Genomic DNA, 248,214 nt, shown 5'->3' with positions numbered 1-248,214 from the left:
AGGCTGGCAAGAGATTCCCGAGTTTCTTCATCTTTATGTCCAGTTCACATCCGCAGTAATTCCGGTGCCATTTGGTAAGAAGCTATGTTGAATTATACCAGTAATACACCACCATATAGTGACCATGACTTTATTTGCATCATTAATGTTGGGATCAGTTTGTGCGACATTGCTACCGCGACGGAACTAGTGTTCCGTAGTTTTATGTATTTTTAGTCGCGTCCATATTGATTAAAAACATACCAATATAATGAAAGCAATACACTATTAAATAGACAAATGACTGATTTTGAAAATAGACTTCAATATTTTTTTAATTAAATTCATTTGTATTTAAAATTGATTGCCACACAATTGGACAGTGTTCGACAATTCAAATGGGCAGTGTTTGATGATTTAAATGAGCAGTGTTTGCAAAAGATAAGTTATAAGGTAAGGACCTATTAAATTGTAAACGATGTAAGATGACAAAAGCCACGTATTAGTGTACACTCTACGATAGCCACGCCAGTGAAGAACTCCCCCGAGTTAGTATTATTGTTAAAGGTGGAGAGTAGTTAAAGTGGTTTTTTCACTTGTTACCGCAGAGATTAAATTATCTCTGCGATTACAAGTGAAAAAACAAAAAAGTGAATAAAACGACCCCATTATGATTTTTTCAACAGTAAATAATTTACACTATCTACAGTCCGCGCGCGAGCTCCGAGGATTTTTTTTAAAGGAATGTTGACGTAATGAGCTAGTGTTGTAATTAGTCGATATTGCGCTATCGATACTAACACATCTTAAGCCTCCGTGCGAGTGTAAATTATAAAATATGAGGGTATTATGTACTTGAAATAAAAAAAAAACAATTGATCACGTATGAATTTAATTTAATGTACTGATACTTATTGAACAAAATGAACGTGAAATCTTATTAATTACTCTCGCAATCAGATTAATCAGTAGTTGAAGAATTTGATGTACTCTCCTCTTGATGTCACTCTCCTCACGTACTTCAATAATAAATGTTTCGACAACATCCTCCATTAAGCCATCCTTTTGCCAGTAATATTCCTCTAATGCTAAGACATGTTTAATATGCTAGTGCTTGCCATTCCTTTTTCATCAAATGAAATAGCTATTTGTGCAAACAAAAATACTTATAAGTGTAAGACTATTTATATTAGAAATCACACGTAATTAACACTGTTATCGAAAAATTAAAGACGAGTCGATAAGCGTACTCTCACGTTAAGGTCGACACTAGTACTGGGAGAGTGCTGCGTATGAAGCGACGGTCGGGCGCGGTGCACGCCCGCCCGCTTCCTCAGCCCCCGAATCCTCGGAGCTCACGCGCGGACTGTAGGGTGCCTTTAACTAAATATATTGAAAGGACCCATATTGTGAGGCTTGGAAAGTATAATTTGGATTATGTCTATTAGCTCCGGTAACCACTTAACACTAGATGGTCAGTGGGCACATCCAGCGATCTAAGAAATTAATGGAAAAAAGAAGGTCAGGGCTCAAATTACTGAAGTGCCCATTTTTTCATTAGTTATTGCAAATATTATATCATTAGGAATTATTATATTGTAAAAACAAAACATACTAGGCTTTTCAAAATTATAATTTACACTAGCAGACCCGGCAGACTTCGTAGTGCCTCAATCGATAAATAAAAAACTTAAACTTTTGTATAACATAATACTTAAAACAAACAAAAGGAACCCGTCGGGCGGGGGACACATCAAAGGGAAATTATAAGTGTTATTTTTATTTAATTCCGAGCATTTTCATGTATCCTATGTATAATGATATGTATAATCTACCTTTTAAACCTTTTCTGAACTTCCACAAATTCAAGACAAAAATTAACCAAATCAGTCCAGCCGTTCTCGAGTTTTAGCGAGACTAACGAACAACAATTTATTTTCATATATATAAATTACTTTTAGCATTTCTTTGCAAATTCGAATTTCAAAGATTAAGTTTTTCGATTTCTAGACTAAAGAGACTTTATTTTACTCTACACTAACTCGACTTAACTCGACTCGACTCAATCTCCAATGTGCGTTTTGGTATAACTCGTAAAAATAATTTTACGAGTTATACCAAACTCCACTCAAACATGCTTCGAAAATTTTCGTCACCGGAGTGGAGTAAATGAACTGTCAAGTCAACCTTGAACATTCCTCAAGGCTGGTTTTCTTTAAATATCCAAACCTTTTTATCTATACTTTTAATATTATCATTATATAAAAACATATTTTTAATATTATAAAGCTGAAGAGTTTGTTTGTTTGAACGCGCTAATCTCAGGAACTACTGGTCCGATTTGAAAAATTCTTTAAGTGTTAGATAGCCTATTTATCGAGGAAGGTTATATAACATTACGCTAAGACCAATACAAACGGAGCACCAATAAATAATGTTTCAAAATGGGATCTTTTTTTCGTTTTGAGAGCTTCCACTGCGTGCGCTACGGAAACGGTTAAAGTTTTGCTAAAGTATAAGAGAATTGTCCCCTTTAAAAGATCTAAAAAAAAGTCCGCGACAGCATATGTCCATATGTTAAGGATGGCTCACTATAACGTGCTAACCGAATTTGTTCTAAAATAAAGTATTATTTGTGAAGGTGTTTTTATAAAGATGATATTAATCCCTATCCAAATAAATACGTTATTCATTACAACATTGAAACACCCAAATCACTTCAAGATACACTTTGACAATTATAGAGTTTTCTGGATTTCTCCAAGATCCCATCATCAGATATTGATGTAAACAGGCGCATTCGGGAACTCTATCCTTTCGAACAAAAATAAAGAAAAAAGAATTATCAGAGTCGGTTGAAGCATTCTCGAGAAATCGGTGAACATACATAGATAAAAAATTATAGTCGAATCGATAACTTGCTCTTTTGAAGTCTGTTAAAAAGCGTGATTTTGGTACCTTAAATAGCTCTTTAACATTCTATTGTGCAAAAATATTTCTCATTTTCAACGTTAAATGAAGAGGCGGGTAAAATTAAGCGTTATGCCATAGTAACTATTCCGCACTTATGAAGTCGCGGGCAAAAGCTAGTCTCTGATAAAATTTCATAACTGTTTAATATTGTAGATTATATTTACCGGGAAAACATATTATGCATTGTTCAGCTTACACAAAAATCAATGAATCACACAAATGACACAATTAAATGTTAACACAATTAAAAAAGAGAACCAGCATACATTGTGTCATCAATTCGGTTTTTATTGGTTAAAAATGAAATTCTAATGATTTAACACGAATTGAGTCCTGAATAATTCGAATTGAATCCGAAATAGGGAAAAATATATTCAATTTTCGACTGTTTGACATCAATTCTGTGATTTATATATCGATTGACGATCGATTGTACAAAATCGACTCTTAGATTAATAGGACTCATATTGGCGTCTCTAATACTGACTGTTTATTGATCGCTTTGTCCAATGGATAGTGAAGTTAATTCAATGCAGTGCGGTCATTTGTTGCGAGAGTGACGGTAAGATTATGTACTGTGATGTCAAATCAGTCTACTTTTCGTGAATCATTTGTCAAAATTTAGAGCAGTGTTTTTAATCAAAGAAGAAAGTTGCAAAAATGTCTTCAATGGTATGTATGTAGTTAATTTAGAAATAATTATTAATACCATGATACACTCTGTAAGGCCACTGAAAATTCAATTCTAATTCACAGTACAGTCTCTTAAAAATTAGTAGTTTTTATTTTATTTATTTTCTTAACCAATGATATTGGTCCTTTTAATTTTAAAATGAATTTCCTTGAATCCTATCGTATTTAATAAGTCTATGAATAACTAATAAAGGTTAAATTGTTTACAATAAAATCGTAACTTGTAAAAATTGCAAAGTAAAAAAATCTGTTTGTTTTTAGTTGTAGTCGTATAATAAATATTATGTATTATTATTCGGCAATATATTGTGGGAGTTTAAAATAGTATAATTTTGCTGCAGCGAATGAAAGCAGCCAAATGTCCATCTGATGAGCTTGCCATCACCAACTGTGCTCTAATACATCAAGATGACTTTCCAAGTGACATCAAGTTAGTATAATAGAATATAAGTATAGAAAGATACATATGATAAGTAGTTCTTTCTTTAAATGAGGTTTGAATTTTTTTTCGATCATTTGTTATAATTTAGATCTGCCCCCAACAGTGCCAGTGTACATGAGCTACAGAAACCATACAATTTCTGGAGTCTCACATGCTTCTGCTAAAAGTTGTTTTTAAAAATTAATGTAATAAAATTTTCAATAATCAGTCTTATTTATATCTATGACTTACTCCTGAAGACTCCTGAACATAGCCTGAAGGATTGCAAAGTCGATGTGACAGTGGGCAAGGCTATATAACTTGTAGAACATTATTAAATATCTATCATTATTATGTAATTTTAATATGTTTATCAGTATTTATCAGAATCAGTTTTTATGTATAACAGGTAAAAAAGTACATACAGGCATAGTTGAAATGTTTCATTCAGAACAATTACTTCTAGTCTCATATAATACAGTATCGCACAACATGGGACTTTGTAGGAATGTATCTACTGTGTTAAAGGAGGGTCACTTGTATAATTGGATAAACAAATTCTAGAACCATCTGGTGTTTTCTTGTTAGTTTATAAGCTTACACTGTGAATTTTACAATCCCCCATGAGATATGAGGTCAAAATTTTAATTATATTGTGTAACGGCTGTCACTGCCTTCAAACATATTTATGTGACTACATTTTGGCAGAAATGAACTGAAGGGTGGCTGATCCGTCAGTCCTCTTCTGTATCTAATAGGACTTCTTGCAAGGTCAGACCAGTATTTTGTAAAGCACAAGTGTTTGTCCAGGTCTGAAGTACCTCGGTCAGGGCTTTCTATAAATTTAATAGCCATATAGCTTCTCATTTCAAATGACTTCAAAATTAAATATTGTCTCAAGGAAACCCAATAATTTGCCAATTGGAAGTTTGCAGAGAATCTCTTAAGATTTACGACATGCACTAGTTAAGTATTTCATAAGAAAAAATTGTACCAACTAGAGCTTTTTTATTCTGATGGCTACGGAATATCTAAAGTTTCTCTTTCTGTAAAGGATTCTCTTTTTGTAAATAAACATTTTTCATATACAGATAATATTTAGCTTTTTCTTTCATTTACCAGGCATATTGAAGTATCTACAGGACCATCTCAACACTTTGTGTTCAGCATTCGGTTTTACAATGGAGTTGACCGTGGCACGGTTGGATTTTCTGCCCCTCAGCGAAAATGGGCTACCCTCTCTATCGGTCAAGTGAGTTTACATGCACTATCAATACTTTTTTTTAGTACATATTTACTTGTTATTGTAGGTGCATGGTGATCCCATCGGCCATGTGATTGGATGTAGATACTGTTGCTCGTTGACATCAGTAATACGGGGGGCATATTTAAGTAACTGACTACAACAGAAGAAATGCATTAAATCTATCATGAAGAAGGAGATGCTAAAACTTCGGAGAATTACCTTGATGAGGAATTCATTCTAAAGCCCGATAGTCTGGGGGGAAGCGATCTTGGTTAACACACTAGAATTAGATGAATGTAGTGATTACAGATAGTATGGATGAACTATGATATAGTATTTTGGGAAGTGAGTTCTACACCAATTTCCTGAACACTATTGTATGATATAAAATAGTCGATTTATTATTTATAATAAAATATATTTCTTTATACATACATGTCTCTGCTAAGTAGATCACTGCAAAAAATGGTTTGTACTTAACTAACAGCTGGGATATTTTCAACGTGAAGATGAAATCACAAGTCAAATAAAAGCAACATTTATATGTCGACAGGTTGCAATCCGTGATCATGAATGTAAAGCATACACTTCTTAAAATATATAAAACTAGTTTTAAATAATAGTTTTTTTTTCTCACCTATCATAATATAATATTTTTAAAAACAAATCTGATTTTTTCATACAAAACGTTTTAATTAGTCGAAATGTAAATACACGCTAGACTTGTATACGTATAATTAAATAGCGCGATTAGATAATAATATAATGGGGGAGGCATATGTTCAGCAGTGGAAGTCCGTGGCCGAAAATAAAGAAATTTGATAAGAACAAAAAACTATGTATAAACCATGTATATTTTTTTTACTATGCAGACCATTGACGTGAAGCCTTTCAAACCCTCTAGTGCTGAATGCCTTTGCAGCGTAACGTTGGAAGCCGATTTCATGATGAAGAAAACGTATGTGTGAATTCAATCTGATTAGTACTTATTGTTGTTACGTAACTTTTCAGTCATCATTTGAAAATAATTTTTAAAATTTCCTTGTTTTTAATAGATTGGGTGGAGCAATTTATTTTCAACTGTGTGATTAAATGAGCATAGTAATTAATGCTACCCAATATCATTATAATGGCAAATAAAGTATGGAATTGGCATCTTAGAACGAACATACACAACAACAACATCTTGTTAGCAAAGAAAAATGAAATGCTTAGTTTAATAATATCTATAAATCTCTACTGTCTCAATGGAATGTCTTTTGTGCCTTTGAGATAGCACTGACGATCTTGAGATTTGGGGATTCAAAGGAAGGAACAGTGAAATGCATTTAATTCAACTAAAGAATTTTGCCCCTTGCATAAATATTTCATACGTAAAGTTGCCTATAGAAAAAAAACGTTCATTATTTTGGCATAGCTATCCGCGAGTTTTAGACGGGATTAAACACACACAAGATTTAATAAATATACGCATATGATGCAAAACCGCCTTCGAAAATAACTGATCAATAAAAATCTATTGTATTTTTCTAATCTAAAAAGTAATTTTCGTTAACTACTAGGAAAATTTGTTATAAATTATTGTTGGAATGTATTTCCTCTCCCAGAACATCAACGGATCCATATGATTCGGAACAGATGGCCAGAGATTTCCTTATTCAGTTCGCCAATCAAGTTTTTACTGTCGGACAACAGCTGGCTTTCTTGTTCCAAGAGAAGAAAGTCTTGTCGTTGATCGTAAAAAATTTGGAAGGTGAGTTTTTTTATGTTTGTTATTGGAATATAGACGAGCTCACGGCCCGGTAGTAAGTTGTTATCGGGGCGCGTGGACTTCAACAACGTGAATGAAATAACCCACCTTGAGACATGAAGCTCACAGCCTACCTGGTGTTAAGTGGTTACTGGAGCCCATGGACATCTACAACCTAAATGCGCCACCCACCTTGAGATATAAGTTCTAAGATCTCAGTATAGTTACAACGGCTGCCCTACCCTTCAAACCGAAACGCATTACTGCTTCACGGCAGAAATAGGCTAGGCGGTGGTACCTATCCGCGCGGACTTACAAGAGGTCCTACCACCAGTAAAGTACCAGTTTAGTATCTGTGAAAGTACACAAATGTGGAAAAATGAAACAAAGCTGCCGAACGTAACTTTTCGGGATCCTCCAAAAAGTCCACTGAAAAAGTCTCAGTAAATAACCCCACCATTTTACTGAGATTATCTTTCATCCCAAATCATTTCATTTCATGCCCTGTTTCACATTAATCAACTTCATTTCATTTCATAATATAATTTTTAATATAAAAAAAGTTTTCATTAAAATTTAAATAAGACTTGACCTTAAAGGTCTTAGTTACCAGGTCATAAAATGCCTAAAAAACAATTCCCCAAATTGCCAAATTCCCCAATTCTCATTGAATATACGGTTTATAATTGGATGTATGATGTTGTGTGTGCAGCCGTCGACGTGCAAGCTTTAGCGGCCGGAGCCAACGCCGTGCCCCGCCGCGTGCGGATGGGCCGGCTGCTGCCCGACGCCTCGGTGCAGTTCGACAAGGCGGAGAATTCGTCTCTGAACCTAATCGGGAAGGCTAAAGGGTGAGTATGGTATACTGTTACAGTTTAGGGATCATCGGGAATAAGGGACCTTTATAATAATTGTCGCTTTTGATGAAATGGAGACTTAAAACTGTCTCAAGGTGGGTAGCGGAATTAAGTTTGCTGATGTCTACCACACTAGTTGATGCAGTTACCAGTAAGTTCGCCAACATTTAATAGTTAAAATTTTTTTACGCCATATACATGTTTTTGCATCTCGGAACAAAATTACAAAAATTCAAAGAAACAAGTGGATAAAATAACATCATCGAGGTTCGGAACAAGGTTATCCGGTTAGCAATGCCTTTTATTTTGTTGGTGTTTTTTCCCTACTTTTGATACCTCGCTGGCAGCTAAGGGGCCATTCAAGCTTCTTAAGGGTCTATTCGAGTTTCCTAAGGGGCTATACGAATTTCCTAAGGGGCTATTCGAGTTTCCTAAGGGGCTATTCGAGTTTCCTAAGGGGCTATTCCAGTTTCCTAAGGGGCTATTCGAGTTTCCTAAGGGGCTATTCGAGCTTCCTAAGGGGCTATTCGAGTTTCCTAAGGGGCTATACGAATTTCCTAAGGGGCTATTCGAGTTTCCTAAGGGGCTATTCGAGTTTCGTAAGGGGCTATTCCAGTTTCCTAAGGGGCTATTCGAGTTTCCTAAGGGGCTATTCGAGCTTCCTAAGGGGCTATTCGAGCTTCCTAAGGGGCTATTCGAGTTTCGCACGTACCGGAACTATGCAAAACATTAGCGATTCAATCGGTACTGCGGTGCTGATCTTCCGTCGACACCTGCGGCGCGACGTGCACACCTGCGTCAGATCGATCGATCATTCCTACAGTACCTATAACAATAGTTATTTTTAGTAGTTTATATTGCATGTGACTAGGAGATGTATGGAAACGGTAGTGCAAGGTAGAGGGGGAAGAGGTCGACCGAAGAAGACACGGATGGAGTGTGTGAATGACGATATGAGAGAAAGAGGAGTGAGTGTTGAGATGATGGCTGATAGAAGAGAATGGAAGAGAAAAATCAGGTGTGCCGACCCCGCCTAGTGGGATAAAGTGGAAAAAAAAGAAGAAGAAGAATAGTTATTTTTTTCAGACGTATAAAAGTATATGTACATTAAGGAACGAAATAAGTGCCTGACGACTTACTGATTCACCTTCCTTCCACTGCCTCGCGCTCCCTGGGCTCAGCGTCGTTTCCGGAGGTGGGACCGTCTGTCCCTTGACTGGTACATGATGAATATATTGTCGCTGGTTCTATGTTTACGCGTGACTTGCGTTGGATAATTTTTGTTTTTGTTATCAATAATGAATGCCGCGGAACGCGTGTGTTACGTATTCTATGCGACGGCGATCTCTGCCCGTAGGCTTGGAGGGATTGCTTAGCATGCTTCTGGTTGGCTAGTCGGCCGTCTACAAGCGAGATCGAACCTTACTACGCCTAGGTTAAGACTTGTGTTGTCTTGAAGATGTAATATATTCATTACCTAATACTCGATACTAATAAAATATACGAAAAAAGAAAAAATCTGTTTCAGTACGAAACAGTATAGTATAAACGAAAATCGAATACAACAATGATATATTTTTGTGGAACAGAAAGCAACCGCGACAGTCGATCATCAATCCGGACTGGGACTTCGGCAAGATGGGCATCGGCGGTCTCGACAACGAGTTCAACGCGATCTTCCGTCGCGCGTTCGCTTCCCGAGTGTTCCCCCCGGAGGTCGTCGAGCAACTAGGTAACGACGCGACCTGCCCTCGGCCCTATCTCATACACCTTCTTTAATGTTCCTAATTAAGCCGATAGCCTTTAGAGCAGCGGTCGGGGAACCGGGGTAAATTACCCCAAATGGGTAAAATGAAATTTTGGGGGGTTAAAATTAAACTTTTGTGAGTAAAAAGTATATATTGAAGTGAAACTTCTTCAGAATCGTTGTGATTTGAAACTCTATGAAACGAAAAACGAAAAAATAATATTTTTTTTCAAAATTATCATAGGGGCTATAATATGAAAGATGCTAAAAAGAGCGATTTCTTTTTTTGTTCTTCGCCGTGGAGCAATATCAACTTACACAAAAATATTTTGGGGTAATAATTAAGAAAGTTCCCCGACCGCTGCTTTAGAAGCTATGTCAGCGTAACCTAGCAAGTAGGTGAGCTCGCGAGGCTCAAACTGTATGTCGTTGCCAACGCTAGCCCTAGCAAGAGCGGTGCTTCGCAGAATCTAACTACCGGATCGGAAACGCGACTTACTGAGAAGATTCGGCGAGAAACTCAGTGGGCTGTGTCTGTGGGTTAGTTTACTCGTCGAGCCTTTCATCGCAAGCGACGGGTTCGACGAGAACGGTGATCGGTGACTCATACATGGACTACGCTTTAGCATAATATGCTATTTTTGTTGGGAGCTGGCTCTAAGATGCGGATGATTAATTCACCAAAGCAATTACCCCCCCTCTAATAATCAATTAGATATTTATTAAGTACAAGTCAGGCCTGAATGTTACCGTAAACATGTACATAATATATGTATATATGTCGAGGGGTGTAACGCTATTTGGTTTAAGCGACATTTCGCTTGACACGCGATATTTATCTTTGTAATTAAATTTGCGTTTTATTTGGTATTAACATCAACAGTTTGATGTTTTTAATTGAACTTCAATTACGTTTACCCCATTCAAATAGCCGAAGTTTTTTTTTATATTTATATTTTTTCCACTTTTTAAACTTTAATGTAAAGTTGCAGAAATGTCACTTAAACCAAGTATCGTTTCACTCGTTGATATAATACTAGATAAAATATCTACATTGAATCTGAAATATCTACATTGAAATCTATACCGAAACATTTTGATAAGCCATATTGTGAGCATACTCTGCTCTAGTAATGATAACTTACTGAAAGCCACCAATTTGTTTTAAATTAATATAGTTTGTATAATTTTTATGATCCACTTCATTGATTATTTAAAACCCGAAAATTTTACTAATTTATATAGACTATCTATATTCTCACGGCGTACTTACTCTCTTACGTATCCCAAGAAGATTGCGTTGTAATTGGTACTGTTTCTATTTTTTATTGCCCTTGTAGGCAGACGAGCATACCTACCCAACTGATGGTGCGTGGTTGCCATCGCCCATGGACTTCAGCAATGTCAGGGGCAGAGCCGAGCTGCTGCCTACCATAACTCGGTCTCAATCTTCAATATCGAATTCACCTTTCACCTTAAAGGATTCACAACGCTTTCACAAATACAATGTAATTTTATAAAGTTGTCGTGGCCCAAAGGATAAGACGTCCGGTGCATTCGTATTTAGCGATGCAATGGTGTTCGAATCCCGCAGGCGGGTACCAATTTTTCTAATGAAATACGTACTTAACCAAAATGTTCACGACTGACTTCCACGGTGAAGGAATAACATTGTGTAATAAAAATTAAACCCCCAAAAATTATAATTTGCGTAATTACTGGTGGTAGGACCTCTTGTGAGTCCGCGCGGGTGGGTACCACCGCCCTGCCTATTTCTGCCGTGAAGCAATAATGCGTTTCGGTTTGAAGGGTGGGGCAGCCGTTGTAACTATACTGAGACCATGGGCTCCAGTAACCATTTAACACCAGGTGGGCTGTGAATGGACGAGCTCCATTCATCTAAGCAATAAAAAAAGAACTTATCCTAATTAATTTATTTAGGCTGCAAGCACGTGAAGGGAATCTTGCTCTACGGTCCGCCCGGCACCGGTAAGACTTTGATGGCCCGACAGATCGGAAAGATGCTAAACGCCCGCGAACCGAAGATCGTCAACGGCCCGCAGATATTGGACAAATACGTTGGCGAGAGCGAGGCCAACATTCGACGTTTATTTGCCGACGCCGAGGAAGAAGAGAAGCGAGTGAGTTCCGCAAAATTAAACTACTTAGAATATGTGCTAAGCCAGTGATGGGCAAAGTACGGCCCGCGGGCCAACTTCGGTCTGCGGAAGTATTTAATCCGGCCTGTCGAGAGTCCATCCATCCTAAATATTCTAGTCAGCGTTTTGGCGTGTAAAATAAAATCTGTCGTTTATAATTGAATATGTAATTTCGAAAAGGGTACATCTCTGAAAATGTAAAATGTTCAGAAAAAATAATACTAATTATATTCTAAAGCAGTGTAAAATTTAAAATATTTGAGATATATTTTAGTGTTAATTAGCAATTGAAAATTACTGGAATTATTTTAAAATGGGTGTAGGTAAGCCTCAAAACTACATGTGTATATGAAAAAACGTATTTGACAAAATATGCGACATGTGCCTTTTTCGAAATTGCATATTCAATTGAAAATCATCGAATTTTTAAAGAAAGCTCCAATTCGACAGGTGTTTTTTGAGTTTTCACTATCTCATAATTAACTTGCCATCATTATAATTATCTCGGCAGTCTGTCACAGGTATTAGTTTATTGATTGGAAAAAAAAACATTCTTTTCACCTATCTATCACACGCCTCACGTCTCACACGCCTAACAAGGCATAATAGTAAAAGGTATTTTGTTTATTAAAAAGCTTTAATACAAAATGCATTTTTTCTATAATTCTGGCCCTCTTCTAAAATTTATTAAACTTTGTGGCCCGCCATTAAAAATGTTTGCCCACCATTGTTCTAAGCAAACATGAGGATTTTGCAATGATAGAGAATTATGATAGAGAAGAAAATATGGGTTTATAATTATTATTTTTAAGACCTTTGTTGGCAGACGGGCATAGGGCCCACCTGATGTGAGTAGTCACCGTCGCCCGTGGACTTATGGAACTTCAGCAATGCCAGGGGCAGGGCTAAGCCGCTTCTACTGTTCTTGCATTAAAAATACACTATAAAAATCGATCGTTAATAAAGCCATCGTCTTACAGTGCGGAGCGAACAGCGGGCTTCACATCATAATATTCGATGAAATCGACGCGATCTGCAAGGCCAGGGGCTCCGTCGGCGGCAACACCGGCGTCCACGACACCGTCGTCAATCAGCTCCTCTCCAAGATCGACGGTCGGTTCACATCTCTATACATTTGCTTTCTGGTAACTTTAATTTAACGACCGTCTGGTGTACAACGGCAGTCTGGTGTAGTGTGGTAAGGTACATGGTCACTATACAAGGGGGTCGCAGGTTCGAGTCCTGCCAAGGAAAGATATTTGTATGATAAATATAAAAATGTATTTCCAGGGTTATGGGTGTATATTAAATTAATTATTATGTGTGTGTATAATAAAAATCTTTCATTTATTTCCGTTATCTGGTACGTGTAACACAAGTTCTTTACGAAATTAGCACGGAACCAGTTAACGTGGCGTGATTGTTAATAAATATACATTTATTTATTTTTAAAAAAAATGACGTCGAACTCAGCATAGAGTTCAACTTGCAATCTAACCTAAACATCAGCCTGTTGAGTTTCTCGCCGGATCTTCTCAGCGGGTCGCGATTCCGATCCGCTAGTAGATTCATTCGCGAAACAGCTACTCTTGAGTGGTTAGATCTCCCTTGGAGGCGCTCGGGTAGCTGTTAGCAAATGCCGCCCCTTCTGGCTGAGCTCTTGCTCGCCCACTTGTCCTTGTGAAACTGGAAAGGCCTCTAGGCCACCAGTAAATTCACAATGATAAGAAAAAAAACCTTAATTTGTGTAGACAAGTATATAGTGATAAACGAACCCTTACCAATGTAGTAGTTTAACTCGTTTATACCTTCGTGTTGGTGTAATTCGGCAGAAAGGGAACAGCGATTTGCAAAGAAATTCTATTTAGAAAACGAATTTATTTTAAAGTAAAACATGTAATGAATCGCTTGGTGTTGAACGGTTCCGGCAGTGAACGGCAGTGAAATGGTGCCCATGGGTAAATAAGACATGAGTTCCAAGTCTCAATCCATTTTCCATCCTTCCATTTTCGGATACCCGGTCGAGAGGGGTAATAGAACAGGTTATGTCGGACTCCGGCACCTCTAGAGAAGAAGTGGGAGAAGAGGAAAACCAAAGTCCTCCTCTTCTTCCAATTCCTACCGGAAGACTACGCCTTGAGAAATCCTGCCCCGCAAAACCGACTACCGACTAAACCCCATAGAGCTCCACCAAATTGAATCGAAACTACTAAAAAGTTCTTATGTAGGTGTGGACCAACTGAACAATATCCTGGTGATCGGCATGACGAACCGGCGCGACATGATCGACGAGGCCCTGCTCCGACCCGGCCGTCTCGAGGTGCAGATGGAGATCGGGCTTCCCGACGAGAAGGGGCGCGTCCAGATACTGAACATTCACACCAAGCGCATGCGCGAGTATAAGAAAATCGCCGAAGACGTCGACTCTATGGTTAGTGTGGAACTCTGCATGGAAAAGTATGGCTGTTAAAGTTGAACGATTAAGAAGTTAAACATCTAAGGATCAATTTTGATTACCAATACTCCACTGCTTGTATTAACTACATTATTGTTATATCTATCTAAAGAAACAGTATAATATACCGAAACTCGTCCATTTATGCCCGTGATGTATAGTGCAATATGATATCTTATGTTATATCAGAAGTTTGACTTCGCTACTCATGTCTTCGATTTCGTATATTTTCAACTTACTTCTTTGAGTAGCACAGTAATGGTTATAATATTCGGCAGGAGTTGGCAACGTTAACGAAGAACTTCTCTGGGGCCGAGCTGGAGGGCTTGGTCCGAGCCGCCCAGTCGACCGCCATGAACAGACTCATTAAGGCGTCGAGCAAAGTCGAAGTCGATCCCGAAGCCATGGAGAAACTGATGGTCGAACGTACCGACTTCTTGCACGCCTTGGAGAACGATATCAAACCGGTAAGACATTAATGTTTTAAATAATTTTGTATCATTGGCCCAACAGTCGAGTTTACGGTCTGATCGGTGGAAAGTCATCACTGACATGAGTAATGACAACCAAGGGCACTATTTGAAGAATCACCTATGAAATTCTTTAACTTAAATAATGTATGTAAATAATATATACATGTTTATCTTAAACCATATAAGTTTGTTTGAAGAATTAACTCATAGTAACAACTCATTCTTACTTTTCCATTAAAAAAAAATTGTTGAGTAATCTTTTAAAGTTTTAATTGATATATTTGGTCAATTTTATTGGTTCCAAAATGATATAGTCTCTATATAGATTAATGGGTTTTCTTCTCCAACAGGCCTTCGGTACATCCGCCGAAGCGCTCGAGCACTTCTTGGCTCGCGGAATCGTCAACTGGGGCTCTCCTGTTTCTTCTATATTTGAAGATGGACAGTTGTATATTCAACAGGCGCGGGCGACCGAAGCCAGCGGTAAGAAAATTTGTTCTTGATTTTGCATCAAATATATTCGGTCAAACGGAAGTTTTGTAGTCGTCGTTTATTGGCCTTAAGCAGGGGTTCCCAAACTTATTTTGTCTATTGCCCACTTTGAGAATAAATTATTTTTGAACGCCCCCCTTTTTTTTCACCTAATTAAAAACCACTTTAGCGAGAGCTATGTCGGTATTTAAGAGTCATCCTAGATGAAATTTCAAATCTCCTCCCAAGCCTCTACACAACGCCCCTTTTTTCTGGGTCTCTTACCGCCCCCCTTTAGGCCTGCAGCGCCCACAAGGGGGCGTTATCGCCCACTTTGGGAAAGGCTGGCCTAAAGGATAAGACGTCTGGTGCATTCGTATCTAGCGATGCAACGGTGTTCGGATCCCGCAGGCAGGTATCAATATTTCTAATGAAATACGTACTTCCACTTAACACTAGCTGGGCTGTGACCTCGTCCACCCATCTAAGAATTAAAAATAAAATAAAAAACGGAATGAAAGCGAATTGACATTCATAGTCATAGCGATATGATTAAAAAGTTCCGAATTTCATTATATAACTTGATGACAGTGATTCCGAAAGTGTTTTTGAGTAGTAGTAATAGTAAATTAAGTGTATTTATTAAAAAAAATGAAATTAAACTTAAAGACTAAACATGAAGTCGACACATCACTTCAGAACCTCTCGAGCGACTTCGGTGCTTTTAGGCATTGCAAGCACCGATCACCGTCGAACCTGTCGGATGCGACGAAGGGTTCGGCGTGAAAATTAACTTATAGACACAACCCACTCAGTTTCTCGCCGGATCTTTTCAGTGGGTCTCGATTCCGATCCGGTGGTAGATTCCGCGAAGCACTACCCTTGTTAGGGCCAGTGTTAGCGAATTCGTCAGGCTGAGCTTAATTTTTTTTTTCATCCTTCCTGAGCTTATGGCCTTGAGAGGCTATTTCAGCATAACCCTAACAAGTAGGTGAGCTCACGGGGCTCAAACCTGACGTCGTTGCTAACACTAACCCTAGCAAGAGCCGTGCTTCGCAGAATCTACCACCTGAACGCGGTCAACTGAGAAGATCCGGCGAGAAACTCAGTGGACTGTGTCTGTGGGCTAGTTTACTCGCCCGGCCCTTTGTCGCAAGCGACGGGTTCGACGAGAACGATGACCGGAAAGAGCGGTTTGGTGAAGCTAGAATCTAGAGGCTACTATCACAATGAAAGAGAGAGAGAGTATTCTTTATTGTACACCAAAAAACAAATAAACAGTGCGATACATTAAATACAAAAAAGTACAATTGGCGGTCTTATCGGTAAGAGCGATCTCTTCCACTCAAACATCAGGTGGACAAGAATCATTTCGAAACGAATTACGCGCGGTGTACCAATCCAGTGAAATATATAATTATATAAATACACGTACACATACATACATACACATACATATACATAATCATAGGTACATACATATTATATCCGTAAATTTCACAATTAAATTGTAAATAATAAAATTAAATTGGTCAGTGAAATGAAATATCTGTAAATCTTTAAATGTTAGAAACAACCTCGGTAACATTTTCCAGGTCTGGTGTCGGTGCTGTTGGAGGGCCCCCCGAACAGCGGCAAGACGGCCCTCGCCGCGCAACTGGCCAAGCTGTCGGACTTCCCGTTCGTGAAGGTTTGCTCGCCCGAAGACATGGTCGGCTTCACGGAAACGGCTAAATGCTTGCAGATTAGGAAGGTGAGAGAGAACTTTGGGAGGCTTAAATCAATCAATCAATCAATCAAAAAAAATTTATTCAACATAAGTGAAAGTACATACTTGTTGAACGTAAAAAGAACTACCGCCAATTCACAAAAACTAGCCTCCGTCCTAAGAAGAATTGGCAAGAAACTCAGCGGGCATGTCCTTATTTTTTTTTTATATATATTATATAAAAAAAAATTTATATTCATTTTTACAGTGAGTATTATAACGTAACAATTATTACAATATTGAAATGCCTGGAGCGAGCAACTCATTCCCATTTTGTGCAATCTTCTAGATAATCATTGACTTTATAGTAAGCTTTATTGCACAGATGCTCTTTAATAGTTTAAATTAATGACAAAATGACAAAGGGAAGATCTTCCACCGAGCGGGTGATATTTGCTCGGTAGACCGACGGTCTGAATGTTGTTGTTCGGAACTTGTATATATGCAAGCTTATCTTGAAAATGTCGTAAGCGAGATTTAGGCATCTGTCAAATATATTGCGTTGTATGATGGCTACCGCCTCAGAACCACAAACAAATTTTTCATAAAAAGAAATTTTAACTAATAATTAGTGAAAACCCTGATGCAACCTGAAGGGGACGGTACAATGAAAGATATTGTAGTTTTGTTTTTTTAAAACAGCTTAGTACCTCACCTGGAAATTTAAAGTATTCATATCTATACTAATATATAAATCTACAGTGGTTTTCACGGTTGTTCCGTTATAACTACTGAACCGTGCATCCGATTGACTTGAAACTTGGTATCCATGTAGAAAATACATATACTTAATGGATAGGCTATTATTCATATGAGCGTTGGACTCCCTACACCAGTTGCGGGTGCGTTAATGATGTGAATCTTTGTGGGGGTGAGAAATAATACATTCATAAAATTATTTATTGTCATACTTCACAGCTACTAACCCTAAGCGTGTGGAAAATAACTATGTACATATTTTTTGAGGTAACTCGTGTACTGCCTCATCATACGTTGACGGTTTTGTGTCAGAAATCTTTATGGTACCAACGACAGTCTTACAAAATTTTCAATTCGATTAGGTAAATGACGTGCGTATGAGTAGGACTCGAACAAATAATTTATTCTACCACAACCAATTTTTTTTAAATTAAAAAGCAAAAAATATATACATGTACAGGCTGACTGGTTGAACACTTTTTATACTCAAGGACATGATAATTTCATGGTCCCATGGAACGTTTAAAAATATAAAATAAAAAAAATACAAATGAAATACAGAGAAAACCTTCATTATATTAATTTGCTAAAACTCGAAATTTGTGGAATGAATTCAATCATCGCCGCGCGAGTGACCACGCTTATTGTTCTGAGTTGATAATTGAAGATAAATTAGGCAAATATCAGGCACCTATTTTTTGCTTAATTAAAACGAGAATCGAGTACTGAGTACTCTATATCAATATGTAAAGTGTTCAACCAGTCAGCCTGTATAATAAAAAAATACCAGCTCTTTTTTTTTCAAAGATACGCTAACTTTTTTGAAAAATGTTGCAATTTGATACCCTACACCCTATGATTAGAAACTGTGGTTATAAATATGAACATATCCCCACTTTTTTTTGTACTAGCTACCTAAGTAACATAACCATTAATTGCAATTCCAAATAGGACCAAAACATTCGTAGTTTTTAATATAAAAATAAAATAAACAATCTTTTTTCTTGAAATTTTAGAATATTTTAACTTTAAAACAACTGACATGCTGCTGTGTAAAAAAAAATGTATGAAATGTACTATGGCATGTTATTACAAAAGTTAACGCAACTCATCACAATTCTAAAATAGTGCAATACTATGACAACACTTGTAAAAATTCTAAGAATTCTCTTATCAAGACACAAAAAGGATTATTTAGCTTACATAGTTTTTGAAAACATTACCTACTGTTCAAAAAATTGTTTTAAAACTGTTTCAATGAAAGTCATAATGAGAAATTAAGATATTTATTGCGTACTTAAATTAAATGTTCAAATTGTTGACCATCTACGTCAACACACGCGTGACAACGCCTTAAAAATGATATTTTAATGAGTCTCGCATATCCCCGTCCGTTCATATCTTCTGCAGCCTCCAAGATTCTTTGACGGAGTTCATCAATTGCTGCAATTGGTTTGGCATAGACTTTGTCTTTCAGCTAACCCCATTAAAAAATCCAGTGGATTGAAATCCGGAGAACGGGGCGGCTACGCAATGAGACCTAGACGACCGATACACATGTTCTAGGTCCAAATAATTTCTCACTGGACGTGCGTTATTGACCCGACCATACACTTGTACCGGCTTATCGTTGAATTTTGGGACACCCTGTATATCTAGTACAATGGTACGAATTGGGTTTTAGTATTTCGACGACGCGTACCGCTCGAGCCTGTCGTGCATCCTGGTCGACAACATCGAGCGGCTGCTGGACTACGGGCCGATCGGGCCGCGCTACTCCAACCTGACGCTGCAGGCGCTGCTCGTTCTCCTGAAGAAGCAGCCGCCCAAGGGACGAAAACTGCTCATCTTGTGCACGAGCAGCCGAAGGTAACATTATTACAAGTTTTTTTTTAAACTGTTGGTAGGAAGTCTTTTGAGTTCGCACGTGTAAGTACCACCACCCTGCCTATTACTGCCTTGAAGGGTGAGGTAGCCGTTGTACTGAACTGAGACCTTAGAGCTCATGTCTCAATGTGGGTAGCGGCATTTACGTTGTAGATGTCTATAGGCTCCGGTAACAACACCAGGTGGGCCGTGAGCTCGTCCACCTACCTAAGGAATAAAAAAAAAATTGTAATTGAAATATTACCCTGTCCTAATTAGTTTATGTGTAAATCACACAATGACTTACCCAAGAACAAATTATATATATTACACAACTCTACAAAAAAAATTCGTTCTTTGTCCTAACGTTTGTACTAGGTTTTTCCGGTTAATTATTCACAAAAACGAAAATAAAATACCTTTTTTTGGTATAAAGTTTGCTTTTGTGATTACTCATTTTTAAGTTTATAAATTTTAATTAATTATAATACTTTAAAAAAAATCGCGCTATGAGAGTGGGGTGTTTACGTTTACACAGTGCCACTAAACGAGCAAACTGTTTCATGCCATATATTTTTTTTCGTCTAATTACGATCTAAAATATCGAAATTTTATGCTTTGCAATCACAGTCAAATTTGGTGTTGACCCGTGTTATATTATTTTGTAAAAATAATTAAAAAAATTATCATCGAATCTCTGATATTGTTTATGTTAATGCTCGATTGATTAAAAAAACAGGCAAGTGTTGGAAGACATGGAAATCCTGTCTGCGTTTACTGGAGTGCTCCACGTGCCGAACCTATCGCAGCCCGAGCACCTGCTGTCGGTGCTCGAGGAGAGCGAGGCCTTCTCCAAGCGCGACCTGCAGAAGATACAGAGCGACTTGCGAGGAGCCAAGTAAGTGCTTTGTCACTTTTTGACGTATGACATATGTGGGAGGTCGCCACTGGAGCAGCACACAAAAAACTTAAATGAAATGAGAGGAGTTGATATGGGATGAAATATAATCTCAGTAAAACGGTGGTCATTTACTGAGACTTTTTCAGCGGACTTTTTGCAGGATCCCGAGAAGTTACGTTCAGCGTTTTTGTTTCATTTTCCCATATTTGTGCACACTCACAGATACTAAATAGTAAATAAACCACCATTATTACAAATTTAAACCCGAAGAAACACTAAATAGACAAAATAAAACAAATCACACAACTGCACTCCTCGCGTTCCGCCAAAAAGTCCTACGTTAAGCAAGAGGCTTTGTAAAATGGTTATCCACCATATCACATTATTCGATATGAGTATACCTTAATTACATAATGAGTTTTACATATTAGAGAATTGACGTCACGAGACTGCAACGCGTTTGAAGTTCCAGTTCCAGAAGTTTGTAGTTCCATTGGGACTTATGGTCTGAGAATAGGTACTTTTTAATGGTTTTAAATGGGAATACTTCACGTTTCTCACTTTTTATATGTCGCACCTTTAGATATATAGAGACCTATTTCGAAAATTTTGAATTTCGACTTTAATTCAAAAATGGACCTAGAACGACACTTTTCAGTGACTCTTATTAATCAAATGACCAAAAGTAGCTTAAAAAGGGACAAACTTATCTATCGGTCTCTTTCACTCCGTCCCCGTCCGTCCTTTCGGTTTGAAAACTTGATTCGATGTTTTCCAAAAAACACATTTTTTTGGGTTGGGCCTCTATAATTCTAAAGGTGCGATATGTATGTATCTATTATATTACTGACGACGCATTTTTTTACAGAATCTTCATCGGTATAAAGAAGCTGCTCGCTCTAATCGACATGGTGAAGCAGACCGACGAAGAATACAGAGTGTTCAAGTTCCTCACGAAGTTGCAGGAGGAGGGCTGCGTCGATCTCGGCACAACCATACAATAAGAATCGTCGCAACCTTAGGGATTACACGCGCATACCACGTCGCCCACGACCGACCACACCGCGACCCTTTGTACGTCCAGAACTCACGGCGCCAAACTAACCGAGTGCGCACCTTGCACTTCAGACCTCCGCAGCTATGAAATAGACTACGATGACGTCAGCGAATGCACCGACTCTCCCTTAGACATCGGCTATCACAAAAAAGAAATGGCCGCCAAAAGGACCGAGATATCGCCCGCCAAAATGCCGCTGATGCGAATCCGAAGCGTCGAGATCGTGTTCGAAGACGAGATGTCGACTTGCACCGACACCGGGCTCTTGGACCGCAGCGTGGAACTCGTCGTCTCGGACAGTAGCGATGATTCCACTAAATGCGCGGACGGTATCGAGCCTCTACCGCCCGAGAAAGATTGCGACTCTGTGACGCTCAACGCTGACGGCGACTTGTCGGAGGACGACTCATCATCGTCGCTGAACAAACACGAAATACCTGAAATCGTTATTCCACAGCCGACGGCTCCGGCACACGCGACCGTTCTAGTTCGAACAGAGAACGTAACGTCGCGGACGGATAATTTGGCGATGTCGCCAAGTTTCTCTGAAATGGCAGACTCCGGCCGATACACAGAGGAAGCTAGTTCATCCCATATAGACATCGTTGCGATGTCGTATGAAGACGCATTGCTTTCAAACTCCTTTGACGTTATCAATTTAGAGGAACTTCCGGCCGCGACTCACTGTTACGAGTCGGACTCGAGCTTGAAACCAGAGACTCCGAGATTATTGGAATACATTGACAGCAACAGTGACAGCTCAGACACGGCAACGTGTGACTTGGACAGTCGAACGCATCCGCTGACTCCTCTCAACTTCATCTTGTCCGATGACGACCACACGGTGTGCGACAGTTCCGATTTGCAGTACGACTCTTTTGTAGATATGGGGAAGTTTTAACTCTCATATATCCATTATATTTGTATCGCCAATATGTAATAATGCTTCTCTGTGTTTAACTGTTGTTCCATGTTACGGTGTTATTGGATGTATTTAATTCTAACCTTGTAAAGTGAAATTATGTAGTGTTATTTGATTAATATGCAGAATATGTTATGTTTGAGCTGTTCTAATATGAAACGGTGATGGGTTGCCCGTAAAGGGCTCGGTGGTATGCGACTCCGGTAACCATGTCATTGCCCTCTTTTGTAGTTAATTTATACCTTTTGTAAATATTATTTACTCTATAGCGAACACTGAATAGTTACTTAAACCCTGTTGTGTGAAATGACATGGTTACAGAAATCCCTGGGTTGTATGTTAAGGCTTGGTATAAAATGATGTATTAATAATTTCCTTTTGAATAGATCAATTTATTATACATATATAATTTTGATTCAGTAATAAAACGTGATACGACTTCAAGTTGTTTTGTGTTTATAAAGTTGAATCAATCTGTATAGTTTATAAGTGAATGTTGTCAATGAAATAGTATTATAATAGGCTACTTCAGATTATCGTTGTTAAAAAATTAGAATGCAAGGCTTTTGCATTTTTAAATGTTAGTACAATTTGTTAGATGGTGGCATGTGCAAGCTTAGCAGTCAATTATATTGTGCACCTATTTATTAGAAAGATGTATTGACGATTGAAGAAAACTTTAATATCTATATTACACATATGACAAATAGAAATAAATGAATATGTAGGAATATTTATATATTTTCTGTTATTGTATTTTTATTGCCATTAAAGGGCATATTACTATTTCGTGTTGTTACTGAATGTAAATGTACATTCCACTACAAAATACTAGTGATAGCACTACTAGTACAGTACATAGCCGTATTGTACAACTATTAGTAGTACCATGCTGTAGTATTTACTAGTACTTTATTATTATTAGTAGTAATATACTACTAACTATTACACTACTATGTTAATATCATTCAGTGAAATTTACTTAAATAAATCCCTTTTGGTCGGCGTTAGTGAAATAAATAGTGCTGGAGGATTTAAAATAATTTAAGGTCATGAGTAGGTATACATAAAATATAATCACTATATTGAGTTAAATAATTCAATCTAACATGTTGAAATAACTATAATATTTTAAACATCATCTCAATATAGATTATCTGAGACAGTAACAGTAATTATTTATGTTATTACAACGACTCATATATTATTATTATTATATAATGCATCTGTTATTTGTATTGTTCTTTGTATGAAAACAGTGGCTGAATCCTTATATAATAAATCTGTTAAAAATATAATTATTGAATTAGTTCGTTTTATTTCTTAGATTAACCTAAATCCAGTTTTTTTTTACTTTCCACAGATTTCGAGTAATTTAATAATAAATCTCTTTTTCTTTTTTTTATGAATGAGGGATTACTGGTGACGCGGAGGCCTATCCAGTTTCATCAGGAAAGGTGGGCGAGCAAAGGCTCAGCCAGGAGGGGTGGGATTTGCTAAAAACTGCGTGAGCGCTTCCAAAGACCTAACATCTAAGCTAACCGGATCGGAACCGCGACCCTCGTAGAAGATCCGGCGAGAAACTCAGAGGGCTGATGTATGGGTTAGGTTGCTCAGTCCTTGCCGAGTTTGATGAGTACGGTTACCGGGGTCCCTAAGCCGGCTCCTAGTGTTAGAGCTGAAAGCGCCTAACACAAGATTTATTGGATCTGATGGATCTGTAAGGACAAACAGATTTCTCCTTTGTAACCATCGAGAGTACATAATATCTCGATATTTGTAACATAAAAAAATTGTTTTAAGCTTAACATATATTTGTAATCTCTGGAACAGCTGGACCGATATTGACGGGACTTTCACTGATAGGTAGATGATAAGGAGTAACTTAGGCTACTTTTTTTAGACTAGCTTCGCCCTGCGGCTTCGACGCGGTACCACCGGGTAACATCGCTATCAATAATAAAATTTAATGTTTCCGAAGTGAAGCGAGGGCGGATCGTTAGTAAAACATATATTTGTTCGATAGGGATACAGCATAAACTTCCTGTTTTTTTTATTTTTATTGCACAGACACGTGATCGAGCTGACGGCCCACCAAGTTTTAAATGCTTACTGATGACCATAGACATAACTCACCTTTAGACTTGAGCTGTCTTCATTTTGTAGTATTTTTTTATGGTTAGATTCATATTGCACGATGTTATTTCTTCATTGTAGAAGTATGTAAAGTTAAAGAATGTACTTCATTAGAAAAAAATTGTATCTGCTTTTTAGAATTGAAATCTTCATAAAACCGCATTGCTCTATTCAAGTACCTACATCAGGCCTCTTATTCTTTAGGCGACAATGCTTCTTACAGTCCTATGTTATATTTACTATGTACTATGTCATATATCTATTATGAAGCAGTTATAAGCGTGGGGTAACTGGTAATCTCTTTGACTCAGGCACCAGTATCTGATGCTGTAACATAGACCCGTCAGCATGTTTGCTCTTTCAAAGCAATATAAATAATAACTTTAAAAAAACGCATGTCAATTCCAACACATCATTGAAGTTTTCTCTTTAATGATAATCAGTGAATATAAAATAGTAAATAAACATATTTCTTAAACTTACATAAATAGCAATGCAATATTTATATATTCATGTTGTCTTTTATTAGGTACCTACATATTGCTATGTGAATAATAATTTTGAATTATTTTGTTTATATAACCCTAACTTAAATTTATCTTTTTATATTACTTAATATTACGGTTTTACATAACAATAAAACCGATATTATGTGCCGAGAAGGAAAACATACAGCATTGTATTATGAAGAAGCAGTGTGTACTTATCTTAAATTCCTTGTCTATATCCAACCATAGACAGTCAATTTAGTTCCATCTTTAGCCGCTAGGTGCTGCCAGCAAGTATAAAGGAAGCGCAGCCATCTTTGATCTTCATAGTCTTCACCAGGAAGAACTTCCTGCAATGCTGTATGTTTTCCTTCTCGGCACATAATATCGGTTTTATTGTTATGTAAAACCGTAATATTGATGTGCCTTTGGAAAACATACAGCATTGTATTATGAAGACGTGTTTGTTATCTGCTGGTGAAATTATTAAGCACAACGCTATGATGAAATAGGTAAAGCCATAATAAAATTATGAAGCGCAATGATAATGTTCATAATTTATATAATTATTAAATCGAAAAAACACAGTTGTTAACTTCCATGTTAATTCAATAATAAAAAAATATTTATAAGTTTGTAATAAACATTTTATCTTGTATATACAAGAAAATGTATAAAATGTATAAATGATGTATATACATCATGTAGGAGTAAATGTTTTGAAAAAAAGAATCGTGAGGATCTTTAGGAAGCTCTATTATTCGGCAATAATTATTGTAAACGTTTGGATGATTTGCAATTGCCTCTAGAAAGTATTTCGTCCATTGGTTCATTATCAATCCATCTCAGAGGCTACTGCTGATCTACAACTTCTTAGAGATGCGTTGATGCCATTACCTCGTAAGGTTGAACGAAGACCAGTTTCCAATTACAGTACGGGATGCCGCTTTTGTGACAACACACATAGTTAGAAAAAAGTCCTTAAGAATCTTACTGGGCATGTCTTTAGTTTCATGTTTAGAAAGCACTTATGCAGATTATTGACGAAAATGGATTTCAATTTTAGACCCAAAGACTGGTATCAGAAAGATGTTTTTCTCTGTTATCAAAGAAACTGTCTTTAGAAATGTTGAGCAAAGTAAGGTCATTAATTCTGCGTCCAGTAGCCAGCAACATGGTTGTTGGTGTCCTTCAAGCTACATTGAGGCGTGATCTGGTGGCTGGGTTTGAAGAAAACCAATTTAGAACTATTCTCGGATCTCATGTGAATGGGACTACACTTAGTAAAATTGTAATAAGTAGTTGAATTTTGTTTAGCTATTCCGATGGCTTTTTTAGAATAGCAATTTTTATTAGAGAGCTTGAGAATGTTTGCTGTCCTACATGTGTTTTGCCCACAGAAAGTCGACAGCGCTGCTTTATGATGCAGAAGGATTGTTTTATAGGCAAAATTTTCTTTTTGGAAAAGAAAGAATTTGGCAACATCTGCAGACTTAGGATCAATTTTAAAACTGTAGCACCATATGCACCATCTTCTAGTTGCTGGTAAGTATGCTGACAAAGTGGATTGCAACCAGCTAATTTTCAATAAATCTTCTCCTGTGTAGACTAGTCTGTTATTTGTACAACCTCCCCCCCCCCCTCTCTAAGCTTTCAGGGTTAATGTTTAACCTGTGGAGGAGGAAGGTTTTGGATTTCGTGCGAGTTATCTAGCGTTCGGGATCTGAGGGCTTGGAAACCCAAATGCTTTCGTTCAGTCTGGGAACACTACCAGGTAGGTTCCCTAGACACTGTTGAAGTGAGTCAGTACTCCGGGGAGAAGGTTGAGAGGAGGAATTCTCCATGCTAGTTGCATCCTCTACGGTATGCTGAAGGTCCATCTTGGTCGGCGAATGGGTTTATATCCGGATGACCCTACTTTCGAAAAACTTTTGTGGTCACTTGTGGTAAAAAGTGCCATTTCGCAGGTTGATTTCCTCGTGATAGCCTGTCGGCTACGATGTTGTATCTCCCCGAGAGATTATAAACTGACAGTTATCTTGAACTTATCGCTTAGGTTTAAAAATCGAAAGGTCAACGCTAGTGAAATACTTTCAGATTCGTTTTGATTGTCACTACCATTGCAAATAGTTCTTTTGTGGGTGAGCAGTTTCTGTTGTTGAGCTGACCATAGACAGGACGTTAATATTTTGTCTAATTGTAACCCCTATCCATGTCCGAAGCTTCCGTTGCCAGGAAATGGTTGGTTTTGTGTCTCGGCAATGTTTGACATGTGGCTCCGCGTCAGCACTGCATTTGTAACCCCTACACATGTCCGAAGCTTCCGTTGCGAGGAAATGGTTGGTTTTGTGCATCGGCAATGTCTGACATGTGGCTCCGCGTCAGCACTGCATTTAATTGTTAACACATGCAGGATGGCCTGTTTTCTACAGGGGTGTTTTTTCTTGAAACTTCGCAAGAAAATTTGCAAGTTAGCATAGATTGATGTAATTCCGTCAGAGTTTGAGCTAGGATGTTGTTGAGTGGCCACTTTATTTCTCGCAATTTTCCATCGAATCCCTAGACATGTCATCTCTTAAACCAGTGTACTAATTGATTTTTTGTAAGGCTGACTTGGCAGCCCAAATAATCCAAGAGCTTTAAAGCTTATGTGGCCTGAAGACTCAACTTTGACTTCTTTTGATGGACCAGGTGGGATTTGCGTAGGTGGGATAACACTCAACATCCCTTTGCACGCAATGTCTCCGCGACCGAGCATGCTATGCAAGCAAAAAGGTGTATTTGTCTTCATGGATCAAGAAAAAGTCGCGTAGGTAGGTTAACATTTGACTTCCCTATGTACGTAAGGTCTTCGCGACCGAGCATGCTATGGGAGCAAAAACGTTTATTTGTCTTGGTGAAACAAGATCAAGTCGTGTAGGTAAGCTAGCACTTCGATTTTGCACGCAATGCCTCCGCGACCGAGCATGCTATGGAAGCAAAAAGGTGTATTTGTCTTCAAGGACCAAGAGAAAGTCGCGTAGGTACGTTAACATTTGACTTCCCTATGTACGCAAGGTCTCCGCGACCGAGCATGCTATGGGAACAAAAACGTTTATTTGTCTTGGTGAAACAAGATTAAGTCGTGTAGGTAAGCTAGCACTCGACTTTGCACGCAATATCTCCGCGACCGAGCGACCGAGCACCCTATATAATGGAAATTGACATGCCAGCCCAGATAATCCAAAAGCTTCACAGCTTCTGCAGCCTGAAGTTTCAACTTGGATTTGTTTTGATCGACCAAAAGGAAGTCGTCTAGGTAGACTAGCACTCGAGTTCCTTTTGCACACAAGGTCTCTGCGACCCCGCATGTTATGGAAGCAAAAAAGGTTAATCCAAAAGCTTCACAGCTTCTGCAGCCTGAAGTTTCAACTTGGATTTGTCTTGGTCGACCAAAAGGAAGTCGTCTAGGTAGACACTAGCACTCGAGTTCCCTTTGCACGCAAGGTCTCTGCGACCCGCATGTTATAGAAGCAAAAAGGTGTGGCTCTGAAGCCAGACCGAAGGGTAGGCATGTCATTTCATACTAACTCATAAGAAGGTACCGATTCCTTCCTGAAGGTACTGATACTGGTACCTTGGTACTGATCCTCAAGAAGTATCGACGAAATTTTGCGACTGATACTAGAAAAATATTCCTGAGAAATGTTCAATTCTATCATCCAGTCCCCTGGGTGGAGAAAGTTTGGTACCGAGGTGTCCGAAAACAGTTAAGTGTTTTATCTTTACGACCTTGTTCAACTCTCGAAAATTGGACGCATTGATCAGTCGCTTTTCTTCCGCAGAAAAAGGTAGTTTTTTTTTTTTTTTTTTTTACGGTATTTGGTAACCATACATGGTTTACAAATTATTACAATTTTGGTGGCACTCAGTGCCTCCCCTCGGTGTCTTCAATTGCCCCCCTCTGGATTGTGCCAGATGTTACGGACTATGTTTATAATGTTTGGCTTGCCTTTTGTACGAGGTCGTGACAAATAGGATTGTAGCCCTCCGAGGGACTGAATAGATTTCAATTTAGTATTATCAAACAAAAATTCCTCAATGAGTGGTGCGTTGGCAACAGGATACTTTGTTAGAGACCACGGAAATTAAACTTTGACGTCTTATTTCTATCCATACGGCCCTTTTTTCCGTATACAATTTAAAACGCTTTTACGGGTAACTTGTACGACGGAGACGATTTTCCAAAGTTTTCAGTAATTATGTTACAAAGATTATTAGTTTAAATCTGTTGTGTTTTTGTCAAAATTTCCGTATTGACGAGATCAATTTGTTTTACAACAATTTTCGTTACATTCAATTGTTACACACAGTTGATGCATTATTAGATTTACAACGTCACTGACCTGGTGGGATAACGAGCCGATTCGAAGATCGACCGTTACCTTTGAATCCCGTCGTTTCTTACGCAGAGACTCCTTTTGTTCTTTTTCGCTTGACGAGCTGTTCGAACGCGAGGCGTCTCCATCGCGTCTCGCCTGGACATCTTCCCTCTCGGAAATTATGGAGCTTGACTCAACATCACCTCCAACAGATGACGCGTGATTCATGGCGTCCGATGATAGGATTGGTAAATAATACCCGTAATGATTGCAAAATAACACTCATAGAAACACAAAATAAATATTTTTTGCAATTAATAAGAAGTCGAATAAATATTTGTGGATTTGCGACTTCACAGTACGAAAGTACACAACGCTATGAAGATCAAAGATGGCTGCGCTTCCTTTATACTTGCTGGCAGCACCTAGCGGCTAAAGATGGAACTAAATTGACTGTCTATGGTTGGATATAGACAAGGAATTTAAGCTAAGTACACACTGCTTCTTCATAATACAATGCTGTATGTTTTCCAAAGGCACATCAATGTAAACCAATTAATTTAGTTCTACTTATAAATTTGAACTGAACTTCTTGAAAGTTTATAAGTTTATCCAAAGGTCATAGTTGAACACTGAGTATTTATTTTTGCACCAATATAATGTGACATTTAAAAGTACTTTTTTATTACTATAAATGGTCAGATAAGACGCTCATAACCTACTCTAGGTTGAGTGGTCATCAGAGGTTGTAATATGCTTATGACTGCTCCAGCAATCTCTGTATGTGTATGGTAAATATTTTTGCTAATTATAGAATTTGACTGTTTTGTGAATGTACTTTTTTCTATTAACTGCAGCAAAGTTTTAACACACTAAGATTATTGAGGTGATACTCCTGGTGCTTTAAGCTGTGTGGTAAATTTAATACTAAAACCATATATATAGATCAATATATTCATTTCATAATTGAAAAACTTAAACTAAAAATTCTTATTTAATTCGCACTTTCACAAGCATCTACCCAGTCATTATATACATCTATTGGCTCAGACAAAACATTTGTTGTTGTTTGGAAATCTTCTAAACAAACTCGACACTGTATTCGCGCAGTATTCCTTGCGCGATCCCTGAAAAGAGGTAAGAGTTTGTGTTCTTTAACATTTCTGTGAAATTACTCTAACTTCCGTTTATGGAGAAAAAAAGAGTACTTAAAGAATTTTATAAGATCATACATTTTTACTTCACAGGATTTTTCATGATTGCAAAACGGACAGTTAAATTGCTGATCCAGTGCCTCGGTAGCCTTTCGTTTTGGTGGTGGCTTCCTTTTTGATTTTCGACGTCCCATACCTAAAATTTAAGTGGTAATTAGCATTTCAGTTGTTAGTTACTTTAAAATAAAATTAAAAAGCAGTTTTGATATTTATATTTGAGCTTATAATAGGTGAAAATGTCATAAAGCGAAATATAAGCGTACTTGTTGCTGATTTAAATCTAAAAACAACAGTCGAATATTCAATAGACATGTGTAAGTAATGCGAGTGATATTACTCGGGTAATATTACTCTACGATGTAATGCAACATCACACATTACGCGAAGGAAACAAACATCACACCATCACCCAACATGTTTCTTTCTTTGTCGTGTAATGTTGCTTAATACACGAACGGAACCGAGCGAGCGAGACAGACCGATCGACGCAAAATAAATGAGCAAGCGACACGGAATTATTCCTAGTGATTTGGAACCGTATGTCCTGGCCGCTAGGTACATTTTTATACCTATGGTACGTCTGAATTTTAATATAGGTATTTGTGTTTATATTTTTCATGCGGCCAGCCGGTAGTTTCCCGCAAGTACTTACTTAATTTTTTATTCGCAACTTTTGTAAAATCGCTAGTCGCTCGTAATTGTTTAGTAATATTTCATATTAATTTTTGTGTTTGATTTGAATTACTTAAGCACTTGTTTGAAGATAGTTTTATTATTTGTTTTAATGCGTGTTTAATAAGTGAAAGAAATAACGGCGTCTAAATGAAAGTACAGTCCTCCTTGGATGCACTTTGAGGATATCGCGCCGAAACAATGCATCTACTGCTCTCGTATATTAACATTATTGTCGAGCTCAATTTGCAGTCTAAGTCGCCATATGAAATCCGTTCATCCCACAATAAATTATATTAAGTAAAAAATAAAATTATTATATTATTAAGTAAGTCAATCTCTGTCAAGTAATATAACAGTGTATTACAATACAAAGTTCATACTTTGTATTGTAATACACTACTGTAATGACACACCCGAATCATTACCTAAGTGATGTGTTGATACACATCACTTAGGTAATGATTCGGGTGTATAGATACAATGTATTCGTCGTCACAGTATCTATTGAACGCACCGAGTAATGTTAAGAGTGATGTGTAATGTTTTCGAGTAATATCACCTGTCTGTAAAAGTGATGTCATATCACATTACATTGGGAAGTGATGTTTTGCGCAAGTCTAATATTCAATAAATTCAGATGTCGTTTTTTTGTTTGGATGTTTGACAAATTGACAGTGACAGTCATAGATATTTTTTTTGGTACAATTTTTTCTTGTTAGGAAAGGCAAGGGGATCTAAGCCCATACTTTAGTCATAGATAAGATATTTTTAAACAGGTGACAGTAGTAGGTAATTAATAGGTAGGTAGGCACCGTTTTTTTTTGAACAGGCTAATTTTTTTTTTTCTCATTTGAAGTCCTTTAAGATAAATTTTTAATGTTTAGGCATTTGTGCCTGTAAGCATGAACTCTTATTCGGGTTGAGCGATGCACTGATGTTGAAGTCATCGTGGCCTAAAGGATAAGACGTCCGGTGCATGCGTGTTGAGCGATGCACCGATGTTTGAATCTCAGGCGGGTAACAATTTTTAATGAAATACGTACTCAACAAATGTTCATAAATATCGTGTAATAAAAATCAAACCCGCAAAATTATAATTCGCGTAATCACTGGTGGTAGGACCTCTTGGGAGTCCGCACGGGTAGGTACCACCACCCCGCGCCTATTTCCGCCGTGAAGCAGTAATGCGTTTCGGTTTGAAGGGCGGGGCAGCCGTCGTAACTATATTTGAGACCTTAGAACTTATATCTCGAGGTGGGTGGCGCACTTACGTTGTAGATGTCTATGGGCTCCAGTAACCACTTAACACCAGGTGGGCTGTGAGCTCGTCCACCTAACTTAGCAATAAAAAAAAAAAACTTATATAGTCTCTAGGAAATGCATTTCATATTCACATGTAATCAATCTAGTAAATAAATATGGCCTTAACAATATTAATCAACTCCAGGAGACTTTTTTTAGGCTTTATAACTTTAAATAACTAAACGTTTTCTTAGCTAGTTCTGTCTCCTTCCTCATTAGGCTTGTAATGAAAAAAATATACAAAACAAAATAAATTTGTGCTTGAAATGGTCACCACGATACAAAGTGTAAAACACTTGCATTGTATGTAATTTTTTTATTTTTCAGCCCAGAGATCTTCTGCTCTACTTTGCACTACATTATAGTCTGGGTATGGAGGGTAGAAGTAAGGAGTAAGGAGCACTATCTTGTATATGTGACAAGTTGAAAAAGTGTCCACCTGCAAACAAAAAGTTATAGTTGGAAGTATCACTGAAATAGCGCTAATGATTTCGTGATCATGTGATCAAAGCATTAAGAGCATCTTACTTCGAAAACACCTGCAGTGCTCACACTAGAAAAATTATCACGATTTATGAGTAGTTTGAGGTAGTTTTCCAATTACAGCACAAGAGCGCATTATGCGGCATAATGCTCAACTAAGCTTCAGCATAATTCGGCATTGTGCGTCACTGAGTCGCATTATGCTCTGTAATTGGAAAACTACTTGTATTAGTTTTCCAATTACAGAGCATAATGCGCTCTTGTGCTGTTGTAATTGGAAAACTACCTGATACTCCGAGAACTCTCCTGCCCATTCTTTGGTAAATGGTATAATTGCCTTTTTCTATTTGCCCTTGCCATGGACTAAAAAAAACCATTTAAACCAAAAGTTGTTATATTGTCTATGCTTCGTTTATTCCATTCAATTTTCCAAATAGAAGCGAAATTAGAAATAAGATCCGTTAAAAATTTATAATTCGTGAATTAAAAATATAGAATTTTAAATAGTTCAAACTAGCAAAATGGCACATACGTTTTATTTAATATGTCTGCTTTGTATTTTTGGCGTAAGAAGTGAGTAAATAATATGTTCAGAACAATGTATGGGTGACGCCCCAGTACTAAATTTTAACATTAACATTTTTACTATTTTAGTTACTACCGTTTCATCAGAATGTAATATTCCAATTGTATTGAGGAATACTTGGTTTTCTTTTGAGAATGGACGACAAACTGTAACTGATATTAATGCCAGCGATATGACCGGCAGGTAAACAACTTTCTCGTATGATAAATTCGGCTTAACGTCAACTTAATTGAAATGTAAAATTATTTTCAGAGGAGTGTGTGTGAATATCAAAGCGGAATTCCGGGTGAACTACACAATGGTGTTCCAATATACAAACTGTTATTATTGTGTTAAACTTATAGTACGAACTGTAAATGTTTTGGAGAAAATTGAAACTCCCTGTGTAGGGTTAGATCCAGATGAAGAACCAACTGTTGACAGAGTGTGTAGAGGCTTAAACCCTGATCAGAACCTAATTACGTTATTTTCTGAAAATTATGTGCCGGTTAGTATTTTTATTAAGATAATTAGTCTTTTTACATTATGATTGTTTGTTATAGTTTATTACATTTAGTTTATTGTTTATTTTATAATGGTTTATTATCATTATTCTGCAATTTATACTGGTTAATAGAACAGAAATATGTAATACTAGAATCATGAACCTATCAAACTGATTTAACAATAAAATGTTTTAGGTCAACTGCCGTTCTTCTCTTGAGGGTGTATGGCAATTCGCATACCAAAACCGTTTTCGTTTCACTGGAGAATGCAATCATCCTGATGCCCAGATCAAATCCTGTCAAACTGCCGGAACTCAGTTTCTTATTACCAATCAAAAGTTTAATATAACATACAGGAGATGTCAAGGAATGTCGAATACTTTTGATGGTGTAGTTGAATACAGTTGTTTAGGTAAAATAGTGTATTTTAGATCCATTATGTTGGAAGTAAGGGTAAGAATTGTCTTATTTTTATTGAATGCTATTGATTTACAGGTCATTGGTTTGTGGATAAGAATCACTTCTTTGCTGTCGCAAACACTAAGGAATCTCGTAAGGATGAGAAATACCGTTGTTTCCTCAAGAACAGAGATGATGACCTATACATTGGTGCATCCATCACTCCTGAGTGTAATACCCTGAAAACTGTGGAGAAATCACCCGAAAGATACAGAGTAACTCCTGTAAAGGTAAATAACAATGAATTGCGAGTAATGAAATTAATTTTGTTATTTTGTTTAGCAAACAATTGTTAATAAAATAATTATATATCCATCAGTATAAGAAACATATTTAGTTTCAAATAATGATTTTAATAATATATTATTTTATCAGGCTGAAGTAGTAGAACCAGGTTGTCGCTTGCCACAGAACTTCTCTGGAGAATGGGTGAATACAGCCAATATTGATGCAGATGTATTTATTAATGAAACTCATATAATTGAAACATATTATCCCGATGAAGGCAGATACAGAAGAACTATTTATGTTTGCAGGTAAAATTGGTATTTAAATACACAATACTAGGTAGGTAAGAAACTTCCTCAACAAGAAATTCTCAAGAAGTTGAAGAGCAATGTAGTTATCAAATAGTTATGTATAATATTTGTATTGAGTTCCTTGTTACAGAGAACAACGGGATACTCGTGTAATGATGGCTCGTCTCACTGTTGATGGTTGCCAGAAGGACTACATTTGTTTTGATTTCGTACCAAGGCATCACAATATCATACGGTACTTTTCAGGTTTATTAGTTCATTTATTTCAAATTGTTAAAATGAATAGCTAATTGAAGTATTTCATTTTTTCTTAGGTATCGCAAAGGATTGGCCATGATTCAGAGCAACTTTCACACTGTGTGTTCCTGGGTACAGTTCCCGAATAAACAACAGTGGCGTTACGATATTTTTCTTAGGAAAGATCCATCACCTATTCGTTGCCCTGTAGCTGGAAAATTCAATTTTACCCAAAAAGGCGATGTAAAATTTGAAACCAGGATTCTCGGTGGAGTTACTTTGAGTCCTCGACCTAATTTGTATTGTAAAATCAATATAAGTGACTTCTCGGTGTGTGATTTTGATCAGAAAACTATACAAATAAAGGAAAATTATTGTCTGACAGTAGACTATTTGGGAAGACCAGTGGATATATACAGTGACCCAGATTACAAAATGAAATGTATTGGATATTGGAAGGAGAATTTGAAGTCATATTTGATAACATTTGATGAGTTAGATCCTTTCTCTAAATACAGGTGTTGGGTGTATCAAAGAGCTGATTTAAACAGGTGAGCTATGGTCATTCCATATATAAAACCTTGCTTTTTTCTTCAAACATTTGAAATGGATCCAAAACGTAAACATTTGTTTAACCTAATCCTCGATATTACTGATGATTCACGGGCAATAATGAACTTTTACCATTATGTGGGCATTGTCTGCCACCAATGGCAATTAACAAAGTATACTTGCCATATTATACCATACTGCTGGTGGTAAAACCTCTTGTGCCGCATGGGTTGGTACCATCACTCAGCCTATTTGTGCTGTGAAGCAGTAATGCGTTTCGGTTTGACAGGTAGGGCAGCCATTGTAACCATACTGAGACCTTAGAACTCATATCTCAATGAGGATGGCGGCATTTACGTTGTTGATGTCCATAGGCTTCAGTAACGTCTTAACCCCAGATGGGCTGTGAGCTCGTCTACCCAGCTATGCAGTAAATAAATTAAAAAGCATGCAAAAATAAAGATAATGTAAACAAAAGATTGATGTATTATTATTTTTTTGCAGAGTGTTAATGTCACAAGCCTTAGGTCCATACTGTGATTTAAAACAGGATGTCACATCATGGAACTATACAGAGGGGGCTGCTGTCGCCGTAGAAATGGAAGAATACGAGAGAGAAAGAGACCAGTGTCCTATGTATTTTGACGACGGCAGCGACCCTTGGAGCGCAAAAGAAAGCCTAATTCGAATTCTGACATACTCATATTGGAGTTCAAGCAGTGCCACTTTTCTAAGTATAAGTTTATCATCAGTGATAATGGTGGCCTTAACTTTTGTAATACAATGATGTTAGTAACTTAGTTTAGATTGATTAAGCTGTATATGTTATAGTATTTTACTAAAATTACAAGTTCTGAATATTGTACTAATACAATTCATACCATTTCTACTTTTCAAGAATTGGAAAATATTAAAAGAATAATAATATTTCTCACAGCTCTTTAAAGATTTATGTAAACTAATAGATAACATAGGCGACTGTTGCATTTATGTATGCCGTTTGGACCCCTATATTTTCCCAATTAACAAACTACAGAATCTCAAGTGTGACATAGTCATAAATTGTGTGCCTTAATGTGCAATTTATTCGTACGTATAGTTATAAGTATGCATTATATTTAATCAATCTTACCACTCTTGTAGGATTTCAACTGTATATTGCACTCCCGGTAGCTATAATTTTTTTTTTTTATGATTGAAGTATTACTGGTCGCCCAGAGGCCTTTCCAGTTTCACCTGGATAGGTGGGCGACCAAAGGCTCAGCCAGAAGGGGTGGGATTTGTTGCCCGAGCGCCTCCGAAGGAGACCTAACAACTCAAGAGCAAAACTGCTTCGCGAATGAATCTACTACCGGATTGGAATCGCGACCCGCTGAGAAGATCCAGCGAGAAACTCAGCGAGCTGATGCATGGGCTAGGTTGCACGTCGACCTCTTTGTCGATTTCGACGAGTACGGTTACCGGAGTTCCTCAACCTGCTCCCAGTGTTAGAGCTGAAGGTATCTAATGCAAGAGTTATTGGATCTGATGGATCCGTAAGGACGTGTCCAGGGCGACGACGGTGACTTGCTTCTGCGTGATCAGGATTCGGAGAGTAGTAGTCAGCGACGGCAACGATAAGGCGATTATCATGATGAGCTCTATTTTAAGAATTGTAGAATGCTGTAAAATTGAATAAGATTTAAATACTTGAGGTTGTCAAAAAAGCTTTCTATATTATTTTGTTCCATGTGGTTTATACGTTCATATGTCAATTGGGCGTTTTTAAATAAATATATAGATAGCATTTTAGTAATTCATCCGGATATTAAAAAAAATTATATGAAATTTCAAATCAATGTCAGTAATAGTATTTACTAATAGTAGTAGTAATAGCTTTTAGTAAATTTGGATCTGATATAACCATGTTATATTTAAAATTTTGTAAAATATATATCTATTATCCAAAAATAATGTGACCAGTCCATTCCCAGTTTGCACCTTACAGTCAAGTGTTCTTGGTTAAATTGAGTAATTTTTGACATAATGCCAATTGTCACGTAATTAGGGCTGTTTCAAGTTCTGACAATCTGAAACAATGTGTGCCTTAAAATATCAATAATAATTAAAATAAGTATTTTAGGATCTATACTTTTCTTTATTGCAGTTTGTAACCAAATGTAGTTTTAAATAATTCTGTACAATTCTATATTTCTGTCCAAATTATATACTATATAAATTCTAACTATATTACGTTTTTTGTTTTTTAGTAATTAGTTTTAATTTTCCAAATTTGATGATAGTTTTGATTTTAAGGCCATAATCTTTTAACTTTTTTTTATTGTATTCAAAGGCAGCTACTTAATACATTCTCATTGAATCCGTCCAATGATAATATTTTCAAAATATTATATTTTAGCTGTAAGTTACGGATCAAATAAATAAGACTAAACATAAATATAGTTGTATTATTTAAAGGCATAGCACTATTATAAATACTTTTTTTTTCACATTTCACAAACTTATATCCATAATAAGTAACTCATTTATTACTTTGTATACAGTGGAACTAAGGTTGCACTGTTCATGAATATTGTGGCTTGTATCACCATGTCGCCCTCACATTTTCTCATCTATCCTGTATGTATTATCCTTTGTTCATGGACATCGCTATATAGAGTAGTGGTACTTCTGAGCCATTCTTGAGAAAACTAGCATTACCAATAATTAACCTACTGCAGACCTTTTTCTGCAAGATCGGCACATTCTAGTTTAAGCCTAATATTACAATACAAAGTTCAGTTCTCTAGTCTCACAGTGAATGGTGGCATTCTAATTAGTGTGGTACTTGAGTGCCATTTCCACTAGATTGGGCATACATTACCAATACAGGAAAAAATACATATAGGATATATAGTGGTTATCTTAATTACCAAAAAAAATATAAAATATAAAAAGTTTGCTGTAATTTGATTTGAAATTTTAGTCTGTTAGTACTTTTCACATATTTACAATAGAAAATTGTATCCTTTGCTGTTCATGATTTTATTTAGTCCAAGAAACTTTTGGAATATCAAAGTGCTCTGTCAAACTGTCAAGGTGTTGATTAAATTTTTCCACTCTCTGCTTATGTGTCATCTCAGCCTTTTGTAATATTCTTTGTTTTTGCTGGAAACAAGGTAAAGTAATATTAATGATGAGGATTTTTAATAAATTATATTCTGAAAATGTTTTTGATGTTTAAAGCCATGTCAGCCTAGAAAAGAACCCCGATCTCTTCTTGTGGTGCTTGTTAGAAGTCTCCGGAATTCACTGGAGAACGGGCCTGGGCCACCAGTGTTCTTGGTGTACTATAACAGATATTGCATTCACCAGTAAGAATTCACAGGTGGTACTGGTAAGTTTGTTTCCCCATTTAAGCAAGTGGAAATTCTCATTTAAAAGGCCAGGAAATAACCACAATTGTTTTTACATTTTCAATAAGGTTCTTGATATAATATAATTTTTCACATTGAAGTATGTATAACTAAGGTTATTCAATTTATTAGTTATATAGTATTTCTAAAATGTATCTTGTGTTGTGATCTAGGTGTTGTTCACCATAAACTTCTACTATGAAAGAATAGAATGCCTAATAAAAAACACTTATAAAAATATTGCATACACTGTAATTGTTGATGGAAGGCTGATATAACTGCTACCAGCTTGCCAATTTATGATTAGGTGGGCCGTGAGCTTGTCTGTTAGGAGCATTAAAACATACCATTTTTTCCTGCATATTTTGATATGCAACCTCGGCTTTGGTTCTTCGATCGACATTGGTTGGTTGCTGGATTTGTTGTTTTATTTCTTTTTCTACTATTTTTTCAGTTTCTTTTTTGGCTTTCTTTTTCTTTCTCTTCTTAATTCCAGAATTATCTTTTATTTTCAGCTGTGTCTTGTTGACACAGGCATATTCGTCATCATCACCCATTTGAATAAAATATTGATTCTTTTGTTTGTGAAATAGAACGTTTTAATTTGTTAGTATTAATTTAGGTTGTAACTCTATAGGAAATTAAGAAATATACACTATTTTATGTTAGAGGTTTTCACAATCATAAATTACCTGAATTTTGTTTTGATTTTAGTGTTTAATTTTTGGTTTCATTTAGATTCATCAGGCAAAAGAAATATAGGGCCTACAGCCAATTTCACGAAAAAAAGACGAACATTTAGGCAAATGATTATGGTATGAAGTAGAAAGAAATGAAATGTGATTAGATGATACGAGATGAGATTAAATGAGATGAAATAATCATTCAGACAAAAGTTGGAACATTTTGAGATTTCAATGCATTATTTGAAAATTCCGGGCAGCTATTTATGTTTTACTACTTCTCTTTAAAATAATATCATTTGAAAAGTCTAGGCATAAATTTAATAGTTTCATTTTTTGTGATTTAACGTGAACTTGTCAATCGATAATCATGTCAGCGAGGCAACAATAAATAATAATTTGTAATGTGCCAAGCTGCGATTGAAGAAACAAACCATTAATACATATAGCATACACATAGTATATATAACTAGTCAGGTCATAAGTATTGTCACACAGTAAAAACTTTTCTTTTAGAATGCTGGCCACAAAAAAGTTTATTGAATTCGAATTTCGAATTGTTCATGAAAATAAAAATGTATACTTTTAGAATTTTACTCATTTTTAAATATGGAGTGGACGCTTAAAAAAGACCGTATTGCAGTTATTGCGTTGCATCGTTGCGGTTACGCGCCAATTCAAATTTTTAACATACTGAAAAATTTGAATATAACCAAAAGATTCGTTTATCGTACCATCAAACGATACAATGAAGACTCTAGTGTAGATGACAGGTCAAGAAGTGGTCGCCCTCGGTCTGTTAGGACTCCAGCAGTGATAAAAGCTGTGAAGGCACGAATTCAAAGAAATCCCAAACGTAAGCAGAAACTGTTGGCCCTTCAGATGGGGTTAAGCAGAACCACGGTGAAAAGGGTGATAAATGAAGACTTAGGGCTTCGGGCATATCGAAGAAAAACAGGACATCGTTTGAATGCTCGTTTAATGGATCTGACACTGAAGAGATGCCGCGCTTTGTTGAAGTGGTACGCAGAAAAAAATATCGGGAAATTCTTTTTTCGGATGAAAAAATTTTTACCGTAGAAGAGAGCTACAACAAACAAAATGATAAGGTGTACGCACACAGTAGTGAAGAAGCGAGCAACCGTATTCCGCGTGTCCAACGAGGTCATTTTCCATCCTCGCTCATGGTATGGTTGGGAGTTTCTTATTGGGGCTTAACAGAGGTACATTTTTGTGAGAAAGGTGTAAAAACGAATGCAGTTGTGTATCAAAATACAGTCCTGACGAACCTTGTGGAACCTGTTTCTCATACCATGTTCAATAACAGGCACTGGGTATTCCAACAAGATTCTGCGCCAGCTCATAGAGCGAAGAGCACACAAGACTGGCTGGCGGCGCGTGAAATCGACTTCATCCGGCACGAAGACTGGCCCTCCTCCAGTCCAGATTTGAATCCGTTAGATTACAAGATATGGCAACACTTGGAGGAAAAGGCGTGCTCAAAGCCTCATCCCAATTTGGAGTCACTCAAGACATCCTTGATTAAGGCAGCCGCCGATATTGACATGTATCTCGTTCGTGCTGCGATAGACGACTGGCTGCGCAGATTGAAGGCCTGTATTCAAAATCACGGAGGTCATTTTGAATAAACTTTAGTGTCATAAGAATCTATGTTTTGTTAAGTTCATTCTGGTATATGAATGGTTACATAATGAATAAACTTGTTTCAATTATTTTACATTAAACATGTGACAGAATTTATGACCTGACTAGGTACATATAGCATACATATAGTATATATACATATAGCATACACATAGCATATATTTGTTTTTTAAACCGAAGGGCCGATTGCTATTAGATTATTAATAGAAAAAAATAAGATTTTGCTGTGTGGTGTCCATGAATAGCTTCATCCTATCTCTTCCCGCTTCGGGATTCACTGAAGAATGGACATTAGCATTCTATGCGTATTATACGAAAGGTCGGGTAGTCTTACACAATTGATCGAGATTTCAAGTGAGTGGCTACTTTCACGTATTGGCTCTGGATTTTAGGACCGGGTAAGTTTTGAGATCGTATGTTGAAGCCCATATAATTCGTTTGTATAAGAGAAATTACTGCCCGTCCTTCGGTTAATCCTTTAATGACTCACAACACACGTAGGTATTATGTTTGACTAGGCAGCTAATTTAAATTTGGAATATTTTGTTCCATATATTTTTTGAGATATATTTTTAAGTAAAGACCATGAACTATGACTATAAGAGCTTATCTTGAAGTTTTTTCTCATGTTTAACAATAAGCAGGATTTAACATTTCATTCTTGAGTCCTGGAAAAATATGATATTAAAGCCTTATTGTTATTCCATAAACACAGATTAATATATTAGTTTCAACTTTTTTTTTCTACCTATGCTGATTGCCTTTAGAGGCTATTTCAGCTTCACCCTAACGTGTCCAGGTGAGCTTACGGGGCTCAAACCGGAGTGTTGCTAACACTGACCTGACTAGCAAGAGCAGTGCTTCGCAGAATCTACCACCAAATCCGAAAAGCGACCCCCTAAGAAGATCCGGCGAGAAACTCAGTGGGCTGTGTGTGTCTATGGGTTAATTCGCTCGTCGAGCCCTTCGTCGTAAGCCACGGGTTCGACGAGGACGGTGACCGGTGCTTGTGATGCCTAAAAGCACCGTTAATGGTTCGAGTTTCTACGTAAAATAATTTCTAAAATGTACGGATCTGTACATAAATTGTAGGTACTTAATAGACACAGTTAAGTTTATCTTAAAAATAATAATAAATTAAATCATAAATGTTATTGGTATTTTTTGCAATCGATATTCTAATGAAATGGCAATACGTTAGTCGGACAAAATAACAAACGATTAGATTGACATAGAATTAATAAAATGTCTCGAGGATTTATAATAAACAAAGGTACCTATGTCAATATAATAAGGAGAGACTATGTTCTTAACGACAAAGATAAATACATTATTTTAACTTTCTTAAGATAATATGACCAGCTCGTTGGTACACCAGTTAGCTTTTTTCCCTACCTATTCGCCTGAGAGGCTATTCCAGCTACGCCCGAACGGGTGGGTGAGCTCACGGGCTCAACCTGAGTGAATTTGCTATTGCTAGCCTTAGCAAGAGCACTGTTTCGCAGAATCTACCACCGGATCGGAATCGCGACCTACTGAGAAGATCCGGCGAGAAACTCAGTGGGCTGTGTGTATGGGTTAGTTCGCTCGTCGAACTCGCCGTCGTAATCGAGGAGATCGACGAGGAAAACCAGTTAGCGCTCTTGACTGTTGGATCGAGTTAGTACAGTCGAGTTAGTACAGTAGTCGAGTAAGTACAGTTACGCTCGATTTCCAATTGATGGTCTAAGAAAGAATTATCGAGAATCGTAAAATGAAAATCATCACAGATGTCAAAGAAAGTAAAGAGTACGTTACAAAAGAATTATCTCGTTCCTTTTTTATTTTATTGATTATGAGTGGTCCCCGTTGCTCATGGATGTTAGTAATACCAGGGGTAGAGCCAAGCCGCTGCTTAGAGCGCCTCCATCTCAACAATTCCTAAATAATAATAAAAAAGAATTGGTAGTGCATGGAGAATCTGTTTTAAATTACTTTAGTCCTGTTTACTTAATCAGAATTTCTAGTTTCCTTTACAGAAAACCTTTAGCCCCGTTAAGGGTATTAAGCGGCGAGGGTGGCAGGTTACTAGTAGCAAATATCATAAATAAATAAGCGATTGTTCGCGACAAAAGAGCGGGAATGAATGGTGTTTCTTGGCGTTATCGGGATGACGCACGCGCTGGCTCGCCGACGCGTACGTCACTGAGATTAGTTCGATTCCGCGCCACGTGGCGCCACGTGCATCTACTACTACCCACCAAATAAGATTAACGGATTTGCACACTACAGATTGCACACGAATGAGCAGGAAGTGTAAAGTGAAACGCCGGTAATGAGATCGCTTTGTGGGCTCTGAGTTGTAATGAGATAAGGGAGAGATTTATTTTTATCCACAATAGCTCTATAAGTTACTCTCTAAATTTTATTCTATTTTAAATAAATTAATGCATGATAATTGTACGTATCTAATGCGGTATGTGAGCCTTTGAACATTTTAGTTTCTTTTTAATATGCTTTTATTAGCTTCAGACGTAAGTATGTGACGGAATCTTTGAACATGATTTTGAGCCCCTTCAAAACGTCGGATTAACTCAAAATTTGGCATACTTATTAAGGATCGACGACAATTCAATATTTAAAAAAATATCAACTAAAAAATAGAAAATAAATTTTAATAAATTTGAAATAAAATATACTGTAAGAAAAAATGATTTTATTGTAAAAAAGCGTGGGGTGCTTTTCAGGATATTATTAATATGTCATTATCAAAATATTATCAAATAATTTCTTAGTTGGATTTTCTATAAAAGCGTATTTTTTGTTTTTCTAAACTGTTATTTTACTAGCTCATTTTGAAGAGTTTGCTGTGATTAAAACTTTCAGTGAGTAGGTATAGGGAGTCAAGGTTACATCGGAGCCGACACGTGCTCCACGATAAGGCAACCCACCCCTTCAAGTCATTAAGCTTTATCGCAGATATTTTCGTCGTGTCGAACTCTCTCTACTATTATGACTAAATTTTAATCGTATTCTGAGATACATTTTCTGTTAGGCATAATACTAATTCCCGATGTGATTTATTAAAATTGTTAAACGTTTAAAATTTTATTGAGTACGATTTTTGCGAGATTTTATAGTTCACGAATTTGAAACATAAGATTGTTTGTTTTTAAATAATAATAACAACCTGTCTTTTAATGGTCATGTTGGAATTTACTATGAATTGTAACAGTTTTTTTTAAGTCGTGAAGCTTAATTTAGCACATTAACATCTCTTGTGAGCTTAAGCCGTCGTTTTAGCAAAATAAATCGAAATAGATCGTTAGCTTCAGCTTCGGAACAAAAGGCAGTAATAGACATTAATACAACATTAGTTGTAAGGGCGACGGCACACGCCGGCGACGCCTTGTTTGCCAAACTGCCCTAATCCAGCTATTTGTACGAGGCAGTAGCAGCAGTGTAGGGTTCCCATGTTTTAATACAGGATTTTTATTTCCGTAAAATTAAATTATGTATAAATATATTTGTTTAAACGTACTTCATTATTTACAGAGAGAATTTGAAGATTTTGTTAAATCAGAATTTCTAAGCAATTCAGAGTAGATTATACAAAATATTTATAAAATGCCAATTAATACTACAAATCCACATTTATTATTGTCACATTATGATAGATTTCAATAAATGGGCACAAATAAAACTATGGTTTTGTGTCGATTTTTCAAAAACAAAAAGCTAACTCGTGCGGTACATTTTGGTTACCGTTTAGTGACTAAATCGCACTTTGACTTCTGAGAGGAAATCCTTTTCCCACGGGCTTTATTCAAACATATGTAAAGCGTATGATGGATGACGCGGGGACCGCCCTTAAGCGGGGGTTAGCCGTTTAAATCACAATCATGTGGCTCTATAATACATTTTTTCGCCGGTCACTGACTGTTGAAATTTATAATGTAATTTATACCGAGCGGAGTTCGTTTGAAAGAGTTGATGCGGCACACGTCAGAACTATTGCGCTTTTTGTTGGTACTCGCCCAGGGGTATACGGTTACGAGAAGCATTCATATAAAGTATAATTCGTTGAGCGATCAATTTTATTAGCAGAAGTTCTCTAAATGAAGATCGTTGTTCCCGCGTGACTTTATTAAATATGCCTTCGAAGACAATAGAAGTTAGTGACGTGAGTAAAAATGACGGTACGTCGCCGTTCGCGCGGAGGCGCCGAACTTTTCCCATTACGCCACTCGCAGACATTAGCAACCCTCTTGGGTTCATTAAAATTTGTCAGCTTGTCGTATAGGAACAACTTCTAAATGGATGTAGAAACTTTCCTAAGTGAAACTTGGCTGACGTAAAAAGTTCGTCGGATTTTGAGGTGCCGGTTTTTTAGCAGCCATCAATTACGTAGGCCGTCAAGAAGATTATTCGCACTCGTAATGCGGAAAAAAGAGTAATTTAAGTTTTCCAGCGGAGTCGTTGCGTTGGAGTTATGATCTTTGTTTGAAAGTTAGATTGATTTATGAAAGACTTAGTGTCTGCTCAGGCGATTAGGCTGTCTTTTAAGAGAGAAAAGCCCAAATTGTGGTTGTTCGATTTAGGTACTGTGGCGTACAAAATGGCGCGTAAAATGAATGAGTTTTTAACTTTGACAAAAAACTAAATTCAAAGTAGAGTGTGCTTTGATGTAGGTACACCAAAATAAACTCTAATGCAAAACATTTAATACAAAAAATGGAATGAGCTGTTTTAACACCAAGAGCGAAGTTACAGACCACCATCAGCTCGACAAGAATCATATCATGAAAGAAATTCCTCGATGTACTTATCGATTGAAAAAAAGAATATACATATTTATAATCATATCAACAACATAATGAACAAAATTAAGTTTTTTATACGTTTTGTTAGTACAACACATACCTGCTCAGTTGAACATTATCTTCCAAAACAGTGAAAGGAACCAATTCCAATGCATAGTTAAATTTTTAATCGAGATTTCGATCCCTTCTTAAATATGCTTTAAATGAACACCAAAACAAGGGTGAAATTCATACACGTACTTTAACAGATGCAATTGTGTTCGTTTCAGTGATTATTAGAATCGAAAGAATAATATGCAACAGTCTATTTTGTTGATGAAGAGTTAAAATAGTTAATTGTACAGTACATTAGCAGTTTGTGGTTTTTGATCGCTTTATTTGAGCACTTTTGTATGTTTATTATTTTGTAGACTTTTCTATAGACAATTGTTTTTATTTAACAAGACAACAAGTCTACAGCTTGTATTCAATATAATGGAGTACTTGCAAATTTTAGTATTCTCATCTTTAAACGAGCAATTCTTGTATATTAATATATATGTACTTATATAATCTGAATCTCGGAAACGGCTCTAACGATTTTCATAAAATTTAGTATACAGGGGATTTCGCGATAAATCGATTTAGCTACGATTTATTTTCAGAAAATGTTGTTTTATTCGTGTTTTCAATAATCAATTCTTCCCGACATCTATTGGCGAATAATAATACTATTTTTCTTAATTGAGGGTAACTAACCGCTTTAAAGACACAACATGATGGTGTAATCAAAAAATATCATCATCTAGTATTAATTAAACATACTCGTATTATACGAGGGTGGGTGGCGCATTTACGTTGTGGATGTCTATGGGCTCCAGTAACCACTTAACACCAGGTGGGCTGTGAGCTCGTCCACCCATCTAAGCAATAAAAAAATATCGTATTTATACATTAGAGACTGCGTCAGAACTGCGTTTTGTTGCACAAAGCAACAGTTGGTACTGGAATGATCTTTGATTGATTACAGATCTGTACGAGTTATAGTCATGCTTATTTTCATTTTGGTTTGATTTTTCAATTAATTTTTTCTAAATATTTTTTTGATGGTAAAAAAAAGGTTTAAGAACAGGTTAAAAAAAGTGTTAGATCTTATATACCATTATTAACAGTAAAGACATATTATTATCTAAATATTTAAAAGTGCTCGAATAAAAACATTTTTATTTGTATTCAATCCAGTTATTAATATTTATTTATTTATGTATGTAAATTCGTCAGTCGATTTACTAAATATAACGCTTTGATTTGAAAGATTTCAAGGCTAGGATATCCTAGTACAATTGACACTTCCTACCACCGCTCATAATCAATTAGATGAGTGCTTATCATCTATAGATCTACGCTAAAAATGTTGTTCACTTAAATTATTCTCCAGGTATAAAAGATAAAAGGAATATCGTGTCCACGTGCGTTTAATTAATGTTTGTAAACAACTGAAATTAGCTGCTACAATGTCAGTTATATGAGTTACGGTTGCGCTTACAGCACTTGTCTATTTATAAAAACTAATTAATAAGAACTCTTTTAATTATGACATTAATTTGTTTTTATTTGAAAGCGTTCCGTTGTTAATCATATTTATCATTGTTTTTTTGTGTACGGATTCTCTTCAGTGGCTATGTATAATATCTTTTGTATAATGTGGATTATGTTTAGGTATTTAGGAAAGGAATATGTCAAAATAGATAAAACAAAAAAAAATGTTTTACATTATTTTTATTTTCAAAAATAGTATTTACTAAATTAAAATAATATGCCATATGTATGTATGTACTTTTGGTTTATCAATTCAATGTAATCACCCCACAACACTACTAAACGAGTATTATCTTAGAAATCATTTAACAAAAATGATAGTATGCATGAATACTTCAATCTTATTTCAATGCAAATTATATGCATTGTTGTGTGAGTTTTATGAGAATGTAATAAATAGTTCATGACGTCACCACTATTACGTGCTAAGGTGCGAGAGAGATAGCGAGATGTTCTCAATAAGCGGGGGCTTATATAATTTTTAAAAATATGAACTGCTACTTTATTTTACACCTAATTTCCTATTATGTTGGCCATTGCGTGTACGATGGTTTGTTTTTATTAAGATTTTAGTGATAGGAGTATATATTTTTTTTTGTTGCTTCGATGTGTGGACGAGCTCACAGCCCACCTGGTGTTAAGTGGTTACTGGAGCCCATAGACATCCACAACGTAAATGCGCCACCCATCTTGAGATACAAGTTCTAAGGTCTCAAGTATAGTTACAACGGCTGCCCCACCCTTCAAACTGAAACGCATTACTATTTCACGGCAGAAATAGGCAGGGTGGTGGTACCCACCCGCGCGGACTCACAAGAGGTCCTACCACCAGTAATTACGCAAATTATAATTTTGCGGGTTTCATTTTTATTACACGATGTTATTCCTTCACCGTAGAAGTCAATCGTGAACATTTGTTGAGTACGTATTTCATTAGAAAAATTGGTACCCGCCTGCGGGATTCGAACACCGGTGCATCGCTTCAACACAAATGCACCGGACGTCTTATCCGTTAGGCCACGACGATGACGAGACCCAATCGATGGTAACTAGTTACGTAGCTCGTGGATATCAGCAGTGTCGGTACATAATAATACATGTTGAATGAATAGCGTCCTGTAACAAAAATCAAACTAGCATAATTAATGAATATCCGTTAATTACTAGTTAAAGGTACAACAATAGGCCGTACGGGTATGGTACTGTTACATATGCCCATCGACAATAACGTAATATAAATAATAATGCCGACTAAGGCATTCTTGAATGCATTGTCTCTATATAAAGACGATATATTGCAAAAGCGCGGCAGAACAGATTTGGCTTGAGTAGCGGAAACACACATCATTTGTACTACTTCTTTAATAAAATAAACTCCGTGCCAGTCACCGTGTCCTTTTTTAAAAAGAGCTCCTGGACCCACCCCGTAACAGTACCTCCCAATACCGTAGCTCATCGCAAGTAGTCATGCGTCCCGGCTTATAGAGCGTTGAGAGATAAATTGAGACTTTAACCTCACATGTCTAGATGTATGTATGTCTCGGGTGACAGTATTGATGTTGTCGACGTCGCCCAAAACACGTCATTTCGGATCCTCCCGATCCACTAACGGTGCTTTTAGGTACCTCAAACACTCATCGTTCCCGTCGAACCTGTCGCTTGCGACGAAGGGCTCGGCGAGTAAATTAACCCTCAGAGACAGCCCACTGAGTTTCTCGCTGGATCTTTTCAGTGGGACGCGTTTCCGATCCAGTGGTAGATTCTGCGAAGCACGGCTCTTGCTAGGGTTCGTGTTAGCAACCTCGTTAGGTTTGAACCCCGTGAGCTCACCTACTAGCCCGGCGAATCTAGAATAACCCTTCGAGGTTACTAGAATAGGTAGGAAAAAAGAACATAAAAAAGTATTGACGTTGTGATGTCTAATGCGCTCAGGTAACCGCTTAGCAAGGCTTACCTAGGGCCTAGAGCTTTAGTTGGAGCTCCCGCAACGGTTGATACTACATATAAAAAGCCAAATAGATAAGATCTGTTCTTAAACTCGTAAATTGAAAAACAGTTAAAACATACCGGACAGAGAGTCAAGCGAGTTGGTTATGGAGAGTTTTAAAATTGAAAATGAAAAATAAAGGTTTTAAATAGGTAATAATAGTAATACTCCTTTCCTTTTTTATTGGTTTTGATTGAAGCGGTAGACTAGATATAGTAGGAACTCTTTTGGTTAATTTAGGTTTGTAATATATATATTGACGGCGCATTGCAGACAATGTGTAGCACGCGTCGCGACGCCAGGTCGTTTGTTCGCGGTGATTTCTATTTCCTGACATGTCATAAGCTGACATTGTGAGAATTTTGAGGGCTGTTTCATTTCGGATAACGCTAAAGAGGTCTTTGAAGATCAGATTAAAAAGGCCTGCATCATAAATTTTTTTATACGGGTTTGGACAAAACTCAAATAAGAGCGAGTTTGACTTTTTTTTCTACTTATTCGCTGGTAGCCTGAGGGACTATTCTAGTTTCGCGCGGACTAGTAGTTGAGCTCACGGGTTCAGCCTGAGAGAATTTGTTAACACCAGCCCCAGTCACGGAATAGTTATATTATGTATTACTGGTGGTAGGATCTTTACTGGTGGTAGGACCTCTTGTGAGTCCGCACGGGTGGGTACCACCACCCTGCCTATTTCTGCCGTGAAGCAGTAATGCGTTTCGGTTTGAAGGGTGGGGCAGCCGTTGTAACTATACTTGAGACCTTAGAACTTATATCTCGAGGTGGGTGGCGCATTTACGTCGTAAATGTCTATGGGCTCCAGTAACCACTTAACACCAGGTGGGCTGCGAGCTCGTCCACCCATGTAGCAATAAAAAAAAAAAAAAAAAATTTAGTTCGATATAGTTGACGTTATATTCCTATTCTGATAGACCGTCATCAGCTAAGACTGAACTGGGTTTGTTGTTCCGTTACCGTTGTCATTGTAATTGGTGTAAACGTTAGGTACATTAAAAGTTTTATTAATAAACTGGTTTAAAAATAGAATTTCTATCGAAGCTCACCCGGGCTACGAAGCCGTTCGCCTTTGTTTAATAGCGATGAACATCTGTGCGCACATTTATGTCTATAAAGGCAAGTGTCGACACGCATTACATAAGGTGCGAGACGTTTTAATTGTAGCTAGCGGTTTGATCGCTGGGGTTGTTTATTGCTGTTCACATTTGGATCGCGTGTTGCGGCTTGTTCGCGCATACGGTATTGTTTCGAATTGTTTACACAGGAATATTCTGGATGCGCACTATGTGAACGTCAGTAATTTTTTTAATTTTTTTATTGCCCTTGTAGGCAGACGAGCATACAGCCCACCGGATGGTGAGTGGTTACCGTCGCCCATGGACGTCAGCAATGCCAGGGGCAGAGCCAAGCCGCTGCCACCACATAATACTCTCAACAAGCCTCTTTTAAAGAAGGACATGTCATAACGCTCGGGAAACATCGTGTAGGGGAGCTCATTCCATAGCCGGATGGTACGTGGCAAAAAAGACCTCTGGAAACGCACTGTCGATGAACGCAGCGGTTCCAGATGATATGGATTGTTGGACGATCAAAAAGTGCACTGCTTTTTTGTTCTATAGCATCATCTCAGTGGGTCGCGATTCCGATCCAGTACCTAGTAGATTCTGCGAAGCACTGCTCTAGCTAGGGCTAGTGTTAGCAAATTCTCTCAGGTTGAGCCCGTGAGCTCCCCCATCCGTCCGGGCTTAGCTGAAATAGCCTCTAGGCTACCAGCGAATAGGTAGGGGGAAAAAAATGTATAACATTATCAATCTGCGATGTGTTTAATATTACTTTATTGTAGCTATCAATGCGCCGATGTTCGTGTTCATGTAACTAATTACTATTATTTATGTTGTGTTATCTGAACTTTGAAATGTAAGTTATTTGTTTCATTGAAATTGAAGTTATTAAAAAATATTTACGTATGAAGTCCGTTATGTATTTCAATTATTTATGATGTTTTAAAAATAACTAGAGGACCCGCAGTCGAAATACGACTATAATTAATGGGAATTGTAAGTTTGTACACTATTATGATTGTATTTTATACTACTATAATCACAAATTTCGCCAAGACTACACTATAAAAAATATTAACAAAGACAAACCTTAATCTATTCTCAATTTGACAACAGACGTCAAGAACAAAAGTTTGACAATAAATAGTATGCATGCGTGTGTGCGTCAAATACATGGTATGTAGTGTGTGTAATGTTTTCTTTATTGATTTAATATATCTTTTATGCATTATTTTAAAAAAAATATTAGCATTGCGCACTTCTTCTCTATATTCTCTATAAGTGTGGAAAATTTCATACTCCTCCGTCCGCGCAATTTTCGTAAAAAGGGATACAAAGTTTTTGCTTCACGTATTAATATATAGATGATTTAGTTCTAACGTCATTTGATATTGATTGGCTGACAAATGATAACGTAAAAAATATCATACATAATTCGTTACTTGCAATAATTGATGTTTAGCTTAATGTTTCCTCATTAACATAAATTGTATTGATTTCAATTACATTTCACAATATATTTATGTATATACCTAGTCAGGTCATAAATTCTGTCATATGTTTAATGTAAAATAATTGAAACAAGTTTATTCATTATGTAACCATTCATATACCAGAATGAACTTAACAAAACATAGACTCTTATGACACTAAAGTTTATTCAAAATGACCTCCGTGATTTTGAATACAGGCCTTCAATCTGCGCGGCCAGTCATCTATCGCAGCACGAACGAGGTCCATGTCAATATGGGCGGCTGCCTTAATCAAGGATGTCTTGAGTGACTCCAAATTGGGATGAGGCTTTGAGCACGCCTTTTCCTCCAAGTGTTGCCATATCTTGTAATCTAACGGATTCAAATCTGGACTGGAGGAGGGCCAGTCTTCGTGCCGGATGAAGTCGATTTCACGCGCCGCCAGCCAGTCTTGTGTGCTCTTCGCTCTATGAGCTGGCGCCGAATCTTGTTGGAATACCCAGTGCCTGTTATTGAACATAGTATGAGAAACAGGTTCCACAAGGTTCGTCAGGACTGTATTTTGATACACAACTGCATTCGTTTTTACACCTTTCTCACAAAAATGTACCTCTGTTAAGGCCCAATAAGAAACTCCCAACCATACCATGAGCGAGGATGGAAAATGACCTCGTTGGACACGCGGAATACGGTTGCTCGCTTCTTCACTACTGTGTGCGTACACCTTATCATTTTGTTTGTTGTAGCTCTCTTCTACGGTAAACATTTTTTCATCCGAAAAAATAATTTCCCGATATTTTTTTCCCACGTACCGCTTCAACAAAGCACGGCATCTCTTCAGTCTCAGGTCCATTAGACGAGCATTCAAACGATGTCCTGTTTTTCTTCGATATGCCCGAAGCCCTAAGTCTTCATTTAACACCCTTTTCACCGTGGTTCTGCTTAACCCCATCTGAAGAGCCAACAGTTTCTGCTTACGTTTGGGATTTCTTTGAATTCGCGCCTTCACAGCTTTTATCACTGCTGGAGTCCTAACAGACCGAGGGCGACCACTTCTTGACCTGTCATGTACACTAGAGTCTTCATTGTATCGTTTGATGGTACGATAAACGAATCTTTTGGCTATATTCAAATTTTTCAGTATGTTAAAAATTTGAATTGGCGCGTAACCGCAACGGTGCAACGCAATAACTGCAACACGGTCTTCTTTAAGCGTCCACTCCATATTTAAAAATGTGTAAAATTCTAAAAGTATACATTTTTATTTTTATGAACAATTCGAAATTCGAATTCAATAAACTTTTTTGTGGCCAGCATTCTAAAAGAAAAGTTTTTACTGTGTGACAATACTTATGACCTGACTAGTTATATTTTTTATTGATGGAACGGTTGTTTTAATTTAATTATAAATAATTTAATTTAGAATTTTGATTTAATTTTAACGGTAGGTAGCAGCTTGGCTCTGCTCTTGGCCTTGCTGAAGTCCATGGTTGACGGTAACCACTTACCATCAGGTGGACAGTACGCACATCTGCCTACTAGGGCAATAAAAAAAAGGAATTAAAATTTGTATTGTGTAGTTGTTCGGTGTCCGGTTACTAATGGAATAATCCGCTCGTGATAAGAAAATGATCTAGTTCATGTTCCATCACAAATACGTATATGTAATAGTTATTTGCTGGTGGTAATTAGGCGACGCATCGGCCTGTGGGAGGTGGGCGCCGGAACCGGAAGCTCGCCGGAGATGAAGGCGCGATACAATATCCGGTTAGACGCCGTTTCCGCCGCGAGACGACGCCTCGTGTGTGTGTATGCCTTAACGTACGATACCAGATAGACGTTTGATTAAATATCGATTTGGGAATTTACGATCAAACATGAATTAATGAGGTTCCGTAACATTGATTGATTTTAAGTTTCGTTTGATTCATGTGCATCTGATTCTGTCCTCAACAATGAAATCGAAGTAAATTTTGAACTACATATTTTTTTATTGCCCTTGTAGGCAGACGAGCATACGGCCCACCTGATGGTGAGTGGTTACCGTCGCCCATGGACTCCAGCAATGCCAGGGGCAGAGCCAAGCTGCTGCCTACATACTAGTGAATTTAAAATAAATAAACTACTAAATATTATTTGCATAGTAGTAACGATATACTTGAGACCTTAGAAATTATATCTCAAGGTGGGTGGCGCATTTACGTTGTAGATGTCTATGGGCTCCAGTAACCACTTAACACCAGGTGGGCTGTGAGCTCGTCCACCCATATAAGCAATAAAAAAAAAAAACAAAATGTGTCCAATTCAACGTGGTAGAAGTGAAACCTTCCAAAATTAAAATACAATTATCCTAAACGTCTTAAGTATATGTAAAATTTTGTCATTAGTAAATAATTGTAAGGTAGCGCCCATTTTAATTTCACGTATAATCCTAAATTAAAATTCACTACAAGAGCTTTCATACACACGTTAGTATTAAAAAATCTCACAGATGGCGCTGTATTAAATAGTATGTATATTTCTGTCTCATTCTTTGTATTTGTGTCTCTTACCTGTCGTTTTTTCCGTCGCATCCGGTTTGAAATCACAACGATTCTAAAGAAGTTTTCACTTCAAAAAAAACTACAATAATCATCTTATGTTAGTATTACGATAACGGTTTTTACTCGATCTAGTTCTTAACCCTGATCAAACGAATTTAAATACGAAACGCAATTTCGAGGAGTGCTCTCTCCGTGCGATGACGATAAGGCATGTACTCGTTATTCCGCAGGGCTGTTACTCCGGTCCCTTTGTTCCGAGTGCTGGTGCCGAGAGGGAAACAGGATTGTTCCCGGTGGATTAAGCTTTTATGTGGTTTTTCAGACGTTGCTCGAGTGGTCTTTGAGGTGTCCGTCATTGTATGAACGGCCCGAGTGTTCGTTCGAGGGCCAAATGGACTAATCTCGAGGTTAACTGTGTAATTTTTTTGTATTAAAACATTTTTAATGTCAAATTATAGAAAGGATCTTAGATATCAGATCTTGGAGATCGCTTATACTACTCTGTTTTAATGAATTTACTATGCGTTTAAGAAAAAATATCCTAAATATATTTTTTTGACGTGTAGGTGAGCCCACGGGGCTCAAACTGGGAGTGTTGCCAACACTGGTCCCAGCAAGAGCAGTGCTTCGCAAAATCTACCACCGGATCGGAAACGCGACCCACTGAGAAGATCCAGCGAGAAACTCAGTGGGCTGTGTCTGTGGGTTAATTTACTCGCCGAGCCCTTGGTTGCAAGCGCCAGGTTCGACGAGGACGGTGACCGGTGCTTGTGGTACCTAAAAGCACCGTTAATGGATCGGGAGGATCCGTAATGACGTGTTTAGGGCGACGTCGACTGTTTATCATTTGGTCTACAGGATCGGGTATGATACGCTTTCACGTGAGACATAGGTGTTAACTTAGATTACTATTCTCATTAATGTGTAAATAGGTATGAAGCTGAAATATACATACAGACGTTTGAAATGCCAACGGCTACCCAGTGTATAACTGGTGTACCAAGCGAAACTAAGACTACACAGAAGTCTTTTTAGTAGATTCGTATGTATTACATGTTCACGAACGATTTTTACAATGATAAAATAACATAACTGATAAAGTCGAATCATCTCGCTAACAAAAAAAGGGGCCAATCCAAGCCACTATCTACCGTAACGCTATAAATTTTCAGCATGATTCTTGAATTCTGTAAATAGTGTTAACCTTATATTGGAAATATTTTGTTCTGCGAATTGATGAAGCAGAGCAGTTAAAATACTCTTCATGGCTATATAATTTATTGAAGTTGTCGTGGTCTAAAGAATAAGACGCCCGGTGCTTTCGTATTTCATCGATGCAATTGTGCTAGTGTTCTAATCCTGCAGGCAGGTATTTGCAAAAATTGTAATTTGCATAATTACTGGTGGTAGGACATCTTGTGAGTCCTCAAGGGTAAGCTAACCATCAGCCCGCCTATTTCTGACATGAAGCAGTAATGCGTTTTGGTTCGAAGGGTGAGGCAGCAGTTGTACTGTAAAAACTGAGATAATATTAGAACTCATATCTTAAGGAGGGTGGCGATGTTTATGGGCTCCGGTAACCACCTAACACCTGGTGAACTATGAGCTCTTCCATCCATCTAAGCATTATAAAGAAATATATCTGTCATACACCAAAGTTTTATCCAAAAAGTTAATGCAAAATTTGTATTTTATCATCATCATTATTTTATTATCTCAGATTGCAGCTGTCTATTTCTAAACATGGACTTCTCCAATTAATTTCTTGTCTATGTCTGTGCATATCTAGTAGGTGCCGTACTGTGCTTGTAAGTACATGGCCTCCACTCAAGAATCTTTCTGCTCCATCGGCAGTTCGATCTTAGCAATAAATTAGCATTTAGTCACAAAAAAAACACAAGACAAAAGTCAAAAAAGATTTTTTGACAATTTTGAAATAAAAAAATGCGAAATTTCAATATTTAATTCTAAGACGATTAAAAGGCAAAAAAACGAACCGTTCAAGCGATCAATGCGAATGTTTATTCGATTAAAGGAATTGCTAACGTAAATAATCAAATTGCTGTTCTTTAGGTAACATTACGTTACGTCTAAGTGAATAGGTTAGTACATGTAGTAATAATTATTCGGCGGCATGTTACGATAATACAGATTTAGATAGAGCGGCGGCAGCGGAGATAACCCCTTACATAGCTCAGAGCACATAGCGCCTGCCCGCCCCAAAAGTACTGCACGCAAAACAAGTACAGATGACTCCGAAGTACGACTGGAATGCGATTGTTTAAATTATTTTTCTTACTCTACTCAACATGAGCTGCGATTAATTTAACTTAGTACAATAGTGCTAGGGACAGTGCTGTTTATCATCAGATGGGCCGTACGCTCGTTGAGGGTTGATAACAAAATCTTGAATGATCCCTGAATGAAGATTCTACCTAGTGAACCAAAGCTTATTCGTGAACTAAGCAATTAAGATTGTTTATCCTTGTTAACTAAGAAATTAAGATTGTTTATCCTTGTTGTTTGTTGTTTTTTCACCATAATTATTTTTGCAATAAAAAATATAAGAAAATCAAGTCTTGGTTTCGTCACACGTGCGTATGTATTTAGTTAAGTAAAATTGTGACAGTTGACTTTTGGAACAAATATAACATTGAACAAGAAAAAGAATGATGTATAAAATATAAAGCGATTTGTAAAATGTATTTGTAGTTGAATGAAGTTATTTTCTTAAACTGATACTTACTTCTCATTGAAATTAAATCAATCGAGTATCTTGAGTTTATTTTCAAGCTGTACTCGCCGGATTTCTGAAAGGATCTAAGGAGGGTGGTGAGAGGCCTCGAGGATGCGCCGGGAAGGCGCGAAGAGTGGGGGGAGCACGCGGGCTGCGCTGTGACGTCACGTCCTATCTCGGCGGCCATCTTGGATTATCTCGTCGCACCTGGGGGGTGAGGAGGGCTACAGTATCGACCCATTGCTGTCCCTGCACATTTTTCAGGGTAAATTTGATAATGTCTACTCGATATTTTGTAGCCGAATCAAGATATTCGATTTTAGTATTACATGGTAATAAAGTTTCGAAATTTCTTTTATATAGTTATATGTGGTGTATGGAGATTGTATTTAAATTATTATGCATACTCTTAGATCATTAAATTATTATCTGAGATTTCATAGAGATTGATGATTTATAAAAAATATTATAAAAAATATAAGTATTAAACAAAAAGAGTGAGGGCAAGTTTTCAAAAAATTGTAAAACTCAAACATACTTTTACCGTGCTATATTGTAAAGATCCTTTTAACGTGATAGATTGTAATCCTGTCAATTTTTAAATTGATTTGTATATTCTGATTAGGTACTTCAATGTAAAGTCCACGAAATGAATTCTACGTTAAAGCTTTACGTAGAAAAAAAGCTTAAATACAATTTAAATAATTTGTGGAACTGCTGTTTGTATGTTTTGATTCTCATCTAAACAACAGCATCGATATCCGATATTATATTAATATAGTAGGTGTAGTTGCGGTCAATTTCGTAGCCAAGATAAAATAAACTTTCAATTAAGCGGCTACAAACGAATGTTTATCCGTATTAAAATTCAAGTCGCACACACTACTATCGTTATCTGTCTGTGGCAGTTTGGACACTGAGATAGGATCTGCGGTCCCCCCGTAACCCCCACGGTTGCCCTCTAGGGCGGCTTTGTACCGAGACATCAAACGATCCGCCCTTGCTTGTGTATTTGCAAAGATTCTAAAGCGAAATCTGTTTTAACTCATAAAAGAAGAATCTTTTGAAAATTGTTATGTTTTTATTTTGTTGCTTCTATTTTGTTTTTTATATTTATTTCATCGGTGCTTTATTTGATTTATTATCTTATGATTCGATCAATACATTAATACTTATTTCGTATTAGGAGTATCGCGGGATGCCAGCGTAAAATTTTTGGTTTTAAAATCAGGCTCCTCGACTCAAAAAACATTATTTTTCTGTTTCTCTGTGAACAGATTAATAGTAATAAATGCATATTTTTAAAACTTGTTATTGTGTGTGTAACTATTACGAAACATATAATACTGTATATGTTATATATCTATTTGCCAGGAACATTGAATACCCGAATTTGCTTGTCTCAAATTTTAACTAAGTTATCTGAAAATTTTATTAGTTTCATGTTAAAATATTGAATTTAGTTACACTTTTAAACAATTTGTGTGATTGCCAAATCATCAAATCATTATAAAATTTATAAACAGAAAATTACACATAGAAAAGTACAGAAGTTATTTCTTATTCGAAGTTCTGAAGGCTATTCTCAAGATTATAGAATAAAATTTAGAGCGAAACATTAATGATCGACATTCCAAAAGAAAAAAAAAGGAAAAAAATAACCCGGAACCCGCCTTTAAATTGCAGTTGTAGGAACAACGATGCTTAAATATGCGCTATTATAAAAACAGGAAAGCCATCAAGTGGCAATAAATATGTTAATTCAGAGACCACCGCCGGCATTCAGCTAAGAGTTATCAAAACCGAAACAATGTACTTCATATATTAAGTGCGCGTGCGAAATGCAGCTGCGTTTGCGCACCTTATCCGTTTATCAAACACTTGGCCGTAGAGGGCGCTTTCGTGTTTTGTTCCCGCACTTCGAGTGCTGTCGAGAGGGTAAACTGGGGCACGTGCTGACGCCTGGTGGTCTGGCCACCTATACTATGATCTTGGGTGGTTGCGGTACTTAATTCTCTGTCATGACGTAAAATCACAACGTGCTAGCAAGTAGTTAGTTTGCCTTCCAGTAAAAATGAGCTAGTCCTCATGAAGATTAGCGATGCCAGCAGTACAACGATCCTGTGCCTATCGTTGTATTTGATAATGACGTCAACATCAAGGACTTAGAATTATCGTGTCATTTATCAGTTATTATTTTAAACGCTTTAGGCGCTATGGGCGATGACTGCAAATGGAAAATCTTCCATCAAGTAAATGTCCTTGTTAGATATATCAATCGATCTAGTATGTGGACTAGGGGCAGTACCAGTAATTCGGAAGTTTTCGCGTTTAGATTAACTTGCAAGCGCCAGTGCTGGTTAGTCCGCCATTGTCATTAGTAAATAGAATTCCAGACAGGAAATTTCTGAACCAGAGTACTAACGATCCGGTCCGAAGTTGCACTGATCAGTTGAAGCTACAATAGTGTTTTTTTATGGTAGAATTTTTTTTTATAGCTCGAGTTGAGGAGAGGGAGTAGTTGTAATTATCTAGCCAACGACTACAAAGAAAAAGAAAAAGAAGAAAAGAAAATCCCATCTTGCAATCAAAGACATCCATTTTTGGTGGATCTAGAGTCTATGTGGTAGATACTGCTATGATAGCTCTAATAGCAATTTTAGTGAAATTCAATAAATTTTGTATTAAAATTAAATTAGCAACAACGTGTAGAGTGATCGACGTGTATCTTCTAATCTATTTTGTCTTTTTTAGTAAAAAGGTGCAACACCCTGTTTGGCACGATAGATTAAGAATTTAGTTTCGCTATTGTGTATCATCAAACTTAAACATTACACGCTCGTATTATTAGGAAAGCCTAATAGTATACATGAGTCGACTATTATCAAAGCCGGCAATCTGACTTTTGGACAATGATTGGTAAATCAGAAAAACGAATTATTGACTTTGTATTCCATTGGCAGTCACAAAACTCTTCGGAACGACATCTTAGATAAATAACAGGTTAACTATTAACCTTTATTTAATGCAGGTTTTGAACCGTATTCTTTGAAGGAGACGATTATATTCAAATCAATCTGTATTGTCATATCAATAAAAAAAAATTGTCCAAATGCACAGATTGCCACCTTTGATAATAGACGACTCACATATCCGTTTCGGTTGTATGTCATAGGATACATAAATAAATTTAAATATCAAGTTATGTATGTTTATGTATAAAAACTGTTTTGGCTAAAGTATCAATGCTATAAATAAAATTTTGGAATCATTGATTGTTACATTTACTAAAACAAAAAAGAAAACAGACCTTAACGTATCGGTGATTATGGTCCAATTTCGGACGAACATTAATAAATCGAAATAGTTGTTAACACAAAACATAATGTCGCTCTAAGCTCATATATTTATAGATGTTGTGTGAAATGTCTTGTAATGGGTGTATGGGGACCGGTTCCGATGTCAAAAGGGCAATAAACTATAGGCCGGAAAACACTATTCATTATCCATTATCTAAGCATACCCACTATCTAAGCATAAGGCTTGTCGTTTTCGTAACAGACCATGATTCCTTAATGTCGCATGTCATAGCTAGGCCTTGCTACTTAAATAGTTGATCACAATATTTATTATATAGGTACTGTGAAAAAGCCTTCTGCACATACTGTTATGAACTTAGGCAGCTAAAGATAAACGAAAGAATTAATTTTTTTTCTTGTGGTGGTCAAGAAAACATGTCAATATGTTGCAAATATGTTGAGCACTATGGGGAAATAACTATAGGTACTTTCTTTAAATATTGTTTAGAAGGGTAGAAGAGCTCACGGTCTACCCGATGGTAAGTGGTTTGCGGAGCCCATAGGCATCTACAATGTAAATGCCGCCACCCACGTTGAGATATGAGTTCTAAGGTCTCAGTATAGTACAACGGCTGCCCCACCCTTCAAACCGAAACGCATTACTGCTTTGCGGTAAAAATAGGCAGGGTGGTACGTAAGTACGTAATTCATTAGATAAATTGGTTCTTGCCTGCGGGATTCGAACACCGTTGCATCGCTAGATATATTATATATGAATGCATCGGACGTCTTGTACTTACTTTACGCCACGACGTCTTCTAAAAGGCCACGAATACTTCACGTCTATAAGGATCACATTTACGGGTTTATACACTACCCCTTGCAAGCAATAAAAATGATAATTCGTATTATGTGCTTTTAAACCATGTATAGTTGTTGGCTTTCAAGCAAAAGCTGCTAACATAGTATCATTAGTAGATAGTTGGCGTCCGAGTCGTTTTAATAAATGTATTTTGTACCTTTCTGTAATATATAATTATCCATAGTCTCAGCAAAGCATGGCAGCATGGTCGGATTTTACAATCAACGATTAAAATTGCTTGAGTTAGTTGAAACAATATCGATGAACAAAAGGTCGTTGCATCCTTTGTCTTAAAGGTATTGGGGGATCTTGAGATTCAACTGTTTTTTGAATCATAACAGTAAAGATAACAGAGGTAATTGTCTATAAAATCTTATTGGCCGTACTGTCTACAGCCTCGTTATTGCTTCATCGTTCAATATTAACGATCAAGATTTATTCATAATACAAATTAACTTTATTGTTATACGTATAATTCGATGATATACGTAAATTAGAATACAAAACAAAGCAGACTTAGTGAAGGTAATTAAATGACTGTAGGACTAGATTATGCAATGCCAAAAAAACACCAAATTCTTCATAAAATACTACCTAACAGATGTTAATAATCAGAAGACTTTAAAATCAGAGAGCTATTTGATGCAACTCGTTTTAAATTTTGTTAAATAAAATACTAGTGAGCTATAAATCAAGGAGGCGTATCAATTCTCTTATAAAAAGCAATGCCCGTGATCTGGCGTGACAGACTTATAATGCTTTTGGTATATTACTAGTTTAACACTGGCCAGCCTTGACTAAATTCATTTTAATTTAATTTTAATCTCGTTAATTTATTTATTTCTATCAATCTAGCATAATAAAACTTGGTTAAAGGTTACATGTTTTTTCTTCAAACTCTAACTAAGAAAAAACATAAAAGTGCTTCTGTATTCTCATTCTGTACTTGACCCCTACAATAATTTCTATCATGATCCTGAGCCTTTTGATTTCAAGGATGGTTGATGTTAGATAGACATTTTCAAAACTAAATGAACCCAAACTACAACATAGGTACCTACTTGTTTTGCCGGTTACAAGAAGACAAGAAATCGAAGATAGGTAGGATAGATTTACTGGTGGTAGGACCTCTTGTGAGTCCGCGCGGGTGGGTACCACCACCCTGCCTATTTCTGCCGTGAAGCAGTAATGCGTTTCGGTTTGAAGGGGGGGGCAGCCGTCGTTACTATACTTGAGACCTTAGAACTTGTATCTCAAGGTGGATGGCGCATTTACGTTGTGGATGTCTATGGGCTCCAGTAACCACTTAACATCAGGTGGGCTGTGAGCTCGTCCATCCATCTAAGCAATAAAAAAAAAAAAAAAAAAGATGTCTTCACACATATACATTAACAAATAAATTATTTATAGGAAAGGATTCTTTAAAAATACTTCGAAAGTAAAGAAGCGTTTCTCGGTATGAATATTATTAATGATTGCATTAAGGAGTAAAGCCACCGCAACTGCCCACAGTCGGGGGGTCCGGCCATAGAGTAAACGCAAATGGGTTTTTATCTTCGATTTTTACAGAATAGGTTTCAGTTGCTTTCGATGGTTCTAGTCAGTTCTAGCCTTCGACTATCAATGGTAAAATATGTTACTGAGTGAATTAAGTTGAAAATTTTGAGATTTTTTAAGTATTAGACACGGATCAAAGAAAAATATTAATGAATCTTTTGCCTTTTTTGTATCGCGTAGCTTGATGAATCGGTTACTAGAGCCTATAGACATCGCATCTTAAATGTCTCCATTGGATCTGCGTATTACTTATGTGGTATACCAGCTGACCCACCTCTCAAACTGGAACGAATTTTTTGCGGCAGAAATGGTGGTTGGTACCTACACTTGTGAACTTGCAATATGCCGTACCACCAGTAAAAATGCTTATCCCATTGATTTCTGAATCGGATGTTCTCATTGCTTTTTATATGATTTTACAAATTAGACTTATTTTAAATTCAACGAAGTGCATTAGTGTCTGAATATTCATTTAAAAGTGTCATTTTAAATATGTATATCATTTTTCGACCTTCGCAATTAATCCACGTGGACCCGATCAAGCGCCTTTGATTTCAACACATAATCTCAAGGGGATATTCATTGGATTGTGGTTTCTATTGAATCAGTTAAAATTAGTGTAGTTTATGTAGATTGAGCAACTGCTACAGAAAACAGTTATTATTTTATAATATAAAATGTAAAAAGGGAGTCAAATTTATTGCTTTACCGTAATCGTGTAGTGAAAATGTTTGTAAACAATAGAACGCTAGTTATAAACAACATGAGAAACAATTTTCAACTTCTGACAATAATTTGCATATGAATGTTATTGTTTGGCTGTATTCTGTGGTTTCACATCGCGCAGGTGCGAAGCTCAAAGTAGGAAAGATAAAATACAATATTATCTAGTTACATTATACTTATTGTGGGCAAAAAAAAAAAACGTAATTGTGGTCACATACCTGTTCTGGAAACCAGATCTCTATACGAAATGTTAATACAAATAATAAAAATGATTTTCTAAAGGCATCGAAGGCGTGAATGTTGCCGAAGGAGTGAATGCATCGTATTTCAAAACAAACGAATTCGATATCACAATTTTTCGCCAGTTTTATTACGTACGATGAAGGAAAGGAATTTTGCGTATTTTTTTAAAAAAAATTTTTTATTGCTTAGATGGATAGACGAAGCTCACAGCCCTACTTGGTGTTAAGTGGTTACTGGAGCCCATAGACATCTACAACGTAAATGCGCCACCCACCTTGAGATATAAGTTCTAAGTTCTCAGTATAGTTACAACGGCTACCCCACCCTTCGAACCGAAACGCATTACTGCTTCACGGCGAAATAGGCGGGGTGGTGGTACCTACCCGTGCGGACTCCCAAGAGGTCCTACCACCAGTATAATTTTTTAAGTAACAAAATGTTAATGCAATATTAAAGTTATGTAGATCCTATTTAATTCAGCAATTCCTATCAGATATTTTAAGTTTCGATCGAACAACATTCTCCCGATAAAATCTAAAGAATCACATGAAAAAAAAAAGCGAAATTAATTAGTATTTCAAATATTTATCGAAGTTTTCGTTATTGATGCCGATAATCATGATTTAAGCGTGATTTTGAATTCGAAAAGTTCGCATAGAAACAAATTTGAAGACAATATTTCGTGTTTCCGGTAGTTTTTGGAACGAAATCATAAATTAACATGATTGAAGCTTATCAACTTAGCTCGGAGCACACGCGTCGAAAAAATAAATCAAACATTCTCTTTACGACGCCCACCATTAATAAAACTCTTTTAAAATATATTTAATAATGTCCACAAAGGTTGAGAGCACAATGCTCGACCCATAAAGGGGCAGCATTTATTATGGCGACAATATATCGAACACAAAAAGATATTGTGACAAAGACGCGTACTTTTTAATAATATTGTCATTTCTCAGCAGCAGTGGACTCTTTCAAAAACCCATAACGTAATAATTTATCTCTTTATAAAAGTTTTTATCTGTGAGAGCGGAGGAGTGCGGCCAGGTGAGCACGGGTTAAGTTTGTAAAGCCTTCTGTGTAGCATCGCTCTATTGTGAACAGAACCTTTAATGCTCCAAGCAGCGATGTAAGGCGTTAGACATCTTATCATTTTAGCCTACCTCGGAACACCTTGATTTGAATATTTACACTTTTTTTTTATTGCCCTTGTAGGCAGACGAGCATACAGCCCACCTGATGGGCCTCATGGACCTCATCCTCTTAGGATTTGCAAATATGATATTAGTGATCGATTAATGATATGAATTTTTTTGTCGATTACCATGTTAGATAAATAAAAGATGCTGCAAAGTTTGCCATTAAGAATCGGAGAATCGAGAAATGCAAACGGTTCGGGGTGTAACAAGATTCGCATTATTGCGCAAGAAAAAACTTAACGGTAGTATTTATGGGCCGTCGTCGAGACGGGGTTGACATCGGAGCCACAATAAAATCGATAAAATATATCGGGGCCGATCGCAGTAAGTCATAGCCTCGTTAAGGGCCAGTTCTATTGTGACGGAATGTTTGCACAGGTAAGTTCACAGTGGGCAGTCATTTTACGCATACTGAATTTAACGTAAGCCGGCTTGTGCGTTGGCGGCGTCTTTAATTGATTGTTATTCAAATAAGAACGTTCGAGAAAGTAATTTAATGCGGAGCCGTGTGTTCTTAGGATAAGGGCATGAAAAACGAATTCGGTTCCCAAAATATTATTAGTGTTCATTAAAAAATATATTGGTTTCGGTACGTAAGTAAAGTTCTGTATTTTACATATTTGTATATTTATCCTATCTAATTATTTGGGATACTAATTTGATATACATATTTCTTGATTATATTAATAGAGAAAAGGAACTGCGTCTTTCGCAGTCGCTGGGATTTAGGTGTTATTCAATCAAGAGATTGTTTTTGGTGTTTTAAGGGTTGATGAATTCGAACCTCAGGACATACCTACCATTAGTGAAACTCGTTCTTAGCGACAAGAGGGATTCTAATTTTATCTTTAAGGTTTTGAGTATGCTTAGATTATATAGTGATATAAGTCAATACGACATGCTGAAACATTAAATTTCTTCAAACGACTGATTAGGGAGCATTATTTATACAATTAATTGACAATCTGTCTAATTTGTATTAAGGAGAAATTTTAAATTGGTAGATATATGAAAATTGCATGTATATTTCATTGGAATTTATATAAATTATTAATTATTATGTATAAAGTATTATAGCAAAATTATCATTATATTGCTCATATTTATATATTTATAAATACATAATAATATGTATCCTTTTCAATCGATAAATAAACCGCGGTGGTTTTTTTTGCATTGTAGGCAGACAACTGTATGGCCCAATCTGATGGTCAGCGGGTACCGTCGCTCACCGACGTTAGCAATGGCGGGGGCAGAGCCAAGCCACTGCCTACCATAAAATTCTTTCCTGAAGTGATTCTTGGCCACCTGATGGTTGTCTGGAAGAGATCGCTTTTATCGACAATTCCATCTATTGTACATTTTTAGATTTAATGTTTTGCATTTTTGTTTATTTTGGTGTACAATAAAGCATCTTTTTTCTCTCTCTCTCTCTCTTTCTCTCTCATACTCGACTCTACTGTAAAATTCTGCTGCTCTTATTTACAATCATTTAAGGTTATATTTCGCGTTTTAATAGTCGTTGCTTTTAAATGTTTTCTAATAGTTCACAGTTTTCGTGATGACGGACGACTGTCATCCTGTTCTAGTTGTCAGTGCTCAAAAGTACTTATGTCTATGACTCGCAAAAACCGACCGAAATTATTTTAGTCTGTAAGTGTACTAAGCTCTATGGATTTCATTGCAGAGGCGGCAATTGTTCATTTAGATACGTCGATAGATTGTATCGATTGGAATGGAAACTTTAGGGTATTTTGTAAGGAGCCTATGAAAGTAATATCAAGCTATCCTCTTAATTGCCATATCAATAATGAAGATGCTGGAAAAGACTTAAATGCTAAGATGTTAAATAAAAAATACATGTGTGCAATTCACACGTGGTAGAAGTGAAACCTTCCAAAATTAAAATACAATTATCCTAAACGTCTTAAGTATATGTAAAATTTAGTCATTAGTAATTAATTGTAAGGTAGCGCCCTCTGTGAATTGATATTTTAATTTCACGTATAATCCTAAATTAAAATTCACTACAAGAGCTTTCATACACACGTTAGTATTAAAAAATCTCACAGATGGCGCTGTATTAAATAGTATGTATATTTCTGTCTCATTCTTTGCTGCCTTTATCCTACACATTTTTGTATTTGTGTCTCTTACCTGTCGTTTTTTCCGTTGCATCCGGTTTGAAATCACAACGATTCTAAAGAAGTTTTCACTTCAAAAACAAACTGTAATTAAGTTTGTAGAATTAATGGCAGAGAATATTGTGAGCAGTTTTAGCATCTGGTGCAATAAAATAAAAGTTATCTTGAGACATGAGGTCGAAATCTCAATTGCATTTTTAGACGGCTCTACTACCTTTTTAACGGAAATTCATGACTAGTGGTACCCATACAAGCGGTCCCATGTCCTACCACCAGTAAAAGGCCTTCGTAGATGTTTGAGTTACCACTAGGAAATGCTAACATGGTCATATCACATTTGAGGGTAAAATTTGAGGGTAAATTTTGAGTTCTATTCTAACTATCTTACATTAGTCGGCACCGCCATTTGAAGGCCAACTCGGATCAGAAACCACGTACAGTACATATTCAGAATACGCGGAATTGGATCGTTGACCTCTCAACTGTGACGTAACGATGTCACCCCGTTGTTAAGGTTCGTCACGTACAGGTAGGCCTCTGTCCCGCCGCGTTCCGGGAAGCTGCATGAAGTCGTCACACGGGGCGCCCCGCCGGGCCAGCCGGTAGCGCACGGGCGGTCCCCACGCCCCCTCTTAATTAATTTCAATGGATATACCTGTGTGCTTAGTGAGAGAGAGAGAGAGAGAGAGAGAGAGAGAGAGTATTTTTTATTGTACTCCAAAAAACAAATAAACAGTGCGATACATTTAATACAAAAAAGTACAATTGGCGGTCTTATCGCTAAGAGCGATCTCTTCCAGACAACCATCAGGTGGACAAGAATCATTTGGAAACGAACTACGCGCGGTGTACCAATCCCGTGAAATACATATACATATATGTACACATACATACATATATCCGTAAATATACATACAATTAATACACAATCTATTATAATATAATAATAATTATTAAAAAAAAGTTTGCTTCTTTACACATAAATAAGAATAAGCAATTTACAAATAAAAGATACTTAAAATACTTTAGTGCGAGTTTTTTAACTTCTCGATCGCGTAAAAGTTAACTCAAATTTGTATGGAGTTAGAACAGCGCCCCTAGTGGCAAACGAAGGAAGCTGTTCCAACTCCATACAAATTTTGGTTAACTTTTACGCGATCGAGAACGATAAAAACTCGAACTGATCACGCAGCACTCACGTGTGCTAGCTAGTGTTGATCCTCCTGAAATTTTAGATCAAAAGGTATTTTAACAAAAACATATTCTACCTCTTTTAATTTTAGTAGAAATAAAACTTGTTGCTCCTTTGATAAAAGCACCCTTGAATTCTATGAAGAATTTTTAGCTCACATCCTAATCAGAATTGTGTTGAGGTCATAAAACAAGTATTTAAATCGGATTAATATTCAAAACAGGTGCAATATTGTTGCCAAACCATATTGCACCTAATTAATAGCCAAGAAATGTAACTGCGCAAGCGATATTGACAAAATATTAATATCTATATTTTATTGCCACATAATCCTTGCTCACAAGGCAATAGAGATAAGCATCGACTTCCGAAAGCATCTCAACGTCTTCCATTAATTTATATCTAATTAGACTAATTATATTTTTCTCTGTCGTGAAGGCCGGTAGCCGCGTTGTAAATCATAAATATTATTGAGCAATGAAGCTTTAAAATTCATATATCTTTGTCGTTATATCGAGGTTCGAGCCAACTGATCTTTACATGTACACACACTATGGATGAGAAAATAAGTGAAATACGGTCCCGCCAACACGAAGCGCTCACAGGCATGTACGTAAAATGTAAAAATCGTTTCTATATTTAATTAATTAATGCTACAACAAGATATATTTCGTTCAGGTTTTTATAATATAAATTACCCAGTTTTTGAACGCGACCGCGTTCGTGTTCATTTTTTAAAAGCAGTACCGCTTTATATTTATTTAAAATAATTACTGTTTTACTATGAAACTCATTAAGATGATGTATGTTTTAGGTTTTTTAGTAGATTCAGTAGTAGGTTTTTTTTGTTTAGAACCATGAGCCATCGAGGTCGATGCAGTTGTAGTATCAATCAAAAATAAAAAATCTTTAAACATACTTCAATAAAACAGGGAAGTGAGGATGTACAGATTTTATGGATTTTTTTTATTTGTTTATTGATTAGATGGGTGGACGAGTTCATCTGGTGTTAAGTGGTAACTGAAGCCCATAAACATCTACAACGTAAATGCGCAACCCACCTTGAGATATATGTTCTAAGGTCTCAGTATAGTTACAACGGCTGCCCCACCCTTCAACCGAAATGCAGTACTGCTTCACGGCAGAAATAAGCAGGGCAGTGGTATCTACCCGCGCAAACTCACAAGACGTCCTACCACCAGTAATAAATGATCATTTTATACATAAGCACGATACAGCACGCAGAGTTGCCGGGACAAAAACCACGGACGCCTATTGCTCGATGAATAAATGCTTATGTTACGGCACTGGTGAGCGATGTTCAGCATCACATATAATTTGGCGTATTTGTGATGGCTTCAAAGTCTGGTATAAAGATCTCAGGTCGATAAGCCCATTAAGTTGCATGTCCCGATGTTTGATCTATAAATATTACGGTTCAATCTAGCCTTTTTAATGGTCACTATATCCTTTTGAATGTTTCTAGTACTTTACAGTTTTGGTGATTACGTTAAATTATGTCTACATCTCAAAGAAAATATTATCTATAAAAGTAGATTATCTGGTGGTAGGGCGTTTGGTGAGTCCGCACGAGGTCGTACCATCTTCCTTGTTGTTGATGTCCATGGGCTCCAGCAACAACTCAATACCAAGTGAGCCGTAATCTCCATCTAAGCAATAAATGTATATATTGTATAATGTTATCTAAAATTTTCGATGTACAGATTTAGCCGGCGTATAGTTTCATATGTATGTAAACTTAAACAAATTTTATTAATGTAAGCATTTGGGACACGTTGACAGGTAACATATTGACGTATTGCTTCTAAATAAATAATGTTTTTAATCGCGTGTTGTTGGAATGTTATTTTTCGGCTGAGATTTTAATTTAAAACCTTTCCAGTTTCCCAGTATGTAGTATATCACTAAAATTAGCTCAGAAATACGTTATTTCAAGAAGACAAGATGAGTCAACACCTGTTTAAATAGCTTTAAAGTATTCTGGAAATTATCACACCTACCGGTTTTTTTCTTTATTTATTTTATTGTATTGTTTCTTAAACATCTGTCAGTAATAGATCTGAATGTTGGGCGACGAAAGGAAAGCATGAAAGGGGAATGCACGCGGCAGAGATGCGAATGTTGAGATCGATGTGTAGAGTGAGAAGAATGGACAAGATAAAGAATGAGTATATCAGAGGAAGTGTAAAAGTAGCCCAGGTAATCAACAAATTAAAGAGCGGACGGTTAGCGTGGTATGGACATTTGATGCGTAGAGAGAAGATGCATGTGACTAGGAGATGTATGAAAATGGTAGTGCAAGGTAGAGGGGGAAGAGGTCGACCGAAGAAGACATGGATGGAGTGTGTGAATAACGATATGAGAGTGAGAGGAGTGAGTGTTGAGATTACGGCTGATAAAAGAGAATGGAAGAGAAAATTTTGCTGTGCCAACCCCACCTAGTGGGATAAGGTGGAGAAAAAGAAGAAGAATTTGTGTTTAGTATACGCACACTGCGATCATATGCAAGCGTGATCAGGAGTGCTCATATCAGGTATCTAAGTAATATCTAAGTAAGACTATATCTTAGTAAGAAATAAGGATGGGGAATTGTGTTACCGCGGGTAGATTATGAATGAAGTAGTAATTAGTTATAGTTTGAGTATTCCTAACTTTTGATACACTGTTTTCATGAGAAGCCCTTTGATTCAAAACGAGTATTGCTATTTATGTGGTTAAATATTTAAAATTGTAAAACAATCAAATTGTAAGGCTTACAATGGTTTTTTGGTTATTTTGCACTTAAACTCTTGACAACAAAATCTAATTATAACTAGTCAAAATGCTATATTCATGATTTACATGTGCGAAATGTAAAAAATGTTTATATAATGTGTATAAGCAGCTAATTTATATTATTATATTATTATACTATATAATATGTATTATAATTAAACGTTTTGTATTTCGGTCAATTTGTGGGTGAGTTCCGGAGATAATTTAGTTACAACCCCCATGTTTACAGCCGCCATGCCAAATCAGTGATGGGCCATCCCTAATCGGAGGCCCCCGTCTACACGAGCAATTTGCGTTTTATTGTCGTTACTAATTTACCACTATGCAAAACACTATCGGGACTTATCTAATAAATTATTTTTGTTTCTAGTTAACCATTATATTTTATTATTGAATCGTTAGATGGCAATTTTTGGGGTTGCATACGTCAAATCGTCTAATTGGTGGAGTTTGGTTTATGTTCGTAAACCGAAAAATTTCAGAATCCTCGAACTGTTACTGAATAATAATCAGACTGACTCGGTAGTGCCGTGGTTAGCGCCCCTGACTGTTGTGCCGAGGGTCGTGGGTTCGATTCCCACATCGGCCAAACTCACGTGTGATGAACAGGTTTGCTTGCTCTTTGTCGGGGTGTTTACTATCTTTATATGTATATATTTAAACGTATATAAATATGTGTCAGTATATTTGGTACCCATAACACAGGGAATCCTAATTTGGGGCCGCATAACTGTGATTTGTTCCCTGTTAGTTAATTATTATCAGGGAAGATTATTTTTATCTGTGGTGAATCGTTGATCATTCATCCATTCGTTCATACATTTATTCATTTCAATATTTAACTTCTTAAAATGAATTGGAGTCCACAGCAATCATAAATGGATGAATTTTATTGTTAAAAAAAAATCATTGAAAATATCATAGGTAAGCCAGATGGTATCTCGATGTTGCCAATAAATACCAACAGATTTCCAGAACCTGCTTCATCTTAACCAAGGCTTGAAAATAATCCTATGTGGTATGCTATTGTCTAATGTCCATGAGACTAGTCAATCATTTCTCATCAGACAGACTGCAATATCTGCAGTTAGTTGAAAAAAATAGCACTAAACGTCATTGCCCTAGTTGGTTGACTAATCCTATTTCAAAATTAATTATTTTGTTCTCTGGGATTCTTAGTGTTTTATTTTTGGGTCATCTTTTTTATGAAATAGTGTAATCCATCCTACTACTACTACCTACTACTCTGCTGTCGTCAAATGTTAATGACCTGTTTGCTACCGCTAGGTAGGATTCAGCCTTGTCACTGTCAGGTCTTTTCTCGACTTTGGCATTCCAGTTTTAATGCTAATCCTCTTAAGATCTTGCACCGTCACTTAATCATTACAGTTTGTGTATTTCACGAAATCTTTAATGATCGTCATTGGAGTTCGTTCGTTTTCAAGTAAGCGAAATGATGTGACCTTGTCAGCGAAGGTTTTTTTTATTGCTTAGATGGGTCGACGAGCTCACAGCCCACCTGGTGTTAAGTGGTTACTGGAGCCCATAGACATTTACAACGTAAATGCGCCATCCATCTTGAGATATCAGTTCTAAGGTCTCAGTATAGTTACAACGGCTGCCCCGCCCTTCAAACCGAAACGCATTACTGTTTCACGGCAGAAATAGGCAGGGTGGTGGTACCACGCGCGGTGGTTACCCGCGCGGACTCACAAGAGGTCCTATCACCACTAAACTACTACAATAACTACATTTCAAATTCAGAATCTTTATTCTAATGCATATTTCATTACAAATTCGTATTCATAGGCTCTCGCAAGACCTGTTAGTGCCAAAACATCAGAGATTTAATCGGAGCAAACCTATCGTTTCAATAAATAATCGGATAACGTTAAATTTATAACGCATTATAATTGTAGCAAACGCTTATGGATTTCTCACGATTAAGTCGAACATAAAATTGAAATAACAATTACGCGTACGCCCAAACTTTTACGTACCTACTCGAAGCAATCTTTGTCAACGTATTAAACTTTGACCGAATTATCTCGGTCCGGGGACGGGTTCACATCGTTAAATTGTCTTATAACGCAATAAATATGTCGATGTTTGGAAACAGCCGGGGCCGTACCGAATGAGATTGGTGTAATAGAGCGTGGCACAAGGGATGTTGTCTGTGTGTGGCGGCGTCCATCATTTTTTTTGGTTTTTTTTTTTTTTTTTGCGTAAATTGTTTCACTGACCGTTTTGTTTGAGAGTTGTCTGTTACAGTTGATTTAATGTATTGTTGTATTAACAGATTTTAATTTTGTAGCAATTATATTTAGAACGGTACAGTGAAGTAAGTTTTTTATTTTTTGTTTTCGATATACGAAAAAGCTTTCTATTTATAATAAGCGCACACTAAATTCCAAAATGTTCCAAAATTGATGTTTAATACTTCAAAAATTTACTTAGTTGTATACTGGATTGTATGGCCCGCACGGGTAGTTACTACCGTGCTGTTTACTTTTGACGCAAAGCAGTCATACATTTCGGTTTGAAGGGTAGAACAGCTATTACATTATACAATTTAGACCTAGAACCTCATAGCTCAAGGTCAGTGACGTCATTCACATTGTGACGTTTATTCCGGCAACCATTTAACACAAAGAGGTCTAGCGGACCACTCACCAGTCACGCAATAAATAAAATTGATAGGTCGCGACCTTGTTTACCATCTAGTACAATAGAAAACAGTCCGTTAATATTTATTTATTTAAAAAGTAAGTTTACAAGAAATAAAAAAAAAAACATTATTTAGTAGATACGAAGTCTCCATATGAAACAACCGGTTTCGATTTGAATAATGTTGTTGGTATACTTACAAGAACATGTTGTCTCCAGTTATTAGTGCTTATCTATATTACTATTTCAGACAGGAATTAGCTTAAACTTTGACGTGTCACACTTGTCCAAGGCACTGTCCAACCAACCAGTTCGAATACTATATTTTTCTTATGCTATTTTCATGCTATTCATTCTCATAAGGAGCACGCAGGAGCCAGTCACCGTCGACGGCCTAGATATGTCCTTACGTGTCCATCAGATCCAACAACTCTTGCATTAGACGCCTTCAGCTTTTTTTTGTGATTGAAGTATTACTGGTGGCCCGGAGGCCTTTCTAGTTTCACCAGGACAGATGGGCGAGCAAAGACTCAGCCAGGAGGGATGGGATTGGAAGGAGACCTAACAACTCAAGAGCAGCTGCTTTGCGAATGAATCTACTACCGGATCGGAATCGCGACGCGCTGGGAAGATCCGGTGAGAAACTGCATGGGTTGGGTTTCGCGGGGGAAGTACGGTTATTGCGGAAGTACGGTTACCGGGGCTAGTACGGTTATTGGAGAATACGGTTACCGGGGAGTACGGTTACCGGGGAGTAGAGTACGGTTACCGGGGAGTACGGTTACCAGGGAAGTACGGTTACCGGGAAGAACGGTTACCGGGAAGAACGGTTACCGGGGAGTAAGGTTACCAGGGAGTACGGTTACCGGGGAGTACGGTTATCGGGAAGTACCGTTACCAGGGAAGTACGGTTACCGGGGAAGTATGGTTACTAGGGGATGCCTTCAGCTCTAACATTAGCCGACTTAGGGACTCTGGTAATTGTAATAAAGGCATTAAGGCATACAGATATACAGGTACAATCTTTTAGATTCCACCTTCTCCCGCAAAACCGAACAACCAACATTATTAGCTGAGGCGCCCAGGAAGAAATCAAATAGAGATGGAGTCGTGAAAACCACAATTACCACAGTCTACAGAGTGGTACGCACGCAACAAGCTGTAGTATGTTTATTACATTCTAATAACCAGAAGCCATTTCATTTCTTTGTTATGCACAATAAACCCACGGAACACAATAACAATTAACCCTGGCTGGATACAATAAGCAGTCGTTTCATAGAAACGTTATCGTTAACAAAAACTCGACGCAAGTGTTTGGTTTATCACTCGACAAAACGTAAAAGCGATAGCCCTGGTGGACACAAAGCAACAATATCGTTACCAACCAAAATAAATAAATACTTATTGTGATGATTGCCTACTGTGTATTTAACTGGCACTGTTGTTGGTTTGTGTTCGACAATAAACATAATAAATTCTAATACAACGTTGTGTCACCGCTTCGGCCACGCAATTTATACTCTATCTTTTTTTTTTTTGTTGTAATAAATTTTCTTCTGAGCTACACGAGTGCGAGAGATCCTATGATAGTGTGGCTCTGAGAATACATAATATTTGCTTGGTTACGCAAATTTGTCTGCAGATGTATCTGTCTAATGCATAATTATTTCCATCATTCGCTAACGATCGTGATTGGATATTAAAATGTCTTAATTTACGGTTTTCCAAATATTATTTTCGCTCATTTATGGATTTCATTAGTTATTGATATCGATACTGTGATAAGATAGTTTGATGCTATCTTAATTTAGATGGTGAATTTGCCGATTTTAGTTTATTTAAAAAAAATACCATAATAGTACTATTTATCGTTTGCAAAGCATAAGCTGCAAATAACTTGTTCGCATTTACATAACTATTATAAGATCATTAGTCTGTCATTGAATGTTACCTGCGCCCGTATTTGCTGTCAAAATATTTCGATGAAACCACTTTGATTTTTTTTTCACTTTTTTTCTTCAAATATTTTGTGAATTTGCCGGATTCTGTCCCACATTGTGAGCATGACATCTCAATATTCGATACAATAGAGAATCATTTGTCATTGTCCATTAGATGATATTGTTAGAAAACATTGTAAAATATTATAGGTACGTGTAGTTCATAGATTCGAATTATCAAATTGTCGTTAAAGAAATGCGTTGAATTGAAATGCGTTGAATTGAAAGTGATTTTGGACTCCTGTTTGATGCCAAGAAAATTCGATGCCGAAAATATATTTTTTGTTTACGGCTTCCTCGTGTACCTTTGACTTTTAGCCTATATGGTGTTAAGTGGTTACCCATTGATTAGCCCATTGATATCGCAAACTGAATGCCGGATACATACTTGTAAAAATAATTGCATTTACATTTGTCTCACAGTTAGTACCTTGCGACGGAAATATGCATAATTGTCAGACCCGTCCAGATCACATAAATGTAACTAACATTTTAATAAACTTATTAAAACGTACGTATTCATTGAGAAAGAGAACTGCGTTTTGCGGGCTATTACACTAAATAAATGAGTGGTTTATAAGTTTTATTAGATCCAATTCCTATTTGGACTAATTATCATGTAAATAGTACGAAACACGATAATTGTAGGTATTTGCGATCTTCATATGAATAAACTACGCATAGGTAGGAAACAAAGTATACAGGAAATATAAACGGAATACGGTATAAAATAAAAATCGTATTGTAATCCGGTATTGGCTATAGATAAGGAAAGCTTGTGACAAGGCAAGAATTATGTGCTCCAGAGGGCAATTTTTCTTTCGGAGGATTTATTCCCGTAATTTATAGAGGATACCGCTGTATCTGGGCTAACCCCGCGTCGGTTCTAGCGCGTTCCGCAATTAAGACTTACCTCATCTAATTAAGATGCTTGTGATCTGCTATACGAGTCTGTACAAGTAATTTCATATTATAATTTGAATTAGGTATATTAATTTTAAATTTTATGTTTGCAATTTCGAAAAATTTCTTCTAAATCGAGAACTGTTGCAGTATCGTTGAGAGTATGTGGTGATTAAGTGTATTTTATCTTTAATACTTAAAATATACTTAAAATTGATATGTTTATCAATTGCCTAGGTGTTTGTTAGTGACGTAATGCTTACTTAAAAGAAAAACAACGTCAATTCTAAGTTTTGTCAGCGGATGTTACAATTATTCTAACTACATTTTAGCAACTTTTTATTTACGTGACAAAGTCGTGGAAATTACGCGATGATCACAAATTAAAGAGCTCTTGACGAAAACACTTCTGTCGATTCGTTTAATCTCGTCACAAATCGACTGTTTCTTGGCTAGTAATTTGACACGCAAATTTTTTACCGAACGTGCCTCGTCATGAATTGCCGGTGACAAAAGTGTCTGTAGCAGCGTGGCGTGGAGAGTCGGCTTAATAAAGCCCCCACCCCACGACCACAGTCGTAAATTTAGGGTTTCATAAAACCAGATCCGAGATAAGACACAGTGCGGAGTGAGCGTCCCGGATCAAATGCGAAACTCGGGACCCGCACCGCGACGCACCCGCACACAATAAAAACATGAGTCGCATCTGCGTACCGACCATACCCGTAACTACGAATCGTCGTGTTTACATAAAATACGAGTCGATAGCGATCGAGGGATTCACCAGAAACTGTGAATATATCGATCGAAGCTAGAGCGCATCGGTCGCGGCAATACGAAACCAAAAGCAGCCTACGGATAAAAAAAAAAACCAAACAAAGTGCTCCGTCAAAGGACCAACAAAAGCGCATTATGATTTTAACAGTTTCCGAATTGTTCCACTATTATGAGGCGTGTATTATGGCTTTTCATCCAGTGTCGAGGTATTTGGGTTCCATTGTGGCACGATATTGACAAATAAGGAGGATTTGGTTTAAAGCAAAAATAATGGAGGATTAGGACGGTTGAAGTTTTTTTTTTCGTTTTATATTTAAAGATGGATGGCGCCACTGACTCCGTATTGCATTATGGCTTTAGTTCTGCAGTGCTACCGCCAATATCCTAAATATATCAAGTGGAAACTTCAATTCTATTCAAACTCCGAATAGGTTGCATAACCATTCGATAGTTTGAAGAAGGCGGTGCAAGTAAAAGAATTGGGTTAGTTCAGTAGAATTGTTGTAGAAACAGAAATTTTGGTTGAGTCTATTATTAGGTTTTATTGTGTTGCTTTAGTGTAAAACTTTGAAGGTTTTCAAAGAGGTTTTATAGTGTCAATGAACTATGATGAGCTCGTCTGGTGTGAAGCGGTTGCCAGTGCACATGACGCGTGAAAACCGCTGTCTGCCTTGAGACATGAGTTCTAAAGTCTCAATTAATTCAGTACAACGGCTGCTCAGCTCTTCAAACCGAAACGCATTATTGCTTCACGGCACAAAATAGGCAAGGTGATGGTACCTACCCGTGCCGATTCACAAGTCGTTCTACCACCAATAATAAAGTGTAAAACAGCAGTCATCACTCAAAGTGGAATATATGGTTCTGTTGTCATCGAAATAGGTAAGACTTTGGTAAAAGTCGTGTTGAGTTATATGCTGTATTTAGGAGTGAAGTCCACATAAAAAATAAGCTATATTTCCATGTAATTGTTGCTTTAAAAATTTTGACACGTTTTGTTTGACACTTAAATTGTAACAAGACATCGAATTTAGGATCGATATAGGCGTAACTACATGTTGGAGACATATATTTAAAGCTTCGGTAGATAGGGGTGCAATAATTTTGACAATGACTAGCAGCCTTACCCGGGCGAGGCGTAGGCGCGGGGCGGGCGGCGGGCGGGGGGCAATCTGCGCACTAAATCACGCTACGAATAAAATTTATGGCGCCGAGATAAAAACTCGCAGCTTTTCTCTTTTACGTTCCTTCCCCCCGCCACTTGCCCCGCCCCGCTCGCCCTCGTCACCCCGCCTGGAAAATCCATAGGGATTTTTCCAAGTGTTTGGGCGACGCCGTGTGTGGGGTCGAAACGATTTTGTTTTATGCTTATTGCCGCTTGCGATGTTTTGTTTGTAAAGTTGCACAGATAAGAAATAAGGTGGCTGCCGAAATTGTCTCGTCAGCTGGACAGTTTTTGTTGTCCTATTGTCTACGATAGTACGAAAAACAAAACAAAAAAGGTTATAATTCATGTTTTCGGATTGAGATTAAAATAAGTTTTTTCTCAATTAATCGTAGCTGCTACCTTTGGCTTTCTATCATGTCTCGACTAACTCGATCGATGTTCACAATGCTTAAAACTACGGAGGAAAATTCTGGAAACTCCTAAATAAGCTTGATGTCTTCGTTTTGTTACATAATAAATTGATTGTACTGAGTTTTAGCAACAATCGACCATACTTTAAGTAACAATATCTATGAAATCGCTCAGAACGAAAACAATAAGCATTAGTATTATAATATTATTGGAACGATGTTCCAAATGGGACGATGCGGAGGGGTACCCTAACCGGGAAAAAACGTACGTAACGTAAGATTTTTATTAGTAATGCACACAGTGTACGACTTAACTTTGTAATAAAGCACAAAAAATAACATATTTTTTTATCATTCATTGACCACTTCCACGATCTCAGAGCGTTCGTTAGCGCAATACACTAACTCTTATGCAAACAGCCGTGAATGAAGTGTACCACAATAAGTTCGCACGTTACCGAATGAACGTGGGTCCTCCAGTTTTATTTTCTTCATACCTCGAATGGAATTTAAAATTAATATTTTTATAATAAGGAACTTCGTTCCTATCCGGTGTCCCAGGACACCACACATCTTTTTATATTATTATATTATATTATTATGTTAGTTGGCTGTTGGTTCTCCTTGTAGTAAATAAATAAATAAATATTTTGTCGCTTTCTAAGAATTATTCCTGTTCTTTACCTTACCTGTTAACAAAACGATTCAACACAAATTTAAAACTAAATAGCTTAAATTTATTTAATATTGATTTCTTATCAGTTTCTGTTATTATGTAAATCTCAAATTAATTTAGTATAATAGTATTTCTTAAAAAAAAAAACAAAGTAAATCCTATATATTAACAGTCAGTAGTAACACTTAATCAATATAATAAATAGGATTTTTAAACAAAATACTGAAATAATGTCATTCGAAATAAGATATAGATCTAAATTGTAATATAGATAGAAGTTCGGATACAAAATAAATGAACGGAGACACGGTTCATTTATTTATAAGTCTCATCAAGTATCAGTAATAACTATAAAAAAAAAAGAATTATTATAATGCAATAAAAATAAAGCAAACCTTAATCTCTCCAAAGAATATTTTCTAATTAAGTCAGACTACAAAATGTTTCCAACAAAATTGTGGTAATGAATTCAACGTTAAAATTAAAACGGTATCAGATTTTGAGCGGCGGTCGAATTTATTTGTTGTTTTGAACGACTAAGAAAGGCTCGATTTTAGTACGTAATTTTATAATGAAACGCGATAACGTTGCTCGTAGAGTAAAGCGTTTGGACTATACGTACAATACGAGGTAGGTACTGTAGTTGTTTTATTTACTACTTAATTTGACCAAATATACCCTTAGACATACACAGACGGATTTAGTTTATCGATGTCTATAGCTAAGCGTTGAAAGACGTGACAGCTGTGTGCGTAGTGCGAGCTTTTTTAACTTCTCGATCGCGTAAAAGTTAACTCAAATTTGTATGGAGTTGGAACAGCGCCCCTAGCGGTAAACAAAGGGAAGCTGTTCCAACTATATATCACGGGTAATGTGAATATATCCGGTCACCGTTCTCGTCGCGGCGCTTGCGACGAAGGGTTTGGCGAGTAAACTAACCCACTAAAACTAAAACACAGCCCACTGAGTTTGTCACCGAATCTTCTCAGTGGGTCGCGTGTCCGATCCGGTGGTAGATTCTGCGAAGCACTGCTCTTGCTACGGCTAGTGTTAGCAACGCCGACAAGTTAGAGCCCCGAGAGTTCACCTACTCGCTCGGTTACGCTGACATAGCCTCTTAGGGCTACCAGCTTACGTTGGGTAAAAAATGATGTTTTTATTCAAGTAAGTCTTTACATGTTATTATCCATATTATTTTATTTACCTATCAGCCCACATACGTCCACTGCTGGACATAGACCTCCCCCAAGCCTCGCCACAAAGACCGGTCCTGTGCTCCCTGCACCCAGCGGATCCCTGTGAACCTCGATTGATCGTCGGTCCATCTTGTGGGAGGCCTACCCACGTTACGTCTTCCGGTCCGCGGTCGCCACTCAAGAACTTTCTGGCCCCAACGGCCATACGTTCTACGAGCAATGTGTCCTGCCCACTGCCACTTCAACGTCGCAATCCTTATTTACATTGTAACGTGGGCAGTCAAACAATGAGGTGGACCCACGACCTGGTCATAATAGCTGGTAGGGACTGGATGCGAAAGGCAAGAGACCAAGAAGAATGGATTGCTGCAGAAACATACACTCAGTATTGGTCGATCTAAAATGCATTTTCGTAATTGAGATTAATCGGCAAGAAACTCAAGCATTGTTCTTTTCCAGAATGTACGGTATGTACGCAAAGACGAAGGAATGTCAGAAATACACAGAGGAATATGTTATTAATGTTAAGAAGAGATAATTTCTTTATTTGAGTTGATATTTTGAATTGGAAGCTATTACAAGTCACATACAGTACATGTCTATTCTTTTTTCGTTCTGAATGTTTGTTAGGTATACCTCTATGAGATTTGTTCAACTGCTAATGTAAGCTAAAACATTAAACATTGAGAAAGTCATTGCTAATTTTGTTACTATTGCCAACTTAGAAATTTGTTACCTGTCCTGGTGAAACTGAAAAGGCATGCGGGTCACAAGTAATCTAACCTTCCTCAAAAAAAGGAGTTTGTTTGATATAGGTAATTGATGGGTATGATAGGAGTGAGTATCATTATATCACATTTGATAGAAGTTGTTTTCAGCTCATTAACTAATTGATTTTCTTGTTAAGTTGGAAATTAATTATCCTATTAAAAATTCAGTCATTGGCCAAGGTAAACAAAGTTTTTTTTTGTTTTTTTTTTAAAGCATTTGGGATCTCGAAAAAAAAAAGCAACAGTAATTTTAAATGCCTCATGCAAACGTATTCTTAATTTAAACGATCTAGAGATATTTCGAAAATGCACATTGAAAAAAAAAGTGTATGCATAGTTAAAATATTACGTTTACGTCCCTGTATTTGATGTCGGTGACTATTAATTTAACGGTGCCTAAAGTCTAAAGAACGCTGCCCGACATTTTCATAAAAATCATTCTTTATAGAGCCATAGGGCACTCGTCGGAGTATCGGGACCTTTGTTCGATTCAAATAACTTGTTAAGCGAGAACCGTGAACGTCCGAGGTGTATGTTACACACATGTTTAACCGGGACCGTTTGCTTTGCATAATTTCATTAATTGGACAAAGACCTGCAGTAACCGCATACAGAGGAAACACACTGCGTAATAAACGTAATCTGTCGTCGTCGTGGCCTAACGGATAAGACGTCTGGTGCATTCGTGTTGAAGCGATGCACCGGTGTTCGAATCCCGCAGGCGGGTACCAATTTTTCAAATGAAATACGTAATCAACAAATGTTCACGATTGACTTCCACGGTGAAGGAATAACATCGTGTAATAAAATGAAACCCGCAAAATTATAATTTGCGTAATTACTGGTGGTAGGACCTCTTGTGAGTCCGCGCGGGTGGGTACCACCACCCTGCCTATTTCTGCCGTGAAGCAGTAATGCGTTTCGGTTTGAAGGGTGGGGCAGCCGTCGTTACTATACTTGAGACCTTAGAACTTGTATCTCAAGGTGGGTGGCGCATTTACGTTGTGGATGTCTATGGGCTCCAGTAACCACTTAACACCAGGCGGGCTGTTAGCTCGTCCACCCGTCCAAGCAATAAAAAATAAAAAAAATAATAAAAAAAAACAAGGTATACTAATCTTAGTTCTTTTTTCCTAACTTTAATGAAACCCGCAAAATTATAATTTGCGGAATTACTGGTGGTAGGACCTCTTGTGAGTCCGCACGGGTAAGTACCACCACCCTTTTTTTTTTAACGCTGGGGAATCCATTTTCGGATACCCGGTCGAGGGGGTAATGGGCCGGTTTATGTCAGACTCCGGCGCCTCCTGAGAGGAAGAAGGGGAGAACAGAAGGACCGAGGTCCTCCCTCCACCTCCCCTAATTTCTCACAGGAGACTACGTCTTGAAATAGACGCGCGAGGCAGAACCGACTACCGACTAAACCCCATCGAGCTCCACCACACCGACTACACGAAACTTACGGTACCGCAGTGCGCGCCGAATGTTGCGCCTTCGCCGATACCCGTACTAATGATAGGACGGGATCTCATCCCCGGGAAAATCCCGAAGGACGTCGTCTCGGGAGACACACCGTGAGCGGCGCACAGGAGCCATCTTGCACCGCTTCACCACCAGACCAACAGTCGAGTACCGGACGCCACGGCACCTGGCACTCGAAAGTCCCTACGCGGGCTGAGCGGCGGCTTCTCGCTCGCGCCGTCCACCCCGCCTTCTGCGCTGAGGAGCCGAAGAGGGATTCCATTCCCTTTCGCGCTCCTCAGCCTCACGAAGCGCCATGACCAAGTCGCAGAACCCAGCCATGGCCTCCAACGAACTCCGGTCCTCTACCATACGGGCGACCACAGTTCGCAAAGAGAGGTCCTGCCCCAGCACCGTGACGAGATTTCGCCGCGGGTGCTCCCACCGTGGGCTCGCTTCTAGCGCGTGCTGAGCGTCATCGTCCGGATACCCGCACTGGTGGCAGCCCGGATGTGGCTCCCTTCCGCTGACTCTCCACAGATATCTCCCGAAGCAGCCATGCCCCGAAAGGACCTGGGTGAGGCGAAAGCAGAGCACGCCGTGTCTCCGGTCCGACCATGCCTCCAGCACAGGCACCAGTGCCTCGAGCGTGCGCTGACGAGTGGCCGAAGTTCGACCGAGCTCTTACCACCACCCTGCTTATGTGATATGAAGGATGGAGTAGCCGTTGTAGCTATACCTTAGAACTTATATCTCAAGGTGGGTGGCGGCATTTACGTTATCGATGTCTATGGGCTCCGGTAACCACTTAACATCATGTGGGCTATGAGTTCGTCCAATAAATAAATAAAAACTAATCGCTTATAGCTTAAGGGCTATTCCAAATACTCTCGAACCGGCAGGTGAGTTCAACCTGAGAGATTTGCTAACGTTGACCCTAGCAAGAGCGGTGCTTCGCTGAATGTACCAATAGATCGGAATTGCGACCTGCTAAGAAGATCCAATGAGAAACTTAGGGGGTTGTGTCTATGGGTAATCATAATCTAAACCATGCTTTTCATCGTTGTTGAGTCGGTTAGAGTTTTTATTTTTTTTATTGCCTTGATGGGTAGACGAGCTCACAGCCCACCTGGTGTTAAGTGGTTACTGGAGACCATAGACATCTACAACGTAAATGCGCCACTCAAAGCGGGATTTCTTTACGTTACTTCGAAAATAAGATCAAAATTCCTTAAGTCGTCTGTGTCTGAATTATACTATATTTTAATAAAACATAGTTTTGAATAACAAACAGCTGCACGAAGTTCTCGGTAATTGTACGAACCACTCAATTCGAGGCTTAAATTCGCGCTACAAAAACGTCCAAGGACAAAACTCGGATTGTCTAACTTATCAGTACTCAATCAGTGTTTACAATATTACGGCGGCGTGCTCCACGTCAAAATAATGTCCCTATTAGAGGTACAAAGGTTTTTCAAAGACGAACCACTAACAAAAAAAAAAATGTCAAAAATATCCACGTCGAGAGCAGAGATTAGACGAGAGCAAGGCCATCTGTGGATATTGAGACCGTCTCACACGAGATAGCTTATCGGACGATCTCGACTCGGATTCTGTAAAGAAAAAGCGAGAGAAAAGGCTCCTATTTATAGATGAAGAAGCGTAGATCACGAATGCACCACAATCGCATTACCTTCGATTTGAATTTCCATTGTTTATGGTGGCAGACATGTGTCAAAGTTCGATTGGAATTTAAATTCGGCTCCTTTGTTATAATTTCTTTTTTTTTTTTTGTCGAGTTGTAAACACGGCGCGCGGTGATGTTCCAATTCGGTTACCGGCCAACGATGGGCGGATGTATCTGTGACTTTGCTTGTAACTTCTATCGCTGTTCTGACGTCGGTATTTGAAACGAATAATTACAAATCATGCTTCGGAGTAATTCGTGTGCGGCTGATCTAAGTTCTACTGAACGTTTGGAAAATAAATCGAGGTGCCTTGGAAATAAAGTATTAACTAATAATTAGAATGACGTCTAAGTCATCCGTAACTACGAAAACTGTTAAGTATTTTTATAATTTTGCAAATATAATAATGTAATCTAAATAACAAAACTAAGAAAGATTAAGCCGTAAAAATAGTTTTATTAATATCTACGACTCGCGAATACTGGAGGACACTAAAAATAATACCGACATTTACGTAGTCATTTGATAAGCCAATCCAATTTAATGTTTTGTTGTTACTTAAAAAAAAACACACACACACATTGTTTTTACAATACGAATGTCGTACGTGTATACAATCAAACATCAAAGGTACAAGCATCTGGTAAATTACCAAACTCGAAGCAGTCCGAAGCACCAGGGAACTAACTACACAAAGCGGCTACCATTTTGTTCCGACACTTTTCAAAATTGGAACGTGACGGTTGCAAACGCTCTCCAGCAAGAGACAATGACATGAAAAGGAAAAATGTAAACGGGCCTATTTTAAATAGGCGTACGACACAACAAATATTTTAAATCACATTCTGCCCGCACACAAATTTGCATCGCCGTGTTAAGTAAATCTTTGGTTTATAGATCTGAAAATCGCTTGAGGCGACTACGAGTTTTATGTCGTTGTGATATTCGGGATGGTTAATTTAAAAGTGCGTTCTTTAACCCTTTCAGAGGCATTGTATCTTTGTGCGCTTTGTACGAGAGATGGTTTATCTGACTCGCGGGGTACATAAGTACTGTTTTTTCATTCCGTAATGCTTTTACATTTCAAAGGGGTTAAATGTTATTCAGACTGGTTGCCCGGTTAGGAAACGTGTGGGTGTCATGGGGGACTGAGAAATATTTAGTACTGCTGAGCACGAGATATTTTAGGACTTAACATGATATGATATTTGGTTTGAGCGACATTTCGGTTAATACGCGTCGTTTATCTTTGGAATTACAGGTGCGTTTTATTTGGTATTAGAATCAACAGTTTGATGTTTTTAATTGAGCTTTAATTAAGTTTATTCCATTCAAATAGCTGAAGAAGCTTTTTTGTTGTGATACTTTTTTTATTGCTTAGATGGGTGGACGAGCTCACAGCCCACCTGGTGTTAAGTGGTTACTGGAGCCCATAGACATCTATAACATAAATGCGCCATCCACCTTGAGATATAAGCTCAAAGTTCTCAAATATAGTTACAACGGCTGCCCCACCCTTCAGACCGAAACGCATTACTATTTCACGGAAGAAATAGGCAGGGTGGTGGTATCTACCCTAACGGACTCACAAGAGATCCTACCACTAGTAATTACACAAATTATAATTTTGCGGGTTTGATTTTTATTACACGATGTTATTCCTTCACCGTGGAAGTCAATCGTGTACATTTGTTGAGTACGTATTTCTTTAGAAAAATTTGTACCCGCCTGGGATTCGAACACCGGTGCATCGCTCAACACGAATGCACCGGACGTCTTATCCGTTAGGCCACGACGACTTCAACTTTAATTGGCTCTCTTGTAATGTTGCAAAAATGTCGCTCAAACTAAATAGCCTCTCACCTCTCGACATAATCTTTCCCTCCAAGAGTTGGGTAGACGCCACAAATAATAGCCATATACATATACACGAATGGTCACACCTTTGCGAGCCCATATGCAAAGACTTTTTGGCGGGAACGCGAGGAGTGAAGTTGTGTGATTTGTTTTATTTTGTCTATTTAGTGTTTCTTCAGGTTTAAATGTGTAATAACGGTGGTTTATTATCTGTTTAGTATCTGTGAAAGTGCACAAATGTGGGAAAATGAAACAAAGCCGCTGGACGTAACTTCTCGGGATCCTCCAAAAAGTCCACTGAAAAAATCTCAGTAAATGACCACCATTTTAGTGAAATTATATTTCATCCCATATCATCTCATTTCATTTAATTTCATCCCAGTTGATTAATGTCTCAAATTAATTATCTTCATTTCATTTCATTTATCTCCATATTATAATTTTTCATAAAAATAAGAAAATAAATTAAAATAAGACATGACTTAAAAGTCTTACTTACCAGGTCATAAAATCCCTTATAAAATACCCATATGCAAAAACTTCTTTTTGTGTGTAATATCTGATTGTTTCTTTAATTATAATTTATATCATTTGATTTAAAACATTCGAGAATTTCGTTTGTGATACTACACTATTGAAACAGTCAACCATATCGTACTGAGATATCTAATTTGCGCAAATACTGATGATGTGTGATGATAATAATTAATCCTGAGATAATGTTGTGTTTGTACAAGACATTTGTGTACATAAATACAAATGGCATAGTTCAGAGACGAAAAAGCTTAACTACCTGTTTGAGGAATCTAGGTTTCAACCATTTAGAACCTTAACCTTAATGCGTAATGAGTGCTCGGAGTAAAATTGGGTTCAAATTTGTATTCAAAGTCTATTTTTTATCTGGTTCTATTCGAAGGTTTTAGATTTGGAATATCATCTACTAATATTTATATTTGGAAGTATGCATTCGAATAGTATTAGTTAGTAAGTAGTATTAGTAATAGGTGATGATAACTAAGTAGAGAGTATTTCCGTACACAGAATGTCGTCTCAGCGTTTTGGTACGCCGATCTAATGTATCAACTAATCAATTAATAAACAATGGGTTATATTGGAAGACAAGCAGACATAATTTAAGAGGGATTTTGTTTAATAATGAATGAATGATTAATGAAGGAATGATGTAAAAAAATACGTATGCCCTTAATTGCATAAGTGGGTTTGGTACAATATAAGCGGGTAATGTTCTTAATAGAACATTACCCATAATCCGCTAGTTGTCACAGAACGAAGACAATTGAAGATTAACTGAATCGCGATAACGAAACTTTACTGGTGGTAGGATCTCTTGTGAGTCCGCACGGGTAGGTACCACCACCCTGCCTATTTTTGCCGTGAAGCAGTAATGCTTTTCGGTTTGAAGGGTGGGGCAGCCGTCGTAACTATACTGAGACCTTAGAACTTATATCTCAAGGTGGGTGGCACATTTACGTTGTAGATGTTTATGGGCTCCAGTAACCACTTAACACCAGGTGGGCTGTGAGCTCATCCACCCATCTAAGCAATAAAAAAAAAAGATAAGTTTGCGTGTATATACAAGTTTCGAGTACTTGGATCGTCGGTATACCGAATAAATTCATCCACTCGGTGGAAGATCTTCCCTCTGTCAGTACCATGAAATCCATAATGTCGATTCTATTCGATGTTACGATTGCGAAGAATTTTTGTACTTCCCTCTCTAAGCTATAGCGTGTTCGCCCTTCTGGCTTTCTCAATGCTCATAATTGTCGGTAAATATACTCAGATAAGCCGAGATAAACACATTTGCCTTTCACGGAAACAAGTTAAATCGTTCGTCACATTCTCTGACACGATCCATACATAAAGCTGAAAATCAAATTAAACAGCACTTGAAGTAACAAACGAAATACATGAGCGTTGGAAGACGCTAAAACATACGGTACATTAACTCAGTTAACTGAAGTATTTCATGTTAGGTCATTAGACATTAACTCGCGGCGCTAGATACAGCCTGCGACAGATTTACAGCTGTTGTAGACTTAAGCCAATGTGTCCGGGGCGGGGCCGCGTTAAATAAGGAATCCTTTGTTTTACGTAAGCGTGAGTTAATCGAGCTGTAGCAATTTGACCCTGATTGTCTTTTAAAAAAAATACAAACTACCCTTCACTACTTGTCATTTAAAATAATTAAATTAAATGACTGCACTGATTGACTTTCGAACTTCTGATTTCATTGACCGACTTCTAATTTGGGTTATTGAATGACTTTTGAAACTTGGAAAATATAATGAACTATGTAAAAATGCTGAAACAAATAAGTGTAATGAAATTAGGATCGCGACTAAAACAAAACTTCGTATTGCTGAATGCACAATAATTACATATAAATAAGGGTTATAACAGAACGCTAAGATTATTTGTCATTAAATGCCTGTTTCGTATTAATTTTGATAAGAGAACATAACCTATCATTGAATAATGGACCAGTGTGAGAAAAATACTTCGCTTAAATACTGTAATGTATTTGCTTAATTTTGTAAACACTGCATTCAAACTTTTCAAAATGAAATAGATTTCAGTGATGTTAATTTATAAATTTACTGGAATGCCATTCATTCGTAAACATATATTTTTTATGTAACATATATTTTTGTTCAATATTTAGATGCGTAAAAAAATCTGAGCTTAGAAAATTCATTTTTTTTAATCGTACTCTTACTTGGGATTGTGATCAACTGCTCGAGCCCATTTGAAAATGGCCTAACAATTGCTTCACTAGTGAAGCTACTACCAGTTTCCAATTGTGACCCGCTTAGAAAAATTGGCGAGAAACTGAACAGGAAACTGATATTAGATTCTAAGCTTTAAGCCCCCTTAGGTAAGGGGAATATGAATAATATCTAACTCTATCCTATTGAACGCAATAAATTTATTTTTATTCCTTATTTAGTTTATAATGTTTACCAAATATATTTTTTACCTACCTATTCATCCTACCCAATCCCTTTCCCTACCCTACCTAATTACCCCTTTAAACCTATTTTCATCATTTAACTGAAATTCTTCCATCAATTCTACTTCACAAGTAAAAATCAATATTGCGAAATCTTGTTAACGTCACATAGGTGATATTTAAAAATATACTAATATGTTTTAGGAATAGATTTATTAATTTAATAGTTGGTTGCAATCATCGTGAATATGTAACAGCTTAAATGTTATTAATGATTTCAAATTAATCTAAAGATGAGATCTTTATTTTATTTTATTTTTATTGATGATCTTCTATGGTGATGGTTAAATTGCTACTGCTATCACTAATGCTTGCCTATAATCTATCAATATTAATAATAGTCGTGGCCTAGAATATAAGACGCCCGGTGGTATCGTCTTAAGCGATGCGATGAGACCCGTGTTCAAAGCCCCAAGCAAGCATCAGTTTTTCCAAAAAAATCGCGCTTGACACATGTTCAGGAACAACTCTCTTGGTGATGGAATAACAACATGTAAGTTGAAATCGAAGCTCCAAAACTATAATAACGCATATTGGACATCCCTTTTCTTGACATCGTATAAATTCAGTAATTCTCGGTACGGTTCGGAAAGTTCACCTGCGGCTATATTCAGACTCGCCAAGTTACGTCGGTCGTATTGTAATGAGCGATTTAGTGGGCAAGTTCATTCTGTTAATTTTGTGTCACGGTGCGCGCGCATCGTAAAATTTCACTCTCATCAATTTTTCATAATGCGCCTAAAGAAGAGTAACTTCAAAAAAAAAAAAAAAGAACATCGTAGCTCTATTTGACAGAATCGATGCTTCATTCGATGAGTATTGCCTTTGTTGTTGCCACATGCAGATTGTGAGGCTTGTAAGCTCATGAAAGCTCTGTAGGTGTTTTGCGATTATAATTACTAAAGATACGAAATGTAACGTAATATGTTACTGGAATAATATTAAAATAGAATATTTATTGCCATAGCGTTAGCTAATGACAGAAAGGGCTACAAAAGTTGCTTCCTAAGCCGACGTAACGAGTATGTAGATTTTGTGTGTAGTATAATGGTATTATTGGAATGCGTAATGTATAAAATGACAGTAGAATGTATGAATGTGATATCATGGAGGGTTGTGTCTTAGATTACATTTAATTTATTAACTAGACGCGCTCCACCGTTTCGCTGGTGTTATATTTGTTATTCGAAATAATGAAAACGTTGCCTTTTTTATTGCCCCTCTGGGCAAACGGCCCACCCAATGGTGAGTGGTTACTGTCGCCCATGGACATCAGCAATGCCAGGGACAAACCCAAGCCGCTGCCTACCGTTAAGAGTCTTTATCTCGGGTGTTGGTTATCTGTTATTTGCAGATCCGTCGTTATGTAAAATCATGAATCAGCTATAACCATAATAGATATTTATGACACTGAGTTTCTCGCCGGATTTTCACAGTGGTTTACGATTCCGAGCCGGTGGTACATTCGTGAAGCTCTGCTCTTTCTGGGGCAGATACTGGTGGTAGAATACCACCGCCCTGCCTATTTCTGCCGTGAAGCAGTAATGCGTTTCGGTTTAAAGGGCGGGGCAGCCGTTGTAACTATACTTGAGATCTTAGAACTTATATCTCAAGGTGGGTGGCGCATTTACGTTGTGGATGTCTATGGGCTCCAGTAACCACTTAACGCCAGGTGGGCTGTGAGCTCGTTCACCCATCTAAGCAATAAAAAAAGAAAAAAAAAAGATACTAGCCAGATTTTTCAGGTCGAGAGCCGTGAACTGGCCCGTCAGTTAAGATGAATCCAGAATAGCTCCTCTAGGCTACTGGCAGATAGATAAACACTAGTCGTTTACAATGAATAATATAAATTATTTTTGTGCGAAATTTCATCTAAAACTGTTCCCCAATTGTTTTGTGATTGAGCAACTAAAATCCAAAGTAGTTAATGTACTAAATTGTAGACAGCGGCTTGGCTCTGTCCTTGGCATTGCTGATGTCAATGGGCGACAGTAACCACTCCCCATCAGTTGGACCGCATGCTCGTCTGCTTACAAAGGCAATAAAAAAAAATGCTCAACTTTTTTAGCGATTATCGATATTCGATTCCCAAATTTAAGATAACGTTTCTATGTGACATAATAGTTTTATTCACATAGTACTATCACCATAGAAACTAAGGATTGTAGAAAACAAGATTATTGATACTCCGTTGGACGTTACAGTAAGCTGTTTGAAACATTTTATATCGGTGTTTAAATAATTAATCTTGCATTTTTAATTGTCATTAGTTATATTATTTCAGTCGTTTTTGATGCTTTACAGTTTTCGTGGTCACAGCCGACTGATGCAATATTCGTCGATATTTAAAAACATGCGCCAATTGTTGTGTATTATTAAAAATAAATATCTTTTTTTTTGTCACTTTTACGTTTCATTTCACACAGAATCAATGTATTGTATGTATAAAAAAACGGGAGATTAAATCGTCAAAGTTCAAATTATGTTTAGGATTCCCGAAAACCCAAGAAATACCATAAAAATACCAAAAATACCATAGTTTATATTCATTCATAGATGTGATTTTAATTTTAATCTAAGCGCTGTGCTTTAAATGGTTTAGGTCTAAAGTCACCGGTAGCGGTCCCCATCGGCGTAGTCTTATCGTCTTTAGTTTAAACATAAAAAAACATTTGTCTATGTCATTTTATATTATTACAGAAGACACATTGGTTACATAGCTTAAATAAATTAAATATATTATACTAGCTGACCCGGCAAACGTTTTTTAGCGATATAAATTATTTTTAGGAAAGGCAAATAACCTAGATACCGACTGCAGCGCCCTCTGCCGGGCTGATTTGTGAATCTAAACCAACAAGGGTGCCAACCAAACGCATATAAAAAAACATTCAAATCGGTCCAGCCGTTTAGGAGTTCAGTGACAAACACACGCACAGACGAAATATATATGTAAAGATTAAATTTTATAATGTACCAATCGAAATCTTGCTTGTACCTAGATTTTAATTATTGTTCTGAATAAATTTAAATAAGAGAGAAAGAGAGAGAGAGAACATACTGTATTGCACACAAAACACAATTAACATTAGAAAACAGTCAACAAACAGATATATTTGTACAACAGGCGGTATTATCGCTAAAAGTGATTTCTTCCTGACAGCCGTTTAATTAAGAGAAATTCTGGGAAAGATAAAGATACAGCAGGTACAGTATTTTACTGTCTTTTTACTTTTAGATGAAGAAAATTATTTTAAATTCGCAGGTTCTTCTTACAAATCCCATCAAATTTTTTTTCAAAACAAAAGTTAAGCATTTATTAAACTGAGAACAAAGCAGTTAAAATCAGAGTGTCCTGTTAAAAAAATATTAAGTGGACAGGGACAACCCTGTATTTGGATTCGCGAGAATAGTACATCTTCTATTAGCTACCACCTTATGATGGAAAATCTTTGATATGATTTATATTTCCTTTAACGATGTATCGTACTATATTAATCAAAGGAAAATGAATGATTTAAGAATGCTTTACAGCACGAGAATTATACATTAATAGTAAATTGAAATTTGCAAAGATTGCACAATATGCAAGCACGGATTCGAATAACCGGCTATACTTTTCAATGAGATTGGTTCGACTAAATGTTATTTGCTTAATGCTAATCTGCTATTTTGTATCAATTTATCAATACTGTTTAAAGTATTTCTTTCATAATACCAAACTTTTTGGTATTCGTTCCAATAAAAATAAATACCTATCTCTATTGAGCAGTTTCATTCAATCGCTAAACATAAAGACAATCTTAGAAGGTATCGTCTTCTGATAAAGTTAATTCCAAGAATTTTTCAATAAACCAACATAAAAATAGAGTAAGAACGCCACCGATTCCACCATCCATCACACGCGGCTCGCGCGCGTCGACTGAACGCACACCACGAAACGCCCGCCCAAAAAGTGAACAAGAAAATTTGAAAAGAGAACACTCCCATTGCGAGTCCGCCTACCGTAATTTCGACCAATGAGCGGCCGAGCCGGTCTGGTCGCGCCGAGCCGGCCCGAGGCGGGCCGATCTCGCGCGCTCACAACAAAAACTCACACGACTAGTTTAGTGTCGGGTTGCGTCCCAACCGCGTCGGATCACGTGTAGCGACGCACTTACACTTGCGCTTGCGCTTTCCACATTATTATTGTTATCAACGCTTAGTATACACGTACTGTTTGATCGTACTGTGATCTGTGATACAATTTAGTATTTTTAACGTTTAGTTTTCAACATTAAAATGGACACGCAAACGGAATGGAGCTGATGATAGAATTGTGTTATTATCCGTCAGTATTAACAGTGATAAATAGTGATAGTGATCGACATTGTGATACACAGATTTCGAGGACAATCAAGGTATCGATAGCTTTTATTCTCTTTATGTATCCGATTTTTTTTTTCTATAAAACATGAGTTAAAAACTCAAGTCTGATGCATACGAAAATTGAATCCACAATCAGCCTTTAAATTAATGTTAATGATTATTTTAATATTCAATTAGTGAAGCGAAATACGCTGTCCAATGTTTTAATTTGATTTACGACCGAACATATAACTCTCCGGCCCGCGCGGAGGTTTCTTAGTATTGTATTTGTGACAGATTAGCTCAAAACTTGTACTTTAATCGATACATAAAATCGATTGCTCAAAATTTCAAGGAAAATATATTCGAATTATAATTACATATATGCGAATTTTACGTTTGTTTGATATCAATACAAATGTCCAGACACAGTTTTGTTTCGGTTTATGGGCTTAGTTATTGAGAGGACATATCCGACGGCACACAGCATCGGACGCGTGCCGTTCGGACTACGACTATATATGTATATCTACATCTGCTATAAAAATAAAATAACACAATTTTTATGTTTGTTGGTTCCAACAATTTATCAAACAAAAATCATAAATGAATTGGTAAGCTAATGAAATTCAAAACGTCTCGTCGAAATTTTAATGTTCGATTATAATTTTTTTTTTCGATTCCGATAAATCAATATCGCGAATAACTCTTTCGTTTTTATTCAAAATTGTACATATAATTAATGTGTGAAAGAGGTTATATATAAAAAAAAATATGCTTCATATTTAAGATCTTATCACGGTGTAAAAGACATAAACGGGTTTAGATAACGTTATTTAATGATGATTGAAATATTTGTAGGCAATTTGTACTGATAAATATTAATTTATTAATAACTTATTGAAAATTATTGTAACTTAAAATGTATTGTTACGAATGTACTGTTGCAAATGATTTAGAGTCTAAATCTTTAGAATAACAAAATAATTTGGACGTTGTTTATGGCAATGTTAAAAACTACATCTTACTTAAAATCTAAACTCTTGAGCCTTAAAATATATAGGTAATCAGCTTATTTTTATGCAGAACAAGTTTCTCGTAAGAGCAGCTTTAAGCTGTCAAAACAATGTGCATTTAGATTTTTGTCTAGTTTCGCAACCGCCTAAATAGATTAAAAGATAAATATTTAAATGTACGATTGTATTCAAATGTTCTTATATATCGGATGATAAATTCTGGGATGCATTTCTAAAAGCATTATAATATGCTATATGTGTACGAAAAGCCTTCGAATTCAATTGTAGCTAACAACATCAGTAATGTCTGTTACGTATTTTAAATTTATTCTTTGTTTGAATTTCGAATTCGTTCGAGCCGACCAATCACTGTCAATATTACCTCCTTTCGTTTTCAAAATATTCGTCGGGCAGTTTTTGGCGGTAGGCGGCCATGATGCACGTTCGAAATTTGAATGCGGACCGAGATGCGCAAACGATTCTATCGATAAAACAAATACAATAAACTTTAGTATGTGTGTTTAATCGTTTCCGGTTCGGCTTATGTGCGTTCCATCCTGCCTCTTGTTTACAATTAATACATATTTATAATGAATTAACATAATCCATGTTTTCGAAGACAGCACCGTCGATTTTAAAGTTACAACCGCTTCTGATTAATTCGTTAGTCTACATTCTTAAGTAATTCGCTTTTTGTGTCAATATATTCATACAATAAAGAGAGGCAGCGTTCATAAATATTGAGTTTTATTGTAAGATGTTTATTTATATAGGTTAATCTATTAGAGTATAATTACCTTATAAAGTCTCATGATTATATACAAATTTCATGCAATTTATAAATATTTATACGTAGATATGCCCGTTTCTTGATCTCTGGGGTTTGACTGTAAGCGAGAAATGTATTCTAATTAGTTTCTATCAAATACTATCCGATTGATTTTATCTTAATAATGACGTATGGAAATTCGGAATTTGGTACATTATTTTGATTTTAGATTTAAACTGGAATATTTTAGATTATCACGTAAATGTTTAAAAAATAATAATAATAATTAGGATTTGAGATTAGTGAACTTTGTGTAAAACAATTTCGGTTCCTATCTAATTCTGTTGGTATGGATTGTATCTTATTATGCGCTTATGTATGTAGGAAGTACATTATATTATGTAGTTTTAAACAAATTTAGTCAAGTTAATCGGGTACGAGCATAATCTACAATAATTCAGTTGAACTTAATTAAAGTCGGCCAAGTACGAAATTAGGCCTATGTAGTCGAAAACTGACCCAAATAAACACTCATCAATTTATTTAGAATTCTATGTTCGAAATACTTCGCCATCATTGATTTAGGATAATTTAATAGCTTAACCGCCTAATATTTAAATTGTTTTTTCAATTAGGACCGACAACACAAAACTATTTAAGTACCGTTTAAGTACAACCTAAATCGGTAGTATAGTATATTGTGAGCCTTATAATCATGGGAAGTATACTAGTCTGCTTATTAATGCCGCGAAGAAGTATTCTCCTTTGAACGGTGGGACATTCGCTCCCTATACAGTTGAGAGTCTGACCGTATTACTGGTGGTAAGATGTATTGTGAGTGCGCACGGGTAGGTACCACTACCCCGCCTATTTCTGCCGTGAAACAGTAATGCGTTTCGGTTTGAAGAGTGGGGCAACCGTTGTAATTATACTGACACCTTAGGTAGGCAGCGGCTTGGTTCTGCCCCTGGCATTGCTGAAGTCCATGGGCGACGGTAACCACTCACCATCAGGTGGGCCGTATGCTCGTCTGCTTTCAAAGGCAATAAAAAAAACCTTAGAACTTATATCTCAAGGTGGGTGGCGCATTGTAGATGTCTATGGGTTCCAGTAACTACTTAATTGCTTAACACCAGGTGGACTGTGAGCTCGTACACCAATCTAAGCAATAAAAATAAAAAATAAAAAGTATTGCCCTGGGTGGGTTATCCCGGTAGCCGCTAATCTTCTGCCCATTAGACGGTGAGCTTCTCTGAGATTTTTTTTTGATGATCCATTTTACGTCATTTTACAATTATAGACTGAGCTTCGATAGTGCGAGTAGATTAATCTGCCATGTTATCTGATGTTGAGAAGTTATTCCCATTAAACAATTAATTAGCAAGGATCTATCGGGCTTTTCGAGTGCTTTAAAGTTTTCGTGGTAATGTACGACTGCAAGGACGACGTGATCAAACAGTAAGGTTAGTTTTAATTAATAAAATCGAAGAAAATACTGAAGTATTAATTATTAACCTTTGTCTTTTAAAAGGTTATTAGTTTGGTACAATATTATAATCCTAAACAAGCTTCTAAAAATGATTCATCCATTAGAACTATACTAAAAATAATATCGTATAATTTATATTTGATTTTACATTTGAAAGTTTTTATTTAGGCCATAAGATGTTCCTAAAGCGATTATCCTAATTGGGAGCCTCCGTTATCTCAAAAGAGCTGATAAAACCACGTGTCGTATTAATTAGTTTATCTTAAAGTCGCTTGTGTAATTACCGCTTTTATTGGTTCCTTTAAAAAAAACGACAAACAGCTTTTTCTCACGGCCCGATTTGTGATTTTCGTAACATCGAGTAAAATTATTTTAATATTCCATTAAACCAGAGCCCTTTCGGTGATAAAGAAACGTTAAAATTCAAATAACTACGCGTGTCTTTAAAAAAATATTCATTTTAAATTACTAGATTATTCCGTGTCAAAAAAAAAAAAGTTTTACAAAATTGTTGAAGACATAACCATTTGTCTTAGTTAAAATAATATAACCTATTGAAATATGATAAGTCAATAACAATTTATGCGCGACCAGAAATTCGGAGTGTAGTGTTAACACTTAAATATATATTTAATCGAAAAAAAAAAACACAACTATGTATAATCGTTTAGTGAAAGTAATATTCAAAATATTTAAATTTATAAAATAAAATGGTATATTTTTTATGTAGTTACAGATCATCAGTGGTTGAACAAGTTTTAATAGGTACTGTTTGAAAACCATGTAACTTGACACCGCGTGTCAGGGCAGTGAAATCGCTCAATTAATTTAAAAACGTGTATTATCAGATATAAAAATCAAATTAAACATTTTTATTGCGAATTAAATGTACTTAGAATTGTTTAGCGAGATTTACAAGCATGTAATTTACGTAACATACGTAAACAATATTAGCATACCCGAGTTTTTATTATAAAAACAATTTTTTACAAATATAAAAAAGGTTTTTTGTACCAAAAGATGACGAAAGCAAACATTCGGTGCTGGAGTTGGAATAAAGCTAATATTCTGTTGCGCTAAGTAAGAAATTAGTTATCTGTGAATACCAAACTAAACGAAAAGGGTTTTTGATTGCAGTTTCAAAATTTAATATCCATAATGATTAAAAAATGGTTAGTCCGTCAAATGACGTAAGGACAATTCGGATTTTTTTACGATAATTTCAAAAAAATTACTAAAATAGGGATAACATGAAAAGTCGTCAAGTAATTGATACTATTACTAACAGTAGGCCATTTGGTTAATATTACGTATAAGTTTTAACTTTTTCAAATTGTTTGTATTTTATTGAGTATTTTTTCTTTGATTCTCCTCCAATATCGATTCAGAATGTACACATGTACATTGCTACAATCGATTCCAATTCACCCAATAATATTTATAGAGTCGTAGATCATAAGGCGTCGGGCGTGAAAACACAATGTTTATCATTTATATCGATTTATTTTCAAATATCGATTATTTATAACGCGTCGTTGCACTACCGCGCGCGATTTTACAAACGATATTACTCGATAGGCCTACGTCGACATATCGATGTTTGATATTGATTTCATTGTGGCCAATCGGATGATTGGTGTTAGGACAACAAGTCTGGTAACTAGCTTTCGACTACTGAATAGCTTAAAACAAAGATTTATAATTTAATTACGGTCAGTTGGAATTTAAACTGTCAACAAATATAATATAACATTTCTAGGATTGGTTTATTAAAAAATGAACTTATCCGATAAATATATTATAATATATTTGCAATCGTTTACAAAATCAAACACACGGATATCTATGTATCTAATCGTAATTTGGTAAGAATGATACGCGGGCATAGACATTTACCGCGTTGTCTTCAAACCTTATTTGTAGTACCATATAATATATGCTTGGAGAGTGTTTTTTTATCATATTAGGTAATTTTTGCGAGGTGGTTCGATTAAACATGAAGACAGATTAATTCAATATAAAATAGAGTACAAAATATAGTATTGCGTATTAGAATTAAATTTAGTTTTTCTTTGATTATAGGTACGTGTCGTAAGTGTTTATTTAATGCATTTTATATGTCGTTAGATAAAACTTAAAAAAGTTATACACATAGAACCATTATGAGATCGCTATCTTTTGATAATGTAAATTTAAGCGGGAATATTTCTATCGATAAGCCGAAAAATATATTATGAAACACATATATTTTCAATCAAATAGTTTTAGAGGAAACATCTGTCCATATTTTGTTATCTTAAAGCTCAACTACTTTATCTGTTTTTTTTTTCAAATTTGTTATAAAATATTATTAATAGATGCACGCAATATGTTTAGAATTTTTGAAATGTTTTCGAAAAAATGATTCAGGAATATACCTTTTTTTTTAATTGCTTAGATGGGTGGACGAGCTCACAGCCCACCTGGTGTTGAGTGGTTACTGGAGCCCATAGACATCTACAACATAAATGCGCCACCCATCTTGAGATATAAGTTCTAAGATCTCAGCATAGTTACAACGGCTACCCTACCCTTCAGACCGAAACGCATTACTGCATCACGGCAGAAATAGGCGGTGTGGTGATTGATACCTACCCGCGCGGACTCCCAAGAGGTCCTCCCACCAGTAACAGAAATGCCTAAATGAAGCACGCAGATTTAATAAAGGCTCGCTCGCCATTTATTTAGAGGCAGTACTAAATGTATTTGGAAAGTTTTAAGCCAACCATATTTCTGTGACTTTTTTTTGAAATTTCATATACCTTATGAAATTTTTCGTATTCAGAGACACAGTTCCTTTTAACGGTAAATATTAATTAAGAATTTCAATTAGGTACATTAATGTATATTATGAAATTAAAATTAGTCTCCAGGAAACCAGTAAGCCTTGAAAGCTGCGAATTAGTAAAAAACAAAGATTATTTTGTTTTGTGGCCACCGCCGCGCCGCTTATCGCCCGCTTATCATACGACATTACGAGGAAATCATTCGAAATCAACGTAATTTGCGATAAAGCGTTCGATTTCTTTAAGTTTATCTACAAATCCGTTTTTTCAGTCGATTGCCAGATAGCGGTGTCGTCGGTTGTGATAGATCACAGAGACTGTACTGGTTTCATCACTATATTATCACGAGATCATCACGCAAGAGATTTCGTATTATTATCGTCTGGTGAGGTTTCTTTTTTTTAAATTATGTTAGACTAATGTTTATTAGGTTTTTTTTGTGGTTGTTTTCTTTCGATTTTCGATTGATACGATTATTTCGATGTACGTGGCCATTAGTGTTTCGTTTGTTTGTTGAGATTTTTTTCGTATCGTGTATACGTTCGAAGGTCACAGCACCACCTAGCCAACGGCAAGAGGTGGATGAGGAGAGCCGAAGACCGGTTTCAGTGGTGTGGTTTAGGAGAGGCCTATGTCCAGCAGGGGACGACTGGGGACTGATGATGACGATGTGTATACGTAAGATGTATTGTACCATAGAACTAAGACTTACAGCCGCTACTTATAGCGGTAGGCAGCGGCTTGGCTCTGCCCCTGGCATTGGTGGTAAACACTCCCCATCAGATGGGCCTTACGCTCGTCCGTCTACAATGGCGTCAATTTTATAATTTCTAAACTTAAATATGAGCCGTTGCTTCGGATATCTATTATTAATTTGTACCGTATATTTTTATATTGTAATTATACATTCCGCATGTGTGAATATGAATTTGCAGTATTTCCTTGATTAGCTCAATGCAAAGGCGATCACGTCCTTACGGATCCATCAGATCCAATAATTTTTGCATTAGACGCCTTCAACTCTAACGCTAAGAGCAGGCTTAGGGATATCGGTAACCGTACTCGTTGAATTCGACAAAGACTTCGACATGCAACCTAACCCAATCAGCCCGCTGAGGTTCTCACCGGATCCTCTCAGCGGGTCGCGGCTCTGATCTGTAGATTCATTCGCGAAGCAGTTGTTCTTGACTTCAGCTGTTAGCAAATCCCACCCCTCCTGGCTGAGCCTTTGCTTGCCCACATATCTTGGTGAAGCTGGAAAGGCCTCTGGGCTCTGGTAATTCCTCATTCATAAAAAAAGCAAAGGCGATGTTTCGTACTGGTTACTTCTTTAGTCCTCTACAAATATCAATAAAATTTCCTTTGACCCTTTTTTAGCTAAAATCCCGGCATTTGTTATATAATCACCAACGTCATTACTGTAGCAATGTCAGGGACACAATAACTCTGCACCAGAAGCTATTTTTTAAGCTTTAAAGACGAATATATTCCAACAATCGAGAAAAATTGAGAAAGACAATAGAGATTTTTGTCTCTATTTAATTATTTTGCTATGATTAAGGTAGAACTATAGTGACAGGTCACACAAGTCTATTTCTATGACAGTTAACTACACACATTGATATTAAAGATCAGTGTCCTTAAGCTCCAATAGACCGATGATGACATGTGAATCGCAAAATTTCAAAAATATTTCGTCCGAGTGCGATGAGTTTTCTTATGGCTGTTATCAGTAGTTCAAAAATAGCCCAGTGGGTTTCTCGCCGGATCTTCTCAGTGGGTCGCGACTACGATCCGGTAGTGTAATAGATTCTGCGAAGTTCTGCTCTTGCTAGGGCTAGTATTGGCAAATTTTCTCAGGTTGAGCCCATGAGCTCACCTACCCGCTCATAGGTTACCAGCGAATAGATACGGAAAAAAAGTAACAGAAATATGGTTGGCTTAGAACTTTCCGTATGTATATACAAATATACTTAGTACTGCCTATATATAAATGGCGGGCGAGCCTTTATTAAATCTGAGTGCTTCATTTAGGCATTTATTTTAGTGGTGGTAGGACCTCTTCTGAGTCCGCCCTGCCTATTTCTGCCGTGTAGCAGTAATGCGTTTCGGTTTGAAGGGTGGGGCAGCCGTTGTAAGCATACTGAGACCTTAGAACTTATATCTCAAGGTGGGTGGCGCATTTACGTTGTAGATGTCTACAGGCTCCAGTAACCACTTAACACCAGGTGGGCTGTGAGATCGTCCACCCATTTAGCAATAAAAAAATAAAATTAAGCGACGCTAACCACGAAGCGTAATCGGGCTTCAATACTTGATGTAAAAATTTCTTAGTACAAATTTACTGCGTGCCAGTGATAAGAGCACACGTGCTTTAATATCGTTTGACGCATTTTTGCCGATACCGGTCACAAGTGTGTTTGCGTCAAGCAAGACGCAAACGGGCCTTTATCTAATTGTGTTGCAGTCACTCCTGTGAGACGTGTTTTTAACACTCGCTTATTAGCTCCGAATGTGTTTTTTTATGTAATGGAACCTTCGACTGTCATTTTACATCGATTTCAAAGAAGTCCGTTGATGATAATTTACACACGCATCAAGGGCCGAAGAAAATACATTGATTTTGTTATTTTGCTGTAACTAGAGGTCCCGCAGTAGTCGAAATTCCACTATAATTTATTGGAATTGTAAGTTTGTACACTATTATGATTGTATTTTATACTTCTATAATAACAAATTTCGCCAAGACTACACTATAAAAAATATTAACAAAGACAAACCATATTCTATTCTCAATTTGACAACAGACGTCAAGAACAAAAGTTTGACAATAAATAGTATGCATGCGTGTGTGCGTCAAATACATGGTATGTAGTGTGTGTAATGTTTTCTTTATTGATTTAATGTATCTTTTATGCATTATTTAAAAAAAATATTAGCATTGTGCACTTCTTCTCTATATTCTCTATAAGTGTGGAAAATTTCATAGTCCTCCGTCCGCACAATTTTCGTAAAAAGGAATACAACGTTTTTGCTTCACGTATTAATATATAGATATCCAGACCGGCATCAACTGGATAAGAAAATTTGAAATGAACTGTAAATTCGTTTCGGTATTTGAGCATGTTTTGTTAGTTTTCAAACTACATGTACTTATTTTATTTGATACTTTATGGCGTTTAGGAATCAACGTAGGCAGCGGCTTCGCTCTGCCCCTGGCATTGCTGAAGTCCATGGGCGACGGTAACCACTCACCATTAGGTGGGCCGTATGCTCGTCTGCCTACGAGAGCATTAAAAAAATTGCTTTCTTTTACTCAAAACTGCTCTTATAATGGACAACTGCAGATGGGACAGAAAATTTCTACTTTAAAGGTCAAGATAGACATTTCGTGTACTTCTGTTCCCTTCTCTGAATGTATTTCTTTAGATTATTGAGAATTGTTTGTTTCTTACCATGAAAATGTCATGTCACTGATAAAGTACATAATATAGGGCATTTAGTATAAAATTAAGAATCAATTAAATTTAAGGAACCAAGAATTTATGGAATTTATTTTAAATGTCGCTTTTTTTTCGTTATAAGGCAACGAATTATTTGATATCTTAATAAATGAGTCAATTTCGCAATTTTTGAAATTGCTTTGTGGTGGCGTACAGGTAACAAAATTTCGTTGCCAAAGTAGGTATAATTTAGAACATTGCAACTATTTGGACAGTGATGAGTTCGCAGACCATCTGATGAACAGGTTATTAGAGACCACATACTATGTATCCACAGGTCGATATCACAATATGCTACGGATACCTTTAAGTTACCATCGAAACTTACATTCTCTAAATTCTTATTTTCTTACGGCAGTAAACATATAATACCTATGTAATTCAATGGCAGGTATAAAACTGTACATATTTCTAATTAAATCTCAAAATTCGAATAATTTTAAAAGTTCATAAACAAATAATTCCACAGATAACAAAAAAAATCAAATGTTGTCCATAAAGAGACTAAGTCCCGATTAATCGATGATGATAGATAATCGATATTATCTTTACGACAACATCTAACTTACCTGCTATCTTATCAAAATTTTATAATTAATTGATTCTCGATAAAACTTCGCAACACACTAGCATATCAACAGTTTAATTATAAAAAATAATCACCTTCAAAGTGATTCTAGGCTTTTAATGTAATCGATAAGTCTTTTTTATTTAATACTTTAATTCAATATTGACTTGATAACGCAATAATTTGTTCATCTACCTATAGTAAAATTATAAAGTTTTATTTTTGTTTTCTATTCTTTTTCATCAGTACTTTCATTATCATTACAATATTATTCAGGCATCTCGCACTTAATTACTGTTTTCTAGGTATTTATGGGTTGCGAAAATCAAATTTATGAGATAAAGTAGTTTACTATAAAGAGAACACGGATTTCTTTGTAGCTACTAGTAATAAAACTTCAATTGGTTTCGTTCGCAGATCTAAATTAAGCGTTATATAACAGTGTTCGACATTGTTAGGTAGGTACTAAATTAAATACAGATGCAACATTTATATTCTATGGACATACAGTTTCACACAGACGAGTGACCAACAATGAAGTCTTATTCAAATTATTTTAAATGTAATTTGTATTTGGTAACGAATAGGTATGCACACACACGGATTTGGGTGCATTTAAATTTACTTCAGTGTTTTTTTGCATAATTTGAGAACGCCTGGACCGATTGGGCTATTTTAAAGCTATAAAAAACTTCATAGACCGAAGAAGTTATATAGAAAACGACAAAATTTAATAAATGTACGGAAAATTGTAATAATTGTTTTGTAACAAAGCAAAAATATTTATCTACATTCCTTCTAACATCAAGTATGTATTTATTATTAACATATCTTAAATTAAAATATGCATCAATTTTTGTTTGTTTGCTTCGAATTGTGTTTGGAAGGTTTTCATTAACAATGTATTTTTGTAACGTCGGAACAAAAATGTGGTTAGCCACATTTATTAAAATAAAAAAAAAACAGCAAAAAGGTCACGATTCGTGTTTCTTTTGATCCTTGGCTCCAAAATCACTAAATATATTATTTTTGTTTGTTAAAAGACATAAAATTATCAAACATCGCTCGAATATATAAAATTGAATGAAAATTTGTGTTCTAAAACTTGAATAAGCGAATTAAAATTGTTTTATATTAGTATATAAATAGTAGAAGACTGATTTATTTAGAGCGCAGCCATTGAAAATAGATATATAAACTTATATTCGGCTTGTTCAATATAACCATAGTTCATTGATGAGACAAGAATCTAGTTTTTTACGACATCTTTGATTGCGTTTACGCAAACAATCGTAGCTACTAACTATAGATTTAAGGCACAGATATGTTAGCGGTTTTAGTAGTAATAAAAATCACGGTCCCGTTGACTAAGAACATTTAATGCGCAGTTATCGCACATAGCGTCGGAGTCGAGTGTTGTTCGCGCCCTATCAGCTAATCAAATTGGGAGCGTATCGATATCGCGGACGTCTCTGATAACGCAACGCTATTATCTTAATTGATTGTCTCTTTTTTTGACAAAGTAGCGGCAAATTTTCTTTGATGTATCGTAACCTAATGTGACAATAGTTGAGAAAGAGCTACCGTATCTATTCTATACTAATATATAAGTATAAACAATCTACAGTGGTTTTTACGGATGTTCCGTTATAACTACTGAATCATGCATCCGATTGACTTGAAACTTGGTATCCATGTAGAAAATACATGTACTTAATGGATAGGCTAATATTAATATGAGTGTTGGATTCCCTACACCAGTTTTGCGGGGACGTTAATGATGAGAATGTTTGTTGGGGTGTAAAATAATAATGTTAATTTTAAATTCCCAGCGAAGCGGACGAGTACCTAGTACCTAATATGTATTGTTTAAATCAGCTAACTTGCTTAAAATTAATTAGTTACTCTGATGTTTTTATTGCAGGTACGAACAATATGAACTCGCTTCGTAGTACAAAAGCAATGTGAGGCTGGTTTGAAAGTAAATCCGTGCAATATGCCAAGACTGAGCTCGATCGCTTTCGTCTAGTGATTGAGCGAACCCGGACTGAACTATTGACTGCTGGAGATGCGGATAGGAGAGTGGACTTACAGTGCGTGTGTATAAAAGCGATGCATGGTGTGTGAGATCGGTGCCGCGGTCATGGACATGAGCGGAGAGGGCGGCGGCGCGGGGGCGAGCGCGCTGCAGCAGCGGTGGTACGAGAGCCGCCTTAACGGCAGCCCGGCCGCCGGCGACGTCAACGCGGAGACCAATGGAGACGGCTTCTTCCATTCTCCGCTCGAAGGGGGCCACCATAGCCGCGCCCGCTACTACCATCAACAGATGCACGCCCCCTACTCGGCCGCTGTCGGTTCGCATGGTAAGCTCTTATCATTTTATTACCTAAATCCCTTTTCACAGGATGTGTTTAATTGCCTAATAATTCATGTACCTTTAAGATACGCCATTTAAATAAAAAAAATATCCAAGAAATGGATGTCATAACAATTAAGTATTTCAAATGAACCCCTAATTCCAAGACAGAAATTGTCAGAATTAAGCAAATCGGTCCCACCGACGGTAGGCAGGCCGGTCGGTCCGCGTTATCGCACATCAGGCGATATCTCTCCAAAAACTCCACAATTAATTCAACGGACCTAACCAGTCAAAATCGCCATTCTGTAAGGTGACAGCTTAGGTAAACACGATCTAAAATGGGCCTCGCTCGTAAAAGAAAAAAAAATGATTCCATACTTTTTGTTTTTTCTTTTGAGGTTTAAATTTTATGGCCGCCATAAAGTTTTCCGTGGAGACAGGTGGCTCTTCTTTATATTTTAACTACTCGCCGGGGTGCGTACAAAAGTTCGTCTACAGCGAGGCCTTTAGGGACTAGATTGGCATGTGGTCGATGCGAGGACGATTAAAATTTATTTAGCGGTCCGTCGGTAGTGATGCGACACTTAAGAAACTGTGTCATTTCTCGGAATCGGAACCGGGAATTGATTTCGTCGCGTTCACAGCAGTTATGTGTTGTAGTTTATGCGGGGGACGAGTCCGGACCGGGCCCGGCGATGCTTTGGCCTTTCGATATGTTTGTAAAGCAACTCTGTTATCGTGTCCGGTCGATTCTCGATGCGGCTTCTTGTTGCCCTGATTGTATCTGAAACCGGTAAATTCGTCAGCTCGACAAACGCCGTCCTTTCGATTAGTTTACTTAGGCATCTACATATAAAATTATGTGAAACATTGATTACCGAATAATAAATTTAAAATGTTGGTAATGTAATATCTTTGATCTTAATTTTGGTGCCGTGTTTTTTTTGTTGAAAGCGCATTCTTTTCTTGATGTTGTGTATGACTTTTCAGTAATCTAGATTAACCATTTTCGGGTAATCTGATGAGATAAGGCATTGACAAGTTCAAATGACAGGAGTTGCATTCATTTCTACTTTGATTTCGCTGTGGACATGAGGAGTTATGACTGATTACGTATTAAGCTTGAAGAACCGGTTTTCTATATATTAGAAATTATTGACATAGAACGTTCGATCACTAAGTTAATTCAATAGACGATACAATAAGCATCTTTAGCTTATTGTTTCGTGTAAATCAATATTTTTATTTTTCCAAATCTTATGTTTTGTTTGAAATAATTTTATGAAGAATCATCTCATTAGAGAGGATATTTTTAAGAAATGAAACAAAGTTTTCCAAGTTTTATCGTTTTTTTTGTTGTGTCGACTATATCTTAATTAATTCATATTATAATACACCAAAGGACCAATTATTTTTCCTTCCTTTCTTCTTGTTTGGACTTTTTGGTCCCCAATGTCCGCCATAGTTTGGACTTCGGCGTTGAAACGAGTATAAGTTTAAAATTAAAATAACTCTGACGCGTTGACTTCAATGTCTTGAAGCTACGTGTCGTTCGAGTGTCAACCGATCACGGGTTACATTGACAGCTCGGTTGCCATGGCGACGACTGGGTAACGCGACACCGCGGTCCTCCGATTTGACGCGTCCAATTATTTACTACCCGCGTGACGATTGATGTTACTCTTAAAATTATTTATTCATTTACGTATACGAATCGGCTTTCGTCGTCGTTATCATGTCTCTCGTATCCGTGATTCATTACAATTACTAACTTGAGAAGTTTACGTTACCTACACGATTTTTTTCTTAGGGCATTTACAGAATTTTATAAAATCACCTATTTTGTTAAGTCCACTCTCTTGGACAAAACAAAAATCATCGAACGATCATACAAAAAGACACGTAGGTTCGTAATAATTTTTTCCTAAAGTCTACAGGGTATTGTAAATGTCTTTTTTCAATTACCACATTCTCGGGATAAATTGAAACTGACAAAACAAGGTAGAGTGAATTCAGCTCATCACTACGCTGTGCACTCCTTGACTGAGCATTCGTTTTGTTAATAACTTCGTATGCTATAAAAGAAAAACTAACTAGACAAAAGTACAGCGTAAATTGGTTTCTATTTCGTTCGTATTAAGGCTGAGATCGTTGTTTATTGTGTACTGCAGGCAAAATTGATTGGCAGTACGTCTGGCTCATCACTACGCAAACTTCGATTTCTTATCCTTTTTGTAAACCGTTTTTAAACACACATTAATCTGTTTTGTTTTCAATGAGAACTGAAGTTGGAATGCTTGATTTTATTAAATATATTTTATTACCTACCTACCAAGTAAATTAATTATCATGTTTAATGATATGACTTTGATACTTTGAGGACTGTTTTTGTTAATTTCTTTTTACAGCATCGGACGTTGTTGCCTTTTATAAAAGGTGAATTTTCAGAAATTTCCCACGAATATCAGAATATCATTAAGGTGTATTAACGTAAGCATTAAAAAAAAACTGTTAGTTCGTGTCGTTGTATACGCCAAAACTTAACTTTTATTATCGCAAAATTAATACCCCCTGTTGTTTAACTGAAAATAATTATAATCGCTGCACCCATTCGTAACATCCTGTGCATTTATTTTAATTTACCCTTCGGTTTGTACGTGCAACATTGCTCATTGCGTGTGCGTGAATTTGTACAAGAGTGTGTGGACCACTGAGCTGTGATTGGTGAAAATAATGTACACGGGCGGGGCGTGCGTGTACGCACGACGCGACGTCGCCTCTCACGCACACCGACCGCCTCTGGTGTTCGTTGCGATGTTGCCAACAAACGCTAATTATTTTTCCTATTCAATTTGCAATCTCGTGTACTTTACGAACAATTGTTTGAACAAATATACGTATGAGGAATATAGGATATTTTAGGAAACATTTAGGGACCTTCCCTTCAAAGTTTCGTTGTTTTTTTAAATACAAATATGTACTTTAAAATAGTCGCTTATGTTGATTGTGGTTAATAAATATATGAAGAATACTCGTATAAGGGACATTTAAGGAGACTATTTTGGACTATTTCGGACTTTCCTTTAAAAGTTTCGCTTTTAAAAAAAATAGAAATGCTTCAAAATATTCATTTACTTTGATTGTGACCATTAATGAATTCTTAATGAAATGTTTTTTAATTATTATTTTTTATAGGTATATTGGAATCGTTAGTATAATTCTGGAATCGTTCGGTTAACGTTAATTATGATGTTGGTCATAAAATTAAAATACAGCTCTGAATGATTGCTATGAATTAATTAATAATCAAATCGCCGTAGGGAAACTCAATCCATATTTATTTATCGCGTAGAATTAAATTTATTACCGAATAAAACAAAAAAAAACTTTTGCTATAAAATTCGACATTAAAACTGTTGATCTATGTGCCGGACTAAATTTATGCTTAATGGCGTTAACAGGTAGGATGTCAGTAGGTACTCACCCATGTAGGCTATAGAATGTTCTAGAACTAGATTATTCATAAATTTTTTTATTTATTTTTTATTGCTTAGATGGGTGGACGAGCTCACACTCCACCTGGTCTTAAGTGGTTACTGGAGCCCATAGACATCTACAACGTAAATGCACCACCCACCTTGAGACATAAGTTCTAAGGTCTCAGGTATAGTTACAACGGCTGCCCCACCCTTCAAACCGAAACGCATTATTGCTTCACGGCAGAAATAAGCAGGGTGGTGGTACCTACCCGCGCGGACTCACAAGAGGTCCTACCACCAGTAAACTTTCAGAGTTAAACATTATCGGACACTAAAGTTGCAATAATGTTATTAAAGCATTATTAAAACGAAATAAAATAATGGTATTTCATATAAATACCGAAATATACTAGAACAAGTCGGAAGAGTAATTTAAAAACAAATAGTGACGGAACTGTTATATAATTAATTAGCGACCCGCCCTCGCTTCGCTTCGGAAACATTAAAACACACATGAAATCAAAAAAAAAATAAAAAAAAAATAAAAAAAATTAGCCTATGTTCATCAGGGACAATGTCGGCTTCTAATGGAAAAAGATTTTTTCAAATCGGTCCAGTAGTTTCGGAGCCTATTCGAAACAAACAAACAAACAAATCTTTCCTCTTTATAATATTAGTATAGATTATTTTGTTCTGAATTTGAATTCATCATTAGTGATTATAAAGTTAGTAGTCAGTTTCGCGGGTCGTAGAAATAATTGAACCTACTTTTACGGTTTAATCTTGCGTTTATTCTTTGCAATGTTTCGAACACTGTACAATTTTCGTGGTCATGGATGCCTAAGGTGTCTTTGGTCGATATTTGAATGATGAAATTTGAAACTATCGTCAAATATTTTACAGTAGGTAAGTAAATTAGTAAACAGTAGAATTAATTTTAATTGGATCTCAAAATGAATAATTAATAATGCAAATTTGAGAAATAAATAATAAGAATAGGTTTCAGTTGATACAAAAAAAAAACACGAAATAGTGCTGCAACACAATTACGAAATATCGATTTTTCACTCGTACAAATACCTATTCGTTCAGAAACAGCCGCGTTTAGTTTTATTGGCGTACTTTAGCGTAGTTAAAACTTTACCCTCTGGTTATCGATCGCTATTGCCTCGGAGCACGAGAGACCGGTTGACCTAATTACTTAACTTTTTAAATTGCCCATTTGTTCTTTGTCTTATGGACAGTGTTTGTGGTGCATCGAATTTCGAGATAAATGTACTTATATGTAGGTAGTATCTTTTTGGGTTTTCGTGATTAACAGTCATAATTATGTGGTTTAATCTAGCAATTTTTATTGTTATGTTCTCTTATGTCCAACGTGACGAATGCAGTTAACAGTTAGTCAATACACTATACAGTCAGTTGTCAATGACCACGAAAACTGTAAAGCATTCGAAATAATATAATAACAATAAAAATGAAATGTAAACCGTAAAATTTGTTTTAATAAAACTCATTAGATGAATCTAACAAATCCGGATCAGTAGTCGAATGAGCGAGAATTAGAGTCGTTCACTCCCCTACTTTGGTTCGCATACGAATATGAATATTCAGAGATAATTACGTCACTAGAACGTATGCAGCTTGTATAATGATTGTACATGTTCCCAGCCAGTTTTTGTTCTAATCGTTTATTACTAGGTCCAAGATAATAATAATAAAAAACTGTTCATTCGTGCTCGGTCCGCCGCATTCGACGCCGTCCGCTAAATATAATAATAAATTCATTTTGCTTTTTATATCTTTCGCGTGATTAACTTTGATTGATTGTATCCAAATATTGATATTAGATTCTGTAGTCCGGCAGTGCGAGATCGAGATGGAGCTATGCATCCGAATGCACGCCAGAGAGAGACGACTGATAGGTTTTGTGGTCGTTTCTGCTTCTTAATAAATGGTGATTGCGTTCGTTACGAGTTCGGAAGCGTTGCTTAAATAAATAAGTTTTAGCTCTGGCTCGGGGCATGTCGTTATTACTACGGAACAAGTAAACTACGAGCGTGTTTGTTTTATTGGATAAAATTTACGAACATGTGTTCCGTGGAGTGAGTTTTGAGGAATAGGTACTTTCTTCTGTTTCCTCTCTCTTGCCCTCAAAGCACTAATTTCCCCTCCTGTCTTAATGTAAGTTAAGTTTAGACTTTTTTGTCTACGAAGCTTTGGGATGATCTTCCATGGGTTTTCTTGATACCTGGGCTACAATATCTCTCTGCTCCACATGATGCTCGATAAAGAATTAGTAATAGCACGCAGCGTCTTAGCAACTGATGATCGTGAGCGATGATAAAAATTACCACCACCACTCACTATCTGGTGAGCAGTAGGTTTGTTCATAAGCCATTAACCTTCCAATAATCCAAGGTAAAATTCTGTATACAGAGCTTTACAATTCCTTCTGTTTACACAAAATGTCTAAATAAATAAATAAATATATAAATGAATGTGTTCCTAATTAACACGATGAGTTATATTCTTAAGTAAATTGTTAGGGCCCTCGTTATTTCCGGGCGATTGCCACCTTGAAGGTGATGCGCACCGAACTTGATGGATGGAGGTACCGGAGGCGCAGGCATGCGGCCCAGCCACATGAATTCGTGTGCCCAAAATCAAACTTAACTGTTACGGTCGGGGAAATCGAGACGACCTTATAGCAAGCGATGAAAGTTGAATTTTGAGCGGTAAAATATATATTGATAGCAAAATGATTTGTAGGTAGATCAGCGGTTTTGTCACGATTTGTCATACATCGATATGCGGTTACGGACATCCCTAGGTACTGTGCCATCCCGAAACCGAGTTGAAGGTATGACAAAAATGCCATGGGAGAGTTGGTAATGCTTGAACGGGTTTTCGTCTACGCATAAAGCTTTCATAGAACTGTCTCCTGTTTTGTTTTTAATAATTCAAAACACTAAGATACCGCGATGTATCTATAATCACAGATCTTAAACATACGATGCATTCGGTTCGTAATTTTCCAACGTTCGATATTAAAATAGAAAGAAAATGAGGAATTTCTCAACTCTGAGTGTACCTCTTATTACAATAACTTTTTGGTTTTTATTTTATTAATTACTATTATAAATTATATAGTTTTGTTATTTCAAGCCTTAGCTCACATTAAAAGAAAAAGTTACAAGTAAAATTTTTAATCTGATTTGACTAAATTAGGTAAACTTGCAGTATTGAAATACAACAAAATTAATATCAAAAAAGTGATATGGTCACGGCATGATAAATGTAAAATTATCGAAACGTGGGAAATAATAACATAAAAATACATACCTACTATATTCAAGATCGAACCGTAAAGTACTTTACTTTTACTTTACTTTTACTAATATTCACGAAAACTGAAGAAGATACTCAATCAATAAGTTTTTTGAACGATCGCAAAGACTTATTACTAAATACTTATTATTATAATACTATTTACTTCTTTACTTATAAGATTTACAAATTCAATCATTTCATCCAACATTGCAAACTCCGAAAACGTATCAACGCCTATCGATACCGAATTGTATTCATTCTGATTTCCCAGAAATGCCTTGACTTTTGCAAATAACCTTCAAATGTTAAATTCAAAGGTATCGTGCTCGAATTTGAAATTGAGACAGGCGGACAACATGGCCGCTGTGTTTGGACTTGAATAATTAAAATAAGCGTCATTGAATTAAAAATGAAGTTTATGTCGTTTAAGATCTTTTTATTTTTATTGCTCAGATCGGTGGACGAGCTCACGGCCCACCTGGTGTCAAGTGGCTACCAGCCCATAGACATCTACAACGTAAATGCCGCCACCAACCTCGAGACATTAGTTCTTAGTTTTTACAGTACAACGGCTGCTCCATCCTTTATACTGAAACGCATTAATGCTTCACGACAGAAATAGGTGATGGTACATACCCTTGCGGACTCACAAGAGGTCCTACCAGCAGTAATTACGCAAATTATAATTTTACGAATTTGATTTTTATTACACGATATTATTCCTGCACCGTGGAAGTCAATAGTCAACATTTGTCGAGTACGTATTTCATTAGAAAAATTGGTACCCGCCTGCGGGATTCGAACACCGTTGCATCGCTTGGGTGCACCGAGCATCTTATCTTTAAGGCCACGACGACTTAGATACCTTATTAACGATACCTTAGAAAAAAATCTAAATTTAAAAAAGCCATGATATTAGTAAAAAGGATAATGATTAAAATAACAATAATTTGCTTTAACGTGTTTTTACAAGATTCTCTATCAACCGTAGCGTAAACGAAAAGCCTAAACTAAATATTTTCATTAGAATCCGCTGTAAAAGAGGGCCTCATTCGTTGGAAGCCTATTTTCGCAGCACATTACTGAGGATGAATGATTTCCTGGGCCGCCATGATTTATGTCCCACTGTTCTGTGCGGCTACCAACGGCTAGCGACATAGACTCATTACCCACCCGGCTCTAGACTGGACAGTCCTTTGTCCGATGAATGAGGCACATTTGTCTTACATCGCTACTGGAACGGCTGCAGGATCGATAATAATAATAATTTATTTATTTCTCTGTTAAAGATATAGTACAAATACAAATAGAAATTAACCTTATAATTTATTTTGTAAGCCTTTGAAAGAGCTGAAGTGTGTACTAGGTTCAAAGACCTGTATTACTGATCGCTAGGTTCCCTCCTTCTTCAGATAGATTAGGTTAGGTTAAGTCGTGAACAGATGTTGCGGACAAGTGTTGAAAGATCATTATACTAGATATCTCACTATGTCGTGCTATATTTTTTTTTTTTTTTTTTTCGTTGTGGGCAAACGAGATTATGGCTCATGTGATGGTGATTGGTTAACATCGTTCATTTATGTCAAAAATACTAGGGGCACAGCCGTTGCTTACCACAAAAATGAATTGTATGAAGACACTTTGTAAGGGCAATGTATGATGTTTTTTCTTACGAATGCTGCCTCTATATTAAGAATTGACTCAATTGTGCATAAGCAAACTGTTAGTGTCGCAGTGGAAGTCACAGTCTCTAACAGATTAGTTGTTATTAACCGTATTATTAATATTAAAATTACTATAAAATTTATAAGCAGATTCATAATTTATCTTTATGATTATATTCAAATCAAATCAAATCAAATCAAAAAAGTTTTATTCAACATAAATGAAAGTACATACTTGTTGAACGTCAAAAGAATTAGGATAGCTTTCAAAAGGATTCGCTCAAGGATGCTAACAGGATATTTAGTTATTAATAATATTAAGGGCAACGTTATTAGCAGCTATTAGCATTCGGTTATTAGCAACTTTCGAAATACACCGCCGAAAATAAGTAATATATCTTAGTTGTGTTTTAGAATAATTACGTTTCACGCTGTTATAAAGTTTCTAGTAAAAAACGTACCTTCTCCGTATAGTTAATCTTTGACGGTAATGCGAGTCGCTACACGGTCGCTTGCTTTCTTTCTCTCGTAGTCTTATATTCAAATAGAATGAATAAAAAACACAATTTAAATTCGTATTTAAGCGTTGGCATAAATTAAGCACCATATTAATTAAGTAATAAATAAATGCCACTTGCAGTTAGTTTTCTTGTTATGTACGTACGCAGTTTGTGTATAGCGTAAGTGTAATTATAAATAGGCACTTATCAAAGATGGAATATATTTCGTAATATGTAATATTGTTTCCTTGGTTACCGGGGAAATACAAATCAAAACAGTAGATCGATGCTCAGTGTGAATAATTAAAATTTAAATAAAAGTGACAAATCGAATTCATATTTGTCTGTCGACTGAAGAATTAATTTAATTAATTAACTTAAATTTGGAATGCCTTGTGGTGACCGGTAAAATCGAGGGGAGGGGAAAAGGTCTAGGGGTGGAGGTCCCAAACGATGGTCCGAACGAATAGCGGAGGAACTGAGGGTACCTGTCAGCGACGCACTCCACCAAGCTACAGAATGGGATTGATGGAGACAGCTGGTTGACGGAATCAGACGGAGTCACAATCCTCAGCAATGAGAGACCGATTGAAGAGAGAGAGAGAAGTATGTAAAAATCACGATGAAGATAGCTCTATCAGATTGCATCCAACTACGGATAATCTAATATTTTGTAACTATCAACATCTATCTCCGGTGAGCACGTCTATTAGAATAGAAACATTGGTATGCCATTTGACGAATCCCCCACATGTTAAACTTGTTGCACATAATCAGACCAAGCCCAAGAGTTACAAAACCGTGTGAAGACTTCGTGCTATGACTATCTTAGGGATGTTTTCATCCTTGAAAGTTAGTCAGTCGTCTCTGGTGACAAAAACTATAAGAATCAATAAAATGAAGATACTAAATGCGAGATTAAACCGTAAAATTAGTTGTAATTATGCCTACGGCTTGCCGTAACCAAAGAAAAGAAATACTACATCGATAAGTTGTCTGAATTATCACAAAATCTATAAGATTCAAATCCATAAATCAAATCACGTTCTTGTAAGATCAGTATATTAGCCATAACGCTAGAAATGTCCACCGGCTTATTTGATCTTATATTGATTTTGACATATATGATGAATTTGAGCACCCTCTTAGTCGAGTGGTTAGTGAACCTATGAGGCCCTGGTTCTAAGTCGAAGGCAGTGCCTTTGAGAAATATATTTTGTGTTTGCTATTTGAGTGTTGTGCATGATGTAAAAAATATGCTAGCTCAGGTTCATTGAATTGGATGTTTATAGAAAAGAAATGTCACATAATGTCGGTCCGTTTAAACTATTCCAAATATCCAAAATAAACAAAACAAATAACTACCTGATGTATTTTTATGGTTGATATTTGACAAAATATCCAAATAAAATCAGTACAATGACTCACAAAGAACGGAAGCTATATACATATTACAAAAAGGTTAATTCTAAGTTGCAAGTAAATAACCTCTTTAATTAATTCAAAGCGAACCCAAGTTTCGAGCGTAAAGGTCGAAATTCTCACACTCACGTGATTGTAAGCTTATAACAACATAGCTAAATTTATTCGTGACTGACCCGTTCGGACTCTATTAAAGTATAAAACAAGCACAAAGCCAGTTTGTTCAAGTGGCACTAAATAATTTACTTGCGCGTACATATTGGAACTTTAATTTTGTTTTGTTTCGGTCGGAGACAAGAGGATGCCCGTTAAACTCAAGGGCTTGATCTATAAGACCATAATAAGGCCAGTTCTTATGTATGGCAGCGAAATATGGGTGGCGACCCAACTGAACAAGCATACTATCCAAGTTGTTGAAACGAAGATGCTGAAGTGGATTTTAATTTTAATTTTTGTTATAGCTTAGATGGGTGGACGAGTTCACGGCCCCCTGATGTTAAGTGGCTACCGGAGCCTATAGACATCAATAACGTAAATGCCGCCACCCACCTTGAGACATGAGTTGTAAGGTCTCACTTTTAACAGTATAACGTCTGCCCCGCCCTTCAAGCCGAAACGCATTACTGCTTCAGGGCAGAACTAGGCAGGGTGGTGGTACCTACCCGCGCGGTCTAACAAGATGTCCTGCCACCAGTATGTGCGTGGCGTCGCCGACAAGATGCAGGAGAGTAGGCTGAGATGGTATGGTCACGTAAAAAGGAGACCACCTGACTACGTCGGAAATTTGGCACTGTTGCTCGACTTTTCCGGTCGGAGGCCTAAAAGAAGAACCAAGACAAAGTGGAAAATATAGTGCTGAAGCTGACAAAAGGGAATGCAGTATTGCTGACGATGATGTCGAAGACAGAGCGAAGTGGAGGAGTGGAATAAGGAAAGCTGACCACACCACCGTGTAGGATAAATAGCTAGGAAGAGAGGCAGAGAGATAATTTTGTTTCGGTCTGTTATCTGTCTTTACATATCGAAGCTTCAATAGGCAATACCTGTGTTCTCCATATCTAAATTTGTAAAAACATCGTTCATCGAAAGGGTGAACTGTACGAAATCACATAATGTCGGGAATTTTGACAAAATGTAACGAAGTTTGTCTGTAGAGTCCAGTCGGAATTACGTTAGCGTAATCGAAAGTTAGAAGCACTTTGTAATTGAGAAATAAACAAGAGGGGTTAACTAATCATGCATTTGCCTTGAAACTTTGTTTTGTATGAAATAAGAGTTATTCTTATTTCGATACTTGGACATTTCTACCACACTGATGTCTGTAGTTTTAATATCTAAAGAGAGTTTCTGTGGGTTACTGAAAATATTTTAATATCTTCTAAGAAATTTTATTTTAAAAGATAATTCGTGCCACTTATAATCTGCAAAGTTCAACTAAGCAAATTATTTACTTATTTCACTTATCGGAATGTTAAAACCGTTAATCGTGTAAGAGGTAACCAAGAATTTAAGTAAATATTTTAATTAAAAACTACAAGTAAAGCTAACGGGTATTATTGATATAAATGCAAGTGGTAGCCGACGCTGTGATCTGTCACCTAGTTTAGCCACGTAACGTAGATTAAAACGTCCGCTAAGTAAGTAATAATGTTACATTTGATTTATTACGTTGGATTGTGATATAGTGTATAGAACTGTCCACGTATCGCTTGTATTGATTATACGGCCATTGATTAGATAAATTATGTGATTTACTAGGTGTTAGGAATGTGTTGAGTATGTCACCTGGTTGTTATTATAGTTTTATGAGTTTTTTTTAATGATTGGCATCTAATTCTTTGGGCAGGAGTTCACGCAGTCCAAATAAAAAGTAATAAAAATATAAGTTATGATAGAATAATGGCATGCTTTAATAGACATATTAATGTTATTATAACAAAGTTAAACATCACCAGGAGTGTTACAAACTAGTTTGGGTACATGTGTATGTACAGTTATAACAGCTTGGTCATAACGACTAAGAAAATGCTAGCATATCTAGATTTCATATTACGACCACTAAAATGGCCGTATTACACGAGGTTGAAGTAAATACGCATTTGAATACTAATATCAAAAATAAATCTAAGACATAATAAAATGAAACTAAATTTAAGGGATGTAATAAAATCAAACACAACATTTCTTATCAGTTCTTTGCGTCAAAGCATACAATAATTACATCACATTACGTCATATTGTATGTAGCTAATTGCTAATGTATGATTGATTAGCTTCTTGTCAATTTTAACCCCAAATTACGACACGCGCTATTAACTCGAGTTCAGCTGTGGTCTCAAGTTAGGACTGGGAATTTTAAATTAAGCCGTTTGGTTCGATATTACATAGCATCAACCCCTTCTTCGAAGCGAAGCGCATGACTGTTTTGTGGTAGAAGTAGGTAAGATGGTGTTATGTAACAATACGCACAATTATGCTATCAGACAATACGCGGCGGTGAGTCCACACTGCTGTAAACCATTATTTAAGTTAGGTCCAGAATATTTGTTCTCAATATGATCAAAATCTTTACGTGTCGGTAGATCGACAATGTGGCTGTATCTAGTTGACGTTTCGCAAACGAGTTATATCGTGCGTGAACGGGGACGTATTCAAGAAAATAATTTGTATTTGTTTTTGATTGGTGTACTTTTGAATAAGTCAGCTCATAACAAGCAAAGTTTGTCGGTGAACCTCATGGAGAGAATCTGAAGAGTGAGGTTAAAGTACCAATTAAAACCAATTCCAGCTATAAAAAATAAGCTAATTGCCTACACAGTTTTGGCCTAGTGGCCGAAATTCAAGAAAATCCCTGACAGCTCAAGATTAGGTATAACATTTTCTCCTTTGTTCTGATAATGTATTTTTTTTGCAAAACCTCCACATTGCTTTTATGCACTTCAAAAATGCGTTCTTACGAACTCCGGCTGAGATTCTCTGGCAAGCACTTAAGCACAACCAATGCCGGAACATTATATTAAGTAGTTCCAGAGTAGTTATTTATTAGGCTTTGACTTTGGTCCTCTACTATTAGACCTGAAAATAGACTATACTACTTAAAGTAAACAAAAGCCAGCACCGTTCTCGCAGCCGGATCGTTGTCAGAAATAGAATCAAACCTGACGCTATAAGAGGATAGAAGACAGAGGAAAAGCCGTGAACAACCACATATTATTCAGCGATGAACACCAATAAGAGTATTTAGCGAGCAACACAAAAAAAAAACCACAATCATGCGGTATAGCGCGGAAGTCCTGAGCGAGGATTACTGCTATTAGATTATAGATAGGCGAAATAATTGACTTATTCTCACGTAAAGTTAAAATAATAGTTTTAGATTTTTCATTAATACCATTGTCAATAGCTAAAACAAAAAAAAAACAGAAAAAGCGGTTTACAAACAGATGACAAAAAGGCACTGAAATGCTTTATCTTTGCCTATTTATATTATGTACATTTATTTTTCAAAACGTACCTACACTATAACAATTAGGTTATGTTGGTATGTTCACTGCAGTAAAACATAAAGTTTTACGCGCTCGATAAAGCTCATTAGGAATTAATTCAATAATATTACTTGGTTAATTGATTTTTTAATGTCCGCTTTTCTAGTTGTAGGATTATAAAATGAAATACTTTACTTAGAATGCTGTTTTCAATGGAATGAAAGCGCAAACAAGTAAAAGGCGTTCCGCTCGCGTAGCTTTTTTGATGTTTTTATAATTTATTTGTGTTACGTAATTCAGCATTTTAGGTGTGTGAGATGAAATTTGATTTCGAATGAGCAGTTTGATGTTTTTAAATCAAATTATTAAACAGTTCTTGGTACCTTTCAACGTTATCTAAATTGTAATATATGTATCCCCTCATCTCCTTTTTATCATCGCACCTTCCGCCATCAGAGCAGAGTTCATCTTTATTATCTGGAACCGCTGCGTTCATCGACAGTGCGTTTCCAAAGACCTTTTTTGCCACGTACCATCCGGCTTTGGAATGAACTCCCCTCCACGGTGTTTTCCGAGCGCTATGACATGTCCTTCTTCAAACGAGGCTTGCGGAGAGTACTTTATGGTAGGCAGCGGTTTGGCTCTGCCCCTAGTATTGCTGACGTCCATGAGTGACGGTGACCACTTACCATCAGGTGGGCCGTATGCTGGTCTGCCTACAAAGGCAATAAAAAAAAAATGTATGTACATCAGTGTATTTACGGCAAAATGTGTACCTAACATACCTACCTATTTCAATGTTGCAATAGGATTATAATTTCAACCAATAGGCTTGTTTCATGTGATTGAACTCTTCACAGCTTTTCGTTAGAAACAACAGAAATACGGCGCTTCTACCATCTCATGTGTATTTGGCGCAAAGCGATCATGCCTGAATTCGAACGCTAAGATTTACAATTTGTTACGATTTAACTGAGACTTCGAATTTATTTATTAACTTTTGCATTGCATCCGGTAGCTGCCTAGCACCAGGTGTTCCGTGAGCGTGAATTCTCATAACGAATTAACGTTGATATTACTTATCTCAACATTTCATAATTAATTATCGTACCCCATATCTGATAGTCTATCAGCTTTTACACCACAGTTTTAATTTGTCTTTTTTTAATACGCTTTATTATGTATGTATGTACCTATGTATTTATTTTACCGATTTGAAGACTATCGATTAACTTGGAAATTTGCACACGCTTTTTACTGGTGGTAGGACTTCACGTGAGTCCACACGGGTAGGTACCACCGCCTATTTCTGCCGTGAAGCAGTATTCTGTTTCGGTTTGAAGGGTGGGACAGCCGTTGTGACTATACTGAGATCTTAGAACTTATATCTCAAGGTGGGTGGCGCATTTACGTTGTAGATGTCTATGCTCCAGTAACCGCTCAACACCAGGTGGGCTGTGAGCTCGTCCAACCATCTAAGCAATAAAAAACAAAAAACGCAAATTTAAGGTCCGACGACAGTATAATAATTTTGTAATCTCGCTTTAATATACTGATTGGTATCAATAGGAAAAAATTCCCAGTTCAATTTGCTATTTAAGCGTGTTTTTTTTTGGGTAGTTTTTAAAAAAAAAAACGTGTGGCACTCTGGAACTGGCGCGGTAAAGCTATTGCATAGCATTTTTTATCAACTTATGCAATTATAATTAGACAATGATAATTTAATATTAAAACAATAATCAAACAAGACAACGCTATATTAAACATTAATAAAAGCAAAACCTTAATTGTCCCCTTCACACTGATAAGCTAGACCGCGCGAGAGAGAGATGGGCAGATTTTTCATGATGCGCATGCAGTGTGACGTCACGCCACGCGCTTATTCACAAACACTACACAAGCGCAACGTCTGAATGCGTTGAATGCGAGCTACATGGTAGGCGGAGTGAGGGGTGTTAGGTTTTTTCGTTACGGTATTTCATGATTCGGTCGCCGCGCTCAAGGCCCGCGATAAAAGCTATGCAATAGCTTAAAAACATATATAGTTTAATAAAATTGTTTGGAGAACGATTTCCGAAATGAAACATGCTCATGCGGTCCTGTGCGGTTGTATTTTTCTCGTCGATACCGCAATGCGCAAGTCACGAGCGGTTATGTAAGCCAGCTGCCGGCCGGCGCCGTCATTATAGGCATTACAGGAACACTGGCGGGCCATTGTCAAGATTGCGGGGTCACCGAGACCTGGAACAACTGCCAATTTCGCAACTATCCCTATAAGCCAATAAATCGCTTGTAAAACAATTGACTAGCGGAGAAACTGAAGGTCTGGTTGCACTTGTCCTTGTTCGTTTAGAATTATAAATTATTTTAATTTTCAATTTTTTTTCCTTTCATTGTACTATCGCCAAAGAAGGACCATCTGAAGGTAAATCTTCGCTCATAGACTTAGTATGGCCCAATGCTGAGGACTCTTTTCAAAATCGGTTTGACAAAAGATATCATCTTTTCGCATTAAAAGTGTACAATTTCTAAAAATATTCGAAATTGAGTTAATATGCGGAATCGTTTGGTATCACCAGTATTTTTCTCATAAATACTGTCAAAAGACCGTAGTTTAGTTTTAGTTTTTACTTTTTTAGTTTACCTATATTATGACTACTATTAACAAAATTAATACATAATTATATCTTACTTTAAAAGACAGATAATGTAACTGGTAAAAACTAAAAAATAAATGTTGTAAAAATGATTAATATTAAAAATATCTTAATGTATGTTAAACCTTTAAAACACTCTCCTGTAAAATTTAGTAAGTTTTGAGATTATACAGTTTTAATGTGAGAAGACGACATGTCATAGTGAAAAGCCGCGCAAGCTAATTTTGGAGCTAGATGGTATGTACATATTGGCAAATATGATCTCTTAAATTTCCTATTGTCAATTAATTAGAAAAACTAGGCTTAGTGGTCAAGTCGCTTGTTGTGATTCAATCATTCAGCACATTCAAACGTCGATAGTTCATTACAATGTAATCAAATCAATTGTCAAACAGCGAAGCTCAAACGACAGAATTCGCTGATGAATGCAGACTCCCCTTTATTCTCCGAGCACAGCCGATGATAGGCATCGTGACTTGCTCACGGATATTAATTATGGAAATGATTATGACGACTCATACTGTGCTCAGATGATCACGCTTCCGAAGAATATACAGTATGTTGTGTAGTGCTATTTGTTGTAAAATTTTATTGCATAGAAATAATTAGAATGTATTGATATAAATAGAATTGAGAATGCTTTGATTTCGGTGAAATAAAAGCATTACACGATATAATATCAATGTCTAACCAAGTTTCACAGGAGTATTTTTGAGTTCAGAGATCTATTTTGAAGAAAGACTACAGATTCTTTACTAACTATTTATATAAAATACGTCAATTCCCTTGGATCATTGAAACTTAAACCATTTTGATCAAATTTAGTAGCAGCTCTAAGGTATTATAAATATCAGAATTGTATTTTGAGTACGAGATTTAAAATTTTAATTAATAAATTTATTATTTTATTATCGTGAATAAATGCCTTCTCCGTTTTATATTTCGTTTTTATTCTTATAGCTTGTATCATGAAGAAGGTCAATTTATATGCAGCGATGATAAGGTTGAATAAAAATTAGCCACATCTAAAATAATATGCTCAAAGCTTGTTCCAAATGGTTTCTAATAAAAATAAAATGCAGTTAATTTTAATAATTTAACTGTAATCAAATGTATTTATCTTGTTTATACGGGTATTTACTGCTAGGATTATCGGAGATATGTATTTGTCACATTAAATCGACACTTCAAGGTATTAGCAGATTTTCATCGTCCACCAATTTATCAATCCATAATGACAAGTGCTCAATACGTATTGTGTTAGTCTACATGCTTATGTTTGAAGAGTGCTAATCCTTATCTCTTATACGTTCATCTCTTTATCCGGATCGTGAGTGTTTTTATTGCAAATTCCTGGTTTGTATAGTAGTGGCTCGTAATAGTAACATGTGACAGATAATAAATAGAACGAGATACATATCGTAAGATAATGTGGAAGACTGATCTTGATAGCGCTTTTATTTTAACTTACAAGATTTTGGACAAGACACATGTGTGTCGCCTGTATTTGATGCAACTTTCGATGAATATTTAATGTACATACTTGATGGGGTTTTTTTATTTTATTTTTCCTACCTATGCTGATAGCCTTGAGAGACTATTTCAGCTTCGCCTTAACATGTAAGTGAGCTCACGAGGCAAAAACTGGAGTGTTGCTATCACTGGCCCTAGCAAGAGCAGTGCTTCGCAGAATCTACCACCGGATCGGAAACGCGACCCACTGAGAAGATCCCGCGAGCAACTAAGTGCGCTGTTTCTGTGGGTTTATTCGCTCGTCGAGCCCTTCGTCGCAAGCGACGACTTGATGAGAGCACTTAGAGGTAAGTGGCGACTTGGCTGGCATTGCTGACGTCCATAAGCAACGGTAACCACACCACCATGAGCTGAGTCGTTTGCATACTGAGGTAGTCAAAAAGCATTTATCACACATTGGTCGTACTATTTATTGGAAGGATGTTTACCTGTATTAGATAATCGGGCACTAGCATTCTGCGAATAGGGTTGTCCAGTCCAGGCAATTCGATAGAATAATTGAGAGTTTGAACGTTTTGGATTGGTTGATGACACGTTAAATTTCGAATATAGGATATTACCGAATTCTGAATCCGAAAATCTGTCTACCGATTCGGGACAAAAAGCTTCGGTGAAGTACGAATAACGTCGGTTTCAAGTTTAAACTGAATACGAACTAAGAAATTCACTTATGAGTAAAAAGAGAAGTACGAAAATTGTAGTTGAAATTTTTTATTCATGATAAAATACTTAGTACAAGCTCAATGCTCAATTACAAAGGTAGTTTAGATTTTCCTGATTTTGAACTACAAAACTTTCATCATAATCCATGGTCGTCCAAGTTATTATGATTGAGGGATGCTTCAATGACAGGAGTGGCTTCCATTTATTAGGGCTGTCTGTATTTTCGTTTTTTTTACCTATCATACATTTGTCAACTCTATTTATAATCACATCAGATTAGGGATAAAAGTGTAATACTCACACTATTTTTTTTAATTTTTTTATTGTTTGGTTGAGTGGACGAGCTCACAGCCTACCTGGTGTTAAGTGGTTACTGGAGCCCATAGACATCTACAACGTAAATGCGCCACCCAACTTGAGATATCAGTTCTGAGGTCTCAGTATAGTTACAACGGCTGCCCCACCCTTCAAATCGAAACTCATTAATGCTTCACGACAGAAATAGGCAGAAGACGTCCTATCACCAGTAATTACGCAAATTATGATTTTGCAGGTTTCATTTTTATTACACGATGCTATTCCTTCTTTGTTAAGTACGTATTTCATTAGAAAAATTAGCACCCGCCTGCGCGATTCGAACACCGTTGCATCGCTAGATACGAATGCACCGGACGTCTTATCCTTTAGGCCACAACGACTTCATTTATTGTCGATATGTAATGATTAACTGAGACTGTTTGCATTATTTCTAAATTTATTGTATCTCAAAAACCGGTTTTGTCGTCTCCGTATGTTAGTTGTCCGTGTACTGTGAGCATAAAGTAGCTAGCGCATAGACACAGCTGTCAAGTGAAATGTAGTGGAAACCACGGCGGCAGGTTCTGCGATTGCGCGTACGCAGCCGGCACGGCAAAGAGCGTCGGCGTCTTTGATCCGCGGGATCATATGCGCCGTGACATATCTAAACGGGATATTTTTTTCACGGATCTATGAACTCCATCACGGATCGTGCGTTGCTGTTGCGGTGGCATCAGAGTGCTTGCTGTTGATGTATCGAGTTTAATAAATTACCGAATGATCGGTTGTTATTTGATGATATTCGGTGTGTTAGTCTTATTTTAAGAGCGTAGAGCCTTTTTGGGATCCGTCACTAGTTCCTGGATATAATATAGAGAATGTAATTACAGACGTGTTTATTGGATTAATACTTCGTCATCTCCTATTATTCAATTAACCATGGTACTTTTTGACGAACAACGTGAGAAGTGATTGAATATCTCAAACGCTATCTGCATTAATAATGTCATTCTATAAGATGACATAAAACTGAATCAATAAACAAAAACAAAAGCCCAACTTCCTTCCTAAATACTTGGAAGCGAATCCAAAGGGAGGGCCCATTTAAAACAAATAGAACAATGAAAATTTATTAAAATGCAATAACAATAAAATTCGTGTCCGGACATTAGTGATGTTAAGTTATTCTCGAAACGCCACTTAATGAGAAGTGATGGGTTTGTAAGAAAATAAAATAAAAACACAATGTATGTACCCACCCCGGGTTCCAACGAGGTTGTTTGTTGCATTGCGTATGCAGGGCGCATGCGCTTGAAACAACATGTCCTGTATGCAAAGAAATTCCTTTCACGGTCTCGTTACAATCGAAAAATTTGTCCAATCACGTCGATTGTAATTAAAATGATTAATAATTAATCCGTTTCGATTAGATGATATCGTTGCAAGTATGACTTAGCCTAATCAGTCTGTAATACCAAAACCAGTCGCTAGTATAGTTAAAAGAGTCTAGAAACATATTTTCAACAAAACAAATCAGATTTTACTTTTAATAAAAAAATATATGTTAATACATAAAATAGTAGGTGTAAATAAAACATGAATCATGTCAAAGTAGCATACTTAGAACGGCGTTATCAAAAATCTATAGTCCGAATGAACGTAAGCCATAAATCGATGAGACCCACGAAGCGAGGTTGGTACTTGTACAACACTAATTCTAACAGCTTAACTACTTTTGTGGCATCTTCTACACGATGACAACTTCGTGGAACTGGATTTGTGAGCATAAACAAGAATTCAATTCCTACAATTCGCCAATAAAAATTATGTTAATTATGTAAAGATAAATCAGTCTTATGTCGATATCCTCAGGATTTAAAATCGAGAATAGATTTTAGGCAAAATTCTCGAGACCGGACCGGCTTCCCGTCTAAGTTCGACACTCGTTGTTATTCCCTGCGTCGCCTGTCACACGCCACTCGGTAGCACCCATCCGTAATAATAAGAAACGTAATATAAAAGCATTATAATCCAATCATAAGGCAACATGAGGTGTGACCGCCCGCGAGCTCGATTTACCATTCGGAGCGCGCCCGTTTTCATCGTTAAATATTTTTTGAATGTACAACACTATAAAGAATTAGTGGTAAATTGTCAGTACAAGACACACACATCGCTGGGAGCTTATTAGATGTACTGGTCGCATTCGATCACTTTCGTCTTCGGCGGTGGTAACTGCATTCTTGTGTTCCGTGATAACTGAAGTTCATTGACACGTTGATAATTAAAACAAAGCGATTACGATCGGATACGCAGAGATGGTTTGTAATAAGGTCCTCTAAAAAAAGTCGATAAAACTATTTTTACAACTAATCGTGTTGTACTTGCGGTATTGTTTAACTAATACCTACATTGCTACAATTCTTGAAGAATTTATTAAGGTAATTACTATCATTATGAATAACAAGTTTACCAACAAAGATTACGACGCCTTAAGCGAGGAAATAGCTTATACAAGATCGCAAGTGATACAAAGTTGTAGGATTTAATTGCAACAGCAATATTTCAGTCGGTTTGCGGTGCGGTAAATACATAAATACTTTAAAAGCAAAGCAGCGTTGCGACGTTAGCGGACACCTAAAATACTCGTCTTCGATACGACGATCAATAAATTAAAATTAATTCGGCGTGCGAACGGCGAGATCCGATACACGATACCGACGCCTACATTTATCATTCGCTAACACGTCGGACATTTCACAGGAGGAACCAGCCGAAGAAACGTGGCCCTTATGACGAGACGCGCAAAGGTCACGCCGATGACGATGATCAAGCACGTAATGATCTATCGCGGGAACAAAGGATAACACATTTAAAGACAATACGCAGAAGGGATAAGTTGGCTTGAGCAGTGGACGCTCTGAAGGCGTCGGTACACGCGCGAGTACGTCGCTCGCATGCGGACGCGGCTGATGTCACGCCGTGCAAATAAACCGTCGCAGACTTGCCGACGCTGTCAGCATGGCCTTGACGCGGGAAAGTTCATTTGCTAACCATCATCTTTTAGTCGCGACCAGCTTATATGTTTAGAACATGTAAAACTTACCCCACACCCCTGATGGGAGGGTTACTATGGTCCTGTATGTAATGCGTCACGCTGTGATCGGCACAAGCGTAAGTTATTACGTATACACCAGTTACGCGGCGGTTTCAACCGAAAGGGGCAATTTTCGCCGCGAGCTGAGGAACACAAAAATGAGGGAAGTTAACTTTCGTATGAACCACGCCCGATGCGTTTGTAAAATATGCGAGGGGCGTGTTAATGGAATCAATGCATTATATTTCGGTCCTTTGAAAACAATTTAGCCAATTTGTGGAGGTTCTAGTGGAAGTTTTTAAATGTAACTTTGTTAGCTAATTGTATTAGCTTAAGAAACACTATCTTGTAAGGTTCTCTAGAAAAGCTATAAATTTTCGTAGGATATCTCTGTAAATTCACATTGAACACTGTTTTTCTTAATTTTCATTAATAAAGGTTAGTGAGAGATGGCATAAGGTCATTTAATGGTAAGTGGCTATCGTTGCTAGTGAACAACAGTACGAGAACAAATTCAAAGCGCTGCCTTTTGCTATTCTGCTAAAAACTTTTGAATACAGAATCGGATGAATATATGTATGTGTGTAAAATATATAAACTCAACATGTGGTTTTTTAAATAATAATAAAATAATAGTAACAAAACTTTGACAAAACCGTTAAAAAATATGTAAACAAAACGGGCGTTAGTGCATTTTAACAGCACTTGCAGTACCCTGTGGCGATCATGATAAGATCTTGGAATCGCATCTGCCGGGCTGTAGGACGAGGGCAAGGGCTGGGGTTCAATTCCGGTGTTCCGACGCCTCGTTGTGGGAACCTCTAATACATAAATTGGTTTGTGATTTCTTGTTTACGTAGTGAAATTTTATTTATGAATCATTTCGTTCGGTTTTTGCTGTATATATTGACGAGTTCGAAATTTGAAACATTTTAAATTTAAATTTGTTTATGTTTTGGGTAGCTTTAGTAAATTATGACAATCTCAGTTCATTTTCGTCTTTTATTTCCTATTGGTTTTGTAAATAGAAGACATAAAGCTCAATCACGATCAGGGCATAATGATATATAAGCTACGTACGCATCTACTACAATGACCGAAGCATACACAGCCCTCTAATGAATAAAAAGCACCGGTGGCCGGCCGGTACCAAGGTACAATTCTCTGCAGGCTTAGGGATACGCTGCCGAAGGGAGGGTTGTAAGCTGTCGCTTCGAAGCCCCCGTTTTTGTGTGTCGTGGTAGGAGGGCAGGTAGGGCATGTGGCGAGATGGCGCGATAACACGAATTATTCATACGCGTTATCGGCCCGCCATCGCGGAGCTATTGTGAACGCGGCCTAACGCGCGAGGGGTGGCTCCCGGCTGTCGCAGGCGCTGTCAAAACGTTGTTGTGTACTCGGCTTAATGTGACGATATTACAGATTGTTTTAGTTCATAAAGACATAATTATAGTTCATTTTGTCCGACTATCTTAAACACTGACACGTATACGTATTCTAGATAGTAGCAAAATTCATAAAGCAAATTAATAAATATCTCATGTCTGTTATGTATAAAAAAAACAACAATTTATTATCTATTGATATTATTGTGTTTATAGTCTATACAATCGAACGTACAAAAGAACGGATTTCTGTTAAAACAAGATAAAAGACCAAAAACTTAATTAACATAGTTTCGACATTCGCAAAGTTCATTCCCCCCCACTAGGGCCGTGACTAGATCGAGTACGGGTGCCCTTGTGATAACGATCTGATATAATCTCAAACTGCGATCGACACCTGGCTCTTGTATGCGGGCTAGTATCGATATATATCGGCACAGTGACGAATCCATTGAAGCGGTATCGATAGTAAGGTCAAGGATATTACGATTTGTTTTAACTAACTGGTATTCAGACGTCTAACACAATAGGCTTAATTAGTAACGAATACGCAAGTGTACCGCCATAATATCTATGATTGCATTGTTATTCTGAAAGTCACTTGTTGTTGTGTAATTGTATAATACTAAAACATTAGATCACGTTTAATTACGTCTATACTGCATAAATAGTTTTAATTGCATTAAAATATATCAATAAGTATTAATTGAAAATACTTTTACGATTTTTAATCTGGTGTGGTGTATTGTAATTTTATTATTTCCAACTTTTTTTTTCTACCTAAGCTGGTAGCCTTAAGAGACTATTTGAACTTCACCCTAACGTGTGTAGGTCAGCTCACGGGGCTCAAACCGGAGTGTTGCTAACACTGACCCTAGCAAGAGCTAGAATCTACCACCGGATCGGAAACGCGACCCACTGAGAAGATCCGGCGAGAAACTCAGGGGGCTCGTGGTACTGACATCGGTTTAGCGACATCGCTACGAAACCGCGAGATTAAACCGTAAAATTAGTTTTAATTATACGCTTACACCTCAATAAAACCGAAGAAAATACTATCAATAAGTAAGTCTATAAGTGCCGTGGTCTACTGAATAACATGCCCGGTGCTTTCATATTGAGTGATGCGTCTCTTCGCCGTTCAGATGTACCAAAATAGGGTAGGTACATTTCGATGATGAAAGAATAGCATCGTTCGAATAAAATGCGCAAATTTAATATATTTACGTGATTAATGTGAACCTCACGATCGTCGGTCAGACAATAGGTGTTTCTGCTTAGCTTGGGATTTTTTTTTCATTTATGTTGCATTAATGTACTACTACTAATCTATATAATCTATATTCTATTACGCGAACTACTAGACCAATATAATATTCGAATTCAATCAAATTGAATTTACATTAAAGTTAAACATTAATAATTAGATACCCACAGCGCTCTACGGGAAATACTTCCGTAACGTACTCCCTGTAGCTATACCACCGGGAATACGGCAAAGGGATGCGCCCTAAGCCTATTCGTCCAATCCACGAACAGAATTACAGCCACTCAAATAACAAACGTCCCGAAAAATACACGCGCACATATGCTGGCTTTCATTCGTTCATGTAAATAACAATCGCTGAGTGTAGTTTGTGAATTTAAAAGGGGGAAACGAGTGAGCTGTACTCATATTTGTACTCACGAGTAGAGCGACCGAGCACATTACTAATGTCACAAAGCAGATGTCACTTCGCTGCCCCGCTATTGTGTAGGCCCTTAATGAAATAAATAAACTCGCTCAATCAAAACGTGTAAACGTACAAAAACATTTTAACGGTGTGTACCATCAAACTGACACGGCTGTGTACATAATTAATGAAATTTCCAGTTGGCCTACTATTTTAATTGGTCGGTGTTGTGTTGCGTTCGTTTTGAAATATTTCGGAAAAGTAAGGTCTTTTGTTCACGGACGCATCCATTGAGACTTGGCCACGGAGCTCCATTATATGTTTATCAAATACCCATTAGAGCTGAGAATATTCATAGACACTATCATGATAAGTGGCTCTACGAATGAAGATGTCGTGTGAAAAGCCCAGTTGTTAACTACAAATGATATTAATTTCGGAAAGCGCGGCCGAGGTAACCGAACGCGTTCCAAATTCTACATAATGACAATAAGTTTTGATATTTTGTAGCGTTACAATAGAGCCCTGTTATCGGTGTATCTTTGTCGGCCACGAAAATGGCCTCTTAGACGCTTGAACGAATTGAAGATGTTTACGGATTCGTAGAGAGCCTAAGCATGATGATTAAATGTTTCTTTTGTCCGCAGGTCGAACGCTTAGCGGTAGCAGTGGGCAGGTGTGTCGGCCTCACTTCCATACGCCGCTGCATCCCTGGCTCGAGTCTAAGGCGCTGGGGAGCGGGGCGTGGGGAGGGGGCTTCCAACAAGATGGTTCCTCGGGCGACAAACCGCTGTCACCAGCACAACACCCTCATCCCCATCCTTTGTTTTCATTTCCTCCGACTCCTCCGAAAGACTCGACGCCAGACTCTGTGGCTGCGGCGGCTCTCGGTCAACAGGACTACCAGGCCGCGGTAGCGCATGCTACAGCGATGAGCGTCGCCTTCATGCAGCAACAACAAGAGCTGCCCCTCTGCGGAGACGTCAAACCAATGATGGGCGCGCCGCCTTCCAAGCAGCGCGAAGGTGCGCAACCGGACTCTTGCGCCCAGGACACGAGTCAACCCTCCGGGGAATACAACGCTCAGTACAATGCCGCCGGCGGCGACTACTACAACTATCAGGGGAAAGGTTATAGCGGAGCGCAGCAGCAGAACAAGCCGCGACCGAACAAGACGCGAACTAGCGCCGGTGAGCCCACGGGGACCGATCATGATATGCACAGTACTCGCTGCGATGCACACGACACTGTCTCACGAAATACCTACCCGTTTATCCGATCACAGCGGTGCCTCTGCTCAACGTGCCATCGTGGCTTCGTATGGTTCTAAATAGTTCGTAATAGATATAACTTTCGCCTGATGACTAGTTCGATAAAATATTAATTAATTAATGAATCGAAAAGTCTGAAAGCCGGGTTCGATTGCTAATCGCAGTTACGAGACGGCTGCTAAGGTGTGCTCGTGATTACGATTTCACTAAGGGAATTGTCATATCGACTTAGAAATTTGATAGATCAAGAGATATTATAAATTCATTTAGTATTTCTGAACAGAATTCTGGTAGCTTGGCGGAGCGAGATGTGATCGGATAAACGGAGTTCTTGCACAGAGGTTGTGGCGCCACAGGTTTCCATCTAACAACAATAACACGGTGTGGAGCATCGCGCTTGAATTCACCGTTAACTGATGCTTCATGATTTAACTAATCGTATCGGTGGAGGTTTACTAACTTTACTCTTTTCACAGCGGCGAGCAGCCACTAAGGAAACCGGTCCTCTTAATCGCGATGAAAACGGTTAGGCGAAATTAATTTGAAAGAGTTAAATGGTTTCCAAATCATGTAAGCTTTATCTAAGATGATAGATAAAGAGTAGGAAGTAGATAGGATGCACAATTAGCAAGTCACTGCTCGCGGTGGTGGCTGGCCGCGGCGACTCGCATTGTCTCCCCTCATGTGAACTCACGCGGCCTTTCAGATGTTGACTAAACAAACTCGACGTTTCTCATTATTTAATTGCGACTCCTATTGTCTAAGACTATAATTAGACAAAAGCTTTTAAGTAGATTTCTAATAAATTTACCAAATTAACTTTGTAACAAAGTTACCGTTCTTCATCTCATTTTAAGAAATTAATTTAAGTATAATGCTTTGTGTAACAAATAGAAGCATACAAGTGTGTATTTTGCATAATTTTGAAATCATTATGTAAAACTCTGTGAATGGTAAAGTAAAATAAAAGTATAAATAGGAAGGCAGAGATTTATGTTCAGACTATATTCATAAACAATAGTGCAAATCTCAGTGGACTGGAGTTACCGTAAATGCATGTTCTAACCTTTATTGGGTATTGTTTCAAATGCTCCGCTCTAAGTTTTCGCAACAATCCACGCCTCACACAATTCATGAAGAATTACTAAACTTTAATGGTAACAAACAATATAAGGTTTTATTTTACATTTATCGAAACTCAAATCATAACTTGAAAATGCCACTTTGGAATATAGCATGAGAGAAGGTTGCGTTTTTCAAACGAAAATCGAATACCGACTCTATGGCTCTGATACCCAGACTTAAAAGTATAATCATTTTAACACGCTTCGTCATTAAGTTTTATAATTTTACGGGAACTGCGATGGCGGGCTATTGTCTCTTTGAATTTGAATGTGAATTTAGGTGATTATAAAGAATGAGTGTTAATGTAACAAAGTTACGGTTGTTATTGTGTTAACCAGATTTTGGGGATAGCTAATTGATAAGTTGAATCATTAAAGAAATTCGTCCACGTCTCTGACATTACACAGAAATCAATTAGATAGAAACGGCAGAACGACATATGGGAGAATGAAGTACCCGATCCTGTAGACCGAATGGTAAACAGTCGACGTCGCCCAAAGCACGTCCGGTGGTAGATTCTGCAAAGCACTACTCTTGCTAGGGTCAGTGTTAGCAACACTCCGGTTTGAGCCCCGTGAGCTCACCTACACACGTTAGGGTGAGGCTGAAATAGTCTCTCAAGGCTACCAGCATAGGTAGGAATAAAAGAGAATGAAGTAATTATTCCAAAAGTAAATTTTGAAAGAAAATAAATCTGTTGAGAGCAATTATAGACTTGAATAATTACAAACAATGAATGCACTTCCAGAAGCACCTGTTCACGGAAGGGGTATAGTGGATCATTTACCTAAAGATAGTTCGTTCGCTGAATGAAATAATGAACGCTGTAAATTAAGACGTTAAAAGCGCTAAAGTACCCGTTGTTTTCGTCAAGAAAAAACTTGTAGAAACGACTACTACACCATTAAGTAATTAAGCATAGTAAGAATTATAGAGAATTCAATGAGCGCGATCAGTATCGCTAAATTAATTATATGGTAGCGTAAAAACATACTTAAATTTATTAGTATGAATTGAATGAAAAAATCGGTACCTACATAAAATATTCCTATGAGTACCTAAACCTAAAAGAACAACAGAAAATGTAACGCAGATTCTTTTTGATGGCGTCAAAATGTACATATTGTTGATAAGACTTCCAGGTGATAGCTATTTAGTTCATTGCCAGATTAATTTTTACTACCTACGTCACGTCTGGTGGGAAATGTTCTTCTGTTTTTGATTTTTAAATAGCGTATTAAAGTCTTTGCTGTTTCCGCGTAGTGAAAGAATCGGATAGATGCGATAGAAATAGGCAGAATATTAGTAAGGCTTGTAAACTACTAGTACTCAAGGTTCCTACCTTAGGAGAAGGACTAAACTATGGATTGATGACTGCAGTCATTAGCTCCAAGAGCTTGGAGTCCGTATGTTCTCTATCTATAGCTAAATATTTAATTTGTCTGAATAAATCTAGCTGTACAGTTTGACGAAAATCCCAATTTGATATTTTCAATACTAAAAACGAATTACTGTTAGTTACAATTCTATATCAAATAAGTTACGATTAGCGCAATGCAACGCATCGTTAAGTTATGAAACGAGTTATCTTTAAGTACACCGCGTAAAAACTGCCCCCACCGGTCTGCGGGTTGTTGTACAGTATTCACAAGTAATTGTTAATTACCCGTTGCTGTTTATTAAATTAGACCGAAATTGCTTTAATTTGTCAGCATCTGAAATTACCATCGACGTATTTAGTTTACAAAAGACAGTTTTTATAGTTAAAGACATCAAGATATTTTTTGTATTTTTTTTTATTGCTTAGATGGGTGGACGAGCTCACAGCCCACCTGGTCTTAAGTGGTTACTGGAGCTCATAGACATCTACAACGTAAATGCGCTACCCACCTTGAGATATAAGTTCTAAGGTCTCAGTATAGTTACAACGGATGCTCCACTCTTCAAGCCGAAACGCATTACTGCTTCACGGCAGAAATAGGCAGGGCGGTCGTACCTCACAAGAGGTCCTACCACCAGTAGCATAAAAGGTCCTTCCAGCAGCTAACTGTACATTAGACACCGTTTTTGACGTGATCAGGAATAAAGTGATCTCTGTGGCGTTTTTGAAAGGCCGGTTGAGGACTTATCTATTGATGACAGTTCATCTTCCATTGCTGCTGTCTCTGAAAGACAATAACAATGTAGAGGCTAGTCCATGCATCTATCTTAAGGTACGGTGGGTAGAAATATGATTTGCATTGGAAGAACGAAGATTCTACGCTTCGAACCCGTGATTTCTTTGCGCAGAAATATCCTACTAACGCACGTGGCTTTAAAACATACTCATGGTAGTAAAAATATCTGAATAGTATTTGGCTTGTCTACTTGCTTCCGAAAATCAAATGAGGGCAATTTAAAATCGACCATTCAAAGTGTTGGATCAGTTTAGCTGGTTGAGCTAGTTCCTTGGTGGAGGCATTATGATAATACGAGGCCGGATGCGGACCATTCCATTGTTGGCAACTGTTCGCTTGACCTCGAGCTGCTATACTGCAAATATAAAAAGTAACACAGACAAGAATTATTAATTCACGATTTAGTTTTTCTTGGAATCGCACTATTCACATGTCAATGATTAATAATACGTAATCAATAGTAACAAATAATTACATAAAAAGAAGAATATTAGCAAATAATCTTTAAATTGTAAAAAAATATTCCTTTGAACCTTTCAATGACATATAATTAACAGAGCATATTAATAAAATATTATTTAATTTTTTAATCCATGATACGTTTAAGATTAAAACTAAAATGACTATTATTTCCTTCAGATTTACTACTAGAGTCAAACCAAATATCATTGTTTTCAATAGGATTTAATATAAATTAATAATATTCACTACATCAGTTTCACAAAAATATTATTTTAAAATAAAACTCTGTTAATGCATTTCATTACAAAAATGAGGAATTTAATAATTCACCCGATTAATGACGTAGACAAATCGTGATCTTTTCTATTTAGTTTTTAGAAAAATGTCAAGCGAAAGGGCACTAATAAACCTACTGTACAACTAATAGCTATTGTTTGATTATACATAATACATACTTGTTTCCATTCAACACTTTCTAAAACAATGTAACGCTCACTGAGCCGTATTCAAATTATTCATTGCTCTGTGTTCTATAATAATTTGATTGTCATAACGAACGTAAATCATTGTTTCTTATTACATACCTGGTAAAGGTCAAAATGCATTGTTTTACCGGGATTTAAAAAATATTTGTATACCATTCACGTATTGTGTTGCAGAAACCGCGACGTGGCGAGTTGTGCAACCAATTAGATGTATAGCGATGATTCCGATATGGACTGCTGCATTATAAGAGTACAGTTTATATTCTTTGTGAATTACCACAGTTAGATATTGCTTTATTTACAAATGAAATTGCATTATTCATTACCAAATTGCTCGAATAAAGGCGAGTGCGAAATTTACACTTTTAAATAACGCGTATTTGGTTGAAATGTTTTGGAGTCTTTCGAAACAAGCTGCTAATGAATATTTTCGTGGCGAGCACACAAACAGTGATTAGGCGTAGTAGAATCCGACGCGGTCTGCTCGCTATCGTTCGTTGGGTATACAATTGCATCAATTGAAATTTGCATTTTATAAGGACATCCTTGGTATTAATGTTAATTGCTGAATTAAATAAAGAACAAAACTTGTTGTATTGTTGTATATTGCTTCTATATTTATAGAGGTCAATTCATCTTCATATCAAAACTTCGGTTTAAATATTAATATTTAACGGCCGTCTGGTGTAGTGGTAAGTGACATAGTCACTACACAAGGGGGTCGCGGGTTCGAATCCCGCCAAGGGGAGATATTTGTATGATAAATATAAATGTCTTTTCCAAAGTTATGGATGTATATGAAATATATGTATGTGTATAATAAAAATCTTACATTTATTTCCGTTATCTGGTACCTGTAACACAACTAACACAAGTTCTTTACGAATTTATCACGGGACCAGTTAACGTGGCGTGATTGTTAGTAAATATTTATTTATATAAAAAAAAAATGTTATATATGCTATATTGTTGTATATATTTGTTAGTTTTTTCTAGGATGTTCGAATTTCTCTAAATGAAACGCAAACACTCCTATTCCTTTATACCATTTTTGAACAAACAAAAAAACCATTCTGGCAACACTTTAAAATTATTTCTAAAGGCAATTTGAATAATAATGGTTTTTATTTTAAATAGCTTATATTTTGTAAACTTTGGATTCACGGTTGCTTCAATTCATTAACGTGCAATTGTTGGTATATTAATTCTTCTCCAATGATAATTATTGTCCAAAGGTTTCCATTTTTTTGCCGACCAGATCCGTGTATTATCTCTATGATTTAGTCTACTCATGATTAAAAGGGTCTTCTCTTTTTGCGTTGTATATTTGGACTAAGATATAATAACTTCTCTTTTTGCGTTGTATATTTGGACTAAGATATAATAACTTCTCTTTTTGCGTTGTATATTTGGACTAAGATATAATAACTTCTCTTTTTGCGTTGTATATTTGGACTAAGATATAATAACTTCAATTTTTATGACATTTTTTAAATTTTCTTTGTAGTTGATCATTTTGGAAGTAATCAGCGTGACATTAATAGAGTTATTTATTATTTTAATTACGATGGGCTAAGAACAAGTTGCAACCGAGTGGCTTCACATCGCCCGACACAGTAATTATATCCCTCAGTATGTTAATAATGAATGCAAATATGAGCTCTGAATGAAGTCAGATCGGGCCGTCGAGTTCGATGCAAATTGGCGCAGGCGCCGTGAAGAAGGCACGAGTTTATTAGGAATAATTTATTTATACAAATCTGAAACGAATAGACCATAAAAACATAAGTATGACATATAGCTTGAGTTTATTTAAATGTACTCAATAAAATTAAACTAACGTTAGAACATCGGCCACCATTAAAATACGTATTTGCATATCGGCGTGTAATTACAGCGTAATAACAGTGTATGTGGCGTAACAAAGAATAAGTTTTGAGCAATAATTTAATGGTTTGTATGCAAAATAGCCTCACCGTTACGTGTTGATAGGCGGATGCGTCGAGAGCTCGAGAGAGTCGTCACGGTACGCGAGACCGATTAGTCCTTCATTCGGATTACATTATTCTGCATTCGCTTTAATGTAATTATGAAACTCCCGGTCAAAGTCCTCGCCGAATCCGTCGTGTGCGACGAAGGGCTCGACGAGTAAATTAACCCATAGACACAGCCCACTGAGTTTCTCGCCGAATCTTCTCAGTGGGTTGCGTTTCCGATCCGGTGGTAGATTCTGCGAAACACTGCTCTTGCTAGGGCTAGCAACACTCCCAGTTTGAGGCCTGTAAGCGCACCTACACGTCAAGCAGAAGCTGAAATAGCCTCTCAAGGCTATCAGCATAGATAGGAAAAACGAAACTAATATTCCACTATGATGGCTAGGACCTCTTGTGAGTCCGCGCGGGTAGGTGCCACCGCCCTACCTATTTCTGCCGTGAAGCAGTAATGCGTTTCGGTCTGAAGGGTAGGGCAGCCGTTGTAACTATACTGAGACCTTAGAACTGATCTCAAGGTGGATGGCGCATTTACGTCGTAGATGTCTATGGGCTCCAGTAACCACTTAACACCAGGTGGGCTGTGAGCTCGTCCATCAATCTAAGCAATAAATATAAAAAAAACGCATTTAATTTTTTAGCAGAAACATGTCGATGAGAATGACTTTTCTCTATAAGAGTTTGCACTCTCGGCTAATTGAAGCACTGCAGGGGTTAGATGTTTTCCCGTACGGCCGTGTGAAAACTTTCCGAGGTTCTCGACGTGAACCCCAAGTGTGCTCGCCTTGAGACTCTCAAAATATAAAAACCGCCCACTCGGCTCTGTAAATATGGCAGATGAAAATCTTTTATCGCGGTCACGTAGCGCCGTCGCGTCACGAGCGCACGTCACTCCGGGCAATAAAGACCGAGCCGCATTCTAATTTTGAACAAACATTTGTAATCTTTCGCTAAACCATCACTGTATTTCATAGTACAGAGGGAGGGTACTGTTGCTGGCAGCTTACTTTTATAGATAGTACTAAAACATATCTTTATTAGTGGTCGGAATCACGTCTAGTCAAAGAATACTGCGGGTAGTTTGAAAAGAGCTCGCAGTGTGAACGAATTAAAACATTACGATGGAAACCGGATCGGACAATTAAATCGTACGGTAATTAATCAGTGACGCTGTACTCTGTAATAATAAGTGTAATATCGACATGCGTACGAGGGGGCAGGCGGTTGTAAATCTTATGAAACGTCTCCGCCCGCGGCACCACCGACTTTCACAAACGTATTTACCAATAGAGACGTTACTATTACGCCGAATGACTCTCAAAAACCGGAGACACGATCATAAAACTCCGTGGCTCGTGTAATATCCTGTTATTTTTTCATAATAATCGTTATTGGTGTTTATTTATTACAAAACTTCGGAACAAATTACAGGTTTTATCGATGCAACAAAAAAAAAAATATACTAAAGGGTTAGAGACCAAAAAGTGAGTCGTCCGGTCGATCGCAATAAGTTTTCGATAAAGTCCGGGCGATTTAATTGCCGGTTTTGATCTGGTTTTACATAAAAAAGATGAATGGCCGCACTGCCTAAAGCCCGTAAAACGTTTTCGGTTCGTTTAACTTATTTTTTTAACATTCGACCACTTTCACTTTCGTCAGGTTGGCTCGCGGTGTTATCCCTCTGCCGTCATTATTTATTCAATGCATCGCTGCTTCTATCAGGGGACTCCGACGCTCGGATCTAGATACATGTTATTATTATGATATTAATGTCTATCGGTACACATATCGATCCGATAGTATCTGCGAGTCGGTGTTTGCCGTAAATATGAATAATGCAGAGACATCACACATTCACAGTTTGTGAAAAGTTCGCTCACATTCCCACGATGGTTCCAGCAAATGTTAGTTAGTATTTAAAAAGAGACTATGAAGGTGTAGGTAACAAGAGACCAGATTCTAAATTCGTTTTCGGTAAATCATCGAGCGAGTAATCGAGTTTAGAGAAAGATTGTGGGCGGTGCGCGCTCATCCCATATGTGAATACATCCTCTCAGTAAGCACTCTTATAAAATTGCTCGTTATAAAAAACAATTAATATAATATAAATCGGTTATTTTCCCGGAGGGAGGCTCGTACTGGGTTCAATTAATATTGCATGTTTTGTAGAACGTCAGAGAATGCGTGAAATACGTAATTATTTTTTCGTGTCAATTAGATTATTTTATTGCTTGAACTTAGAGTAGCTAGCTCTGTTTTACGTTAAACTTTATGCCCAACGACCGCGCTAATGTTGAAAAGGTCGATGCAATATATGTAGCTTTATAATTGTACTAAAAATTAGCATGTAGTTAATACTTTATAGTGCTGGTTATGCTCTGTTTCTCTTAACTGTATGCTTCTTTGTTTGCAACAACTCATAGCGTTCGGATTTTGTAAGAGATGTAACAAAAGTTTTTTTACAACGCCGCAAATTCGAATTATGAATTTGTTCAAATATATACATGTCATAATTCAATACTTATACTCGTAATTAAACTCATAATTCTAATTATGAATATGTTATTATTAAAACTTCACAAATAAATCAATAAAAATCATTTTACGAAGAGCGTTCGAGCCGGATGCATGCAATTATTTTACTAACGTAACTTTCTCAAAGTTTTCCTTGCGTGTAAAAAATCTTGATGCAATTTTTTTCTCCGAGTGAAAATCATCGCGCTTTCCCTTAGTTAATTGAATATTTTAGCGTTACTCATTTATTGTAATTACATGTTGATGCAAGATAAACGTTGTTAAGGATCATGTAGTAGGTACGTGTGAGTTGCATGCCTAGTGAAATTCTATTTGTAATGTTTCTGAATGTGATATTTCTCTGGTCTTCCCCAGCCTGCCAGGAGACAGGTAATCTCACTCTTGTTACTAACATAATGCTTCTTTATCTATTTTGGCTTTTCATTCTCATCTATTCATTTTCTTTTGACGTTTGTGTTTTGTATTTCATTTGCTAGTTCATTAATTTGCGAGTTAAGCACACACATTTAATAAAGTATTCTTTGGTTTTAATACTTCTTGTTGCGTTTGAATTTTGAATATACTTGACCCGATTATATCTTAATTTTAGTCACTTTAATATTACTTAATTTTGAATTACATATATCTTCACTTCGGAGTTATTATTTTCGGGTGTATGCTCACATTTTCTGATTGATCGTGATGTATGCTGCAGAGGGTCGAGAGTGCGTCAATTGTGGGGCGACGAGCACTCCGCTGTGGCGACGAGACGGCACCGGACACTACCTCTGCAACGCCTGCGGTCTCTACTACAAGATGAACGGACAAAACCGACCATTGATCAAGCCTAAACGAAGATTGGTGAGTGTAAGAATCCGACCAATTTTGTATTTGTGTTGTGCTTTCAATGTTTGTAGTGGACGAATGAAAATCGTTGGAGACTATTTATTTAAAAAAAAGATGTGTGTTGTCGTAGGACACCGGATAGGAACGAAGTTCCTTATTATAAAAATATTAATTTTAAGCTCTATTCAAGGTATAAAGACAATAAAATTGGAGGTTTCGCAACAACGCGCGGTCGTTCGGTAACGTGCGAACTTATTGTGGTACACTTCATTCACGGTTGTTTGCATAAGAGTTAGTGTATTGCGCAAACGAACGCTCTGGGATCGTGGTCAATTATTGATAAAAAAATTGTTATTTTTTGTACGTTATTACAAAGTTAAGTCGTACACTGTGTGCATTACTAATAAAAATCTTACGTTACGGACGTTTTTTCCCGGTTAGTGTACCCCTCCGCATTGTCCCATAAGGAACTTCGTTCCAAAAATAGCCTAACCTACACCGAAATTTGCAGACGATGCAATGTTGTATTCAGTTCTTCGAATGATTATTCGTTTGCGTCACATCAAGGATTCCCGGAAGATACTCGTACGTTTTAAATATCGTGTTCTTTTTGTTTTTTGTTTTTTTATTTTTGTTTGAGATAAAATTCCTTCGTCTACAAATAGCATTCCGAGACAACCTCAGCGAGAATGGGTGTTGTTTACAGTTAACGGGGCAGCAATAAAAAGGCGGAGCATGCACGCCCGAGCACGACACCGCATTAAGCGCTCCCACAAATTGGGCTCTTATGAAAGTTGAATGTTTCGACGAATAGGCCGAAGTCCACTAAAGTAGCCTCTCCGCCGAGACCGCTATAAATCTTCAAGTTAACGTTTAATCTAAGGTCGGGCGTACATAAAACTGAAACAATGCGACATTCGGTGACGTCACACGCGCCCGGCCACTCCGCTAACGAGTGGCCCGTGCGCGCAATTGTGCCCACAATTTACCTTAATACTCGTCTCACAGACATAAACTAGTGGAATTGCTCGGTATATTTGCCTTTTGTTAGTCAAATTATGTAATGTCCGGGCGTTATGGTTTCATTGTAACGTTCGCTGGCACGGTCTAGCCTATGGCGGGCGGGCAGGGCGACGTAGCATTATTACACGCTCCGCTATTTATAACAACGTTTGTTGTGCACAAAATTCATAATTGAAGACATTTTGTAAAACAATTTAACGTCGCAGCTACTTAACCCGCGTGATGGCCACAAGCCCGGATGTATGTAACGTTGTTTTAATATTTAAATTCAGTGTAGTGCGGAGAAGTACCGTTCGCGTTCCGCGGATAATATAGGATTCTCACTTTTATTTTCGCTGGGAACGCCGAAACAATGACCGGCGATGTTGACCAACGACCCAACGAGTCATTAATCCTTTTATGTGACCGTTTCTGGGCGACCTCTGGTTTTGCATACTCAACAAGCATAATCTTGTTTTGATATACAAAAAAGATCCTTTGTTTTTTTTTATCGCTTATATTGGTGGACGAGCTCACAGCCCACCTGGTGTTAAGTGGTTACTGGAGCCCATAGACATCTACAACGTAAATGCGCCACACACCTTGAGATATAAGTTCTAAGGTCTCATGTATAGTTACAACGGCTGCCCCACCCTTCAAACCGAAACGCATTACTGCTTTACGGCAGAAATAGGCAGGGTGGTGGTACCTACCCGCGCAGACTCACAATAGGTCCTACCACCAGTAAAGTATTTACGAAACGATTATTTTAGAGCATTATTAAGATTTTGAGTAGAAACAATAAAAAAAAGCAACTTCAAATTACCACAATTAGGCGTCTGTTACGAAACGACCTTGTTCGTAGCCGTCTAATTAGACTCTGCAACTAGTACATCAAAAACAATGAATTATAAAACCTCTATTCATAAAAGTCAGTTCGGCTTAGCTCGCGCACTTGACACGATTTAAAAAACCAAGTGGGAAACGCTCTTACAATACTCCGCCTCAAGGCGATAGACTAAATTCGGACAATCAGCCAACGTCATAAAAATAAAGGTAAGATGCTAATAAAATACTTCATTTAAATAAATTTCAATAAAATATATAATAATACTTCATTTTGAGCATGATTCTTCAAGTTTAATGAAAAAGATGAGGATTAACGAAACTTCGGATAAGAGACATGAATTAAACTGCTAAATGTCATAAACAAGAAAAGCAAGAAACCAAAAAATATAGTTCTAATATTAAAAACACGTTTTAGCACTAGTATCAGTATTAAATCTACTGAACACACACACACCCATATCATATTCAACATACGACTACATCTTTGAAATTGATTCAAATTACACTATCAATGGAATAAATAAAAAAAATACCAATACTGAAGTAACGTGTGATCGAAGAAATGCCTTCGACAATTTGACGGTTCGCAGCGAAATAACAAAGTGAGAAACTAAAGTTGAGAGAGTACCATTATCGGCTATAAATAATACGCTACGTGTAGGAAAGTATTGCGATTCCAAGCTGCTTCTGTACGCTCGGGAGCTAGAGGATGAATCGATGTACTTGTGATCATACTTCGTTTGCCTTTTTCCCTTTTATTTTATTTGTAATGTAACGTATCTTTCACGTTGAATCGTAACAGAACGAAATGGTATTTATATTTTATTGATTTAATATTTATGGGAGTAGGTTTCAATGTGGTCAGTGATGGTTAGTAATGTTGTGTTATAAATTTTACACAAAAACGGCTGCCTCACTTTTCATAGCAAAACACATTAATGCTTCACGGCAGAAACAGGTAGGGTTCTAATAGCTATCAGTGCGCCTTCACAAGACGCCCTACAACCAGTAAGATGCTCTACCACCAGTAGAAGCCACCAGAGAAGGTACAAGACCTTCTCTTTGTTGTTCCTTAGACATGCATAGTCTGTTGAAACGAGAAAACTGGGTGTCTTATCCTTTAGGCCAACTCGACTTCAAACTTATTCGAATAAATCTCATCCTAAAAATGGTCGCATAGTTATCTCTAAATCTATAAAGCATTAGAATAAATTAAAGTCAAAGGTATTCAATACAAAACTTGAAATAATGAATTGTATATTCATTTTTACTTTATGTAACCAGTGTCCAGATTTATGCTGCTTCTTCAAAAGGCGTAGTGCATTCGCATAGTTTTATCGTTGTATTTGGATTAAACATTTGCACAAATCGCAAAAACACCACATTGAAATACGAATAAAATCAAACCAGAAAAACCGTAAATATGTTTGGTCACAGAGTACAGTCACATTCACAAGTCAATGAACGACTCCAATGACGGACTTTTTGACCAGTTTAGACACTGACGGGTAGCAACTCATTTTCACCTAAGCCAATACATGTCATATTAAATCTTCTTAAATACAAGACTATATGGCACTACGCGCTGGGAGATGTTCATAATGTATACAGAAATAACTAACTCTATAATTAGAACTCTTTGTATGTTATCAGTGTATAGAATTATGCACTACTATTGAGCATAATATGTACAATAATTCATGACCTCATCCTTTGATCTTTATTAAAAACCAAAATTGGACAAACGTTTTTCTATTTTCATTATTTGTCATGTTTCTATACAAAGGCTATTTAGACGTACATATTCACCAAAAACATTGAGGTTTTCGTGCAAATAGGTACCTACTGTTAATAGGCTTTCTACTGGTTGTAGGATCTCCTGTGAGTCCGCGCGGGTAGGTACCACCGCCCTGCCTATTTCTGCCGTGAAGTAGTAACGCGTTTCGGTTTGAAGGGTGGGGCAGCCGTTGTAACTATACCTGAGACCTTAGAACTTATGTCTCAAGGTGGGTGGCGCCTTTAGGTTGTAGATGTCTATGGGCTCCAGTAACCACTTAACACCAGATGGGATGTGAGCTCGTCCACCCATCTAAGCAATAAAAAAAAAAGGCAATTGTGCCCTACGAAGTGAAATGACAGCCTCACATTCCCGACTAATAGGCAAGTGTGCCCCAATGACACCCTCGCATTCTCGATGAATATAAAGCGGTGATCAGCGTCCGTAACCACTTCAACTTTGATGCCAATAAATAAACTGAAAATAAAGTGGATACCTATCGTCATTTTAGCTTTCGACTGTACTATTCAATTATTCTGTAACTTTATTACACACTTAAAATACATCCCATTCATCAATTTGATTTTATTACACAATAATTCACCGTGACAACATATCCGTAACACACGACCATTGAGCATGTAATACATACATTATTTAAATTTGAAACAATGTCGCGGAAACATACGGTCATAGAACTTTCCTATTTGGCATTCACGTGCTGAACTAGTGCCAAATAAACTATCACAATAAGAATTCTATGGCCATAAATATGGGGGCATCGGAATCGGTCCCACACTGTCTGACTGATCTATAATCGCTATGATGTCATAAATTACCGGCTGCTTATAGCGTACATGGCTATTCAAATCAGCTACTGTCTATATACATATTATAAACTTTTGTGTAACAAGTTAATTTTGCCATGATCAAGTTCCCAATAAAAATCTTACTAAACAAAAAGAGAGAGAGACACACACACACACACAAACACACGTACACACACAGCCATCGGAATATTAAAACACCACTTTACGTTTTAATTAAAATGGATTTTGTATTTAGAATGTGGTAAATGTTTTTAAATTTGAGCAAGCAGTGGCCACGGGTCTGTCGTCTCGGTGGCCGGGACAAGTCTCGACGGTCATCGATCACCGCACGCGGTCGAATAAATCCTTTTTACTGCTGTGGTCCAAGTATAAAGCTCGGTCGGTTCTTTATAAATTCAATTTCGCAGTTAATATAAAAAACGTTATTCTTTATTAAAAAAAAAAAAAAAAAACTCTTCATGATATAATTTTCGTTAAATATACTTTTAATTTGAAAGTTTATTCCGTTAATCGTGCGAAATGTAAAGTAGCTGCTTGAAGTCAAAACGATAAATTAAAACTTATAGTGTTCTCTCTTTCTCTCTCACTCACAAACACTCTTGAGCGTTATAAAATGTGTTTATAATACAAAGAAACCTTTAAGATGAACAGCACCTTTCACTATTAACTCTTGGAATACTATTATATTTCTTTATAATTTTACCGAATTGCAAAAGTTTTTGGGTTAATATTGACCGTGACTTGATTTTTTAATTAAAAACCGTGAGACAGTTTCACACAAATTGTTATAAATTGCTAAACTCTCTTAAGTAACTGCTAATTACTGAATCCATTTGTGTTCATTATTTAGCTTTTAAACGGTGATTTGTGTGTTAAGAAAATTTTAAGTGCCTTCTTATAAACTGAAAACAACAGTAAGTATTCAACCTCATTTTTAAAATTAAGTACGTTGGAAAGATTCATTAAATACCTCAAGACTTCAATTATTTCTAAAAAAATTTTTTGTGGGTAAACGTAAATAAATGAGAATGAAGTGTTGTAGGACTTTTTGGCGGGAACGCGAGGAGTGAAGTTGTGTGATTTGTTTTATTTTGTTTATTTAGTGTTTCTTCAGGTTTAAATGTGTAATAATGGTGGTTTATTAACTGTTTAATATCTGTGAAAGTGCACAAATGTGGGAAAATGAAACAAAGCTGCTGGACGTAACTTCTCGGGTTCCTCCAAAAAGTCCACTGAAAAAATCTCAGTAAATGACCACCATTTTACTGCGATTATATTTCATCCCATATCATCTCATTTCATTAAATTTCATCCCAGTTGATTAATGTCTCAAATTAATCATCTTCATTTCATTTCACTCCAAATTATCATTTTTCATACAATTAAGAAATTAAAGTAAAATAAGACATGACTTAAAGGTCTTAGTTACCAGGTCATAAAATCTCTTAAAAAAAAAAAAAGATGTGTTGTAAAATTACAAAACGCTACACATTGACGGTGAACAAGTAGGTACCGGTTTTTAAAAATTCTAAATTTAATTAACCCTGAAGTGGCAATGTACTTGTGTTTATTTCATTGCAAAAGTCCGCTATATTAGTTTGGACAGTGAGTGACGCGGGACCCTAACATCGCCGCGGGGGTGCGTACTTTAGATTTTTACCATTCCTGCATTCTCGACCCTACGGGTACTTGGTTATGCTAAGGTGTTAGGTGGATTTCAAAACGATAAGTGCAGGTTCGATTATTAACTGACAGTGAACATTTTTACCGCAGTCATCATACGGGTAGTAGTAATTGTTTTTCAATCTAAATTTGCTTTGGTTTTGTGAATCAGGTGGGCCGTATTCTACTTCCAAAAGTAAAAAAAGGTGCAAGTTAAATCAGTTTAGGAAATAGCCTAAATTTTTTTTTACTATGATGATTTTGTGACTTTGACTACGTAATCTTAAAATAGCTATCTTTTTTGATTTAAAGGCAAATTTCCATAAAATTAATAATTAAATGAATAAAGTCATAATTTCGTGAAGCTATCCAACGTGACTACGCAAGCTGGTTGGCGTCTGCGTAACGCTTCTCTGTCTTTTATTGTATTTCCATAAACACAGACCCTTTTTTCATCCCACGGTCGAATGAGAGAAAAAAAAATACACTTTTGTCAACGCCTTGATTGATATGGTAACCTTCCCTTGTTTTAGCAATAACCCAAAATCTTTAGTTTGTTTTTTCGACACCGCTCGTACATTTATATTTGCCGCTTCGAACAGGTTTGACATATCACTAAATTTCGTAAGAAAAATTACTATTCTCAACATTTTTATACTGGTGGCTGGGTGTTATAAATTTAAAGCTTTTTTTTTAACATTGAGTCACCGTTCATTGTATCGGGGTATTGTTCGTTTTTTTTTTTTTTTGCGATGTATTTTATAGTTCGGTTTACCTGTTCTAGGCGCCAGTGGTTGTGACATTTATGGGCAGGATATTGGGACACAATTAATGTCGATATTAATAACGAGGAAACAAAGCCGTGGGAGTCCATAAATTCATACGGACAGTTCGTATCGTAGGCAAGCGAGGACCAGTTCTTGTCAAAATATTTTTTGTGCCCCTAAAATGTTGATCACCTTTATTATTTAGTTTTCGGGCTCGTCCAATAAGCACGTGATGTTCGTGATTGTTAAGTCGGCAGCGTCTCCTAAATAACAGAGGCCCGTATAATCGAATCAGATGACATAATAAATGGATATCGATTGAGTAGGAGAACGCGCTCGATTTCACGCGGTAAGCGGGGAGAATCGATTGGCGGGACCCTGTACGTGTCCTCATTCATGAGCAACGGGAGCACCGTAGCCTGTCCTGCTTAATCTCTCAAACTGCTTAATATCTCAAACGTATTACAATACATAAACTAATAACTGAGAAATTTCAATTTAAATTGTTCAATTGATCGTTGGAAGTACCTTACTGATTTTTTAATACATCATTTTCGATCGATCGTGTATGGAAAAGCATTTTATTTATTTAATTTTTATTGCTTAGATGGGTGGATGAGTTCACAGCCCACCTGGTGTTAAGTGGTTAATGGAGCCCACATACATCTATAACGTAAATGCGCCACCCACCTTGAGATATAAGTTCTAAGGCCATTTTTTAATTTTTTTATTGGTTAGATGGGTGGACGAGCTCACAGCCTACCTGGTGTTAAGTAGTTACTGAAGCCCACATACATCTATAACGTAAATGCGCCACCCACCTTGAGATATAAGTTCTAAGGTCTTTTTTTATTGGTTAGATGGGTGGACGAGCTCACAGCCCACCTGGTATTAAGTAGTTACTGGAGCCCACAGACATCTATAACGTAAATGCGCCGCCCAGCTTGAGATATAAGTTCTAAAGTCTCAAGTTTAGTTACAACGGCTGCCGCACCCTTCAAACTGAAACGCATTACTGCTTCACGGCAGAAATAGGCGGGTGGTGGTACCAACCCGTGCGGACTCACAAGAGGCCCTACCACTAGTAAAGCATACAATAAATTCTTAATATTGTTTCTGTTTTAAAACGGAACATTTCTCCTGTAACTGTGATCGGTTCTCAAGTGTGCGTTGTTATTTATCGGTAGCGGCAGACTGCAGTGTCGACGTCTTTGCTGATTTAATGCCTTAAATTGTAGAGCTTCAGATTACAGTGGCTATCATAAAGATTTACATTCGCGTAATCAAGATGTTTTTACGCACTGCTTTAAACTTTCACGGCTATTTACACTACACATACTATTATTTGACGGATTCTTAGCAAGTTTTTCACAGCTCACGAGCTCCCGATATTTCGGCGATGTTGCAAACGCCACAATCACTGGTAGATTGCAAACTGCGGGTAGGATGTTAGGAGTAGATAAATTGGCCTACCTTCTCGCTAGTTCGTTTTATGGTCTTAGCCACAGATAGAATATTAGCCATAGAAACTATGATCTGTGGTCTAAGCAATGGAACTCGAAGAGTCGCTCCGACAATGATCGCTCCCTCGCTCCCAAATATGTTTTTACTCATGACACAACCGACTTTATATGAATATTTTACTTATTTATTTATAGTGTAGATAGGTAAATGACTTCATAGCTCAAGCTTACCCCGGAGCCTATATACATCTTAATGCGAATGCCGCCATCCGACATGAGACGCAATGTCCAAATCCCAAGTGCTGTTACACTCTTCAACATAATTCTTCGCATAACTTCTTCTCAGTAGGAATAGTCTCGTAGGATAGTGGTTTAAACCCATGCATCCACCCTCACACCTACAATTGCATTCATTTATATTGAACGTATTTTATAATCGTACTAGCTGACCCGGCAGACTTCGTAGTGCCTTAATCAATAAATAAAATACCTAAACTTTTGTATAAAATTAACTTAAAACAAACAAAAGGAATCCGTCCGACGGGGGACACATCAAAGGGACAACAAAATTGTTATTTTTATTTAATTCCGAGCATTTTCATATTTATCTACCTTTTAAACCTTCCCTGGACTTCCACAAATAATTCAAGACCAAAATTAGCCAAATCGGTCAAGCCGTTCTCGAGTTTTAGCGAGAGTAACGAACAGCAATTCATTTCTATATATAGATAACTAGAGTTTTTAGGTCATTTTCCTGTGTTCAAAGAATGTCGTTTTATTGTCCGTTTCGAATGTAATAATTAAAAATACTTAAGCAAGCGTTTGAATGGCATCGGGGACAAGCAAACTACCGTATTACGTTATAATCTGGATTAAGCCTCGTTCTAACTGACAGACGGGTAAGTGCTCCGCTACCGAACATGACGCAACAACAAAACCAAAAGGCAAGCTAATAAATAATGCGATGCGCCCGCGCGTATTCACTTCCTCTCGACAATTAACATAGCAGGAAGCGCGGGCTGTCATTAACCCGTCAGCGTTCGGTAGCACCAAATGTTCGAAAAAGCATTACTCGAATCACGGTTTACACTCGCCACCAATGTAATTAGGATCCGAATGCTTTATAAATACAAATAAATAAAAGTAGCGGTCCGAAGTGGCAGCCCGCAATTTAACTGTGCGTACTGACTACGTTCGACTCAAATTGTCGGGTTGAGCTTGGTGTCTTACTGACTAATGACTCGGCTCGCTCACAACACAAACACGCTTTTGTAATCATATTGAATCAGTTCAGTTTTCAATTATTATTTACGGAATGAACATATGTGGGTCGCGGTGACGGTAACTATTTTTTAATTTAAACAATTAATTATAAATGATGGTCCTACTAGATTATTCGTGCCTTTAAAGGTAAATTTTGTATTTATGTAACTACTAGCTTTTGCCCGCGACTCCGTCCGCGTGGAATAGTTACTTTGGCATAGCGCTAAATTTTACCCCCACTTCATTTACGTAGAAAGTGAAAATATTTTTGAATTATAGAATGTTAAGGAAGCTCTTTAAACCCCTATTTTGAAACATTCAAATAAATTTGAGTTAACTTTTACGCGATCATCATCATCATCATCATCAGCCTGCGGCAGTCCACTGCTGGACATAGGCCTCCCCCAAAGCTCGCCACTGAACCCGATCTTCGGTTCTACGCATCCAGTTACGGCCAGCTGCCTTGCGCAGGTCGTCGCTCCATCTAGTAGGAGGGCGTCCTACACTACGTTTGCCGGTTCGCGGTCTCCACTCTAGAACACGTCTACCCCAACAGTTATCGGTTCTGCGACATATGTGACCAGCCCACTGCCACTTCAGCTTACTAATTCTGCGAGCTATATCGATCACTTTGGTTTTTGCCCGAATGACCTCATTGCGTATTTGGTCTCGCAATGACAAATCAAGCATAGCTCGCTGTGTAACTTTTAGTTGGTGGACTAGTCGCACAGTCAGCGTCCACGTTTTGGCTCCGTAGGTAAGCACGGGTAGGACGCACTGATTATAGACCTTTGTCTTCAGACATTGTGGTATGGGCGACGAAATGACCTGACGAAGCTCCCCGAACGCTGCCCAGCCCAACTGAATCCTTCTGGTCACTTCCTTCTCAAAGTTGTTTCTACCTAGTTGTAGGGTCTGTCCCAGGTAGACATACTCTTCAACAACTTCGAGAGGTGTACCATCAACATCGATTGGTCTCGGAATGACGTTTTCGTTAAACATTACCTTGGTTTTATCCAAGTACGTTCCAAGGCCAACCCGTTGGGATACAGTATTGAGGCTGTGCACCATTTCTTGTAGGTCCTGCAGTGATCCCGCCGTGATGACGATATCATCGGCAAAGCGAAGATGCGAGATGTACTCGCTGTTTATGTTAATGCCCCGTCCGTTCCAGTCCAGAGTCTTGAAGACGTCCTCTAGTGGGTTTGTAAGCAGTTTCGGAGATATAATACCCCCCTGTCTTACACCTCTGCGCAACTGGATTGGTCTGGTCTTTCTGTACTTGGACAGTCATTGTAGCGGCATCGTACAGGCATCTTAGTGCATCGATGTATCGCCAGTCAGCTTGACACCGCTGCAAAGATTCCAGAACAGCCCAGGTCTCGATCGAGTCATAGGCTTTCTCGTAGTCCACAAACGCCAGACATAGTGGCAGATTATATTCTTCAGTCTTCTTTATAATCTGCCGAACTGTGTTAATGTGGTCCACGGTACCAAATCCTCTTCGGAATCTTGCCTGCTCCGGAGGCTGGAAGTCGTCAAGTCTCTGAGTAAGACGATTCGTTATGACTCTCGAAAACAATTTGTAGACGTGGCTCAGGAGCGAGATGGGGCGATAATTCTTTAAAAGTGCTTTATCTCCTTTCTTAAAGAAAATGACAACTAAGCTCCTGCTCCACGCCTTCGGAGTTCTACCGGTAAAGAGGACAGTGTTAAAGAGCTTCTGGAGTTCCCTAATAACAGGAAGACCTCCTGCTTTCAAGGGCTCAGAAGTAACACAATCCTCGCCTGGGGCTTTTCAGTTTTTAAGATTTTCAAGAGCCATCCCGATCTCGTCCACACTAATCTGTGGCAGCTCGTCGGTGTAGTGGCGGGATAGTGTGGCTCGGACATCTGCTGGGTCAGAGATAGGCTTGGTTGTTTTAGAAGTAAAGAGGCCTCCGTTTACGCGATCGAGAAGTTAAGAACTCGCACTAAGCACACTGGACACTCTTTGTAATACAATGATACCGTTTCTAAAACTGCGATGCATTTTCTAGGCTCAAGAATAAATTAATGAATCATTGTTGCACTTCAAGCTCTAGTAAGCTACTTATTTCTCCATTTCTTATTTCTGTTTTTTTATATCGCTTTTAATAAATAGATGTTGAGATTGTAAGATTACAGATTCAGTTATCAAGTGTTATGTTGGCAATCGTTAAGTAAATATATAATACATATAATACAAAATATATAATGTAATACTATACTGAAATAGTAGTGTGATTTTAACTTTGAATCAACGGTATTTGCTGTATCGCCGGTGAAATAGGTCGTTTTGTCAATGTGTTGTGTCGTCCCACGCACGCTGTGTTCAAGCCACTGGCTTAGTTAGGTGCCCGGTCATTTCCGTATCTCTCTTAATACAAGTTACTGAACGTAACTTAAACTATCACCTACCTTACTATGAAAGCCTGTTGTTCTAAGTTCTATATGATGATTACTTGTATTTTACCACAACAACAATATTTCAGTATATTTTATGATGCAGAAAGAGCGTTGTAAAGTTGGGAATATACAAGCTGGCAAACGCTGTGGCATACAATACATTTGTATGTATCGTTCGATCGCGGCGGATCGCGTAATTGACGCAATCCGATATTATCCCCGATGTAAGATCACACATCGAGATCCGATAGCCTTATCGGAAGCGACATTGCTTGTCTGCGTGAAATGCTTAATGAGATTTAAATTAGCATAATTCGGTATTTGAGTTTATTTGATTCGTCATTTTATGCATGTTCGGTGGTTATCTGTTAAATTTTACATTGATTTTAATCTCAATCAAAACTAACATTAGCTTGTTAAGTACATCAGGATTAATGCTTCATTACGGTTGCGTTGTTTCAGAATTAACAGAAATTTGAAAATCAGAACGAATTTAAAAAAAAATCGGCCGTATAATGTTAATAAGTTAATAACATCAAAACGAGTCTTGTGGCTAATATATTTAAGTGTGACTCTGTTTTTACTTGCCGGGAAGATAAACGGCTGCTATGTTTTATATGGAGTGATCATTGTCCGAGCGTGTTAAAGACCGGTCGGACGCGGCTTCGTAACGAGCGTTCGGAGCCTTTGGTATACAATAGACCTTTTAGCGTCATGCGGTCGCACGTCAATCCAGGGAGACGCGACGAGACGCTGCATCATGAACAATCACCTTTATTACATTTCTTATGGATAATACAGTACATCTAGAACACATCCCTGCGCTTATAAATCGGCCAATCTGTTTTTTTTTTATAGGATTTTATGACCTGGTAACTAAGACCTTTAAGTCATGTCTTATTTTAATTTATATTCTTAATTTTACGAAAAATGATAAAATGGAGTGAAGTTAAATTTATTTATTCATTTTATTTAATTTAATAAACAGTTAATAAACCACCGTTATTATACATCTAAACCTAAAGAAACACTAAATAGACAAAATGAATCAAATCACACAAATTCACTCCTCGCGTTTCCGCCAAAAAATCCAATATGTTTTGTTTTCGTTGCTGTTCTATATACTTTGCTTTAGCTTGCGTGATGGCTTAGGTAGCGGTGGAAATTATGTAGCTGCAATATTATTATTTAAGTTACGCAAAGTAATATAATTAATGTATTTATTTGGTTTCACGTTCAAGCGTCGAACAAAAAATAAGGAGAGTGAGCCCGGTTCGTATGAAAATAAAACATATCACGAAAGTGACGTGTGTCCGGCGTCACTTACCAGTGCTGGGATGATGTGACAGCCCTTGCCGATCCGAACTCATTTTACATTTAAAAATTTAAAAAAATAAAATAGAACACCGGATCAAACAAAAAACAATAAAAATTCGAATCTGCCCCATTGTGTTCACGTTACGGAAAAATTTAAATGACTGAACGTTGGCCGCTTTTTTGAGAGTCGGAATCTCGGATTCGGCGTTTAAATACATACGGTTTCACGGTTTAGCGCCATGTTTTTTTCCGTTTTCTGAACATTCGGACGCGTTGCGATGCAGCAGATTTTGCGCGATTAAGCCGCGGTGGTCGATAGAGTAAGTTGTTAGTGTTAACGATCTAAATCGTTCGTAAGCACCTCTGTCGACCATGTTTTATGCGAGCACTCTCACGACTTGCCGCCACGACTTGCTTAATAATATTATTATTTGACATTTATGAATTTATTAACATAGACGATGATGGCCTGAAGCTAGCACCAACAAATTATGTCGCCATAACTTTTAAACGTTAATAAAATTAATGTGCGGTGGCTTTTTGTTAACGTTGTTGGAGTAGGGAGAATCGACCGCAGATATTTAGAGTGGCAATATGAATGTATTTATTCAGAGATGAGAGCGGCCTCCGCCTAACAATGCTACGCTTGTTGCTGCCGCCTCGCTCGCGTCTAGGGTTGTCTACTTTAGATGCACTTAAATAATAAACTTAAATCAGTAACTAATTATTATGTTATATTTCGTAACGAACAAATATTACTGACCACTAAGGTTATCTATTCAAATGAAACAAATTGATGAATTAATTGTTTATCCATTGTCAGGATTTTGATAGAATCTATTATAATGTTTATAACGCTTTAGAACTTATGCGGTGCTTATGAGAATACATGTGGTCAGATTTTAGGGTTCAGTATGAAAAGGAATATTAAAAAAAAATATTGGTCTCTATACAATATAAGAATGTATGAACCCTAGTGTTCATGTCATTGAATCAGGGTTGACACGGCAGCCTGGTGGTCCGCGCGTCAACGCACGCGTGCGCGCTACACCGTCCGCATGTATACCAACCCTGCGGATTTGCATATAAGTGCCTTGTTAAAACACACCATAAAATAATAGGCATTTTTGTACTTATTCTGCCAATTTGAAATTTTATTAATACTTGAATGTTTTTCCAAAGAATTCCAAAGTATTGTAATAATTATATTAAGTAAATTAACAAGTAAAAAAGCTATTTAAAGTCGAACAATAAATATGGAAAGAGGGACCTTTTTTGATGAACTTTCAATAAAAAAGAGCGTAATTTTGTTCTAGCTATTTAAGAATGCTCATATGAATTAATCGACTTTACTAATATGTGTATTGTTTTATTTTAATTTTGCGAGATGCACAAAGAATTAAAATACTATTACTATTCGATTTCGTGTTTCATATTTTTATATATATTATTTAAAATTTTGATTACTTTATAGTCGTGATCGGGCATTTTAAAATGGTTTTTACTTCCCGCGTATTCTGAAGAATACTTCAATACAAATCGATTCACGGCCCGGTTTCTGTGTAGTGATTTCCAGAGCCCATAGACACATAGAATTAGGGCTAGCGAAATGTTTAAGCTGTAACGCAAAGTCTGAGCGCAGATCTTCTTAGCGGCAAGAACAGACGGGACAATGGTATCGACTAATGGCAACACGCCCTAATTAGCTGTAATAATTACCTTGTTTTTTAATAGTGTTTTTTTACAACATAAAATTCGTCTCATTACGGAAGTCACTCTTGATGAATGATTAGGTAAATCATTATATATATGTATTTGTTTCAGTCGACCGCATTGACCTATAAATTAAATGTATGTTCACTAGTAGGTACCTATAATATAAATTTTTTATATATGCTAACACATTTAATAATAAACGGAGATTATACGACCCGCGTAACGAAAGAATATGCTAAAACATAATACTTATGACCGTAAAATGTCTTCATGATGGCATATTATATTATAGATATATGTAAGTCTAGTTAATTCGTAATTCAACAAAGCGAATTCAAATCCAATTCATAAAACATTTAGAATCGAACAATGTCAAATGTTTGCTCATTTTGGTTCTTACCACACAAACCCTACCATTGTCCCGAGCGCGTATAAATCGGTAGAACATCCCACGTCGACAGGTATATTTGAGTCGTCGATATCCTTCGATAATTAATCCGTATTGTTAACTGAAATGGACCACCCTTGTTTGCCGATTTAGTGCTTTTAAATGTTTTCGTTTGTTTTTTGTTTTCATTTACAAACATTGTTTGTGTGCACGTGCTTGAGAACGAGCTTTTGGCGTTCGATATCAGAAATGGTTACAGAGTCGATGCCAGAGTCAGTAAAGGTATGTAAATGTCAAACAGCGATGATATGTGTCGGATACGTAAGTATCTGAAGACAGCGTCAGAACGATTCTTTGAGAAAGCGGTGCGGTGCGATATCGTGGCCGCCGTTAATTGTGTCCCTGACCCAGATGCCCGGATAGCGAAAAATTTTCTCTCGAATCCTCTCGATCGACTCTCGGTACTTTTAGGCATTCCAAGCATCAGTTAACGTTCTCGTCGAACTGGTCGAATGTAACAAAGAGTTCGACGTGTGACCTAACTCGTTACTGGGGTAGGTGGGAGCTAATTTATCGAGGTTGAGCCCCGCGAGCCCGCCAACTAGTCACTAGAGCCAGAATAGTCCCTTGAGAGTACTGGCATATAAGTGAGCAAAAAAAAAATTAACAGAAAATACTTCGATGATTGTATTCACGGATGTTTGAAAAAAACAGCATTACAATTATTGTCAAAACTAAATTCTTGAAAGTTTACCGCTGTTTCAGTTTCTTTTAGTGTATGAGCTAAAGATATGATGAACGCATGAACGCATATTACGAACTAGTACCTACATGACTTATAATGGCACTTTATCTGTCTGTCAAATACCAATCTAAAAATACAATTTTCGTGTAATATCCTTGTTTTTTAAGACATAAAAAATTCTTTAATTTTACAATAGCTTGCAGAATATTTTAGGCTATAATGCTAACACCTTACACGATTAAACTGCAATAATTGGAATTCCGTTTCACGTTAGTTCGAATTTCTCATGTCATTAGTTAGACTTATAGCCTATGCAACGACAATGCAACAATACATTCTTCAACTATTAAGCTACCGATCCAATTCAATTGTAATTAACGAAATATATAAAAATCTATGTGCTTATATAGACTTCGAAATGGCTGGTTTAATTTTGATGAGATTTTTAGAAAGTCTTTGTATTAGCCTGGCGGATGATTCCGTGAAATTCGGTAGTGATCATTTCAATAGCCAGAATAGCGGGCGGGCTTGACTATAATGAATATTTAAGAAAACGGTAATAATAAAGTTTTATTATTGTTCTTATCAATTCAGCATCGAGTTAAGGTGTTTTAGGCCGATACATCATCCAAGTGTCGTAAAAACTCGAATAACTTTTACCAACTTAAATTCAATGTCGGGTCGTTTCACGGTCGCTTGGAACCCGCGGAGTTTAGTATCAATTAATTAGTAAGTAAATGTGTTACAGCCGATAGAAAAATATACCATTAAGAATGCAATTGAAAATTAGCAATTTTATAACCTTTTTATGATCGAGACTTAATTTATGACTTTATCAATTGATGATTTATTACACACATTAACGGTAAAACGTTTCAGTTAAAATATTCTGCTGTTAATTTTATTATTTATTTATAAAACTTAGATGAGATATATTTGAATTGTTAATTTCTTTGTATCGTCATACAGGGTTTAACGGTATAACAAGCGATAAAATATTTAAGGAAAAAGTAACTGGGAACGCGTTAGCATATTAGTAAACTTAAAATTACTCTGTGATAGATTCAGCGAAGCACTTCTGTTGCTGGTGTTACTGTTAGCAAAGTCTCTTAGATTGAGCCCCGTGAGTTCACCTACTAGTCACTGCATAGCTGGAATAGCCCCTTAGGCTACCATAGAATAGGTAGAATTTTTTTTTTCTTAGAGGGATTGTCGAGCTCACAGCCCACCTGGTGTTAAGTGGTTGCTGGAGCCCATAGACATCTGCAATGTAAATGCGCCACCAACCTTGAGATACAAGTTCTAAGGTCTCAGTATAGTTACAACGGCTGCCCCACCCTTCAAACCGAAACGCATTGCTGCTTCACGACAGAAATAGGCGGGGTAGTGGTACCTACTCGTGCGGACTCACAAGAGGTCCTACCATCAGGAAAATATATCTACTTAAAAATTTTAGCCAACCCGCGTCATTTTCACCTACTTCAACAATACGTTTGGCTTTTTATTATACATAAGTCATTGGGCATGAAAATAATATGGATTTTTTTAAATATTATTCTTTAAAGTATCTTGTACCTATTGAAGTCTTAAACGTTGAGCGTAATTTATCATTTCGTAATAATATTTTTTTAAATTACTCGTACTTTTCGTTTTGTAAGTAAATATCAGTTATATACATTGTCATCCTTTCTACTATCACCTGTTTCTGTAAAAAAAAAAAAAAATAGAATACAAAGAAACTAAAGTGTACGTTTTTTTAAATGAAATAAATAAATTGTCTATTCTGAACAGCAAAATAAGGTTAGAGTTGTTTATTGTCGCAAGCGATGCTAAGTGTGGCGATAAAGAAAATGCCATCCACCTCGGGCGACCCCGGGGCCACCTGCCCTTGTACCTTTGTACGAAATACGACTTCGCTGACTAACTAATGTTTAGAGATTAAAAAGAAAAAAAAGAAAGGTAGTGTTTTATTGCCGTCAGAGACAATCACGTAAAGTAGACCGCTTGAATAGGGATTGATTACTTTTCGTTTTCACATCTTTTCGAAAACGGTTGCATTAAATATATTGTGGATAAAATGTCCTGTACAAACAGTGTTAGATTCATACTAGAAATAATTTGCATTTGTACTTGTAGTTTGCACAAGTATGCGAATTTTACAATACATTGAAGACGTATAATTATTTACGAATGTCCATCTCAACAAAAACAAAATCCTGTTATCCAAGCGTCTATTAAACTTAATAAAAAAAAACATTTAACAACATCCCAAATCACGAACCGCTTGAAAAAAAAAACAAACATAATTTTCGATCCGGATTTATTGACCTTACCACAGTAGCTTCGCTCATCTAAGTACTGGCATCAATCAAGTTTCGAAGTGGATAGAGCTGAAGTCAATCATAGGCCTCTCATTACGACGCTCGGACGGGCGGCACTCGTAGAGGAATTATTAAAAATGTACAAGTCAACATTATGTCGGGCCGAATGAGAAGATGTCAGGATGACGCGCGTGCGTCGACTACCGAACTTCATGGTGATGACCTTCAAGCCTAATTCGGGGAGGCTCTGTGCTTTACGCACGTGTAAACTTATTTGAGATTGTTTTGTTTTAACGATTTTAATTTATTCATGGTCCCATAAGACTGGAAATATTAATAATACCCTGCCTATTTCTGCCGTGAAGCAGTAAAGCGTTTCGGTTTGATGGGGTGGGGCAGCCGTTGTAACTATACTTGAGACCTTAGAACTTATATCTCAAGGCGGGTGGCGCATTAACGTTGTAGATGTCTATAGGCCCCAGTAACCACTTAACACCAGGTGGGCTGTGAGCTCGTCCACCCATTTAAGCAATTTTTATTTATTTATTAGAAAACATAGAAAAATATACGACGAGGAGAATAAACTTCAAAACGCTGTTACGGTTGGTGCAGTTATTAAAAATACATTTCAACAACATCCGGCATTTTGAATACAGCTGTGAAATTAACTATAAAAGAAAAATCGAAAACAATCGACTAAATTTCTCATATATAGCATGAAACTCTCCAAAACAAAAACAAAAAACTATGAAGCTATTTGTGTTAAAGTCAAAATTGTTAGAAAAGCAATATGGGTGAGCTGTCGTGTGTGGCCTTAAAATAGGGCAAGTGCACCGACATTTTGGACACCGTTCAGTTTAATGGTTGTCTACTTTTGAGCTTCTCACATTTTAAATGCAGTGACAGAATATTAATGCTCGCATTCCGATCGCGGAGCTTGCTTACTGCGGTGGGAAATAATATCGAAGCGACAGGACTTCTAGGAAGCACTATTCGTTTTTTAGTGAGGCACGAAGATAAAAAATGCGATGATTTAACTCTTTATTTTCCGATGTAACATGAACGTATCTTTAGCCAGTCTCCTTATCGTTTAAATTAACCAATTATTTAGTTTACTGCATCCCCGATAAGTAATCGAAAGCTGTATCAAAAACTCCTGCACACCCAGCGTAATAACGCATGTGCGCCCTCAAAATTAAATTTTAACAAGGTATTAATTAAAAAAAACTAAAGCGAAATATCTTTAAAATTTTCTCAGGACGCGCTCAACCCCCTTCTTTTTGTATTATTTTTAATTCATTTTATTCGGTGCTGGCGGAGCGGTCGGTCCGCCCACCGGTGATTTAAAATTTTGATTTATAGACGCGCGCGCAGTCTGGCTGCCCTAGCGCACACTCGCGGTAATTATAAATATGACGCGGTGCTAAACTGTGCGAAATGACCCGATGACCCCGCTCCAATGTTCGCATTGTAGGCACTAAGCATTCGCACAACATTTATTTATTACATTAATTTATTATACATTTATTTAGGGATTTTAAAATTAAATTAAACAAAAGCAAACGTGTTATGATGAGACGAGATTTGTTTGAATGTTGATGAGTTTGAATGTTTTGGGTTTTCTCGAAATCTTCATACTTTATCGTTCGTAAAAATTTATACAGGTGTAGAATTGGTAAAACGGAACGTATGAAAAGAGTGTGGAACGGATCGTTAATATGTGAGTGAGAGAAAACGGAAAGAAAGGGAGAAGAGAATGACAGAGAAAAGAAAGATGGCGAAGACGGTTAAAAAATTAGCAAGGCGTAATAAAAGCGTTAATTAATTTTTAATTATTATTATAACAGAAGATTTTGAAATAGTGTAAATTTTATTTTATGCGCTGCGATCTCTTTTCAACACAGGTAAGCTGTTTGGTATGAAACAGTCGTTACTTTGAGAAGGAATGCAATCTCTATATATAAAAATGAATTGCTGTTCGTTAGTCTCGCTAACACTCGAGAACAGCTGGACCGATTTGGCTAATTTTGGTATTGAATGATTTGTGGAAGTCCAGAAAAGGCTTAAAAGGTAGATAAATATGAAAATGCTCGGAATTAAATAAAAATAACAACTTTGTTTTTCCTTTGATATGTCCCCCATCGGACGGATTCCTTTTGTTTGTTTTAAGTTTATTTTATACAAAAGTTTAGGTCTTTTATTTATTGATTGAGACACTACGAAATTTTCCGGGTCAGTTAGTAATAAATAAAAACGATCGGATAGTTTCTGAGTCAAACTCAAAAATACATCTATACTAATATTATAAAGAGGAAAGATTTGTTTGTTTGTTTGTTTCGAATAGGCTCCGAAACTACTGGACCGATTTGAAAAATTCTTTTTCCATTAGAAGCCGACATTGTCCCTGATGAACATAGGCTACTACTTTTAAAAAAAAAATTTTTTATTTTTTTGGTTTCATGTGTGTTTTAATGTTTCCGAAGCGAAGCGAGGGCGGGTCGCTAGTATTATTATAAATTTGAATATGAATATTATAATTATGAATTTGATGCAGGTGGCAATGGACCGGTCGCACTGGAAATCTATTGGAGAGGCCTATGTTCAGCAGTGGACGGCGATAGGCTGAAATGATGATGATGATGATGATTATAAATTTGTGTAATTAGTGGAAGATTGTATTTTACACAGGTCATCATCCAGCTTATTTCTGCCGCAAATCAGTCATGCGTTTCAGTTTAAGTTTAGTTTAATTTCAGTTTAGAGCATTCAATAGGTTTTAATAGTACGATAAAATATAAGTTTAACCTGCAAAAATATATTTAATTCCAATTTTATTTTAAGCCTATATACACAATGCGATAATCAGATTATAAATTATATTATGTAGAGTTAAATCAATGTTGCGTCCTAGTAATCACCTGGTGGGTAATATAACGAAATTGCTATGAAAGCGAAATTCGCAATTGCCGCAAGTAGATACGATTCCTATACAACTGTCGGATCAGCAAGTGAAGTCTGCTGAAGGGCAGGTGTCCCGGTCTTTACGATGTACGATGCAGCTTTTACTTAGCTCCGGGCAATCGATACGCACCTGTTTCATTTGATTAATTACACTTCATAATCGCCCTGTCATATAATTCTATCACTACGCACACTCACGTAACTACTAACCATTTTAGTGCTGAGCTTATTCTCACACATATTTTCCTTCAAAAAAAAGGACCTTATAAGAAAACTTTAAAAAAAAAAATGATACAAAAATCAATGCTAAATTCATAGAAAAGTTTATAAATGTTAGTTATTAAAGACGTTATAAATGCGCGTGCTAAGATACGTCCCTTTTTTTAACATACCTATGCTGATAGCCTTGAGAGGTTATTTCAGCTTCGCCCTAACATGTTAGGGCTACATGTAGGTGAGCTCACGGGGCTCAAACCGGAGTTTTGCTAGCACTGGTCCTAGCAAGAGCAGTGATTCGCAGAATCTACCACCGGATCGGAAACGCGACCCACTGAGAATATCCGACGAGAACCTCAGTGGTCTGTGTCTGAGTTAATTCGCTCGTCGAACCCTTCGTCGCAAGCGATGGGTTCGACGAGGACGATGACCGGTGCTTGTTGTACCTAAAAGCACCGTTAATGGCTCAATCACGATTCTGCAGGATAGCCGTCAGAGCGCCATGGTTCCTTAGGAATGTGGATCTCCACGATGAACTGGAGCTCGACTCATTTAGTAAGTATCTACAGTCGGCATCGCTGCGCCCTTTTGAGAAGGTGGCACGACATGAGAACCCTCTCATCGTAGCCGCTGGAAATTACATACCCGACCCAGTAGACCGAATGGTAAACCGTCGACGTCGCCCAAAGCACGTCATTACGGATCCTCCTGATCCATTAACGGTGCTTTTAGGCACCACAAGCACCGGTCACCGTCCTCGTCGAACCCGTCACTTGCGACGAAGAGCTCGACGAGCGAACTAACCCATAGACATAGCCCACTGAGTTTCTCGCCGGATCTTCTCAGTGGGTCGCGTTTCCGATCCGGTGGTAGCTTCTGCGAAGCACTGCTCTTGCTAGGGTCAGTGTTAGCAACTCTCCGGTTGAGCCCCGCGAGCTCACCTACAAACATTAGGGCGAAGCTGAAATAGCCTCTCAAGGCTATCAGCATAGGTAGGAAAAAAAAAACCGTTAATGGATCGGGAGGATCTGTAATGACGTGTTTTGGGCGACGTCGAATACGTCCGTACAGGTCGATATCTAATACTTAGAATTAGACTCCGAAAATAGTCTGTATTCCAACGCTTCGCACTTTATACGCATTAATAGAGAGTATCTATCGACCGTCGTCGAGTGTCGATCTATCGACGACTCGCACTCGAAGGGATAAATATTGTGAAACGTATAATATAATGACGCCCTGTATCATGTGTACCAAACTGCATCATCGTGAGAATTTCTGGTGATTATAATACGCAGTATTGTTAGAAATTATAATTAAGTGTTTTTCAACGATTAACCATTGTCAACTATTATCACGACACCTCATTCAGGCAATGAGACGGTCATTACGCTTTCACCTTGGTAAGTTGCATTACGTAGATAATATGCAAGGCTGAAGATAAAAGATTAAATTTCAGTTCGAATTGTAAATGTTAATTTTATTTTTTCATTTAGATATCATTCGTGACTCAGTGTCATATCTAACTACTTCTACTTTTACTTCTCAAATCCTATTACTTCGTAGTATTTTATTTGGATTTCGCGAGGAGTTGTAGACTATATAAATAACTAAAACTACTTTTTTTACCTTAGACTAAATCTCGCGTGTTTTATTTTCCAATTTTCATGGTCACGGAGGACTAATTCTTCGTTATTTCGACGAGATAGGCCCAGGGAACACGGGGTGGTCGTATTTTATTTGTGGAAACGCCCGTAATGTCCTTCGCCATTGAATGCAAATTCACACGTTACAAGAAGCGTTTCGAAGTAGAATTACGAACGTTTAGCCGCCCTGGGAGCATAATTTCAACTTTGTAATTCTACTCGATTCGCGGTTCTGTTGTCGTAATTTAATGTGAATTTATTCCATTTTAAAACAAATGCACGAATTATTTTGTGCACCTGTTACAGTCCTTGCGGGTCGAGTGAAACTTATTTGGTACTTAAATCACGTATGATGGTTCATTAAATTTGACTTGGATTGCTGTCATACGGTATGAGCTTAAGTACCGAGTTTATATTTTAGTCGCAATTTAGTTTTTTTTCAAATGAGTCACTACGCCGCCTTCAGACTTGTTGAACTTGTTTACTGGTGGTAGGACCTCTTGTGAGTCCGTGCGGGTAGGTATTACCCCCCTGCCTATTTCTGCCGTGAAGCAGTAATGCGTTTCGTTTTGAAGGGTGGGGCAGCCGTTGTAACTATACTGAGATCTTAGAACTTATATCTCAAGGTGGGTGGCGCATTTACGTTGTAGATGTCTATGCTCCAGCTCCAGTCTAGGCTCCAGTAACCACTTAATACCAGGTGGGCTGTGAGATCGTCCACCCAACAAAGCCAAAAAAAAAAAAACTCAACTATATTGAAACTATGAAAACGAATAAACGCTTGCTTTGCTGCAGAAATACACAGGTAGCTTATATCGTAACTACGAGTTGATAGAAGCCCTATCTCCCATGCATCAGTCCGCTGAGTTTCTCGCCGGATCTTCTCAGCGAGTCGCAATTCCGATCCGGTAGTAGATTCATTCGCGAAGCAGCTGCTCTTGAGTTGTTAGGTTTCCTTTGGAGGCGCTCGGGTAGCTGTTAACAAATCCCACCCCTGTTCTGGTGAAAGTGGGAAGACCTCCGGGCCACCCGTAATCCCTTAATCATAAAAAAAGAAGTCCTATCATAAGCCATCATAATCTAACCAAACCTCATTTGGTTTAAGCGTTCTTTTGTCTTTATTATTAATTTACTGTGATGCATACGGATAGTTAAAACAGTCTTGGTATTTTGCGTGGATTGGTGAAGCAGTCCACGGCCCATTTCGTAGTAAGTGGTTACCGGGGCCAATAGATCTTACAACGCGAATGCCCCACCCATTTCGAGACTTGATAGTGAAATCTCAATTGTAATAAAGTTAGGTCTACCTTTCATACCGAAACGAATGATTGCTTCGCGGCAAAAATAGGTAGGGGGAACCATGCGGGCATACAATACGTCCTATGGCTGGTAAAGTCGGCCATTGTTGACGCTGGTACAATTAAATACTCACTGACTTATACTCTAGTGAATCCTTTTGGCGCACAGTGGTGCTACCTAAGGTAGTCAGAAAAGCTGTTTTAATGTTTCACAACTGTCAGAATCTGCTTACCACTATAAAAACGCTGCTAGTTGACTCCAGAAATAAACTTGAAGTCTTTTTTTTTTATTGCTTAGATGGGTGGACGAGCTCACAACCCACCTGGTGTTAAGTGATTACCGGAGCCCATAGATATCAACAACGTAAATGCGCCACCCACCTTGTGATATAAGTTCTAAGGTCTCAGTATAGTTACAACGGCTGCCCCGCCCTTCAAACCGAAACGCATTACTGCTTCACGGCAGAAATAGGCGGGGTGGTGGTACCTACCCGTGCGGACTCACAAGAGGTCCTACGACCAGTAATTACGCAAATTATAATTTTGCGGGTTTCATTTTTATTACACGATGTTATTCCTTCACCGTGGAAGTCAATCATGAACATTTTTCAAGTACGTATTTCATTAGAAAAATAGGTACCCGCCTGCGGGATTTGAACACCGATACATCGCTAGATACAAAAGCACCGGACGTCTTATCTTTTAGGCCACGACGACTGTTAGAAGTCTCGATTGAAATAGCAGAATGTACTGTATTAAATGTTATTTCATAGAAAAGGTCAACATACGGTCACACCAGTGTCGGATGAATTATTTTTAATCACACGTTTCAATTTCAATAGTAAGTTTTCTTATATACCAAAATTAAGCATCATTGTCGTTGCAATTTGTATGGATGACGTAAATAATACGAAAAAACAAATACAATTGTAAAATCTAGCTGTGAAAAAGATACAACATAAAATTCAATAAAACTAAAAAATGTACTTCAAAATTTATTGAATTTGATACTTGAATATTAATCCCGACCATGATTTAGACTTAAATAAAACACAATATTATCATCACGTTATTTTTTACGTTTATACGACACGATCGCATTTATTAAATGTGACAAGTCTGTTCACACTTTATTAATAATGGAGAATATTAATATCATTCATAAATTATGAATTCTATCATTTCCTATTATTTAAAAATTGTTCCAGAATTTATTACAATTTAATAAAACAAAATACGACGAACAATTTTCTAATTCTAATATCAACAAACTTTGTCGGAATGAAATACATTTTTTATCATTAGACTTATTTCTTATCTTTTGTATAGCAGTATTTAAAACGTATTCAGGTGTTTTACTGCCTAGTTTAACTTAGAATTATAGGATTTGCCCAAACCGTTTGCAATAAGTATTAAACATTTTAAAAATAATATCGTATTTATCAATCAGAGTTTTGCTCATTTGTCTATGCATTGTGCATGCTAATCCCCACAATGGGTAACGTTATAATATTATTTTTTATTAAGATACGCTTTAGCTAACGTTAATGTTGTATTCTTCATTCAAATAAGTTGACAGATAAAAGATAAGAATCAATTTATAACGCGTATGGAATCATAAACCCGCGCTCGTCTATTATACAGATGTTTAAGTATAAAGACATCACAGCGAGGACCTTCACCCCTGAGGTGAGCTGACGACGTTAGCTCTGATGTATAGGTATCTATTTGTGCCTACGGTTGCGATCTCACAGACCCATCGATCTCCGACCGAACACTTAGTCACGATTATCTACCATTTATCTACACTTTACTTGTTTTATGAAGTTATAAATCAAATATATCATTAATTTATCTACGTAATAACCGTGGAACGGAGCAAATGACGTCGGTGACTGCCCGTATTAAAGCGTTTTTTTTATTTATTGCTTTTGATGGGTAGACGAACTCACAGCCCACCTGGTGTTAAGTGGTTACTGGAGCCCCTTGACATTTATAACGTACTAGCGACCCGCCCTCGCTTCGCTTCGGAAACATTAAAACACACATGAAACCAAAAAAAAAAAGAAATTAAAAAAAGTAGCCTATGTTCATCAGGGACAATGTCGGCTTCTAATGGAAAAAGAATTTTTCAAATCGGTCCAGTAGTTTCGGAGCCTATTCGAAACAAACAAACAAACAAATCTTTCCTCTTTATAATATTAGTATAGAAATGCGCCACCCACCTTGAGATATAAGTTCTAAGATCTCAGTATAGTTACAACGGCTGCCCCACCCTTCAAACCGAAACGCATTACTGCTTCACGGCAGAAATAGGCAGGGCGGTGGTACCTACCCGCGCGGACTCACAAGAGGTCCTACCACCAGCTTGGAATGATTTTAATTTTTAGTTTATGAGTATGATTTGGCCGCATCAATAAAGTACAGAGAGACGTCGCCGTCGGCGTGTCGATTACGATTCGAATGTATTTCGATAGTAATCTCGGACGACTGGCGGTTTGATGTGTCAATCCGACCGAACGTCGATCGCTATCATCCGATGGCTCCTATTGGGCAACCGCCGCGCTTTGTTATCCTAACGGACTTATAAAATCCGACGGGCCATGAAACGAACAATACCGCTCGACTTTCCAAATTGTGATTTCATGAAGTGGCCCCGCAGACGTCGTCCTTTTCGATTAAAAGTAACTCGAAATGAATTTCACCAACCGTATTTCTAAATTTATATATTACTAGCGGCCCGCTCCGGCTCCGCTCGGGTCTTTAACAAAAATTTCAACGATATTTGACGTTGTTTTCTTTTTTTAAATAAAAGAACACTTATTGCGGCATAACCATAATAGTTAGACATATGCTGTCACGACACTTTTTTGTAAATTACAAAGTCGCAGTACATTATTTTATTGTATCGTCAATAGTTTTCGCAGGGCATGCGATGTAAAGAATATTTTAGGTAATTTTTTTACACCTTGGGTTACCTTATTAGAGTTTTAGTAAGGATTTCTAAATTTTTTCAAAAAAGATTACTGCCTATGTCACCCGGGAATAGTGTAGCTTCCAAACAGTGAAAGAATTTTTCAAATCGGTCCAGTAGTTTCGGAGCCTATTCAATACAAACAAACAAATCTTTCCTCTTTATAATATTAGTATATATTATATAATACAGTTATAGAGCACTCGGTTGGTTGTAGCTCTGTTTCACACACATATAAATCGTTTAGTGAATTTCCCAACATGGCTTCCGCGGCAGTACGTCCAATGAAAGGCTCGTGGTGAGCGGGGGGCGAGGCGGCTCCGAACTCAATCTTCGTATGAAAATGCAAAAAATTACGAGCTTTAATTTTATTTAAGGATTCCTGCTAGTGTCATTCGAAGCGTAATAAATGCATGAGGAAACAGAATCTAAAAACTTAGAGGGCAACATCAAGTTTCGTTGTAATGCTTCAACAAATTCGAATTTGCGTAATATTCAAATTACGTATTATTAGTAGGAAACTTATAATATTATTGTTAAAATTTATGTCATGGTAATGATTGCTAATAAATTAATTAAATTGATCCTAAAGCATAAAATTATGTTTGCATTATTTTAATTTAACTCAATATAATTACGAAATCTAATAAGGCATTTATTGCAATAACAATAAAAACAAATTTTAGTTGTAACATCAAAAGTTTTGCCGATCTCGCTTTGTTCCCCGATCCCTTTTGCCTGCACATAACCATTCTGACCCCGTGATATACGCACACCACTAAACTGCTACATTACAGTTCAACTGAAGCAGCTGTAGTGTGAGTGAACACGATGAAAATCTTTATTTTCACGCTCTATCTCTCTTTATCTAATCGCGTCGGTCAGATAAGGACGGAGCGCCGGAAAAACTGGAGCGGGGCGAGGGGTAAAGGCTACATCGATTCCGCGCTTTCACTGCTAGGGGCCGTGTAAACCTTTAAAAACATCGTTTCTGCCGCGCGATTGTCATCTCTAGCTTTATAAGGATAAGAGGGTTATTCGAATGGCGAGACACGTCTGGTAAATGGATTGCCTCCCCGCGAGGGTTCTCGTAGTGGGATCTAGATGGCGTAGATATGCTGATACCGGGATCTGTGTGCGTCGCGATGTGACTGAGCGCTGTTTGAGTGTGCTCGTAGTCCGTAGGTTTGCGTTTTCCGGCCACGGACTCGCGTAGGTATGTGGTGCAGGAGGGTCTCTTCCGCACTCGATGAATTTTGCTGGTGCTCGCAAATATATGAGGGGCGGTAGGTATCCCTTTTTGTAATATGATTATACGTAGATAGGTAAATAGATTAGGGAAGACGGAGGCTGCGATTTGATTTGATTAGGAGGTGTTCGCAGCCGGCCGAGGGAGATAAGGCTGATTGGATCGCTGCGGGGGCAGAATGTTATGGAAATATGTTTTTAATGTGGGTGGTTTATTGAATTAGTCGAGTTGGTGTGAAGCGGCGCGGGCTAATCCCTCTGACGCGCGCCAGTTCATAATAATTCGATGTTCATTGAATCCCATACATTATGTGTTCCTTTAATTGGTTTAATAAATAGCTATTGAAAACATAACGGTATTGTTTTTGAACTTGACACAAAATCAAGCAAGTTACGAATCTGTTGGGGCATACAATTTTTATTTTATTTTAGTTTTTTTTATTGCTTAGAAGGGTGGACGAGCTCACAGCCCACCTGGTGTTAACTGGTTACTGGAGCCCATAGACATTTACGACGTAAATGCGCTACCCACCTTGAGATATAAGTTCTAAGGTCTCAATTACAACGGCTGCCCCACCCTTCAAACCGAAACGCATTACTGCTTCACGGCAGAAATAGGCAGGGCGGTGGTACCTACCCGCGCGGACTCACAAGAGGTCCTACCACCAGTAATTACGCAAATTAAGATTTTGCGGGTTTGATTTTATTACACGATGTTATAGACTATAAGACTTTTATTTTTAAGATAAGACTTTTATTGCGATTTAAATGTTTGTACTATTTTAAGCTTTAAGAACGAACGCTTTGGTGAACGTAGGTATTTATAGTTTTAAGTCGTGCATATGTTCTTTGTCCGCTTAAACCGGTCAGTGTACAACAATCGTCGTATTTTCCGAACAATGAGCGTGTTTTTGTACCCGTCACAACAACAATAGTAGCTCTTGATGCTGTCGCGTACTCTTTGATTTCACACTACACTGAAAATTAAAGTACTCGAACAATACGTACTGCATATTGTCTGTTTGCGATGCCTTTTTATCTTTGTCGGCTTGATATTTGTTATGCTTGTTTTTTTTTTAAATATGTATAGATATCAATCTGATCGGAATGTCGTTGACAGTGAAATGGGTAATACAATTAATAAATGTCCTTAAAACGAACGCTGCGTCCGCGTGTTTGGGGATTTATATTGATCATCATTTACTATTCGGTGAATCATTGTGATTAATTAAAGATAACATTTTCAATGTAACCCCTAATAATATTTGTGAAAATTGATTAAAGCGTGAATATTTAGATTATTTGTTATCAGAAAAGCGAGGGATAATGTCCAAATAATGATCTAGTCCTTTTCGTGAAAATTTACTAGTGGTAGGACTTCCCGTGAGTCCGCACGGGTAGGTACCACCACCCTGCCTATTTCTGCCATGAAGCAGTAATGCGTTTCGGTTTGAAGGGTGGGGTAGCCGTTGTAACTATAGTGAGACCTTAGAACTTATATCTCAAGGTAGGTGGCGCATTTACGCTGTGCATGTCTATGGGCTCCAGTAACTACTTAACACCAGGTGAGCTGTGAGCTCATCCATCTATGTAAGCAATAAAAAAAAATTGTGTTTTAAGTTGATTATATCAAGAGTGTATCGCTGACAGCGGCGAGTAAATAAACCTTTTATTATTTACGGTCATCTACCAAGTCATTCGCATAAACCAAGGTCCGTTAGTAAAAAAATGACCCGAATAAAAAATAATCCCGCTCGTAAAATTTACGACTTTTTCCAGCCATTTCAGCGTTTGAAGAGCGAAAGTAATTCGCTCATAAAATTACGAGTAAACAGCCGTTTTTCCATCGAAATAAAACCACCCTCTCGACGGGTGGTTGACTCCTGTAATCGGCTTAGTAGCAACCCCTCTGAATTAGTCTGTCCCAGGGGACATCATGCACCGGTTATATCTAAAGATTACAAAATCCGATTTTATGTAATTGACTCGTAAACTTCTCATGGTTTTCGTGCACACAATTCCACTGTCATTTTCTTAAACGTATCGTGAGATTTACATTATGAATAATGTGATTTGTCAAAATCATATCGCCACAAATAAGCTACATCGAAAAAAATAAACAAGTCTGTCTGTCACAAATCGAATGGCACCGAGTCATCTCTGAGAAGAAAAAGTTATATGTTATAGGCTCAGCTAATATGGCGAGGTCTAATCTCTTACGGCTACAAAGGAGCTGCCATGACGAGGCGAATATCGACGCAAACCATTTAATATTTAGGTATTCGAATATGCAGCTGTACTGACGCGCACAAAAGGGCTATAATAATTAAAAAATAAATATACATTATGATCGTCTCGGTATCCGAAATTAGGACAATTTTAATTTTGTACCTATTAATGACCTATTAATGTATTTACTTATTTTAATAAATAAAACGATTTACATTGGTGGTGAATTTTAATAAAATTAATTAATCCGAACTTGAAGAATAAAACTAATTTTGAGCCCGATGGTACGTTTGCATGCCGGTACAGTCACTTACGATATTAAACCGGACAATGCGCCCGGTGCGGTCACGATAATCTTTGGTAGTATTCGATTCTAGTTACCGAGAATCGGACCGCGACCGGTGTCCCGAATAGTTGGACTCTTACGACCTCAATAGTGTACCTACTTCACAAATGACATGACAAATTAATGGATTTATTATGAGTTGGATTGCGCCGGATCTTTTTATTTTCATGTCTGTTTAGGACGAATGCATTTTTAATTAAGTGAGGCAGTTTTGTGGACTGTATAGAACGGCCACCGCATGCCGCGGATGTTTTTATTTGATTGACGGGTAGTAATGGGCAGGTGCGTAAGAGCGACTCGATATTCTACCTCGGGTTTTCGTCTCGATCTTCCGCTATACACACTTTTTGTATGTCACATCTCGTTTTGCGATTGTTATACGTCGTATTTTGTATGCGTTTAGTTTTGTTTGTTTCGTGAATATTTTGTCTTTTTAAGATTCATATCTTCGTTCGTATTTACGTTTGTATTTTATAAATGTGCATTTTAATTATCTTATTACCATATTATATTATCATACGTCACCATTGTAGTAAACGGTAGCGCATCTTCAAAGCTTTTACTTTTCTTAAAAACTATAGTATTTTGCATACACATTTTGCAAACTACTTTTGTGCGGATCTTAACATCTTATTATGTTTGAAGAACGAGATAACTAATTGAATTTAAGTGTTCATAGAATTGCTTTCTTTTCTCGATTAACTACAAATACATTGAGCTTTAAGATTACGAGTGTTCGTCTAATGGCATTAATTTAATTATTTATCTATCAACAGTCGTTACAAAGTGCGGCCCGACGGGCGGGAACCTCGTGTGCGAACTGTAAGACGACCACAACGACATTATGGAGGAGAAACCAGAACGGAGAACCTGTATGCAACGCTTGCGGACTCTACTACAAGCTACACAACGTGAGTACCAGTAAACACGAATATTCTATACTAATATATAAATCTACAGTGGTTTTTACGGATGTTCCGTTATAACTACTGAACCATGCGTCCGATTGACTTGAAACTAGGTATCCATGTAGAAAATACATGAACTTAATGGATAGGCTAATTAATATTTGTATAAGTGTTGGACTCCTTAATAATAATGACAATAAATAATAATGTTAATTTTAATGCCCAGCGAAGCGGACGAATACGGCTAGTCTTGTTTTCTACTAAAAATAATTGACAAGCAACGTTTACGGTAGGCAGCGGCCTGGCTCTGCCCCTAGCATTGCTGAAGTCCATGGGCGACGGTAACCACTCACCATCAGATGGGCCGTGTGCTCGTCTGCCTGCAAGGGCAATAAAATAAATCCAGAATAGATAAGAGGATGTAAATGTGTGATCAGAGTTAGTCAATATATTTTTTTACAAATTCAAAAATTTATTATTACGTACGTGACGCCTATAATGAACTCCTTCACACATTGGGCTACAAGACACTGACACGTATGACTGTTTATCAAATGAAGCAGCAACTAACTTTCACGTATAGGCCAGCACTAAAACAAATGCTTCAGTATGTTGAAGGAATTCTTTGACGAGAGGTAACTGAGGGCTTAGATATGGTACGAGACCATTCAAGCTCATCCTACTAGAAGTCTTTAGTTTGGATGTAAACAGTTGACCGGGTTGAAGCTAGTCAAAGTCATAATTGTTTGTCTTTTTAATGCAAATGTTGGTTCCACGAATTGTTCAGTGTTGTTATAACACTATAATTTATCATATATTGATGATGATTGGTTTAAGAGATGACAGTTAAAAGTCAATGTACCAATGTACTGAAAAAATGTACTGTCGTATTCTCCAGGGTTTTGTAAAAATATTTGCCGATAGTAATAATAGGTAAACAGATAAATAAGAGATATTCAAAACCTTATTGTGTTACCGAGAAATTTTCCATTTTTTAATAAAGAAGCAAAAATAAGTAAAGTAGTAATGCTACCATAGACCAATATTTAACTGTTTTGAGAAATACTTTTTCGACATCGCAGCTCCAATGTCAAACAAATTATTAAATTAGAAATAGTATATTTATATTCCCTCAACTATTATATAGTTTTTGTTGATTATGGAATGGTAAGATAAACTGTCCTTAGAACAAAGATACATTTCATGGAAAACTAGATATTCAAAGTGCAAACTTTAAAACAAAAACTTACAGGTTTTAAGTTTGATGTTAAAATTGCAACTGATAATAACAGTTTGATTAAAATGATTAAAACTCAAAACCAACACTTGTTTCAATTACATTTATGGCTCGCCAAACGACAAGTAAATATATTTTAGCTACCAGTTTAATCAATGCAATAACATGATTTACAGCACGACTAGATAGCAGAACAATTAAATGCGAACGTTGTGTTGAAATAATCATAAATGTACAATTGTTCTATACTGACTATGTATACAGCTTGTGTCATGTATATATATCTATCTATTGTTCATTTCTTAACGTTTTAACAGTTATATTTGCTGTGGCAAATTGAGTGAGTATAAGAGATATTGATAGTGAAGATTCTAAAATTATGATTATGATAAAAAATGAGTATCGGTAAGTTTGTTTGTTTATTCGTGCCATACGTTTAAGATTCGTTTATACGATTGCATTGAAACTTTTTACAGTTGCTGTTTGTCTTTAGGAAAGCTTCTTTGGTATTACATAATATTTCTTAGTTGAAACATGGGTGGATACACGTGTAGTATCAAACGAAAATTTACATATTTATTTAGAGATTATACTCAAATCCTGGCTAGGATCACTAGCCGAATAGAAATGTTTTTAGTTAAGTTAAAGGCATTATTTTATAGTGTGAATAGTCTACTCCAAATTAATTTTATATTTATTTTATAGAATCTACAACAAATTAATATTTATTAGCATTAGGAAATCGACCTAAGAAAATCAACTGAAGGTAAACACACATATTCTTTAATTACACTTATTAAAATGCACACAGTGTAGTTTTAATGATATTTAGAGAGGAGCATAATTCCCTTGCCTCATTTAATCCCTGGTCTCGCTGGGGTTCTCGTTTCCCTCGGGATGATTTGACACTATCTCGGTGACAGATAACTAGGGGTTCCACAGTCAAACGCCACGATCCCCCGACGGTTGGCTAATGTGTCATAAAGCTCAACTCAATTGTCCCAAATGAAATACGATTTCATACGATAATATCTAAGAATAAACTTAAACTGAAATAAATTCGTATGCATCGTAGATTACATTAAGATAAACTGAAATCTGAGAAATTTGTCTATCTCCTATTAATGATTGTGTATAAACCAACAACTTCAAGTTTATTAAAACGTTTATCGAATTTATTTTATTATAAATAATTATTCTAAGCTATGCAAAAATAAAATTTAAGTACAGCTCTTAAAGAGATATATATAATAATATGTAGTAGTAATTTTCATGTTTTACGATCGATAATAAACTAATCAGAATGTGCCAGTCATCGAACGTCGAGCCTGATTTTGTTTTTAAATGTCAAGAATAAACGAAATTAGATTCTCACGGCTCTCGCTGCCCCAAAATGAAAACGTTAAACAAAACCGTTCGAGTTGTATGCGAAAGATCAGGAGCGCAACAATGACAGAAATTAACTGTCAAAAGAACCAATAGGCGACTCGTGTACTTGAAACTTTTTTTCTGTTGAAATGTATACTTTAGTTGTATCCGAGCGCCGATGTTTGCTGTAATTATTCGGAAGGAACGACAAAGAAGCGAATGGGAGTGCCTGCTACTTCAGATGTTGACATAATGATGGGGGCACAATACGGGAATACTGCAGTAGCTTTGTTGAGAGCTTGTGTCCTGCCTCACTCCTGCATATTTATAGTGTATCACTTACATTTTAAGACGATAATAGACATTAATTATTATTCACGAGCTACATAAATATATTTAGAAATTTATGGTGAATTAATCGATTATTATTCATGACTTTTTCAGATGAAATTTATTAGTCGTAAAATTTGTTCTAAATGTTGAACATTTTCGAACACTGATGGACAAATGCGAATTTAATATTGGAACGTATTGCAGTTTAAAATTTAAATGAGCCGTATTTTATGAACACTAAAACCTATAAACTACACATTAAATTACTTTATTCGAATTTTACTAACGTATGATTTTTTAAAGAGGTAGCATAAGTAGATAAGAATATGTAAATAGATACAGTTCAATGTTAGTTTTGGAAGCGGATACTCGTGATCGATTTCGTTTGAAAAAAAAGCAATTCATACAAAAGGTACAAGAGTATTGATTTACCGACGTCACCCTCCCGCACAACCGAGTGGTCTTGATACTATACTACATAACTAATGATTTTAATCCCCCAAAGATAAATAATGTCTAATGTGTAATGTCAGTGAAAAAAAGTCTAAATTGAATTGACTTATTTTAGATATCTTTTTTTTTATGAGGATACTAAAAATTTTCTAATTTTAGCTAAATGCCTTGACAAAATAAATATTAAGCGCACCTGTCGTTGTGATTATATCGTGAATGTTTTAGTTTTGTCACAAATATAATATATATATTTTTATGAATATAAGAATAGAAAATATCAAGATTGTTAAAGCGTTGTATAATGCCGACAAGTTTCAAGCATGTTTACTCAAAATATATTCCTTGAGGGCTCTTCAACCGATTGTTACGAATACTTGAGACCAAATTGGCTTCATAGCGACCGTGCTGTATGGAGAAGCCGACAAGCCTCTTGTACTTTTAACCTTTGTGTTGTTTCAAACTTTTTATTGATGTTTTTGATACGGTTTGTGCATTTGATTGATGTGAGAAAATCGAATTAATTTTTTTTAAGCTCTTCGACTGCGTATCGAAATTTATGATCAACCATTTGCGAATAAGAATTTTAGTTAAAACAAGTAAATAAATAAAAAATAAGCACACATTGTCAATTTCGAATAGTATCAGTTTGAGCAATGTAAAATTTTCTAGTGGCAAATGCGGACTGGCATACCTTGGGGTCTATGTCCAGCAATGGATATATTTAGACTGACGATGATGATGATGAGATACTAAACGAAGCGTGTTTCGTAAAAACATCAGATGACGAGACAATTTAAGCGCTATTAAATAGCCACGGGAATATCCGACCGAATTCTGAAGGATTCAATGGAAAATAAATTATTTATTTGGCCATTTACAATGGCCGCGTAATAGGATTACCTAGTGCGTGGGGCCACGACCGCAATGTTACAAAAGTTTTTTTCTTTTACTTTTTCTTTTAAATTTGTTTATTTAATTTACTACGCTCGTTTATACGTAACTTCCTCCTGTTAATAGCCGATTAGGTTTTTGTGGTTGGCACACAGTTTTTTAAACGCCCTTTGTGTCTACAATGAATTGGGATTACTTTTTTTGATTGCGGTCGGTTTCTGTAATCGAGTTGTATAGCTCGGTTTTCGATAGCTTGTTTTCTCGTTAACTATTTAATAAAAATGTTACATAAAGACTATAAACTGACCGTGGAAAATACTGTTTGTTACTTATCTCCGCTCTGCTAGTAAAATCGATTCGTAACGATGTTTCTTTTGTGAAAACTAAAAGTTGCAGTATAATCTCACATTAATCAGTGGCATTCAAATAAACACTAAATAAATGGAAAATCAACTAAAAACATCATGAACATTCGTCTCGCAACGAATAGATCATAAAACACTAAACATATCAACATCAAACAACGCTTATGTCGTTTCGTTACTGAATTTGTCCGTTAAGTGCCTTCCATACAAAAGTATTGGATTACTAGCTTGTATAGAGCTAGAGAGAGCGCGCCCATAATAACAGCTCAAATGATACATTCCGAATACAATGGGCCGATCAATTCAATTTTTGAATCGAGAACGCTCTTAAACAATTTTTTTTATTTCGTTAAAGTGCTGTTTTGTTCAGCCAGCATCCGAGGGAATTTGACAGTCACCGTTTTTTCTCCCATTTTTCATCGGCATTAGGTTTTAATGTTAGGTTATGGTTTTTTATTACCAATACAATGTGCGATGTTAGTTAGTATCGTATGGCTTAGGAATATTCTTAAGTGATTAGTTTTATCACTCAGATAATTAAATTATGCATTTTTCGAATTTATTTACTGTCTATTATAGTCTTGTACCCAATTTCCGCTAGTCGTAGACGCAATTAAAACCACTTTGACGGCTTAATCTCGCTTTTATAATTTAAATTCTATTATCGTCGTCATCGAACATCTAAGGCCTTATTCGTCCACATCTGAATTAAAAATAGTATTATAAAATATTATTTTAAATGCGAGTAACTTAATTTTTAGGTAAATAAAATTTAGCGATTCATTAAAAATGTAATGAGTACATATTACACTAATAAATAGTGCCCTCCTTACAGTTTACCCTAAATTCAAATAACGCTTGAAGGGGTTATGTTAGCACGTTACAATGTTATACTTTAAATTACATGCAACACGCGAAACTTGTTTAAATTCTGGTTTAAAGCCGAATTGTTGAGTGCAGAGCATAGTTTCCGGGTGTCGGGGCGAGCTTTGAGTCGCGTGTGAGAAAAGGGAAGAAAAATTTAATTTACTCATTATAGAGCCGGCTGGCTGGTGGCCAAAATGCCCGTTGCCCGAATATTATAATGACATCAATTTGAATATTCAACATTGAACAGCTATCCCATTTACATAGTTCGACCGTTGAATTTTGTAGCGATGCAAATGCTGTTCGCTCCACTAATTGTGGTGTTCATTGTTTCATTTAAAATATCCAGCTTGTTTCAACGTTCGAATTTCGAATTTGATGAGATCCTTTATCTATTGGCTATAAATAAATTCGTGTGTTGTGAATTAAATATAAATTTTATTAAGCGACTTCGAAGGAATTCGCCATGGTGTTTTTTTTTAAACTAGATAATAATGAACCGGTATTTAGCGGGAAATAAATTATTTTACATTAATACAGATATAATTTTTAGGAAGTACGAACCTAATTTAGTGAAAAAGTGTTCGCGTAAAATAAAATAAATAAAAGCAAGCGTTCGCGCAGTAGGCCGGAAAGATTTTATCTGTTGGCAATATAGAAAAAATGGCGCCCACCGGAAGCGTCCGAGCAGTACGCGGCGCGTTACTATTTTTTTTGTTTTAAATGGCTTTTTCCCGACCGTTTGACCGGAAATGCGTTTGCGTAGAAATACAACAAAGTCGAAATGCGATATGATCATTACAATACAAATGATTTTGGTTTGTAGCATTTCTTATTTAAGGTACCTTTTCGATTGAGTCTGTTGGATGTACATTTCGGTGTTCTGAAGACGTGGTGAGTGTAGCGCTAAATAGGATGTTTTTATTCATGAGAATTAAAGCGCCCATTTTGTTAAGCGAACGAACGCAAGCTGATTTACTGTCCGCGTAATAAATTCTGTAGAAATGTGAGAATTATTCACGGAACTGCAAAAAGTGATTCAACTGTGAAGTCGTGTTTTTTTTATTATTTATAAAAAAAGTAACATTAAAAGTTTCGTTGAATTATTGAGCAATTAAATTCGAAAGAGATGAGCTACTAAATTGAAGGTTAATTCTGGGATTTAACATTTAATTAAAGGAATATTTGATTTATTTTTATGGAATTCAACCACAATGTACTACTGTATTTTATTTTGGGTTGAACCGGAAATAAATTTCTGCAATATATTCAGTAAGTGCCGAATTAATAAATATTCCACAAACGTAATCGACACGTATATTTCAAACTATAAGCGTTTTTTTTTAATTATTGTTGCCTAGCTGACGCGGAAGACTTCGTAATGCCTCAATCGACAAATAAAAGACCTAAGCTTCTGTATAAAATATACTTAAAACAAACAAAAGGAATCCGTCCGACCGGGGACACATCAAATTGTCATTTTTATTTAATTTCGGGTATTTTCATATTTATCTACCTTTTAAACCTTCTCTGGACCTCCACAAATAATTCAAGATCAAAATTAGCCAAATCGGTCCAGCCGTTCTCGAGTTTTAGCGAGACTAACGAACAGCAATTCATTTTTATAATATTATTGTTGATAACTTTATTTACATATATTTTTACAGCGATTGATCTACATCTTATTGTAATTCATATTAGGTGCATCACGAACTATATTTTTATATGTATACATATATATTATTATATTTATAAACCACTTGGGTACGAGGTGGTCCGTGAACAGTAAGATTTTTTATGAGCTATCATCTATAAGAACTTTAAGCTTCAAATTGATCGGTCAAACGTATCGACTTTGTGTTTCACATTTACAAGTTTTCATTTATTTTATTGTATTTAATATATTTGCATTAATTAGCGCAAATATTCAAAACTACAAGGATTTATTCCCCTTTGGGCAATATTAGTTCAAAAAAACTTGAATTACTTTTGTTGTTGTTATTATTACGTTCGGATATAAAACGTAGTTCATTTAATACACTACAACTATGAAAAGTTACCGATATTTCGAAATACCAGGGATTCACCACATTAATGTCGTTTTAGGAATTAAAATTTGTTACGCTAAAAAAAACTACGAAAGTACATTTTTTGTTACGAAATATTAATGTAATATTTTCAAACAGTTAATATGTACCAATTTTAAATTATTATTATGAGGTTAAGATCATAAACGCTAATTCTGTAACCGATATAACGTCAGTGCCGAGATTCTAGTGGAACTGGCGCCAAGCCACGCTATCAAATTCATCTATCGTGACATACAGGCATAGGAATAGTCCTCACATTCTACCGTCAATGCTAATAGATAATTTATTCTGGTAATCCAACGGTTGTTTTGTGTTACCTTTGCGATTAATAGCGATTATAATTTTTTTTTCTGAGACGTTTAGTTATATCTGCGTAAGACAAAGCGGTTAATTAGCCGACGGTCTATCAAGCGGTGGCGTTGTTCGGTCGATTGCTCGCAGCAGAGCGACCGGCCATTACCCCTCTAGTACATCTGTAAACATCTTCGAGATAACGATCTGACGTTTGACACAAAGCGCGGTTGCCAGATCCTATCTCGAAACTATCCGAGGCCCCCTCTTTCCCCGACTTCCTCTCTCCGTCTAATTATTTATTTACGTCGTCCTATCACACCATCGACGCGCTCGAGTGCAAACTGCGGCCGTTTTACACGAATTCATATTTAGAATTAGTAACGTCCCGTAATCGTTTAGTAGGATCTCGGTTTCGTATGAAATTAGCGATATTTCTTGTCTTCGTCTTTTTTTTTTTTTAAACTGGCATGCGAGGCTTAAGTTGCCACTGTTTGTGACAAACATTTTCGATGTGCGTTTTTGTTGTCCCAATTGTATATCAACAAAGAAATTATCCTTACACAATGGTAAACGTTTGTAGCAACAAAAGGCTATTTTAAATCTCGAAATCGAAATGCTTGTGCTCTATTCGAACTTGTTACACAATAGAACGTTGAAGCACTTCGAGGACTACAGGGATTTTTTTTTATACCTATGCTGATAGCCTTGAGAGGCTATTTCAGCTTCACCCTAACGTGTGTAGATGAGCTCACGGGTCTCAAACTGGAGTGTTGCTAATACTGAACCTGGCAAGAGCAGTGCTTCGCAGAATCTATCACCGGATCGGAATCGCAACACGGTAGAAACTCACTGGGCTAAAAGAATAATTTAATAGTAGGTTTACGACAAAGGGAAGATCTTCCATCGAGCGGGTGATATTACTCGGCAGACCGACGGTTCAAATACAGGGATAATGAACGATTTGTTAGTAATTGATAAAATTCCGTTACCGCTGTGCGCACCGGCCGAATCAAATAATTGGGTTGAAAAAAAAAACATTTATGACATCTCACTCGTACAAAGCGAGGCCAAGGTGTAATTTGATTGAAAGCACCAAAAAAGTCTTATAATCATACAATAAGTGGTGGAATAATTAGTGGGGCTTAGAGGCAGGTGTTTCGGAATGACCGCACGCGCCGCTCAGGGCTACCACGCGGATGGGCTTACAGCTTTCGACCTTCGAACGAATAAAAAGTAATACGACGTTTCTATTGTGGTAGGGCTGTTAATTCGTGTTAATGTTCAATTTAAAGTTTAACATTAAATGTAAGAAAAAAACGTGTGGCACTCGGGAAGTGCCGCGGTAAAGCTATTGCATATGTGTGGTCGTCGTGGCCTAACGGATAAGACGTCCGGTGCATTCGTGTTGAAGCGATGCACCGGTGTTCGAATCCCGCAGGCGGGTACCAATTTTTCTAATGAAATACGTACTCAACAAATGTTCACGATTGACTTCCACGGTGAAGGAATAACATCGTGTAATAAAAATGAAACCCGCAAAATTATAATTTGCGTAATTACTGGTGGTAGGACCTCTTGTGAGTCCGCACGGGTAGGTACCACCGCCCCGCCTATTTCTGCCGTGAAGCAGTAATGCGTTTCGGTTTGAAGGGTGGGGCAGCCGTTGTGACTATACTGAGACCTTAGAACTATATCTCAAGGTGTGTGGCGCATTTACGTTGTAGATGTCTATGGGCTCCAGTAACCACTTAACATCAGGTGGGCTGTGAGCTCGTCCACACAGCTAAGCAATAAAAAAAAAAAATTTTTTATCAACTTATGCAATTATAATTAGACAATGATAATTTAATATTAAAACAATAATAAAACGAGACCACACTATATTAAACATTAATAAAAGCAAACCCTTAACTGTCCCCTTCACACTCATAAGCTAGACCGCGTGAGAGAGAGATGGGCAGACTTTTCATGATGCGCATGCAGTGTGACGTCACGCCACGCGCTTATTCACAAACACTACACAAGCGCAACGTGTGAATGTGTTGAACGCGAGCTACAGGGTAGGCATAAGGTTTTTTTCGTTACGGAATTTCATGATTCAGTCGCCGCGCTCAAGGCCCGCGATAAAATCTATGCAATAGCTTAAAAGTAAAGGAACAATTCCGTAATGAACATAGTTATTGTTTCTTATCATTGTCAATACTAAAGTTTTCGTAACATTTCTGAATACGTAAGATTTAACATGAATGCAAAATAAAATACGATTGTCAGCGGTGTATAAAGGCCGCGATGTATCGACAAATCCTCATTAACCCGTAGTGTTGAGAAGCCGCTGCTTTTGAAGCTTTTGAAATATCTGTCGACATTGACAGTTATGATTTCACGTTGGCCGGCTGCATGAATTAGTGTAGCCTAGTAGCGTCGGTAGTCACACGAGATTTACTGCCTCCGCGGTCAGACTCTAATTGGACCTGGTGCTCACCGCCATGGGCGCGAAACATCAGAATTTATTGGTTTTTATAATTGTTTTCGATTTGCGTTACATTGATCTTCATTAGAGACGCATTCGAACGTGAATTAGATTTTACATTTTTAAGACAATTTCATTATCTAACAAATTCATCGTTGTTAATGATTAATCAATTATTTAACGAACTAACTAAATCTTAGGGTGTTGTCTGTTAAAACTGAATTTATAGACGGCAGTCCGATCGTATAAAACGTATCAGACGGTTGAAAAATATAAAAAAAAAACAAAATGTGTGCAATTCACACGTGGTAGAAGTGAAACCTTCCAAAATTAAAATACAATTATCCTAAACGTCTTAAGTATATGTAAAATTTTGTCATTAGTAAATAATTGTAAGGTAGCGCCCTCTGTGAATTGATATTTTAATTTCACGTATAATCCTAAATTAACAAGAGCTTTCATACACACGTTAGTATTAAAAAATCTCACAGATGGCGCTGTATTAAATAGTATATATATTTCTGTCTCATTCTTTGCTGGCTTCATCCTACACATTTTTGTATTTGTGTCTCTTACCTGTCGTTTTTCCGTTGCATCCGGTTTGAAATCACAACGATTCTAAAGAAGTTTTCACTTCAAAAACATGTGCCCCAAATTGAGGTTTTTTTTTTTAAATTTGAAGTTCGTTGAACATGTAACAAGTGATCGTGTTACCAAATGTTGTACTGTTAATTATTAATTGTGGTTACGTAATCGAACAATTATTACGTTTCGCTATAAATCGAAAAGGAACAACTCATTTATTAAACGCATTATGAATAGACACTGATTTACTAACTTTTGTTGCGACATTGACACTTTTATCGATTAATCGTTAGAAAATCTAGATATGTCAATAATAAAATAATGTATATCGATAAGTATCGGAGTTTGTTAGGCTATTACAATCTGTTTTTTTTAGGAGAATGTCGATATTTATTTTCGATTTTATCACAACGTTGGCGAAATTTATTTTATGTTGTTTTTATTAGAGAAATATATAGGGGATATAACATTTTATTGGTTTTACACGTAATAAAATTTGAATATTGGAAATACATATATTTAAAAAAACAAAAAAAAAAAAAGATTTAACCATCAATTCATTACGACCTACGCACCGTACAGAAATTTTGAACCTTAATAATTTAAATACATACATATACGTTCATCACAAAACGAAAGAAAATAACATGACCGTTCGGTCCCTATAAATATTTGATGTCGATAAATTTGGCGGGTGTATAAATCGTTGTTTCAATTATCCTTCGAAGTAGCAGCTGTCAGAAGTCTCTGGACTACTGCTTCGGGTATTTATTTTATTCGCGTGCTGCGCCCATTTAACAGGTTATAACGTTACATCGGAACAACTTTAACGCATCCTCGCTGGATATATAATATTTAAAAAAAATACACCTGTTTTATTTTGTTGCTTAATAATTACAATTCTGTTTCAGTATTTAGCATGCAATAAACAAAATTGTCACTACATTGTAGGTCGTGATGTAGGTATGTTCATTTTTAAAACGATAACATAAAACATTTGATTGTCAGGTTTATCACCGCGTGCTGTCCATCTTTAAATTACCACTGGTGACACGTGCTTTTGAACTTTAAGAATTAATAAATTATAATAAACTGAAAGAAGTCACACACGGTCGATGGACTTCAAACTAGAATTCCCAGTACAATAGGAACAAGAAACCAAAATACACATATATATGTATTTGGATATACATATACATATATTGTGCATCCAGATGAAGAGCAAACAAACCTATGCATCACACGAATGTTTGCCCGATGTGGGAATTGAAGTCATTACCCTTGGCCCAGTAAAGGGTGCTAACTTTTTTTTTCTCGGGCCGGGTGCCGAACCTCCTACGAGGTCCCCGCACCTAGGGGACGTGCGGGGTATGTGGGGCTTGACAATCTGCAAGGTGTTGGGAGCAGACCTCGGGCCCAAGGAACTTTAGGGCCTTACCCACTAAACGACTACCCTGTAGTCCCCCCCTCTTCAAATTCAAATTCAAAATGATTCTTTTATTTATTTATTTTATTGCGTAGTTAGGTGGACGAGTTCACAGCCCACTTGGTGTTAAGTGGTTACTGGAGCCCATAGACATCTACAACGTAAATACGCCACCCACTTTGAGATATAAGTTCTAAGGTCTCAAGTATAGTTATAACGGCTGCCCCACCTTTCTAACCGAAACGCATTACTGCTTCACGGCAAAAATAGGCAGGGTGGTGGTACCTACCCGCGCGGACTCACAAGAGGTCCTACCACCAGTAAGTTTTAGTGCGTTGATCTTCGTAAATTAATTACGCTATAGACATATTTCTGTTACATTTTTACTGGTTGGTGGTAGTACGTATTTTGAGCTCGCATGGTTAGGTATACCCCGGCTATGTAATATTAAATAATTGAGATTAAAACTTAATCATGTAAAGATTTAAATTTAATCTGTCTCACGGTGGGGATTCGAGTAGTGATCTATGAGCTCTGGTGACCGCTTAATAACAGGTGAGCCGTGAGCAAGTTCGACCATCTAACAAAAAAAATGGTAGATGGTAGATAGGCTAGTCTTTCACAACTACTCAATAAAATATTGGTTGTGCAATCCGTTCTCTCCTTTATGTCATTTTTATGAGAGCTAGTATCATAGCACGGTTGAAAGAGAGATAGCATTGTGTAACTTTGCATTAGTCACTAACCGGATTTGCTCATAAGTTCATACTGCAAAGTCCAGAGGTTACCACAGCTTAAATCAGCATACGTCATACGTCAGTAATCTTACTACTAGTACAGCTAGGTAGAATCAGATCAGGGCGCATCTGGCCTAAAGCGTGTACCAGACACCAAAATTTGAAACTCACCTTGACTCGAGCTTTTGGTTGCATAGCATCTCTCCTGTGTTTCAAACTTCAACTCATCATTGTTTTGTGATAGTTAATAGGCAGGATGGTAGAATCAACCCGTCCGGGCTCAACGTGCCATACTATTAGTTTTTTTTAATTTATTGCTTTGATGGATGGACGAGCTCACAGCCCACCTGGTGTTAAGTGGTTACTGGAGCCCATAGACATCTACTACGCAAATGCGCCACCCACCTTGAGATATAAGTTCTAAGGTCTCAGTAGAGTTACGTTAGAGTTAGTTGAAACTAAAGTTAAAAGAAAGTTTAAAGGTAAGACAGACTAAGCACCGCGCCGGGTTGCGCAGGCGCCGGCACGCACGATTGACTCCTGCACTAACTACGCGGAACTAATTCACTCTGAGCAGTAAAAAAGACCGCTTTTTATCATTACGACTGTCAACTGAAAATAATTTGTAAGACGTATGTATGTTTGCATTTCTGTATTTATTGGGTTCCTTATAGCTTCTTGCCTTTTCTACGTAATGGAGAATATGCATTCATTTCGCCGCAGTAGCTAGTCTTACGCGAATCCTTATTAAGAATGAAAGACTTCGGGTTCAAAGTCTTTTTTATTTTTTTATTGCTTAGATGGGTGGACGAGCTCACAGCCCACCTGGTGTTAAGTGGTTACTGGGGCCCATAGACATCTACGACGTAAATGCGCCACCCACCTTGAGATATAAGTTCTAAGGTCTCAAGTATAGTTACAACGCCATCCTTCAAACCGAAACGCATTACTGCTTCATGGCAGAAATAGGCACGGTGGTGGTACCTACCCGTGCGGACTCACAAGAGGTCCTACCACCAATCTAAAAAGCAATTAATTGGATATTACTACTTCGAGCTACTAGGATCTATTTTTTATAATCTTTTATTAGCTTGATATGTATGTATATTTCTTATTAATTGCTTGAAAATTTGCACACGTATTAAGAATCGATCGCAATACAATGAATTTGCTCTAATACCCTAATCAGTTTCAACAGGACTAAAAAAACGTCAAACGGTTATAAGCATGTTTCTTTAGATATTAAACTGCGTGTATTATTTTCTCGAAGAATCTCTGGTTTTCCGCCATGTTTTCTGCTATGTCTTTGTCTAACCGAACCTTAAAACAAACCCAGAAACTTGTGGATTAGGGACCTATTTAAAAAAAAAACGATTTTGAATTTTATTTTGTTAATAGTTTTACGAAACCAGGACGATAACGTAAAAAAAAAAAAACGATTAACTTTATCGTACCTAATCGTAAATTGCAGTGATTTTGTTATCACGAATTTCATTGTACGAGATTAGGGGGCTAAGTGTTTTTTAGATAAGACGTACTAATTGTCAATTTATTATATTAATGTTCTCTTTTGATAAACAAAATTAATACGCAAACTTGTACAGAACTAACTAAATTAAATAATTATTTCGACAGGACTCGCGCAGTTCGTTTGTTTAGCCTTTCTCTCTTGAATCCCATCTTTCAAACACCTCACTGGTTCTCAATAGTGCGGTACGATATGACGTTTACTAAAACTGTCTCTGATGCTATAATTAGATTGTTTTTTTTTGGCCGGAGGATCTTCTCAGCGGGTACCGATTCCGATCCGGTAGTAGATTCATTCGCGAAGCAGCCATTCTTGAGTAGTTATGTCTCCCTTGGAGATGCTCGGATAGCTGTTAGCAAATCTTGTCCCTTCTGGCTGGGAGCCAGCTCCTTGGCCTTGCTCGCCCACCTATCCTTGTGAAACTGGAAATGCCTCCGGGCCACCAGTAAACCATCAATCATAAAAAAAAGTTCACCAACAAAGATGAAGTCAGAATAGCCCCTGGAATCTATTGCCAGATATGAAAAGTTTTTTCTTTTTTATTGCTTAGATGGGTGGATGAGCCCACAGCCTACCTGGTGTTAAGTGGTTACTGGAGCCCTTAGACATCTACAACGTAAATGCGTCACCCACCTTGAGACATAAGTTCTAAGGTCTCAGTATAGTTACAACGGCTGCCCCACCCTTCAAACCGAAACGCATTACTGCTTCACGGCAGAAATAATTGTATAGTCTTCTGCCAGATATGAAAAAAAAAGCTTACATAATAGTATGTGTAATTTAGATGAGCGTGAAGGTTTAAAATAATTCGTAATATATTAATTGGAAGTAACTCACTCAGTTTTCTACTTGAACACTTTAAGTTAGCAGTTAGCAGCTGCAACATTTTCGATTCTCGGTATCAGCTGTGTGTGCGGGGGCCACCACGGTACTCTGCTCCGTCTAATTTAAACCGTATTTATTTCTTTGTCATTTCTCACATATGTGTATCCAGACATGATCGCCGCTTTTATCTCGACCTTGGCTGTGTATTATTATCTTTTATCTTTAAAACAATGTCTTTGAAGATGTTTTTGAGTTACCGTATCTCAATGATAAGTTTATTATGTCTGTTACCAAAAATATACCTACACGCACTTATTTATTGCTCAGATAGATGGATGAGCTCACGGCCCACCTGGTGGTGGTTACTGAAGCCCATAGACATCAATAATGTAAATGCCACCACACACCTTAGGACATGAGTTCTAAGCCTCAGTTTTTTACCGCACGACCGCTTCTGCAACCGTTAGGGCAGCCGTTGTAACTATACTGAGATCTTAGAACTCTTATCTCGAGGTGGGTGGCGGCGTTTACGTTGTTGATGTCTATGGGCTCCAGTGACCACTTAACACCAGGTGGGTTGTGAGCTCGTCCACCCATCTATACAATAAAAATAATACATCACTAGTTTCACGGCAGAAATATGTAGCGCCGTACTACCTACCCGTGCGGGCGAATTTCTCCTATTCTTCGAAATTGTGTTAAATAGGTATCTACTGCTGGGAGGGTACATTTCGAAACTTCAAGTTGGTATGAATATCTGGCTTAATTTGTACGAAAGCATAGATGTCTATGGGCTCTGGTAATCGCTTGACATTAGATGCGTCATATCAATATAATCGTCTACAAAAATGTTTTTATTATTTCATTTGTACAAAATTTTATATGTAACAAATCACGTTAATATCTTATTTTTGAATCAATCATTAAAAATCGCTTAATGCACTAATTATGCCTTTGTGATAAGTCACAATGTACACCTTATTTGGTACTATCTATTTTCATTGCATTTTATATCTTCATTGCAGTCTACCCGCTCATTGAATTAATTAGTCTTTAGTGTTAACTGCTAAATATAAAAAAAATTTTTTTGATTGTCTGCTTATCTTCTTCAATGACAGAATATTGTCGAAATTAGATCATTGACCGAACTCTACTATACATAAATATGTATAAAGCATTTTAAAAAAAAAAATTAACGTTTTGGATCAAGTTTTTAATTTAGTTAGGTTCTTTAAGTTAATCTATTCAGGAATGTTGATAAAAAACGTGATTTTGTATAAACAAAAAGCTTTATTTTTTAAGCACGATAATATATTGCACTAATAAAACAAATTTATAACGTATTATAATTATTTTTTCCTATTGAATGGAACAAGCACACTGGCATCTTATAACTTTGCGACATGACAGTATAAAAAACAATGCTACCTAGCTGTGATAAAAAATATGTTTTTATCAATTATACATTTATATATGATAGTAATGATATGAAATGGAATAGTAATGATTACGTATCGATAAAGTATAGGTACTTATTATAGGTACAGGTTCAGTCAAACTAAAACACATCAATGGAAACATATCAATTTCTTGAGAAGGCAAAAGGAAACCTGACAAGGGATTAGTGAAATTAAAAACAAATAGCTTAATTAATGTTTAGATATATTTTTTATTGCTTAGATGGGTGGACGAGCCCACAGCCCACCTGGTGTTATGTGGTTACTGGAGTCCATAGACATCTACAAAGTAAATGCGCCACCCACCTTGAGACTTATGTTCCTTATCGTTTCGCTCTATACAGCGGCCAACTCAAAATATTCGATATCTTTCCTGCTTTCCTATCTTTTCTTTTCTCCTATCTGATTTAAATAAAAATCTCTCTCGATTTAAATAAAACTGGGAACTTCAAATATTATTTTTGAGATCAATCTCGAGATACACAAAAACGCCTTTTTTATTACTAAGATGTGTACGAGCTCACAGCCCACCTGGTTGTTAAGTGGTTACTGGAGCCCATAGACATCTACAACTGAAATGCGCCACCCACCTTGAGATATAAGTTATAAGGTCTCAGTATAGTTACAACGGCTACCCCACCCTTCAAACCGAAACGCATTACTGCTTCACGGCATAAATAGGCAGGGTGGTGGTACCTACCCGTGCGGACTCAGAAGACGTCCTACCACCAGTAACAATGCTTATGCAATTCTAGACAACGCTTGTGTTTAACCAGTTTTCTTGTAATTTCATTTCATGACACAATGCTTGTTGTTATATTATACGGAAGCCAGAAAACAGACATTGCCGTCACAATACTCTAAATCATCAATCTAACAATTGTTAATGTAAAAACTAATCGTTTCGTATTAATGAACACGTGTAAACAAATTATTCCAATTAATCTACATAAAAAACTCCGTATTGACAATATGCATCATTTAGTGACAAAAAGTTAATTCTCATGGTTCTAACGTCACGATTAAATCATAATGGATTAGCGTATTCGTATAATTAACTACGTGTGAACATTATTAACAATTGCATGTAAATTTTTATTGGCTTATAGCGCAAACAAACTGGCTCATCCAATCAATGAATCTAGATGAGCTTGATCATAGCGCAGATTACGTACTAGGATGTGTTTAAAAATAGATTAAAGCATGCTAAACTTAGTACTGATTTTCAGAACAAAATTTCTTTAATAATCTAATATGATAAAATTGTTTGCCTACAATCAATTGATCTTTTGATATAATAATATGTTGCTCTTAAATGATACTTATACTTTTACTATCAAATACTCTGATAAAACTTTGACGATCGCAGTGTATCTACTCTTCTTCTTCTTTTTTATTTTTTGTCTCCGGCACGGTTTGTGCATTAGCCAGCGTCAAGTAATAAGATTTTTTTAATTGGCCGTTTTAATTAGTTACAGTTTATGAATAATAAAAAACGACGGAAACTAATCGCGACATAAATGATTAAAATTTACAAAATATCATATAATATAATCTCAGTAAAATTGTGGTTATTTACTGAGACTTTTTCAGTGGCCTTTTTGGAGGATCCCGAGAAGTTACGTTCAGCGGCTTTGTTTCATTTTCCCACATTTGTGCACTTTCACAGATATTAAACAGTTAATAAAACACCGTTATTACACGTTTAAACCTGAAGGAACACTAAATAGACAAAATCGAACAAATCACACAACTTCACTCCTCGCGTTCCCGCCAAAAAGTCCCGTGTATTTACTCACTGAATATCTTTCTAATTGCATCGTAAAAAGCATAGTTCCCGTTGTTTGCCGGCACATTGTTTTCGTCCCGTCAGTTCGTCGATCGCAATCAATCACACATTTACGACGCTTCTGATTGGTTAATATGTCGTTGTTCCATTTCATTGCTGTTTTATGTCCAATAGGAGATTCGTGTGCCGTTTTCCAACAATTAACGACATAATAAAACTTTCTACTGGAAAAATTACGCGTTGGAGTCCGTGCGTGAATTTTCCAAGTCATTGTGGGGTGTACCCGTTGTTTTCTCATGACAACGATTTTATTACTGTATTTGTACGGAAGACGTACCTTGATAATGTTATAAACGCACTGCATGCTCTAGAAATGTAATTCAAATGTTTGTAATGTTGAAGAAATTGCTTTTTGTGTGTAAAATATTTCAGAGCCTGAACTAGACTGAGCTGATCCTTATGATATTTATAACCGTCAACGGCCTTATTGTTTTTAGTTTCATCTCCCGTTTTTTTATTGTCATTAAATTATATCCTACCCTTGGAATACTTCAGTTTTCGTGAGCACGGACGACCAAATTGCTATTCGTCGATATTTGAATAATGTACTAATTGTCTGTTGACATGACAATAAAAACGATAGAATTAACCGTAAAAGTGTTTTTAATCATTTGGTCTTTTTATAATATATATCGGAAATTTATAAGTCCGTTTAGAAAAATAATGTTAAAAAAATGCTATTAATAATTTAAATGAATATGAATGTCTCACTATAAAAAACGATACAAAAGAAATATAGACCTATTTATGTACTACAAACGGTGTGTTTTTACATTGACATGAGCCTGATCGATTTTGTATTACCCGTAGCGTGCCAGTATGACATTCTTGTCACATGACGATGCAAACTCTGCATTACTTCAACCTTAACGAATACAAAGAGAATGCTTTTTTTTTTACAAAAGAGATTTTTATGCAAACTATTTCGTATTTCGTGGTATGATATAATATAAATGTGATATATTATAAATAAAAAGTAATCTTTTTAATTAATTAATTAATAAAATTAATTTTTTGAATGATACCAACACTATCATTATTTTACTGATACCAAATTTGGAACAAGTAATAACGTTGGCCGTCACTATTTACTTTTTGTCATATATACATTTTTGAAGGCGAAGGACAGTGAAGTGGTCGCTATCAATGATAGTCATTAAAAATTCCAAGGGCACATTAAATCACTGCCTACCACTGAAGACATTTTCAAACTTTGTTTGAAGAAGATATATATCGTGTCGAATTGTTGCACACAAATAAGTAATTTTAAACTTTGACTGTATGTCTGTATCGTTACAAGGAAATAGGAGTGCATATGTTGTAGGAGCTGATGGTGGGTTTTTTTGTGACAAACCAAGATATTTCGCATCGGTGACGAATCATAAACATTACCTTTCTTCTTTTTCGTGGAATGTTCTAGCGATGGTCATTTCTAGCCTTAACCGCGGCCATGAATCTGTTTCGTTAGAATTACGGATAGGATGGAGCTCATAAGCGTTACATAACTGACTAACTTGGTGGTGCAATAGTTAGCGGCTCTGAGTGTTGCGCCAAGAGTCGTGGGTTCGATTCCCACATCGGGCAAACACTGTGTGATGAATTTGTTTGCTCTTTGTCTGGGTGTTTATTATCTATATCTATATCTATTCTCAGGGAATTCTAAATTGGGACCGGATGACCGTTGTAGTTATTACATAATAAATTATTCCCATATAAAATTTCATATGCTAACCGGCTCAAGCTGTGTACTTTCAATTACATATCGTTCCAGTTCTATTAATTTGTAGGTACGTTGAATTTTGATATAGACATTTTTGTTTGTTTTCTTCTTCTTCGTCGCTTTCTTTATTGCTGAAGGTCGTGTCCCTGAAACTTGACCGTTGCCTGTCTCGTGAGCTGTTTCCATCTCGTCCGGTCCTCGGCTGCTCGAATGGCGGTTGCGACTGGCAACCCAGTTAGAGCGGTTACTTGATCACACCAACGGCTAGGTAATCGGCCGCGGGGTCTCTTTCCTTCTACTTTGCCCGTCACAATCACTTTGTCCAAGTTATCTGACTGTCGGCGGGCAATATGACCGAAGTAGCTGAGGATCCTCTGGTAACTGATTGTTTTAATTTAACGCAAAACAGAAATTTAGGACCAAATGAGCTCTGTAAGTTGTCGGGCGTCAATATCACATAAATGACCATCAAACTCTACTTCTCTGTTCTGCTTTTCGTTTCAGTCGCCCTTTCGATCTCGCATAGGTACTCAACACAAAGATGCACCGGTGCTAATGTGCTAAGATGGAGCTAAGAGCGATATTGAAATTCGATTTAGTAGTTTCAATTTCAAAATTAGATTCCAATGTAAGACGTCGTTGTGGCGTAAAGAATTAAACTCAAAATGACTAGTTTCAATTGTACCAACTATGACGGTGTTCGATGTTTAAATCTTGCAGGCAGGTATGACTTTTTACGAATGACTCCGTTGACGAAAGAAAACTCTTATAACATAAACTTCAAGTTTCGATATGCATTGCGGCAATCATTTCGTGATGTTTATGAGCTTCAAGTAGCCACTTAATACTAAAATCGGCCGTAAACTCATTCATTTGTCTACACAATAAAAAAAAAACTTTCTGCAAAATTAATTATTTTTTTGCTTAACTCTACAATGCACAATAATACCAAATGAGCCGTGAACTCATTCATTTATTTGTTTACGTAATAAAAGAATACTTTGCGTAAACTCATTCATTTATCTACATAATAAAAAAATAAAAAAAACTTACTGCAAAATTAATTATTTTTTTGCTTGACTCCACAATGCACAATAATACCAAATGAGCCGTGAACTAATTCGTTTCTTTGTCTACGTAATAAAAGAATATTTTGCAAAAAGAACAAAATTGCCACAATTTTTTTCTCAACTCCAATGCACAATATACAAAATAGTATGCATAAATCCGATTTGTCTAAATCCGCTTTCCTACGTTACGTAAGACATCACAACTCGCAAATGTAGGACGCGCACGCTATACAATCCTTTCTTTCTCTGTTTAACTTATAATATATGAGCTGGGGTTATGCGAAAGCAAATTACATCATCCTTTACAATTGAATCTAAATTGTCTGAGAATTTTTATTTTATTAGCATGAGATTGAGCCACCTTCGCATATGGGCGTCATGCGAGACTTTAAAAAAGTTTATCACACATTGCCGCTAGGGTACCGAATGTAATTCATCGGCTACGTGTAGACATACAATAAGAGATATGTATACATAGCCCACTGAGCTTCTCGCCGAATCTTCTCAGTGTGTCACGATTCCGATCCGGTGGTAGATTCTGCAATGCGCTGCTCTTGCTAGGGTTAGTGTTAGCAAATTCTCTCAAGTTGAGCCCGTAAGCTCATCTATCCTTCCGGACGTAGCTGGAATAGCCTCTTAGGCTACCAGCAAATAGGCAGGGAAAAGTATGCACATATAGAAGAAAGGCGCGCCTCTACGATCGCATTGTTTCAAAATAGGACCTTTTGTGAGTCCGCACGGGTAGGTACCACCACCCCACCTATTTCTGCCGTAAAGCAGTAATGCGTTTCGGCTTGAAGGGTGGGGTAGCCGTTGTAACTATACCGAGATCTTAGAACTTACATCTCAAGGTGGGTGGCGCATTAACGTTGTAAATGTCTATAGCCATAACCACTTAACACCAGGTTGGCTGTAAGCTCCTCCACACATACAAGCAATAAAATAAATAAAAAGTTGCAATTCTTTTGTTTTAGACTTAAAGCTGGACAAAACGTTTCGTATTTATTATATTACAATTGATTTCTTGCCACTCATAATCAAATTCACATAGCAACATTAAATTCACACGAACGTATTACGTTCGCTAACACTGTAACTAATTAATTTATTGAACTCAAAGTACGATAAGTCGTGCGATAAAATTAATGTAACCAGCCGAAAAGCAATAACAGTATTTCGTTGTTGAACTAACAGCAAAGCCACAAAGCTTATGTGATTTAACGTTTTCGCGTAAGCGTGTCGTGTCCGTCACGTGCCCGTGTAGGTTGCATGCGGAGGGCGTGTAGCCGCCGGAAAGCGGATTCATTGCCATATGACTGGTTGTATTTCTGTAATTACGAGGCTCCCGGTACCGACTTTGTGGAAACTTTTCAATGATAACGCGCCATGAATTGTTTATGTGATGCTAGTTTGATTTTATGTACTCGCCGACTGTGTACAACCATCCTTCACTCGGAACGTAGCAGTAGTGTTTTGTTTTGCGTTTCTCTGGATATGCACTGCGGGGATTCTACGTTGTGCAATAAAATTAAAATTTAGAATTTCATGGCTTTAGGTGCTAGTCGCGTTGTGCCTATGAGCCCCGGAAACCATTCTACATTAGGCCGATGAAGTTCACTTTTGTGCTAGAAATCACACATATATGCATATACCCCATGATACACAGTTCATTATACCCTTTACATATGAACACATTTTCCTCGCCCGGAACATATACCCACAGTCGGGAACATGCAATGTAATTAACCTGACATAATAGCCGGTTATTAAGCAATTCAGCCCCAACATGGCGGACGCTTTCTGTCATGAACTACATTATGTATAACTGTGTATCTTTTCCCGCACATAAGTAATCGTGTAACTGTAAATATACTTGAGTTTTCCAATTTGCATGCGAACCGGAGTAGACGCTGGGAATTTTATTACGGCTGTGCAAAGACAGAGTTGTATTTTAATTTTTCAAATGCTTAGTCATAATTATATTTACATAATATCGTTTTGAATATGACGCCATAATATATCAAAATATTCATAAATACATTCCTCACATTCAACAGGATTAAAACAGCTCAATCCGTGCCTATTATTATTAATATACCTAATAAAATATACGTATGATGAAATCCAATAATGTATTTTTAGTTCCCATATTTCAGGTTTAAAAAATTTGAATATCCCAGAATCTACATTCTGTCAATATTCACATTTAAATTGATAAATTCTAAAAGAAAAAACAACCTTAAAACAACATTTCCAAAATACATTAACAATAAATAAATAAAACTACAGTCAGACACCGCTTTGTTTTGAATCTTTAAGTAGAACATAATTTAATCTTTCCAATGATCTTCCGATTCATGTGAAGAGCTTAGTTGAAACATAAACATTGTTTGTGGCTTGTGATAGAATTTTAATTCGACTAGAGGTCCCGCAGTAGTCGAAATTCGACTATAATTAATTGGAATTGTAAGTTTGTACACTATTATGATTGTATTTTATACTTCTATAATCACAAATTTCGCCAAGACTATACTATAAAAAATATTAACAAAGACAAACAATATTTAATCTATTCTCAATTTGACAACAGACGTCAAGAACAAAAGTTTGACAATAAATAGTATGCATGCGTGTGTGCGTCAAATACATGGTATGTAGTGTGTGTAATGTTTTCTTTATTGATTTAATGTATCTTTTATGCATTATTTTAAGAAAATATTAGCATTGTGCGCTTCTTCTCTATATTCTCTATAAGTATGGAAAATTTCATACTTCTCCGTCCGCGCAATTTTCGTAAAAAGGGATACAAAGTTTTTGCTTCACGTATTAATATATAGATAATTTGCTATTAATTGAAATCAAATGAATATTAAGTCATTATCTGAACATAATGAATGTGTACTCGTAAAAATTACCAGACCGTTTTACGGTTTTGTAGTTCAATAAGCAACGAATAAGATTTAAAAAAAAACTGCGATAAGCTCATTAAAAACGTAATTGTAAAACTTTGTATTTATTTAATATTGATGTTCAATTATTTTTTTAGGTTCATGAATGTTCCAGGTATGATTTTGGTATATAATCACACACTCACCAAAATATTACCAGGAATTATGACAGACCTAGGGAATCATGTAAAGATTTTTATCAAATATATGTTATTCAAAATCTAACATTGAAATAAACTTACAAAAACACCGCTCTTAAAATGTAACAGTGCGAGAGAAAGTTAAATATTCCTATACGTATTCTCTGTTCGTTCGGCTATAAAATTTAACTTTAGAACGAATTTTGATGACACGAATCTTTTTTTGTACGAAACAATAATATTAATTAAATTAGAATAAAATATTAAAACAGGCAGAGTCTTTATTATAATCAGGCTTTTCATTCGAACAAATCATTTGCTTAATGGTATTTTATAGCAAATATGTTATGATTAGTTACGTAAGTCAGTGCGTGGGTATCTAAATATAAATGCGAAATCACATATCAAGTCATTAAGGTTCTACGATGGCCCAATTCGGATGCAGCTAAATCTCTCGGCATTCGTGTTAATGTTAATGCATTTTATATTGGTTCAATTGAGAGTACCGACGGCTCGGTATGCCGGTAATGTGCAGTGACGCGATGTGTGGGCGTTTCGCGGGAACGTATTAGGGACGCAGGGAATTGATAACTGCACACTACGAAGAGTCGTTTACAGCAAATAGCTTTACAGTGACTACTAGAGGGAAAAAAAATGTTTTGTCTATAAATTTTTCCTGACAATAAACAGTTTACATAATAAACTAGCTTTTGCCCGCGACTTCGTCCGCGTGGAATAAATAGTTCACAAATAATGCATTATTTTAGAACAAATTTGGTTAGCATAAAAACGTTACAGTGAGCAAACCTTAACATATAGACATATGCTGTCGCGAACTTTTTTTAGATCTTTTAAAGGGGAACAATTCTTATATACATTATTTTAGCGAAACTTTAACCGTTTTTACAGCGCACGCAGCGGACGCTCTCAAAAGGGAAAAAACCTGATTTTGAAACATTCTTTATTGGTGCCCCTCTTGTATTGGTCTTAGCGTGATGTTATATAGCTTATAGCCTTCCTCAATAAATGGGATATCTAACCCTGAAATAATTTTTTAAATCGGACCAGTTAGTCCTGAGATTAGCGCGTTCAAACAAACAAACTCTTTAGCTTTATAATGTTAGTATAGATATAGATAAACAATAACGCTAAGTTTAAAAAAATATGCACAGTAGGTTTGGCTGACTGTCACTACTCATCATCAAATGAGTCGAAATAAAATCATATATTAACAGTACACTGTTGCACATAGGCCTCTCCAATTGTAAGCCACTGAGCACGATGCTCGACTTCTTTCATCCCAACCTTGCCAGCCACCCCGCATATGTCTTCACTCCACTGAGCCTGAGGGCGTTCTTACTTCACTTCTTCTTTTTTTTTATTGCCCTTGTAGGCAGACTAGCATACGGCCCACCTGATGGTGAGTGGTTACCGTCGCCCATGGACTTCAGCAATGCCAGGGGCAGAGCCAAGCCGCTGCCTACAAATAGCTTCTTTCAATACGTTTACCAGTTCGCGGTCTCCACTTAAAAACACGGACAATTATCAGTAGGCAACAAAATCATGCCTTGTGCTAATTCAAAGTCCACCAATACATTCTGAAATGCCTTGATGCATGATGCCTTCAATGTGATTTACCATACCCGATCCTGTAGACCGAATGGTAAACAGTCGACGTCGCCCAAAACACGTCACTACGGATCCTCCCGATCCATTAACGGCACTTTTAGGTACCACAAGCACCGATCACCGTCCTCGTCGAACCCGTCGCTTGCGACGAAGGGCTCGACGAGCGAATTAACCCATAGACAGCCCACTGAGTTTCTCGCCGGATCTTCTCAGTGGGTCGCTTTTCCGATCCGGTGGTAGATTCTGCGAAGCACGGCTCTTGCTAGGGTCAGTGCTAGCATCACTCCGGTTTGAGCCCTGTGAGCTCACCTACTAGTTAAGGCTACGCTCAAATAGCTTCTCAAGGCTACCAGCTTAGGTAGGAAAAAAGGTGATGTTTAAACTGTCTCTCTCTATTAGCCTTTGCAGCTTAATTCCGTCGTCATATGTTCGTAATTAACACGGTACTGCGATCTCCGAAAGCGAAGCTGAAGGGCAGGTCATGCGCATTGCTGGCACCGCCGAATGCAATCGTGCGTTTAGGGCCCACATGCCGGCGAATTCCTTGGAAGGCGATGAATAACTCATTGTCCGTTCCATCGTCCGTCCGTCGTGACGCACGATTCTTGGAAACAACGTTGCAAAGCAGAAAGTGACCGAGATAGTTGACCCGGAGATTTTGATACACATTTTGTTGTCATTCAATTGGCTGTCAAAAACTATATTTATATCTATACTATTAATATATAAATCTACAGTGGTTTTTACGGATGTTCCGTTATAACTACTGAACCATGCATCCGATTGACTTGAAACTTGGTATCCATGTAGAAAATATATGTACTTAATTGATAGGATAATATTTATATGAGTATTAGACTCTCTAATAATAATAATGACAATAAATAACAATGTTAGTTTTAAATGCCAGCGAAGCGGGCGAGTACGGCTAGTCCTATATATTTTTGAAACTTCATTTAATTAATTCTCAAAATATGAATATCACTGTTATCAGAACTCACAGAATTAGCAGCATGTCGTACGTTACATAATTATACACATAAATAGCTTATCAATCAAACGAACGTATTGAATGGACGGCTCAAAACGAAGATTACCTGTGGCGAGCCTTAAAAGGAAAACATTGGCGAAACGTCTCGGGGACCTTAACCTCATAACGACGTCATCACCGATTCCCACAGTTCGCGGACTACATACGCCGACAGAGTGCATCGGTGCACTAATTAGGATGCACCGTGTGACATCGTGCGTCGGCATCGGACACCGAACAACTGAATATTCGCACACGGACTATTGTGATACCATTTTATGGTTTCGGCGTGCCTTTATACAGCCTAGTTAGTATTCTAAATTGATATCGCGGAGGTTTTTTTTTCGTACCACTAAACGTCGTGTCGCAGCAATAAAACGGAATAAGGCCGTTAGCAAAAATTGTGTGATTCACAGACAACAAGGAACAATTACGATTTATTAAAACTCGTACGGAATATTGTGATGTCTCAATTAGGCACGACGTTTTGTTTCTACGTTCGTTGGTAATTGGTAGTTATTTTAAGACGTGATTTTAATAGAGAATTCGCTTTTTAACATTCGTATGCTAGTGAAATAACAAGGCCGTAATTGCATAGACGATCTGTATGTAAATATTGTTTAATAAAATTAATTTATGTTGTCTGCAGGTAAACCGACCTTTGACGATGAAGAAGGAAGGTATCCAGACAAGAAATAGGAAGTTAAGCAGTAAAAGTAAGAAGAAGAAGGGAGGAATGGGAATGGGCGGTGGGGGAGCTTGTGCTTTAGCGCTCGGCGGAGTCATGGGAGACATGATCAAGCCTCTCGGAGACGCTACCAAAGGATTCGGAGGCTCAGCCTTCCCGTCAGCTATGGATTTCGGTAAGTCTATTTTATATTTACTTTGTTTTACGTTTTATATAAAAAGGATGAAGAATGCAAACAAAACCCTGCCTATATTTTTAGTCACATCTGTACAAACTGCTGTGATGAAGATATCACATAAGTACAGATATGATTAATAATTTTATGGCAGCTTAGTAAGCAGACAGGGTCGGAACCTGGCAACAGCCTCGACCGTCGTTTTACTGGTGGTAGGACCTCTAATGAGTCCGCACGGGTAAGTACCACCACCCTGCCTATTTCTGCCGTGAAGTAGTAATGCGTTTCGGTTTGAAGGGTGGGGCAGCCGTTGTAATTATACTTGAGACCTTAGAGTTTATATCTCAAGGTGGGTGGCGCATTTACGTCGTAGATGGCTATGGGCCCCAGTAACCACTTAACACCAGGTGGGCTGTGAGCTCGTCCACCCATCTAAGCAATATAAAAAAAATATAAAATAAAAAAACCAACTGGAAGTCGAAGTTGGAATTGTTTAGTTTTTTTTAAATAGTTTTGCTTCGCCTTAAAACATAACTCATGAATGCTGCGCGGCAGATATAGGCGATGTAGTGATACCTATCCAGGCGGGCGTACATTATGAATGAACTTTTTAATTGCTTTTGAAGGTAGACAAATATCCGTTCTGACCATAGATAGTTAGTTAGAGTCACCCAGAGACAACAGTAATGTCAGCGGCTCAGCCGTGGCACTATTATCTTTGATGATATAACACGATACCATTATATTGAGAGTTCAAAGGCTGTTTAGTTAAAGCAACATTTCACTTAATACGCGACATTTGTTTTTGTAATTAAAGGCCCGTTTTATTTGGTATGAATATTAACAATTCGATGATTTTAATTGAACTTCAATTAAGTTTACTCCATTCAAATAGCTGTGGAAGTTTTTTTGGTAAGATAATGGCTGCCCTGTAAAGTTGCAAAAATGTCACTTAAATCAAAAAGCTTTTCGCCCAGTGATGTATAGAAAAATAATAAATATATATAGAAAAAAATATAGATACACCTGCCGTCTTACATATTATCGTACCCTTCATAACATAAGTTTTCTTTGAGCAGGTCAGCACCAAGTGGGCTTAGTCCACCCGGCGGCCGCGCACATGTCCCACTGGTACGGAGCGCCCCATCAGGGTTTCGCCCCACCACCGACCTCCCACAACCCTTACCATCACCATCACCTTGCGCAGCTCAATTCTATGGTAAGTAAATTTCAATATAAACCGATTTATAGCACCATAGTTAATGCTATGATATGATTAAACTCTTTTTAAAGATTAAAACATTAAACATTAATTTTTAAACATTAAAAATGCAATAAACATTTAATTTTCTATTAGAGAAACATGACAAACAGTTTTTTGTATTGTGGACTTACTATCATATCTCAACAGTGCCGTACCAGAAACCTTCCTTAAAGTACGGACAGCAAAAAAACAATTCAATAAATAAGCGTTTAAAACTCAACCGTCACTAGCTAGTCTCACGAGACCTGGTCACGCGCGTACTGGTGACAAGAACATATATACCCAGATCTCGAATTCCAGACATCTTTAGAAAAAGTACTGACTCTTACCGAGAATCCAAACTGGATCCCGTTGAAAAGTAATCAGCACTGATCGTGTGACCAATACACGATATTTAAGACTCCTGAATACCGTCGATCACCAATAAATAAAATAAATAAACAATCAAACTATAATAAGCAGTCGTTTCGTTTATCGTAAAAAATATATCCTGTGTATTATTACTTCGTGAATTGGCTATGAGCGAAACTGATTAAAATTCGTGAATATTTGCGCGATTGATTAACGAACATACAAAATTTAACATTCATACTACGAGTATTAGTGTAGATTAGCAGAAGATAATGAGATTGTCAAATCAGATGGCGCTTTTCTTTTGTTAATCTTATTTCATGACATCGCAATATAATTGATGTTACGGGTCCTTCTCCTTCCGTCACGTACATACTTGTTGAACGTCAAAAAGAACTACCGCCAATTCACAAAAAACTAGCCTCCGTCCTGAGAAGAACTGGCAAGAAACTCAGCGGGCATGTCTTTTTTCTTTTCTTTTTTTTAAATATTAATTTTTACAATGAGTATTATAACGTAACAATTATTGCAATATTGAAACGGCCGGAGCGAGCAACCCATTCCCACTTTGTGCAATGCTGAGGGTCGTGGCTTTTTCTAATAACTTTCTCTTGGATTATTCTGCGCTACCCCTACTTATACTCGGATGTGTGGATAGCAACGTGGACTGGAGTGTTAAGTTTACATGTTACCTGTAAATATCTATTTAATACGCTTATGTTTGTTTTATTTGCAGACGGGTTGGAGGAGTGAATACACGTGATAAGTCAGCCAACTTGAGGACCTAGTAATCGGATAAGAATATTTGTATCTCTCGTGATAATTTACACGTCTTAGCCGTCCTAGTCACATGGGATGATCACATGATGGGATGAAAACATGCCCCATGAAGAAATCCGAGGAAACCTTAGAAACAGACGCTGTGATTTCAAACGATTTACAGACTAATCTATAAAAGGATAAGATTTATTTTAAAACATCACATTTTAATGAGACTGCAAACTGAATTGACGTTTGTAAAATTTTACAAAAAATAATAAAATAATATGCAGAATTGTTTGAACATATCTGATTCTGAATACTTATGTCCCATTGTAAACCCCAAATGAGACTTTATTATTCCGCGTTCAGTTTCCTTCAAGTATTATTAATCAGTTCACATCTGTCGTATAAAATAGAACAATTACATCACAGTAAGTAATGCTATTTACGGAATTGTTTTTAGAAAATATTGATCGATCAGTAGATTAGGAAGAAAGACTCTTTATTAGTTTATCAAATTAGTGGAAAAGGAAAAAGAACATTTTCAATAAATCGTCAGACCTATTTTAACATATGTGTTGGCTAAAATCGGAGATGCTATAAACATAAATGGGAACAGTGAGAAAGAGATAGCAATGAACAATTAATTTTATAATTTTTCTAGAACGTATACAGGTAAAATTAAAGTATCGAAAAGATGGCGAACATTTTTCAATTAGTTTTCACTTTATATGAGAGATGTGAACTAACATTTGATAAATTAAGAACGATTTTACATGAAGTAACTATACTAGCGAAATTGTACAGTATTATAATATTAGCTAAGGTCGGTCACGAAGTCGGCTTATACGATAAGGTAATAAGTATAGTTCAAAAACATTATTTGTGTATTTTGTAAATAAATTAAGTTACAAATTCTGTTCCTTTGTAAATTGCGTTTAATTATTATTTTTTATTAAATATTATTTAATTTTGTCGAATTGTATCGCTGTAAACGTTGCGATGTGTTCAGAGAATACGAGAAAAGATTGTCTTTTTTTGTAAATTTATTTCTGTAAATGTTATCGAACGAATGCAATAGTAATTTATGTAATAGATAATAAAACGTTGTATTTGTAAATATTTACAGTTTTGAATTGAGAATTAATTTTGAACGATTTCAAGAGAAGCCGGTGACTATAATTGTACACTTTATTTTGTATAATATTAATATGTTGATTTGAGAAAAGAATTGTATGAAACAAACATATGTATAACAACTATCTATGCCGTTGTAAAATTTTAAGATATCGAGTGGCCATACATTAAGAGGTGTCATTTTTATCAAAATATAATGAATTTTGTTTAATTTATTTTCCATTTGCAACTACAAAAATATTATTGAAAAATTAATGAATAAATTCTTTAAAAAAATATTCGCGATATACTTCATTGTGATTTTGATAAACAAGGCATTTGAACCCCAAAAAATGTAAATATGAAAATGTAAATTAAACAGTAGACAAATAAATTAAAATGTTTATTAAAATAATTAAAAAGACGTGTACATTAGAAATCGCCACAAACAGCCTTTATTTACGATATCCCTTACCTAAAGTTTTTAGTTTATAAAACAAAACATTGTGAAGTTGTGTATTTTAAATGAAGTTGTGAATAAATTATCAATATTGATTTGAAATTTTCTTTTTGATGCCGATCCCCTCCTTCACTGAACAAATCCCTCGCTGGAACTTTTTGAGAGAATGAGTTGACCATCCAATTACGTCATCTTGTCCCGCCGTCCTCCGTAAGTCGCCGGATCAATTCCGCCATTCCGCAGAAAAAGTCGTCCAAAAGTCGCGCTTATCTCGCGCCAAATTGAAAATGCACTCGGCCGTGTGATTGTGACGCAACGGGCACGACTCCGACATATGGACCTATTCAATTTTAATCGCATTTCAGAAGAATGGACATCGGATAGAAGTGCCCATAAAACGATCCCCGGTCGCGACGATAGGCCTCACTTAATAAGTTGGTTTTATTTGCGGTTTATTCCGCTCGGATTTTAAGGGTGTCTATTGTTGGTGCGACGACAATGTTTGCGTTTGATCTTTTAAAGTTCCACGGAGATTTCGCGGGCTCTTACGCATGGGTGGTTTTTGATTGGATGAGATTGGTTGCAGGCGGTTGGCGGTTAGCAATTGTTGCGATCTATCGAGACTTGATTTAAAATTAAAATCAATAAGTTTACCGGTGCTGTCTGGATTAAGGAGAACTATAAGAATTTAATTTAGCTGGTTTTTTTTTACCTAAGCTGATAGCCTTGACAAGCTATTTCAGCGTAACTTTAACTAGTAGGTGAGCTCACGGGGCTCAAACCTGACGATGTTGCTAACACGAACCCTAGTAAGAGCCGTGCTTCGCAGAATCTAACACCGGATCGGAAACGCGATCCACTGAGAAGATCCGGTGAGAAACTCAGTGGGCTAATTCGCTCGTCGAGCCCTTCGTCGTAAGCGACGGGTTCGATGAGGACGGTGACCGGTGCTTGTAGTACCTAAAAGCAGCGTTAATGGACCGGGAGGATCCGTAATGACGTGTTTTGGGCGACGTCGACTGTTACCATTCGGTCTACAGGATCGGGTATGTAGTTTCCAGCGGCCATGATAAGAGGGTTCTCATGTCGTGCCGCCTTCACAAAGTGAAGCTAGTTAAGAACGAACAACAATTACATATAGTTGAAATAATGATATTGAGGTAGTCGGCTAGAAGCTGTAATAGGAAAAATGTCAGAAATGAACATATGCAAGGAACTTTTAAAGTTAATATTATCGAAAATCCTGATAGACTTTATGCTTGGTACGGCCACGTAATCTACCCAAACAATGAACGCGTTAGGCTAAGTGTACTGAGAATTTCGGAAAGGATTGTGGTAGGATAACAATATCATGGACAGTAATGACGAAGAATTGGTCACACGACGTGTCTTAAATACAACGAGTGACGTAACAGGACACTAGGAGGTAGAGAGCACTGTTATTGATAATCATCATCGCAGTACAACCGTTCATAATAGCTATTCAGGTAATACTGGAACTTGATCTACCTAAGTTTGTGTGTTGCGAAATTGTGATAAACAAAAGAGAAATAGCCTCCAACGGTATTTTGTGGAGGGTTTTCGTGACGTGGCGGCATAAGTCACGCGGCCAAACGGTCAGTGATATATGCCCGGCTAGCGCGGGAAAAAATGTCGTATAACAAAAAGTACGCCATCAGTCTTTGCGATTTATTGCGCACGGCAACACCGCGGAATATTCGAGAACACTTGGCGAATGTTCTTACACCTACAGGCATGTGTTACCCCCTGAGGTGACGGAACTTCGCACCTCGCTAAATTACGACCGTTAACACGTATACGTTTCGTAAAGAATTTGCATACGTATGTGCTTGAAAAGAATGCGAAGTAAGATTATGGCGGTAATTTTTTTACTTGTAGGCATATTTAATTTAGCAAACGACGGCATGATTTTAGATTATAATATATTCAATAAAGTTCATATAACAAAAACTTATCCAGAATAATTCAAACTTTTGTTTTTACATAATTATTTTTAGCTTTGTTTATATAGGGCAGAGCATTTTCCAACGCACCTAGAGATAGAGTACTTACAGATAGCCTACCGAAACTACAATGTGAATTTTGCTATCCACAGATAGAAATGAGCTCAAAATGTCAATTTTGTAACATCCGATTGAATTACAAACTTCAGCCTTACAATATACATTCAGCAATCAATTAGCATTAGTTATTATTATTATTAATAGCAATATTTCCTGAAAACATATCACACCATGAAAGCTCCTTTTTTGTTTTTTTTATTACATAGATGAATGGACGAGCCCTGGTTTTTTTTTATGATTAAAGGATTACTGGTGGCCCGGAGGCCTTTTCAGTTTCACCAGGACAGGTGGGCGAGCAAAGGCTCAGCCAGGAGGGGTAGGATTTGCTAACAGCTACCCGAGCGCCTCCGAAGGAGACCTAACAGCTCAAAAGTAGCTGCTTCGCGAATGAATCTACTACCGGATCGGAATCACGACCCGCTGAGAAGATCCGGCGAGAAACTCAGCGAGCTGATTCATGGGTTAGGTTGCACGGCGAACTCTTTGTCGGGTTCGACGAGTACGGTTACCGGGGTCCCTAAGCCTGCTCCTAGTGTTAGAGCTGAAGGCGTCTAATGCAAAGGTTATTGGATCTGATGGATCCGTAAGGACGTGACGAGCCCTGGTGTTAAGTGGTTACTGAAGCGCATAGAAATCTACAACGTTAATGCGCCACGCACCTTGAGATGTAAGTTCTAAGATCTCAGTATAGTTACAACGGCTACCCCACCCTTCAAACCGAAACGCATTATTGCTTCACGGCAGAAATAGGCAGGGTGGTACCTACCCGTGCGGACTCACAAGGGGGACCTCTTGTAAATGACAGTAGTAGTACCACCAGTAAATGACTTTACAAAAAAATACTTAATTTTCAATCCGTGTCTCACGCAAAAGAATCTGGAATGATTAAATTATGGGCGCGACAGTACAATGCGTGAAGAGAAAACCATAACTTTCAAACTGATAACAAATTCGAAATATGCTTTAATAATTTTCAAGCTAGTCATGCAAGAAATTCAACGAAATACCTTAAAAAGTTATTTTTGAACGTTATATTTTAATAATTCGAGAAAAGCAAACAGTCACAGAGACTTCGGAGGCCAAAGTCACAAATCCCTTAAGAAGGCAGTCATAGAGTGCAGTGGGTCGTGAGTAAAGGATCGTCCACACTCGAGTGGCCGCGACTTGCGTCTGATCCGGGAATCAATCTCGGACTTAGCTCGCCTTATCTAGCTGACCCCGGCACCCGACCAATGTCACGACACATTTCGTTTACTTTTGAATTTTTATAGCGCTTACCCAAGCTCCCCTGTGCTTGGGTTATATTTAAATCGTATTTCTCTTTTTTGATAGTTTTTGGTTCTAAAATTTAGAATTTAGAGTTTAGAAAATTCCAAATCCCTAACCAATAGCTTGGATAAGTTAATGAGAAACTCAAATCGCTTAAAGTAATAAATTTGCGGAATAATTGGATTTAAGGAAAATTCTGACAGGCACTGCCCTTTTATCGGAGTATTGCGTTTATCACATCAATGTGACTGCGATAGATTGGCAATATAGGCCATTGCAATTGTTGCATTTTGTCACATTTTGTGTTCAGAAAAATGGGGGGACATAGGTTGTTAAACACAGATTCACTATAATTTACCTCACACCCAGGAATGCTTCGTCAATTCTCACGACCTCATAATTTTCGAGATGTGGATTTTGAAGCAATGCTTTCACATGGTTTACGTTTTGTTCTAATCAATGTAATAAATTAGTAGAAGGTTGTTCTTGTGGTTTTCGATAACACATTACAGTCGGCATCATTGCGCCACTTTGAGAAGGCGGCAGGCACGACATGAGAACCCTCTTGTCGTGGCTGCTAGAAACTACATACCCGATTCTGTAGACCGAAAGGTAAACAGTCAACCTCGCCCAAAGCACGTCATTACCGATCTTCCCGATTCTTTAACGTTGCTTTTAGGCATCACAAGCATCGGTCACCGTCCTCGTCGAACCCGTCGCTTGCGACGAAGGGCTCGACGAGCGAATTAACCCATCGACACAGCCCACTGAGTTTCTCGCCGAATCTTCTCAGTGGGTCGCGTTTCCGATCCGGTGGTAGATTCTGCGAAGCACTACTCTTGCTAGGGTCAGTGTTAGCAACACACTGCGGCTTGAGCCACGTGAGCTCACCTGCACACGTTAGGGTGAAGCTGAAATAGCCTCTTAAGACTATCAGCATAGGTAGGAAAAAAAAGATAACAAGTCTTAGTGTTTTCTTCACATGTGACATTGGCTTTAACGCAGCCTGCTTGTTCTAGCAAATTTGTAGCCCCAGATTGCGTCGGATCTTATTATTCTATGTTTGAGGCAGGATTTTATAATGAAATAGCCCACGTAAGCATCGTTTGTATTGTTTTAATTCGTTTTAAATTTTTTTGTTTATATATTTTTTTATAATAGTATAATTTTAATAATAATAGTCAAATCGAAATCATCATGGCCTAAAGGTTAAAACGTCCGGCGCATTCGTATTGAGCGATGCACCGGTGTTCGAATCCCAGGGTACCAATTTTTCTAATGAAATACGTACTCAACAAATGTTCACAGTTGACTTCCACGATGAAGGAATAACATCGTGTAATAAAAATCAAACCTGAAAAATTCTACTTTGCGTAATTACTGGTGGTAGAGCCTCTGTGCGTCCGCGTGGGTAGGTAGGTACCACCACCCTGCCTATTTCTGCCGTGAAGCAGTAATGCGTTTCGGTTTGAAGGGTGGGGCAGCCGTTGTAACTATACTGGAGACCTTAGAACTTGTATCTCAAGGTGGGTGGCGCATTTACGTTGTAGATGTCTATGGGCTCCAGTAACCACTTAACACCAGATGGGCTGTGAGCTCGTCCATTCTTCTAAGCAATAAAAAAAAACGTGAACACATTCCTCACGTTCATAAAGCCCCAATTTAGGATTCCCTGTGTTATGAGGACCAAAGACTGATAAGCATACTTGTATGTGTTTAAATATATACATATATAGATAATAAACACCTAGACAAAGAGCAAACAAGCCTGTTCATCACACGAATGCTTACCCGACGTGGGAATCGAACTCACGACCTTCGGTGCAAAAGTCAGCGGCGCTGTCTACTGCACCACCAATTCATCAGTGCAGTGAAGTATCAAAACTATTTATTTATGTATTGAGCCCAAACTAGGAAAGCGTTTAAAAATTACTATTGTGATAGGGCTTTAAAAATAAGGCTACCGTAGTTCTTAATTCGTTACCAGGAAATTAGATTCCCAGGTGATAAGGCCGAAGCCTGCAAGTAAAAGCTGAAAGAGGGTGATAATCAAAGACTCAAAAGAAAACAAAATATACCTTGGTATACTTCGAAAGTTATTTAATTACTAGCGACCTGCTCCGGCTGGGCTCAAATCTTTAACAAAAATTTCAACGATATTTGACTTTGTTTTGTTTTTTTAAATAAAAGAACAGTTATTGCAGCATAACTACATTAGTTAGATATATGCTGTCGCAACTTTTTTTGTTATTAATAATGTGTTCTACAAAGTCGTAGTACATTATCTTATTCTATCATCAATAGTTTTCTGAGTGCACGCGATGTAAAGAATATTTTAGGTAATTTTTTTACACCATGGGTTACATTATTGGAGTTTTAGTAAAGATCCCAAATATTTTTCAAAAAATATTATAACCTATGTCACTCGGGAATAGTGTAGCTTCCAAACAGTGAAAGAATTTTTCAAATTGGTTCAGTAGTTTCGGAGCCTATTCAATACAAACAAACAAACAAATATTTCCTCTTTATAATATTAGTATAGATTAGTATAGATGAATCACTATGCCATTATTTATAATGCTTTTTAAACTTAGGCTTAATAGATCTCGCAGTCAAACAGACCATCGATTTTCTTGAACTTACATTGTAGAACAGAAAGAGTAAATACTGTTTATTAAATTGAAATGAGATAAAAAAAAAACAAGTAAAATATCGAATAAAAATATTTGACATCTACAGACTCTACAGTCATCAAAAAATACCTTAAAAGGAATGTTGTTTTCTTTTCTTATAAAATACATTAATGCACAATTGGCTGCTTAAGAAAAAAAAAATAATTAAATTTTAAATGTGAAACTATTTTAAAACAAATGACTCTAAAATAATTCGTCGAATTCGTAGAAAAAACATTAAGATTTTTATAAAACTGTAAACTCGATCATTAAACAGCGTAATAAACGATAACAGAACCCGCCTCATCACATGTTAGAATCAGAGAATTTTGTTCCGAGAACCTATCCTATTAGATAACAGATCAGCGTCATTTAAATTAAACAAGAACGATTAACTCCACGACGGAATCTTACAGCGGGACGGAGACAAATAAATTGTTCAGTTAAAAACGTACCACTAATAGTCAGGGATACCGTGAACGCCAGATTTACGTAATAGTAACCACATAGTAACGAACTACTACTGTTACACTACGTCGTAACGTATTTGTGTAGAAAAAGATTTTTACTTGTCTTATGTCAATGCTGTATACTCTATTGGTATTGGACGCACGGGAAGGTAGTATCTACGTGCCTTTTTCTGCTAAGCAGTCATGAATTCGGTTTAAATGGTAGGACAATGCAATTAAGAGTTGGAACTTATGCCTTAAAGTTTTTTTTTAATTTTTATTGCCCTTATATGCCTGCCTTATATGGACTTCAGCAATGCTAGGGGTAGAGCCAAGCCGCTGCCTACCATAATAGTGGGTGGTGGCATTCACGTCGTAATGTCCATGGACTTAAATGTCGACGTAAAAACCGGGTGAGCCGTGATCTTTTTAGAGGAACGAAACAATATATTTTGTTTGGCTAAAATTTACTGGATCTCGATCTATAACGAAACCAAAATTTAAAGGTGGATTAGTACGTTTAAAATGGTACGCTGGTTAGATACGCAGCTCATAATGTGTATCAGTATTCATAATATGTAATTTAATAACGTTGGGCATTGCACCTGCGCCCTTTTCTAACTGAATTTAAGCGACCCTTAACGCAATCAGTGGATGAGCTCCGGTAATTATAATTCAGTGTAAAATTATTAAAGTTGGACTGCAGTATCGGGGGCGAGTTGTTTTTGTATGTCGAAAGTATGCTAATTGCACGGTGCTCGCAACGGACTCCGTAAGAGGGTCCCGGTAGGCAGGTGACTCCACAAAAAGTGACAGAATTTTGATAAAATATTACCGGCGTATTACTTGTTACATGTTTATTAAAATTCAAAAATTCAAATTGTACGGTTTTTCTTTAAACTAGAGGTCCCGCAGTAGTCGAAATTCAACTATAATTAATTGGAATTGTAAGTTTGTACACTATTATGATTGTATTTTATACCTCTATAAGACTACACTATAAAAATATTAACAAAAACAAACAATATTTAATCTATTCTCAATTTGACAACAGACGTCAAGAACAAAAGCTTGACAATAAATAGTATGCTTGCGTGTGTGCGTCAAATACATGGTATGTAGTGTGCGTAATGTTTTCTTTATTGATTTAATGTATCTTTTACGCATTATTTAAAAAAAATATTGCATTGTGCTCTTCTTCTCTATATTCTCTAAAAGTGTGGAAAATTTCATATTCCTCCGTCCGCGCAATTTTCGTAAAAAGGGATACAAAGTTTTTGCTTCACGTATTAATATATATGGATAATTCTAATCATTAATGAGACAGTTTTTAACGAACGTTTTCATAGTTAACTCATCGGATCGCGGTCAATTAAAATTAAAATAACAAACATGTGAAGTTAGTAAAATATTTATCGACAATCCAATGCTCCATTTAAATAAAGATCTTATTACTCGGTATCTAATTTACATTTTACTAATTTTAATTAGATATTTCATAATTATTTTGAAGCGAATCCCGGTATTATTGAGGAAACTAAATGCATGGAATTTTTAATCACAAAAATTGGTTACTAATACAAATTTTTTAATGATCGAAACTAATGATACGGTATTTTCTTAAAATGTCACTCGAATGAGGCTCTCTCTAGGCTTCCAATAGTTATATTGATCTATATCTGTGTGTTTTCATGAAGTGTTATGAGCTTACGTCCGCCTTAAATAGTTAATTTATAAGTGAAACAAAAATCTTCATTATCCCTCTGTTTACCGGAATGCTATTATACGTTATGTTTTGACTTGGATTGCCCATATTAACCTAATGTTTAAAAATAGATATTCACATTATGATTTTTACTTTCTCCAGTAACCACTTAGCACGAGACAGAAACACTAAAATAACAAAATCGAATAATATAACAAAATAGTGTTATTTTTACTCTGTTTTGTTTTTTATTTAATTAAGCAAAATTAATAAAATAATTTGATTGTCATCGGTCCTTGATACGAATGCGAATTTTCAAGTTAATCGAACGTCTCAACATTTGTGGAAAGTTCATTGAAAGATTTATTACATAGATATAGAGATTAAACTAATAAAAACGTGTTATATAAAATATAACGATGTGACGAAAGGTCGCAGGCTCGATACTGGGTTTGCATACGTCCAGCTGTTATGAAATCGTCAAGATAGTGTTTTTGCAAAATAAAACCTTAAATTATTGTTATTATGATTCAGATTATAGTATATATTTATGATGATAAATAAATATGACACGTGACAATTAAGTTTAAGCCGTCTGCTCGTCTGCCGATAATATTATACAAATAATAAGACCTATCGAAGGACATGATGAGATTTACAAAAGAGTTCTCGTTATAATTTCGTACTTTTCAACTCCACTTTAAGAATTCGTGTCTCGTACCAACGCGTCATTAGGTTAATGGCTAAAAACAGGGCCGCTGAAAACGTAGTATATCATTAAAGAAATCCACAGACGTGTATTTATGCAGAAGCACACCTGTGTGGAAGGCACAAGCTGCGTTCGTTTATAGCCGCCGATTGCGGCCCGACTTCCGACATCGGTAACGGAAGTTTAGCTACGCACCTTTAGTGGCTACAATGGGCTCTTGACCCGGTTACGGGGTTTTGTTTTCTGAATCTAAAGTAAAATCGATAGTGCTTTGTAGACGCCAGCCGTGGGAAGTTTGTTTAGATTTTTCTAGATTTTAGTCCATTTTTTGAGGTGTAATGAACTTAGCTAAGTCTAAAGAGAACTTACCTTGTTTTATAACTGATACCGATTTATTTTATAGATCTTGGATATTACTAAATCGGTGATCAAATTAATGCAATTATTTATTTTTATTTCCTAGTTGTTTTCAATCTGTCTTGTCTTCGTCTTAATGTCTGTTCATTTTCTTACGGATTTGACTTATAGGTTATGGTAGACGAATTCTTTGGAACAATACCTCTATACCTCTACTTAGGAGCAATAGGTCTAGGATAGGCAAATTAGGATCGGAAGTGTACAAATGAAGTCTGCTACAAATAGGCCTGTTTTTATTTTGGAATAAACTTTTTACAAAGTGTCTGTTTGATTTTTAAATAAACTTTTTAAGCGCTTACATAATTTTGTTGATTATCCGCTTATTGAACCAAATCTTTTCATTGTAAGAAATAAAAAAAAAAAATCCAATAATATCCGGGAAATATTTAGTGTTCGAGTGTAAATTAGAAAAAGTGTAATATTGTATGTATTGTTAGTGATGGGAATATCATTGACAAGTAGAAACTTTTTTAGAGAATAATCTTGTTTCTTTAATAGCTATACCAAGATTAATAAGATTTAAGGGTTATCGTTTCTACTAAAATATGCACTTTTTTTTTTTTTTTATTGCCCTTGTAGGCAGACGAGCACACGGCCCACCTGATGATGTACTAGGCTGTATCGAATCGATTAGCATATAGTATTCGCAATTCGCCTCACCTACTAGTGAATATGGTCGCAGTTTGCTATTTTAATACTTGGGGAATGCTGCTGCTCTTTTTTTGTAGGATAAACGAAGTTCTTTCTGGTTTCACCAGGTCGAACTAACTACCTATGGATTTAACGTCACTAATAGAAAGAGATGGATAGGTTCAATTCACATCTAAACTATAATATTAGTATAGTTGCGAGATGCCTGGAATCCGAACCCACTTCAGATATTTGACAGTTCTCATCTGTGTTTCAAGGTAAAATATAAAATAAATGTAATATTTTATCTTATAAATTGAGGCAAAGGAACTTAATACTTTGGGTAGGTTGACGGTTGGTCTGAGATTACATTCGTGTCAATGATCCGAGTGCACGCGTCCCTTGCACCTGACGAATACCACAGACCCAAAGCTTAAGGTAATATTTTGACCGAATTAGTGGCGCAGTAGATAGCGGCCTAGAGTGCTAGGCCTAGAGTCGTGGGTTCGATTCCCACAGCCGGCTGTGGGAAACAGTAGTTTTACAAACAGGATTTCATACTTTTTAAATTATTAAATGTTTTTAATTTACTTTTTAAATATTTTTCTTTCCACCTAATTCACATAGTACAGGGAATCATTCTTTGGAGCTAAGCGATCACATGTGATTCGTCACAGATTAATATAGAAAAAACGATAATAATATAATACCTTACTAAATTGTATTACAATTATCATTTGTATCTTCTTTTATATTTGCGAGACGTTAACATTATTATAATTACTTTTGACTTCAACGAAACAATACCATAATTACTCAATGTAATACTAGCAGAAGCCCATTATGCAGGTCGTTAATTAAAAATACTTTATGGTAGAAAATAACCATGCTCTATATAAACGAGTAACATAGAGTCATTTAACTATTACTCAAAGATAAGTTAAGAAACGAAGGATTATTAATTTTACGACTGTCTTTCGAAGCACCTTGTTTAAACAAATACACCTGAATGATTTTTGTTACTTGCACCTTGCAGTATACACCTGTCTCTTTTGTTCCAATCTATTCGGATGTGTAGTGCCAGATCTAATGTCTCAAATGACGATTAATTGGTAAATAATCATTATTTAAGTATGTGAAGGGTTGAGAAATATAATCTTCCCGAACTTACACTGTCGTTAGAATTATGGGTTACAAAGATTTTTAATTAAAATTGAAATACACACTCGTAGACTGTACTATAAGGTCTAGTACGCAATCTGTAGATGAACTCACGGAGCTCTGCCTTGCTAACTGTGCTAACATTCTTTCTTCCTAGTCGTACACTCTTGATAGTGAGAACAATCATTTATGTTGGAGTGAGTCATAAATTTTATGAGCTCGGTCCATCGTGTTGGAAATCGGCCGCGAAATCCTTTTGCCTTCGACTTTCTCTTGTACCACCAATCGCTCAATGGAGTCCTCATTACGAGTGATGTGCCCGAAGAACTTGAGAATTCGTATTTGGACTGTTGACGATAGTCTCTCTTTAATCTTGAGCTCTTTCAGGATCGAAACGTTGGTACGGTGCGCAGTCCACGGAATTCTGAGGAGACTTCTCCAACACCACATTTTCAGTCCGTCAATCTTACGACGATCTTGCATCCTCAGCTTCCACGTCTCAGCCCCATACCAAAAGATTGAAAAGACCAGGCATCCCATTAACCGAACTTTTGTGTTTTTGTTTATTCTGCGGTCTCTCCAAATCTTTGTTAGCCTCTCAACTGAGGATCTTGTCATGGCGCAACGTCTTCCGATATCATCTTCGCAGCCTCCAGCGTTGATGATAGTGGAGCCTACTTCGAAGTAGGCGTTAGGCAGGGCTGTATGCTGTCTCCTCTTCTATTTAATATATACACAGAGTATATAATGCGGATAGTTCTTGAAGATTGGGGATAAAGGAATATTCGTTGGTGGTCAGAAAATATCAAACTTAAAATACACCAGTGCTAACATATGCCCTAGCAATAACAGTGCTTCGCTGAATCTACTACCGGGCAGGATTCACGCTAATGCTTCTTCGAAGACTTAATCTTGAACTTAGTAGCGTAAAGGATAAGACGCCCGGTGGATTCGTGTCGAGTGATGTAACGGTGGTTTTTATTGCTTAGATAGGTAGACGAGCTCACTTCCCACCTGGTGTTAAGTGGTAATTGAAGCCCATAGACATCAACAAAGCTGTTGCCACAGCCTGTCCTGAGATTTGAGTTCTAACTTTTACTTTTTACAATACAACGGCTGCCCCACCATTCAAAACGAAACGCATACTGTTTCACAGCAGAAAAAGGCAGGGTGGTGGTACCAATCTGCTACAAGGGCAATAAAAAAATAAAATAAAAAAAGAGTTCACAACATGCCTTACTACCAACTTACTCACTTCTTGAATATAACTAACTAAATGTAAGTCTTACACGATTCCGAATTCGTCTTTTCACCTTTTTCTCTGGCCTACAACAGAGCAGAATGCAAATAAAGTAAAGAGAGCATAAGCTTCGAAAGATATACGTGCAGACCTTATATGAATATTCGATAGATGGCCGTGTTTCGGTTTCCAACCTATATGGATACAATACTAAGTTCGATATTTTATTCTCTTCACCTTAGATTTTGGTATAAAATAGTGGGCGAGCCGAAAAGAAACCACAGGAAAAGGCAATTTATACTTGATAATAAATTTCCTCATTTTTTTCATATATTTCTAAAATACTCTGTGATCGACTTTGCAGTGACCGATATTTACGGTAGGCAGCGGCTTATTTGTGCCCTGGCATTATTGACGTCCACGGGCCTTAATGGCACATAAGCATACGAGCCACCTGATGGTAAGTGGTTACCGTCGCTCATGGACATCAGCAATGCGAGGGGCAGAGCCAAGCCGTTTGAAGAAGGACTTGTCATAGCGCTCGGGAAACACTGTGGAGGGGAGTTCATTCTAAAGCCGGCTGATACGTGGCAGAAAAGATCTTTAGAAACGTACCGTCGATGAACGCAGCGGTTTCAGATAATATGGATGAACTCTGCTTCGATGGCGGGAGGATTTTTTTTATTGCTTAGATGGGTGGACGAGCTCACAGCCCACCTGATGTTAAGTGGTTACAGGAGCCCATAGACATCTACAACGTAAATGCGCCACCCACCTTGAGATATAAGTTCTAAGGTCTCAGTATAGTTACAACGGCTGCCCCACCCTTCAAACCGAAACGCATTACTGCTTCACGGCAGAAATAGGCAAGGCGGTGGTACCTACCAGTCCGGACTCACAAGAGGTCCTACTACCGGACGTCTTATCCTTTAGGCCACGACGACTTCAAACGACGGTGTGATGATAAAAAGGATATGAAATGAACTGAACTGAATTCAGTTCACCCCACTTGGAGACCCGCCCCAGAGAGCTCTCCACTTCAGACACAAGTTTTGTATAATCGCCTCTCTTGTTTTACGCTTCGAAAGATACTCTGATGGCCGAGATTTCGCGTAACCCCCGTACTATCATTCGCATGGTCATCAATAGATAGCATGTCATTGATATGCAGTATGAAAAGCATGGGGGAGAGCACCGAACCTTGTGGAACACCAGTGTTGATGGTGATGGTATCGGAGCAGCAGCCGTCGACGACAACTGTGATGATCCGTCCATCCAAAAAGCTAGCGATCCACTTGCAGAGTCCCTCGGGGATTCCGTAAGCTGGAAGCTTCGATAGAAATGCCCTATGCCAGACCCTGTCGACGGCCTTCGCGATGTCAAGGCTCACGGCGAAAACCTCGCCCTTGCTTTCCAAGGCTTCAACCCATTTATGTGTGAGGTATACAAGAAGAAGCAGATACAGGAAGATACAAGTAAGCTGGCAGATACAGGCACAAAAAATTAATAAAATGATTTTATCGTTTATGTTTCATTGGACATTAAATTCTTTCAATTCATTTCATATCGGGAACAGAAAAAAAGCCATAAATACTTTAACATTCAAAAACATTATTTACTTTAAGGGTGAAAGGTTTATTTTTTAATAATAATAACTGGTTACCTTATTCGATCTAAGGCTGTTGTTAGTAGACAAATTGAAACCCAATACGTTTCGCTGGAAATTTTCTAAATTGACTGATTTTATATCTCCGCCTCGATTACATTCAGACGTTCAATATAAACATACCCGTAGTTCTGAAACAATAAGGTTTCGATTTCAATAATAAGTATGTTATTTAAAGGTGAGAGAACACTAACTGCCCGTTCTCGCAGAATGCGACAATTTCGCTCACGGAATACAGAACTGGGACTAATGGTTTGCTATTTCTTTATGTACCCAATTAAAATAATTCTCGCCGCTATCTAAAGATATCCATTTATTTATTGTTTCGAATTAGTTTATCGACAGTGACTTTAGACCGTGTATGGTTTTTTTCAGTCGTGACATAAAATATATAATAATATATATGTACATCTGTTATTCCTAAATTTTAATCATAATCAATCATTAAAACATTCATATTACATTCAAATAGATACAGTATTTATTTTTGTAACGTGTCAATTAATGCGAAAACTTAGCGTCTTTATAATTAACTGCTTTCCGTTAAGCCAATCGTAGATATTTTAGCTATTAAGTGTGGAAGCGCGCATCTGCAACCAACCCTAATTAATTGAGAAGTTTCAGTAGATGCGTGTAAAATTTGCATAAACACAGCGTCCAGTATCGAAAAGAACAAAACGAGGCCTCGAACTCTGGCTCACATGAACTAAATCGAGTAAAAAAAATCGATTTTAAACGTTCGATCAGCGCTGGAGTGGATGCAATTAAAGGGTTCCGAGAAATCGATGCTACAGTGCACGGAGCTTGCGCGAATATAGCTATGCCATCGGGTATTAGCAGGAGCACTCAATGATGTATAAATTTATGTATATTATGCTGATATGCTTAGTTCCATACTCTGTGCAAACATATTTGATAAACGATTTGCAAATATCCGACAAACTCGAATCAATGTGAAATATCAATTTGAACTGAAAATCGTTTTGTTTCTATTGATTTTTAGCTTACTTATGCTCTTGTTTGACGGATGAGTAATCGATTTAAATCGTAATAATGAATATTCGCTTTTAATAACGGTAATTAAAACTATGAATACGTACAAAGCGTTTTCGGTTGAGATTTTTATCGGCATTTCGCGCATATCCCTAAACTGTACCGGTTATTATCGTTAACAAAGCACGGGGACGCCTAAACAAGGTGTTTACGAACCCGATTCCGATCGATAAACAAAACAAAAACCATATCCTTAGCGAATAAATTATAAAGAGAGAGAGAGTGTACATGTATCATTGGTGCTGTCCCCGCCTTAATTGGGCCATGTAGTCTGGACAACGGAAAGAACCGAACATTTGTTAGGCATTCCAAGAATTGTACACTGTTGCTTTCGATGCTATAATACTTTTGTTTTGGTGTTTTTTTTTTTTACGTTTGTAATGAAGCTAAAAATAATAATGATTCGGTCAGTTAACCAATGGTGCGGTAGGGCTCGCACTTAAATTTAACAAGTGATGTCACCGCGTAACAAACTATTACTATATTTATGTATCGCTTAATAACTCCACGATGCAGACAGACCCTATAAGCCCACGATTTTCTGTACCTAATCATTTAATCCCAGGTGTGCCATGAGCGACAATAAAAAATCCCTCCAGTCCTTTAAGACTTGCAAGCATTTTCTTCCCAACTACTTTATCCAAGTGAATCATTCGTCAGTTTAGTAATATTTTTCTTAATAATATTTTATAATATACTAGTGACCCGTCCTCGCTTCGCTCCGGAAACATTAAATTTTATTATTGACTAGCTGACCCGGTAGACTTTGTAGTGCCTCAATCGATAAATAAAAGACCTAAACTTTTGTATAAAATAAACTTGAAACAAACAAAAGGAATCCGTCCGACGGGGGACAAATCAAAGGAAAAACAAAATTGTTATTTTTATTTAATTCCGAGCATTTTTATATTTATCTACCTCTTAAACCTTCTCTGGACTTCCACAAAGAATTCAAGACCAAAATTAGCCAAATCGGTCCAGCCGTTCTCGAGTTTTAACGAGACTAACGAACAGCAATTCATTTTTACATATTATATAGATAATAATATTATTAATATGTCATCGTGTTACAGGTATTGTTATTGTGGACTGTATTTTGTGCAGCGCGTTTTATTCACTGATAAATTTATAATTCTAAAGTAATCAAATACGTGTTTTTTTTTTTCGCGATAAAATGTACTCGCCGGTCCATGAAAGGTCCTTTGCAGAAATTGATCTTAGATATGAAATGAGCATCGATGCGATGTTCTCGCTGATGTATCATAGACTATTATTGATACCAGCTCAGAAGGTCGGGATAAAACTCTTAGAAAGTTTTTTTTCCCTTTTTTTTTATTGCTTAGATGGATGGACGAGCTCACAGCCCACCTGATGTTAAGTGGTTACTGGAGCCCATAGATATCTACAACGTAAATGCACCACCCACCTCGAGATATAAGTTCTAAGGTCTCACTATAGTTACAACGGCTACCCCACCCTTCGAACCGAAACGCATTACTGCTTCACGGCGGAAATAGGCGGGGTGGTGGTACCTATCTGTGCGGACTCCCAAGAGGTCCTACCACCAGTGATTACGCAAATTATAATTTTGCGGGTTTGGTTTTTATTACACGATGTTATTCCTTCACCGTGGAAGTCAATCGTGAACATTCCCTACTTAATTGTTGGTAGCCTAAGGAGTCCAAGTACTTACGGATCAGTAGGTCAGCTCACAGGATCAACCTGTAAGAATTGCTAACACTGACGCTAACAAGAGAAGTGCTTCGCAGAACATACCACTGGATCGGAATCGCGACCCACTGAGATGATGCGGTGGGAAACTCAGTCACTAGAAAGGACATTGAACAATTCCTTTGAGCCGATTAAATCGCCAGTAATATGCTTTATTATACACGAGAATTATTATCAGTTTTTTTTCACCGTTTCTAGTGGATATATAGATAGATACGTTGTAATTATAACACGAGTAGAAATATTCTTGTCGTGGATAAAAAAAGTTTTTAGTTATTTTATAAAAAAAAAAACGTGTGGCACTCGGGAACTGCCGCGGTAAATATTTACTTATGCAATTATAATTAGACAATGATAATTTAATATTAAAACAATAATAAAACAAGACAACGCTATATTACATTAATAAAAGCAAAACCTTAACTGTCCCCTTCACACTCATAAGCTAGACCGCGCGAGAGAGAGATGGGCATACTTTTCATGATGCGCATGCAGTGTGACGTCACGCCAAGCGCTTATTCACAAACATTACACAAGCAACGTGTGAATGTGTTGAACGCGAGCTACATGGTAGACGGAGTGAGGGGTGTTAGGTTTTTTTCGTTACGGAATTTCATGATTCGGTCGCCGCACCCAAGGCCCGCGATAAAAGCTATGCAATAGCTTAAAATCGCGTTTAACCAAATGCGTTTTCTGTCTCCTCATCAACAATTCGCGAAAATCACAATGATTTCGTTTGTAAAATCTGTTTTGACGACCGTAATTAGCTGCATGTCTGAATGTCATTACAAATATTTCATAAACGTTTTAAAAGATTTCCTTTATAAACTTTATATAATAAATAGGTGACCTTAAAAGCGGTCCCGTGTAAAATATCTGATGGCTAATACTCGAGGTGTAATGATGGAGTACGCGCGTGTCACAGAAAGTAAATTGTTTATTATTTTTTATGGGATTTTCACGAGAACGAACGCGACGCTCGTTAGGCCCGCGCCATTCTGCCGCTTTGTAACGAAGATTGTTTTTTAAGAAATTTATATACATAATATATTCTTTTTTGCATTTTGTTTTGTATTTGTAATAAATATCGTGATCACTACATCGGAATGAAAAGAATGATCAATAGAAACAAGGCCGTTAGGTGTTTTAGACAATTATATATTAGATAAGATACGTATCGTTCATACATACTCTACGAATGTCTAATCTTTTCGCGGCAAATTAGGTTGGATAAGCTTATGTCTGTTAATGAAATGGAGTTGAACTGAAATGTCTCTTACTCTGGGAAAAGACTAGAATTAAGCGGCTGAACATAAAAAAAATACGTTTCCATAATACATAAATAGCACTTTAAGAGCTTGAAGCATAATCGAAATTGTTCGAATCTCTGTACTAAAGTAGCACATTAGTACGAATAGGAAAAACGTTCAGTCACTGAAAGTACTACTGTTATAATATTTCATCAACAATAAGAAAACCAAAAGAAAACAACCAGATGACGTAACAATTTCACGTGAACTCGTTTTTTTTTAGTTTTTCCAAGATTTCTGAAGGTGGGTTCGCTAAGCGGCGCCCTGATGTTGAGTATGAGAAATGAGCGGAAAGGGGGAAGCCGAATAGGAGGGATATTGTAAACACAATTACCCCCTAGCCCCCTTCCGTAAAAGGGGCAACGAATGGCACCTAAACGACCCATTCGCTAGTGATTTGTTAGCAATATGCTTGAGATTTGGTACAGGAATTTTTAAATTCGTTTGTTGTTTGGTGTTACGTTGAATTCGCATTTTTGTTTGCGGCTTCACATAATGCGTTTGAAATGGCTTCGTGAGCTTAGCTATTATCGTAACTGTGCATTTATTGCAATTCGAGTTTTAGTTTAGAATGCTGAGATATCGACCAGCATGATTTGATTTACCTTAAATCTATACTAATATTATAAAGAGGAAAGATTTGTTTGTTTGTTTGTTTCGAATAGGCTCCGAAACTACTGGACCGATTTGAAAAATTCTTTTTCCATTAGAAGCCGACATTGTCCCTGATGAACATAGGCTACTTTTTTAAAAATTTTTATTATTTCATTTTTTTGGTTTCATGTGTGTTTTAATGTTTCCGAAGCGAAGCGAGGGCGGGTCGCTAGTTGTTATTATAATGTCGCGGATGATATTCCGACAGATCATTTTGTTTCTGTTTTCAAAGTAAGACATTTTGTTATTTGAATTTGTATACAAGGCATAAAACTAAAACTAAGACTACATAACTAACTTACTGGTGGTAGGACCTCTTGTGAGTCCGCGCGGGTAGGTACCACCACCCTACCTATTTCTGCCGTGGACAGTAATGCGTTTCGGTTTGAAGGGTAGGGCAGCCGTTGCAACTATACTTGAGACCTTAGAACTGATATCTCAAGGTGGGTGGCGCATTTACGTTGTAGATGTCTAGGGGCTCCAGTAACCATTTAACACCAGGTGGGCTATGAGCTCGTCCACCCATCTAACAAAAATCTAATCTAAATCTTAAAAAAATGTTCAGTGTATATCTAAGCTCTTCAGAATTAATAAGCTTTCTTGATTTTCTCGCTTTTTCGGCTACCGTTTTGGAGAACCTGTTGGATGTTAACATTTTTTTTTAAACGACGTAATTTCTTTAGAGTTTTGTAATTTCTTGGTATAATTTACATGTATGACCAGTTTGACACGTATTTTTGTAAGTGTTTGCAGACGAACAAGTGATATACAACAGCCTACCGACCTTGACTATGTAGAACATTCTGCACATTGTTTACTTACCATCATTACCTTTTTGAAAATTTCGAATCGGCAATTTTAATAACGAATATTTTAAAACGCTTTTATTAGCTTCAGACGTATGTATGTTAGTATGTAACGGAATCTTTGAACATGATTTTGACCCCCTTTAAAACGTCGAATTAACTCGAAATTTGGTATACTTGTTAATTAAGGATCGATGACAATTCAATATTAAAAAAAATTATTGAAAAAAAGCTTGGAAAAAATTGAAATTCAACTAAAAAATGAAAAATAAATAATAGTTTAATAATTAAATTAAAATTAATAATAGTTTAGTTAATAGTAGATTTTCTATAAAAGCATTTTTTTTATTGCTTATATGGGTGGACGAGCTCACAGCCCACCTGGTGTTAAGTAGTAACCGGAGCCCATAGACATCTACGACGTAAATGCGCCACCCATCTTGAGATATAAGTTCTAAGGTCTCAAGTATAGTTACAAGTATAGTATTTTGTTAGTTTTTTTAAACTATTATTTTTAAAGTCTTAAACAACGTACGACTCGATACAGCTTAAAGTAAAACACGATTTATATTCATAACAACATCGAACCGCCGATTCCGAATCGAATCTCATATGAAATATGAGTCTGGTACACCTACGAGCTTGTTTGACCGTTTCCAAGTGTTACACGTAACGTGTAACTCGTTAATCCTTTACGGTTACAAGGCAGGCGGCTGACGGGGCGGAGCCCTAGCGCCTCGCCGCTGACCCGACGTATAAACAACTCGAATACACAACATTTAATTATCGACGTTTATTAAACCAGCACCAACGGATATGAATCACCGGTGATAAGAGGTCGAACGGAGAAAGAAATTATCTTTAACACCTTCTGACGTTCACCACAATGACGGGAGGGAATTCGATTTGTAACGCAGCATTGTTACTAAAATGATAAACTGATTTATAGATATATTTTTTATTATTATTAAAGTCAGTAGGCAGACAGTTTGAAGAGTGAGCGTCGAGTTACATGTAAAAATAGCTTTGTGTATTCCAACGGTAATTTTCTGTTTATAGATAAAAGTAAATGTTCTTAATCCTATTCGCGCGCAATTGGACTAGCGAATGATACCAGCATAATATTATGCTTATGAAACTACATCGACACGAACAAAATACTAGTTAATTAGTTAGAAAATAATGTCGTAGCGGCAACCTTTAGTTTGGTGGTGGGACCTCTTGTGAGTCCGCGCGTAATGCGAGTAGCAGTAATGCGTTTCGGTTTGAAGGGTGGGGCAGCCGTCGTAACTATACTGAGACCTTAGAACTTATATCTCAAGGCGGGTGGCGCATTAGCGTTGTAGATGTCTATGGGCTCCAGTAACCACTTAACAACCAGGTGGACTGTGAGCTTGTCCACCCATCTTAGCAATAAAATAAAATAAAAAAACATGTGTGGTGTCGTGGGACACCGGATAGGAACTAAGTTCCTTATTATAAAAATATTAATTTTAAGTTTCATTCGAGGTATAAAGAAAGTAATTATTCTGGTATACATTTATTATTATTATTTTTTTATTGATAAAAAAAACCTAATTTACAAAGTTATCAACTTTATTTTATTCATAATGATTTATAAAAAAAATATAATAATAATATACAAAGAAACATGAATAATAATAATAACCGTCATCACGTAGACTATACATTAGACACAGTATAGACATCATACTAAGACTATACATAAATAATAAAAATCTTACGTTACGGACATTTTCCCCCGTTAAGGGTACCCCTCCGCGTCGTCCCATAAGGAGCTTCGTTCCAAAAACAAAATTCAACTGTACTGAATATGAAAATTGAATCGTTATAAGTTTTCATGATTCCCAATGTACCGGTATAAGGTTTGAGTGCGTTCAAAGCGGAGCAACGCCGCCGGCTTCAGGCGTTGGGCCATTTATCGGTGCACGCGCATTCACCCCGCACCACGCCTCCCGCCTGCGGCCCTCGCATGAACACCACGCCTTGACCAGAAACGGACCTAAGTTGTAATACATTTCAAATCTCTGTGAAACTTCCACAGCCATAGCTCATGTTATAAACGTCTGCCGGGTAAGGTCGAAATACTTGTGGCTGTGATTAAACTAACCCAAGTTGTATTACATTTTAAATCTCTGTGAAACTTCCACAGCCATAGCTCAGGTTATAGACGTCTGCCGCCTAAAATCGAAATATTTGTGGCTGTGATTTATCCTAAAATTGCGATTACGTTGATATATTACGTTAAAGGAGGGATATGATTTCAAACTGTTCAAAACGGTCGACGTGTTTTTAGGAGACTCTTCCGTTTGTTTACCTCACAGCATCTTGCATCTGCGTTTATTTGGTACAGTCACGAACTAGGCCGCTTCAAGCAGACTTGCTTTCTTTTATGATTGAAGGATTCCTAGTGGCCCGGAGGCCTTTCCAGCTTCACCAGGACAGGTGGGCGAGCAAAGGCTCAGCCAGGAGGGGTGGGGCTTGCTAACAGCTACCCGAGCGCCTCCGAAGGAGACCTAACAGCTCAAGAGCAGCTGCTTCGCGAATGAATCTACTACCGGATCGGAATCGCGACCCGCTGAGAAGATCCGGCGAGAAACTCAGCGAGCTGATTCATGGGTTAGGTTGCACGGCGAACTCTTTGTCGAGTTCGACGAGTACGGTTACCGGGGTCCCTAAGCCTGCTCCTAGTGTTAGAGCTGAAGGCGTCTAGTGCAAAGGTTATTGGATCTGATGGATCCGTAAGGACGTGTCTAGGGCGTCGACGGTGACTGGCTCCTGCGTGATCAGGATTCGGGGAGTAGTCAGCGGCGGCAACGATAAGGCGATTATCATGACGCATAGCCTTATCGAAGTACCGTTCCGACGCTGACTTCATGTATTTCTGGATAGATTCGAGGCCCAGGTCGTCGTGTAGGTCAACGTTCCTCACGAACCACGGAGCTCCGACGGCTAACCTGCAAAAGCGGGATTGTAGAGATTGGAGGGTGTCTATGTGTGCGCGGGCCGCGTGAGCGAACACCACACTCGCGTAAGTCATGACAGGGCAGACTTGCTTCTGGTCAGTCCCTGTGATTGGAAATAAATACTATGACAGTATTTAGGACATTTCATTAAAACTTATTATGTCTTGTTTTTCAGAAGGAATTCAATGTGACATTAATAAAATTAAAGCGATTATCTGAAGTTTGATTAAATGAGGGATTCCCTCATAGTTGAAAGCAACAAAATTGGAAATAAGATGTTCTTTTCGGGAATTTGTATTAAATAATTTCTTAATTATTGTAAAATTTGTAAAATAAATAAATAAATATTTGAGAATGCTACATACCATATATATTTTTTTGATAATGTCAAAACGCTATGATTGATTGTTACTTAAGAAAAATAAACCCGTTTCATTTCCACATTGACTCTTCAGTTTACAGCGAAGAAAGTCCAATTCCGCCTCTGTCAGTGGTCCGATTGTTCGTTGCGCGTGAAACACAACGCGATCTAAATGTGGCCTAGACAGCGGCCTGCCATTATAATGAGACGTTATTTATTAAACACACCTCCAACTAATCACAGTTCGGTACACGTATAAGATAAAAATCGATTGGCACGAACGAATCACGAAATGCGAGTTCGGAGTTTCCGAAATGGAATATTTGATGTACACTAGAGCAATTAAAGACTTGTTTCTTTTATCACTTGCAATCGTCTCTCTCCCTGTTCCGGCCGTATATTTTAAAACGTTTTTATTAGCTTTCATCTGGGCTTTTGCGCGGTTCCGATTCTGGAACAGATATAGGGAAATTGTTATTTTACATGACCGTGATAGTGCCGGGTTCAAATTCAAATACTAAATGCTTTCAATTGCAAATACCAACTAGTAGAAAGTCGACTTGCACGAGTATCCCAGATAATGGCAACGAGTACTTCTAACAGCTAGTGAGTATTCAATGCCTACCATTACGATGTATCGCTGAATCTGTTACGTCTCTTTGACAGATAACTATTTAAATTGATGGCGGCCGAACGAAAAATCGATTTATCTTCAATGAATGCTTAAGGTGTAGCAAAATTAAACTAGTCCCGGACTTAGGGCGCTTAACTTGGGACAAGCTCGATGTTTTTATATTATTAAAGGAGATTTTATGTACTAATATTGTTAACAACTTCTTTTTTTTCCTACCTATCACAAAAAAACAAACATACTTAGCAATAGTTTCATCGAACTTTGATCCGGAATCTCTGGTATTTGAAATATTGACAAAGCATAGACATTTCTTCGGAGTTTGTAGGCATATTTTTGGCTAAGACTATGCTGATAGCCTTGAGAGTCTATGTCAGCGTAACCTTACCGTGTAGGTGAGCTCACGGGGCTTAAATCAAGAGACACTGGCCCTAGCAAGAGCAGTGCTTCGCAGAATCTACCACCGCATCGGAAACGTGACCCACTGAGAAGATCCGGCGAGAAACTCAGTGGGCTGTGTCTATGGGTTAGTTTACTCGTCGAACCCTGTCGCTCGCGACGTAGGGCACGGTGACCGGTGCTATAAGCAGTTATGTCTAGATCCCGAGTAATAAATGTCGATATCGATGAAGCATCGAAGATCGACTCCGAAATGCAGTAGGCACATTTTTTTAGAGCTATACCAATGATACAATAAAAATAATCTATTTGTTTGCGTAAAAAAATATTCATGACGTCATTCGACGCTATTTAGCGTAACATTAAGACACCGCTTCTAGTTTATTTAGAAATGGAAATGGCAACGGCAGAAATTCACTAAAGCAAGATTTCTACAAGTTTTTTAAAATAATCATAAATCACAGCCTCAATTTATTGTAGATTTATACGGTGCATGTTACTTGTATGTTCTCTATGAATTTTTGCCAAGTAACTTTCCATATTTTAATAATATTTACGACAACCGCTTCCCGTCATGACGCGGCTCCTATTAAGGCAACAAAGGCGGATGTTACACAAATCTAGCTTTACTAGAACGTATACTGAATGAATTTCTTTAATTGCAAATACTTATATTTTTGTCATTGTTGTACTCAACAGACGCGGTAGTGCAGTAATTGGACTGACTGTCACGCATAGGTTGTAGGTTCGATTCCAACATCCGGCAAACATTCGCGTGATGAACAGGTTTTTTTTTATTGCCTTTGTAGGCAGACGAGCATACGGCCTACGTCATGGTAAGTGGTCACCGTCGCTCATGGACGTCAGCAATGCCAGGGGCAGGTTTCTTACTTATTTGTTTGAGTGTTTATTATTTATATATGTATATTAGTATGTATATCGATCTCTAGTTTGCATAACACCGGAATCTTAATTTGGGTTCGGATTATGATGCGTGATTTGTTCTTGGTTATTGTTTTTATTCCCGATTTTTGACGAAATTGTTTAAATTAGTAAGTTTTAAGTAAGTATTAAGTGAGTGATTTAAATACTTAATGAACGAAGGGAGATGCTTTTGGAAGAAAACCAAATGTTTCATCTCAAATTATTTCCACATTAGAATTTCTAGCATGTAAATATTTATTAGAACGATGATATAGAACTTTAATCTTCGTCTAAGAACCTTTCATTCTGATAAAATTTTCATTTAAAACTCATATTACAATAAAAAAAATACAAATACATCAGATGAGTTATTTTACGCTCACACATCGTCACTTCTAGACACGTTATTTCTATGTAAGAAACAACCGCATCACGGCCCTCACAAAAACAAATTAATAAGGATAACGGAGAAATTAAATCGAAGCAATTATAAATCAGCAAAAAATTTTATAGCAAGCTGAGATAGACCTTATTATTAATTAGGCAAGGGTGTGTTAAAACAATACCAATTTCTTACTGCTTGCAGGACGCCTTGTGAGCCCATAAGGGTAGGTACCATTGCCCTGCCTATTTTTTCCGTGAAGCAGTAATGCGTTTTGACTTAAGGGGTAGAATAGCCGTTGTACTCTAAAAAATGAGGCAAAGGTGTGTAAAATGAAATACTATTTTTTTACTGGTGCTAGGACGCCTTGTGAGTCCGTAAGGGTAGGCATCATTGCCCTGCCTATTTTTTCCGTGAAGCAGTAATGCGTTTGACTTGAGGGGTAGAATAGCCGTTGTACTCTAAAAACTGAGGCAAGGGCGTGTAAAAACAATACAAATTTCTTACTGGCGGTAGGGCACCCCATAAGGGTAGGTACCATTGCCCTGCCTATTTCTGCCGTGAAACAGTGATGCCTTTTGGCTTGAGGGGTAGAGCAGCCGTTGTACTGTAAAACGGAGACTCTAGAACTCATGCCTCAAGGCGGGTGTGCCCGCATTTACGTTGTTAATGTCTATGGGCTCCGGTGACCAAATAATACCAGGAGGGCCGCGAACTCGATCCATATATTTTATAAAAAATAAAATAAAAAAACAATAGTATGACTAATCTAAGGAAACTGTTGCTGGGATATTTAAAAAAAGATATAGGTATTGTTTTATTAAGCAAAATGCTATCGTATTCAAAGAAAGAAATGCAGTGGAAATATTGTTTTCATGGAACAATCAATCGTTAAGATTATTCATGAGTATCACAAAGTTGAAGATACCTTTAGATATACTCTGAATAATACTAATTTTATAAGAAAGAAATAAAGTGAATCTACTTACTAATTTAATGTGTCAGTCTAAAATTGATAATTCATTTCCTGGAGTTTCTAATGAGCTGTCATATATGGGTGTCCATTTAGGGAGTTCCCCTAAACATTTTAGTTATTTGTGAGGTTTTTAACAATGGTTCTGTCCAAAGTCGTCAAAATTTCAATTTATTGTGGTTGATTAGTTTAAAATAAGCATTGAAAGAAATTACGTTCCAAAGAAATCAAATAATCTGAGTGGAAGATTTAATTCATTATGTACTTTATTAGATCCTATCGCTCCTATGGAAGTGAGTTGTATGCTAATCATATCAGGAATGATGATATTATTAACTTACTATTTATATATTTATAGAATGCTTTTTACAGTGAAAGTTGCAAATTAACACAAAAAAGCTGAGTCATATGTTACTGTTCTTTTAAAGGCTATGGAACTTTCTGGAGCCGGTAGTAGAGTCAACTATTGCACGGATTGAACTGATGATGAAAATCAGCATTAGTAACAATGTATCCAACTTCACTCATATAACATCTAAATACATCAAAATTCTGATTAGAAACAATAGTAATAAATACCAATAATACATAGTACGTTTATTTTAGAAAAGCAGGTTTACTTTGAATTTAGAAGATGAACTGTAATTACCTAGATTGGGCTTCTACGAGTAATACTCAAAGCAGGTAATTTAAACGTCAAGTAGTGAGCGAAAAATTCACTAAAATTCTATAACAACAACTCATTTACATAGGTAAAGACATTCTAAAAATAAATTACAATTTATGCAGACCGTATCGTAGCTTATGAAATACACAGCCTGTAGTGTCTACAAAATAGTTTTGGAAATGAGTCAGCGCACAATGTTCTTATGTAGGTGAGTACCCGATTAGACGTTCGTATTGCACATACTAATTTGACGTATTGCATTGAGGTCATTCAACTCATGTTTTTTTTATTCGACTAAAAGTATTTAAATACAAAATTAAATGAAGTGAAATGTATTTTGCATACTTTCATCATTTATAGTTAAAAAAAAACTTGGTTCTCCTTACCTTTAATAAACTTGGTGATTGATGAATACAGACAATTTAAAGGGACAAGTAAAAGCTTAACAATATATATATATAGTATATATATAGTATAGAAAACCATTTGAAATAAACCATTTAGTAGTGGTAACGAGTTCTTGCAACGACTCACCTGCCGAAGCAACCAGCCCTGAAAATGGATGGCGCTGAAGCGTTTTGCCTATACACTACCGTTACCGGCACGTGTGATGCTAAATTTTTAATTTGGTATCATTAAGCCGTAACGAGTAGGACGTGCGCGACGGAGAGCGCAGAAGGGTCTGGGCGTGAGCCCGCTTGGAGCCTCCGTCGGTGCAGATCTGGTATCGTGTATCGTCGGGAATCGGGTAAGTATCATTATGAGACAAAACATTCCTAATTCCCGGCTTGGGTCTGATGACTCTTTAAAACTAGAAACTCTACTATCGTTTAGTTGGTTTAACTTGACGACAACTACTTCGATCAAGCATCGTAGGCAAGCACCAAAGATTTCTGATGGAACCATCGAGAACTCAAACAGTTTTCCCATAACAGAGTAACAACAAACACGGAGATGGTACACCCATTCACAAAACCTATTATGTTAATTTAAAACACATTGGTGGCGATAAGATCGGGGCTCGTTCACACCACACCTCCCGAAACAATAGTTAATAAGATGATTTATATCGATCGATAGATAGAAGTCGACGCGTCTCAACAACGTTTTAGCATAATCTCGGGTTAGGATCGAGTGCCATATCGATCGGTACAGATGTTATGACTTGTACACGAGCGCCCGGTGGTGTGATCTCAGTCGTTTATTTATCGAGGTGATAATTAATGCAACGAACGTTTCCTTAAGGCCGAATGAATAGTTTTGGAAACGAAAGTTATATAAAAAAAATTCATTTGAAAAAAAATTAGCGATCTAGATAATAGATCGCTAGTGCAGTCAACAAGAACCAGGGATTGGTATATATTATTCACTTATAATATCGTGTTAAAATGAAAAATCAACTTTCATTAACATATTGGATAATTATGCAGAAAAGAAATTAATACTTATCAATAGTCTATCCTTCTATACTAATATTATACAGAGGAAAGATTTGATTGTTTGTTTGTATTGAATAGGCTCCGAAACTACTGAACCGAGTTGAAAAATTCTCTCACTGTTTGGAAGCTACAGTATTCCCAAATGACATAGGCTATAATCTTTTTTGAAAAAAATTCGGAATCCTTACTAAAACTTTAAAAATGTAACCCAGGGTGTAAAAAAATTACCTAAAATATTATTTACATCGCGTGCCCTGCAAAAACTATTGATGATAGAATAAAATAATGTACTACGACTTTGTAGAACACATTATTATTTATAAAAAGTGTCGCGACAGCATATGTCTAACTATTGTAGTTATGCCGCAATAAGTAGTTCTTTTATTTAAAAAAAATAAAACAACGACAAAAATATCGTTGAAATTTTTGTTAAAGACCCGAGCAGAGCTGGAACGGGCCGCTAGTAATTAATACTTTAATAGCTCCCACGTTACGAACACTTAAAAGTTTACGTCGAAAATGTCGTATGAAAATTCTTTTATAAAAATTGTTTTCACCTTAATGAAAATGTTAATAGATCGTGCACAGCTATCAGCAATGCGGAAACAAGAGCTGTACGGTTGGCAGCGAATCTACGGAACCTTAAGAGAACGTCTATTAATTCCGTACAAGCCGGCCGGCACGATGACGCGCTGTTTTGCGCCCTCTATACACGAGTTATTATAAAATAATGAGAGTCGAGCCGCCCGCTGGGCGCTACAATTGCCCTGCTTAGCCGCCTCGCCGCTGACCGTTTAGCTATTTTAATTTTTGGTTTGTCTACTAACGGTGAACGTTCCGCCGGGTTCGCCGATATCCGTGTAGTCCGCCTACGTGATGTTGTGGACGATTGAAACTCTGTATGATCGGTTGCTTGATCGGTGTCCGTTTTATCTAATACTAGCGACCCGCCCTCGTTTCGCTTCGGAAACATTAAAACACACATGAAACCAAAAAAATAAAAAAAAATAAAAAATAAAAAAAAGTAGCCTATGTTCATCAGGGACAATGCCGGCTTCTAATGGAAAAAGAATTTTTCAAATCGGTCCAGTAGTTTCGGAGCCTATTCGAAACAAACAAACAAACAAACCTTTCCTCTTTATAATATTAGTATAGATCTCAGTTTCGAGAAGTCAAGAAAATTAGGAGTTATCTTTTGAAAAGTGAACTGACACTGGTGGTAGGACCTCTGGATAACGGAGTGAATGTATTAAAAATACCATTCGAGAGCTCACTTGCCTCTGCGTGCACTTATAATGACTATATTTTGTGCAATAAACTACAAAGTACTTGATCTGAAAAACAGCATTCTCAATTTTTTTTAAAATAAGCTTTATCACTTGGGCAGGAGGGGTTACGACGATTTTATTATGTATTGTTTACTCGTGAAAACTGAAAAAAATTGTAAATGTTGTTAGTACCTACTACTATCAAACCCGCTTTGATTTTACTGCACAGAGCTATTCGTTCATTGTGAAGATTATCCGTGTACGTAGGATCGTTTTCAGTTACAAAACTTGGCTTTTACCAGCGGTAGGACCTCTTGTGAGTCCGCACGGGTAGGTACTATCACCTTGCCTATTTCTGCCGTGAAGCAGTAATGCGTTTCGGTTTGAAGGGTGGGTCAGCCGTTGTAACTATACTGAGACATTAGAACTTATATCTCAAGGTGGGTGGCGCATTTACGTTATAGATGTCTATGAGCTCCAGTAAGCACTTAACAACCAGGTGGGTTGTGAGCTCGTCCACCCATCTAAGCAATAAAAAAAAAAAGTTCGATTTTAAAAAAAGTCCGCCCCGAATCTAAAACTTTCTTAATTATCTATGGTTTGCTTGTGTATATTTGGGAATATATTTTTCATTTACCATAAAAAAAATATGTATGAACGACACTATCGTATGTCCTCAGTCTCGAACGGGATTTTTTATGGGAATCACGCACCGATACCATTAGGCTATATCATGTATAACATAATAAATAATTTTTTTACTGCAAATGATTAGAAACACTAATTTTGTAAATTAACATGGGTATGTAACAAAGAATCCTATGAATGTTACCAGCGTTTTAACACAATTTATACATATAAATAAAATTGGAGTGTCTGTTTGTAATATTGAAATAGCATGTAGTTAATGCATATGAATATATATACGGTACATACACCAAAATAACATTTTTTACAATTTTTGTCTGTCCGTCTGTTTGTTCCGGCTAATCTCTGGAACGGCTGGACCGATTTTGACGGGACTTTCACTGATAGGTAGCTGATGATATAAAGAGTAACTTAGGCTACTTTTTTTTGACTAGCTTCGCCAAGCGGCTTCACCCGCGGTACGACAATAACCGCGGGTAGCATCGCGGGACTCAGCTATCAATAATAAAATTTAATGTTTCCGAAGCGAAGCGAGGGCGGGTCGCTAGCTATAAATATTATTAATAATCAACACTAATTTGTAGAAACAAATTGAAGCCACGACAAAAAACAGCCTAGTAGTAAATTAATTAATTTTAACGAACAAAATAATTTAGCGAGTCAATTTGGCAGTAGTGCAGCACGCGAGCGTCACTGCCGAGTGTGACGGGCGACGACGCGGGCGCAAGCCGTGCTGCATGCGCATTAGGGCTCCTATTCTGGGTTATTACGACTTAAAAACTACTTTAATCGATACATAGGTATTAGTATTATATAAATATGCTTTTGTAGGTATACAACAAAGGGAAGATTTTTCACCGAGCGGGTATAGTTGCTCGGTAGACCGACAGTCCAAATGTTGTTATTCGGAAATTGTATTTAAGCAAGCTGATCTAGAAAATGTCGTAAGCGAGATTCAGGCATCTGTCAAATATCTTGTGTTGTACGAGTATGATAGCTACCCACTTTCCACAACTTCAACACTTTCAACAAATAACATTACGTAACATTTCCGAATGAGTTTTGATTGTAGTGATGTGAAGTGAGATAGGATATGGTTGACAAAGTACAGACACATCAAATTTTGTCCCTTTGACGTCAGGGAATGAATTGTTCTATCTTAATATAAATATGAATAAATGTTTATGTCATCGAGAAAGTAATACACAAATCAGTGTATAGTTTTATTTCAATTATTATGTAGGTCTGTAGCTATATAATTCTAGGTATGTAATTATGTAACTCTTTACCGCTGTATGAAAGCCAATGAGAACAATTTGAAGTTGAAAGCTTTCGGTTTTTTTTTTCAGCTAGTCGTTGGTAGCTTTAGACGCTATTCCGAACTACGCATGGTATAGTTTTAGCGTAAACTGACAACAAAATTTTGATGAAATTACGTGGGTTAATGCGTGTTACGTTTTACGTCATCTATCAGTTGATACAGAGTTCAGAATTTTAAAAGTTCAACCGCGCGTGACTGTAATAACGAGCTGTACCGAAAGTTATTATCTGGTATGCGAACTAATAATACTAGATGTGTCGTTGAGATAGTTTAAAAAATACTAGATGATGACCGAGCTTTGCTCGTTTTTTTTATCGCCATCTTTTTGTGTCTTTCAAGCAGTAAAAATAGTATTATTATTCGCCAATAGATGTCGAGAAGAGTCATAAATTTGATTATCGATAAAGTTGATTATTGAAAACACGAATAAAACAACATTTTCTGAAAATAAATCGTAGCTAGATCGATTAATCGCCCCCGAAATCCACTGTATACTAAATTTTATGAAAATCGTTGGAGCCGTTTCCGAGATACAAGAATTGCTCGTTTAAAGGTATAAGATATGCACATCCGCCAAAACAAGTTTTTAGTTTACTGCAACCTAACGTTGATTAGAATATCATTTCTCGATCATTTTTTACAAAGTGATATTTTGAGTGATAATTTAATGATTTGAAAAGTCGAAAGTTTGGTGATATGCATCCCGGCCGCGTCATATGGACGTCGGTTGCGTATCTCGGCATCTTCACGCGTCGCTGATCTATGCTGAGCCAGACAGACACCCCACAATCATGTACAATTCTTTTACATTACTATAAATGTACATATTTCGCCAAATAGCACCAATTAATTGTAATTTGGTGGGGTTTATATAATGTGCATGTAAGTAGATAGCTTTTTAGTAAAATGATTGAAAATACACATTGAAGCACTAGATATGTGTAGTAATAGAAATTACTCGAAATTAAACAGATTTTGAAATAGCAATAGGTATTAGGTTTTAGTATTTTGTATTTTATATTAGGTGAACTCATATTTATTGGTATAATTAAATTATTTATTTCAGATTGAAAAACGAGCTGTATTGAGATTAAAAGAGGAAACAGAAAACCTTGTATGTGTCATTAGCATATATTTTTTTTAAAACTAGAGATCCTGCAGTAATCGAAATTCGACTATAATTAATTGGAATTGTATGTTTGTACACTATTATGATTGTATTTTATATTTCTATAATCACAAATTTCGCCAAGGCTACACTATATTTTTTTTTTAATAAAGACAAACAATAATCTATTCTCAATTTGACCACAGACGTCAAGAACAAAATTTTGACAATAAATAGTATGCATGCGTGTGTGCGTCAAATACATGGATATGTAGTGTATGTAATGTTTTCTTTATTGATTCAATGTATCTTTTATGCATTATTTAAAAAAATAAATAGCATTGTGCACTTCTTCTCTATATTCTCTATAAGTGTGAAAAATTTCATACTCCTCCGTTCTCGCAATTTTCGTAAAACGGGATACAAAGTTTTTGCTTCACGTATTAATATAAAGATTAACTTCGAGTAACTAATAAGGGGAAATTTGGCCAAGCTTCTTTTTGTACCAATGTACCTGTCATTTTCTATGACAAGTTGTTAAAATTTATAATAATAATATTTATTTAAATATTTAAAGTTGTACAGTGCAATAAATCGACAAAATTTTCTAAATTGTATTTTTTAATTTTTTATTTTACTGATATACATAAGATAATTTTGAAATAGGGCTCTTCAGTCAATTAGTTTGCAAAATGAAATATGAATTGAATAGAAACAAATTATTTCATTAGAATTTCTTATACAATTGTTTCAGCAACAATCCCACCTGTTTAAGACGCAAAGCATTTATTTGTTCTGATTTAAAGACAGCCATCGATACTGCTCTCCATGAGACTTGGATCGCAGGTCTCAATCTGAGTAATGGAATTCACGTTGCTTTGTTTATGGTTTTAACACGATGCTTACTTAGCATCTAGCGCGTCGTGAACTAATTAACCCAACCACAACAAAAAAAACTGGTGTATTTACACAATTTCTCTATAATTTTAAGGGAATGTATTGAGTAACTCTAAAGAATTTCAGAATGCGTCTCTAATTAATTATTATAAAGTTTTTATTTTTTTTATTGCTTAGATGGGTGGACGAGCTCACAGCCCACCTGATGTTAAGTGGTTACTGGAGCCCATAGACATCTACAACGTAAATGCGCCACCCACCTTGAGATATAAGTTGTAAGTTCTCAGTATAGTTACAACGGCTACCCCACCCTTCAAACCGAAACGCATTACTGCTTCACGGCAGAAATAGGCAGGGCGGTGGTACCTACCCGCGCGGACTCACAACAGGTCCTACCACCGGTAATTTTAAGGGAATGTATTGAGTGGCTCTAAAGAATTTTAGAATGCGTCTCTAATTGATTATTATAAAGTGGTATCATGTAACATGCCTGACAACGATGACAGAATGTCGTCTAATGTTTGGAAACTCGTGGGCGAACTTCTGGTAAGTTGAATGTAACGGGAGTCAGACTAGTTGAGTAAACTAAAATCCTTTGTGTTTGTGTTATAGCTAAGCGTGGAAACCTCAGCTACTGATCGATCATCGCATGAGATATTACGCGTTTAATAATTATCCCTGCTACATATAGCTACTTATAGCAGGGATAATTATTAAACAGTAAAAAGCAATGCACAGTCCAAGAGTGTGAGCGAGATAAGTTTCTGCTATAAAATAACACTAATCGCAAATTTAAGTATTTATTGGAAGGTCTACGTCTAATTTGGATATTGCGTTCACAAAAAGCATTTTTGATTGCAACGCTATTTTCTGTTCCTTTATAAAAGTACTAAGACTTTATTAAAGTCTTAACTTGAAATATTACTAAATCAACTATTACTAAATTGATTTTAATTTTTCCTGCCATTCTATATCTTGTATAAAAACATTTTAACGAAATAAAATAATGAATCAACGTTCCCATTGCGCCGTCGTTAATAACAGTGTATAAGAATAGAAAACATCTGATCTTACTCGCGAATGATTCACAAAAAAATGGCATCGTTTTTACTTGTAGAACAAACAGACGCGTATGATTAACAGACAACCAAGAAATTCCAATTCTTCGAAATGTTCGTACAACATGAACTTTAATCAATGAAGTTATGTCGGTGTCTTTGCAGTTTAACTAACCGAGTAAATTGTAAAACCACGATTCTATATGGATACGGCAATTGAATGATGTATTTTATTTTTAAGTGTAGGATATTAATCGTGGCGCGTTCATTAAATGGAATTCGTTTTAAAATAATTAAAGGGCATCCTTAAAATGAATGTCTATAACGAAAATTAATAAGCATTGAAAATTATGTCTGATTGAGCAAGACAAATAATTGAGAGCAACTAAAAGACACTGCTTTTCAAATTTGTTGTACGTTTAAACATTAAGAAGTCTAGCAGACGTTGATACATTAAATATTATTGTTTTAATAAAAAAATCTCTCATCTTTTCTTTCAAAACGGTTTTCAGATCGAATGGAATCAATATTTTAAACGTTCAGTGACTTATAAAATTATATAAAAAAATAATAATGATAAAACATAAAAATGGTAGTAGGTGGTAGGACTTCTTCTGAGTCCGCACGGGTAGGTACCACCACCCTGCCTATTTCTGCCGTGAAGCAGTAATGCGTTTCGGTTTGAAGGGTGGGGCAGCCGTTGAACAATACTGGGACTTTAGAACTTATCTCAAGGTGGATGGCGCATTTACGTTGTAGATGTCTATGGGCTCCAGTAACCACTTAACACCAGGTGGGCTGTGAGCTCGTCCACCCATCTAAGCAATAAAAAATAAAAAATAAAAATACCACATCCACATCATTAACATCACAGTTCGGAGACTCGCGGGCCTGTCTAGTTACAATCCATGTCCCGTCAAAACTTGCCGAGTCAGCGTCTCCTCTTTAACTCTTACCAATGATTGTTCCATTCGGCATTGTCTGTCAATACTAGGCCGCCCCGCTCCGCCTCCCCCCGGCGCGGTCAGTTAATTACTTTTCATTAAACAATAACCACGTCGTGTCTAGCATAGCATCGATTGTGAAACGTAAGTTGGTAATATAGATTCCGATGTACCTACCGTCTTCGGTTGAGATGTTGTTCGTACTATTTAAAGCAAGTATGTATATTGTGAGAATAATAAGGATAAAAGCTTAAGAAAATTAGAAATTGACAGAGCTTGGGTAATTACAGACAGTGAAATTATTGTAAATATTGTGAGAATAATAAAGATAAAAGCTTAAGAAAATTAGAAATTGACAGAGCTTGGGTAATTACAGACAGTGAAATTATTGTAAATATTGTGAGAATAATAAAGATAAAAGCTTAAGAACATTAGAAATTGACAGAGCTTGGGTAATTACAGACAGTGAAATTTATATATTAATATGTGAAGCAAAAACTTTGTATCCCTTTTTACGAAAATTGCGCGGACGGAGGAGTATGAAATTTTCCACACTTATAGAGAATATAGAGAAAAAGTGCACAATCCTAATATTTTTTTTTAAATAATGCATAAAAGATACATTAAATCAATAGAGAAGTCATTACACACACTACAACCATGTAATTGACACAACGCATGCATACTATTTATTGTCAAACTTTTGTTCTTGACGTCTGTGGTCAAATTGAGAATAGATTAAATATTGTTTGTCTTTATTAATTTTTTTTTTATAGTGTAGCCTTCGCGAAATTTGTGATTATAGAAATGTAAAATACAATCATAATAGTGTACAAACTTATTATATATTATAATTCCAATTAATTATAGTCGAATTTCGACTACTGCGGTACCTCTAGTTGTTGTAAACAGACAATTGTTAAAATTGAAAAGGTACAACTGAGTCTGGTAGTTGATGCGTTTGGTTGTAGTCTTGATCATGGGAACCCCATACTCTTGCCGTGTTCTTACCCCGGGTGGATATTGGGTGCCGGGTGAGAGAGCGCAAGGGAGTTGTTTATTGGGTAAGGCTGGATAAAAAGCGTAGATAGTCGGACTATTACACGCTTTATTTTTGAAAAACCCACCTAAACGCAGGGCCGTTAATCTGGAATTCTCCAAGGCCCAGCGGTTGACATGTTGAAAAATTGGCATCGACATAACAAAAAAAGGCTGTGACGCCACTAATAATCCCAAGAGGTCAAATTGTTTGACCATCGCCGTGTCAAGCTCACTTTTATTAGTCTGTAAGTGTCAAAGGTCGAAAGCTAACACTGGCCGGTGAAAGGAACCCCATTGTTCGATTGACCACCAGCAATTAATATGCGCAGAACTTGCAAACATCACTGCAGGCGACCGTTTGATTGTTACATGCATTTGCAAAGTTATATGGAGTGATAAAATATTACAGCTACCTCGAAAATCGTAATATTAATTTCGTAAATGAAATTCTAATTTTTGATTAAATCTTTTATTAAATTTATCAAAATAAATCTTTTATTAATTTTATTATCTTTATTATTTTTGATTAAATCTTTTTTCTAAATTTAATGGCTCTTTTCATCAAAAATGTACGAAAAAGGACAATAAACGATGTATTACAACAAAAAAAGGACATTTTTATGTTAAATACAAGGATTTTATAATAAAAATGCACTAAAATTTTATTTCTGCTCACTATTTATCTTTACCTTACGGTAGGTACCTACCCGTTCGGCCTCACAGCCCATAATTATTATATAAATTTGAATATTTTGCGGGTATGATTTCTATTACCCAATGCTACTTAATAGACTCGGAGTGCCGTAGTTAGCGCCCCTGACTTTGCGCCGAGGGTCGTGAGTTCGATTCCCACATCGGGCAAACATTCGTGTGACAAACAGGTTTGTTTTTTCTTTATTTGGGTATTTATTATCTATACATGTATCGCTTGTAAAGACCCCGATAACATAGAGAAGCTTATGGTAGTTGGTCAGGTTGACTTAGGAGAGAAGATGATCTATGAGGAGGCAGTCTCCTCCCGGTGATGGTCACGGGGCGACCTAAGGGGGCTGAGACTGCGCCGCACGCTACCGTCACTCTAGCGCGCTGGCACCAGGAGGACGGGACGACGCGTCGGCGGCTGCGGACTGCGATGCGGTCCGCATTTTCGTCGTCGCTGTCGTCGCCGAACATACTGTGGAAGAGCAACCCGGTCGGCGGTGTATCGCGTTCCGACCCGGCAGGCTGGTTCTGGCCCAGCGGGGTATCCCGGAACACCAGCGGCATCGCCCGGGCGGCCTGAAGGGCCACCGTACCGCGGAGACTGACGTCATTGGTCGTCGACTATCGCCTCGACGACCCGTCGGTCGGGCGTCCTCGGGGTGGCGCCGCGTGTCTGGTTGTAGTGTTGACCGCGGGAACCCCCCTACTCTGACCGGGTTTTGACCCCGGACGGAGATCGGACGCCGGGTGTAAGAGTGCAGGGGAGTCGTTTAGTGGGTGGGCCCTAAATTCCTTGGGCCCGCGGTCTGCTCTCAACACCTGCAGATCGTAGAGTCTCACATACCCCGCGCGCCCCCTAGGCGCGGGGACCTCGTAGGAGGTTCGGCCCTCGGCCCGGAAAAAAAAAAAAAAAAAAGGAGAGAAGATGATGCGGACGCTCACCTACCCTATGGTCTGATATAGTAAAGACGCTCACTGGCCTGACAATAACCGAGGCTATAAAGACCGCCGAGGACAGGAAGACGTGGGGAAGTATAGTGCATCGAGTGGTCAATATTTTAAACTAGACACGGCCTTCAGCAATGAAGAGACCGACTAAGAAGATGATGGTATGTATGCGAGTCTCTGGTACCCATAACACAGGGAATTGTAAATAGGGGCCGGATGACCGTGGGTGCAAATCACTCAAAGAGCCATGGAACGGGTTATGTTAGGCATTTCTCTGTCGGATAGAGTGTGCAATACAGAAATCTGCAGAAAAACTGGTTTGACTGATATAACCTAAGTGATTGCTCGAAAAAATTGGAAGTGGGCCGGCCACAAATGCTGTCGTACTGACAATCGGTGGGGCACCAAAGTACTGGAGTGGAAATCTCGTACTGGACGTCGTAACGTGGGAAGACAGCCAACGAGATGGATCAATGAGCTGGTCTAAGTTGTTAGTAGGGACTGAATGCGAAAGGCAATAGACCGAAGAGAATGGGGTGCATTCGAAGAGACCTACACTCAGCATTGGGTGGACACGGGTTAGACAGAGACCGTGGGTGATTTTCTCCCAGTTAGGTATTTATTTATTTATTCCTTCAGTGTGGAGTAATCCGTGAACACATGTTAAGTACATATTGCATTAGAAAAATCTGTACCTATGGTGTCACCGCATCGCTCTATACGAGTACACCGGGCGTCTTATCGTTTAGGCCACGACGTTTGTGCATTGTATGGTATTTCACTAAATATGTAGCTCACTATCTAGTAAAGCATCACGGCATTTGTCTTTCGAGTCGCATTTATGAAGTAGTACAACGTACAGAGCTGCACGAACATGCAGTTACAAGAGCTGGTGCGTCTAAATCTTGTTGGGAATTTGAATTTTAAATTCTTTATCGTAACATAAAAGGCTGTACGTTTTAAAGTATCTGGTTCACGAAACTTCATGATGCCATTTCGAGAAATCATAATATTGTTTATTTTATTAAATTCTTTTCACGTGCAAAATTTCATTTGAATTTACATATCACTCGTATCTATGAACGCCGCGGATTATTTTAATTTATTTGTTGGTTTACTTCTAATTGCTGTATCATATAGCTTGGAGATTGTATATGAAGTCTCACAGCAACTTGAATTCTATGAACTACCAAAATATCTAATTATATTAGTAGTCTTCTTCTGCATAGTTCCCTCACTGCTGAGGATCGCGACCATATGTTCCTTTTCCTGATATTACTAGTCAAAGTCTTTAATATATTGTATAGCGACTTGTTTACCCTTAATCTAGAATACACGACCTCACTCGCCGTGTGGACTTGCTATAACTATCTGATATCGCCTATCAGTTATCTTATAATTCTGTCTACCATATCCTTTCAGATATTGTGTGAATTCATAAAATTTCATAAGGCAGCGTTATTCCTTTGTCTTCAAAGCTAATACGTGTGAGGTAGGCATTTACTTTAAAAATATTTCGGTGTCTGACCCATTAGGCCGCGCTCACATTAGCGAATATAGTCATATTGTAAGATAGCGAACAAGAGCTCTCCGTACATGTAGTTCGGTCGTGCCGGGCCGACATTACGGAACGGTATTTGCATAGTAATCGTTTGCGTCCGACGTTACATTTTAATTGCAGGTCGAGGGTCATAGTGCCTGTTATTTGGTACTTTCCTGGTCGTACGTATATTTATCTAGAATTTTCTTATTTTCCATTTATTGTACGGGGAACGATGAAGCATCCAATTGAATCAAGCGTTCCATTTTATGATCATAATGGCGCGGAGGGGCGCAGGTGTGTCGAGTTCTTTACAGTATTCGTATGAGTACAATAATATTTCGAATTACCTTTCTTACGTATCTTTGAGGTTAATCAGCCATGAGAATATTTTTTTTATTGCTTAATGGACGAGCTCAGGACTCATCTGGAGTTAAGTGATTACCGAAGATCAACAAGGCACTACTCACCTTGAGATATG

General features: G+C 37.0%; 6 protein-coding genes across 11 annotated transcripts; 4 read left to right on the top strand and 2 right to left on the bottom strand.

Annotated features, from left to right (window-relative positions):
* The first annotated feature begins 3,458 nt into the window (after positions 1-3,458).
* On the top strand, positions 3,459-23,743 carry LOC114250128 (vesicle-fusing ATPase 1). Its single transcript, XM_089737004.1, has 16 exons — positions 3,459-3,624; positions 3,987-4,075; positions 5,189-5,318; positions 6,185-6,270; positions 6,920-7,065; positions 7,775-7,913; positions 9,509-9,651; positions 11,608-11,807; positions 12,806-12,938; positions 14,054-14,256; positions 14,559-14,747; positions 15,104-15,236; positions 16,820-16,977; positions 19,376-19,560; positions 20,297-20,455; positions 21,327-23,743. The coding sequence occupies exons 1-16, from the start codon at positions 3,613-3,615 to the stop codon at positions 21,460-21,462; spliced, it is 2,241 nt and encodes a 746-aa protein (XP_089593130.1). The 5' UTR covers positions 3,459-3,612; the 3' UTR covers positions 21,463-23,743.
* On the top strand, positions 21,670-23,743 carry LOC149500302 (uncharacterized). The gene has a single exon (XM_089737005.1). It carries the CDS (start codon positions 21,670-21,672, stop codon positions 22,414-22,416), a length of 747 nt encoding a protein of 248 aa, XP_089593131.1. The 3' UTR covers positions 22,417-23,743.
* Positions 23,744-30,358: 6,615 nt separating this feature from the next.
* On the bottom strand, positions 30,359-32,003 carry LOC114250142 (transcription elongation factor 1 homolog). 2 transcript variants are annotated; one of them, XM_089737007.1, is made up of 4 exons: positions 31,942-32,003; positions 30,900-30,943; positions 30,655-30,772; positions 30,359-30,549 (listed from the first exon to the last, which is right to left on the bottom strand). In XM_089737007.1, the coding sequence occupies exons 3-4, from the start codon at positions 30,768-30,770 to the stop codon at positions 30,417-30,419; spliced, it is 249 nt and encodes an 82-aa protein (XP_089593133.1). In that variant the 5' UTR covers positions 30,771-30,772; positions 30,900-30,943; positions 31,942-32,003; the 3' UTR covers positions 30,359-30,416. The 2 variants fall into 2 exon arrangements, with proteins under 2 accessions (XP_089593133.1, XP_089593132.1); XM_089737006.1 differs by lacking the exon at positions 30,900-30,943 and having other exon boundaries at positions 31,871-31,958.
* Positions 32,004-32,940: 937 nt separating this feature from the next.
* udt (protein undicht) lies at positions 32,941-38,391 on the top strand. Its single transcript, XM_028183892.2, has 9 exons — positions 32,941-33,669; positions 33,751-33,865; positions 33,935-34,169; positions 34,363-34,579; positions 34,663-34,856; positions 35,002-35,162; positions 35,296-35,400; positions 35,480-35,953; positions 36,459-38,391. Exons 1-9 carry the CDS (start codon positions 33,618-33,620, stop codon positions 36,739-36,741), a joined length of 1,836 nt encoding a protein of 611 aa, XP_028039693.2. The 5' UTR covers positions 32,941-33,617; the 3' UTR covers positions 36,742-38,391.
* LOC114250144 (protein FAM32A-like) lies at positions 38,071-40,106 on the bottom strand. Its single transcript, XM_028183891.2, has 2 exons — positions 39,697-40,106; positions 38,071-39,101 (listed from the first exon to the last, which is right to left on the bottom strand). Exons 1-2 carry the CDS (start codon positions 39,904-39,906, stop codon positions 38,979-38,981), a joined length of 333 nt encoding a protein of 110 aa, XP_028039692.2. The 5' UTR covers positions 39,907-40,106; the 3' UTR covers positions 38,071-38,978.
* A 54,519-nt stretch (positions 40,107-94,625) lies between these two features.
* Positions 94,626-208,041, top strand: grn (GATA binding protein grain). 5 transcript variants are annotated; one of them, XM_089736822.1, is made up of 9 exons: positions 94,626-94,923; positions 106,965-107,403; positions 133,235-133,612; positions 142,988-143,002; positions 143,328-143,479; positions 175,680-175,814; positions 203,773-203,986; positions 205,066-205,205; positions 206,338-208,041. In XM_089736822.1, exons 2-9 carry the CDS (start codon positions 107,157-107,159, stop codon positions 206,362-206,364), a joined length of 1,308 nt encoding a protein of 435 aa, XP_089592948.1. In that variant the 5' UTR covers positions 94,626-94,923; positions 106,965-107,156; the 3' UTR covers positions 206,365-208,041. The 5 variants fall into 5 exon arrangements, with proteins under 5 accessions (XP_089592948.1, XP_089592949.1, XP_028039699.1 ...); XM_089736823.1 differs by lacking the exon at positions 142,988-143,002; XM_028183898.2 differs by lacking the exon at positions 142,988-143,002 and having other exon boundaries at positions 133,235-133,777; positions 143,328-143,473.
* Positions 208,042-248,214: the final 40,173 nt, after the last annotated feature.

The sequence above is a fragment of the Bombyx mandarina genome, chromosome 22 (genome assembly GCF_030267445.1).
Source record: "Bombyx mandarina strain Sakado chromosome 22, ASM3026744v2".
Classification (NCBI taxonomy): Eukaryota; Metazoa; Arthropoda; class Insecta; order Lepidoptera; family Bombycidae; genus Bombyx; species Bombyx mandarina.
The sequence above is the reverse complement of the archived record's forward strand: the minus strand, read 5'-3'. Positions and strand labels throughout refer to the sequence as shown.

What these genes read in the sequence shown, in the direction of transcription:
- LOC114250128 (XM_089737004.1), top strand. An exon ending in CTACCCTCTCTATCGGTCAA is followed by an intron (nt 5,319 to 6,184) that starts GTGAGTTTACAT and finishes TTTACTATGCAG; the next exon opens with ACCATTGACGTGAAGCCTTT. An exon ending in CCGAGGAAGAAGAGAAGCGA is followed by an intron (nt 11,808 to 12,805) that starts GTGAGTTCCGCA and finishes ATCGTCTTACAG; the next exon opens with TGCGGAGCGAACAGCGGGCT.
- LOC149500302 (XM_089737005.1), top strand. Translation starts at nt 21,670, where the DNA reads ATGGCCGCCAAAAGGACCGAGATATCGCCCGCCAAAATGCCGCTGATG.
- LOC114250142 (XM_089737006.1), bottom strand. Translation starts at nt 31,892, where the DNA reads ATGACATCACTTTTACAGACAG. An exon ending in GACATCACTTTTACAGACAG is followed by an intron (nt 30,773 to 31,870) that starts GTGATATTACTC and finishes CTTAAATTTTAG; the next exon opens with GTATGGGACGTCGAAAATCA. An exon ending in AAATCCTGTGAAGTAAAAAT is followed by an intron (nt 30,550 to 30,654) that starts GTATGATCTTAT and finishes ACCTCTTTTCAG; the next exon opens with GGATCGCGCAAGGAATACTG.
- udt (XM_028183892.2), top strand. Translation starts at nt 33,618, where the DNA reads ATGGCACATACGTTTTATTTAATATGTCTGCTTTGTATTTTTGGCGTA. An exon ending in ACAGAGTAACTCCTGTAAAG is followed by an intron (nt 34,857 to 35,001) that starts GTAAATAACAAT and finishes TTATTTTATCAG; the next exon opens with GCTGAAGTAGTAGAACCAGG. An exon ending in AGAACTATTTATGTTTGCAG is followed by an intron (nt 35,163 to 35,295) that starts GTAAAATTGGTA and finishes TCCTTGTTACAG; the next exon opens with AGAACAACGGGATACTCGTG.
- LOC114250144 (XM_028183891.2), bottom strand. Translation starts at nt 39,906, where the DNA reads ATGGGTGATGATGACGAATATGCCTGTGTCAACAAGACACAGCTGAAA. An exon ending in AAAATATGCAGGAAAAAATG is followed by an intron (nt 39,102 to 39,696) that starts GTATGTTTTAAT and finishes CCTTGTTTCCAG; the next exon opens with CAAAAACAAAGAATATTACA.
- grn (XM_028183897.2), top strand. Translation starts at nt 107,157, where the DNA reads ATGGTGTGTGAGATCGGTGCCGCGGTCATGGACATGAGCGGAGAGGGC. An exon ending in TCTACTACAAGCTACACAAC is followed by an intron (nt 175,815 to 203,772) that starts GTGAGTACCAGT and finishes TGTTGTCTGCAG; the next exon opens with GTAAACCGACCTTTGACGAT. An exon ending in CCCGTCAGCTATGGATTTCG is followed by an intron (nt 203,987 to 205,065) that starts GTAAGTCTATTT and finishes TTCTTTGAGCAG; the next exon opens with GTCAGCACCAAGTGGGCTTA.